The sequence below is a fragment of the Fringilla coelebs genome, assembly GCF_963513975.1.
Source record: "Fringilla coelebs genome assembly, chromosome: 3".
Taxonomy (NCBI): Eukaryota; Metazoa; Chordata; class Aves; order Passeriformes; family Fringillidae; genus Fringilla; species Fringilla coelebs.
Genome location: NC_140030.1, coordinates 98,936,187 through 99,224,544, shown reverse-complemented (window position 1 = coordinate 99,224,544; position 288,358 = coordinate 98,936,187). Strand labels below are relative to the sequence as shown.

At 44.4% G+C, this 288,358-nt stretch overlaps 6 protein-coding genes across 8 annotated transcripts in view; 3 read left to right on the top strand and 3 right to left on the bottom strand.

The window, feature by feature from the left end:
* SERTAD2 (SERTA domain containing 2) overlaps positions 1-2,920 on the bottom strand; it is a 78,720-nt gene extending 75,800 nt beyond the window's left edge. Inside the window, exon 1 of the mRNA XM_084201712.1 lies at positions 2,785-2,920. The gene's annotated coding sequence lies outside the window, so the exon portion shown is untranslated. The remainder of the gene's footprint in view (positions 1-2,784) is intronic.
* Positions 2,921-50,769: 47,849 nt separating this feature from the next.
* On the top strand, positions 50,770-75,302 carry SLC1A4 (solute carrier family 1 member 4; the record flags this gene model as incomplete). Of its 2 annotated transcripts, XM_084202574.1 has the most annotated exons (8): positions 50,770-51,299; positions 60,512-60,554; positions 61,658-61,720; positions 66,665-66,831; positions 69,581-69,814; positions 71,004-71,198; positions 72,627-72,761; positions 74,991-75,302. In XM_084202574.1, the coding sequence occupies 8 exons, from the start codon at positions 50,770-50,772 to the stop codon at positions 75,223-75,225; spliced, it is 1,602 nt and encodes a 533-aa protein (XP_084058700.1). In that variant the 3' UTR covers positions 75,226-75,302. The 2 variants fall into 2 exon arrangements, with proteins under 2 accessions (XP_084058700.1, XP_084058701.1); XM_084202575.1 differs by lacking the exons at positions 50,770-51,299; positions 60,512-60,554; positions 61,658-61,720; positions 69,581-69,814 and having other exon boundaries at positions 66,692-66,831.
* Positions 75,303-90,840: 15,538 nt separating this feature from the next.
* Positions 90,841-99,084, top strand: CEP68 (centrosomal protein 68). Its single transcript, XM_084201744.1, has 7 exons — positions 90,841-90,851; positions 93,698-94,126; positions 94,626-96,077; positions 97,174-97,296; positions 97,522-97,618; positions 98,071-98,226; positions 98,919-99,084. Exons 2-7 carry the CDS (start codon positions 93,743-93,745, stop codon positions 98,948-98,950), a joined length of 2,244 nt encoding a protein of 747 aa, XP_084057870.1. The 5' UTR covers positions 90,841-90,851; positions 93,698-93,742; the 3' UTR covers positions 98,951-99,084.
* A 2,327-nt stretch (positions 99,085-101,411) lies between these two features.
* RAB1A (RAB1A, member RAS oncogene family) lies at positions 101,412-113,816 on the bottom strand (the record flags this gene model as incomplete). The annotated part of the gene is made up of 6 exons (XM_084202103.1): positions 101,412-102,215; positions 102,468-102,599; positions 103,588-103,683; positions 105,044-105,139; positions 107,174-107,246; positions 113,431-113,816. 6 exons carry the CDS (start codon positions 113,814-113,816, stop codon positions 102,018-102,020), a joined length of 981 nt encoding a protein of 326 aa, XP_084058229.1. The 3' UTR covers positions 101,412-102,017.
* A 26,359-nt stretch (positions 113,817-140,175) lies between these two features.
* ACTR2 (actin related protein 2) lies at positions 140,176-163,244 on the top strand. 2 transcript variants are annotated; one of them, XM_084202337.1, is made up of 10 exons: positions 140,176-140,307; positions 145,923-146,033; positions 148,875-148,889; positions 150,926-151,141; positions 154,741-154,813; positions 156,659-156,795; positions 157,591-157,740; positions 158,413-158,558; positions 158,961-159,093; positions 160,216-163,244. In XM_084202337.1, exons 1-10 carry the CDS (start codon positions 140,260-140,262, stop codon positions 160,384-160,386), a joined length of 1,200 nt encoding a protein of 399 aa, XP_084058463.1. In that variant the 5' UTR covers positions 140,176-140,259; the 3' UTR covers positions 160,387-163,244. The 2 variants fall into 2 exon arrangements, with proteins under 2 accessions (XP_084058463.1, XP_084058464.1); XM_084202338.1 differs by lacking the exon at positions 148,875-148,889.
* Positions 163,245-184,892: 21,648 nt separating this feature from the next.
* On the bottom strand, positions 184,893-244,225 carry SPRED2 (sprouty related EVH1 domain containing 2). The gene is made up of 6 exons (XM_084201711.1): positions 244,069-244,225; positions 211,079-211,256; positions 209,574-209,742; positions 206,733-206,797; positions 188,592-188,741; positions 184,893-188,178 (listed from the first exon to the last, which is right to left on the bottom strand). Exons 1-6 carry the CDS (start codon positions 244,113-244,115, stop codon positions 187,528-187,530), a joined length of 1,260 nt encoding a protein of 419 aa, XP_084057837.1. The 5' UTR covers positions 244,116-244,225; the 3' UTR covers positions 184,893-187,527.
* Positions 244,226-288,358: the final 44,133 nt, after the last annotated feature.

Here is a 288,358-nt window from a genome sequence, read left to right as displayed (position 1 = left end):
TTCTCCAAGTCTAAAATCAAAAGTGTCCTAAATAATTAACGAATTAAACTCTGCTATTTTTCTCCATTTCTCAAAAAAATTCAAGCAGGCAGCTCCAGTACATTTTAGTGAGAATTTCATTCAATTAAGGACGGCAGAATTCGGCCCAATTGATCCTAATACTGCCTATCTGGAAAAAATGTAATGGAACTCTGCAGTGTAAACACCCTCTCTGAATGACTGTACCTAGAGTCCCCTTTCCTGCTCCCCCTGTTTGCCCTGCCTTGATATTTCAGATCCAGCCATACTTGGTTCACCACATCCATCAAGATTCAATGTGCCATTTGAGCTAATACAACTTGATTTTGCTATGGTTTCCCATGCATATATTAACTTGGAATCAGTTAATCTGTTTCCTCCGAGAACGGTGAAATGCGTGGATTTTTGTTCAACAAACAAACAAGTTGACAGTATCAATACAAAGTTGGAGAGCATCTAAAAACAATCTAGTTTGCATAATTAATGTTAATTACAATAACATCTCAATCAGTGACACAAAGGCTTAGCAATGAACACAGTCATACGAGGAAGTGAAAACATGAAACAAACATGCAGGGAACTTGTCTTGTTCTGAAAGAGTATCAAACAAACTTTCAAGAGATTTATAAATAAGTACAGAAAGGCAGAAAATTCTGCTTTATTAGACATTTTCTTTAGAGGCTGCTTAGCACAGAGCTTTCTTCTGAGACTGCAGTAAGACAGTGGATCTGAGCTATGGACACACCAGATAATATTATCTTTCTACAACATCACATCCAAGTCATTATCAACTGCTTTAAAGAAAACCAGCTGAGGGCCTGATCCTCCTGCCAGTGATTTCAACAGCAAACACTTTAACAATGCAATGTGAATGTTTGGGGGGTGAGGGCGGTTCTAGAGACAAGAGGGGACTTAGGAAAACAACTCCAATATAGGGGTGGAATCCCACAGGTGCAGAGGAATTTTGGGACAAGATAATTAATTTTTCACCAATCTTTTTCCTACTTTCTGTAGAAACAAGGGAAAGCTAAACACACCAAAAACTTACCTGCCCGTTTCACTTGGCAGCACAGAAGTCTCAAACAGGGCGGTTTTGGTACAGTCACTTAACAAAGCAGATTTACATTTAATCCTCAGAAGTTTTCTTCATAGCCCAAGAAAAAAAATAGTTATCCAACACGTTGTCGTTTCAAGGAAAGGGAATAAAATAGTTATGAGAAAAACAAGCAGCACTCTACCTCACCCAGACTGGCACTGTAGTACACAAGCAGTCAGAGGAGCATCGCAGGGAGCACTTGCGCAGTGAAGTGCCACTCCGAGTGAGTAAGGGTGGTGTAATTGGGTCTGAGGAGGGGAGGAATCACGACTTGGCACGTCATTACTACAGGGGCCTTCCTCAAAACGTGAGTGTCTGGATTACTCCTCACATTAATGCAAATCTGCTCGGTTAATGAAGTTACACTGGTGCCAAGCCAGTTCCAGAGGAGAAACAAGCCCACTTCATACTGATTCAACAGACTGCAGTTGAAGGACCCCTCCCCATAAAGGCAAAATTTAGGAAGTTTTCAGGTTATGTTGGGCAAGTTACCCCTTGGGAAAAGGACAGCTTTCTATTTCATGTCAATCTCACAGCTGATTTATTTTTGTTTCCCTCCCTCTATTTATAGATAAAAGCAAGGCAAGATTTAGTAAAGATTTAATTTTCTCTAGAAATTCACTGACCTTCTGCGTACACTTCAGTGCTCACTGAGTAAAGCCATACTTTACTAGGACTTATTTACAAGAGTGCTTGCCTTTAGAAAGAGAAACTTCATGTGGAAGATTCCCAGAATGATGCTGGCCTTTCCTCTTAACAAAAATTCAGTACATTTATTTTTCAGATGCCTGAGATGGATGATTTTGGAGCCCTGTGAGGTTTGGAAAACCTTCAATTCAGCATTTAGTTTCCATATGATATAAATTACAAAGATCAAGCAGTTAATATTAATAAATAAACCTGGCAGAGTACTGAGTACACAGGATGCCCTGTGCATGGAAGCACTGCTGTATTTGCTGGGGTTTTCCATGCCTCTGCTTTATTTTAGCTGCTCTGTAGGTACAGCACACGACAACATACACCACACTCACGTTCTAAAAATACATTGAGGGGAAAAAAAAAAAGAAAAGAAAAATCAATAGCAGTGAAACAGAGACATAACCAGTTCACATCAAGCGCTCCCAATACCAAGCCAAAACACCAAAACTCCCCGCTGCGGACCACGGCTTCCCCCTTCCAAACATGCATGTTCCTGCCACGGCAAGTGAAGCCCAGGTACGAGCGAAACATCCAGGACTGACAGGGTGGGGAGGAGGATGGAGCACCTAGAAATACAAAAGGTGGCTTTCCCCGCTTTTCCAGCACGGACAGTGGCCGGAGCCCGGCATGGAGAGGTTCGACCCGGGCGGCTTTCGGGATACCCGCACGTCAACCATCACCACAGCCTCAACCAGGGCGGGGAAAATAACCAAAATAAAATCAAAATTACATTCGCCGGCAGCACGAGACGCACTAGAAGTTGGCAACAACGCCGGGGGTTATACCAATTTTTTTTTCCCCCCCTTCTTTCGCAGTCCGAGCGGGCAGCGCCAGGCTGCGCCGGGAGGAGAATGCCCCAACTTTGGAACAGTTGTCGGTGGCCGCCCCGCACGGCCGGAGCTGCCCCGGCCCGCGCCCCCCGCACCCCCAGCCCCCTCAGCGAGCCCGGGAGGGCCGTGCCCGGCACTCACCCGCTCCGGGGGCTCCGCGGCGAGGACCGGCGAGGGAGGCGCCCGGGGGAGCGGGGGCTCGGCGGAGAGAGGGGGCGCGGGGGAGGCGAGGAGGCGGCGGGGGGAACGCGCGGGGGAGGATTTAAACCGCGGGGAGGTCAATGTGAAACGAGCGGCGGGGGCGGCTGTGCCCGGCTCTATCCCATGCCGCCGCGGCGGCCCCGGGCGGCGGCCGAGCTGGGGAGGGTGAGCCGGGTCGGCAGGCGGCGGGGAGGATGTGACACGGTGACAAGTGCGGCCCGCCAGCCCTGTGCCGGGGGAGGGGGGCCGGGGCAGCCCAGGCAGCGCCGCCCGCCCGCACACGGCATTGACGGCGCTGCCGTGACTCACACACGGGAGTTGGTCACAGGGCGGCACCGCGCGGGCGGGGGCGGGGGGAGCGCCCCGCCCCCCGCCCGCCCGGCAGCCAACGGCGCGCCGCGGCCCGGCAGATTGGCAGGATAAACGGCCAATGGGAGCGCGGGTCGGCCGCCGGCGGCGGAGCGGCCCCTCCGGCCCTGCGAGTCTTCTGAGGACACTCCGCCGCCAAGTGCCGGGGAGGGCCGGGGGGAGCCCCGCGGGGCGGGACTCGCGCGCCGGCCCGGCCGGTGGCCAATCGGCAACTAGGGCCGGGTTGATTGGCGGCGCGGGCGGCCAATGGGAGCGCGCGGGGGCGCGGCGGGGAGATGGTCACGCAGGGAGCGGGGGCGGCGGCCGCGGGCGGCGGAACCACGGCGGGCCAGGCGGGGCCGGCGCCTCCGAGACCCCGGGGAGGGGAAGGGCTCGCCCCGGAGCCGCCTGCCGAGCGGGAGGCGGCCGGGGCGGAGCGGGGCTGGCCCCGGCGCCGCCAAGGTCGTTTCCCGCGGGAGGAAGGAGAGCGGGGCCGGGGCCTGGTCCGAGGGAAGCCGGGGAGGCCCCGCTGGCGGCGGTGAAAAGCCTGGGGAGGGGGCTGGGAGAGCCTCGGCTTCCCTCGGCCACCCGGGGTCTGGAAGTGGGAAGCTGCGGGTTGCCTGTGTTTGACAGGTGTCACGGCTCGAGGTCGCGGTTGTTTTGTGATTGTGGCAGATTTTTAGAGAACAAAGCACATCCCGGGATCCCGTACGCTATCAGAATTTGACCAGGTGAATGAGAAATAAGTGAGAGCAATAGCAATTCCTCTCTCCTGCTGCTGGGGGGGAATTGACAGGTAGGAGCAGCGTCAGTGGTGTAAAAAAGCAACGCTGTTATCACAAATGATTAATATTTGAGGAATTTATTTTGGGAACGAGGAGGAAGTAATGCCCGGTAGGAGTTTCCAACAAATACTGGAACCTTACCAACATTTTAATCCCCGTAAAGGAAATTAGATACTCAAATTGTGTTTTACCTCTTCATCTCTACATGCTAACTCTTACACAAAAACCTGTTTTTTGCAGTAAAAGCAAAACAGCTGATAGATTTCTGTAAGATAGTGAGATAACAGAATAAGGGACTACACTGGCATTTTCACAGGCTGAAAAAATACAATTTTGTTTGCTGTAAAAACTTGTTCCATCAACAGACTGCTATAAATACAGATTTTTTTTTCTTATTTTGACATCCACAGTAATTGAAGAGCTGAAAAATGGTAACCTGCAATAATTTGTTCATGTTTTTCGCTTTGGAAATGGTGGGACTAATTACAGTATTTTTCTGCTTGCTTTTTTTGAAATCCAAGGGAGTTGGAGGGGAGAATTCACAGTTCCTCATTTGAAGCAGGAATTGTTAAACCATACACCAAAAAAAGGTTCTCTGATTAGTGTCTTAGCATCTAAGCCCCCCTTCTGCCATCCTTGCCATAGTGTCTTGCAAGAAATCCAGGATGGACAGTACACAAATTGCTGTAATATGAAAGGGAAAGAAAACAAGATCATTAAAGCCATCCTGTCAGAATAAAAATGGAAGAAAAAAAGGATGGTGGGGTTGAGATTTTCTTTTCAACTAATCAGTAGGAATAATGACGGATGTTTATAAGTTACACCATCTTTAAATTGTTAGCAAAAGCAGAGAATTTAGGATCTGTCATCTTCCCCCCACCCCATTAGCAAGAGGTTAAAATACTTGCAGGGTTCTGCAGCCTTCAGCAAGGCTCACACTGACTCATTCTTGGAGCTTGGAGGCTTGTGAACGCTGCCTAAAGAGGGCTTTGCATCAGGTCCTGTGCAATTTGGCAAACAGGATGATGAACAGAGCATTCACCATTCAATGATAGATGAAAAAAACCCACCCATATACAAACACATACCCCTCTGCAAAGAACTGAAAAGGGTGGGAATCTCAGGGCACACAGTTGTCTTTTGGTAGCTGTACCTTCTTTAGCAGCAATAATCTGACAGAATTGACACAGAAACTGAGCTCGTGAGTTTGGGCACGATTGCTTGTGGCTGGTGAAAGTCTAGAAGCAGTCTGTGCTGCTGTACAGCCTGCCACGGGGGCTTTGCACACCCTTCCAGAGACAGCAGCCGAGGGAATATTTCATATCATCAGGGCACTGCAGCTTTCCCAATATGCAGCAGGGTTTTTTCAGGGCCAGCGCTGGCAGGGAAGCAGCAGTTGTATGAAGGCTTTTACTTTTAAAGTCTCAATTTCACAGCTACAGAGAAAAGTTTGGAAATGCAGCCTGCCTGCCAGAGGTGATTTCTCTCTGAGGCGGTTTGGTTTGGGTTTTGCACGTTTGGTTGCTTAGGATTGCGCTTGATTCAGCTGACCAGAGCTAAGCTGCTCCACAGTTAGGCTGGGCTTGGCAGTCACAGCATTTCTACCAAGCTGTGCGTGCTCACAGGTGAACTGGGGCCTTGTTGTCCAGGATCAGCTCTGCAGGGATGGTTGGTGTCCTGGCTCGGAGATCCAGCAGCTGTCCCCCTGTAATTTGTGTGTGGGGTAAAACTGCAGGAAGTGTGTCATGGGTTTGGCACTGGTTTCACCTGAGAGACCCAAACCACAAAACACAGAGCAAAAGGATCGGGCAAGCAGGTCTGCTTGAGGTGTGCAGTGTGCCTGAAGCTGGGCTAGGTCCCGGGGGCTTGATGCAGCTCTTCCACCCTTGTGAGCAGGGAGTAATTCCCCTGAAGCTCCTGGGTTTGAAACTTCAAAGTCTGAATCAATTCAGGGTCTGGCAAGATGGCCTGATCCCTCTTTGCTCACATCCATGCACATCCCAAGCAGTCAGAAATCTTTGATCCCATGCAGCTGCCCTGCTCACATAAACTTCATTTTCTAGGAGGCATCAGAAAGTGTATATCATGTTGCTAAAAATATTTGTTCTTCTGAACATTTTGTTGATTATTTTGTTGATAGTTTCACACAAAGACCTTTGGAGCCTGGCTTTTTTACTGCACCACAGCTGTTTACAAAATAAGATTGTTTAGTTAGTTATTGACCTTAGGGAATACCTTTAAAAACCTGCAAATACTCACTTTTAAGTGAATAAAAGCAGTGAATTTCCTTCATCTATGTTTACTTTTTGTACACATTCCCATCAATTAGATTAGTGGCTAGAAATGTTTATGGAAAGATTTTTAAGCCCATTTTAGAGGTATTCATGGAAAGCAAAATTCTATCTCAAAAACAGTCATCTTACCAGGTGTTAATTTATATTCTGGGAATGCAAACCAGTATTACGTGTCTGATTTGTTCAGGATTTGTAGCTCTGCTGTTCATCCAGTCTTGTCTCCTTTTCTGCCATCCTGATTCCTAGTCCTCTGCTGTGCCAGGCATGGAGAACTGAACATTTTTATTTGTTCACTTCACACCTTCTGCATTTCCCTCTTGAACAGAGGGCTTCTTTCTTGAGCAACAGTGAAACCGAACCGCTATCAGAAAGCAAACTTGGGGCCCTGGAATATAAAACCACTCCCTGCAATATTTAAATTCCTTTGGAAACCATCCTCTGCCACAGGCCTATAAACATTGTCCAGCTGCAATGAGTTTATCGATTCTTGGAAACCATCTGTATTTCGCAAAGAAATAACAATACTGTGTGCTGAAACAGAGATAATTGCCTTTTTATAAATTTCATTTAGATATTGGGTGCTTCTGATCTATTGCTCTGTGAAGTAGAACTGGGAACAAAGGTATACCAGTGTAATATGCCTGCTTTTTTAAAATTACATTTGTCTTTCTAAATACTTATGTGAAAAGTATTTGGTTTATTACAGGACAAACAATTTGTCTTGTTTGACAGATTGAGATTTAAGTTTAATGTCATTACTACCATCACATAATCATGCTCATTTGCATTCTCCAAAAGTTTAGCATCACATTCCCAATCCCTTTGCTTTGCAAATGACCAGAAGATCCAGAGCTCTTGTTGCAAGAAAACAGACCCTCCTTTTTTTTTTTGCCTTTATCTAAAGGCAAAAAATCTGAATTGTTTTATCCCTAAATCATGTCATTTATACACAATTGTAAGCTGCTGTTCACCTTGGGCTGAGTTCTTCTATTGTTTCTAATGTTTTCTATAATATTTTCAGCCGTCCAGTGTCTATCTACCCACACAGCACTGCCAAACACCAACTTCTCCCATAATTTTAAAACTCAAATTATTTCACTATTATCTTTTAAATGCTTCTGCTCGTACAGCTTTATTGCCTGGTTTACAAACATTTACAACCTAGTCCATGAATGCATAACACATTGAGTTGCTTGTATTATTCCACTACCAGAAGCCACATGACATTTAGTATATTAAAATACAATAGTGTTAAGTCCAAAGTTTGAACTGCAAGTGAAATGTGGAGTTTGCCCCCTGTGCATTTATTGTAGAAATTAGCAGAACTTTTATGTAGAGCTCTGAAATGCCTAATGGGTGCTTGTGTGCAAACTTCTCCAGCCATGTGTGCCACCTGCAGCATCTCAGCATTACCAGTTGTCATCTGACTGCAGCCCATCCAAGGCAGAGCCTGTGTGGTTTTTCCTGCTTAGGAATGGAGTGGGACAACTGCAGCACTGGCAAAAATACCATAAATGATAGCAGTGAATCAAGCACATTCCTCTGTTGAATGCCAAGGGTCAGGTACTTGTAGCAGGATTGCTTTTGTGTGATCCATGAGAACAAGATTTACTTCTTGAGAAGTGTGAGAAAATTTCACACACAAAAATCAGAGGAAACAAAGCTGTATGTGGACCAGGATGCTGAATGCAAGAGTAAGTTGCATCTTATGAGGTTTTTGTCCAGCTCAAGTTGGAAGTCCCTCAAAATCAGGATTTTATTGTAGGAGAACTACCAGACATTTATTGTGAGTCATGACCACCTTACACATTGGTGCTGGCAGAAAATGAGGTGTAAATGAAAGGAACAATTCTAGTCATATGGCAAAAATGCTTTTACATTTTAATTGTGCTGCAGAAAGGTCAAGGTTGGATCTTTGTCGGTGGAGGGATAATTTGCTTTTATGGTTTATGAATGTGCCTCTCCAAAACTGAAGAAGTAGGAACTAAGGAATAAATCAAAATTTTCCTGTGCAGGCTGTTGCTTCTGATCTGCTTTTAAAATAGCCTTCCAGAGGCATCCTGAAATGCTACTGGCTTATCCAGCTTTTCCAGCATGACCATGCAGTTCTCAGGGCTAGAGCATCTCCATGTTGAGAAGGATGCAACAATGAAGTGTCCCAGCTGTCGTTTGTGGCAAGGGGAATCCGTATGTACTGAAAAAGGTTCTGTAGGCTTTCAGCTCTGCAGAGAAGTAGTGTGAGGAGAGGGGTTAACGGGCTACATGGCTCTTCAGTACCACACCATGGACCTTCCAGCATGGTCAGATGAGAAGGGGTGCTTTCCCTTTGCCAGGACACTTCCCATCCCCTTCCCATCTCCTTGTTTTTGACCATTGGCAGCCTGCTCACCTCGGCAGACACAGCAAACACAGTTCTGTAAAGCTTCTAAAGAAACTGCATAGAAGGAATAATAATTTCCTTTCTCTTACGCAGTTTTCAGTCCCACACATCCCAGATGACCTGGTCATGACACAGCTGTGAGTAAGACACCTCTAGCAAGAGTCTAGTTCACATTGAGGTTTAGAAAGGGGATCAGAAAGTTACAAAGGGACAAGCTTGTCAAGAAAAAGTAATTTTTGTCATGAATGCTCTTGGTTCTGTGGCTAAATGTTAAGCACCAGCCCCAGGTTCAAGTGAATCTCTTGTATCTTCATTTCGATGAGCTACAGAATCACAGAATGGATCAGTTTGGAGAGGACCACAGCGATCAGATCCAACCTCCCTGTTCAAGCAGGGCCATCCCAGAGCACACGGCACAGGAGGGTGTCCAGATGGTTCTTGGCTATCCCCAGCGAGGGAGACTCCACAGCCTCTCTGGGCAATCTGTCCCAGTGCTCGGGCACTGCACAGGGAAGCTCTTCCTCATGTTCAGGTGCAACTTCCTGAGCCTCAGTTCCTGCCCCACTGTCCCACTGCCTCTTGTCCCATTGCCTCTGGACAGAGCCTGGTCCATGCTCTGGCCCCTCCCTGCAGGCACTGACAGACATTGATGAGGTTCCTCTCAGTGTCTCTTCTCCAGGCTGAGCAGCCCCAGTTCCTCCAGCCTCTCCTCAGAACTGAGGTGCTCCTGTCCCTTGATCAACTTTGTTTCTGCTGGACCAGGAGCTCAATGTCTCTTGTACTGAGGAGCCCAGAACTGGACATGGTAAATATTACAAGTAATAATAAATTTGAAAAGCATAATGCATTAACTTTGGGAGCAGCTATTTCCAGCTGGGTGTGCCATTCCTGTCCAAAGAGAAAGACCCTGGCCCTGTTATTTGTCTGCCAGCGTTTCTGTGAGCCTCAGCCCTCTGGGGATGTGCCTGAAGTTGGTGCTGGACATCCTGCCCTGCAGTGGGAGAGCGCCCTGGGGCCTGCAAGTCCACAGAGATAAGCATGGAGCAGGGTGCCATACAAAAACAGAGATAAAGTGATTTACTCAAGGATAAGACTGAGAAGACACCCCACCCACCCCCTGATTGCTTTAGCCCTGAAGTGCTGATGGAGCTGCAAGGAATGGAGCCTCTCAGGTGGGGCAATGGTTAATTCACTGAGAAAGCAGAAGAATAGGTTGCTCCAGATTTAATTCCCACAGTCATCCTCTCTTACCTCTGTTGTAAACCTGAGGGCCTGCATGCAGACGGGAGTGTTTCTGTTAGAAATGCTTCTGACAATAAATATTGTGAAAATCAGCATTGTTTTGTTAAAAAACAGAATGGATGTGCACCTCCAGTGACCTCTATTTTTCACTTCACTGAAGTGATTATAGATGGCTTTACTTCTCCATCAGTGCCTTTGCTGTGGACACTAGGCATTGTTTTTACCTCACTGCCCGCATCCAGGTGTACTGAACTTTTTACTCACATTTCCAAATGCCACCTCTGCCCCAAACTGGAGCCGACTGTGCTTTTGCAACAACAGCACTTTAAAACTTACTGCTGTGGTTATCCATGCTGAAGGAGCACCCAGGGTCGATGTGTAGGTACAATTTCCATCCACAGCTCCGCTTAGTCCTCACTGACTCACCCACCAGCACAGGAACGGGGCAGGGGCTGCAGAGACGTGGGCGACAAGGGTGGGGACCATGGGTTTGTCCTTCAGAGGGTGAATGTGGGAGCTGAAGCCCGGCCCTGCAGTCAGGAGAGCATCAGATGTCCTGGGCCAAAATAAGGGTCAGGCCTCAGCCTGGGTGTTTGAGAGAGACACACAGGGAAGCTCCTGGCAGGAGCTGGGGAAATCTGCCAAGCTCAATAGAGAGGTCTCCCCGTCTCTGGTGTGTATCCAGCCCTGCTGAGGAACGGCCAAGCCAATGCCAGGAACTGGAAAGTGAAACTGCGCAGAGAGAGAGGGAGGGGAAAAAAAAAAAAAAGCAGCGAAACGAGAAAGAAATCCAGGCTGAAAAGGAGGAAAGAACACCAGAGTGAAGGGCCGGCATGCTGGAAATAATTTGTTCAGACTGAATCCACTAGCGGAGGGGCAGAAATTTTGCTGTGCTCGGGAATGTCGCGCTTGGACTCGCTGGTTTACTGACAGCATTTCTTTTGCTCCCCCTCCTGTGCTGAGCTAAAGCCAGTGAGCGAGAGGGAGGGAGGCAGGGAGAAAAAGCGAGGCCAAGAGCTTTCTGCGGTCGGTGGGGGCCTATAAATAGCCAGTGAAGTCTTCTAATACCAATCGGGTGCGTCACTCGGGCCCTCCCCGGCCCCGCTGCAGCCGTGCCAGCGGGAGCGGAGCTGCGGCGGCACCCGAGCCCAGCAGCTGGGCTCGGCGGGGATGGAGCCGGGAGCGGGAGGCCGGGAGCTGCAAAGGGGGGCGAGCGCTGCCTGCCGCAGTCAGGCTCGGGGAGTAAAGGGGGGAATGATCCACGAGTCCCTACGAGCTGCCTCGCCTCGCCCCAGTGTGGCAAAGCGTGCTCTGGTTCCTGCTCTCGCCACTGCCCGGTTGGCACTGATAAATGCTCCTTACTGGAATAAATGGGTGTTCAGGGTCTGTGTCTCTCCTGACTTGGACCTTGGGAGGATTTCTGAAGTCCTGCTGTGCTGTTTGCTCGCCCACCTCACTCCTCCTCTCCCCGTAGTAAAAGGTCAGAGGAGCTAAAGGTGGGCAAGAGGCGCAGGCTGGTTCAGTGCCACCACTCAGTGATCCCTCCTCTGCAGGTTTAAATGCTGCTCTCAAAGCTGACTAAAGGCGAAAGTCTCAGGGATCCTAGTGAGCATTTCTAGCCCACATTTCCCATCGCTGTCACCATCACTCCACACCACTGGAGACCACCCTCCCATAAATAAAGCTGCTGCTCCTGCCTGGTCCTTTTAAACCATTGCTGTCTAAACCAGTTTCAGGACTGGAGTGATAGAGGACCTGGCCCTTGCTTTCCTGAGCTCCTGCTCAGCTCCATAGCAGCAAGCTATGGTAAAGCACTTCTTTCACAGAACTTGTATCTAAGACAGTATAAAATGCTTGTGTAATCATGGGGATGAATTTTTATACTGATCAAAATGAGACTGCACTTATTCCCCCCCCCCGCACTTTTTTTGTTGGTTTTTATTTGTTTGTTTGTTTTTGTTTTTTGCAACAATGCTATGTTTTCTGAGCATCTGAGCTGTTTCATATCAGTCATTTCTCCATGTCTTTTGTATTCCTTAATTCTTCCTTGGAATGTTTGGCAAACTTGGAGGCAATTTGATGTATGTTTGATGGAGCCCAGTTAATGGAGTTATCCTTATCTTTTCTTAACTTCCTAAATTTCAGAGAACCACAATGTCACTGGTAAAAGGATGAGGATGGACTAGCCAAATCTCACTGCTTTCCACCCATTTCCAAAATAAATTCTTAATTATGGGACATTGTTGAAGTGTCTCGCGACAATCCAATGGAAAGAAGCAGAGTAACCTGCTGACAAATTCTTCTTATATGGGTCTATTTGCTAAAAATCAACCTGTTAAGCAGAAGATGCCAGGTCACAGGCAGGCAGACACAGGTCTTTCTGATTGGCCAATGCCTTGAGATGTGCTCCTTTCCAAGGAAGGTGGTGATTTCTCCCAGAATTGTGGCTCTCTGTGGGGCCCAAAAACGCCACATCAATGTCCAGTGGAAGAACCATCTCTCTGTGACATCACACTGCACCCAGCAATTTGAGACCCCTTCAGGCATCCAAATTTCCTAAATTCCCTGAAGGTGGTGTTGCTCTGGAGCCGTGTGGAGTTGGCTAAGTGCAGCCTCTGCAGGAGGAGGTGCAGCTTTCTGTGGATGTTTCAATAGCCAGCAGGTTTACCAGTGTCCTGGGGTGACTTTATGATGTTTGAATCCCCATTTGTCTTTTCAGCCCAGAAATAAGTTTTGCACCTTTAAGACTGGTTCCAAGAGCAAAGGGGAGGAAGAAGAAGCACAGAGTTTGTTATCAGGAGCTGCACTTGCTCCCCCGCATCCTGCTCCTGGACTCTACTGTCTGTGGATGGACAGAGCGGGACAGAGCTCTCCTTTGCTTTTAGTTAGCTTTAGCTAGCTGAGGCAGAGAAGTTCCCTAGACTGTTGCTTTTTTCTTTTTTCCCTTTTCTTTGCACCTCTTTAAACCTGCTCTGGACTGAACACCCAGCAGAGCAGTGGCAGCTTGCACCTGTGGCCCACTGGGCCAGGCCTGGCCCACACATTTCCAGCATCGGAGAGACTGATAAGAGACTTAGTGAGCTGAACTGCAACCCATGGAAAGGACTTTCTCAGTTTGTCATCTCTTTTGGAGCAGCAAGGGGTTTTATTGATTAATATTGTTAAATTTTTTTGTGCTGAATGCTGTTAAAGAAACAGGTTTTTTCCACTTTTCTCCAAGGAAATCTTTTCATGAACCAGTTGGGGGAGAGGCCATTTGAATCTGCTTTCTAAAGGAACCCCTTTGGAGGTTTTCTCCCAAATTTGCCCTAAACCAGGACAACCAGCACAAAGCCCAGCACAAAAGGGGATGATGAGGTTGTGGTTAATCTTTTTGGTATCAGTGGAAATCAGTGGCACATAAGGAACAGCCCGTGGTGGGCTTTGCTGTCTCAGGGAACACTGCAATGCTTGCAGCAAGGGATAAAATGTCATTGAGAGAGAGCAGGACCATCTCCATGTTGGAACAGGTCACTTGAAGCTGGGACACTCCAAACATCACTGTGTCTGAAGCTTCAAAACACTTACTGTTGAGAGCATTTTAAAAGCATGGATGCAGAAAGAACTAGCAATCCTGCCTCCCCCTCCAAAAGAAACCACTCTAAAATCCAGTGAATAAAATACTTTATACCAAGCTACTGTCTAGTCTGACTTTTAAGAGGAGACAGTGGCGTTGGAAACAATCAATAAATAACTACAATAATATTATCTCATCTAAAAGGTAAATACAATAAATTGTGCGCTCAGTGTTCGAGTTGGGCTCACCCTTAGATGCGCTCTTCTGTTTCCCTTTCCACCCAAGCCATGTTCTGTACAGGTTTCAACAGCCTGGGGTGGGCACAGCAGTGACCTGCCCTGTTTTCTCTACACCAGACAAGCCCCACTCCTGAGGATGTGTTGTCTCAGGTGCCCATGTCCTGCTGCTCTCTCCATCATGCCAGAAGTGACTCCATCATTCTGCTTTTCCAGCTCTGCCTGCTCTCAGCAAAACACAACCGGAGCAGGAGCAGCCTCCCCAGGCAGACCTGCCTCAGCCCCCAGGAAACCCCAAACCCTGTTTCCCTGTCTCACAACAGCCACCTCCATGTCTTTATTAATCCAAATAAATTTGGGTATGCATTTTTTTTTCTCAGGGAAAATAAAATGTGGCTTAAAAGAGGTTTAAAACATTTTTTTTTTTCTAACAGTGAGGTCCACACTGGCAACAGGATGATACCAGCTGGGATCTACCTTTCTGATCTGAAATCATGAGGATTACTCACACGTCTAAAAATAAGCCCATGCTGAAATTCCCTTGTTGGATTAAGATCTAAGCCCTGCAATTGTCACTTTCCCCACCAGTGTCAGTAGCTCAACTAAATATACTGTCCACATAGCTGCCTGGCATTCCCAGATTGTTTCTCTTTCCCCTTTCACTGGAACTTCTCTATATTTCTATAAGTTTATTTTACTTTTTGGTTGCTTGCTTGTTCCTCTCACCAATTCATCACCTTTCCTGCTACGTTCTTTTCCCCAGCCATATGTGATCTCCCATTCTGGCCTTTCCATTTCTTCTCCAAGGTTTACCACCCATTGCTTCAAACTTAGGAGAAGATATCCAAGCTACAAATTCCTGCAAATGGTGGGAAAAGTATATACAAATTTACTCTGGATTTGTGTCTCTTCCATGCAAGAAAGGGTAGAAGTGTTCCCAGGGCTGGGCCAATTTGCTGGTAGGGACACTGTGATGTCTAATAAGAGTTGTGCTGACCCAAAGTCATTTCCAGGTGGCACACAGTCTTTTGGATCACTCTGATGAAAAAAGTGGACTCGTGGTTTAGTCAAATGTAGAGAAGCAACCAAGAGCAGACATGGGGAAAAGGTAAGGACTTCATGTGAGTACAGCATTTTATTCTGTGCTTTGAAGTAAAAAAGTTCACAAGGGCGTTTTTAAGCTCTTAAGGTTGCACGGAGTTTGACAGCACCCGTGTGTGAGGAGAACATGAAACACTCTAGAAGAACAGTTACCTCTATAGCTGCTTTACCTGGGTGCAAACCTTCTCACATAGGAGAAGTGAAGTCACAAACAACATTTCTCATAATGCCGTGTAAGCTCCCCCCATCCTTGCTTACAATAAATAGCCCTCTCTGTCCAGAAGGAAGTAATTTTCCCTCTCTGAGCTGCTTTTTTTTCTGCCTCTTGGCCTTCCTCACCGCGGCATTGATCAGTGTCTTAAAGAGGTCTTAATTTGAGAATTTTCCTAATGCACAATGTGTGCCAGATTAAGCTTTTTTCAAGGATTTGCTGGTACAAAAGAAATATATTTCACAATAAGAAGAACAATTGCCATTCTAAATATCAAAGCACAATGATACACACTTTGTAGTTCTGCTCCAAAGAACACTTTTGTTTCAAATTCCCTCTTTTCAGGAGCTGCTGCTTCTGAAATTTCTCACTGTTGTTAAGTAGCCCAAAGGGGGATTTTGCGCGCGTGCATGTATCCATGGGAAGTTCGGCATAATTCATTCAGGATATTGAAGTAATGGGGTTATTCTAAGCATGAAACGAGCTCATTTTCATGCCTTTTGGAAGCTGTTCTCCTGTTTGCCTAATTTCAAACTGTTTCCCTTGTGAAGGGCTGCTCCTGTACGTTGCAGCTGCTGTGGCTGCTCTGCCCAGGGCAGCAAAGCTGTCCAGCTGGGACTGGTCCTGGCATGGGCACCAGGCTCTCGCTCATCACCCGGGGTTAATCCTGTCAGTGTGAGCACAAGCCATGGGTGGGCCAAGGGAAACCACAGCCTGCAGTCTCCTCACTCACTCCTCCCAGCAAGACCACTCCATCACCTGGAAGTCTCATGGTAACCCCCAAAAGAGATAGGAGTGTCATTCAAATTTGGGAGGCGCTGGAAGCAATCTTTCCAGGCTCATTGCCTCACTGGGCTGAGTGAACTGTGATTTTTTCCTCTCTGTACTCAGACCCTCATCTCCTCACCAAAAAGAGGAGACAAGCAGCAGCACCTGCTCTTACAAGGGACACATCCTCCGGTCCATCCCACCTCATGTCCCTCATCTTAGTCCCATTAACCACAGGATAGATGCTTTGAGTGTGCTTAGAGGTCTGGAAGTGAATGACGCCTAAAATCCCACCGACAGCACAGGAGGCTGGGTGCTGAATGTTTCAGACCTTCCCATCCCATAGCAAACTTCTACCAAGCTCCTACTTGTATCTTCAGGGATGAAATTGGGAGGTTGATCCATGAGCATGCACGCACTGTGCTTATCTGCCTTTGCTGAAAGCCTTTGAAATCCTTTCCCTCAATTTGATAAGACAACAATTTACAACTGATTTATGCCACATCCCAGTCCTTCTCACTGTTATCCTGACAGTACAAGTGCAGTATGCACGATTCTGATGATGATTTATAACACCCATAAACACTGCTACGACCTCAGCCAAGCCCTGCATTTGATGCTGTTATTATGGATATGTGAAACACATATGACAAGAGACACTCAGGGATTTGGGGAGGCCAGACCCCCAAATTCCAGTGGGATGGGAGCTGCGTGTTGTGCCAGGCAGAGGAGGGATGAAGGTTTGCCAAGGGAGGTTTCATTTCACCTCAGAGCTGTCCCCATGCTGCAGCTGGCAGGGGACAGTGCAGCTCCTGGCATCCTTTCTCACCATCTCAGGGTGGCTCTGATTTATGCCTGGCTCCAGTGGCCCTCCAAGGGCTGTCCCATCCAGTGACATCCTCTATCTTCTGGCCATCTCCCATGATTTCCACCCAAGCCTGGTTTTGGGCAGAGAAGTAAGGATTACTCTGCTTATACTTGGCATATCTTGAGGTCCCAGTTATACAGGAGGCTGTAAATTTTATGGCAGACAAAATATTTGTGTGACATGTGAATTAATCAATAAAACAGCTATTGGTAGTGGAACTGAGCATGTATGTCCCTGGCAGTGGAGAAGGTGCAGTCCCAGCCTCCGAAGCTTACGAAACAAAAGAGATTACCACTGCAAATTTAATTCCAAACTGTGAAATGACAACCAAAAGAAAGGCTTTTGTTTTCCATCTCCTTTTTTTCTTGAACTGAACAGTACCTAACTGTTTAACATGCAGAGAAGGATTATTTATGTAGGGCTCTTGTGTAGGTAAAGTGCCACGTCCTTGGCCCTCTGCCCATGTAGCTCAGCGCGGGATCTCTTGTTACAAATTGCAGCTGTATAACATAACAGGAAACGTGAGGCTTTAAGTTATTCCACTGGAAAGATTAATTATTTGGAAAATAGTTATGCAGCAGCTTTGTGTATTTTTGGAGCAAAGGTGACCAGCACCATCTTAAATTTAAAGAAAGAAAGTTGCTGGGAAAGGAAAAAGAGGAGCTTTGGGAGTGAAAGAGTTTTGGGACAATTTTATTTTAATTTTTTTAAAGTAGTGCTTGAAATGTCTGCTATCATGGAAGGAGCAAAGCTGAGCTCCACAAAGGACAGGCCTGGCAGGGTGAGGGTGAAGGAGGAAGGGGTTCTGTTGGATTCAGCTGGACCTTGACCCTTCCCATCCAAAATCTTATCCATCTACTTGGGAGGAATTACGGGAATCCTGCAGACAGGGGAGACAGATGAGAAGTGAGCTTGGAGGCACAGACCCAGAGTGGCAGGTTGTGGTATCCCCAGAATATGCTGGAAGAGGCCATGGTAAGACACCGTATTCTGGGGAGCCTCTTCTCTCCAGGCAAGCACTCTTGAAAAGGCAAACATGGTGTCTGGAGAGGAATTTTTTCCATGGGGCAGTGGAGGGGGTGACAAGTGATACCTCCTGCTCACCAAAGTAGTGTGGCCAGCAGGACCAGAGCAGTGATTGTCCCCCTTATGCAGCACAAGTAAGGCTGCACCTCAAATCCTGTCTGACTTCAGTGTTGGAGCCCTCACTACAAGAAAGACATTGAGGTGCTGGAACATGTCCAGACAAGGTCAATAAAGCTGGGAAAGGGTCTGGAGAAGCTTCTAGAGAAGCACTGGAATAGGCTGCCTTGGGAAGTGGTGGAGTCACCATCCCTGGAGGTATTTAAAAGACGTGTGGATGTGGCACCTGGGGACACGGTTTAGTGGTGGCCTTGGCTGTGCTGCCTTCATGACCGGATGCGATGACCTTACAGTCCTGTTCCAACCTAAAGAAGCCCCCAGTTCTGTGTCAGTCCCTCAGATTCCCTGGCCAGCTGTGAGCTTCTCTGTAGAGCCAAGCTCCCAGGATTTTAATTTGCTCCTCTGCACGTGAGCGATCCTCCCAATTAAAGGAAACCACTCCAGGAGCCAACTCCCTGCTGCAGTGCCTGGGCACGGGTGACAGCCAAGTCCTCCCAGAGCCTCTGCAGATGCTTCCCAGTGGCTTCAGAGAGATCTGTGGCCAGAGCAAAATATCTCCCTGATTAGGATTCCTCTTTGATCCAAATGTGCTTAAATGCTGGAGCCCTCTGGAGGCATGTGGTTTGGACAAAGACGTGGTAGTTATTTTTAGGCAGCACAATGCACCTTTTAGTAAAGTTTTTCCACTCAGACACTTACTGCATTGCCATTTTGCAAGAGCAGCTATTCCAGAGCTAGCTTTGAGCTAACTTGGTCTCCTGGGGGTGTTGCCCACTGCAGTGACAAGGACCTCGTGGTCCCTCTCTGTTTGCTCAGTTAGAGCTGATGAAATTAAAGCCTGGAGGGAGAAACCCTTCTTCATGAACATCTCAATGGGTTTGGGGATGAAACTCATGATAACTGTGACTTCTGGCCTGGCACTTGTCCCCTTGGACCTCTCTCCTCTCCTGCAGGCAGAAGAAGCAGGCAAGAGGTGCCCCAGGAGCAACAAGATGTAGAATCCAAGCCATGTCCATCATCCCGCCTTCTGTCAGCAGGCTGGGGAAGACTGTTTTCAAAGCAGCCCATTTTTCACAATCCCTTCTGGGAAAAGGACAATTAATAATAGAAAAAAGATGCATTCAAGGTGTAGATGTCTCATCATTTATGCAGGATAGTTCATTATTTTTAATTTTTAGGTTTCAGGTCCTGGCAAAGTAGATCATCAGTTTAAGAAGGGGTGCAAAGAAAGTTTCCTATAAAATCAAGAATGTTTCCTATGTAAGTAGCAAACCAAACAGAGAGAGCAGTCTCTTAACTTTCCAAGTTTTTTATTTCTGCCTCATTTGCTGCTACCTCAGACTAACCAAAATCTCCATGTTTGTCTAATATAAAACCCCATATTTTTCCAAAAGTCTTCAAGCCACAGTAGTTTAGTTCTACCACAATAATTTGACATTCTACTATAGCAAATGTTACTATATGAAACAAAGCTCTGTATATTTAAGGGGAAAAAAAGAGGAGGAAATTATTTAATTTAATGTGGTCATTTCAATGCATTTGATAGAAGACAGGAGGCAGACTTTTCACCAGCCAAAAAATAACAGCAGTCAAAGGCTACTTTCTTCACTGCATTTGCACCTCATGTGGCTGTTGGCTCTTCTATACCCATAAATGCACTCCCAAAGCAGACTCCACAAAATTCTTCAGGTCTGGGACCTGAAGAATCCCACCCTGCCCCACAGCCCACATCACCTGAGTGATGCCTGGACAAATCATCTCTGATATCACCATAGCACAAGTGAATTACACGTCAGCTCTAAGCTGCCTTGCCTATCATTGCTTACCACTAAGCTGTTTGAGATGTTCAGGGTCATTCAAATGGAAAGAAAGACCTGGAGAACACCATTGTGCCAAGCTATAACTCCTGCTGGAAGAAATATCTCTTCTGTTTTCTGGGACATTGACTATAGGGACAACCCAGCATGACAAAACTCCTTATTTGGGTTTTTCAGAACACTGCTTGAAGCTGGGTGAGAGAAAGAGAAGTCAAAAGTGAGGTGTGTGGGGAAAAGGTCAGTGCATAAACCTTTTCTGAGGAAAAAAGAAGCCCCTGTGCCTAGCAGAAATGTGGTTAGGTCTGAGGCTAGCAAAGGGTTCAGCTGAGAAACAAGGACAGCATAGATAAATTGAGAAGCTTTCAAGAAAACAGGTCTTTTGGGCAAAGCAGCCAATCTTCTACATTCAAAAGTCACCTGAAGACAGAAGGTGCCTGGAAAGACAGAAGGTGCCTGGAAGAGCAAGCTTTCAGTGGCAGCTCATGTACAACCTGATTGCACTACCAGAATCAACACCAGACAGGTTGGCTGACACAATGATCTTTGGAGTTTGCCAAAGAGCCTGATATTCCTTGCCATGGGGGAATTGTCTTCCTCACCCTGGCATCTGGTTCTGCAGCTGCCCATAAAAGAAGGGGACAGGCACATTGTGGGGCAGGTGGCACATTGCAATGGCTTTTTCAAGTAATTACCAAGAAGTATTGCAACAATTTTTGACTGAAACAATAGAGATAAACACTGTGGGCAAGTTCTGTGAGCATGGCCTAGGGAATCACTGAAATTAGTATTTATCTCTTGATATTTCAGAGTGCTGGGGTGGATGATTTCAGGAATGAGGGATATTTGGCAATATAGCCCTGCTATATTGCAGGTGTGCAAAAAGCAGATCCTTAAGTGAGCAGGCAGGCAGGCTATGAGTTATGCTGTGCCCACTCACACTGATTCATACCCTAGGGGTAGAACACCAAGCTCTTGCTAGCCTTCCTGCAGGGCTGGGCATTTCAGAAACTACAAAAGAACAAGCAAAGGGCTTCAAAAATAAGACAGAAAAATAGTGATTCTCTTCACACGCCATTCAATAAACAAAAGCAACAAACAAAATGTTTGTAGTAGAGGCTGTTGCAAATTTGGCATCTCAGTGATGCGCTGGGTCAGACTGCTGCCTTCATAAAGCTCTGTGGGGTCCTTCCCTCGAGCAGGGCATTTTCTAGGTGAGAAAAGCAGTGTGAACTCAGGAACCAAGGCTCCAGGTGCAAATCCCTTCCTGCTGGGGGAGGGTTATCTGTTGCAGGGCCCCACAGGCCAGAAATTCCACCAGCCTTCAGTGCTCCCCAGCCTGGATCTGAGAGTTTCCAGCCAGTCCTTCCTACCTTTCCTTGGCTGCTGCTCCCCCACCATCCCATTTTGGCCTTGCTGATCTCCCTGGAGCTCAGAAGAGGCAATGGGAAGGTCTTAAGGAGAGAATTCTGGAAAAAACCAGGAATGCTTCCTAAAACCCCAGCTTGTGTGACATCCATCTGCTCGGAGCACACATTAGTGGGTTGTTTCTTCTAAATTGAAAGCTGTGGCGAACTCAGCTGCTGTGGGCTCCATCACCATCTCTATCCTTCAGAGTTAATTGGCTGGGATGAAAGGGGCTATTCCCACTGCACAGATAACTCCTGGCCTGCATGCTGGGGCAGACCTCTGCATCCCTCTGTAACAGACCTTTTTTATTTTCCCAGAGCTGCCAAGGGAGCAGGGAGGGGGTGCGAGTGGCTCTGGGCATCCTCGGGATGCAGCTTGGACCACAGCTGGTGGCCCCTCCCGAGCACTGCTGGCAGGATCATGGTGGAGCCTGGGAGATGTCTGAGCCACCAACAGCAGCAATTAAGTGTAATTATCCAAGGGGAGTGTGTGTTACATGGAAACACAGTCCTGCCATGAGTGCTGATGTTCAGAGGTAAACACAGAGCTGAGTGGGGATATAAAAGTCAACTCTCTTTGATTTTTTTTTTTTTTTTCATTTTCATGCTCACTGTTACAGAGCTGAGCCTTAGAGGGTTGATTTCTTTACAGAGTTCAGGTGTTTGAGGTTCACCCCACTGCCCACCACATGCACTAGTGATGATGCCCTGGTCATGTCCTCTGTGCTGAATGACCTCAGGCAAATCCTTCCCAGGGGGGCATTGGTGAGACACTGCCATGAGGAAGTGAGAAATCTCAGGAGCTCTCAGTGTGGTAGAAATTAGGGTGGAGAAGGTGAGGTGAGCATCCAAACAATGGGTGAAGATGGGCCCTGAAAACTGGGAGTTCCCCATTTTATGGTTTCTATGTGGTTTCGGTCACCTTGAGTGGGACTGAGCAGGAAAGGTAAAACAATGACCTAGATAACATTGCCCGACAAAACAAAGGATAAGATGTTTATTGGGGAGTAGCTCCTGGCCGGCTCCACTCAGGCTGCAAAGCATTTACTCTTCTCAAGACTTAATCTGAGATTAAAAGGAAGAACCCAAACATGAAAGGACCTCAGGGCCCAGCCAGGGCTTGGGAAGGAGGGAAGTGGGGAGGCTGTGCAGCCATGCCCACCGAGGAGAGCAGCCACATCTTTGGAATAATTAAAAATAGCTTTATTTGGAGGGGCTGGTTTGATGTTAATCTACAAACTGGCAAGGCTCATGTGCCATCAGACTGGAGGGGCCACGGGGCACAAAATCCCAGACAGGTGTGCCAGAGCCATCTGGGGGAACTGTTCCTCTGCTTGAAGGGACCACTGTGCCACCTCCTGCTGGATCTCACGTGTTGGACAGCATCAAAAGAGATGCCAACACCTCCTCACCCTAAAAAAGGAGCACCTGGGGGAAAAAAAGCATTGCAAGGGAAGAAAATTTGGAAAAAAGAAATCTCTTTGGGTTGAGGAAATTTTGGTGGTATCGGGCAATATTTTCAAAAGTGGCTTGTAATTATAAAAAAAAAAGAAAAAGCCATGGGTTTGTGCCAGAGTCTCCTGAAGTTACCAGGGAAATGACCTTGGGTCTGTCCCAGTCAGGATTGAAGGGGATGGTGCATTATATAACCTCAACTTTATATCACAAATGCCTCAGGACACTGGGGTTTTTACATATCGGGCAGAGTACTTGGTGAGAGGCTTTGAGGTGGGAATTGCAGCCCTCTATTTTTCTGAGCATCACAGAAATGTATCAAGGCCATAGGGAACATTAATATATTTTATTGGACAAGCCACTAGAGCTGGAAACAGCTTGTCAGCTGTTGGGCACACAAAAGCTTCCAGAATAAAAGCAAAAAAACTTAAAAGCTTTTATAAAGTTCCCAGAAATCTCCCACTTGTGCCAACAACACCTTAAATAAACCATCAAAAGTAGCCAGACAAAAACTAAAAATATTCACAGAAGCCAAAGAAGTTCTGTAAGTGTGGATCAACTTTGGACAAATAGCTGCTTTGCTTAAAAAGCAAATTTTTTTTCCTACACAATAACAAATCCTCCTTTTTTCCCCCTAATTTTCTATCAAGACATGAAAATTTAATGAAGAGATTGATTGAAAACCAGCCAGGCTCGACACAGATGGAACTCTGACCTAAGCAGTTTTTATTGATTCCAAACCCTGAACTTTTTCTAAAAATAGACCTATAGGAAATCCCTGTGGATTGGCAGGGTATTCTTGTGGTTGGTGGGGGGGAGCTGAGCCATACAGGTACCTTGAATGAACAAGACCTGATGGCAAGAGAAATATTAACATTATGAATGAATCTGAACTGGAGCATTCCAGCTCTGGAGCTTCATCCCATTTTGTGTTTGATCCTCTTCAGTGTCCAAGACCAGACAGCTCATAAGGCTGAAGCTCCTCCAGTCACTGGACTTGGATTTCTGAGAAATTCAGTTGAAAAGACAAGTCAGTTCAAGGCAAAAGAGAATATTTCTCATTTTCTCTATCCTGTGTCCCTTGTTTTGTGAGTTGTAAGGAAGATTAGACAATTTCCTGTGAACCTGTACAGCTGAAGAGTTACTTGATCACTTATTACCCAGGCACTTGCTGCCTGCTTTGCCTATCTAGAAGGCATTAAAAAAAAAAAGTTTTTGCCTAAGTAAGAGGTTGGATATTACTTTGACATTTCTTATTCATATTCAAAATCTGCTATGTTGTGTCAAGCTGTAGGGTTTATCCCTGCATCTCCTCTCATTCCAGACACTTCTCCATCAGAAGAAAAGGAGGATATTAAAAGCAAAGTTCACAGGTTGTGCTTCTTGTTTGCTCTGCAAAAGGAATTTCAAGTGGGGCTGACATCACCGAACGACCATAGGCACCAAGGAGGGATTCCATAGTCCATAGGCCAGGACTGAAATGAGGACTGCAGAGCAGCATCTCCTTCTCTTTGGGCTCCTTATTGAGCTGAGGTTTTTGTCAAAGGCACACACCCTCAGCCCCTTGCGACGTCAGACATTTGTTTAAGTCATGGCGGCTGCCAGAAGAGAATAGCTGTCAGTATAAAATTACAAATCATTCTGCATAATGCCCTGCTGATTACCATGAAAGCAATGGCAGGATTGGAATCTTGCTCCTTTTTTTTTTTTTTCTTCCTTTGTTGCTCAAGGAGGCAGCCTCACCAAGGCAGCATTTTGTGCCCAGGTTGGCGTGGCTGGCCCGGTACCACTTCTGGATCGCTCTTTTGCTGTTTGACAAAAAGGTTCAGCAGGTACCTCGGGGCAGGGGGATGATCCTACAGAGAGCATCCTTATGGAAAGGGCTCCTGCTCAGATTCCCTTCAGCAACAGCACGGGGGAAGCAATTCTCACCCTCCTGTTCATGGAGAGCCCAGAGTAGGGAAGCACAAAAGCCCGAAGTCACTTGGCCTTGCCTGCATTCACAACACGAGTGGCAAAAAAGGACTTTGCACTTGGATGTCTGGAGCCATAGGGAATGACACAGCCAGCCACTTAGCCAGGGATCCCTCAGGTGCCTGTAGCAGGATGCTGCCATCCAACAGAGCTCGGCTAACATCCACCACCTCAAGTGTTTACCCTCAGTATTGCTCTGTAGTCGTGGCTACCCTTCCCACAAAACCTGATTTAGATTGTTTAAGATGAGCTCAGGTTAAACCATGACATCAGTGTCACAGTGTTTTTGCAGTAGGAAGGTCCTGGAAATTTTGACCAGGGGGATAATTAATGAGGGAAGGTGCTTGGGAAGGTGCTATTTGGGGATGAGCATTTATCCAAACGGAATCCTTAGCCTAGAGAGAATGTTTTGTAGTCATGACAAAAGCTGGCACTTAATTCTACTTGATGTGAAGAAAAAAAGATCATTGTCAACATTTATTTCTCTCTGCTAGAGAATAAGAGACTGCTTGACTCGGGACTTTGCTGTGGAGAGTCATCTGGATTAAAAAATAATTAAGAAAGATGTAGAAATAAACTATGACAAGGGGCATAGTTATGAAACAAGAAGCAGAAGATGAGCTGGTCTTTTCACCTTAGCCACCAGTAAACCCAGCTAATCCAACCACAAACAAAATGTATTTCATTGCTTCTCTGTGCCTGGACAGCTGCAATCACCCCTCCTGCAAAAAGCCAGAGAGTCCCTGGGGCATCAGCCAGTTGTGCCTGCTGGCTCCACTTTGTGCCCTGCCCTGGGTAGAAAGGTTCTCTCAGAACATTGTGGAGCTGGAGCTGTTGTGCTTGCCCCATTTCATGCATCTGGACTCTAACCCAAATTTGTTATATATCTGCTCCACTCAGTAAACATATACATGTCTTATGGATGTCTCCTTCCTTCAGTCCTGTAGCAATTTAGGTGGTGAAACTGCAATTCATGTGTGTTGATCAAATCTGTCTCTGCTGCACACAGTGCTGCTGATGCGAGGCTGTGTCAGAAGGGGAAGCACAGACGGGGTTTAGGGTGGTGCTCAGGCGCTTTGTGATCCCCATTCCCAAAAATTCTTCTCAAAGAAGTCTGAAGGGTCTTTGTGAGGAGCCTGAAGATGAGAGTTTTGGGCTCTAGGGGGCAGGTATGGGTCACAAGAGCATATGGAAAATGTGACAAAAATGGGGTCCTGTAATAAATAATAATAAAAAATGAAAAGGCATCAGGCCCGCAGAAGTGCTGACACGTCACTCTCCCACGCAGGGTCCTGCCCTGTGTAAAGTGGAATCCACCACTGGTTCACCTTTGGGCTTCCCAAAGACTTAGAATATGCTGTAAATGAAGCTTTCTGCCTTTTAACCCAGCCCTGGGATGCTGTCTTCCCTCTTCCTGGCACCACAGAGTTGCCAGCACTACCATTTCAGAGAGCAGAGAAGAGACGTTCATCTTCTTCTGTAACACCCTCAGTTTTTGCTTAGGTCAAGATGTGCTCATCTACCATTTTCTGGTGAATCACAAGCCAGAAAAAGATTCTGGATGCTTCAGAGAAGGGCTGCACGAAGCCCTCAGTCACCATGAGTCACTTCTCTGCCAAATGCTAATTTTGCATCAGAAGTGTGTTTTACTTTTGAAAGGACTTTTTTTCTTTTTTTTTTTTTTTCTTCTCAGTTCAGTCATTTGAGGACACATCCTGCCTGGGAGGTGGTGAGCACCCAAAAATCCTGTGAAATTTGTGGGTGCCGGAGCTTCTTATGTGGGATTTGGGACTAGAGCTTCTTTGGCTGTTACTTAGTGTAGACATTCTGAAGCAACTTAATTTTGTAATCAGTACAGTGGTCTAAGCAGGATGTTAAAAACTGATCAGAAAAGGTGAAGCTTCACATAGCAAGGGGGAGGATTTCTTACAGGGGTTCTTCAAATCACATCTTTCAACTATTTGCTGCCATTGTACTTGAAAAAAAATCTTATTCCAGATAGCAGCAATAAGGATGCCTGGCAGGTTCTATAGCATTTTCAGGAATTTCTCTCTCTCCCAGTCTGCATGCTTGTGTCCTTCTCCCTTTCTCTTTCTTCATTTAATCAAGCTAAACCACGTGAGTATTAACTGCCATGGTTAATACATGTCAGTGAGTTCAGAGGAAATAGAGCAGTGGTATCATCACAAGCTTCCCTTTTCCTTGTGGATAAATCTTGGTAGATCTTGTTGGATCCACATTGTACGGGAAGATGAAGCTTGCAGAGAACAACCCTCCTCAGAAATGGAGTCAGTGAGGACGCCAGAGATATGACTCTGCTCCCCAACAAACAGGAGAGATGCTGCACCACAAGCAGCCACATGGAAGTTTCAGCCACATGGAAGTTTCTCTTCCTTCCTTTCCCATCTAGCTGAAGGTTAGAGGTTTCCACCTAACTGAGTGTTGGGGTGAAGGCTGCAGATGGAGGACAGCCTGCAGAGCTGAGCTGTGCTTGCTTGGTAGGGTAATGTGGAGCAGCTCCACTGGGGAACGGAAAGCCAAGGTGGAGAGGGAGGCAGACAAAAAAAAAGGACAAAGAGGAAGCAGAATTCAGAAAATTCTTTGATCCTCCTCTCCCACCATGAGCACAATCATTGTGCATTCACATGAACAGTTAAATACCTGCTAAAAAGCCTGAAGCACCAGAGAAAACACAGGCTGTAGGAAGAATGAAGAGAGATATCCACCCTCCTCCAGGAGGTGTGGGACATAACCTGGCACAGGGAAACATGCTCTGCTTCTTGCTTGAAACATGCCCAAATAATGTCTTCAATGCTGAGACCCTGAGTGAGAGCTTCTAATGATTTATTTACATCTGGGGTTGTCTCCCCTTGGTGCTCACATATCTGGGGGCTGGAGCTCACTAGTGAGAGGTGGGAAAGCTCTATTAAATCATTAAGCCTCTCCCCTGAAGTGTGGGGCCTGTGCTCTCCATCTGATAGAGACTGATACTGCAGTTTATCTCTGTCAAAAGTCTTTGAACATTTAGCATCTGTCTCTTAATCTAGTTGTTTTCCTAAAACACCACATCCTTGGGCTCTGCTGCTATTTCAGCAGAAAAAGGGAAAGGCCGGGGGAAGTTGTGCTCAACCAACCCAAAGGAGGTGACGGGGTGGATGTGGTGGCAGTGGTGGATTTTCTTCACCTCAGCTTCAGAGGGGCTTTGGCATTGTCTCCTGTGACACCCCCCTGGGCAAAGCGCAGGATAGAGGAGGGGATGGCAGTGTGGGTTAAAAAGCAGCTGAATGTCTGGGTCCAGAGGGTTGTGGCTGATGGCACAAAGGCCACCTGGGGGAAATGGTGCAGCCAAGGATTACGGTGGAGCGCCCCAGTGCTGCCCCACATCTCTGTTAAGGACCTCAAGGAGAGAATAGGGATGCATCTACAGGGAATTCAGAGATGATACAGGACCACATGACCCCCAGAGGTATCTTCCCACCTCAACCCTCAATTTCCTCTCTGACCTTTCTCCCAATGAGGAAGCCTTCTCTGCCTCAGGTTACCTATATTCTTCTAGGAATCATCATCCAAGTTATGTGGCATCATCAGCCAAAGATTTCCAGCGTGGGGAAACTGAGTCTTATTCCCAAGGTTTCAAAGGCAGATATTCAGCAAACAGTACTAGCTTTGATCAGGTATTTCGCTGCTCTTTCCCAAAGAGATGATCTATTAATCATAATCTTTGGAGGGTTTCAGCAACTATGGGATTTTTTAATCCAGTGAACCAGAGCTGTGTTACAGCTCTGTGATATTAGCAGAGTCTTTTTGCATTACACCTTGCCTATTTCAATAGGGGAAACCATTTGTTCCCTGCCACCTCCTGAGTTGGTCAGACATTCACAAGTCTATTGCTAACCTGCTTTCTCTAATGAAAGCATCAATTCCCAGCAGCAATAGTTGTCATTAAATCAATAAGACACGTAACCCATTCTTCTGGTGCCTCACAAAAATGCTCAAGCAAATTGTTAACAAGATTTGCTAATGCTGGGGTCCCACAGTCTGGAAGTCTCTGCAAAAAAAATAATGGTATTTGGCTCACAGAAGAACTTTCCTGGTTTGCTTTGTTCTCTGAAATATTGTAACCCTGTTTTTCTTACAAATTTTCAGTGTTTGAAACCTGTGGAACAACTTTGCTTGGGTGGAGGCAGGAACAAAACACTGACAGCAAATATCAAGGATAGTTTTCTGCAGGTAGTCAAACACTGCCTCAGAGACTGTCAGTTCTTGGTTTGCCCAGCAATTTATTTTTCCCCCAGGAAAGCATTTAACTGGCTCCTAGTAATCCCCAAGGGGTTTCTTTCTCTCCCTGGGATCTATTCCTGATATTTTTCCTAAATCACTTGAATGTGAAAGTATGGCCTCTGGTCATCTCCCAACACTCTTCTGGTAAGAAACCTGTTCCTGGAAATCTGGAGGCTGGCTAATGTTTTAAGGATGAAGAGATGACCCAAAGGTTGGCAGGTTGGCAGTTTTGCCTCCTGAATATTTCTGACATTAAAGTGCAGCTGACGTGGCTTTTCTCTCGAGCACTGGGCACAGTATATGCTGACAAGGGATTGCTTCTATGATAAGAATCAGCCTTTTTTACTGGTTTTACAGGGCTTTGGTGTCTGGGCCTGACCATCTCCCTGAAAGGCCTTCATCCACGTTTGTGTGTGCATTGACATAGTGGGATTGAGGGCTGCAAAACTAAGGATCCTACTGCCGACCTTCTGGTTTGCAGACCATGCTAAGTTTATGTCTGAAAAGCATGGCAACAGCAAAACATACCCTGTGTGTCTGTTCAGAGAGGCAAGCAGGGAAGCAAGGATGGTGATGATACTCGAGGAAGAAGAGAACTATCAAAGGAGTGAACAAGCTGGCAAAGGGGCCAGGAGTGCTCAGGAATGAAGACACAGGGAATGAAGCTGATTGTGAAGAAGCAGAGCTGTGCTTCAGAGCAGCACAGAGGGACACGAAGGAGCAAGACTGACAGGAGATGGATCGGATGGGGGAGCTGTGGATTGAAGGTAAAGGCAAAAAAGGGCAAGGACAGATACATTCAGCTTTGCAATTAGCAGCTGTGATTTATGGTGGCTTCTTTGTTTTATCATGCTCCCCTGGCAGATGTCCTGCCAGCAGGGGCAGTCCAGGGGTGTCCAGGGAGGGGACAGAGGGGGTTTTTAATAGTCAGACTAACGGACAGGTATAGAAGGGACTTTCTAGTAATCTGTACAGCCTACCCAGGCAATTCTCATTAGCAATATCTAAATTAAATAGCAGCTGACCTTTTTGCAATAATTTTAGGAAATTCTCCATTTAGCCCAACATCTGGGCTTCTCACAGCAGGTTGCTGTTCCCTCAGACAGAGCCTGAACACTGAAAGCTGGTTTTGGGCTTCAGCTGGTGGCTGGTGAGGGGCTGGGGGGAGTTAAACAGGAATGAAAGTGACAGAGAGGGAAAACATCCTTTGTTGGCACAAATCTGCTGCACTGCTCCTTGGTCCTTTCTCCTCATCCTGATCATCCCCTTTTCTCTGTAGACACACACACAAATTTCTGTCTATCCCTGTGCCAAATCTTGAAGCATTGTGATTGCGTGGCCATCCTGCAAGCTAAGACTGTGAGGCTGATGGAGAAGCTCCAAACCGGGAAGGGGGCTCAGATATTTAACTTTGATTTGCTTTCAATGAGTTGTTTACACCTCTGGAAGATGAACACCGTCAGCAGGGAGCACTGGGCTAATTGTAACCTGGGGCTGCCCCAAAGGGAGCTAGATCACTGCCACAGAGGAAGGGGCGTCTGAAGGGGGAACTGGGGCTGCACAGAAGGAGGAACAGGAGACAAACAGTGAGTTTGGGAAAGGAGGAGTGCACTCCCTCGGGAGCAGAGGTCGGAGAGGCTCCAGCATTCAGAGGGAACCAGCTGCAGCCACAGCAAAGGCGAGTGGTGGGGCAGGAGGGATGCAGGGGTGACCACAAGCTCCTCTGCCGGGTGTCCCTCAGGGAGTGAGTCAGGACATGTGGGCTCACGCTTTCCTATAATAGTTGGGGCCGAGGGTGTTTACCCTGTCTGCTTGGGCAGCTCCAGCACAGGCACCCTTTGTAGTCCTGCTGGAACCCCCCTGCAGCTCCAGGCTTAAGGGCTTCACGCCCAGGGCACCTCGGGACTCATGTCCCGGCCAGGAGAATCAAGAAATAAAGCTCCTGGTATTGACTGTGTTAATAATGACACCATAGACATTTCTATAAAGGCAACTGCACGAGTATATTAACTTTGCTTCATTGTTCAATGGCTCCAGGAAAGCTGATGTTTGGAATGAGCACACTTTGGTAAATCACTCCCAAACACCTGATTTTTTGGCCTGGCCTAGAAATGAGATTAATGCACTTTTTTTCTCCCTTAATTTGTTTTTGAAATTTCTGTTGCTGTTTTTCTCTTATCTGCAGGTCCTTTAGATGAGCTGCAGATACCTGCTTGTCCAGCTTAGCTGCTTTTTCTTGATATCCCACACTCTTCCTAGTATTCCTTGGAGGCTGTAGCAGCTCCCATGCCCAAAGGGGAGCTCAGGAGGGGCTTTGCCTGGGAAATGGGGATTTGCTGCCTCTTAGGCTGAACAACAGCACACGCTGTGGTAGTAGAGCATTAAATCTCCTCTGGCATTTTGTGTAAGAGATACAGCCCTGAGGTTTTCTATCTGGTCTGGGGAATGGACATCCCCGTTTCTCCTCTAAGGGAATCTATGAGGGGTGATTTAGAAATGCAAGTCAGGTGAAATACAGGTAATCCCCTTTTCCAGTGGCAGCTTTTAAAAGAGTCAGAATACCCAAAAAAGGTGCAAACATCTGCAGGGGACAGTGTCCCAGGCTTGCTTCTGACAAGAACCTGTGCTTGGAGGTAACTTCTCCTCCCAGCTGAGTCCTGCATCCCCCTGGAGCCAGGAGCCTGCAGCAGACTCTTGAGAAGATGCCTTATTGGAGGTACCTCAAGCATGCCTGGATCTCAAATTAAGAAGGAAAAGTGAAGTGAATCCATTTTTATCCTGGAAAGCAGAGGGTACTGGCCCCGCCTGGCTCAGTGGGGTGCTTCCAGCTCTCCAGAGGAGAGCTGGCATTTGCCCTTTGCCTGCTCGGAGCAGTTTCAACATGTTCAGGAGAGAGGGAAGCAGTGGGGAAAAGGATGGGAATAAATAAAATAAAGGCAGGAGAGAGAGAGAAATTCTTTATGTTAATACTCACTGCCCACCTGCAGAAAGGGAAAGAAACATGCTTGGGTGTGTTTGTTGCCCTTTCAAAAACACATAGAAATGAAAGTGCATAAATTGTTTAAAAAAACAACACCTGCCAAACTGAAGGGGAGGAGGAGGAGGAGGGGAGAAAAGAAAAAGACATCAATTGGAGGGAGAGTGGAAAATATTTTGATTGAAAAATGTCAACAAGCTCCCCTAGAAGCAACAACAAGCAGCAGTGATTGTGTTTGTGGAAAACAAGCCCTTCTCCCTGATGTAGAAGATTGATTTTATTTCTCCCATATGGAAGCCAAATAAAACCCCCCAGACATTCCAGCCCCGTCCACTGAACTCCCCAGAAAACTTTGGGTTGCAGAGAGGAGAAAATAAGGGGAAAAAACCCTCAGGCACAAAATATGACAGCAAGGTCCAGATCCCCATTGACCTAAAAATAGCCCCGAGGGCTGGACTCTGTGTTGGCAGTGACGTTTCAGGGGAGAAGCTCTTCCCGCACATCCTGGCTCATAGCTCAAATCCAGGCACAGAAAGGGATTTCTAAGGTGTTTGGGTTGTTTGCAGGTTTAGTGCCTCGCCAATGACTTCTAGGTTTTTTATTCCCTAATCCTATGTGAGCATTGTAGGCCAAGAGAGACATAATCCAGACCCTTGAATGAATCTCGCAGAGTTTTGTTCTTAGACAGAAAATGAATTAGGTTAAGCGGGGATTAGAGCAGACACACCACATGCCCACTTGACCCCATGCAATCACAATTGTTTATGTGTGAGCTGGAGGTAAAATTGCTTTGGGAAAAAGAGTAAGTGTAAAAAATGAATGGGTTTTGCAAAGGAAAAAAAATGTAAATTAAAAGTAAGCTTGGAGGGTTGGCACTTTTTGTGCCAACAGAATAGGCCTGGAAGTGTGGGGGAAAATGTATCTAAGATGGAGACATTATCCATGGAAAGATGGAGGCTCAGTGGCTGTGGATAAGTCTGGGAACATTGAAACAAACCTTCCCTGAGTTTAGAAGGCTGGATAGGGAGGGGATACCTTTAGACAGCAAAAATCTCGAAGATTCAGGTGGTGTTTTACAAACTGCAGCAGGGGGTGTTGATGGCCTGTGGGTCATCTTCCTTAACCCTGGCATTTCTCTGGCCCTGTGAGGCCGGATCCTGCCCTGCCTGCCATACTGGAGCTGGGCTTGCTGAGCATGGAGCACAAAGCTTGCTGTCTGGATTTTCTATTTTAAGCAGCTTCCGTCAGAGGTGAGGAGTTGAAAGTTGCCATGCCGACAGGGAAATTTCAGGCCCTAAAATAGTCAAAACTTGCTCCTGCATCATGTGAGTGTGCGTGTGCTTCCTGCAAGGGAGGTGAAACCCAGCTAGGAGGGTGTAGGGAGGCAATAAGGGTGCAGGGAGGCAAGCCATCATGTCAAGAAAACATCTGTAGGATGCTGTCCATCCCCTTTCCTATACCTGTAGGGCATCTGGATAAATTAGGCAGCAGTGGGCAACAGACTGCACCAGCAATTGGGGGGTCTTAATGATCACAGTATTAAAAACAATGATCCTTCCAATTTTCACTGTTACTGACACTGCTAGAGGTCTTAGGCACTGGATCTTGATAAGGAATCCTGTCCTCAGGGGGAGACACAGAGAGAAGAAGAAAATGAAAAGGGTGGTTTTTAAGAGGGAATATGTATTTCTCAAGGAGTTCTTGCAATGTGCTTGAGGAGCATTAGTGGTCCATCAGGGTGTAAAAGATTTGCAGCTGTGTGTTGGAGATACCCAAAGGCTGCACCAAGCACTCAGGTGCCTCCTGTTGATCGTGGGCCTGAAGTTTCCTGACATGCAGGGCTAAATGGTCTTGAGTTTGCCTTTTTCCTGCTGTTCAATCCCGTTTCACCAAAAATTCCCAAATGTGAATTTTTTTTTATGTTCTTTAAACTGGAGTAGACCCTGCAGAAATGCCCAAACTATTCAAACCCATGACACAGATCTGCCAGTGGTTAGGGGGCATTTTTGTCCCTTGTACATGCTTGGGTGAGGTTATTCTCCAGTCTCACAGAAGCACGAACACAAATGCTGTTTAGACATCCCCGAATGAGGAGAAAATCTATTCCTACACATGCCCTCATAAATGAACCCCAGCAGAGCCCATGAAGCTCCTCGCTGCATTTTGGCAGGGAGAAATCACAGTTCACCTTCCATTTCCCACATTCTGCCTTTTTTTCCTCCCTCCCTCGCTCCTGTTGTTTTTCCCTGCTCGCCCCTCCAGCCAGTTGTCGCTTCGCAGTCCACGCTTACAAATGTAATTTCTTCTGATGTATGAATATTTCACAAGCACTCCCTCCCTGGGGATGCTGCCTGTGAGGAGGAGGCAGCCTCTGTGGAGATGGAAACGGTAGCAAATGACAATCTTAATGAAAGATCTCTTCTCCAAGGGCATCTCTGCAGCAGAGAACACCATCCTGCAAGAGCTCCCAGCTCGCCAGAGCACACCCTGCTCTCCGGCTGCTTGGATTGCCTTTGGCCATGGCTGGTGGATGTATAGAAAAATGCAGCTCAGTCTTTTCCCAGGATACACGGTTCTGTAGGCTTGGAGGGTCTTGGGATGTTCTGGTCTGAGCTCCTCATAAAACTGTTGGAAATATCTTCCCTTCTGTAGATGCAAAATGGCCCAGAGAGTGACATGATGCTTTGGGTGAAATATTTTCCACTCGATGTCCAAACAGAGGATATTCATCACTTAATTCCATCCATCCTGATACACATAAGTAGCTGAAAATCAAAATAGGTATCTATTGCAAACAATGAATTAAGCATCTTCACTGAATTATGCACATGGGTCGCTATTTCCCTGCACCACCACATCTCCATCCCCTCCCCATCTCCTTGACATCCCTTCTACACCTGCAGGCCATCCAGGGGGGCTGGCACCCAGCTGATGCATTTTCCCAGACACTTGTGACCTCCAGACCCATCCAAAGTCTTTCCAGCAAGGTCTCCTCTTCACTGGATCTCCACTCACTTCAGCTCAGCTTTCTGTGACCTATCAAGACTCAGAATGGTAGACAGATATTGATTGATGTAGACAATATTTATATCTCTGTCTATATATACACACACAGCTCACCCCAGCAGTGTGTATATATCTGTGTGCATGTATCCTCCTGTATGTAGAGAGCTGCTTTATAGACGTCCGGCTCTCTTAGACATCAGAATGATGTATCTCAGATAAATATCTGTGTTACTGATGGGGGCAGCCAGCGCCGCCCATCCCGCGCAGCGGCCCCGGTGCCGTCTGTCTCTCCGACAGTGGGTGGCACTGTGCAATCAAAATAGCTTTGCTTTCCCTTTATTCCACTGCCTTCATCCTCCAGCCCACTAAGGCTTGAGCCCTGCGGTTCTGGAGGGACAAGGGAGTTCAGTACCGAAAGCATCTCAAAGCTGAGGTTCATAGGATGGGAACTGGAGGATGCTTCCTTATGAAAACCAGAAATGGTAAAGTTTCTCCAAAAGGCTGAACTTGGTTTGACCTATGCTCTTCATTACTTCTTCTATTATTTAAGGAGCAGTAAGTATTTATTAGTATGAATCAAGTAAGATTGCTGCTTCCCCCCCTTCCCCCCCTTTTATGTCTTTTTTTTTTTTAATGTGGAAAATAATTTCTAGTCTACTTTTCCAGGATGATGTTATTTTGTGACACTGCCTGTCTTATGTACAACTTCAAAATATTGAGACTCAGTGTCGTGACTTGCTCCTTATAAGAAGAGAAGTGGAACTTGATTGGCATCTGTTGCAATAATTTTTATTTGGGTTTCACTTCTGTTAGAGGTGCAAGGGAGGTGCTTGAGCCTGGCTTTTGTCTGCCCTAGCATTTTCGCATCAGCAAGCTTTCCCTAATTAACTCCCATTGCAAAAATTCTGCCAAATTGAATGGACCTCATGTGAAAAACATTAAGACAGTGTGGTCTGTGAGTCCCTGAGCAATGGCACAGTCATGTTTGTCATGAGGGGAAAGGACACAGAAATGTTTGCCCGGATTGCTGGGCTCACCAGCTGGCTTGGACTCATATGAAAATGTTGTTCTCAAAAAAAATTAAGAAAATTTCTGCAGTATTAGCAAACAATCAGCTGTATGGCAAACTGTATTTAAAAACTGAATGATTTTTTTTAAGCTAAATCACAACCTTGGCAGGGAAACCATGAGTTGATAAAGAAACAATGAGAAAACAACCATGTATTAATGACAAAAATGCAGACTCTCCTGACACCTCAAAGCAAGACCAGGTTCCAAGGGGGCCCATGCAGCAGAGTAAAACCCAGTGTGTCGTGTTGGGTATAGCCCAGAACAGAGTTTATCAGGCAATGGCTGGTGAGTCTTTTCCCAGTGATACACGATACCAGGAGGTGTCAGTGTCTCCTGCCTCTGCTCTGTGTGCTTGCAGAGGGTTTGCAGTAGGAGCTGCTCAGAGTTTGCAGCTGGGACTCTGGGAGCTGTTCAATGGAAAGCTGCCCTGCCTTAAGCAGAGGAATGGGACCAGCTTTTGACAGCAGCATGGTCCACAGAGAAAAGCAGCAGAGTTTATAGGGATCGGTAGGGGAATTAAAACTTCTTTTTGGTTCCTCAAATAGAACAGGGGGATACCCACTTGGGGGGATGCAAGTCCTGGCTTCACCCTAGTGAAAATGATCCCTAAATAGGAGCAAAACACTTTAGTCAGGTGGCCCGAGTTAATGCAGTATCCTGCTGAAGGAGGGTTTGTAAGACAACAAGGCATCATCTCTCTGGAGGGCATTTTATTTGAGGGCCCTTCCACTCTGTCAGTCTTGGCCAGTTCAACTTCCCTGAGGCAGGTGAGGACCCAAGTGAGGAAACTGCAACACAAACATCTTCTGAGCCAAAAATGCTGTGTGACCCCAGGAGCTGCTGGTTGTGCCTGCAGCAGCTCGGGCTCAGTTTAGAGGACAGGCTGTGCCCAGCCTGGCACACTGACTGTGGACACATCCATCAGCAAGGATAGAAGTCATGCCTGGGCAATAAAATGCAAACAAAGTGAGACTGCTGAACTGGAAATGCTCAATGTCATGTAGTGGGGCCTGTGCTGATGCTGGCAGCCAGGAAGGCTTACGGTGACCCTGCTTGTGGTGGTGACATGGGATCAAGCTTCTTTTCCCAAAGAGAGCACCCCCAGGACCTCAGAAAGCTACAGTTTACTTTGGAGCTGTGCAGCAGCTAATGATTCTCTTAGATGTTTGGAGGAAGCCTTTGGAAGAATAACAGTGCTCCTTTTGGGGGCCCAGACTAGAGAAAAGACTTTCACAGCTCCCAGAAACCCAGTCCCTACATGCAGGGAGGGTAGCAGATGGTCATAAAATCCCTCTGAGGTGCAGTGAGAGGCTAGGCAAGCATACACAGGATTGGTGCCACATGGTGGACACTCACTGCAGACCCCAGACATGCTACACCACCAAAAGGACATGAATGTGCTGGAGAGTCTTGCTTTTCCCACTTCCAGAAGATACCTCTTTGGTAATAGCAAAGCACACTCCACTTTTGCAGGCTACAGCAGGTGACTCTTTTCTCTATGTCCACCTCAGGGGATGACAGCTGCTATGATGCTGGCTCATGACCTATCCCAAACCCTTTGTGCCCACAGTGTGTGTCTCCTTTCCCAGTCATACCCTGCTCTTCTTTATTTTAAAGTAATTGACTCCGTGGGCTTTATGCCAGCACTCCAGATTCTACAGTGTCTATACATCAGTCAGATCCCGATGCAGTGTAGCTCCAGCAAGGTTCATCTTAGTGGGACTGGAGGGAAAACCAAGAGGCTCTTGTCCCAGGGGAGATGCCTGGGAGTGAGAAAACATCAGTTTCCCCGAGGCACACTGACCTTGCACACCGTAGGATCTGAACAGGCAAAGACCTCAACACAATGTCAGCCCCCCTGCTGCCTCTTGCAGAGGACTTGGGGATCAGGGGGCCAGACCACATGGGCCAGACCTTCACCCTCTGCTTCACAGAATCTTCTCTTCTTGGGAGGGCAGTGCAATAGAGTGACAACACCTGCTGCTGTGGTTGCTGTCCATATGCTTATGGGTTTTGTATATGCTGGTGGAAAAGCCAAAATCCGTACTGGTAGTGAAATCTGTGAGGTTTTATGGCAAGTCAGGCAAGTATGGCGCTGTCATCTATGTCAGAGCTGGAGGTGTCCTGAGATTCCCCCCACCAGTCTCCCATTTTTCTTACTCCAATGGGAGCAGAAGGCCATCACCCAAGATCTGTCCCCACCATCCTCTTCCCATACATCATGTGCCTCAGTTCCATGTGCCTTGAGTGGCAAAATGAAATCTGCCTCTGCAGCTGGGAAATGTGAAGCTCTGCCCAGACCTGCGCCTGTCCAGTGCCCACACAGGCTGCAATGCTCGGAAAAGCCCAAGGCTGAAGCGCTTGGCTCAGACTCGTTCTCCTGGTTTTGCTCACCATCACTCCTCATCATGCCAAGTGTGGGCATTGTGGTTGGTGTGGCAGAGTCACAGCCCTGGCCTGAAGTCCTTGCCATCAATAAGATGCCCTTTATGAAAGGATCTCTGCCAGGGTCATTTAATGAGAAGTGCTTTGCCCTGTTTATCTCAGCAGATGCCTCGGTGGGACTGGCGGGAGGTTTGCTCCAGCGGGGCCGTTGTCTCATCCAGGAGCCAGAGGCTCTCAGAAGTGGCTTTTCTGAAATTAGTCTGCTTGTGACTCACAAACTTGTGCCTTGCTTTCAGATGAGAGAGAGAGATAGAGGAAGGATGGGTAAATAGGCAGACTGGTGCAAATTTCATTCCAGGCTCTCCAAATTGCTTTAGCTACATTAGAGACACTGGTGGTGGGCTTTAGACAAGCAATTCCTGTCTGCTCCTTCCCTCTGAGCAGGAAATGGGAGGATACAATTTCCTTACCAGGACCAAAGCACAGGGCTAGGAAGGGGAAGTGACTCCTTCCTCTTGTGTGCTGTGGGGTGCTGAGAAGCAGCATGGCCATGAGAAGTGCACAGGGCTCCATCACCGGGGCTGTTGGGCTTGCCCAGAAAACCTTCACCAAAATCTGTTGCATTTCCCACCAGCCTTTTCACATACCTGAGATCCGGAGGAGAAAACTCTGCATGAAGTAAGCAGCCACAGGGAGGAGTAGGGAAGGAGCCAGCAAGAAGAAGCTGGGTAGAATTTCGTGTGTCCCATGTCCCTTCCTGCTGGATACCTGCTTCATACATGGTGGGTGAAAAGCTCCCAGGAAATTATTTCAGAATATGCACAAGATTAAAAGAAAATTGTTGCTTTCCTGCTGGCTACAAGAGAGCCAAGAGTACAGCTACACACCTAGCTGTAACCATTTAATTATGGGAAATTTGAATTATTGGAAATTTGCATTTCACTGGATGCATTTAGAAATAATAGCTGTATTTGCCAGTGAGGCTTCTGATGCAGTGACAAGAGAAGCTCCTAAGATATTTGTGGGCTTTTCACTTCTGGAATTGGTTTATCTGGTGTTAATGAAAATCTAATTCCCTCCATTGCCAGTTGAAATTGTTTTCCATCGATTCCAGGTCCTGGGGAAGGGCTCAGAGTCATGAATATGGCATTTCCTGTCTGGGAGTTGGACCCATGTACCCTAAGTATGTGTGTGTACCTTCACACAAACTAACACATCCCTTCTTGTTTATCTAGTTCAGCCTCTTGTGAAATACTTCTACCAGATTCTGTGCATTTTCAGCCCAATTGCTCTGAATTTAATTACCCAATCTTGCTAAAACTGTTTAAATGCAATTATCCAATGCAATTATCCAATAATAGAATAAGTCCAAAAAATAAAAGGAGCAGAAAGAAAAAAGAGGGGAGGACAAAAGAAAACAGAGGCATTTGCATCAGATTTTAAAAAATTAATTTTCCTCTTTGACAGTATGGTGGGAACAACCCTCTGCAGCTAGAAAAAGATTGGTTTCAGAGTGGGAAAAAAACCAACCCCACCTTATGACTAGAATTCATTCTTTGAAAACAGTTTCCTGTCTGAAAATGCTGATGCAGGGAAGATTCTGTGCCATTTTCCCTGAGGTCCTCTTCGGGCCTCTGGAGGCATGAGAGATGGTGTTGCCTTGTTCCACATGAGTGGGAACAACAGTGGTCAATGTCCCATGAAGAAAAATGCATCCAGAACCTGCTGGAGCTGGCTGGTGATGCTCTCCCGTGAAAGATGCTGAGTTCTGGGGGAACCATTTGGGGATGAAGTGGGAACTTCACTCCAGATGTGTGGGCAAATGCTGTGTCATGCACAGCTGCAGCATCTCAAAAGTTTGCACCCCCCTTCACCCAAAATGGCCCTTCCAAGGACATCATATAGTCACTGACTCAGCCTTCACTGAGAGGCCCTGAGATTGAGGGCTGCTGATCAGCTCAGTCCCTTCCTTTCTTGATTCCTCACCATTTTGTGAACCATCTGAACAACCACAATAAACATCCAGACAGCAAATGAACACGGCTCTCCCAGCTCAGTAATGGAGGTTATAAGCCAAATTAACAAGTCAAGACTTAATTCTATGTATTCACTTTTCATTCTTCATTTCACTAATTAAGCAAGAAACCTGGGTCATAAATTAGTATGATTAAAGCAATTAAGCAGCAAAGAGTACACCCTTAACTGTACAGCTCATGTAACTGTGCAGATCATAGGTTGCTCCATCTGTACTTGTTTGCTTAGCCCACTCTGGACAAAGTCCTAGTAGATTTTGAGCATTTAATTGTCAACTCTTCTTTTTTTACGGTTCATTGCTTGCAAGCCCACAGATTGGACGGCCATCTAGAGACAAAGGGGCAAATCCTGCCCCATCCTGTCCCACTGGGAATGAACTGAATCAACAAGACAGGCGACTGTGCTGCCAAGGGTGGGACATGGCCGTGCCCGGCAGCTCATGCTGCACTTTGGATTAGACAGAAGTCAGAGGAAGTGGTGTTTTACCATGGAGGAATTTCCTAGCACCTACCTACCTTGCAAGACCCACCACAGTGATCTCCTGCCACCCATTAGGTTCCCCCTTTCAGCTCAGGCTGGATCTCAAAATTTTTTCTGAACACTTCCTCTGTTTCCTGTTGGCAGCAAGGGGTGACCAGTTTCTCGTCACAGGACTCACAGGAGTCATCCTTAAATATTATGTCCTTGACTATTACCCTCACATAATTCATCCTTGTGCACATCCTGGAGAACCCTTGCTGCTCCCTGTCTTCCTGCTCAGCACCAGATCATGAAGGGACCAAGTACTACCTGGCCACCACTTGTATAAATGTGCTGCAGCGCTGGGGGGATCTGAACCCTTCCTGACAGTGCACACAGTCTCCTGGAGAAGAAATTATAAGAACACCTTCATTTAATTCTGGGGATGTAGAGGAGAGAGATCAAAGTTACTTGTACTCCCATCTCAGCCATTCATCTCCAGGTTGCACTGGGGTGAAATGCCATGAGGCTTTGGCAGGCACATCTCTGACCCTTCATTAGCTGAGTCCAGCTGAACATCTCCCTTCCTGCCTTGTTAGGAGCTGTGGCCCCTGCAAATGTAAGCCAGGATTTGGGATGGATGCAGGAAAGGAAGGGCAAACCTCCAAACACCAGTATTTTTCTGAGCCCCAAGGCTGTAGGTGAGGCAGTGCATCTGCTGGCTTGAGGTGGATATTGTTATTGGAATTTGGGATGCCTTTTGGATTAAGCATCACGCAGCACTCACAAGGCTCCACTTAGCTGACATGTCTGAGCTCTGCCTGAAAATCTGATCTCCCTGTCATTACTCCTAAAGCTGTCTTTCCCTCCTCTTCTTTATTTTCTAATTCTTTTTATCCTGGCCAGTTGTAACACGCACCTCCCTATTATGTTCTTCATATGCACTGCTCTGTTTTTACTTGAACTAAATAATACCCTGTGCTCTTTTCTCCCCCTTTCCCAGCATTTGCTCTTCCCCCTAATTCCTCATGCAGGCAGTTTGTTTTCTTTGGTTTTGCTTCAGCTGAGTTTGGTTATTACATGTGCTTTCTTCTTTCCAGGGAGACTCCTGGTCCAGCCTCTGAGCTGCTTTTCCAGCACATGAAGTGTTTCCATGTCTTTCCTCCACTCCAAGAAGATGTCATTGCAATGTTAAAAAGGTAGCAGTAACCTTGGACACCTCTATTTCTGTCCCATTTTCTAAGGATGCAAGGTTCAGTTAAGGGTACTGTGTGTGGGCATAGTTGCTGATTCCCTCACAACTTGAACCCATCAACCAAATTTAATGAAGGTGGACAGAGGGTCAGAGGGCTCGAAGACTTCAGGTTCTGAGAAGTCTCATGAATACGTCTAAGTGAGCAGACAAGGAAGATGCTCAGTGTTGCTGTCCCAAAAGGCAGAATAAACACTGATTTTTGGGCTAAGAACTCAAAAATATGATCTAAGGGTTCCAGAACCAAAGGCAAATTAAGACCATGCAGTTATTTTTCTTTCAAACCTCATGCTTTTGAAACCATAAAGTCTCATGCTTTTGGAGGGATCTGCCTCATGACTTTTAAACCCTTGGGTATGGAAGCAGTTATGTTGGAGTCTCCTTGAAGCCAGGAGTAGTTAATAGATCATCTCAACCCCAGAGGGTAGAGCCTCACCTCCTCCTTCCTGCTGGTTCCCTGCCATGCCATTCCTAGAGGCAGGAAAGCACAGCCTGGAGCTGTGCTATTGTGTCCTGGCATGTGATACAGGTGCCAGAGGGGACAGCATGGGACAAAGCAGATGAAGGAGCTGCTTGTACTGAGTAAGCCTGGCCATGTCTCTTTACCTTCCTGTGCCTCAGCTTCTCTACTCATCCTGCAGAAACCCTTGTTGGGTGGGGGTTTCCTGGCGTGTCTGTACAGCACCTACAGGACTCCCACCAGGCTGAGCGTGCAGGGAGGGAGTACACCAGGTCCTAAAACAAAATAGTTATGGGCACAGCAATCTCACAGGATCAGCTTCAGTTTAGAGAGCAAAGGAGACAGCCTGTCTTGTAGGAGTCATTGCTCTGGGGCTTTGTTCCTTGGATGGGTTCCCCTTGGCTAGGGTTTGTCTCACAGGCACTCATCCCAAACAACACTGAGGAGATAAAAAGCTAAGGTGCGGTAAGAGAAAGAAATGAAGAGCAGGCATGAAAGGAAGGCAGAAAATGGGACAGAGAAAGCAGGAGACAGCTCTCAGGTTTGTCAGAACAGGTAGTTGCTGATTCAGAGCAAGATATTCCTACTGGAAGACCAAAAGGCTTCCAAGCCCCAGCTTCCAGTGTGCACAGCCCCTGCACAAGCAGCCAGCCTGGGGAGGGTCAGCACTGCTCCCCACTGAGGAGCACAGCTGAGAACTGCCACGTTTCTACCTACAGTTCCCACACGAAAAAGCCCCTCAGCTGTAACCCAGCTCCTGCCTCCATGCAGACAGCTATTTACAGGATTTCAATGGGTAGGGCCGAAACGACTCCATGTCCAGAACTGCCACTGCCAAAGGAAGGAGACGGGGGTCTTTGCAAAGGGCCTTAATAATCTCTCTGTTGCTCTGGCTGGCAGTTTTCGGCAGGCATCCCACATTCTTCAGCAGCCCTTTCCTTAGCAATGAATAGGCTTTTAGCACACTCTCATAATGGTTTCTTTTCCTGTGGCACTCAGAAAAAACTTTCAGTGTGCTCCAGCAGCCGCCTCTGCTGCCTCTCCTTATCCACCAGGAAGATGTGGTGGCTCTGCTCAGCATATCCTCTGCTACCAATACAGCCACTCTGTCACCTCTGAAAAAAGGTGGCGTGTGAGCAAGGAGTGGAGGGTGGTTTTGTCTCCACTTTCCTCAAATCTCCTTTGCAAGCTGGGGGTAACAAGGCTAAGTAGGACCTCTTCACCTTCCCCTCAGAAGCACATGTGTCCCACAGATCAGCAGCTCCAGGGCAGGATCAGGGACTTCACCCTGGGGCTGACTCCCTGCTCGGCAGCTGCACTATGCCAGAGGTGAATTGCACTCCCTGATGCAGGTCTTGGCTCTGACCTCAGGCAGGTGGAACATTCACACTCCTCCTGCCTTGTTTCTTTCATCTTAATTCCCAGCTGGGCTATTACTCCAAAACCTGCAGTAACAGGAGTGTTACATAGTCACAGTGGTGTGTAATCTACTCTGCACAGGTATGTTGTTGTTTATTTTGTTTCACCTAATATAATGATTTTATGGTTTTGATAATGATGCTGCTTCATTAGAGAGCTAAAATTGCTTTGGTTCAGGCAAGTCAAAGGGCACTTGGAGCTCCCAGCAGGTATCTCACATACCTACAGTAGCCTAGGCAGCTTTGAAAATTGTACAATAGATAAAGTAAGTTCAGATTCTCAAAGAGATCATTGAGATCCCTGAGAACTGCAAGCCCCAGAAAAACATCAGGTACCTATGTACTTTCCTAGGTCTAGCTAAGAAATGTGTCCGAAACTGTGGACTTTAGCAGCAAAAAGCTCATTTTCCATGATGCAAACATGTTGGGAGAAAACTGAGAGAGTAGCAATGCAACACCCTGCTGTGATTTTGAAGACTTTGAGGTTATTTTCATACTAACCTGCAGACTCATCACACATGTTCCCGTGTTTCTCCTTTCTTTTGAGTACACATTTACCGCTTCCCTGAGAAATATGCGACTGCCCTGTATTTCCACATATTTTAAGGGTCTTTTCAGGATTTAAAGGAAAATCTGCATCAGCCCTTTCACTCAGATCAGGAGAACTACTTTGTGAGTCACAGGGAAAGCTGGGACAGCAGTAAATACAAAGGTGAGTTTTAGCCGGTACATTGGCACATCCACTGAGAGATGTGTCTCTGCTTGGCTCCATCTACCTGTCCCTCATTAACAGCACTTGATTCCAACATGCAATTCCACTGAATATTTTGCTGAAGGGTAGAAATCTCACAGGAAGTGTATTTCTTTGAGTTTCCAAAAAAATAGGCAGATTGGCTGAAGAGAAACCTCCGCTGAGGAGCTGCCTGAGATTATCTCTGAGCAGAAAGTCAAGGACTGACAGCCTCAGAGACCTCCAACCTTATTAGACTCATGAGCCTAATAATGTCTCCTGAGCCAGAATGCTAAATTCCCTTCCTCATGAAGGAGGGAATTGCATTTGGTGGCTGAACAGCAGCCTCAGAGGACAGAGGCAAAAGACTGTAACACCTTCTTAAATCTGTATCTCACAGACTGTAGCAAACATGGAGATTTTTAGTGAATGCAGTGTTGGTAGCTACCTGTCTCCACCAGGAGAGGTGCAGAGGGTGACAGAAGTATACAGTGAGCTCTGCAGAGGATTAACCACTTCTCTGGAAAAGAGATGATGTTGTTAAAAAAACACAGCAGACAAATTTCCAGGTAGAAAATTAATGGAAGGCTTTTAAATCAAAGGACCACTGGGAATTATGCAGATTGTTGGATACTTGGAAAGTATTCTCTGAAAATGCCACATTCTTGCTTTGCTTACCCTTATGTTCTTTTCCAGTTACTTCTCAGATGTGCTTGGTCCCCACATTGGCTCCCACAGTTCCTTGGTGTGGCCACTGTCACATCCTGCAGTGAGCTGGGAGCATGGGAAGAACAGCCTTACAGTGGACAAAGGGCAGCAGCTGCCTGGTCCCCTATGTTTCTTGGCAGAAGCTTTGTCATTCCTGTTTGCTGTCATCCCAGTTTACTGTCACCCATAATCAGGGATACAGTATTCATTGTCATACTGTAATCAGGGATAAAATACGTAAGGATAGAGATTCTCCTTGTTGTTTCTAGCCACTGAATCACAATCAGCGTTCAGAAATTGCTCACACTTTTTTTTTTCCCACTAATGTGGCTTTTTATAGCATATTCCATACAACTGATGTAAATCAATGCACGCTCTGCTTGTGTATGGATCCTTGATTGCCAGGCAAACCTTCGGATGTCCAACTTGTCCAACTCCTGTCAGTGGCAAGGCACTTTATCAACCCACTACCATGGGACAAATCAGCAGGCACTTGGAGCATTTTCAAGCTCTTCATTCAAGCAGGCTTCCCATGGCTGAGACGCTCCGGTCGCTTCCCTTGCCTCTTCGGTAGCAAAGCTTCATTGCTTGTTTTCAGATCAGCCCAGCTTGTTTTGAAAAGCCTGACCCTGAATTTCCCCCACCAGCTAGAGGCAATGTCCCCTGCTAGGACAGGTTGTCACATATCCAAGATCTTGAATGTCTGTTCTTGTTCTTGCCCTTTCTTCCTACTTTTCCCTGCTTTTCCTTGATTTAAACTCAAAGAAGAACCTCAGGGAGACCTTATGAAGGAAAAAAATTCTACTATTCTTGGGGGGTGATTGGTTTTTTAATGTTTTCATATTATAGTAGTTTTGAAAAAGGGAACAACACACACAGTTTAAAAATTGCTCTTGCCTCGGTATAACTGTGTTTCTAGAGCCCTCAAAGGATCATTAGAGTAAACAAGGTATGTGTGTGTGGGTATTATTCTATATTTTTCATCTTCTATCTGGTAAAACTGTATGTACCTTTGAAGGATAAAGTTAAATATTTACCCTAGGTCAACCATCCCTGTCTGCAGAGTTTATATTTTGTTGGAGTTTGGGCAAGCAAGTGGTATTTGCAAAATTCCTTGCCTGCCTCTGACTGCTTTTAGAAAATGCATTTACAGATGACATTTTTTTCCCACTCAGAATATTTTTGATCAGGTGTGAGCACTTACCCAGGCTGGAGAAATGCTGAATCAGCATGTGACACTGTGGTAGGATTGTGTTTGGGACTGTGTTATTTCAGTTGCTGGCCAGGAACCTAAATGAAGCAGGATCAGAGCAATATTCTTTGCTTCTGTCATCACAGGAGGCCAGGGGGTTTCTTCTTGTGGTTTCAGATGTCTTGAAATCTGCCTCATTCTGGTAAATCCAGGGAACTATGCATGGGTGGCTGGTCCTGCATCCAGCTTGCAATGAGGTGAGCAGGCCAGGGACACTGGGAAGAGAAGAGGAACACATCTCATGTTCCTCCCAGATGCAGGCAGAGAGGGTTTCTGCAACGGGGCTGGAGTCGCTCCAAATTGCTTGGCATCCCAGGCCCAACAAAGTCTTCTTGCCAAACTAAAGTCTGCATACCAAGAAAGTGCTCTAGGCCTTCCTGCCCCAGCTCACATGCTGTGGCTCTTCTGAGGACTTCATTTTGCTCAGTAGAAAACAAGATGTCTCCCATGTGCTCTTCATGAATCCTCCTCAGGAAAAGGCCACATTGTAATACAGCCCCTTAGGACACTGCAGGCTGCCCTGCACATCTCTGTTGGGAGGTTTGGGAGCACCTTTATTCAGGCCTCTCTTGAAAAACACGGCTATAAAATACAACCCCTTCCTGCCCTCTTCCCTTTCATCTTGTTCCCTCCTCCCCACCATGCCTTTGAGGCATCAGTCTTCAAACTACTTCAAATCAAAGCAGTTGCAGGAGATGACTGATGGATGACTTATCTGGAATCCTGCAGATGTTTCTATTGGGTCTTCCCAAAACAGAGAGCAAGCAGCAGCCAGACCCAAAGAAAAAGCTGCCGATGACCTTGCCAGTCTTAGGAAGAGGGAAATAGCAGCAGGAAGACGGGGAAAGCGGAGGTGGCACAATGAGTGTTCTCTGCACTCCTGCTGCTATGCAGGTTTGTAGGAAATGTGGCCTGAGGGCTACTCTAACCTGTGCCAGCTGCTGAGACTTGTATGTATCAGGCATGAGACTCAGGGAGCTGCAAACAGCCCTTTGAAGGCCTTCCTCTCCTCAACTAGGAAAGAAATTCAAATTTGATTTCTTCCAGTCTTTGTGTTGACCTTCCACAGGTGTGAGAAACAATCACCTCTGTTTCCTAGGGGCATTAAAATCCTTCATTTCCAGCATGTTATTATAAGCATCCATCTGCACTGATGTGCCGATGAAACATAGAAGGGAAGGACCTAGTTCCCTTGCAGCCATTAAGATTTTTTCCTTCCTTCCACTGAGGCCAGAATTTCAAATACCTACCATCAAAAACTGGTATCAAGTTGAATTTGACTGGAAAACAGCATGACGTCTTCCTTCTGGGCCAGTGGTGAAAACTATATTGGCTGTTTTTTCACTGAAAGCAAAAGGATTTTAAAAAAGCTATTTAAAAGTAACTGGATTTTTTTTCTGGTTGTTTTGTTGTTGTTGTTGCCTGTTTGTGATCCCTCTATTGATTTCTGGAGGAAGCACCCTAGCCCTATGCAGGTGAAAGCCACTTAAGCCAAAAAAAGAATCTTCAAGTTCCAATAGGGAAAGTCATAATCCCTAATTTAGAAGCACCAGCGGGGTGGACATTGGAAACATGCAGACTCACTCACTGGAAAGCTCCCAAGATCTACAAGCGCTGAAATGAAAACATGACACAATGGATCAGTCAACGATTACTACTGAATAAGCCAGCGGGCTTCAGGGTTAATCACTGCAGCCATCCATGAACTCTCACAGCATGGAGAAACAGTTAGCTTTGCCTAGAACATCTTTGGGATGATGTCCATTTGTATGGTGGGAGGTTCATGTGCTCTGTCGTCTTCTTGTTGGCAAAAGCATTGTCATCTGGAGATATGTCAAGAGAGGAAGGATAACTGTTTGGATCAGTATTTGAATCAAACAATCAAGAGAGGGGAAAAAGAAAGGGGAAATTTAGGGGAATTCTCATGGTGCCATTGACGAGGAAGCTTGACACCAGCATCCCTAAGTCAAAGTGTTGTTTTGGAAGGGTTGGCTATCACCAAACAGCCTCAGCATGGGTTCAACAACTTTCACTGGGATCTACAGTTCTGGAGGCGTGTGTTCCTGCAGGCCCCCTGGCTGTTCTCCCGGTACTGCTCTGAGCAAGGTCAGTCCCACAAGGACATGGGACTCCAAGAGAGAAGGAGTCCACTGTCATATGGTGGAAAAGATTCTGTGTTGGTTCTTGCACTGGTCTCATACATGTGCCGCTATGAATGATTTTTCTGATTTAATACATTCTTCTTGTTCACACTTTCCTGAATTTCTCCCCTTGCTTTCAGTTTGCTCAAGGGAACAGCATTTATGTTTGTTGTTTGGTTTTAGAATCTCTTCTCACCTGAAACAAGGAATAGATTTCCATATTTTTATATTTATTTTATAATTTTCTGTTGTCATTTCTTTTCTGCTTTTCTCTTTCCCTTTTCATTGGTAAATTGAAAGGAAAAAAGTGAGATCAGGAGAGGAGGACAGGGAAAAATGCAAGGAAAAAATGAAGCATGACTCTTTCACAAGGAACGCTCTGAAAATATTAATTAAAAACCATTTTAGAGATGGAGAGAGAAACAATTACGTTGGACAGTAACTTGTTTATTATTCATAAACCTACTTGCAGAAAAAAAATCAAACCCAAGTTTAAAAGATCTTCATAATTTTTTTGTTCTTTTTGAGGTTTGTGTTGTTGCATGTCCTTAAAAGTGTTTGCAGACACTTGTTTTCCTGTTTAGTGTCTTGATGGGACATTGATTCACAGACTTCCACACACCAAGTGTTAGTTAAAGGGAAAGTTATCAGGGAAAAAAATACAAAATCAATAAGAATGCGCTGGTGTCATAAGTCTAATTTCAGTGCAAGAGCGAATCAAGAATTTTCATCAAGGTCTAAAGTGGATGGTGGTGGACACAGCTGATTGTCAGTAGTGTCGTTCCCTATTTACACATAGACAATTCCCAGGAGCTCCAGCCATGGTATAGCAATCTTCAGACCTATCCATGAGACTGGAAAACAGAAAAGTCTTAGTAAATCGGGATTATTGTTGCATCACACCCAGTCAGTCTCCTTAATTAGTGCAGTCTACTTGAAAAGCAGATGTGTGGCTGGCTGTTTTCACAGCGTGTTTTCTGCTAGGCTGTGCTTTGCTGATGTCAAGGGAATGAGCTGAAATGGAGCCCCTGGCAGAGTCCAAACACCAGCTGGAGCTCCTGGAAGTGCCCTTGTGAGCAAACATGACACTAGTGCACCCACGAGGCTCTTGCGGGTTTGAAAGCGCCAAGTGCCCTTTTTCAGCTCTGTGTGTCATCACAGACATTGTCTGCTCCTCAGACAACCAGCTTGTGTGGTGAGACATGGGTTCCTCAAGGAAGGGTGCTCAGAGTCCCTGGATGAACCCATGGACCTGCTGAATGGCTTTGGCCATGTAGACAGGGGACACAGACACAACCTGTCCTGGTGCAGAGAATGGTCCTGCCTCCATGAGAGGTTCCTGGAGAGGAGAGGGTGACACTGAGGGCACAAGTGAATCCCATTGATGAGGACAATGTGTGAGTTGTGAAGACATTGAGGGGGTCTCTGAATGGACAGATGAGCTGTGGGAGCACTGATGGGGATGTATGCAAACCGTGCGGACATGTGTGAGCCATGGGCACTGAGGGGATGTGATTGAACCACATGGAGGGGGACATGTGTGAGCTGTAGGGACATTGAGGGGACATGTGTGAACTATGAGAACACTGCAGGCGTGTGTAGGAACCATGATGCTACTGAGGGGGGACAATGAGGGGACACATGTGAGCCACGGGGACATGGATGCAAACACAGGGGACACGTGTGAGAGAAGGGGACACTGAACACGATTGAGGGGACACGTGTGAGTTATGGGGACACTACGGCGGTGTGTACGAACAATAGGGATACTGAGGGGAGGCAATGGAGGGACAAGTGTGACCCACAGGGACGGGAAGGTGGACGCTGTGGGGATACTTGTTAGTTCTGTGACACCGATGGCTATACGTGTAAACCGTGCGGAGACACGCGTGATCTCCGGGACACGGCGGGCACACTGAGGGAGCCTCCGGCCCCGGCAGGGCCTCACGCCGGCCGGCCGGGCGGGGGGGCAGCGCGGGCGCTCAGCCGCGATGGCGCCGAGCCAGTCGGGCCGGCGAGCACGGGGCGGGCCGGGGGCTGCGCGCTCCCTCCCCCGGGCGGGGCCGGCGCCGCTCCCGGGCCTGAACGGGGCGGGACCGCCGCTCAGTCCCTGCCGGGAGCGCCGCACGCTAGCGGCACACGCGGAGCCGCTGTTCGGTGCAGCAGCATGGAGGAGGCGGCGGCGGCGGCGGGTGAGGGCAAGGCGGGCCACGGCCGGAACGGCCATGCCGAGGGCCCGGCGGCGGAGGAGCGGCGGGGCGGCGGAGCCCGGCTGCGGGGCTGCCGCGGGTTCCTGCGGCGCAACGCGCTGGTGCTGCTGACGGTGTCGGGGGTGGTGGCCGGCGTGGCGCTGGGGGCCGCCGTGCGCGGCGCGGCGCTGGGCCCGGCACAGGTCTCCTACCTGGCCTTCCCCGGCGAGCTGCTGCTGCGGATGCTGCGCATGGTGATCCTGCCGCTCGTGGTCTGCAGCCTGGTGTCGGGCGCCGCCAGCCTGGACACCCGCTCGCTCGGCCGCCTGGGTGGCATCGCGGTCGCCTATTTCCTGGGCACCACGCTGCTCGCCTCCGGCCTCGCCGTCGCCCTCGGCTTCATCATTCGCCCCGGCTCCGGTGCCTCCGCGCTCAACACCCAGCTGGGGCTGCCGGGCGCGCTACCCAAGAGCAAGGAGACGGTGGACTCCTTCCTCGACCTCATCAGGTGAGGCCGCCCCGCTCCCCTCCTTCCCCCGCCCTCCCGCCGCCGGAGGATGATGACAGACTCGGCAGTGTTGCACGCTGCAGCCGGGGAGACCTCCTCCTCCTCCTTCTCAACCTCCTTCATCCTCTTGTCCTCCTGCATCTTCTCATCTTTCTGCGCCTTCCCCTCATTTTTCTCCTTCTCCTTAACCTCCTTCTTTATCTCCTTCATTTTACCATCCTCCTCATCTGGTTTCTCCAGAAACACGGCTCTCTGCCCAAGTACCCGCCGCCCGGTCAGGTGTAGGGCTTGGTACTCTGCTTCTGCCCGCTTTGTTTTTAATTTTGCCTGGATGGCTGCAAGGATGAGTCGAGGCTTGCTCAGAGTTCTGGGTGCCTAGGCCCGTTTTTGGTTCTGCCTGGAGGGAGAGCGGCTCCTGGATGCCGGCTGCAGGGCAGGCTTTCCCTGGCACCTTCGCCTGCCCTGCTGCCTGTTGTTGCCTGTCTCCTGCAGGCAGGGCAGGGCTGGGCAGCTCTTCTCATCCCTCACGCACACTTTTTTCTTTAATTCTCCGACTCTTTACCCAGTCTCCTCACCCAATTGCCTACCCGCCTCTTAGAGTGCCCTCCCATAGATGTGTGCATGGAAACGCAGTCCTATAATTTCATGGAGGACATACCCTAAACATAGTGTAAGGATGCTCTGTAGGTTCGTGAGCTTCCCTTCTTACCTCTGCATCTTTCAAAGACAAGACTTGCATTCCCCAAATCTATCTGGAAACAAGGCTCCCACTTCTAATCAGATGATAGTGTTTTAGTGTATGGTTCCTCCTCCTTGCAAAGTTGCAAACCTCACATTTTTTGTTTTTCCCAGAGCCTGTATCTTGCTGAGATCTGTCTGGCTTTTTAAATAGGATAGGAGCGCACAGACAAACAACGCAGGCATCCAGATGGTGCTTTGAGTATTGGGCTTCCAACTGCATTTCCTTGTGCTTTGCACCCAGGTACAAACACAAGAATAAGGGAGGTGACCTGTGCATGTCACAGCGAAGTGGCTGGAAAGTTGAGCTTAGTGGATATCCTGGTAATTACAAAACTGAGTGGTTTTTTTTTAATTATTTTGATTGTTTGCTTTACTTTTATGAGTCCATTTTTTCAGCTGAGATATGTTTTTGCTCTGTCTGGATAAGTGGATGTCTCAATAAAGATAAAAAGATTTTCTAAAAAAAAACAAAAACCAACCCCAAACCCAGAACTGTATTTACAAATTCAGGTTAATGTCTTTTTCTCCCCCTGAGACAAGTATGTTCCCTTTGGACAGAAAGTAAGTCTGGTTTGTTCCATTGGCAGCCATGTATTGAGTGTCCTCAGCTCACCTCTCCCTCTCTTAAGAATCAACAATTAAGGACCTTTCTTAAGGACCAGCCATTCCTGACAGCATGTTAAGAAGGAATAGCAGGACAACGGGAATAGGTAGTCTGGCTGTGGTGGTGATTTGTTGTTGAATGGAGGGGAGGGAGGTGAGGGAAAATTGCCAAAATAAAAAGGAGAAGTAGGCACACATGGGAGAGTTGGGAAGATGCCTGTAGTGGTGGCTGCCCCAGTGTATCCTACTGTGGCTGCTGTACCTGGTGTTACATTCCTGTGTCACCTGGCAACATGGAGTATGGCGGAGGATGGAGTTGAGGAACAGGCCAAGGATGTTAAAGTGAGCTTCAGGCTGTAATATCTAAAGTTCAGAGGAGGCAGCTGTTTCTTGGTCTGCTCTGTGAATGCAGGTGTAGAGTTCATCTTCAAAGGGGTTATGGTGATGGGATTGAGTCCCTAATTCCAAAGTAGAGCTGATAATGATGAGGCTTGGGTAAAGCATGGTGGGTTGTAGAGGAGTTTCCTTCTTGGAGATGAGGGGACAGTAACTTTCCCTCAGTGCATGTATGGGGGCTGTGAATACAGCTTTTTCTTGGAACCCCAGGGGAGGGCTGTTGCAGCCACACTGTTGGGCTGTCATGTTACAGCAGTGACAGTGAAGTCCACTCCAGAAAAGTTGTTTGGACACAGCCATCACTAAAACTTCAGTCTTAGCACAAATCCCTGACAGACTGAGGGATGGAGAGAGTATGTAATTTTCAGGAAATAAGATCTCTCTCTCTGCTGTGTGATGTTATTCTTTTAACTGTTCGTGAAAACCTGGGTGTTGTGGTTTGAGCACTGAACTTGGTTCCTGCTGTGTTGAAACTGAGTAAACTCATTTTGAGATAGCAAAGCCTTGATTTTATAGGGCCTGGAAGGTCAAAATGTGGGTGGGTGGGTCTTGCAGCATCCTCTTTGCTTCTCCTTTTATCTCATTTGGCCATGAAACTTTCTATTAGATGCAAGAAAACTCTGTTTTCAGTGTGGCACAAGAATGTTCTTCGAGGCTTTGCTGCTGCTTGGTTTCAGAAGAGAGGTAAAAATGAGTTGCAAATGGGTAAACTGAGTCCCCCATCAGCACTAAAAAACAATGTAAAACATGATCCCAGGAAGAAACAGCAAAGAGGAAATCACAGCTGTGTGTCACTATTTGGTTCTGCAAATCACTTCTGCCTTTGGGAAGTCTTTAAGGTAATGATTCAAGATGTGGCTTTTCATTGTTGCAGTGATGTCTGGAGGTCAGCTTAGTTCTTGGTTTTCCTTTTCCAAGTCTAAAGCTTCCCCACAGACATGCATCTAGGCATGGAGAAACGACCTCTGGAAAAAAGATCTATCTTGGGCTTTGGTATCAAAGGAAAGATGACTCACTGGTGAACTCAAAGTCTGTGTCTCTTTTGTTTTGTCCATTGACCATAACCTCCAGGTCTGATTTGTCTGGCTGGAGGTGCTGGAGCACCCTCCTGGTTTCCCTTCTGGCAAGTGCTAGAGGCAAGCAAGTCTTGAGCATGTCTAGTCAGGGCTTAGGCACCCTGTCCTCTGCCCCAGGACAAGGCGTGGGGACAGCAGAGCTGTCCTAAGGTGCTTTTGTGCCCCGAAGCAGAAATGCTGATGGCTCATCTCAGGTCTGTCATGGGGGCAGCTCCTTGGAGCTTCCTAAAGTTGAGCATGGCCAAAGGCAGTGATCATGGGCGGGGATCCAGCAAGAGTTCACAGCTATTTCCACAGGGCCGATGGCTTTAAAAAAGGCACCCAGAAAGCGGGCTGTTCCTTGAACTCGAGGTAGGATCTTAGAATTCCTTAAGTCTGTCAGCAGAAGATGAAGGGAGTGAAGGGAAATTTTAGAACTTCTGGGATTTTCCCTTACTCATTTTTGGTGGAGAAGATAAAGCAATGGAGAATAAAGAGAGCTTGTGAGCTTGATTGTCAAGTGGTTGGCAGCTGGAGGAAGGGGCTGGCTGGGATGTGGTGGGCTCTGGGGCTCAGCCCCCACCTGAGAAGGTGACACTGTGGAGAGCCAGCTTGGCTGTGCTTGTGCTCTGCATGTAACCAGGGAGAGGGAGTCCCAAGGATGGGACTCCAACCACCTGCTCACACAGTGCACCTGCAGCTTGTTGGAAAGCAGTTGAAACAGCAGGATCAAGTGTTTTGCAAGAATCTATTGATCTGTTAACACTTTTGATGGGCAATTGTCACGACTGAATGTTTCAGTAAGGTCAGAGTTTTGTTCTAGCTCTGATTTGTCTTTGCTGATTCAACAAAATTGAACAGTTTCACAGGAACGTATTGATCCTCTTAAAATTTCCATCAGTGGGTGATCATGGTGTTTCATTTCAGTGAGGTCAAAGTTTTGCTGTCATTTTATACAAAGGACTTAAGTAGAGAATCTCACTCATCAAAAAAAGAACATTTCAACAGAGTATTTTACAATTTTTTTTTTTAGTGGAAAAAAGGATCTTAAACAGGCTTTCTTTGCCCAGTTTTGGGATGAAAACATGTTTTGCAATTGTGAAATTGGCTTTGGAGAAGCGAATTCTGTTTTTAATCCAACCCTAGCTGTAAGAATCTGGGAAGGGAAGGAGGTAATCCCTTTTTTTTAATAGGAAGAGTGCACAGAGGTCTGCATGTCTGCCCCCAGCAGTAAAGTCAGGGTTTCCCAGTTTGCCAGGCAAGTCTGCAAAAGCTGTTTAAATTTTATTGCTTCTCAATGCCCTTTCTGTCTCTCTGCCAGATGTCACCAGCTGAGCTGCCAAAGGGAGCACCCACAGCAAGCTCATGCCTTTGCTCCAAGTGTCTTCAGAGGCGTAGTGGAAGGCAGACATGAGCACAGGGAGATGCATCAGTTGTGTTTTGCTGGCTGGGCTGCAGAGCAGGTGGCCAGAGTGGCAGTGACCCTCTCCTGGGCACCAGTTGCTCCTTATAGCCTTGGTCTTCCCAGTGAGTCACCCAAAACCAGCAGCCATGAAGGCCATCTCTAAAATCCTAATGTGGAAAGACAGTAAAATGTGACTGTTAGAGGAGGAGGGGGAGATGCCACCTTTGAATTCATAAATAGAATAAAAAGTGTCCAGGCAATGGCTGCAGTTACACCAGGAGACGGGCTGACCTCTGGGTTTGAAGCTGATGGCTAGTTCTCAAAGTGAGGGTAACTGTCCCACTTTGCTTGTGTCACTTTCTGAGTCTGGAATGGGTTCTTTAGGAAGAACTTTGTGTTTTCATTCATGTGCCTGCATTCTCTGGCAGGGTTTTTTTAGTAAGCCTCTGAACATTTCTGCTCCTTTCATTTGTTGCCTTTTACAACTGACTCCCCCAGTTATGTTTTGTTTTGCAAGCATCAAAAATACAGACTAGACCATTAAGACAAAAAAGTGTCAAATATCTGCTATAAGTAAACACATTTTCAAGTTTCTGTGTTAAAACAAATGCACACACTCATGAATATGAGTATGTACAGGGTATGTGTTGTGCATCCACATATCAAAAAGCAGATGAAGAAAATTACTGTGTGATATTAAATGAAAATCTTGGGACAGAAAAGACCCAGAGGTACTGGAGGAATTCGAACTGGGCTCTGGCATTTTGCCACAGATGGCAATAAAGTTGCTGCGAGTGGACTTGTACCATTTTGAAAAAAAACCCTGAAAACTAGAGATAACCAACACAGAATATTTTTTTGTAGACTTCCTCAAAAAAGTATGTTTTTCAACAGCAAGGGTTTTGGCCTCAGAAGTGGGACCTTTTTGTAAGAAGCAATGTGAGAGGAATGCTTAGTATTTTAGGGTTTCATTCCATTTGCCTAGATTTCCCTTCATGCTTTTGCTGCCAGAGCAAAGTTGTTTGCAGAGCTCTAGCAAACGAATAATTTAGAAACAGTTGTTAATAATAATCCCTTACACATACAATGGAGGAGTTCCTGTGTAATCCTCATCCCGCTGGTGGAAAGATACAGGCCTGTAAAGAAGAGAGCAATTGGACCATAATATCAAAATGGAGAAGGAGGAGAGTTATAGCCCCCCTTTTCTCCATTTGCCAGCTCCAGGTTCCCTTAGTTGTCTGGGATTCCCAAGAGTGGATGTTGCAGCTAAACTAAGATTACTATTACAACAGAAATACAGTGGGATCTTCTTGGGTAATAATGATTCATTTTTGACTGGTAGGAGCAGCTTTTCACAGGAAGAAAGGTGCATTTATCCAGCTGTGCATAGGGAGATGGTGTGATGAGCACAATATTCAAGCAGGAAATACACACTTAACACCTGCCCTTGGTGCTGGGGCTTTCTTGTTCCTCTTTTAGGAGGATCTGAGAAGAGTGCTTTCTCACCCTGTGTGTTGTGCAGTTACACGGAGTTTTCCTGGCTCAGCCCAGCTGTTGTTTCAGCCCCAGGACACAGCTGTCCCTCTTGGCAGCTGTCAGATGGATTTCTGATATGGCTTTTTTTGGGGCTGTCTGGACAACTTGTAGCAGGCAGAGAGAGGCTTTCCTGCCTGTTGCTTGGTGAGGGGAGTAAAGCCTCTCTGTGCCACCTACCTCACTTTTATGGCACAAAGGAGTTGGGGTCTGTGTGTGTGTGGAGCAAGGTGTCAGCAGCAGTGGGGCACGTGGGCTACAGGCAAGCACGTCTGTCCCCCTGCCGTGGTGCTGTGTTACTGGCCTGGCTCATTTCTGCCACGTGCAGCAAGTTTTGTCTCCCTGCATTTGGGGCCAAGGCTGTCTGATCCCACACTGCTGTGCTGGGCTCCTTATCACCCAGACCCAGGGTTTGGCCAGCGCCGTATTCTTGTGATAATCCACATCTGCTTCAGCAAGTCGACCGTGTTCTCTGGCACAGGGCATGGGGCCATTAGAAATAGTCAACAATCCAGCCATACAACCAGGGTGATTTTCCTAAACTCCACGTTCACATATGCTACAGGCTTTCAAAGCACTAAAACCTTCTAAACGTTTGGTCCTCACAGAAAAAACAACTGGCAGACACCCAAATTTCATTTGCATGCCCAATTACCCAGTTCATCAGCTTTCCTGTTTGTTGGTTCACCCTCACAGGAGGGATGTCCACACTTCCCCGTGCAGCTCCTCTGCTCATAGGGACTGAGCTGTGTCTGTGTTTCTGTGATGGGTGAGCTTCACCTTACCTGGTGTGAGGAGCAAACCCTGCAGGCACAAGTCCATGATGGGCCCAGGCAGGTCACTAGCCAGCTTTTATCTCTCCCCAAAGCACGTAGCATCTTGCCCCGTTTTTCAGGCACTGCAGTGGTATTCTTGCACAAATCCATCCAGAGGTAAGAACTTGTGATTTCACCCACCTGTAATTAAAGTTTAATTTAGTTCACATACTGACTGATCTTAGGTGAGCAATAAGTATAGTCTGTGCAGACCTCGTGCCTCTAAGATAAGCCATTTATTTGTAGATTGCTTTTTATGACCTGACACATTTTGTTCTTAAGCTTTAGGATTTGAAACAGAGGAGCTGTTTTGCTGTTTTTATTTTATGTGGTTTTGGTATTTTGCAGTCAGGTGTACTTAGAAGTTGGATTGAACAGAACATAAAACTCCTTATGAGCTGCTTAAGATCAAAATTTTTTACTTGGCGAATTGTCAAGTCCTGCAACTGCTGCTGGAGGAATAAAGCAGAGTGTCTACTCTAGGCTAATTTTTATAGCGCTATTCACACTTGAAGTAAGAACCTGCCCCTTGCCTTGCTGTAACAGGGTTGCTGGCATCACTTAACTGTGTGCTTTAAGTATATGCTTGGAGATAAGTTAATGTTTAGTTACTGAGGCCCATGCGTGACATACTGTGCAAATTATGGAGGGTTTGGTTTCCTGGCCGCATTTAAACATTGGAGAACCATGTTGTTTAGGCTTTAGTATTGCTTCCTTTGGTTTTGTTTTCATCAGGATGGAAAAGCTGATTTAAAGAAAAAAAAAAGAAGAATTGATTTCTGGTTGGTTTTCAGTCCTTTTTCATCTCTTTGCTTCTTCAAAGTCCAGTCAGTTCTTTTTTTAAGAAAAATAATCATCCTGCTATGAAAAGCTGAAAAGAAATATCTTTCTTTTCCCAACAGCATGAGCCCATTTGTATATGTGGTATTTTACTCCTGATAAAAGCAAGTTTGCTTTTACTTTACTCAAGGTTTTTATCCACCAGAGAGTTCCAGCTGTGCAAGAACTGATGCATGTTAGCCGTTCCATTGATCTTATTTGGCCAATTCTTGAGTGTCTTTGCCGAGTGAGAGCTCGCTCTCCTGCTTTCAGACAGACAGCTGTATTGTCAGCTTATGAGGAGAAAAAGTTGCTGTTTCTTTCATGCTTGGTGGAATGTAGACTCCAGAAGACAAATTATTCTTGCAGCAATCCTAATACACTTGTAGTGCATCAGAGAGAGAGAGAGGCTGAGGTATTTCACAGCAGAGCAGTGTTTGACAGAGTTCCATGTCATTTACAGTTCCATGTCCTTTACAGTTCCATGTCCTTTCCTGTCAAGGCTGTGGGAAAACTCCCTATGTGGCAGGAGAACAGAGCCATGCAACCAAAAAGGCCAGTCCTTATCTGGGCCACATTTTAATCTTCCTTCTTGCTTTCAAAGATTTGACTCTGCTTGCTGCTCCTTTTCTTGCTCTAGTTTGGATTTGCACATTCCATGCCATTCGTGGAATGACCACAGCCTGGTTTAATGTTTGCCTGGGTAACTGTGGCAAAAATGGGGGGAAGTTAGCAGGACACAGCCTGGAGGGAGCTGCAGCTTCCTCAGAGCAGCACAAAGAGCGAAGGATGGGGAGCAGCTATCCAAATGTTTTTTACCACAATTAACTGGCTCTGGGTAAGGTCTTCTGTTTCCTTACCATAAGAGTTCTTGTGCCTCTGTGATGCCTTTAACTGGCAGTATTTTCAGCTGATATCTGTCATGTTCCTGCCCTCGCCAGCTGTGGTCCTGCCATGACCCCAGAGATCACCTTTTATTCCTATTTTCCTTTCTGACCCAGAAAACCAAGAGCTGTCATTTGGCTAGGGGAACACATGCTCTTTGCCCATAAGGTGAGAAAGGAATTAGAGCATTAAAACCAGCTATAAGATACCACAAGAAGCTTGGAAGAATGCCCTCCTCGGTCCAGTTCATTATTTTAATTTCCTGTGTGCTGATACATACTGGACGGTCAGAAAGAGCATCACTTTGCATGCTGTCCTCTCTGCACTAACCCGATGCTGGATTGACATTTCTGTGTGAAGGCACTACTAGATTCAGATGTTCCATAGCAGTTGCCTGTTTTTTCCTCCTCTGTTGTCTAAGTCCTTGCAGAGAAGTCTGGCCTGTGATTTTGTTCTGCTCTGCCTTGGTGATCAGGGAAGCTGGCCTTGCTGTGTTGAAGGGCTAAGCCATTCTCGTAAGTGGATTTTGCTGATTGGATTGTCCTTTATGTTGATGCTGTGAGTGAAGTGTAATCACTTGAGCAATGTTAAAAACCTGCCTGACACTGGAGGCCATAAGCTGGTGCTGCAGGTGGTGTGGCTGAACCAGTTTCCGTAGCCACTGGGCAGTGGGTGTGTAAAGCCAGCATTGTGTGTGATTTCCTGGGTGGCCCTGCCCAAAAGGTGAGGTGTGGCAGCAAGCATCTGTCATCTCTTTCATGTGAGCCAGGGAAGATGTCATCCGCACCTCTGGACATGTAGCAAGCACCGTGCTGCCGGAGAATCTTCCGTGCTACATACCTCACCAGTGCCAATGTGCTTGCCTTTGAAAAGGGCATTCTGTCTGAGAGTAAGAGATATGGGTGCATTAATTTAGAAGTTCTCCATGACATATTTCATTTTCTTATTTGTCTTTTACAGAAACCTGTTCCCTGCAAATCTTGTTGCTGCAGCTTTTGAAACGGTAAGATCTGTGTGGACTTTGGACATGAGCTACAGTGCGTAGGCTCTTTTATTGGAAGAGGACTAGAAAGATGGTGTAGAAAATACCAGAATTTAATTTACTTACAGAAGATAGGGTTTTTAAAAGCACATGATACAGTCAGACATACAACTTCCATGGCAAATTATTTGAAAAATATTCCTCAAACAAATGCATATTCAAAGCCCATCTTTTCGACCTTCACCAAAAATATTCTTTAAACTTTGGGTGCCATGCTGGGCAGCAGTGGCAATTGTGTGCCAGGCTGCTGACCATATTGCAGGAGCTAGCTGGGAATCCTTTGGCTGTGTAGTTTAGAGCTGGGCTCAGAACAGACAAGGCTGAAGACCTTCAGGCTCCCAGGTGTGTAAGCATTACCTGCTGCCTGATGGTTTTATTCAGTAGTTTCCATTGTATCCCTTGCTGGATTAATTACTCAGCCTGGTTTCCCTTCCAACAGAGACAGTGTGGTGGGATGATAACTGGCACCAGAACATAGTGTGGTTTAAACTGATGGATAGAGCTGTAGGGCTCCAAAAAGATTTTGATTTAGTTGTCAATGCTAATTTTATAAGTCAGGATAGAGAGTGTTGAGAATATTGTCATAGGGTGGGGTGATCCTGTATGATGCAGGAGCAAAAAATAGCTTTTGCCTTCATGGTGGGTTTGCTTTTGTATCAAAACCAGGGGCAAACTCTTAAAATCAAGTTCCATGTTGCATGAATATATAATACAGTACAAGTCAATATTCCATGAGTAAAACCAGAAGCAGTACAAAAATACCACCATGAAAAGGATATTTTGTGATGCCTCTAGTGTCAGGGTTGTGTGTGTTCAGGGATGAAATAAAGCAGTCCTCTTTTCCTCTGTGCTGCTGTTGTCACAGGGAATTGACAAGGACAGAAGCTTTTCCTTCCCTCCTTTTATATTGAAAGAAAACAAGCCCAAAGAAGTGCCCTGCTTTTGTGAGGTGTCTAGTTTGTTTATCAAAGTAAACTGTTGCCCTAGTTTTTAGATGTTTTGCTGACAATTTTAATGCCTGCCTCACCATTTTTGTTTTGTTGTGTTTTGTTTCTTACCTGCAGTATGCGACAGACTATCAGATGCTGCTCAGGAACACAACCTCTGGAAATATCACATGGGAAAAGGTAAGGTCATTTCTTAGGTTTTTAAACAAAGTGTTTTCAGTAATATTTGACTACTTCACAGCCTTTAGTCCCTTCCAGCAGTCTTGAGAAAGAAACAAGTACTTTTATTTGCCTGAAACTGAGACACACACAAGCTGCATGAGTACCCACAGCCACAACAGAAAGCTGTGGTTGAGAGGAGAGTTGAGCTCAACTGATGTGACCCTTGACACTTTTTCTAGAGACCTGGTCTTACTTGATCTAAATTTTAGTCAGTCTACCTAATGTTTCCAAATAACTTTCTGTAGACTTGGAACTAAATAGCAATCAGGCTGGCTGAGTATGTCCCTTAAACCTTACTCTTCATTAAGAGTTTGGAGAGAATGAGGTTTTATCCCTCTCCCCAAGGCTGTTTAAAAAAAAAGAGATTTGTTGGGTTGAGAATTTTTTCTCATTGCTGAAATTTTGTTTGAAGTAGTAACAAGTGGTCTGAAGGAGTAAAAATTACGGACAGAACATTACAAATAGGCTACTGTTGCAATGGTGTCAAAAAGGGAACTGGTGTGTAGGTGTAGACAAAGTAGAGAGTGGTATCTTCCATATGTAGATGATAGGACTTCCAGAGATGCTCTGTATTCCACTGTCATTTCTCCTGCAGACAGGGCTATCAAACATGTTTATTATTGGCCAGAGCCAACATGTTGCAGGCCCAGCAATAATTACTGTTGTCTTAAAAGCAGCATGCTGTGAAACAGACCCAGGGTCCCAGCCTGCAAGGTGTCACCTTGCTCCAAATAAAGTGATTCATGTGCTGCTGTGAGATTTTTGGGAGACTGGTCTGAGAAATACTTTCAAGGTGATTTTCTCTTCCTCAGGCTCATTCTGGTTGTCTGATCTCAGTATCAGATGTTGGATAAATATGTTTTTAATATTATTTGAATTCCCCTAGGGCAAGAGACTTGTAATGTTTGCATTTGTCATGGAAGGGCTCAGCTGGGGTTTGCCCACCAGTTTGTAAAATCGTCAAGGAAAAAGCAGTTTATGCTCACCCACAGGGACTCTGGAGCCTATCCCTGAGCACAGGAAGCACTGGCTGTGTTACTTTCTACTCCCCATGCATGGTGTGTGAGCAGATGATGCAGAACAGTGTTTGTGAACTCTGCTTCCAGCCCTGACCTGAACTTTCACCAGCCCTGGAGGCAGGGTGACAGGTGACTGGGATGACCGAGCATGAACCGAGCAGGGGCAAAGCTGTGTCTTGCCTGAGAGCCTGGCATCCCAGGGTGAGCAGCTCCACTGGGGAGGGAGGCAGCTCCCCCTGGCCGTGCCTGCTGGATGGCATTAGCCCAGATCCGCGGTCACCCCGTGTGACACGGATGTGACACGGGTGTGACACGGATGCGGCGGTCACTGCGGAATCCCAAAAGAGCACTTTCCCTGTGTGCCCTCGGGCAGGGCACGCCCCTGCAGCTTGGTGCTGCTGAAACACGCTCGGTATGAGATTTGTGTGTTTGTTACAGAGTGCTGAGTTATTTGACACTTAAGCAAGGGTAAGTGAGATGGGAGTAAGTCTTTTATTTATCTTCAGTGTCAGGTTTGATATGGGCTCCGTAGCAACCAAGCATGGATTAAGGGTAACCACATCCATTGAAAATGGTGCTGTCTGTCAAGTACTTTTTAAATGCTTGTTCAACATCATCACTTTTCCTTAAGAGATAAGAATGCATCTTTTGGCTCTTTAAAATGCAACATTATTTTTTTCATTTTTCCTCTTTTTCCTGCTTATCAGTCTCCTGTTTGATGTAACATCAGAAAAAAATATTCTGAATATGCTACCGGTGTCTGTTTTTGCCAACAGTTGTGATGATGTAAAGGTTATTTCTGCTATTATTTTTCCAAAACCTTTTTTAAGTTGTTGGAGCAAAACCAGACTGAGCTTCTTTAATTCCAGAAGACGCCCTACTGTCTCTAGGGAAGAACAGACCAAATAAAAAGAGAGCATCATCTCAGTTTTGTTAGCTCACTTTTAGTACTGGTCTGACCTTAGTATTTATGGATAGATGAGGATTAAGTTTGGAAAGAAGAGTATGATTTTTGGATATCATAGTGACAGAAGTTTGGTTCCAGAGGAATAAGATCATATTCCTATCTACTTTTTTCTTTCATCAGCAGAATATTTGAATGAAGAGGAGAAATATTTTCCTTCGACTTTCCGTATGAATAGTGTAGAGCAAAAATTTCCATTGATTATATCCTCCCCCCCCCCCACTGGTTACTAGGCTCTGTCTTCTCTCACTGATGAAGTGAATAGTGGGACATGTACTTGTTTGCTCAGCCATGTCCTTTTTTGTTTCACATGCTCACCTCATGTTTACCCGGCTTTTATGGCTACATCCTCTCTGTCTCATTGGTAGCAAGACTTCCTGGGGCATAGACTATCTCAGTTTACCATCTGCAGCATAGGGAGCCTGGAGGGGCTCAGTTCCTCTTTGGACAGGAGTAAAAATACACAAACCAGTGGTTGCTCTTCTTCCTCACATCACATGGCTGCATTTTCTTTTCAGCCACCTACTACTGGGACTGTTCAATGTCAGCAGTTGTTTCCTTGATAAGCATTTTGTTTCAAGAGCTAAAAAACAATGGGATCTTCAGAGCGATTCAAGGACCAGAAGAGCTCCATGAATCTTCCTAAGAGAATGCATAATTTCAGGCAAACAATAACATGTCCCATAGTTTGTCCAGGAACAAAGTTCTCATTAAAGCTGTTTTTGTTTGGTGTCCACAATGCTGCTTGGTTTGGCTGCCCCTTTGGGGTGATGCACTCTTGTGTGAGAGTACAAAAAGGCTGTTCAGCATCTGCCAGTTTTCGAGGCTGGGATTGTGAGGATCTTCCGCTGAAGATTTTCTGCTGGACTCGTTCCATATGGTGTCGCAATGAGGTAGAATTCCCTGAATGCTGAGGATCGTGCCCTGGATTTGCAGGGAGAAATTTCTTGCAATAAATTACTACTCTAGGCAAGTGGTGCATCTTCTGCCTACATCTGCAGTTTTGGGAGGTGGTGGTGAGTGTTGTGTGTTGTAAAGAAATCAGTGAGAGACAAGGGGAGAGCAAGGCCTGAAAGTGGGGTCAGGATGGCAGCAAATAGCGGGAGACAGCTCACAAGCTTTTGGCAGTGGCACAGACAGTCATGTTCTGATCACCAAGAGGTCAGGGGGTCTCCAGATCACAAAATTTAGGCTTGAAGTGCTGGTGAGTGTGAGCACTTGGAGAATAGCAGCAGTTACCACAATGCTGGGAGCAAGGTGGACAGAGACCTGTCCAAAGGGTGAAAGAAGACCGTGTCCTGTCATTCTGGAGAGTACAGAGTTTCTCTCCCAGCAACCTCCAGGTCAGAATGCTGGACTCTTAAAGCACTGAAACACTAAATTTCTCTTTCATGGCAAAGTTTTATGCTTTTTTTTTTCAGAATGGGAACCAAAACAAGAGAGTATTCACAGTTTTTAGGACTTTTTTTGAGGAATGGTTTGGGCTCATTATGGTAGAATTCTGTTCCAGCTGAACTTTTCATATTCCCCCTGTATCAAACAAAGCCAGTATAAAATGATATATATTATAAAATAACATCCCATGTACACAGACGGTTTGTTTAATTAATAGGAGGGGTTCATTTGTTTTGTCTTTACTTTTCTAGCCGCAAAAGAGTTTAAAGCTTTCAGTCAGAAAAAACGGAATATAGCCAAAACTATCCAGACAGAAAAGTTTTAGTGTGTGTGACAGCATGTGTCCTCAGACATCTCTGGAGATATACACTGTGCCTCATGCTTAATATCTGTCTATGTTCTCAGTTCTCTCAATCAGGAATCAAATAAATGGTGGCAGCTTAACCCTGAACAAGCAATTACCATAAAAATTGCAGATTCCATATCTATTTTTTTTTAACCTAGTGAATAAAAAAAGCCAGCACCTTCACTGTTTGTAAACACTTCTCTTAACAGCAGTTTAATATTCCTGCTTTTGTGTATAATTTACATTTTACCCCTTTCCCTGCAGGACTTTGTTTCCACCTGCCATTGAGAGACAGTCCAGTTCAGCAGTGTACTTCCAGAAAAAGCATCAATCTTAAGCAGGCTGGTTTTATCAGATTTAGGAGATCAGTATCCCGAGTTCTTTAGTCGATACTAATTTCAAACTTTTAGCTCAGAATGTATTTTTCTTTCCTAGTGTTGAGCTAGTGTCCACTTAAACTAGCCAAAAGGCCAAAACTTGTACACAAACTTCATCTGTTATAGAAATTCTTCCAAATAAAACAACGATTTGACATGTTTGTACTGCCAAGTTGGAGAGAAAAAAACCCAGTTTGTCAAAACAATTATATTTTTATGTGGCCACAAGAGTACTCATTCAGTTCTATGATACTACATTTCCAAAGAGAGCTCTGGCTCTCTTTGAGAAGCAAACCGTGAAGGACTAACCACAGAGCAGACCTGTGGGCAGACTAGTTTTTGTCAATAGGTGGATCGTGTTTTTATTCTCTTTTCCCAGGCAGTGACAGATTTCTGAGAAGGGGAACAGGTATCTCTCTTCTCTCTCTCCCACAGTTGACATGGACAGATGAAGGAGTAGGTTGCCACAGTGTGCTGCCTTTCCCTACCTTTCTCTCCTCATTCTGCTTCATAACATTGATTGTTTTCTCATGGTTTTCAACTTGGTATCATCATTGCACTAGAGTCCTGAGTAAACTGGGGAGTTTTCTTGTTCAGGTCACTGAGAACACAACTATTATATTGAAGGGCACATGGGGAGGTAGCAGCAGGCCCTTTCCTTCTCAGTGAATCCACGCCTTTCCAAAATAGGCTCTGCTTGTTGATTTCAGATCAATCAGAGAGCAACAAAATGGGATGACCCTTTTGTTTGGTTTTGTCCAATTCCCACATGTAACAAGCTTTCTTTTTTTGTCTCTGCAGGTCCCTGTAGGTACGGATATCAGAGGGATGAACATCCTGGGACTGGTGCTGTTTGCTCTGGTTTTAGGAGTGGCACTGAAAAAGCTTGGCCCAGAGGGGGAAGATCTGATTCGCTTCTTTAACTCATTCAATGAGGCAACAATGGTCTTGGTTACCTGGATTATGTGGTAAGTGTGTGACTGCAGAAACATCTGCACTGCAGTGTTATGCTCAGATCAGCAAACTCACATTTCATCTCTCTGTCCAGCTCTTTCCTGTGAGATCCCTCATCACAGCAAAAGTGGATGTTGTGATGTCACACAATGGGGTCTTTTCTCCTTGCTTGTGCCCTGTAATGAGACAGTCACTCATAGCTTAAGGTATCAGGCTGGAGAACTTCAAAGGGCTGCCTATAAATCCTCTCCAGGACTCCATTTTGATTATTTAGTGGAAAGAAAACTCAGTATTTGCTAATGCTGATCTTTTTTCTCTTGCCTAATAATAAGCAAATACATTATTTCACTTAATTCCTTGAAGTCTGAAAAAGTTTATGGGCTGACTAGTGCTCTGATCAATCCCACAAAGCTTTTGATGCCAAAAGAAGTCTCTTAATTAGGAGCTGGAGCACACTAAACTTTCTCATTAGGCAAGAAACCAGCTTTGGAGGAGGCAGGCACCTTTAGAGAGTGGTTCAGGCCACCTAAGCTGGGGTAGGAGCAGCCTCCTGGCTGGGTTTTCCATCAGGTGGGATGAACCTGGGCTCCAGAGCAGTATCATGGCTGTCCTTGGAGTTAGGCTGTTCCTGTGAAACCAACAGTACTAATATCTCACATACAAACTTAAAAATATTCATAAAGATAGCTAGCAGACAAATTAACAGTGGGACATTTCTCACTGCCTTTCCAAAGCTGATGAAAAAGCTGTAAATATACCTAATGTATTAAATGTATATTTATATATTGGATAATTTATATTTATATACATTTAATTCTATATTTAAATGTATTTCTTTCTTCCTTCATTCTGCATTTTTCATTCCTACTGTTTTCCTCTCCTGAAGATGTAGAAGGGTTTTAACAAAACACCTGATTTTACACAGGCAGATTTCTGTGTTAGTTGCTATCATAAGGGATTGAAAAATTCAGTCTCCAAGCAGCTTAAGCTTTTTGCTCTTGAGTGTAATTCCTTGGACACTGAATACTGATAAGAGGCAGTTCATGCATTCAGCTTATTACAGTGCTAGCACTTCAAGCCAATCAGTTGGTATGTAATCCTTTATTTTGTGGATTATAGGGACCACTGCTGACCCTTAACAGTGAAACCCTTACTTGTTCTCTTTACTTCTTTAAGGCTCTTGTGTAGTAGTCCTGGTATTTGTTCAAAATCTCTGAAGCTGCATGTGCTTCCCAAGGGATACTTTGGAGTGGCAAAATCATTCTACCAGGAGCAAAGGCAGCTTGAGCTTGTATCTGGTCCCATTCAACAGCCACTCCTGTGTTTTAGCAGCACTTGGGTCTCAACTTGCAGTTCATTCCTCTCCAGCCTCCCTCTTCTAGGGGAGGAATTCAGTGTTCAGAGCTTGTGCAAGACCAGGCCTCAGCTAGATCTGGCTAATCAGGCTCCTCAGAAACACAGCTCAGAGGCAGAATTGCAGAGGCTAAGTGGGGAATGTTCCACAGGCCCCCCTAGAGATTTGGCCAGGGGAGGACAGAGGGTGCTCACATGGATCTGGGATATAGGGAGATACTCTCTGCATGGAGCAGAGGAGCTGCAGAACCACTGAGGGAGAGGCAGCCAGGAAAAAGTGAGTGATCTGAGCAGCCTTAAGGCTTGCCCACCTTTCCAGACCTTTGCATGCTTAACCAAACCTTCTGAAGTGGAGTCCTGACTCCACAAATCAGCTTCTCTGAACATGGGCATTGGATTCTTTATTCCTGGGATGTACAGGTTAATCTTTTTAGTCACACATTTTCCTGGGGCAGGATTTTAGGGAGCTGGATGGTCTTTTAGTATTATTTAATCTTAGAAGAAGTGAATGAAGTGTGGACAGCTTCAGCAGAGGTACTCATACACAGACATCCCAGTAGAGCTTAGGAAGGAGCAAGCCCTGGGCCTGCAGTGATTCACACAGTTTGTTTAGAGCTGTGTGCTCTTGGTGCAAGGGCAGTTCAGTCTTTTCAGGGCTACTGGGACCAGAGGTGTGGCTGTAGCCTGCAGGTCACCCTTCCCCTGGAGCAGCTCCAAGTGCTTTTGACAGAGGAAACTTCAAACAAATGCTGACGTGGCATGTTTCTAGATAGGAGGCATGGATGGGTGTGTGTGTGCCTGGCTGTTGGCTTGGGGGAAGCTCTGGAAGCCTGATCATTTAACTTAGTCCTTTTTAGGGAAATAGCAGAGTTAATTGCTGTCTTTGGCACATACATCAGCTGCCTTTAGCTGAGCTCTCTGGTATGTGCACAGCTTTTTCTTAACCTCCACAGAGTTGGCACTCAGTGTGTCTGTGATTTTAATGACCTGACTCTGTACTCTGCTGAGAGTTTCTGCATGTCTAAGACCCGACTCTGTGACCTCTCTCTGTATTGCAGTGATGTGATGCTGTTCCCTTCCCCTCCCTTCCCTCCTCTCCTCATTGGTGTCTTGTCCTGGTAGGTCCTGGCAGCATTTCTGCTTCCCACTCACTTTCCCTTTGGCACTCTCCTTTCCCTGCCTCTGAGGGCATAAGTGAACAGACCTTTTAAAATTTGACTGCTTACCATCCACCAAAAAAGAGTCTTAGAAAAGCCTTCCATATTTGCTTAACCTGAGCGTGTGGTGAATAAAGAACCACCCTTCAGTAAGAGCAGCAGGTTGTTTAGGGGAATATTATCTCCAGGACAGAAAGTGTTTTCCAAGGCTTTTTGTTTTTACTTAATGACAGCCAATATTTCATTTACACAGGTATGTACCTATTGGCATTATGTTCCTTGTTGGGAGCAAGATTGTGGAAATGGAAGATATTGTGCTTCTGGTGACCAGTCTGGGAAAATACATCTTTGCCTCTATCCTGGGCCACGTCATCCACGGAGGAATCATTCTGCCACTTATTTATTTTGCAGCCACACGGCAAAATCCGTATCGTTTTCTCTTAGGACTTATCACACCGCTTGCCACTGCCTTTGCCACTTGCTCCAGGTGGGTTTCTGTGCCACATCTGAGACTGTAGCCTGGTTATGCTTGTCACCCTAAACTGGCTGTATGCAGCTTTAGTTTAAGGTGTGAATATTGTTCCTGAGGTTGCAGAAAGAGTCTTCTGAGCACAGATACTCTCACTGCTGTCGTCAGCCTGCCACACAGCATGTGCTGATTATCAGCTGTTGAAAAGAGTTCCTCAAAATATTGAGGCCATAGCATGATGCTTAGTTGGAAATATCTTGGGAGGGAAAAAAAAAAATCTGTAAATGATCCAGCCAACTGTCCTTTCAGTTTTAGTGAAGTGAGGGTCAGTAGTGAGTGACTTTGTCCTCAGAAGTTTACTTTTTAAATTCAGAAGGACCTGGAACAAATTTAGACTAATTTTGTAGGAGCAAAGTAGACTTGCTTGTTAGTGTAAAGGCATTTAACATTATTTATTTCAAAGATCTGGCCTAATCAGCTTTTATTTGTCATAACCAAGTGATTGAGTGTGTCATTTACACTTTTCTCAAGTACAAACACCTGATCAAATGACATACTATATAAAATCATTTCAGGTCATCCCCAAAAGCAGTTGCGTGTCTGCCAATGGAGCTGAAGTACTATTAATAAACTCTCTCCTTCTGCATAGTAGGAGAGAATTTATGAATAAAACCGTGTAATTTATAATGCAAGAAGTAAATCTAAGAGTGATGTTTTGTTTTTAATTATTTTTCTGTTCATTTGAGAAGGTACTAATACAGCATTAACAGAGATTGCTGTTGCATCTGTTGTGTTTATATTATCACAGAATCATACAGTGGTTTGGCTTGGAAGGAACTTGAAAGATCATCTAGTTCCAACCTCCCCTGCTATATTTGCATCTGTTACTGCAAGTTTATAGTTTAAGACTTGTTCATTCTACAGCCATGTAATGCTGCATACTGTGTTAAGTCATGAGTTCTTACTTCAGGGAGATTAAAGTCCTTATCAGCTATTTCTGGATGAAAGCAGATTATTAAATACCTCTGCTCGAAACTCAACAAGGAGGGTCCCTCATTGTCATCATGCCAGAGAGGGACTGTAAAATGGCATTGTTGCCTTGACAGTCCTGTCTGCAGCATGCTAGAAGCATGGAAGCCATGAGACAGTGATGGGGCATTCAGAGCACCCTGGTGCTCTGTTTCATTTCTCCCTGTTCTTTTTCCAGCTCAGCCACGCTCCCGTCCATGATCAAGTGTATCGAGGAGAACAACGGAGTTGACAAGAGGATCAGCAGGTTTATCCTTCCCATTGGGGCCACTGTAAACATGGATGGAGCTGCTATTTTCCAGTGCATGGCAGCTGTGTTCATTGCTCAGCTGAATAATGTCGACCTCAACCCTGGGCAGATCTTCACAATTCTGTAAGTTGCTTGCAACCACATTCTTCTGGCCCCCAGACACATTCAAGCTGTGGTCTCTTGGTTAATAGCTAACAGTTAGCATTCCACATCTCTGACCTAAAGCTTGCAAACTGCTATGTAACATAATTATAGGGTGATTAAAGGATGGAGTCTTTAAACCTTTACAAGATTTGCCAGAATCTCGATTTAATGAAAGGTGGAACCTGGGAGGGATAATTGAATTCTGAAACAGTCTTTGAGCTGTTTAAAGCTCTTTCTCACACGAAATTCCTCTCCTTCCTTAAGCATCTCACTCCTCCATCCTTCAGTCACTATTAGGCTGGGTAATTGAGGCATTCTGCACTGCCCAGAAAGCAGCCCCTGATTCCGCCTCTGGATGTCTTGGAAAAATTCTCCTGCCAGCTCCTTGGTTCCTTATGTATGTATTTTGTACTAAAAACCCTGTTCCTGCTTATCTCTGTCCTTCCTACCATCACATTGCTGGCTTTCCTGATCAGATCTCTTGTTGTTCCCCTCCTAACTGCTTTGCTCCATTTTCCCCTCCACCTCCCCAGTTCTGCCTCCTTCTCTAAGACTCTCTCCCTTCTATGCCTGGAATATCCTCCAATGCCCCATATCCCATGAAGTGTCATTGTCTTCATTTCTTTCCTCAAAATCCCTTAAAGGTGGATGCCACAAGCAGTTCTGTAAACTCCTCACTCTGCCCAGCAGCCACAGCTGCATCCACCGCATGCCTCCTAGGGCTGGTTTCTGGCATTTTCTGTCCTTCCTGGCCAGGTTTTATTTTCTTCTCTATTGTGTTTCCCTGTATGTTGTTTGTCTGTTTCAGGCAGGGTTTGGGCACTGGGGTTTTTTTGGGTGGGTAGTCAAATTAGCTTCAGGTAGTCTCAGTGAATCAGGTGTGAAGACTGGTCTGAGGATGATGCAGTAATAGCCCAAGGAGAGCTCAGTTACAGACATCTGCACTCAAAAAGGTGTGTTGAGCACATGCACTGCAAGTTTCCAGCTCCTGGTTTAGGGTCTGTGTTGGGATGCAAACGAGACACAGAGAAGGTGCTGTGCCCTGCATGGCAGAGTTTGCCTTTTTACATGTGGGGTCAGGAGCTGTAAGTGTCTCAGCATACTGGAGCTGGGAATGTTAGTAAGGGAGCAGGATACAGTTGTGTTGGTTCTTATCCTGAAAAGGCAGTCCTGGTGTTGAACCCAGAGCCATTGCCATGGTAACTGCTGCGATCCCTGCTGAGCCCCTGTCCTCTGTACCCGTTCCTTTGCATCAGCAGGCAGGAAGGGGTTTGCCTGGGAAGCCAACGCTCCCTGTGTCCCATGCTGGAGCGTTTGTTTACAGTTCCCATGGCAGGGAAGCATGTGACAGAGTGCAGCAGAGAAGAGCTGGGAGTCCTCTAACCAGGCATGGCTGTTGCTTTGCAGCGTGACGGCCACGGCGTCCAGCGTGGGAGCAGCCGGGGTCCCTGCCGGAGGCGTCCTCACCATCGCCATCATCCTGGAGGCCATTGGGCTGCCCACCAACGACCTGTCCCTCATACTGGCCGTGGACTGGATCGTGTGAGTACTGCAGGCCTCACCTACCTGCTCTTGGGAGGCACAGAAACATGCAATTACAGAATGGCTAAGGCTGGGAAAAAACGTTCAGATTTTGTCAATGTAGCACCACCCACCATGCTCACCATTAAGCCATGTCCTGAGGACTCCGCCACTGCCAGAGGCATCCGTTCAAATGATTTACAATTCTTCCCCTGAAAAGATTTTCATAATATCTAATCTAAATCTCCCCTGGTGCCATTTGAGCCCATTTCCTCTCATCCTGTCACTTGTTACATGGGAAGAGAGAGTGCCATCCACGTCACTACAGCATCCTTGTAGCATGTTTAGCTGGAAACATGGTCAAAGTACAGAATATAACCCAGGAGAAAATAAAACCGAGTAGAAAATAAGACCCTACAAGATGTCTGCCTACGGGGCAGGTAACTTGTGGTGGGGAATGGAAAAGGTGGTGGTGCCTTCTCATTTTAAAGCAGTCAGTATGCTGAAATCCCTCTTCAGCTTTTTTATTCAACCTTTGTATTTCTTCTTGGCTTCAATTCCCATTAGAATGTTTGTTTAAAGTCCATTTGGAATGTGTTGATATTGCTGGAAATTAATTGGACGCTAGAAAGGCTGGGGAGGACAAAGGAAATGGAGTCTGAACATCACTTGTGGAAAACTTCCTTAGTTACATGTGGGAAGCAGCTTCCATCAGAAGCTCTTGTCACCTATTGTTTGAACTTTTTTAATAGTTTCAAGACTGGTCAAAGCACCAACACAAGTGTCATAGAGAGGTGCTGTCCATTGGCAGGGCAGGGACACAGAGGGTTTGTGACACTTGTCACTGCTGTGGGCACTGCCATGGTTGGAACACACTGCTGAGTGTCACAGGTTTAGTAGACAGTATTACCAGCTTTCCTTTCCATCTTCGGGGAAGGAGGTAAGAGGTCACTATGGGTCAAGTGATCTGAATCCTGCTTAGGTAATTTGTTTCCATTTTGTGGGTTGTTAGGCAGCTCTTGCTTTGGACTGTACATAATGCCTCAGCATTGCTTTTTGGAAACACCAGCCTCTCAGTATAGATGGTGTATTCTCACAGCAGATGTGCAAATTAGGATGCCTGAGGATGCCCCAGAGACTGGGGATCGTGGCAGCTGTATTACCTTTCCTTCCTACACAACACGTGTCTGTGGAGGATATTCCTACAGTTTCCTGAGGGTCATCACACTCTTTCTTACTGTACTCTCTTGAGGATCAGCCACCTGCAGAGCACAGCAGACAGAGGCAAAGCACTGGCCAACCCTTTTTATCCTGTCTTCCGAAGGAAGTACAGTAGTGGCTGGGTGTTCCACACCTGTACTTGCAAGTGCTTTGAGGCAAGAGTGAAAAACTTGCCCCTCTTTCTCCCGGCTGCTCTCAGCCTGTGTTGTTTTGGTTGCCTTCCTTTTAAAATAGGTAGCATCCCTCTGTGGTCAACAGTGTTCTAGTCAAGGAGCTCAGCCTTGTGGTAATAAAAGGGGAATAGAGGGAGGAAGGAGGCCCATGTCTTGCTTTAATGCCAGCTGTTTAATTACTAGAGAGGACCACAATTACAAGTTGAGCCTCTGTTAAAGTTAGGCTGCAGAATGATTGACAAGTCTCAAAAGCCACATGAAAACATTGTTCATCTTTATGACTCATAAATCTCTTCCACTACACCCTGGCACACGAGTTTTGTGTTATAGGACCAAAAATTGGGGCAGGTGCTATGGGGAGCAAATGCCGAGAACACAAGTCATTCTGCCTCCTTTAGGACGGATCCCTTAAGTAGGTGCTTGGGTTAAGATACCAGTCACAGTAGTTAAAAAAGAGAGCTGGGTGTTCTGAGTCGCTTACTGGATAAGCCTGAAGTAAGTTCCTGCTCTGAACATGGATTTGAAAAATGCTGGCCTGGGGAAAGGGAAGAGGAAGGACACCTCCTGTGAAAAGCAGGATGCCTGAGAAAGAGTAGTACCATTGCTGCAACCCACAGAGAGACCAGAACCAGCTGATAATGAGTTTGACTGACCTTAAACCTGCTCTGGGGCACATTTTTAGTTCTGAAATAGAGATGATACTTCTGTGGAAAACACCTGTGATAACTATATCTCCCTTGTCTGGTTCCACTGATGTTAGTGGTTCGGCAGGGGGGAATCAGCTCCCCCTATTGTGTTATAACTCTCTTAAAACTAAAACCCTGCTGCTTTGGTTTTTGTTTCTGATCTTCACCAGGGACCGAACCACCACAGTTGTGAATGTGGAAGGGGATGCCCTGGGAGCGGGCATCCTTAATTACCTGAATGAAAAAGACAAGAAAGAGAGAGAGCAGGAGCTCAAGGAAGTCACCGTAGAAGCAGTTGCTAACAGCAAGTCTGAAGCAGAAACGTCACCTTTGGTAACCCACAAAAACCCAGTCTCCAACACAAGCAGCACAGCAGACCCTGAATCCAAGGAATCAGTATTGTGAACTCGAGGCCGCTCATCGAGACCAGTCCTGGAGGGGGCCCAGAGACTTGTCAACGCACCCAGACATTTGCAGTGCGACCGGGGGCTGGAAGGCTCTTGGAAGTGCTCAGTTCCCGCCTGTTTTGAAATATGCTGGCCTGGGGAAGGGGGGGAGGTGGGGTGGGCAGAGAAGGGGTGTGAGAAGGAATACTTGCTTTATAATACTATTTTGATAGTTTGTGTGTACATGTATACGTGTTGCGCTGCACACCTGTGTACATGTACGTGAGAACTGCCATCGAGGCTTCTGGTGTAACAAGACTTCCATTAGTGAAGGCTCAGATGGGTTGAAGATAGGGATGTAGACAAACCCAGTATGTGCTTATTGTAGGGAAAAATTTTTGCTGCTGTTTGAATGGAGAAGCAGTCTAAAAACTCCAGAGTGGGTGAAAAATGTTGCTTAAATTTGTTTTCTAGCCTGGAAACACTTACCAAACATTACAGCCATGATATGAAGCAACATTTTTCTCCCACTCCACTTCCTCTCGTGTTCTCTGATCCATTAGAAACCTTGAATATGTCCTTAAAACTAGCTGTTTTCTATTTTTCATTTTTTTTGTTTCATACCTAAATTAATAACTTATAGGGCCTTGTTTCATTCTCTGTCTACATTGCAGTTCATAGCAGCTTTCCTTGGTTAGTAACTCCCAAACTGTGGGACCAAACAGAGGAGATCTTTGTCCATATCAAGGATTGGTTTCCTCCTTTCTTCTATCCAAGCTGTTAAGGAAAAAATCCAGAGGAAGAACAAATTTTGTTAAAGTAATCCCTTTGGGGCTGAAAAAAAATGTAGAGTCTTTTCCAGCATTAGTATGTCTGAAAGAGGCTTGCCTGTGACAACATCCATGAATCCAGAAGTCAGTTCCCTTTATGAAAACACACGATTCTGTGTTAGCACATCATGTCCTGCTCATGTTTATTTAATGGGTCAATCAAAACAACTTTAGTCATACTCTCTTTCAGCAAAATTGAATGGGGGAGGAAAAATTCTGAACACGCATCATGTGGAAACTGATGACAGGCAACTCTAAGTCTTGGCTTGAAAGGGGAAGAGAGGAGATGAGTTTATAACCCCAGTGATCTCTGTGTGGGAGCTGGCTACCTGTTCCTGCTAGGAATTTGGTCCTGCCATAAATGTTTTTCTGTCAGCAGTTTACTTGTAGTGATTCTGGGTGGTGCTGGGCCAGGGTAATGCTTCCATGGCAGGTGGTAACCTTTGCTTGAAGCTCGACGAAATACTTCTGGATTCTTACTCCTCCTTTTTGCCCTTACACTGTCCTTGCTAAACTTACATCCCAAACCTGAACAAAGTCTGGCAAATTCATTACAAAGATCCTGTTGCTTTATCTTGGCTCTTTGGATGCTAATAGTTAGAAAATTATGACTACATATGCCAAGATTTGCCTGGACTTGGGATGTTTTCCCTTGGCTACTTCAACAAGAGATTGCATATGGTCCATCTCCACACTGTTAATTCAGCAATATATATTTACACTTAGCTTTGATATAAAGTAATGCTGAAGTCTCCCTTTTTCTTTCTTCTCTCTTGCTTCAGAGGAGTCTATCTTGGAAAGATATCAGCACTAGGAAGAGGCAACTCCAATTCCATAGCAGCAGCTGCCTTCCTTTGCAAAGCATCCCTCCTGGTAAAGGGACACAATGAATTTTGCAGGAAGACGCTCAGAGTGAGATGTGGCCACCCCTGAGGGAGAGCGCCGTGAGTGCGTCATGACTGGCTGGTTCATCCGGTGCACTGCAGCCATGCAGACAGTCCAAGTAGGAAAGGATTAGTCAGCCCTCTGGGAAACTGCAGGTGGAGTTTCTTCTTAACCAGTTTATTTGTAACCATGTCCACAAAATTTGGTCATTCCTTGGCTCACCTTCAAAATGGAAGGAGACAAACACAGTTCTGTAGGGATGTCTTTTGCCCAGCACATCAACTTTGCATTTCTTCCTGTTAGAATCATCCCAACTCCTTTCAACTCAGGAAACCAAAAGCACATTTTTAGGTCTAAGCATCTCTTTGAAATATCTGAGTGCACCAGAACCCCAAATACTTAGATTTTAAAATAGTATATGGATGTCTCAAGGAAGCTGAAAATCTTGACTGTCTCCTGTGGGCTGGGTTCTGTAGTTTAATTTTATCCCTCATCGGATGTTTAGCTCCTGTGCTTTTGTGAGAGCCCCTGGAATACTGTGTACAGTTCTGGTGTTCCCAACATAAGGAGGACGTGGAACTGTTGGAGCAAGTCCAGATGAGGGCCACAAAGAGGATGGGAGTACACCCCCAGCAAAGACAGATGACGAAGTTGTTCAGCCCAGAGAAGAGAGGGTTGCGTTGCAACCTTACAGTATCTGACAGGGGCCTTCATGGAGGCCAGAGAGGGGCTTTGTCAGGAACTGTAGTGGTAGGACAAGGACCAATGGATACAAACTGAAAGAGATTAAATTTGGTGAGATACTGGAACAGGTTGTCCAGAGAGGTTGTAGGTGCTCCCAACCCTGACTGTGTTCAAAGCCAGGCTGGATAAGGCCTTGAGTAACCTGGTCTAGTGGGAGATGTCCCTGCACATGTCAGGGGGATTGTGACTGGGTGATCTATAAGGTCCTTTCCAACCCTTTAACATTATGTGGTTCTATGCTGCTCTCCCTCACTGTGACACATGCAGCTAGGATCAGCACATGAGGGCAGTACTAACATTCATGAAGCATCACAGCACCATTTCAGAGAAGAATACATCACAATTTAATTTTTTTTTCACCCTTAAGCTGTTGTTGCCCACAGGTAGAAGTACTGCCCTGGGCAAACCCAAACGATGGGCTTCCTTGGAAGGCACTACTTTGCCATTTTCATATGATCCTTCTTCCCTATGGTGCTGCAGCTGGAGCTTGCTTCATCATTGTAGCAGTGTGCCATAGGCTGTAGCACATTGTTCCTGACAGGGGATCCCAGGAAATGGAAAACTGAAGCAAGTACTCCAGTATTAGTATTTTCCAATAGCAATGCAGAAGATCACAGTCTTCACTGAATGCCTCTCCCAGTCCCCACTAGTGTGTTGCCATGTTTTGCATCATTGTGAATGTCTAGTCTCGTGTAAAGCTTGTTAGAGCAGTTGGATTTAAGGAGGTCAAATCATTCTCATAGCAGGAATTTAATCAAGAAAATCTAACATTCCTTTTTTTGGAGACAGGTATCGTAAGATTTATATGAACCATGAGTATTCAGCTCTTAACCTGCCAGAAATCTGTAGGCTTCTTACAGAAGTCCTACTTGAGACTTAAAAACGTGCCAGGTCTTTTGTTGTTTGTGCACAACAAGAGGGATCTGTGGAAGCAGTAGTGCTGGATAATTACTGTTTGTCAGAACATTTTCTTGGTATTTTTTTTTAATCATTTGTGTCAGAATTTACATTTCTTGTTTTTCTGTGATGTTCCCATTCCTCACGATAGCCATGATGCATTCTAGAACTCTCTACCTGGATTGTTTTCTTAAGGTAGGAATATGAAAGATCCAGTGTTGCACTCTCTGAGACTGTAAAAAATGTGATGCATTCCAACAACTGCCACTGTAATGATGTGGATCTTGGTGGTAAGCCTGATGAGATAGAAGACTTGCCATTTGTTCTAAGTAGTCAGGATCTTCAGGCTGCTGGGAGAAAAATGAAAGGGCAGTTGAGGGATGTACGTTTGAGATGCTGTTCTTGACCTGCAGTGTAATGTGTTGTACTGGGAGCTTCCTATTCCAGGAGGCTGTGAGCTGAGAAGGTGCTCAGGAGCCTTGCAGGTGCAGCCAGGGCTAACTGCTCTGCTCTCACCCAGGCACTCCACAAATATGGTGCCAGTGTGGTACTTAACTCCAATGTCTCTTGACTGGACATATATTTCTGTCCTCCTGGCATAACTGTAAGTTGGAAACCTTTAGTCAGTTGCTTTTGTTTGTTTGTTTGTTTTTCTAAAGAGGAAATAAATTCCATATTGAAAACACTGTTTTCAGAAAACAAAATTTTCTATTTGATTTTAGGTTGGTTTTTTTGTTGTTTTGTTTTTTTTCTGGAAGGTACAAGTTCTCTCCTCAGCTCATGCCTACTCTCTAGTACAGGAATTGCTTTTTGAGAGAAAGATAAGGAAATTACATGGTGTGTTTCTTGGGGTGTCCTGTGCAAGGCCAGGAGTTGGCCTTGATGATCCTCATGGGTCCCTTCCAACTCAGTGGATTCTATGAAATATTGAAGAGTCTGCCTTTTTTTTTTCAGTGAAATTTCTTTGACCATTTTGCACCATCTTTTATTTCTTCTCTAGGATTGACTTTTCACTCCATGCTTTATTTATCACTGCCTGATCTCATCCTGTTTCCTGGAATACCCTATGGTCTTTTTATGTTTCAGTGGCTCAGGAATAAATGGGAGAATGGACAGAGTTTTGAGGGCTCCAGTTTGTATTCTTCCTTGTTCCTGTCCTGGACTCAGTTTGTGAGCCTTGGTAATTTAGAGTTGCTCTGAGAGTGCCAAGCAGTATCTGTCTCTCATATTGAGAAAAGTGCTTGTTCTGTGCTGTGAGTTGTGGGTGTAGATGCCTGAAAAACAGTAGTGAGCAGTAGAAGATGCCAGGACTTGACTGCTTGTAGGATGTTTTCAGTAAAGATCTTGTATTCCTAAGAACTGAGCTTTAGCTGAGTCTTGATGTTGGTAATTGCTCGACAAGACTGGGTAATTGCAAAGGACTTCAACCCCTTCTGGAGATGTCTCTTGCAATCAGGATGGCTTTTGTGTTGGGAACAGACTAGAGCCAATCCAGGGCTTCTCCTGCCAGGATGTGACAGATGGGACCATGTCCCTCGGATAGAACAGAGATGGGGAGCCAGCCAAAGTACCACATGGGTTGGTGAAACAATCTCTGCTTTGTCTTTTCTGGGCAGCCTTGAGGAGGCAATGGCCCTGAGGTGGGGAGAGATTGGGGGCAGGGTGTGAGGGCCAGGCTTACCTGGTGCTTGCTCTGTTCCCATACTCTTCCCTGGGCATTTGCTGTGACCAGTGCCAGATATGGACCTGACCCAGTGTCACTTTCCTCTTCTCCTGTGGTTCCTCCTTATTTTGCAGCAAGAACAATGACATCTGAGGTGTTTACACAGTTTATCTTTCTGTCAAGTCAAAGTCCCTGTCATCTCTGTGACTGACCACCCAGCCATATTTTGTAGGTTGTGTCCTCAAGAGCTTGCAAAACGGCCAAAATCACCACCTCTTCTGCAAAGATTTTCAGCATTGGTCAACAATCAGGGCTAAATCTTCACTCTGGTCCTCTGCTAACACAAAGCATTTCTGCAGCCACTGTAAAGCATCATCCTGTTGGAAATGATAATTTTTAATCCTGACCCTCCCACAGGCAGTGAGCAGTGGGCCTCAGGTACCAAGTCAAAAGACCAAAATATAAACTCTCACCAAAGAAAAATTGTTACATCTTCACTGATTTTAACAGAGCCTTGGCAGTTCCTAATGACAGAGCTGCCTGTAATGACTGATCTGGTGACAGATGAACAGCACAGAATTAGGCAGGTTGCATAAGTCCTATACCTTGCATCCTTTTCTGTGAATCAGGTTTACAAATAATAATGTGTCTCTCACAGGCCATAGTGTGGAAAATAGTGAGTTGCAATGTTTGGAAAGCACTCTTAAGACATAGAGCAGTAAATCTAGAAGAATAATGAACTTTTCAAAAATTTGACAGGAATCAAATAATGAAAGAATTCAGAGTTGCCTTGTGCTAGAGGAGGAATAACTGATGGAAAAGAGATCAGGTGGATGCATTTGCTGGGCTAATTCAGGGGGAGCTGGTGTCAGTGTGAGCTGCAGTTCAGAAAAAGGATGTGACTTAGTCAAGGACAACACAATGCCCTGTTCTGTCTGCCTCCTTCCATCTCCACCTGACACGCCATGAAAGCTTAGGCTCAGGTAAATTAACAGACATCACCATGGATTCAACATCTAAATTGGGATTCTTGACAGCTTAGTTCCTGACTAGTTTCAGTGGGAGAAAGAGCTTTTCAACTCAGAGAACAAGTTGTCTTGTTGTCAGTATGGGTGACAAAGATAGAGAAAAAGGAGGAAGAGCTGGAAGGCTGCAGAGGCACAGAGTAAGCAAGAGGATGAAGAAGCATCTTTTCCTTGGCATTTTGATATGGATAGGATCAAAGAGGTTGCAGGCATTTGTCTGGCACATAGCAGAGACAACGCAAATCCCTGCCTGCTGCTTGGGTGGCATTTGCAGGGAGAGGCAGGAGTGCTGAAGTTTCTGAAATGCAACAAGGCAGCATGCAGAGGGCCAGCATGGAGTTCTGATAAGCTGCTGCTGGCTGCTGGCCATGACCAGAGGAACAGTGGTACAGTTCTGGATCAGGGATTGACCCACATTCCTCCTAGCAGGAGAGTTAGGACAAATGCTCCTCAGATAAGTGCATGGAGACCATTATTCTCCAAGGACAAAGACCAACTTGTTATCTGTGGGAGCATATTGATGAAAGCCATGCTCACTTGCTGCTTCAGTTTTCTGGTAGGAGGAAAAAGGGATCATTTGACAAATGATCTAAAACTTCTTCCAGACTTTGGGCAACACATTGAGACAGTTGCCCCTGAATATTTTAACTCTGACAATAAGTGATCCAGAGTCTATTTTGGCTCACGTAGGTCTTCGCATCTGAGTGCTGTCTTGGGAAGTTAATGTTAACACAGAATTCATTCTCTGCATGGGGTCTTTACAGGCATTTATGACCAGCAGGCATCAGCTCACATCTGCACAAGTGAATGAATACAGAAAAAAGGTGAAAGACCTCTCTCTTGAGTCACATGAAGAGTTGCCAAGCTGACAAGGAGCAGACTGAGTCCCAAAGCCAGGTTCATTGTTAGCTAACAACTATCACCTCCTTAAAATAATCCACATCTGAGGGTTTATAAATATATTTGATTCCGTGCAGAGATTTTTAAGGAGAGGAAAAAAAAAAATCTTTCATTCAAGAGTTCACAGGGTGGTTACTTATCAAATTATATCTGTGTCAGCAGATGCATCATCCTTAACAGTTAGGAAATCTCATTTGGATTTAATCTCAGATCTTGGTGCCAGCAGGAGGTGAGGACTGTGGACATTTCAGCTGGCCAACAGCTCTTATGTAAAATCCTGCTCAAGAAACGTTCATACTTGTCTCCCAAGGCCACAGATACTGCTTGCAAGGCAAGCGGGACTACCAACAGCAACCCCGATGAGGAAATGGATATTGAGCCAACTCTGTTGTAATGCAAAGTTAATGGTGTGGTTTTAAGCCACAGAGACCAAGAAATTTGGTCTTAGATGTTCCTTAGGATAGCTTTGACTTTCTCCTTCTGGTAAAACAACACTGAGAAAGTAATGTTCTTCCTTGCCAAGCATGTATTTAGTAATTGAAACTAAGCTACATATGGCATGTGCGTGCAACTTAATTGCAGTTACATGTTGCAGAAGGAAGCTACTGACGGAACTTTTCTCTCAAGGAGCTGTTTACAATATCTGAATCCCCCAGATTCCATTCCCACAGGAAGAGTTGTGTTTAACCATAAAAAATACTCTAGATATTAACTAGTTTGGATTGTGGCTTTTTTTAGAACCAGAACCAGAACGAATGCTGCAAAAAGGACAGGCCAGAGCCTTCACTGATGTGCATTGATGTAATTTCCTGAGCTTTCTGGATTTCTGATGGAGATACCTCTGTAGCAGCATAGAGGAATGGTCTGGGCCTTTAAAGATGATCATGATCAACAAAGCAGCAGTAAAGCAATATTTTTAAAGCAATCTTTCTTGGCTGTAGCTAAGGCATTTTACGTGCTCAGAGTATTCTTAAAATGTGGTGCCTCTAATAAAAAAGTGTTTTCCTGGTGGTCAGTGTTGATGCAGAAGGAAACTTCCTCATGTTTTGTTCAGTTTGCCTTCTCTGTATCCCTCCTGCAGAGTCTGTTGTGCTCCTTGGAGTCTGCCCAGATCCCAGCAGGATCAGGCTCCTGTACTACATAGATCAAACTTAAAGATATTCTGTCCCCATCTGAGGACATGGACTGTTTCCTGTCCTCTTGGGAGGGGACAAAGACATGTTTTCAGCTTTGGAGAGTGTCTGACTGAACAAACCCTGCTTCATTAAGGCAATACCTTAATGGCATTTTACGCTTAATTAGTCAAATAATTGTGACCAAGGTGGCCCAGCTGTCGCTGCCTCCCTGCTCTACTCCACAACAGATGCTCTGTTGACTTTTCTTCCCTGAAGGCCACTGTGGGAAGACATCATGTGTTTCACACATGTGTTTCACATTATGATGTGTTTGCCATCCATGAGAATTCCATTCTTTTAAGGACACAATATTATTTAGACTTCCTCAGTTACTATACTGGCTGCACTCTTGTAAGGTTGTGCTGTATGGGATGGAGACCATGTGTAGCACTGCAAATAGCTGAGCAAACCTCTGCTCCTGAACTGCTTCTTGGTTACAGCAAACTGAGACTGACTCACTCACACTTTGTGAGGGTGAAGACTTTAATTAAATTTTGATTAATCCCGCAAATTCAGGGATAGCAGGACCACACCTGCACATGAGGAGTCCCCTTCTGCCTTATTATCCTTAAAGGTGCCTTGTCCTGGTTCCCTTTCAGGACAAATTCCATGTTGCTGTTTGGCTTTCAAATATAACTATGCACCAAAGCTGAAAGACTCCATTATCCCTGGAGACAGGAGGGAGAATGTGATGTCCTGGTATGAGACAAGAAAAATGGTTTTCTTTATCCTGTGAGCTCTCTGGCAGCAATCCTGAGGTGTGTATGTGTGTGTGTGCGCTTTTATTTCTACCTGAACACAAATTGTTCTGTTTAGGAGGAAGGATTATTGTATTTTTATATGCTAAACCATTTGATTAATTACTTTAATAAATAGAGGAACTCTGAAATTCACTGCCATCCACTCCAGTACAATCCAATATCACTGATACAAACCTATCTGCCTTGTGCTTAGAGTAACCACTCCTTTGAAGAGGTGCTTGTGCCATGTGGCTGTGTTGATCCTTGTGCCCATCAGTAGCTGTTCCTCTTTCAAAGCTGTGGGTTTCACCCATGTGACTCTGTATCAAGCTTTCCGTTGTCTGCCAAGAACAGATGTACGTGCACATATGCAAAGAAAAGACCATACCGCTGTGTCTGGGGCTGTGTGGCCCTGGGGCAGATGTTGCAGATGTTTGTTGTGTGCTGTACCCTTTGGAGTAAGAACTCCCTGCCTGCCTGGGGAGCAACCAGTCCTGTGGCTCAGGTTGGGATGGTTTGTTGTATTAGGAGGGTGACACAATGGGATACTCTCTTTTTCCCTTCTCTCATGGAAATGTGTATTTGTTCTCTCTTTGTGTAGCTTATCAATCTAAAATAAAAACCACCCCAAACAGAATTCATGTTTCCATCTTTGTTTGGAGAAGACCTGGCCTTTTAGTTGGATCAGCCTTGCGGAGACAGTGGGATGTCCTGCTGGATCAGGCTGTGTTACCTGAGGAAAGACTCCTTTGGAAATGCCTCTGCATGAGAATTGTGCGGTTTGGTGTTTGGTTTTGATTTCCCAGACCCTGCCCATTGTTGGCACGCTGGTGTCACTGATTGTCAGCATTTAACCCTTTCCCTGCTGGCATTTCTCCAAGCCCTCTGCACAGGTACTGGGCTAAAAAGGGTCTTTGGGAGAGCCTGGATTAGCAGGTTTGCAGTGGTGGGGTAGAAGGGCTGACAGACACACCTGCTGCCCTTCGACCAAGCCAACTGACTTTGTTCCTTGGAGAAGGATTGAAGAGTGGGAGTAATCATTAGGAAATGCTTTTCAATAGGCAGCCAGGCTGGTAAGTTCAGGGTAATTTTAGATTTGCCACACAGCCATCCAAGCAACGTGCTGGTCTCAGAACTGAGGGCCTGGGTTTGCCATATAAGTGGGTTTGATACAGCTTTTCCATTAAAAGCTTACATAACTCCAAAGGGTGGAGTCTGTCCTGAGATACACACACATAACATCACAAATCCAGGGAAAAACATCTACTATGTAAGGGTAGGTGGGTTAGCTTCAATCATTAAACTCCCAGAACAAATAAACAAGGGGGCAAAATTCACAAAAATTGCAAACACCAAAAGAAAGAAGCAAAATTTGAAGAACCTGCCCATTTATGATTTACAAATTGTGACTGGTGTTATGCCCTGGAATGTAAATCTTACAAAACCACCGATGTGGTTTCCAAAAAGCCTATCTGACTCTATGATTATGTCTTTGGCTTCTCCCTTCCTAGCTGAACTAGCTCACTTCTGGTCCTCTGGGACCAGAGCCTGGAGCCACTCACATGTCAGCTTTGCAACAGGTTTTCTGAAGTCTTCTGGGGTGGTTGTCAGAGCCATAGTGATTTGCCATATGAAACCCATGAAGCTTTGTGACACCCATGGAAAAGGTGGAATGGTTGCTTGTCTTTAATGAGAGCTCAGCTAAGCCTTAGATTGAGTCCCAGGTGTCTCCAGCCAGACATTATTAGCCCTTGTTAGGCATTATTATGGATAAAGAGATAGTGTCCTATAATATTTCAACAAAGAGATAAAAGTTGGAGAAGTTCTAATTAAAGTTTATTGATTTTGTTCTGGTTTTCCACCACCACCTACAAATCTGGCCACCTGCTTTACAACTTCTTTATTTTGTTGGGTTTTTTTGAAGCCTTTTTGGGAAAATGCTCCTCAGTTCTTTCTTCTAAGCTCTAGGCAGGCAACACACATTTCTCTTGTTCACATGAAAAGCGTTTAAAAGTAAATTTATTATAAAAGCCACTGCTATTGTTCTAACTTAATATTTGCAGAGGAAATGCAATTATGGCCAATGAGCAGATTAGTCCTTTTTTAAAATCCCCAGTTTGTCTGATTAAGGTAGACAGAACCATAGGAAAGTGCCTTGTGAGTTAAACAGAAGACAGTATCATTTATTCTGCCCTGAAATGAATGGTTTGTTTCACACAGGTTGTGTGGTACAGCTGCACTAACTGGTCACCTTTAAAATGTGTAGGTTTGTTGGAAGTCACATTTCTGCTATGTCCCCATTATAAGCATTAAAGTCTTTTTGAGTCTTTGTAGGAGATATTACAGAAGGGGACTGTGGTATTTATTTACATTTTATGCTCATTGTAACCACCTGCACTGGTTCTCTTACAGATTTCATTCACTCTCATGCAACAAGTTTTGTCCAACCCCAATCATTTGTGTGCAACATACACCACAAGGGGTGATGCCTGTGAATTCTTCACTAAATATCCCAGTTTTGGGGCAATTATTTAATCAATAGTTGTTTTGTGATGATCCTTTGCTGCAGTCTCTCTTCCTGCCTGGTTGCAGGGGAGGGAAATGGGAGATGTCTATCCTCTGCTATCAGGGAGGAGACTCTCCCTCAACTGAGTTGTGTGTCCTGTGGTCTTAGCAATGGCTCAAATTATCAGTCCCAGATTTTTTTCTGGTGTCATTTGTTATAAATTCAAGCCGTTCTTAGTCCCCCAGCTCTGCTATTTCTTCTGGCACTTACATAAACAGATTCTAATGTGTGCTAATCCCAATATTTCTTTTACAAATCTCTGTGCTGATGACTGGTTCCTGCAGATGCCAGTTCTAGTTTTGAAGAGCCTCTTGGTTCTGCTCAGAGAACATACAAATGACAGAGGGCCAAGACATCCCAGCAATTAGAATGAAAAAGAACTTGCTCACATTTTCCCACCGAAAGCAGAAGTAAATCTCACATTTAGTAAGTAAACTTAATTATTGACAAAGAGTCAATAATTGATGAAGAATTGCCACTGCCTCTTGACCACTTGGCTCCTGTTTCTTTCACAGCGTTTGTCACCTTCCTCAAAGGCAAAGCATCTGGACCACACCAACTCCATCCCATTCACCACCTTCTGCTCCACGGCACCTGGCCCTGATCTGCAGCTGTGTGGGTGTTTTAGGGGGCCTGGCTAGCGGTAAGGAGGTGCTGTGAGGGAATACCAACCCCTGGAACCCCCTGCCTTTGTGGCTACGTCCGCAGTTGCTGGCGGGCTGGCCGGGCTCTGTTCGTGGTGTGATGGGCACATCGTGTGGCCAGAAAGGAGAAGTGCACTTTCTGTTTTTGACCTTTTCCCTGAGCTAAATCCTGCCACTCGGTCCAGCTGTGCAAACAAGTGGTAAAAGAACTCAAATAGCCCAGCTGCTAGCACTGGACAACACACCCATGCTGACGTTAAAATACTTGTCACTCCAGTTTTCCCTCTGTTCTTCCTTAATCCTGCCTTACATATTTCATTTGTCAGCTGCCACGGGTGTGCTCAAGTCGTATTTTCAGGTAGTCCTCCAAAACCAGGAAGAAAAAGCAGCAGCTACCTTTTTTAGGAAATATTCAGCAATAGTGCAGTGGTGATCTAGAGGAGCAATGGGAAGTGTGTAGGCTTCAGGCAATTCTTCTTATGGCTTTATAAAGAAGTTAAAGCACCATGGCTGAACTTGAACCAGCTAATGTAGGCATAACCAGAGCAGCTGTCCAGCTGAATAGTCATTCCTTGGGAGCCTTCTGTAGTTCAAAGACCATAAGTAGCTGATTAGTGACATCAAATGTCAGAACAGAGAAAATCTGCAGGCCTTACCTGGAGAAGAAGGTCTGGGAACATGGGAAAGTGCAGGGCTGAAATTCACAGCAACATCAGAAAAATTGAAAGAGAGTCTGGGAAACAGAGCCTGGAAAGAATCTAGAAAAGAGTAATTACCTGCACTTCTTCTGGTGGGAAACAGTAGGTGAAGGAGCAGGATCAGGAAGTTACGGGCAGTCAGAAGCAGTAATCCTGTGCTGTGAATAAGGCAGATCCTGTTCCAGGGTGTGTAAACAGGATCACAGCCTGGACTACCACACCAGTTCTGCCTAAGTACAGCCAAGCCCATGCTGGAGCTTTGGATCAGTGTTGAGCTTCAAAGAAATGTGGCCCAAAGAACGAGAATGAAGATGAGAACAGAGAGAATGGTCCAAAATGTGGAAATCCTGACCTCTGGGGAAAGGAAAAGGCTAACAAGCCTTGAGAAGAGAAGGACAGACACCTGCAAACACCTTTCAAAGAAGGGTTAGGCAGCCCAAATAGTCCTGAGCAGTTTTTACAAAGACTAATTAATATTGTTATCAGTAGGGGAACAGATAGGTTAGGTCCAAGCCCTGCATTTGCTGACGTCTCATCCATCCCAAACATTTGCATTGCGAGACTGAAATTTGATGCTGAAGATAGTGCAGATGCCATGCAAGAACATATGGTGCACCTCCAGGCTTCAGGTTTCATCCTAGAGAGCTGTCTGTCTGGCTTGTAGCTTGAAACCCTTCAGGGTAGAAAGAAGTAACAAACTGATGTGCCAGAGACACTGGATAACTGCAGTTAGGGGCATATTAAAGCTCTGAATGCATACAGCTGGTGTTCACGATGGATCCAGTTCTGTGCAAAAAACATGCATATTCTCACCACAAAGGTAACTTCTCATATATCAGAAGTACACTGCTTTCAAATCGGATCATAAGGAAGCTCTAGTTCGTGTCATAGATATGGAGATTACTGCTACATCGTTGCATCCACAGGTGCAGAGAAATCCATTGTCTTTGCTGGAAAAACCCAAGTTTGAAAGAATCCTGAGGTCTCAAATCAGCAAGATAATATCCTTGTTATTCTTTGCCAGCCTTGAGTGAGCTTGGGTGGGAGTTTGGGTGGGTTGACCATGTATTACAGATCAAATAAGCCAGTTTCTCTTCAGCAAAGTTCCTAACAAAGATGGCCAGATGCCAGCAGAAAAAAATCGGTATTGTCCCCCTGAATTTCTTTAAAAATTTCTCATTTAGATCACCAGCTGACTCCCCCCTTGTTTATTGACACCCACTCAGCCCAAGCCCAAGGGGAGGGGAAAGGTTTCTCGGCGCTTTGGCTGTTCCTGCAGACATCCTGGCACTTGTTTGGTGGGGCGGGACAGGACGCAGACCTTTCCTGCCGGGCCGAGCAGCCTGGTGCTATTCAGCTCCCAGAACAATGCCTGGCAGCTCCCGAGTAATTTAAACCAGCTAAAAACAGCCCAGCCTGAGGATGAATCATGACCCATCCCGTTTGCTTCCGCCTTTCCACTCAGAGGCCTGGAGTCAGCACGGCCTCTACTGGCAGGCAAGCGGCTCCCTGGAGAATGAGCAATAAACAACATTTTAAAGGGATTTGCTTTCACAAGGGCTTTGTCCGTGTGAACACCAATAAAAAGGCAATTCTAGAAAGTGTGCATCCGGGGCAGAGGGATGTGCAGCCTGCCAGAAAACTTGCTGTAACATTCATCAAAGAAACCCCAAATACAGAAATACTACACAGGAACGGAGATGATCCTGGATTTTTCCTGGCTGTGAGTTCTTCTGAGAGCACCCACCATGTTCTACTGCAGACTTACAGCTCCACTTCTTGAACCAGCCTCAGAAAAGATACTCCCACTGTGTTTCTTTATGGAGAAAAATGTAAATAGGCCAGTTCCCAGATGTGAATGGGGCTGGCTCCAGTGGGTGCAGCAGAATAAATCCAGTTCCTAGCCACTGGGAACCATAACACTGGGATGGCAGGCCTGGAGCAGGCTGCAGGGCTAAGGAGTGTGGTCAGGACCAAAGCACTAGCCAGGGACTTGGGATACCTGTGCTGGTCCCCTCACCCTGCTGCCAAACTGATAAGCAAATCCAGGATGTCTCTTTGGTCCTTCCTGGCCTAAAGCTAGGAACAATATTGTCGATAAAGCGCTTTATCAGACACTTGACCTCTAGAAAATCTCAGCATTAGCTAAGAAATAATCTCCAGGAGCAGGTGACATGGATAAAAACCAGAATCAGCCAATGGACAGCAACAAGGAGAAAGGTTTGTATTTCTGCATGACATGGGAACTTGTCAGGGTACGTCCACTCCAGCCACCAAGGAAGGGTCTGGCCAGGTACAAACCCCAGGGCAGCCTGCTTTAAAGCGTGGCTTGGGGATCTTCCCAGAAAGCTGCCCCGAGGGCAGGGCATGGCCGGTGTCCCACAGGGATCACCCCTAGGGGAGGTCTTGCACCGGCACCGCATCCTGCAGCTGTGCCCGGAGGACACCGGGATCCCTCGGCCGTGGCGCGGGCAGTCGCCGCTCCCGCAGGGCCCGTTTCAGTCGGTTTGCAGCGCGGCGACGCTGCCAGGGCACAGCTCCGCCTCGGGAAGGGCAATACGGGGGTACAAGAAAACACCGTGTTGTTGACACAAGCTCCTCAAGGGCGTCCCGGGACGCTCCTCAGGCTCCCGGTGCCCCGCGGGACCTGGGCCAGGCCGTGAGGGGCCGGGGCGGGGCCAGGGTGGGTCAGGGGGCGGGGCCGCGCGTGTCACCCCCCCCCCGCCCTTCCCGCGCCGGGGTCAGCGCCGGCCGCGGGGCGGGGCCGCCCTCGAGCTCCGCTCCTATTGGCTGTCGGGCGGCGGGGGCGCGCGCGCTGACGCACGGGGAGCTGCCATTGGCTGCCGGCGCGGAGGGGGCGGGGCGGGGCTGGCGCTCGGTGAGTGAGGGCCGGGGCGCGGCGTGAGGGGGGTCCCGGGGGGGTCCTGGGGTCCCGGACCACGTTCCCTTTGGAATCCCGGTACCCCTGGGAGCGGCGCCTCCTCAGCCTCTTTGCTTTTACTTCTTGTCTTTTTGGTTAATTGCCGGTTTTTTCCAGCGGCGGACAGAAAGCGGGCAAGGAGAGGAGCAGAAAATAGCAACCCTCAGAATCCCGCAGGCCTGAGGGGCGAGAGCCGTGTGGGCTTTTCCCCAAGACAACCCCAGAAATGCTCCCCAGCCAAAGCGGAGCTGGCGGGAGACGGAAATTCCATCAGCATCCGCTGCGCTCTGTGCATTCCATCAGCCAAGCGATCCCCACGGGCGGTGGGAGCCGCTCCTTGGACAGAGCCCTCCTTGTCCGCCGGCCTTTGTGCGGCGCCCTGGCCGGCAGGTCCCGTCTGACGGCGTGAAAAAGCTCAGGGATCGCTTTTCAGGAGAGATCCCTGCGGACCTTCCCTTTGAAATGAATGAAGTAGCCCCACTGTCTTCTGTTATCTAAAAACACGGCCACGGGTATCGTTTTTGTGAGACAATGGAGGGCTTGGGTCTTTGGGCTGTTTTCCTGTGCTTTTGAGGCCAGTGGAAAGTTTCCACCGTGCCTATAGCTGCGGTCCTACATCCCTCCTCAGTCCTGCCCGAGGATTTGGGATTGCTTCTTCCTGTCGCCAGGGTTAATCTGGATGCGTCGCTGCCGCTGGCAACCTGACCTCTGAATTTTTTTTGGCTTGTTGGAAAATGGTGAGAAAGCTCGTCCTCTAGACGTTCGTGTAGCTGGGAGTTGTACTTAGTGGCAGTAGTGTTCTCGCTTTGTTGTTAAATATGACTTTTTGCCCGATTGTTCTGTGTGTGGGGTGTGTGCAACATCCCTGTCTCGTTTGTGTCCGGGTGTGGTTTGGGTATCCAGCTCCTTCTGAAGTTAATTGAAATCAGCTGCCTGAATTAGAGACTTTGGAAAATGCAGTGAGATCTCTGGTGTCCCTTTAAATACCCTTACAAATCCTGCAGTAAGCAGATTTACTCTCACTCCTGTGTATTGGCAGGTTTCCTGGTTTCTCTTTAGCATCCAATTAGCTTCTGGAGATTTAATGAACCTGTGAACCAGCTCTTGCTCTTTTTTTAAAGACCAATGGCATCGCAGAAATGTAAATCACTGCATGCTGCTTCCATAAGATAACAAATGATCTTAACTTTAGAATATTTGCCCTCCTCCACACAGTCAGGAAAATAATAGATGGGTCATGACCTGTAAGTTTTATTTTATGTTGTTTAACACATGTTTTTCAGATTTAAGGTCAAACTTTGATTTTTTTTACAGTTGTTTTTACTGGGCTGACACCTGACCCAAACCACCAAATCTGGTGGAAGTCAAGATGTTCAAATCCCTTTGAATTTAATGTGGCATCTTAAAAATAAAGCTGTCCTGAGGTCGACTTTTGGTTGCAGCACATTCACTTTCAAACTTTAGAGGCAGCTTTGATGCCTTATTAAGCTTTTCTTTCTTTTATATATATTTTTAAGTCACGTAACAAGGGCAGATCTGTTGATGACATTTTTTACAACAACCCCACCTCTTTGTGTGGAACGACAACCTTTTTGAGGGCAGAAGAGAGCAGTGCAATCAATTTCATAACGTGATGTGTGTAGGGTCGGCCTTGGTAGCAATTTTAGGAGTGGGTTGGAGGTCCAGCTGTGGGCTGGGGCTCTGCTCGTCCCTCGGCAGCCGCTGCCGTGCGGGATCAGCTGCCGGCTCTGGGGAGGGACAGGCGGCTGCGGGGGCTGCCGCAGGTTGTGCCTGCGCTGGGGATTTGGTCTCCCTTGGAGACCCGGCGCGTCCTCCCGCCGCTCTTTGTTCTCGTGCCCGTGGGAAAACCCCGCTTGTCCGAGGGAGGGGTGGATCATAAAACGAGACTGCGACAAAAGAGCGGGAGGAGGGAGTTAGTATCATCTTGTTTCCCACTTCCAAGTGTTGTTTTGGAATTCTTTCTCACCTTCTTTTTTTTTTTTTTAATTTAAATTTCATTTTAGTTGAGTTTGCTGTTGGTGCTTCCCTGGCTGGTCTCTTTGCTGACACCAGCGCGGGGAGTACCAGCAAAATCACTCTGCTGACATTTCCCTGCTGCCAGCCCCTTGGTTTGGGCTGGAGTTGCTGGAAGAGGCTGTGTTGGGTCTCCTTCATTTGGCTCACGGGTTATCCTGCAGCAACTCCTCACTTAAGCCCAGTCAGCGCAAGTATTTCCATTAATTAATTTCCCAAAGAGTTAATTTCATGAATTGAGGTAGAAGCTGCAGAGCTGAGCTCCAGGTTTGAGTTTTTATAACTCTCTAACTTTTTATAGCTGCTTCTTGCTTCTGGGTGGCTTCTGCTTCAAGGTTCTGGGTTTGTATCTTTAAAAAACACTCAGCTTTCCACCCCAACAGCCTTCAGGGCTCAGCCACGCCAGGAGGTGCTTCATGTCCTAGTTAACTCATTCGAGCCCAGTGACCTCATGGTGCACAAAGTGTTGGGGACATTGGCCATCACTGCAGGACTGGTGCCTGGTATAAAGCCCAGGTTTGTTCTTGGCATGGCCAGAACTAGAGTGAGGTTTTCCCTGTGTGTGTCATCCTCAGAAGCAGAAAATGCTGCTGAGATGTGAGGGTTTGCTCTTAGCACTGTCCCACCTGGTGTACCAAGATGCTCCTCTATGAATTTTGGGGTCTCACCCCGATCGTGCTTCAGCTCTTTGTTATTGGGCAAACCCAGTTTCTTGACATGGAGACAAGGGGGGATGCTGAGATGCCATTGCTGTGTGCTGTGTGTTCCAGAGAGCCCAAGGCTCAGCATCGTCCTGTGGGAGAAGCTCTGTCCTGATGGCCGTGGATGTGGGAAAATCACCTTCTGAGGAGTCACTGAGCGGGAAGGCCGAGGGCGATGGGAGGTGGGACAGCGCAGCCACGGAGATGGACTTCCCGGAGCTGGCAGGGAGCCTGCACCGGCTTTTAGGGACAGAGGAAGCCAAGCCCAGCCTGCAAGGGACAGAGGGTGTGGCAGCGAGCAGACACAGTCACATGGCCACCAACGTTACCCATGGAGGCTCCAGCTGCCACCCAGAAGCGTCTTCAGCATCTGCACCTGGATTTCCCAGAGCAAGAGCAAACTCCTCAGGGAAAGAGTTGTTAGTGGAGAGAGCTGCTGACGGTGGCCCTCTGCCTTGTCGAGTTGGCCACTGGTTCCTCTCCTCAGATGAACAGCAGGTGAGAGGGTTTGTACCTGCAGGTGTTGCTGCACCACCAGGAAGTCCCAGAAGAGGTGGGGACTTGTTTGTCAGGGCTCTCCCAACAAGGGCTTTCCGTCTCTCCCAGACAGTGTGCCCACCCCTGTCTAGGCTGAGATGGGGAGTGAGGAAGGGCTTATGCTCCAACACCCAAGCTGTAGCTTCCATTCTATGTTGTCAATGCAGAGCTGGGAACTTGCTCAGGACAGTGCTCTTTAGATAAGCCTCTTGCTGCTGGATGACTGTGCAGCTTCCCAAGCCCTTGAGATGCCTTTCCTTAAAAGCAAGCCCTGCTCTCAGCAGCTGCAGGCCATCCCACAGAGGGAACAGGGCTCCACTTCCAGTCTCAGCTCATGGTGGGTCCATGGTTGGGCTTTTATCTCCATATCCCAGCACAAAGGACCCTTTTGTCTGGATGCTGTGCTTCATTTCATGCATGTCTCTCTCTCCCTTTCCTTTTCTATCCCGTTCTTGAGCAGGTGAAGGCAGCGGGCAGTTGGGACCGGGTGTCCAGCCCTCCCAGCCGGCGCAGCTCTGCCGAGGAGAACATCCTTGCTGGCAGCCGCCATGATGCCCTTGTTGGCCGTCGGAGACAAAGTCTGGGAGCTCAGTCCCCGTGTCCTTCCACCCCAGAGCTCCTGCGGCCCCAAACCCCGCCCAGCCCCGAGAGCGCCCTGCAGAGCCGCTCTGTGCTGAGCCTGTCTGCTCTGTCCTCAGAAGGAAATGGCCCCTCCGAGGAGCCGTCCGGAAGCTTGCCGGCCAGCACGGATGTCCCTTCTGTGGCCACCACGGCTGCCCAGGACCTGCGCTGCCGATGGGCAGTGGAAGGCAGGGCCCTGCAGAGGCGGGAGCCCCCCGGCGATCTGCTCGATCACCGCAGCTCCGTGGGGCGCATCCGGGAGATCTCCTCCTACCAAGCCGATTACTGGGCCTGTGCCATTCCGGATTCACTGCCCCCATCTCCGGACCGCAGCTCGCCCCACTGGAACCCCAACAAGGAGTACGAGGACTTGCTGGACTACGCTTACCCACTGAAGCCGAGGTACAAGCTGGGAAGGATACCAGAGCCTTTCCTCCATGACTCAGGAATAGGTCTGGACAGCTTTTCTACTTCTCCTGAGAGCGTGTCCAGGCCCACCAGCATCTATGGCCGAGCTGGGCAGGCTTGGGGAAGCAGAGAAAATGGACTTTGGGAGTTTGTGGCCTCTGCAGAGAGATTCTCCACCCCGAGGCCTGAAAAAAGAGGATGCTCAGGAGCTGTCTCATACTTTGAACCTTCACCTATTGCCAAAGCATCACTTGCAAGGAGTTCTTCCTCTCACCTTTCCAGAGGTTTTGCTAAGGATGTGAGGGTGGAATCATCTGGGCCAAGCTCACCTGGGCGCCCTGCTGCCGATGGGAGAAGCTGGGATACCAGAGGAAGCCCCTGCCCAAACTACACAGGGCAGGTGAAAAGCACCAGTAGGTTTTTACCCATCACAGGAGTGCTCCCCCTGAGGAAAGAGTGGGAGAGTGATGAAGAATTTCTTTCCCTGCCTCCAAGACTGAAGGAGCTGGAAAGGCTGGCTCAGTTTTTGTCCAGTCTTTCCTTAACTATAAGGATGCCTGGGCATGACCACCATAACCTTCCACATCACAGCACGAGCAAGGAGCCCCTTTCATCTAGGTTGGCTCCTTTCGAAGAAGTGAGAGGTGAGGATGACAGAGGGAATATTGAGGGTTATGCTGGGCTGTGGCGACACCGTAGCTCCCGAAAGCCCAGCTGGAAGAACACAGAATCATATGGCTGGATCCACAGGGACCCTCCCTGCGGGCTTCATCTACCAACTGGTCTCAGGGACACATTGGATGGGACGTGCCTGAATGAACCACGGGTCAAGGGGTATCCAAAGAAGAGCCAGCAGAGAGAGTCCCTTATCCAGTGTGTTAAGGTAGGCTGAGACCAGAAATAAAGTTTATTCTGGGAAGATCTTGCATAAAATGTGCCTGTCTTTATGGTAGGATTAATTAAACCTTCCCGTTCTGCATAATGTGTTCTGCCTGGCAGCTGGTGGTAATTTATGCAGGGGGGCTCACCAGAGCAGATAATTCCTTCTGATGGAGCAAGAGCCCATCTTGCTTTCCCTGGGGCTCATTGTCACAGGCCCGGCTGGGTGGAGATGTGGCACTCAGCTGGGTTCCCCAGCCCACACATCCTGCAGTGCTGCTGCACTGGGCAGGAGGCAGGAGCTGCAGCAACTCTTAAGGGTTTCCTGATTGTTTTGTGGATTATTAAATTCATCCCAGCACTGTGCTCCCACCCTCCTCTCCATCTTCTTCCCACCCCAGTGCTGGGACAAATTTGGAAATGCTGGGCTGTGTGCACAGGAGTGTTATCAAGCACATAGCTGCAAACTCATCCCATCCTCTGGTATGGAAAAAAATCTGTTGATTTAAAAGCATCTTCTCTGTATTTGTCATGTCAAATTGCAATGCCAGAGAAAAGCGCTGCTTTATGGCAAACTCCTGAAGAGTAGGAACAGGTCTTGAGCCCGATTTTGGTGCCAGCAGAAGCCCCTGGATTTCATGCAGCATCTTACAAAAATAATCCCTTACTGAGACGCTTTAAAAATAAATGAAAGCACTCAATAGAACGAGACAATCCCTTGGGGAAACCAGCTGCAAATAAACTCTATGGCTCTGGTGAAGAGGGTGAGGATATCTCCTGGGCTGGGAGGTGGTGGAAGCCAACCTCTCCTTCAGCCTGGCTGCTACCAGCCTCCAGCACCTCTCCATGCAGACATTTCATGGTGGCCCTCAATTCTTGCCACACAGTGAGTGCTGGAATTGTTCAGGAGTTTAAGGGTTTTTTTGCCTTTTTCCGTTGACCCTTGGTTTCCCAAGCTTAGGGGTGTTTGTGTTCTGGGGTCAGAGACAAACAGGGAACAGGTGCTTTCCAAAACACCACTGGCTCACCTCTTCATGTCCCTGCACTGTATCTGTTGCAGAAATAGATCAGTGACCCCTTTTTTATGCTTTGTTGAGCAGATGTTTTGCTGCCAGCTGGAAGAGCTGATCCATTGGCTGTACACTGTGGTGGATGTCACCGGCAGCTGGGTGCCACCCTCGCCGGATGCCGAGAGCGTGTTGGCGTCGCTGCACCGCTACCTGGTGGGTGTCACCCTTGCTCTGCTTCCTCCCCTCTCCTGTGCTGCAGGCAGCAAACAGTGGGAAGCCAGGCATCACTGGAATGGTCCAGGGTGCACTGCATTTGCCAAGCCTAATTTGGGAGCACCAGGAACCTGCTCGGCGGAAACTGCTCCCTGGGCAACCTGCCACAGGTGTGTGTTTCAAAAGCCCTTTTAAGAAATGCTGCTCTTCTCCTTGCCGTGCCAGGAGTTCAGGAAGGATGTGGCTGACCACCGGAGCCTGACTGAGAGTGTGCTGGAGAGGGGGGAAGCTCTCCTGGACTGCATGGCATCGAATTCACCAGGTGAGGAGGAGCTCTTGTCTGGGGCTGCTCATGGACACAGGTGATGCTGGCCAAAATCCCTGGCCCAGCCTGGCCAGCACCACAGCACACACAGAGTAGTTGCTCTGGTGATTTAGAAGAAGGGATTTCTAAGGGGTGGGCTGTACCTGCAGTCACCAAAGGGGTTTTAGATGTTGAGCGCTGCATTATGGATGGGCTTTCTTGCACAGTTACAAAGGTTTTCTCTAAGACCCCCTATTTCTGCATCTTCGTGATGAACCTGGAGCCTCCTGGGTCAGTCCCCACCCCCTGCAAATGCTGCATCACAGTGGGGATGGGATAAACAGCACATTATTGATTTTTAACACTTGATTTCCTTCCAAAGTCTGCCTGGACGAGCAGAACTGTCAGCTCTGACAGACACTGAATTATCGCATTCCTGTCACCTCCATTCAGGCATTTTTGCTTTCCAGCTCTGAAGGACACGCTGGCTCTGATTGCCAAACAGTCGGAAGAGCTCGAAAGCCACGCAGAGCACCTGTACAAGTCCATCCTGGCTGCTGTGGGCCCCGTGCGGGGCAAGGACACGGGGCAGGACAAGGGGGGTGCAGCACACGGCTGCTCCCTGGGTAAGCAGGGGCTAACCAGCCTTGCTGCAGCGGGCAGGGAGGGGAGGAAGCACAGGAAGAGAAACATTCCAGTTAGCAAACACCAAACATCAGGCTCCATTGTTATTTCTTTGATTCTGTTTGGAAAGCCTGAGAAGGCAGCAGAGAGACTCAAAATAGATGCCCTGTTGTATTTAACCGTGTCAGGGAAAGAGCAGTGCGGGTGAACCAGCTGATGAAACCCAAGAGCACGAGGGGAGCAATGGCAGCTCTGCAGGGACTGGGCAGGCAGGTCCCTGTCACTCAGGTCTGGGGGATGGCAGCAGTCCAGCACAGACACCTGCTCTGCCTAGATCCCTTGCACAGCGCAGGGGAGATGAGGAAGGGATACATTTTGGTTTTGTATTTTCTCAGAAACATTCTGGTTGCGGTATAGTAGTGGGAAAGAGAAGCAAGTGATTTCAGGCATAGGGGCTGGAAAACTTGTTTGCTTATTTCTTGACCATCTCCCTTCAAAGAAAACTGGAGGCAAGTGTTTCGGGGGTGCCAGCCTCTTAGAAGAGAAAAACAGTGTCTTAAGTAGTGTTTGGTTTGTTGTGGATTTTGACTTGCCGCCTCTACCCACTAGTGAGGTGGGGGAATAGGGCATGGGGGTTTCTTTCTTTGTCAGACTGCAGGCAAAGCGCAGCACCAAACACCTCATTTTATTTCAGGTGCTGCCTCTGTCAGACCTAGGCTGCGTTAGCCCATCTCAGGAGGGCTGAGAAGAATTGCAGCAAGCACCAAACCACCTCCACCACCTCTCCAGAGATGCCAAAATCTGTGTCCAGTTGCCCACAGGGCTGATTCCAGCGTGGGTTTGTGCCATGGCTTGAGAAAGGTGCCCCGTACAGCAGGTGTGCTGGGATGTCCAGAGTTGTGTAAGGAATGTACAGCTGGCCTTTTCTGGTTTGTTTTTTTAACATAGCTTCCCTTTTTTTATTGAAGTGGGCTGTTCTGTGTTAGCAAAATGTCAGGAACAGTTTTTTAACTGAGCAATCCATAGTGTGCCGTGCGCTCGCTAAGTAAAGCCGTGTGATTTTAATAGCCCTGTTCTCATGGTTGTTTATGCTCGTCAAAAATAGGTGCAAGAAGCCAAGAAATAGCAACTCCTGGTTCTTGGAGCAAACTGAAGGCCTGTTTATAATTACCACTCCCTGCTGAAGGAGAGCCTACTTAACTTTCAATTTTGTTATTCATAAACACAAAAAGCTGTAATACTGAATCCAAATAAAATAATAAACAAGCGAGTTCAGGCAGGGAGGGGCCAGGTTCTGTGTAACCTGCTGGTACCTGCTGCTGGCAGGAGCTGGGTTAGAGCTGTGCTGGTTTGCTGGGGTGATGTTGTGCCTTCCCCTCTTCTAGCTACTGCAGTTAAGTCACTGCTGAGAACATTCAAGCGTTTCCATGCTCTTTCTCCAACAGAAAAAGGGCAGTTCTGAAGCAGCATAAGGTAAGCGGCCAAAAAAAGTTACAGAATGTTGGAACTTGGCTTTAATTAACCTTTAACCTGAACAGTGATGATGTATTCTGCATAAGAACACAATGATTTCCTCCCATTCCTATGAACAGAAGTTTCTGTTCTGTACAAGTAGAAGGTGAAAGCAAAGTTAAACTGAGGCAGTTAACAGCAAATACTTCATTGGGGTTTGTGGGGGAGGGTTGGTATTCTCCCATCTTCTACATCCTTAGCTTGAAGGGCAATTGTTTTTGGCCCATTGTGACAAAAATATTCAATATTTCAGCTCACAGATAAGAAACAATAGTGCCTTTTCCCAGGAGTTTTAGGCCTGGTCTACCCTCATCACACAGCTCAGCCTGACAACTCCAGGCTTCAGCATGGAACAGCACCAGCCCGGTGACCCAGTGGTGACTGAGGGGGAAACAAAGAACCACCAAACACCTGGTGTAGCCCAACTGGTTTTGCAATGCTTTTATTACTGTATATATTAACATTGGTTTGGATAGTATGTAGCAGGCATCTTGACATTGAAGTTCATTTGTGCACTCTCTGCAGGGAAGATGTTTTACCCTCAACACACCTCCTTCTGCTTCACTTCCTGATCTCAGCAGCACTCACTGTTCCTCCTGCTCCTGCAGAGCAGCAGGTCACATTTATAATGAATTATACCAACAAGCACATCTCTACTAGAAAGCACATCACTTTATTGTGAAGGTCTCAAGTGGAAGAGTTCAACTTAACCATGACAATACTTTATGTATTACAATTGCCTGTTGATTTATGCAACTATGTTGAAGAAAGCTGTTAGCCAAAGTCACCCCCCCCCCAAAAAAAAAAAAAATCAGAGGATATTTGCACCAGTTTTAGTTTATACCTCACAACATACTAGGCTATATTTTTACTATCACAGGGTGTATTTACTACTAGGGGAATGTTACATGGTCTTTCAAACATGAGACTATTTACAGAATAGGCTGAACATTTGAGTTTAGATAAAGCTGAACAATTTTACATGTATAGGAAGTGTTATAGGCTAGCTTTCCTGTGGCTTTTAGCTAGACATCAGGCACTAATGATTTGATTAGCTCTGTACAAAGAATCACACACCATCCAAAACCTCTTGGCTGCTGGTTAGTTCCAAATTGTTTGAGAAAGCGCCTACTTTGAGCAACAGTATGGTGGGGGCCTTGCTATCCCCATGTCACCCTCCTGGTGCCTCGCTGCAGAAGGGAATAGAAGCTAAGCTGTTGCACTAAGTCAGAAGGTACTGATTAAAAGAGGATGGAATTAACAGTATATAGAAAAGACATAATATACTGGTAGAAAGTCATACCTCCTCAAGGTTTCGCTGAAATCATTCATGTTAGGGAAATACTGTTCTCTCCCCTGCTATGTAAAGCTGACAGGAATTCCCTACAAAGAGTCCTTGAGAAATAAATTAAGTTCCAAGACTAAGTTAGGGAACTGTTGTACATTCAGAGTGCATTATGCCTCATGAACCTTGGCTGGGTGTTTCTGGTACAGCACTCGTGCCTTAAGCACCATGACAGCTCAGGCTTTGGGGCCACAGTCACTGGGCAAGTTGCAGGGAAGGTCTGAGAGCCATGGCTGCACACACAGATATGTTGTTTTGTGCACAATGCAAGCCTGATTTCCCCCTTAGCCATACAAATTAAGACAATATTTATCACCATACAGTTTGATATTACTTCCAATAAGTACAATATTTATTAAACATTTCTTCAGTTTTGTTACATATTGTGCAACAAATTACAATATTCTGCAGCCACAAATTATATGCAGAGTATGAAGAAACTATTAATCAGATAGTGTGATCTCTCCATTTATAATTCTACAAGAAGGAACTAGCAAATCAGATCTTACATATATCTTACTAAATTTTATGCATGGAAAGTGACAGACACTGTTGTGCTGTTTGATACAAAATGGCTAAACTTCATCTTCAGAAGACTAAACCTGACATCTAAACATGCCAATAGAAACATCAAAACAAAAATACATCCTAACCAACCACAGGAAACAGTCTGGTATCAGGAAAAGCAACAAGGATTACACGTTTATAAACCAGCACACAAAGGTTTAAAACAGTTCTGAAAATGAAGTTAGCTGTCTTGAGTCAAGGGAATAAAAAAAGTCAGTATTGACCATTTACAATCTCTGACCTTTGTGGAGACGGTAAGAATCTGTTGTAGTGCAGCTACATACAGTACAATTCAGGCAATTTTTTTTTTTTTCACTTGGGTTCAGATTGCAAATTCATTGTTGTGAGACAAAAGGGGGGAGGCAAGTTTTAGCAGCAACCTCCACTAGACTGCTTGACTGGAGTGCTCTGAATTTTAACATTGGACTTCTCTGCACCACCAGCTGTCGCTCCCGGACCCATTCGTTTTTTAATCTCGGCAGCCATGGTCATGAAAGACTGTTCTACATTTGTGGCATTCTTTGCACTGGTTTCCAAAAATGGAATTCCAAGAGAATCTGCAAATTCCTGCAAATTGAGAAACAGTGAACAGTAAGCTCATATACAGGTTCATACCTCACCTCATTTCCTGGGGCACCACTGGATAACTCACAAGTTCCTGGATCCCACCCCACACCCCATCTCCAGTCTGAGTTGCAGGGTAGGAGGTTAACTAACTGCTCCCATTTGTGGCATCAGGACACCTCCCTGCACTGGAACCTCTATGCATGACAAACCAGAGCAGGGGCTCAGCCAAGCAAACCCACAGTCCCCACATACCTTTGCTGTTGTATAGTCTACTACTTTCTTTGTGGTCAGATCACACTTGTTCCCCACCAACAACTTGTTGACGTTTTCACTGGCATAACGGTCTATCTCCTGCAGCCACTGCTTGACATTATTGAAAGACTCCTACAAGATAAGAGAACTGTAAGCAAAGCCCTTGATGAAGAGGAAAGTTCAGCACTATCCCTTTGGTCATCACCAGGAAAGAGTATGAAGCACTGCACTTATCCATGTGATTTACAACCATGGGAGAGGACTCTCTAATGCTGCCCAACTCCCCTGATGGCCTTGGGACAGGCCAGTCACCATAGGGGCCATACAGCTCCTGTTCCCAGCCCTACACAATCAGCCCTTCCTGCACTCTTCCCCCTATTATTTTTCCCTGCTTCATATATTGAGTATTCTACATCTTCTACCACCTGGGGCTCTTCTTCCTCCTCTTGTAGCAGAGATAAGAGATGTGGCACACAGCTGAAACAAGATGCACCCCACATATTTACTAAGCATCAGGTGTTAGATGCAAGCCACCTTGTAGATATGCTGGAACAACCTCTGACTCCAGAAATGCTGGACTGATACTCCAGTTAGTGACTGAACAGAAGTGTTCTTTTTCTATTAATTCAGGAAACCCTATACTTCCCAAGTGCCCTTCAAACAACTGCACCAGTTCTTCAGAGATCCTTTCAGAGAAAACACTGGCTCAGTTGTATCTTGCACCCAGGCTGACAATTTTCTGCTCCAAATGCCAGTCTTTACTGCAGACCACAGTTCAAGTACATTCAGAAATCTTTCAACAACTTCCATCAGTAACTCAAGATTTCCTGCTACCAAAGGCAGGGTGAGAGGCATTCACACAGGACAATCAGTTACCTGTTCACCAAGTTTTAGGTTAAGCCTAAGATACAATTGCTTAGGAGCCACAAATCCCACTGCTCTCTTAATTTTTGTGTTTTATTTCTGCCAAACCAGAGGCAAACACATATATTTAGCTTGATAAGCCTCAACACTGCCTACAGAACTCTGTCACTATCTCCCTTAAGAGGTGCCCAGCTGTTAAATTCCCAATTTACTCATCAGCTTGGAGAAACTCTGCAGTAACAGGTTTAACACATACCTGATCTGTAACATCATACACAACTATGATGCCATGAGCTCCTCTATAGTAACTGGAAGTGATAGTCCGAAACCGCTCCTGTCCCGCCGTGTCCCACTGCAAGACAAGTGACAGGGTCAGCTCCTGCACCATGGCTGAGCCAGTGCTCTACATCAGCTTCCAGAAACACAGCTCAGCAGAGCAGCCACCCAACTCCAACCACATCCATGCCACAACCACAGCAGTGGCTCTGAAGCTGTACACATCAAACAGGATTTGATGAGATCACGTATTTTAACTGAGAATTACACTTTGTACGTACTTTTCTAAAGTGCTCATTTGTTTGGTTTCAGCCAAGTGTAGTCGAGAGATCTCTCTGGGGAAAACATTAAGCAGTTCTGACCCATGAAGAAACCATGGTTCAATGGTTAGAAGAGCAAACACAAGCCAGGACTTGAAAACCTGCTAGGAATAAGGTCAGAGAGCTGCAGGTCTCTAACATGACCACTCCCTTCAACTTCTTGGCACACAGGCTTCAGCAAAGGTATTTAAAGGCAACAACTCAAACCAAACTTGATTCCCTTCTCCTGCTGGGAGATTAAGAAAGGACATAAGGCACTTGACCTCTTCTCCCACCCAGGATGGGAGCAAGACTCAACCATTTCTCTCCCTGGAGGTGTGTCAAGAATAGGGCTGGCTGTGTATTAAAAACAGACTTCACAGACAGATGTCAGCAGTGACAGCATTCCTAGTAGGCTGCTCTGTACTCAGGACAGTTATATTAGAGACTGGAAGCTCCAGCTTCTGGCTGTAAGCTGGACTCTGCTCCTCAACACTGAATCCCTGAGTCATTGCCTTCAAGTCCAGAGAGCCTCTGCTTGAGCTGGAAGCAGTGGCTGACAAGGATTGTCTGACCTTGCACAGATATTAGATTTCATCACACCAGTCACCCTTTTAGAGTGCTTCAAGATTAAAGAATTGCCAAGTCTCTTCCCCTGTTTATTCCAAGTGAAAGGCCAAAAGCATAACCAGAAAATACCGCCCAGTGCTAAGGCAGCCAGGCCAGTTACAAGCCTTTGTGTCAGTTTTTCCATTCAGGTCAACAAAAGCAGTTTCCAGCACTTAAAGACAGTGCAGCCTGGTAGTAACAGCTGCTGTGGAATTCAGGTATCTTGGACAACCATGTGGTATTCCTGCACTTACAGAAATCCTGGCAAAATACTGCAGAACTACACCAGTTTTGATATGAGAGCACTTCAGCACAGAATCTCCTCTTCCAGGCAAACAGCCTTGATAATAAGCACCCTTCTTTAAGGACAGGTAAGTCTTCCAAAAATCTGCCTCACCTCTTGTAACAGGGAAAATACCCCTTGTATTTTGAAAGTATTTTAAAGTACAAAGATGACTACCAATAGCTATGGATATAACTTGTGCTCCAACAGACTGAAGCACACAGGAGCTGAGAAGTACTACTTACTATCTGAAGCTTGATTGTTTTCCCATCTAGTTCTATAGTTCTGATTTTGAAGTCCACACCAATCGTGCTGATGTAACTTTCTGTGTACGTATCATCCTAGGAGAGAGAGTGAACATAAGTCAAGGCAGCTGCACCTCTTCTGCAGTCATCTACTTCATTATGCACCAGTCAGACAAAGGTACTTAATTTCCTTGTAAAACCAGCCTGATCTCTCATGGCAAAGTCCAGGAGGTGGCCAAGCATTTCCACCAAGTATTTACTTTTCAAAAATTCTGCAGCTTTTAAAAGCATCAATCAGAACCAGTTAAAAAAAAAAGCTTCTTTTCTGGAAATCCTGTAAAGTCCCTGTGAGCTGCAGTGTACAAAAGTCTTTGCTCATACTGAAGAGCTACTTAGAATAACCACTGAAGTTATTGAAACACATCACATTTTTATTTTCCTTTGATGGTTTTTCATCTGTGTTACACAGCAGCTACCTAGAACAAGTCAGAGGCTCTGTCTCAGTCACACATGAGTGTCAGATCCTCTGCTGCTGCAGCTGGTTGCTAAGGCAGGTTAGAGTTACAGCTGGAGTACTGGTGCTGAGGCCTCTGCTCTGCAGCCTGTGTTGATACAGGAGGGAAAGCACTGCCTCAGTAGCTTGCAGGGACCTGACTGCAGTCTCCAACAGGCCTTAAGGCACACAGAAACTGCTGGGTCAGTCTTTGCTACCTTCCAGTGATTGTCAGCTTGTCAGCATGAAGGAGGTTTCTACTCCTAAAGTACCCAAAGGGTAGAACTTCACATACAACGTACCACAAAAGGCTTTATGCAACCAGTAGGTATCACAAAAAGCAAGGGATTCCTCTGGGCTGTGAATGGAAGACATCTTAGGTAATACATCCAAGTAAGAAGAAAGTATTAAGCCTTTCAGAATGATATGACATTTATTTCCTTAACATTTCAATACTCCAAGGGGTATGTTTGAAAAGCCTGAAGAAGTTTAACCTACAGCAGCAAGAAAACACAGGTGTGGTATGCTGTGGTAATTCCTTATGTCAGGGTAAAACAGTTTAGTTGGAAAAAATGCATCTCAAAAGGAAAAGACTACTCAGCTGAAGAAACATCAGATAAAAGACCACAAACTTAAGCTGGCTATCAAAAAGGAAAAGTTAGATTATTCACAGGAAGCCAAAATGAATTCAAAAGTATCTGCAAGAGAAGCAGGCTAGACTACTCTGGGAATACTGCTCCAGCTGTGATGTCACTTCCAACCCACTGCCTCCATACTGTGAGCAGAGCAGGTGACATCCTCCTCCTGTTAGTCCTGCTACCAACAGCAGCCGTAATGGCTTTAACTGAGGCTGTCTGTACGCCCAGGTCACCACTTCACATTAATAATACCAAGTACAACAGGCTTGTTCCAGAGGTGCCCACAGGAGCTGCTCAGGCTGTGAAAACAAAGCCATCATCTTGCAGCAGTGTCACACTCAAGTTTCTGAGTTCATGCCCCATATCCTGCTTCCCCTTCCTCTCCTCCCAGGGACACGTAAAGCTGCACTTTGGCACAGACAGAGATAAGTAGTTCACTGGACTTCAGCTTTTTCTACTAAGGGCTATCAAACCCATTTTACATTTTCTTGTTGACAGGAAAACTGGAGCCAGAACAGCTCACCAGCATTTTTAACATTCACTAAAGAAAGCAGAGGGCCTTGTTATTGCCAGAGTATTATTTACATTACTTCTCTGACTAAACAACTGGTAGATCTTTTTACTGCAGATAGATATTCATCTGCCTGAAATGGTCTTATCAAGTAGTAACTGATCAAGGTCTGTACTCCTCGTGCCTAAGAATTCCTTCCATCCTCAGCATTCTACCAGTACTGTAATGGTGGAAGTTAAATTAAGGTACCTTGTTCTCAAAAAACAGGAAAATTAGAATTAATCTTAGCTGGACATATTATTGATATTATTTCTTTCCAATTTAGTGAAACAATTACATCAGATAGACACAAATTCAAAAGACAGGAGGAGTTTGCAATACTATACTTATTCTTTGGTATTACCAGGCCTGTCAGACATCAGCCCTGCTACCTGAAAGGAAGCTCTTGCTAAGCACCTCTTTTACAGTTGCCAAGCATGATCACTTACTGCAAACCTAAGTAGAAGGCAAGATTTCCCAACACCGGAGTCTCCAATCAGAAGTAGCTTGAATAAATAGTCACTGCAGAAAGAAAAAAAAAAATAGGTCACTTAATGAAAAACACTGTCAAGAAAGAAGTTACTTACAGCCAGTATATCATGACTTTTGAGATGGGTAAATTAATTCACTGCTAGGGAAATCACCTACAACTCCAAGCTCCTCTATTCAGTTTAGAAATTCACAATTTACTTGGTAAGGGAAGTGTGATGTAGATGCTCTGAGCAGAGCATTGTTGTGTGGAACTGTGCCTCTCTGGGAAGTTACTCTGAGGATAACAGAGGGACTATCAGCAGGAGCCGCACAGGTCTTCCTCAGCCTTTGTGGTCTAGCTGAGATGAAAACTTTGCAACTGAATGCAAGTCCCCTTGTTTGGCAGAGTAACCCAAGTAACACACAGGTGGTGGTAACAGCCTGCTGCCCTCCAGGGCCATTATCTTCGCTTCTCTGGACTCAGAGGTTTGATTCCACTGCCCAGCTTCAAAAACATCAGGGAGTTGCCAAATGCAGCCATTTTTTTCCTCTGTTCAAGTTACTCATATTTAAGTTCCAGCAGAATGCAACAGCACAACTGAATACCCACCTTCCACAACAGACTATGAGCAGTGACCAATACCACACCTGCCTTCCAGGAATTAAAGCAAAGCTCAAGTCATTTCCAGATGAGGTTACATCTCTGGGGGATGTCAGGTGTGGTATTAGTAATTCACAAGATACACTGGAAGAATTGACAAATCTTGTGCTTAATGTTGAGTTTTCCCAACATTAAAGAATAAGCACAGTGTCACCGACCAGCCTATATTTACACTTCAAAGAGTAGTGAAGATTTCACTGTTGGCAAAATATGAGGTTTTGTGTTAGTCCTAAGACTAATGGTGAAATTTCATGCTACAGAGCAAGTAACAGAAAAATAACAACCCACCACTTACACAAGTTTTGCTTCTCAAGTACTACACTAGCTCATTCTCAGTTGACAACTCTTCGGCCCTGTAACGGCCCAGGACGAAGTCCTGGTCTCGCTTAACCACAACAGCCATATTTTATGTCCATTTAAGCAAGGAGAGGTAAAGATTAAGGATATGTGGAGTGCCTGAAGTCCACTGTCCCCACCTACTATTCCCTAGAATCACCACTGCCTCTGGCTGGCAGGAACCCAGCCAGGAAATTGCATCCATCCCCAGCTGATAACAGCCAAGCAGATGGCCAACTCCAGCTTCTCACCACTCCTCTGCTCAAGTGCCTCTCACCTGGCTGGGCCCAGGCTGCGGAACACACCCAGCTGGAACCTCCAGTCCCTGCAGCACTTCTGCCAAGACTAGAGAGGAGTCAGAAGTGCAAAATGTAGAAACTAATAACCCAATCCTTAAAAATGCAACCTTTCCTAACAGTGTACAGTAACTAAAAACACTAAAGAGATGGAGAAAAAAAAAAAAAAAAAAAAAAAAGAAGAAAAAAACTAAAGGGGTCAAAGGACACCTAGCAGTTGACAGTCACAGAATTCACCACTCCACCTGTCAAATCATGTACTACCACAACACAAGACGGAGAATGACAATTAACCCAAACGGTTCAGGGGACTAAGGTACATTACCCCACAACCCACCAACCCACACATCTCAGTAGGTTTGAGCTGGCTGAGGCACTAGACCAGAAAACTTCTCATCCCCAATAACAGTTTGGTCCCCAAGAGCAGGAGACATTCTGTAACCTGGAAACCAAAGTAAAGCATGAGGGCTCCAGGACCTGCTCCTCTGTTACACCTATGCCTTGCCTTCCTCCCCACCACTGTGCCTTAGCTTTCACTCAGCTCCTTCCAACTCCAGCAGGAAGTTTGGGTTGCTCAGTTCCCTACAAACACAGAATGTTCAGCAATCCTGAAGTCAAATTATTACTTACAGCTTGTAGCATGTTATAATCCCCTTGAGAATATTAAAACAAGAATATTAGCACTGTATTGCCTTCAGTAAAATTAATGGAAAAAAAGTAACTCCTTCCTGGTAGAGCTAAGGCTTCAGCTGTGGGTCTGAGATCCACTTAAAAACTTCCACTTGGTTCCAAGAGTAATTCAGGTTGCCCCAGGCCCCAAACATGAAAACTTCTCTTCCTCTTACTCCTCATGCTAAGAGCAGCTCCCAGCCAAACCTACCCATTAAATCTCTCACTCTTCAGCAGCAAACAAGAACAGCAACAGTGGGTACACAGAGCAAATGTTAAGCTACCACAATAAGACCTCAGAAGCCTTAAATACTGGATTTGATATCTTTGCTATTTAGCTGTACCCTCACTTCGGGCTTCAGTATTTCCAGAATCACAGAGATGTACAGAGGTCTTAAGCCACCTGCCTCAGCCCCACCAAAACCAGAGCCAGCACCAGGTGCACAGCTGGAAACAGCCTTTACTGAGTTAGCTCTGTCTCTGACCTTAGAAATGGGTGTTGTGTCACAAAAACCTAATTTTGGTGGTAAGACTTTCATCAGTTTGGGAATAGTTTAAGTAAGACTCTAGGAACTTCGGGTTTTAATTTTTTAGAACACTCCATATTCCAATATTGTAGTGCCTTCCTTTCCAAGTACAGCTTAAAGCTTTAAAAGATACAGCTCCCAAGACCTTTTAAAATACAGCAGGTGCCTATTTAGGGCCATAAGAACCAAATGTGCAGTTTGTTAGAGTGTGATGCTTGAGACAGCTCTTGGGTACAGCAACAGTTTAAATCAAATAAAATTTTAAAGAGCTATAAAAATTTGCAGAAGCCTATTTTTAGACTGAGCTACACCAATAGAATATTTGGATAAAGGGGTTCAACTGTAGCAATGCATCCAACAAGCCACACAGGTTGTCTGGTATTTACTCCTGAAGAGCCACACAAACATTTCTGAAGCCACTGAATTTTGCTCTTTAAATCTGGAAGCTTAAAACTCATCAGCTCCTCTGGTTTAGGGAGCCTTCATAAAGCTGGCTGAGCTATGCAGCACAGCCCTCTCCACGCTCCTTGGGAGACAGTGGGAATTCAGGTTAATCATTCCATTATTTCTCACCATTTACATAAGCCAGTCATACTTGGGTCATTTAAAAGAGCACACTGGAAGAGCATGTGCAGCAAGGCAGGTGGGTACAGTGAGTAAGAGTGAGGCTTTCAAATCCTCCCCATAACTTCCTCTTGCCAGAGAGATAAAGGACAAAGATGTTAAATGCAACTGCCTCTTGCCAAAAAGAAGAAAAAAAAAAAAAAAAGGCACCTCCAAATCAAGTTGAGGACAGACTTGGCCAAAGCTGTGTGGAACAAGAGACCTGTGGGCCTCTAAGATAGTGCTGTTTATCAAATTTATATAAGGAGGTATGTGGGGATTTTTCAAATGCCAGGAAGGTTTTATGCCAAAACAGACAAGGCTAAGTAGTCACCTGTCTGCAACAAAGAACTGCTGGAATTGGCTTTAATCACTGATGTCAGCTGCAGGCTTACTGTAAACAGGTACTCACAGCAGCCTCAAGCCCCGCTCTTTGTTCTACCACCCCAGAAATTTTGAAGAGGTGCATGACTATCACTCTGACTACACTCTGTTTGTGTAAGTAAACAGAATCCAGAAGACAAGATGCCATTTTGCATGGCAGATTGCTGTTTCGACAGGGTAGAACACAAACACTTTCAGATGATTGCAGTGACCTAGGAGCTGTCACTCAGTTGTCATCTACTAACCACCATCACCCAAGACTGTAACCTCACTGGTATTCCCAAGCACTTCTGAAGAATGCAGAAAGAATCCCCCCAATATTTGCTCCAAAACCCACCAAGTTTCCTCATCTGTGCTGGAAGGTATCTAGAACACAATCCAGGCAGAACACTGATCAAGATTAACTCCTGATCCCACCTGGCTGCTCTGGACCGGGCTCCCCCCAGCATGTTTATGCTACATGCAAGCTGCAGAAGGGCAGGAAATGCTGAACCTGACATGATCTAGTCACAACAGAGTCAATATTGACATTTTGCTCACTCAAACACTGGCAGGGAGGAAGGAACAGAGGGAACACATCCCAGCGCTGGGTGGGCAGATGTTTTCAGAATTCAGCTTCCAAACACTAATTTTAGTATCACATCCACCCCTCTTCAGCTCCTTCACTCTATCTAAAAACTAGCAGCCCACTTGGCTGTCCCACAGCCCTGAAGCTTCAAGGAAGCTCTCAGAAGCACAAGTCCTCTTCAAACCTCTGCATGAGCAGGCCCCAACCCTGCAGCTTTATCAGGAAAGCTGAAGGAAGTAGGTCTTTAGTTAGAAATTTTAACTAGTTATCCCACTGACTTCCGATGGAGTTCTGGCATGCCCAGGAGAGAGGATTTGGGGCTGCAGCCTGATCTGAAGCTGTGATAGGGAAGTGAGAATGTCTTACATTATAGGCAAGGCACTTCTGAGAGGGCAAATGGATATAGCTCTTTACAGGGAACAGAGGAGCAATGTCATAATCCCTTAAATCTTATTCCTGTTTTAACAGGGATCCAAGGGCATACATCACAGTGACAGGTATTTTCTGTCCATCTCACCACACCCTTCCCATCTCCTCCCCTCGTTCTGCTGACACCACCCTCTCAGGAAGTAGCAATTTAACACTTCGAGTTAATCTCCAACTGCAGCTTTTTCTCTTTGTTTCACTTTCAAGAACTCGGCTGTGCTCACCACCAGGACCAAGCACTCTTCAGTGAGAATGAGTCTCTCTGAAAACACTCAGCACCTCGTTGCAGGGAACCACCCTCTGCATCAGTCCAGAGGGCTGATGGACTGCAAGAAAGGCCAAAAAACTATAGAAAAAGCCCCCTCCAACTCATTTCTTTTAGTGGCCTAACGCTCTGCAGGCAGCTTTCCCACTATAAAACTCAACAGTCTGCAAGGTAAATTTGAGTTTAACTCTTGAGAGCCATTAAGACCATGGGGCACCAGCAGTTTGTTGGTTCTTCATCCACTGCCCACCTCCAGCTACTGTTTTGGTGTTTCCCAAAGCTACACGAGCAAGTTTGTGATGTAATCTTGCCAAGATGTAACTCGAGTTCCTGGCTGTACCTCCTGGGTGTCACCAACTCCCTCACTAGCCGATGACTACTTGTTTGCTCCTCAGGAGATTTTAATGGACTCGGAGAGCTTGCAACCAACCCCACTGACGTCAGTGGAGAGCACAGGAGCCACGGCCACACAAGTCAGGAGCCTCAGCTGAGAGGACAAAACTGTGGGTGTCTTCCAAGAGCAGCGTCCATGGATATCCAGAGCAGCAATGTCACACCACACGTGGATTTTAGTACCAGAGCCACTCCAGTGGCATCAGATGTGACAGTGGGTTCACCACCCCAAACTGGGGTGCCAGCAAAGCCAGCATCAGTGAAAGGATCCTAAACGCAGCCTAAAAGGCTGAAGGGTTGGAAGCACAGCAGCTGATTTAACTGCTTTCTAGATTAAGCCTAAGTCCTTCCTCTAAATCACACAAGAAAGTCCTGAACAAAATAAAGTTTATTGTTCCCGACGGCCTGGTGGGCAGGACACAGCTCCCCGAGTTTCCAGAACAGAGACACCCCCTGGGAAGAGAGCTCAGAGAGCCCAACTCCCGAGCAGGCCAACTAAAGAAAAAGGCCATACTCACACAGCGACCCTCCCAAAAACCCCTCGTGTCGTCACCAGGCTTTCTAAGCAAGTGCTATTTCAGCTACAAACAGCCCCAAGAGCGTTCTAATATCAAGTCACAGCGTTGCAAAATCTACATAGGCAAGAAGTGTTTTGCAAGAGCCATGTGACACACACATGACTTGCAGCTAAAGCGAAGGGTGGACCCCTGGCTACGGAGCCGCCACCGGCCGGGGGGATCGGCTTTCACAGGGCGCCGGTGTCCCCCCGGTCACTTGTTGGAGTCAAGGCCCCGATGTGCCTTCCCGAGCTTCGGGAAAATCGCCGCGGCTGCGCCCCGCGGCGCTGCCGGGGCGGCGGATGCCGGTTCGCAGCAGGGCCACCATTAACCCCCCGGGCCCCGCCGGGACCCACCCCCGGGCGGCCGCGCTGCCTCCCGCCCCCCCACCCCTCCTCCTCCTCCCCCGCCGCCGCTCGGGCCCGGGCGCGGCTCCGCGGGGACCGGCGTGGGGGGGGCTCGGGTCTTCGGACTCGCGGGCCCAGCGCGGTCCCCCCGCGCCCCGCGGCGCCCCCAGCGCGGCCCCGGGGCCGCCCCGTCCCGCACTCACTATTCGGGGTTCATGCTGGACATGTCCGTGGGGCCCGCGGCCCGAGGGACGGCGAGCGCGCTGTGAGGGGGCGGTGCGGCGGCACCTCCCGCCGCCGAGGCAGGCGCTCCGCGGTGCGCTGGTCCGAGGGAGCCGCAATCGCCCGGCGCTCGGCTCGGCCCGTCCGCCCGCGCCCGCTCCGCGGCCTCCGCGCTGCGCCTCAGCCCAAAATGGCCGCCGGAGCCCGACCAGGAAACGGGGCGGCCGCTCGCCGAGCAGCGCTTACATGGCCGGGGGGCGGCCGAGGGGCGCGACGGGAAACCGAGTCCGCGCCGCCGCCTCCTCCCGGCCGCGCCCCCTCCTGCGGACTCGCTCTCCCGGCGACCGCGGCGGCGGCCGCAGCGCATGCGCAGTAGCCGGCCTTTCTTCCCTTGGCCCCGTCGGCTCCGAGCGGCGGCCGACGTCGCTGATTGGCCGGGAGGCCCCGGCCGGGGATGACGTCAGCGAGCAGACGTGGCAGCTCGGGCGAGTCAGCGCGCGGGCGGGGCGGGGGCGGGGTCTTGGGGGTCTCGGCGCGCGAGGCGGGGCGGGGCGGGGCGGGGCCAGGCCGGGCCGGGCCGCGCCCGGGCTCCATTCCCGGCTCCGTCCCCGGCTCCATCGCTGCCCCAGTCCCTCCTCCAATCCCTCCTCCCGTCCCTTCCTCCATCTCTGCCAGCAGCCCTCGGTCTGTCCCGGTGCGGTCCCGGCAGGGCGCCATCTCTCCCGGCGGTTGCCTTTGCTCCGCGCCCCGCGGGCGGCAAGGCGAGCCCCAGCCCCGGGCGGGACCGGGCACCGCGGGCTGCCAGTGCCGGGGCTGCGGAGGGCCGGGCAGGCAGCCCGCAGGGGACAGCGTGCGGAACCAGGCTCGCTGGGAATGCGGGCGGGCCTGCGGCTGCAGGGAGGCGGCGAGGAAAGGGAGACCCCGCTCCGGCGCCCGTCCAGCCGCTCCCCTCCGCGACGGTGGCGGGCAGCGATGGAGGCTTTGCGCTTTGAGGCTTTCCCACTTTGAACGTGGGAAGCGCATCTGGAGCAGCACAGGGCATCTTTAGCTCCTCTAAGGCCTGTGTTCTTCACGTGAATTTATGTCACTGTCCCTTTTTGCATCTTTTATCAAAAAAATCTGCCATTGCATCTATTATCAAAACTTTACAAGCATTAATCACATTTCACTACATTCTTCAGGCACAGTAAATATTTCTGTGCTCTAGCGACTGCTGGGAAGTGGGCATGGAGAGACTGCCACACGCCTGGGATCTCTGAGCAAGCAATCTGTTAAAGCTGGAAGATTTCACAGTACAGGAGACTGGTTTCTGGTCAACCACTTTTAACAGTCTCGAGGAATACAGAATTGTATTGCTGACACTTCAGTTGTTGATGTTCTCAGGTTTGTTCCTAGCAAAGCCCTGGCCTTTTCAACAGCATCATAGAGAGCACAAGCACTGCAACAGCACACATCATTCCAGACTCGCACACAGGGCACTCCTAAGCCTTACAACGGCTCCTTGTAATCAGCTCGGGAATTTAAATCCCACCACTAATACATATTACCCGATGCTATTTCATTACAAAGGGCATAGTTTAATACACGACCAAAGTTTATCTTCCAACCAGCTCAAAGGACAGGAGGAACAACCTGCAAATGGACTGTGAGATCACTGAAACACCTGTGCAGGGGTGTGTGTGCTGGACTTGGGCTACAAGCTGGGAGGTGTTACTGCAGACATCTAGGTGTTAAACGTGCTCCATGCCCAGGGACTGCTGGAATAACCCACAGGAATGGGTGTCTTTCACTTGGACAGCATGAGACTAGAGCTGAAGCCCCAGAGGAACTGAAATTGCGCTCTAGCCTCTTTTTCTCCCCACAATAAGATGAAGAAAAGCCACTCACACTGCACACATCTTTGAGGTTTTGGTTTGGTTCAGTCCCTTACACAAAGTCGGTGAAGTGTGCTGGCTGCAATAGGAAGCCCTGAGCATTGGTTGCACAGGGTTTGGGTTTCCTCTGCTCTCTCTCTCTCCTGGTTGGGTAATGCAATCTGCAGCTGAATCGACCACATATCTTGCTGTATGTTCTATTGTTTCTGTGGGGGTCATTGCTGAAGTTTCCACTTCCCTTTCTCCATTACTTTGTGTATCTGTGAAACAATGCCCGTTTTGTTTGATGTTTGCCATCAGAAATCCAGCAAGTTCTTTGAAATGCGCTCTTCTCTCTGGTACAGTAGTTCTCTTTAGGCACTCCATGGAAGGTGACCAGATGTGTAGGAATACCCCAGACAACAAACTTCATTTAGCAGACAGCAATTCATTCACTGCTGAATACAGAAAAATTGGTTTTGCAGGGACATTTTTAACACTTGTGCTTTAACTTTTCTCTACCCCCATGAAACAAAAAGCTCGAACCACCCCAATTCCTTACTCTGTTGTGAGGAATAATGCTCACAAGCCACAATAAATAGGACTCTGTCACATTTACACTGCTGAATGTACCCAGCCAAATCAGAGAAGACACAGGGACAAACCAACATCAGCACCAGCTAACTATGAAATTCCAAATTAGATTTATTTCTGAAGTAGGGCACAGGTTAATAAGAGTGTGGGAAGCTGTTTAATTTCAGAGAAATAACAGCTTCCATGTCTAAAAGTGTATTTGATCCGTGTGACTGTCCGGGCAGCGTGGCAGCCGTAGCAGCCCGTGGCTGCAGGGTGTAAGGGCAGAGGGAAGAAGTGGGTCTCCTCCCGCTCTGCAGGAGGGGCAGGGTGGGCTTTCTGCTTCCCATGTGGTGGGCTGAGGTCACCTGCTGCTGTGGTGTCACCTGCTGCTGTGGTGTCCCCGTCTGCACATGTTCCCGTCTGACTGGATGAGCAGGCTCAGGACCCCTGCCTGGCTTCTATCTGGGATGGCAGCGATGATTTATGGTCCTCTACCGCATTCTGTCCTGTCCCTCCTGCTGCCTTCAGGGGTTATTTGTGGTTTGTGCTGAACACCACACAGGGCTGGGAGGTCAGAGGGGCCTCGCTTGTTTCCCTGCTAACAGGATCTAATGCAGGGAGCAGTATCAGATGCCAGTTCGGGGGACATTCTTCATGTACCCTCAGGGCTGAATTCTGCCTGTGAAAAGAGAGGTTTATTTCACCCTGTTTGTAAAATCAGCTGCAGAATTTCCTTTGGCTTGGGCTGTAGTGCTCTACCAGAGCAGCCAAGGAAAAACCATGAGCACAGACTGGCTCCACCTGTAAGCAACTTCCTCAGTCCTGTCCACCCTGGGGCAGCATCCTGACCCACTAACTCGTGTTTTTGAGGTTGAACTCCGCTGCTTCCTGGTTCCACTCAGGTGATCTGCCCTCCCCTGCTCCCATCTCTCTCCTCCCCAGGCCACAGAAGGCCTGTGCCAGAGGAGCTCTGAGGAATGAGGGGACAAGTGGACAGAGGATGAGAGGGAGAGAGAAAGCAAGCTTCCCTGGCTGCAGTCAGCTGTAAGGGGAAGGAAGAAAAAATAGCACAGATGATTGAGGAGAAATGCTATGGCTGCATGAGCCCAGGTTTTGCAGTACAGAGCCCCAGTTCCCCCCCTGCCACAGGGCTGGCAGTGGGACTGGGATGGCACCACCTGCAGAGAGCAGCAACCTGCACAGGATCCATTCTGCCTTTTTTTTCTGCCCTTACTTTTTAGGAAATCATGCATAATTTTAAGCTATATAGCCACACCACGCAGTCACAGGGCAAAGGAACGTTTCAGGTGTGCTGCCTGGCATCCCACCACAATTTTACCCTAGAAATGTCTTTCTTTTCCCTGCATAACAGTTCTTGAACCAAAGGTAGGAGGAATTGGGCTCCTGACACAGAACTGCCTCCCCATAAAGCTGTCATGTTAGCACAGCAGTGCTCAGAAATCATTTGCCCCCTGCTAGGTCCTTTTCCCTGGACTATGTATAAAATCAGGAAAAAAAGTAATCCAGGTATTTATTTGCCCTGCCTTTCCTTTCCCCTCCCCCTGCTCAGTGTCTGGTCTGTGGAGTGGGAAGCTCTCAGGCTGACAGAGGCACAGCAGCCTGGGGAGAAGGTCAGGCACCAGGAGCACACAACATTGCAGCTGGCTGTTTGGGTCCTGGGAGTGCTGGGGAGCAAACACTGATTCCAGCTTATCAATAGCAGCGTCTCTCTCACCTCGCTCACAGTCCTCCCATGGGCATCATTTCTCTGCAGGACTTGTCAGCTACCAGTGTCTCCCAGACTATATAACCAGGCCATTTCAGATGTGCTGGCGGCACACCTAAAATGGTGTCAACAAGTTCTTCCTATTAATTCTTGATTTAGGAACTAAAGGGCAAGGGAGAAGTTGCTGATGGACCTGTGGTACCCCCGGGAGGGAAAGTACAAATGTACCCATACTCAGACATAGTAAGATGTCTGGAAAATATTCATGGACAGTAAAATGGTACTCTGGAACTGTTTAACAGAGCTGGTCCACCATCACACATTGCTTTAAGGGAATTTAGTGGTTTGTGAATCACCAGCTCATGTCCAGCTCTACCTCTCACTTTGGCTGGACATCAGGCCTGTGCTTTCATCTCCTGAAGAGAGGGGAATGGAGCCCCAGGTTTCACACTGGTCCCAGTCACAGGCAGAAGGCAAGAGGTACTGGTAGGGTGGAGTGTCAAGAGCACTTGGATGTGAAGTGATAGCAGTGTAGCCCCATATTTCTCTTCACAGAGAAAAGCAAGGCACATCTTCCCAAGAATATTTCTGAAATTCACTTTCTCTGAACCTCAGAGAAAAGAAAAACAATTCTTATCATTTGCTGTGCCTGTGTTTGTGCAAAAGTAAAATGCAATATGGAGATTGTTTACCCAAAGTCGTGGTGTTTTGTTTCCTTGGTCTATCAGGGCCAAGTGTGTGTGTGTCTGGACTGTCGGGTGACAGTCACAAAATGAGTACCATTGTGTGCAGGGTTGAGGGCTTAGCAAATTCAGTTTTAGATGTATAAAATAATATAGTATAATAAAGTAATTAATTAACCTTCTGAAATCAATAGAGTCCTCCTCATTCCTCCTTCGTCGGAGTCCTCTCAGCACAGTTATATAGCAGGATGCTCTGGGAGCAGGTGTCCAACCATGGTGAGCTAAATCTCTTTTGGAAAACTCCTAGAAAGAGATCTAGCACCTTGTTTTGGTTCCTTTCTTCAAGCCTAGTTTGCTTCAATATTGCTGTAAGCACACTTGTGTTTTTAGGGCAACTGTCAGCCAAATTTGAAGTAGAAAATTATGTTGAGCAGGACATGAAACACTGTAATAAGCAGGTTACCTATTAACTTTGATATCTTTCTGTTTTACTTCACACTGTTGCCACAGTTCAGATCTTGATTTCACAATATTTTGCAAAACTGACAAAACTACATTTTTATTGTATGAGTAGCCATGGAGGAAGTGGAGGGGTTTGGGAGCTGGAGTTTCTGGAAGCAGGATAATATTGCCAGCTTAGGACAGCAACTGAACAGATTTGCTAAAATCATGCAAAAAAGAAGGTTGGAAGGGACTCTAGGAGATGATCTACTCAAGTTCCTCTGCTTCAGCTGCATCTACTTGAATCTCAGTAGTGATATTCTTGAAAATGTCCAGATATGACAATTCCACTGTTCCCACAGGCCATTTATGGCAGCACCCACAAGGAAGGTAAAAAAAGCTCACTGCTAAAATGATTCCAAGGATAAATTAAGCGACTTAGGCTTTTACTTAAGGCTGCTGGTAAATTCAGTACACCTGTTACATCCTGGGCATCTTTTCAATCATAATCTTCAGTGCCCCAAGCAATAAAGAAGACACAGTTTGAGCTACTATGCTGAGTTTCTGTGGCATTGTGCCAGCTGAGGATCTGCCCTGTTTGTTTTTATAATGACAGCTCAGACTCTGGACCACAACTCTGCAACAGGAGGTTGGGCTTTGAGGGTGCTGTCTCCTGATGTCCTGCTCACAGCACTTATCTCCTTCAAGCAAATGAACCCTTCGTTCCTGCTGCGGACCTTGGTTCACCTCCTCACAGACATCGGGGCAGAGTCCTGCCTGGAAGCACACTTGAAAAGGGCCCAGAAACACAAGGTTTGCAGAAGTGGGGGTCAGAGTACTCCCTGCAGGTACTGCCCAGGGCTGTCTTCTCCCTCTGACTCATGCATTTTGCAATGCAGCGGAGATAGCAGGGCAGTGCTCCCTGGAATTTGGCTGCTCTGCTCTTTGCCTAGCTATCTGTTTGCTTAAGAGTTGGATTCATCAGCCAATTACCATCCAAATGCTCTGGCACATACTCACCCAGCTGGGCTGGCATCTCCCTGCCTGGCACCGGATGTTATTGAGCACTGACATTGATTTCCTACTGAAGGTTGTTTCATTGGGTCTTGTAGGTGCCTTTGACACCAGAGTTCTGGAAGGCCCTTTCACCCTGGCGAGCTGAAAAGCTTGTATGTTCTTACACATGTGCATGTCACCCAGAACTGGCAAAAGGATACATTTCCAATGAAAAGCAGCAAATTAAATCAATGGCTGGGCTTTCTTTCAGCCTTCATTGTGCTGTCATGCCCCTTTTCTTCCCTATCAGCTATTGTGCCACCAGGCTCTCTTCTGACCTCTTCTTCTTTCAAAAACTTTCTTCGCAATTTTTCTTTGCTCACGATCCTCCTCTGTTTGCTCATCCTTTTTACACACCTGCCTTGCACAGCATCTTCAATACTTTCTGTACTGCATGCTTACAGGGGCCTGCAAGATGCAATTCAACAACAGAATGCCTCCCTTGTCTCGTGGCCTGACATTGACAATATCATTTCACACTTTCCATGATCTAAACTTTGAACCTCTTTGTGCTTTTTCTGTCTTTCTTGTTCCTTGGCATGTTGTTCTCATCCTATTCATCCCTTGGAGTCTCTGTCTAACTTGGTTTGGGGCATTTATGAGCAGGCTTGTGACACTGCTTGCACATGCGTGTACAATTTAGCTGTCAGGAGATGCACGTACAATTTAGTGTCAGGAGAGAGAGTCTCAGACCTCTGTAATGACATTTGGGTCTGCAAGTGCATTATTCTGGAATTATCTGTTTCCATGGTGGCTACAAATGCAGGAAGGAGGAGCCACCTCCCACACTACCCAGGAACAAATGCATATCTTCAGGAGGAAAGGACAAGCAACTTTTGCCAAGCTCCACAGGCACTTTCCTCTCCCCACCGGATTAGTCTGGAGCCCTGCCAAGGCAATGGTTAGACACAGGGTTTGGGAAATACTGTTACAGCTCGAAGATGCAGCACTAACTAGACACTCAAGACACAGAACATACTGTTCAGGGCTTGGGCCTCCACAGCCTTGCAAGCAAAGAAGTTTTTCTGAAAACTCTCAAAATTCTTTCTTACAACTGTGTTTTTATTGTCCATACTTTATTTTCAGTTTGAAATATTTCATACCTAAAAATGGCAACAGAGAGAGAAAAAAAACCAGCCAACAAGGCCAAGTAGTCTACCCAAAATTCTGAATGAAACCTCTATTTGATGTTGTACCTTTCAGTAAACAGGTGCATTTTAGCTCAAGGGTTTTACTTGGTTAAGTATTATGGCATTTGGGGAGATTTGAAAATAAGCTTACATAATTGGTTTATCCTATCAGTAATGTTGATAACTGCATACCTTTGTTGGCTGGCAGACTAAACTTGGAGTTGTCATACACTAAATTAAACTAACAATCAACAGAAAACCAGATGGGATTAATCTTTTATTATTGTTATTCAGCATGAATCCTTAAATGTAACAAGAGCTAAAGGTAAAAAGCTCACCCTCTGCTTCAGTTAAGACATTCAAATGCCTTCATCTTCACCCTAACACAAGCCAGACAGAACTAAGTGAGGGCAGCTTACAGGCCTCTCAGTGACAACCTTTATTTAAAATCCCTCTGATGTGTGTTCAGGATGAGGCATCATCCCTACTATTTCAAACAGAAGCTCAGCATTTGTATGAGGTTACACTGCCACAGTCCTGTGAGGAGCATGGGACAGATCAGTCTAATAAGTATTTGAAGAAGCAAAGAACTGTCTTTGACTGCTGAAATAATGTGATTTTTGATAGCAGATTTTGAGAAAAATAAAGAAGGGCTTCATTCTGCTTAGGAATCCTGCTTAGGAATCAGTGAATTTAAGAGGTAAAACTCTTCATGGTGGTAAAGCCAGTATGAAAATCAAGCATTCAGTGGATCCACAAATGATAAGGAACTCAGCCTCTGCTTTACTGAGACAGGTACCCATCTAGGCTTCAACAAACAGGCAACACATGCTATTTTATGCAACTTAACACTTACAAATTTTCAAGACCCATCTGTGAGTAGAAATGAGTCCAGACAGGAAACATTTATCAGGATAGCACAAAGCCAAAATTAGGAAATTATACCCAAGATTCAGCAAAGCGCAGAAATTTCCCATGCAATTCAAAGTTTTAATGATTGGTTGAATTTGTTTCCCTTCTCTCAATATCTTCTTCTCTTCTTCCTCTCTCTCTACTCTTCCCTCTTCTTCATTTTGCTTTTTAAATTTATTATTTTATGATTGCACTATACCTACACTGACTTGGTAAACCTACCCATATTATTTAGACATGCCCAACCTAAATAAAGCAAGAAACTCTTAAATTCCATAGAGATGTTTCATTTTCAAGCTGAGAGGCAGCAACATTTAATTACTAGCAGGTTAATCCTGCAATCATCACTCACCACAACCACTCAGCACATGGAAGAGTGCTAAATTGATTCTAAATAGCACTGTGTAATGACTGACAAACATAAAAAACAAACAAACAAGAAAGCAAAGCTGTTCAGATAAAGGATACCTTCTGAAATGTGGTGGGAAAGCATGAATTAAGACTGAAATATCCACAATAGCAGGTAATTTAGATCTAGGTTAATTTCCAGGTATACCAGGATGTTTCTCCCAGACCTCACAGGCTGCTTACCACAATGATTAGTCACCTATGGATCTTTTTGCATGAGGTATTCTTCCATGGCTGGGAGGGTAGCTGCACTAATTCATCAATAAGATCCTTTTTACGAGACCAACCACAGTCTGGATTGGCACTGATGAAGCAGCTCTCCAGTTTCTTCCTGAAAGCAAGCAAAAGGAGAGAGAACAGATATAATTTCAGGATCTATAAACTCACCATTACCTATTTACATTCCATTTGCTATTGTGAAAAATAACTATAAATAACATTATTTGAGATAAGGTACTGAAATTATTTAATCCTTTTACCTTAAAAATAAAAGCTTTTCAAAGATCAAGTAATTCACAGTTAAATGCAGTCACTCCCTACACACTACATGCATTGCCTCTATTCATTAACTAATGAGATTCCTTTTGTACCCTGCAAAAAAGGGTGACAGTTTGAGAGTTTGAGTACATAAGATTAACTACTTAATTTTGCCTGTTTTCTAACACAATATTGCCCTATGTAGTATGCATCCCATATCCGTCCTTTTATGTCCAAATACAAAATCTCCTAAAATGCGTGGTTCAAAAGCCATAGCAACCTCAATCAAGAGCATCAAAACATTGTGTGGGGCAGAAAGCCACAGAGGATTATTGTGTGTGATGGGATTTCAAAAATCAGGAAATAATCAGGACAACTACATTTGCTTTCATCTTGGGTTTCCATGAGACCTCCCCGTAGAAGAGATAGAACACACAAGGGAACAAGGGTGACAGCTTCTGCAGTGATGACTTTTCACTGCTTTTTTTTGTTCTAATACTCTGGTTCAGAAAGCACAATGGGCTACTGTGCTTTCCACCAACACATAATTAGCAATATCAGAGATCCCGGCCCTCCTTGTTAATTCAAAGCAGTGTCTGATCTTTTCTAGAGTGTGCCCAGTGTAACACGTGGTGAATTGGATGAGCACCCCACTCTGATCAGCTATTTTGCAAGGCACCCAGTTCTACAAAACTATGATACATTCTCCCCCAAATCCTACTTCAACTAGTCATTCAGAATTGTGTAGAAAAACCATCTGCCCTATTTTAGTGGTTACATTTTATGCTGTAAGTCATAAATCTCAAAGATTACTGAGGAGGATGCAGCCTATCTCAAATGAAGGGGACAAGGGGAGACTGTGCAGTGGCAACATGTACTGTTGCAATGTTCACTGCAGGCATAGGAGCAGAGAGACCTAACAGGCCCTGGAAACTTTTTGTATTCAGGGATACAACACAACTTGCCAGAGATCTTTCTTAAAAAAGCTGAAGCAATGCATCTTCATTTTTTTTTGGTGGGCAGTTACTGTACATGACAAAAATAGCTTCATGAAGCAAGCTGTGGACATGGCATTTAGTCCAGCTGTAACTTTTTCAGTCCTGATAAATGCACTAAACTGAGTCAGAAATTACTAATTCCTCTCCATAACATTGCTCTGAAGCATTTGACTGCAGAGAACCAAGATACTGATCTAGGATAAGAAGATAGGAGAGAGTATTCCAGGAAAGTTCCAACTTTACCTATATGCTTATTGCCATTTTGCCAAGTTCAAACCCATTTCTCCTGCTCACTGGGCTGTATCCCAAAGGACAATCTGGCATGCATCCAGTCAGAGACAGGCCCTGAAAGAAATTACATGGGGCACACACACTTTGCCTAGTAAGTAACGTCTACTAAATGTTTGAGGCAAAGTTGATGTTAATACCCCCCACTTGCTGAATAACTGAGAGTGATAACAGGGAATGACAGGATAAAAATGCTGCCCTCTGCCCTTCATTGCATCTAGATATGTAAGAGAATCACTCAGTACTTTAGACTCTTTCCCTTAGCTGAGCCAAAAGCTAGTTACTATTAATTTTATTAATTTTAAACACAAAAAGTGTTCTAGACAGAGCTGACCTGCAGGAAATGATCCTCTTTGTTTATAACAATATCCTGTTGGCTTTTCCAAACAAATGGATGGCTCCATTTGGCAACAATATCCATAAGAATCCATTTACATTTTTTAATCAGTTTATCGTGATAGTTAATAGTTAATTATTAATAGTATTTAGTTATTGTAACTAACTTAAAAAAAAAAAAGCTATTGATATAAAAATGGAGACTGGAGACTGAGCCAACACCATGGCCATTTTAAGTTTCATGTTCCCTGAAAGAGTAGTAATTGCTGACACAATCTGCTCATCCCTACTGACATCATCACAACCAGCTCAGGTAAAGATGTTCCCTCTCATTAGAGCAGCACTGGTATGGGCACTATAATGCTTAGAGAAATGTTAATTTGGCAGCAGTTTGCCTTCTGGAGCAAGCAAAGGTTGTTGTGTATAAAACCCAGGAACCGTAATGCTTTGGTTTCACTTTTGTTTCATGGCTGCAACCCTGCAGCTGTGAAGCTGCAGGATCAAAAGGCTCCATCTTGCTGTGATATAGAAGTCTCTGTGGACAAGCTTACAAAAAAGGTCTCCCAGGTATATTTTCTGATTAAGAAGGGAAGAAAAGTGATGTATAGATGGGCTATTAATTTAACTGGATTGGCACAAATGTGCCACTTCAGAAGAATATACTCATTTTGACCACTCATTAAATACCAGGGATTTTAAAGGTGTGTTCAACTCTGAAAAAAATCCTTAGGTTACATCAAAGGGAAAAGTGACAAAACAAAAAGAAGGTAATTGAAGTCGGGCTTTCGAACAGGTATAAATGAGATGTATGAAAGGGAGTAAGGACAAATAAGGAGCATCCAAATGTTCTGGGTGTCCAGGATGTTTTGGGAGACTGGGAGATTCCTTGTGGGCTGCAATCACACGCCAGTCCTTCAGCACTGCAGATCACTTGCTGAATAGACCTGAACTTGTCTAGGTCCAGTTTGAAATAAATGGTGTTCTGCATGCAAAAAGCCAGTCCTGTAACAGTCTACATCAAGAACTGGGGAAAAAGGAAGGAAAGGGGAACTTTTAGTGGTTTGATTTGATCTAACACATTTAAAAAAAAAGAATGCTGCTCTACAACTAGATAACAATGGATTGTAAATTACTGGATGTAAAGACAAATTTTTGATATATTTATATTATACTGGCAATTTTTGCTGCTTACCTGAAACAAACAAAAAATCGTCCTTTTACTGACTTTTATACAGAATATTATCATATTCCGGCAGAACAAAGTACATCACCCGAGAAACTGTCTCACAGTGAGTGATGTCTTGTATCTCTGCCAATAAGCTTTATGGACCAAGTAACAATATTATGTTAATAACTGCTGATTGCTATTTGTGTACCAGACTGTTCCAATACCATGGTGATGAGCATGCTGTTGGTGTCTGGAACAGATGGACAGAACACAAGAGATCTTTGCCTTGATTTCAAGACAAATAGGATTACCTGTTTCATTAATAATGCTACATGAAAGCACAGACAAAACCACAGTTTTATCTCCATCTCCAGTTACTGACAGGAGGAAAAAAGTACATGGCACACATTGGATGCCCAAAAAATTTACCCTAACTTTAAGGGAGAGAAAACCTTTGAATCACTTGTAAAGCCAACACAGCTGCTTTATGCTGTTTAGAGTGGAAACAAAATTCACCACCTTATTGTCAGCAAAAAACCTCCTTTGTAGCTCTCTGCAAAGGTGATACTTAAGGCTGGAGATGAGGCAATTGCCTGCATCCTGCCTAGCACCACTGATTCCCTATCTGCTGATTTAAACACCCCTTACAAAGAAGTCATTGCAACAGCTTTCTGCCATTTGAGAAGAAAACTGAAAGCACTGTGACACTTGGCATCAATGCTTTTATATGACAAAGAAATAGGAAGAAAAGTACACTTCAATTCCATGATGTTTTTTCTGAAGCCTTACCACCAGCACCAGATAGACACTTTATTCTGCACTCTCTTATTCTTTCATAGAAATGAGAAAGAAAGACCAAGAGACAAAAGAAGGAGGACATCTTTTCACTGTAGGTTGTGCAATTCTGTTTAGAAAGAAGCCTGTGATATTGGGAGAAAATGATCTAGCAACAATCTCATACACAGTAGAAGATATGATGCTGAGTACTATTGAAAAACTGGCTTTGAATGACTGAAAAAGCAGTTATGTGGAGAAGAGAACTTGGACAGAGCACAACAATAACAACTCCTTTCCTATCTCAGTGGAAATCGAAAAGAGGAAACTGGATACTGTTTTCATGTAAGAGCTGCCAATTTCCTACTGATATCAGAAGCCAATAATGTTTGGAAGGGAAATTACCTTTTCCTGCATGGCAAGGCTAGCAGGTGCAGATGGCATGTGAACAAATTTCCTAACCACTGATCTGTCAAGGGCACAAAACATCAAGTGCAAATGGTTTTATGGACAATCATTCAATTCCTGCCAGGTCATCCGCAGATTCTGGAAGCACTTAATTCAACTTGGCATCCAAAAAGGTTTGAAATCAGGCCACCTACATAGGTGAGGTGTCACAGGAGCTGCCAGAGTGGGCACGACCCAGCTCATGGTTTGTGTCTCGGCACAAAAGGAGGAACAGCCGTGAAAAATGCTGAAAGTCTGAGGAAACGAGATTTAGCAGCTTCTGCTGAGCGTGTCAAGCAAGGTCAGTGCTGTGGGCAGCTGCTCGCCGTGGCTGCTGGCCTCCAGGCATCAAAGCCTCACAACGAAAAGCAGAAAACTTTTGCTCTTCATTTCCTTTTCACCTGCAAATAGCACCATCTACATCTGTCCAAGGAATCACCTCACAGTGCCACAATCACAAAGAAATTTTGAGTTGGTCCCCGTTTTCTTCTGAAATACAAAACTGGAGAAAATAAGAGGAAATAGCAGAGCAAAGATGGCTTCCAAGAAGCACAGAGCCAAATCAGCACTTTGTTCTTAGTGGGTAAATTAAAAATCTCTTCTGCTGCTCTGTGGAGCAGGGTGGAATATAGTAGAAACACTTATAATGCTGCAGAGCTTTGTATTTGCAAATATTGACTGCATTTTCATTAGGTTCCAGTCACAAAAACAGGTTGGATAAGGTTGTTAGTGTTAATTTGAAAGCTAAGCAGTGATAGCTGCACATACAAAACTACATCCCTTCCTTCTTCTGAGGGACAAGTTCCTCTCTCCTGAAATGGGTATCAAAGATGGAGAGAACAAATTATCTTCTGAATTGCCTGTTTATTGCCTACTATTGCCATTTGGTGAGAGAAGTTGGCTGGCCTTTAGAGGGTGGTTCATTTTACTTTCTCAATTACTTCTGTTCTCTTCAATAAGAAAAGCAAATAGAATGTATAATAAGAAAAGCAAAGCTGTGTACAATACCATCTTTATTGTCTCAATAATTCAGTTTCATTAGGAAAAACCCAGAGTTTCCATGCTTTGGCACTTAAGTTTTAGTCTGGGTTCTAGAATTTAAACTACGTGTTTTTTCTTAACTTCACTATGCTCACAGTTAATTTACATATCCCCATTTAACAGAAGTACTGCTAAATAACTACCAGAAATTGGTCTGCAGTGATGAGGTCATAATTCAGGGCATGAGGTCAGAGAGTTAAAAAAAAATCTCTATATTTGAGGCTGTGCTAGCTTCAAGGGGGGAAAAAATGGGGCGAGGAGGAAAGAAAAAAGAAATTAAATGAAAGATTGCCCTGTAGCCTTCAGATTTTCTCAGATATTCACCAGTGAAATCAGTGAAATATTCTTGGGCAACAGTTAATTTTTATGCTGATAATATTCAAAATACTACCCAAGGATCATTGAAAACAGCACTAGAAAATGTGACCTGAGGTGCTGTGACTTACACTGAGCTTGTTAAGACCACAGCTGCTTTGGGTATGGTTTCTGCTCTCAGGCACCAGTGTCACACTCCACACAGTGTTTGTGGTTAAAACTTGTTTTCCGTGATAGAGACACTTTTAATACACCGTGTCAAAGAAAGGCTACCCAGGACAGGATGAACATGTAGTAGTACTTCTCATAAGCAGACTCCAAATTCCACAATCATTTGTTCCTCCTGCAGCCAGGAACACATACCCATGATTGCTCCCAAGGTCACATAAATAAGCCCCTTCCCTTCACAGAATCAGAAGCACCAGTTTATTTGCATAGTCTGATAAGTACAAAGGTCACCTCAAACCACTCATTTAGATTCAGGTGGTAGTAGTAGATAAATTGTTGGTATTACCAGAAAGAGGGCACTTGAGCTTCATGAGATCTAAAGGAGGCCTTGTACTGGAAGACAGCTCTTGTTTCCCACACATACACAGCACTCGTAGGTGATACACATGGCTCAGTTCTAACCTGCTGACAAACACTGTGTGCAGGAAAACAGCCTAAGGAGCCTGGAAAACCCACCACTACTGCCCTTCTTGGCCCTGGAGCTGATTCAGATGTTGGCTAAGGTTATGAGCACAGACCTGAGCAGTCAAGACCCCTGTGCTAGTTTAGAATGCTGGGAATGCTCAGGCAGGAGTCACTCAAGCCCTGGTCACACCACCTGTATCAGAGCATTGTGAAAATCTTTTGGCAGAATTGACACCACCCTGAATTCCTTACAGAGGGGGAATACTGATCTCACTGCCCGATATCCAATATTATAGACTGGGACTGTTGGAAGAAGGGCTCATGCTCTGCAAACTGATTGCCTATTAAAATGAGAAAAGTAAGGCCAAGAAGGCAGGAATTTAATGCAGAAGTCTGCTATCTCATAGAGTAATATAAGAAATAAAAGCAGGGAATAGGAATTATCTTCCTCAGATTTAAGAAGTACTTCTCCCTGGATAGGAGCTGTGCTGTTAGACAACACATCCTAGGGTGTACTGTACATATAGTTCTTGTAGAAGCTTTATTACTTTCTACAGCCATAAGTTACAGTTCATTTAATTGAAATATTATTCTGTTACAAGCTCTACTGAAGGGTACATTTTTACTGAGAATTTCAGTGAGGCAAAGGAGGTTTTTTATCACACACACAGATTCTTCCATCCTAGTTATGTCAACAGATATTTTCTATTTGGTGGAAAAACATTTGCACTTGGTTAAGCACCTGGATAAACCCCTTTTGTTTTCTGCAGTCAAGATGTATCTTTTTTTACAGGCAATGACATAATCTACATGAAACCCACCTTTCTTTCTTACCAAGGCTGATACATGGTATACATTCCCTGTGTAGAATAAAAAGGTGTATATTCTCTGTGTAGAATAAATTTTTAGCTGGTGCTAGTAAACATGAGGTAGGTTATTCAAGCCGATGCCTGGAGCTAAATGAAATTTTCAGAGACAGAGAGGACATGCACACAGCTGTTTATTCTGAACAGTTCTTCTGATAGGTTCCTTTTTCATTTTCCATTTAAGCTTTTGTGGTTTTTTTCCCTGGGACAAAAGCATAGCTTTCCACTACAAGATATTTCATCTATATATTCCCAAATAGTCAAAGGAAAACTATTATTCAAGTAACCAAAGCACTAGCAAAACAATGGAGTTCTTACCTACTGAGATGAAGATCAAAGACAAAGATGTTGATAAGAACTACAGAAAATTGTCCTATTTCACAAAACATACCTATTAAACTTGACCTACATGTTCAGGTAGATTGCTTTGTGCACCTGCTACTGGATTTTGTTTTCTCATTCGTCCCCACTAGCCAAATATATGTAATTTTGGAATGACTAACAGGTTAAGCAAAATTAATCTTAACAGTAATATTGATGTAAGAAACAGTTAAAAAAGTGCAATCTACATATAGATATAGACCAAATTTTCACCTAATGAATAACCAACTTCCAAATAAACACCAACAAAGCCCCTCCACAAGAGTATTGTAAACCTGTCCCTCAGTTCTCTATAAGACAGGGCTACAAGATGAAAGCAGGTTTAAGTTTAGAAAACTGCTTCCATTTGCCCTTTCTATGCTCCAATGAGGTAACCTTGCCAGTGCTGGAAATCACCAAATATAAAGGAAGTGCCTTCTCCAACTGTTCTGATTCCCTAAGGAAAAAAAAGGCTTTGTCATCACATTTTGTGTGTGAGTGCCTATTCTGCTGTCTTCACTTCCTCTTAGAGTAACTTTTTAATCCAGTGCTGATTTTCAACTAAATTTGAAAATGAATCAGAGGTTTCAAGACACAAAATCATCCCAAGTTCAGTGAAAGTAGGCAGCTAGCTGGGAAAAGAGGAGATCTAGATGGTGTCTCCAGCCATGGAAAAGTGTAGCAAAAACCTCATTCTTACCAGGCATCAGACAATTGAACTAAGACAAAGACCATACAGGACAGGGGGAGAACTTGCATAAAGCACAAATCCATTGGAAACCAGGCCTCAATAATTCCATTACTCATGGACTTCTTGCTCATTTCTCTTAGACTTTTCTACCACACACAAGGCTAGGGTTCCCTAAATATCTGTTCATGCCATTCACAGTCATAGTTCTGAGAGCTTTGCTCTCAGAATAGATCTCCTTAGTGCCTCAAACCACTAAATAGTTCTTCAAATGCCTTTTCCACATATCTACAGTTTTTCTCAGCATAAGAAGCCATTTTCACGTGTGGCCCAATTTAAAGTGCAACTCTGCTCCTGAACTGGTTTGTAAAAGCATATGTGCTGGTGTTTTTCTTTCACTTTGTTGAGGTCAGATATTCAAATCCCCAAATGGCAGTCACTCACCTTTTGTGCAGGCAGAAGTCCTGACCATGATGCCATATGCTTGTGAATTACCAACAGGGCTTCAGGCTACGTAAAGGTGGTTTCTTCTTCTACATCTGGAAGTGCCAGTGGGTGAGATTAACTAGCTCAGAAGTTCCTGACCACTCTTCAGGGTGCTAACAGAAGAGCTCATGGCAGTACTGCTAACTCAGGTGAGGCAGAGCCAGCTGCCATACCTCAGACCAGGATTTTAAACTGCTTAAAATGATACACCTCTGTGCTTAGTATGAATTAGGGAAAACCCATTAAAACTCCATGACAGGCCAGTTTGTAGCAGCTAGAAGCACCCATTTAGCTGTGGAGGGAAAACCTCTTTCCTCTGCACAGCTGTATCTGGAACAAAACATCTGTCCATATCCTAACCCAGCCAAGGCTGCAGCTACTGTTGTTCCAAGAAAGCAAGAATCAGAAAGAGAGCCCTTAAGACTCCAAAACTACCTACTCAAAAAAAGAGAAAACCATATTTCTCCAGCAACACAGACATTATAAGGCCCAAGTTTATTGCACTTCCTCATAGAACAAAATGCTTTTTGGCACATTTTCCATCCCATAAATGCTGTGGAGTGAAAATTAAATTAATGCACAGAACAATTGTTATGACTCAGCCTTCAACCTAAAAGTAGTGATCAGTACTGATCATCTGTATCAAGGAAGTTTTGCACATTCTTTCACAGTGTCAGTGGCTAAACACACAGAAAAAGGGAGATGCTCATCTTGACTCCAAATAAATCTCAAATTTTTTGGTATTTCAATATTCAAAATTTGGCATGTATCTCCTAAATTAACAAGTACCTTAATATTAGAAGGTAGTAGTTGGCTCTCTTTCCTCCCCCCAGCCATTCACTTCAATAAATTGCAAGGAAGCTGGAAGACTGGAGTCCCCTGTTCCTCTTCCTTATGAATTGAAATGGCTGGTGGGGCTCTACATTAAAAGTGTTGCATGCTGAGTGTTGGAATAGGCAGAGAATGATAACACAAGCCTTATTTCTTTAGGGAATCCAGCTTAAAGAATCATCCCCCACCCACTTCTTGCACTAAAAAGACAGCTATTAACTCCCTGATCTGCCTGCCTTGACAGACAAAGGAAGTGAAGAAAAATAAAACAAATTTACTGAGGAATAAATTACTTTTGGTAGTCAGATGGAGGAGAAACCTCTGAGGAAATGTAATCACCACACCCTGCCAGTTATTAAAGGATTGTGTGGAAGCCATGGCTGGGCGACTGCTTATGCAAACTTAAGGAAATATTTGCTTAATAAAAAGATTAAACAGAAGGTTCCTTGACAATGTCTACTGTGCCTAACAGGACTGGACTGTTACAGAAAATGTGGTCTCTCATTGAGATCCATCCAGGCAATGGTGTCTGTGTGCAGCAGACAGATCTGTCCACGCACAGGTTAACTGCAGGATTCAAGCCACAGGGGAAAAAGAGGAAAATGCTATTTTTTGCCTACAGACTGTGACAAAAAAAAAACAAGCTCAGAAAATCAGTTCTGTTACGGATCAATACTTACATGCATGTGTACTTTCTAGGCAGAGCAGAGTTGCAACCTCTTCTATTTGAAGGATTTGTTGCTTAGCAAACTTTCAAATGAAGACTTTTCACATGCATCTGAAGCAAAAAATTGTAACTTGAAATTTGGCCCAAAATATATTTTTTTAAAATGTGGAGCTGTAGGGGGGAAAAAAAAAAATCAATCAATACATACACAAAATTTACAAGTATAATTCCTACTATGAATATCCGGCAGAAATTAACAACACTGCAGAACTCTCTTAGTTACATTTTTTACCAGTGAATGGTACTGTTCACATTCTTCAAAAAGATTAGAAGTGGGAGGCTGCATGAAGCTACTCTGATTCACTTAATCTTTTTTTGTCTTTTTCCAACTAAGCATTTTCACAGGGGAAAAACAATGATGTCATCAAGTCCTTCTGTCTGCTGAGGCTGTGTTGTTGCAAGGTTTTCTGCTGATGTATGGATTAGAAAATTTCAGTGATATTGCAAATAAAAGTAAGTTACTTTGGCATTATTGTGTGGTAGTTCGTGAAGGAGATAGAAGTACCTCATGACCTGCTTGTACACCACAGTTAGGGGATGAAGAATCACCCAACATTCCAGGATACCAAAAAGGAGACCAGAAATAGGCACAACTTTCATTTGAATATTTTACTAGTTATTTTTGTCTGCTACATTATTTTCCTAGTTAGAAGAAACAGACCCAGAGAAGAACGACACAGATTAAATTCTGCCTCTGCAGTGTGCTGCAGTCTTTCCTGCTAAACTACTCATCCAAATGTTAAAAAAATCTAGGAAAACTCATAGCTTCACATTATAAGTATTAAATTAATTAGCTACATTTTTAATTACCAGGCAAAAATGACAAAGCTAGTTGTTGCCATCTTCACTATCCAGGCTACTTGCCATAGTGATGTTTAAGAAAAAGGGCTGAGACGCTGAAATATTTGTGCCCAGCTCTGACTCCATTTGGATCTCGGCTTAACTAAGCAGAGACAGCACTGAGTTACTACTCAAGGCTGCCACCTCCTGTTTTAAATCTCCACTTCCTCACGGGCTGATTATTAATCTGATCAGGGTGTTCCTCCCAACACAGTGGCTTTGATTGTAAAGCTGATTCTGCATAGAAAGGATGCTTCCTCAAAAATAATTAGAAACAAATATTTACATAAGTTACAGGAACAAGAGCTACGATGCAATATGTCATATCCATCTTAGAGCAGCTATTGATTTCCAAAGCTATGAGCCCTAATGAAAATAATAAAAAAAAGATTATTTCCTTCTCAAGTAGCATTACGCTGTGTGTCACTGCTCAGCATCTCAGCAGACAGGCCTATCCATCTTATTATGCACATTAATCAATTGCCAGATAAAAATGCATTACTGACATCTGAAATGCGCTACTGCATTTATAAAGTGTTGATTAAAGAGAGAAAGATTAAAGAGAGAAAGGCCACATTTTCCCCCCAAGTATTAATACTAATTTAAAGTACAAGTGACATCAAAACTGCCAAAGTTGAGAAATGAGAGGTCAGTCTTACACTTTGCACACTCCAGATGTCTGACAGTTCTTTGCTTCTAATCAATTAGGCAGCAACCTCACAGTCTTTTATTTGCATCTGAGACTTTCTCTTTATGAGCCTGGCTACTGGAATCTAAGTAAATGCATATTCCTCTCTTACTATCTAGCCTGAGACGTCAATATCTCCCTAATCAAGAAGCATAAAAATTCTCATTCAAAAGTTTTAAGTACATACAATGTTCAGCTGCAAAATAAAATTAAAAAAAAAAAACCAACAAAAACCAAAAAAAAAACCCAACCAAACCAACCCCCACAAAATTCTGTATTTCCTTTCTTTCTTGTTTGTCTTATTTAATTTGAAATTCAGGGCAAATAATCTCTACAAAGTTGCTAGTTGAAAGTTTGTGATATTGAGTGTGACAAGAGAAGAGAAGTTTTCCTCATCTTAAGCTAGTGGTGCATCCACATATTTGAGCTATTTCCCCATTTTCATTCTCAATCTGAGTAAGTTTTTGGACTTGGCCAGAAACAAAAAGCTTTAAAAATAACAAGTCCCTTGAGAAAAAGTGAAAGGTGCAATTCAAACTCCCAGCAATAACAGATATTGAGAATTTGTATGCATTCTGGAAAAGCTACTTAATGAAAGACACTGCAGTTTGTTCTGAAATCTCTCTCTCATTTAGTCAAACCCTTAACAGTCACAGAATTGGGGCTTCCACAGCTTCTCTGGGCAGCCTGTGCCAGTGTCTCATTACCTCTGTCATAAAAAAAGCCTTTCTTAAGGCCAGTCTAAACCTGCCCTCTTCGTTTAAAACCATTTGCCCTCGTCATGTCACTGCAGCCCTTGGTAAAAAGTCTTAAGTCTTCTGCCACTTTTCTTATAAAGCCCCCTTCTAGTATTGAAAAGCCAAAATAAAGTCTCCTCAGAACCTTCTCTTCTCCAGGCTGAACAACCCAGCTTACTCAGCCTGCCTTCACAGGAAAAATGAAGACCTCACTGCCTTCTATCATCTAATACGTACAGCATTTTACAGCAACTACAGATACTCTCATGTAGAAGTATTTGGTAAGAACTGACTTTAGAAGTGCAGAAAACAGATAAAGAATGATAAAAAAAAATCCATTAATCAATTAATTAAAAGCAATATTTACCTGCATGGGGCTTAGCTTCACCACACTAAAGAACAAATTTATTTGAAACCACTTTCTTTGAAAATTTGAGATGCAAATTGACTTCAGCTACCAGAATTCAGCAAATTACATCAAAACACTATTTTGCATGTGCTGTGAATGAGTTTTGAAAACTGCATTTCTTCTTTTAACAAGTCAGTATTTGAACTCACAGTATTAAAAAATCAGCGTTGTGGTTAATGCACAGGATTGGTGTCAGATGATTTAGATTCTAGTCTTAACTTTGTCTCGGACTTCCCTATGAGATCATCACTTAAAATTATCTTTCCAGAATTGGCATCTAATTTTGGATAACCCAGCTTTGCCTGCCAGACTTTAATATCTGGAACCCAATTTTCAGAAAATGGTTTAATTCACTTCAGCTGGTATAAAAAGAACTTGAAATCTCTGGAAATCATGTTTCTGAAACTCTGAAATTCCATTGGGTGCCATTTATATCTCTGGAAAGTGGCCTCCAAATGCTACCAGTGATGCAAGTGAAGCATTCAGATTTATTAATATCTTTCATCTGCTGCACATGTAAACAACTACAAAATACTTAGGGCAATGGAGAACAGGGTCCAGAGAGAGCATCCAGGGGTTTCCCATGAGTCCAGCGTCCAACACATCTCATCTGCACATTTTACTGCTGCATCTTAAGGCCTCAGAAATGGAACAGTTTCAAATAAGAAGCAAAGCTATAAAGACAGATTTTCTTTATCATAAAACTATTTGTGGCTCCTAAATTTTAGTGAAATCAGCACAAGTGTATGCCCTGCACAGATCTGGGCTTTTGTGATAAAGCATCATCACATCTACAGTGGTCAAAATTCATGATGATTTATAGTGCCTGAAGTGTATTAGATAACTTTCTTTGAAGTTGAGTTTTAAAGTTTTGAATAGCAGATATATGCTATAGGTACTACATAAAATGGAATTTTTGTTGAATTTAAAACACAAAGTGGCCTTTACAATGTGTTCTTATGTTTATCTGGAAATGAGCCAACAACCAAAAAAGTTCATTTTCTGTACCCCTGTGATGCTAAAAAAGAAAAACATTTTCTCTGCCCTGTGAAGAAATGTTTGTTAAAAATACCCAACAATAAAAACCTCTCATAGTATTTTATTTACAGCCAAATGTCTCACTCAAGAATCCTCATGTAACCTACACTGGATCATGCCATCTGTGTGAAGATGTTTTGCAATTATGCCAGTACTTCCAGCTCAGATGACTCAGAATGGGTGGTGCTTATAGGGAGGAGAATCCAGACCCTTTTGTCCTTCACAGAAATCCAGACCAGCTCAGCACTCATGGGCTGGTGCAGTTTGACAACCAAGTTGTCTTTCCTTAGCAGGAAAATGATCCTACTCTGGCCCCCATGGCGAGGCTGCCTCTGGCACCTGAGTTTGGTTGGCTTTGATCACCAGGAAAGTGAGATATTCAGGATCTGGGGAAGGTCAGAGTCCCTTACTGCTAATGAGGTAGTCACACAATGTTGAAGGTGTGTCTGCTGAAGGCTTATCTGCTCTTTAAACCATGATCTATTCAGAAGTATCCAGTCTGTTTTTAACTTATTACATACACAGTTTGATAAATCCAGAAAACTATCAGTGTTTAGTGTTTAGTCAGGGGACATTTTCTGTATATATTTCTAGTCTTCTACTTTTGGTAAAGTAATGAAATAAATCCAAGACAAAGGTTAAACGCCTCAATAAGAAGCCAAACAGATTATTGAAGAGAAAATATTAATGCTACTTTTCAGGTAGAATGTCTTTCTCCTGTCCTGCCAATACAACACTGGAACCAGCCTCATCAGCATAGGAATGAACTGGCCTCAGTTTCTCCAGCCAGCCAGAGTTTGCAGGTCCAAATTCCAAACACCTACAGCGGGAGAGAGGGCGGCTCTGTGGGGAGTGAGGTGGGACTAAGGAACACACTGTTTGCTCTGCTGCAAGCAAGATAACACTAGACCCTCCTTTCTCTTTACTGAGCAGAGCTATAGGACAGCTGTTGCAACAACTCATTTTCCCTTTTAATTCCGAGTATTTCCTGCCTCTCTTTGTATGCCTGCACTACTAGGTTAAGCACAGAGCACTTAATTGGCAAGTTCATAAAGGTCTATCAAACTCATTATAAAAGAGAGGTAGTACTTTCTCTGATAAGCTTCAGCACTCTGCTTAGTCATCATACTTTTATTATCTTCTATCACAACATCTTGCTCACTCACAGAAGTCACAGCTTAGGACTCTTAGGAAACTGTGGATAGTTCTCTCCATGGCTTTTCTTCTTACAGACACTGCTTTTTAAAAAATCTTTAAAACAAGAAGTAATATCTCAGTTCAGCTAAATCAGTAAAACAAGTTTTAAAAGAGATATCTGTTCAAACCACCCTTAATTTCCTCTCCTTGCACTGTACGTGACATTTAATAAAATACAAAAATCTTTTACGGCTATCCAGCAGCTAACATCAACAACAGTTGGTAGTAAGAACAATGGGGAATTTATTGACTATACCATGCAGGATGCAAGTTCAGGTACTTCTGGTGCAGAACCTGTAACCCTCTGATATTAACTCTTTATGCTGGGCTACAAACAGCTAATTAACCATTTATATTTGCCAGACTTCAGTATCACTATTTCCTAAGAGACTTTGATTACACCATAAATTCTGATGGCAATTATCAAACTAACCCTTTGTCATACTGCGTTTTCTTTAACTGATAGCCTAAATTCCTGGCAGGAAAAAGCTCATCTGATAAAAGCTACTAAACATTCTTAAGAAGGAGTTGCGTGTTATATATAACCTATTTAAGGATCTACTGAGTATCTAACTTCAGAAAAGTTAAGTGAAGAAAGTTTTCTCCTTTTTTTACTTCATTGCTGCCATATTAAAACATAGTTTGCCTTGGAGCAGAGTAAATGTCACCACTGTGCATGAGGAGGCACAGGTGAAGCATTCTGTCTGACAAATAATTTGAACCCAAAATGAAGCATTTCTCACTCAGAGATTGCAGATGCTTTCTACATGAACATTAGTATGAGGTGCCACGGTACCATATCCAGCTTTGTGAGGTGAAGCACAGGTGCTTAAGTGCTGTGTCCAGAATTACCCAGCAAGTCCAACAGCAGAGTAGGAAAAAGGGTGTAGTTCCCCTAGTGAGCCCTCTATGCTGGGTTCAAGAGGCTGAGGGATTTAAAACATACAGATTAATTCATTTTTCTGGACAAAGAGCAGGCTTTTAAGGCAATTGCTTTACGCATCTGGCTTCAACCAGCAGTGTAAACTGTTCCATGCTCTGAAAAGCAGATTATAAGAAGATCATTAATCATATGTATATTAGAAAGCAGTCCGTACCCAGGTAAAGCTGTGCAGAATGACCAGGATGTCCTTCCATCACAGCTGCATGCCACTGGATCAGTCTATGTTTGTTTCCATAGCCTCTTCATCCTACTAAGTATGACAACCCTGTTGCTTCCTCATTCTCAATATCTGGATGTAATTAAAGTTTTAAAAAAGTGAAATATTATGGCCTATATTCTGGTATTTATAAAATTTCTCATTGTTCTCACTATTCTGTAAAATTAAAAGTAGGAAAAAATTACAACCATAAACATATACATCTATCCATATGTGGTAAGAGAAATGGGTTTAAAGTGTTTACAAAAGACTTGATGTGAAAGGACCTGCCAGGTTCTGGAAGAATGGGTGTGGGGTCCTTACCAACATCAAGCCGTGCAAATTTGTTGCAGAGAGAAGCACAGCCTGAACTTCTGAACTTTGGGGAAAAATGCACAGACTTTACAGACTTATGAGTATTAACTTCTCAGCCCAGGGTGAGCTAATGGTTAATTTTAATGGCCATGCAATGCACAGTGAGGGAGGGATACACGTTCAAGGAGGAATATGTAGGAGATGGTTTGGGAAGGCTGTACCTGAGGAAAGAAGGAGGGCAACATCCTCCTTCATCCAAAAAGTGGAGAGAATCATCCAAAAAGTGGAGAGAAACCCCACAGGGGTATGGCCCACTGGGCTCTCTCCTTTTATTCGAATAAAGTTGATTTTTGCAGGATTCCTCTGTCTCCTTTGCAGACACTGGCCTTTCAGAGCGTGGTTTTCCACACAATGTGGAACTCCCTTAATTCTACAACCCCTCTCGTGGTTATATTGTGTGATACCCGGTTGTAACAGGCTGCTGCTCATAGTGGACCGACACAGCTCATGGCATGAAGGGAAAAACCTGGCATTTGTTCCTGACTTCTCGTGGAAGTCAGTGGAATTTGCGGCAACACAATAAACAAATATTGGGCTGCCAGAGACAATGCAGGAGGTCATACTTATCCTGTACAAATACTGGGCTGGCAGAGAGGAGCCAGCAGATCACACTTATCTTTTCCTTTTTTCAGAACCCATCACTCAAATGCACACTGTTCGCCAGGCAGACCTGGGCAAGGCCTCCTGTGAGGAGTGGCAGTTCCTCCGGGATGTCGAGCTGCGGAATAACACGACGTTCATGGCAAACAGAAGCGCTTAAGAGCGGCCTGATTTCGCCAGTGCGAGGAGAGCGGGGAGAGAGACCCCCGCAGGGAGCGGAAGGCGTGACGGGGGAAGGCGAGCGGCCCCCCAGGTGACCCTTTCCCGCCTCGGTAGCGATAGGAGACGAACACAAAGAGCGGACCTGGCAAGCTGGGGTGACTCGGGGAGCCTCGGGGCGCCTCGAGGGCTCGGTTTCGGGGCCGCTTTGCCACCCCCGTGCCCCCGCCGCCGCCGCCATGGCAACGGGGGCGGGGCCGGCGGCGGGCGGGGCGGCGGCGCGCGCTGACGGCTTCCGGCGTGCGCGCGCGGCGGGCGGCGCGCTCGGGGGGCCCGGCGGAGGTCGGGGCGGTGCCGGTGTCGCGGTCGGTGTCGGTCCCGGTGCGGAGCCGTGTCGGTGTCGCAGCGATGGACACGCTGGGCAGGAAGGTGGTGGTGTGCGACAACGGCACCGGGGTGAGTCTCCGCGGGCGGCTGCCGGGACCCGCCCTGCTGCCGGGGCGGAGGGGAAGGGGAAGCCGGGTGACTCCCCCCGGACCCGGCCCGGCTTCCTGCCGGCACCGCCCGCGGGCCGCGCCCGCCCGGCCCTGCTGCCGCCGCCGGGCCCGGCCGCCATCCCGGCGCTTTCGCGGGCCCGCGGAATGAATGGGCGGGGGGGGCCGGCGGCCCTCGGCCGGGTGTGCCCGTGCTCCCGAACCGGGGACACCGCCGGCGCTCTGCGGTGCTGGGTCGGCTCTGCCCGCCCCCAGCCCCTCGGCGTTCTCGTTTTACCGTCAATATCCTGATTTCTCTACGTGACCTGAGCGGGTCTCCCTGTAGCAACGCGCGTTTAGACAAAAATACCGATTTTTAAAAATTCTGAATGAGCGCATTATGCATTGAGCAGTTAGGATGTGTCCTGTGTCTGGAGGATTATTCGTTTAGAGAAATGTTTGGGGGCTTTGGTGGGCGTTTTTTGTTTGATTTTTTTTTTTTTTGGCAGCTGCTGTTCAAAATAGAGCATCATCCTTTCCTTAATACCTCTCTGATCCGCCACGTACCTCCAAATTGGCATTTTTTTAATGAAAGGTTTTCTCCCATCCTTTCCACCTCTTCTGGCCCTCGTAAGCGTACAGGCACCCGCTGGAAATCCATCCTTTTGTCAGGCTTGAGGCACCTTGGCAGGAAGTGAAAAAGATACCATTTTAAAGCAGGAAGAGATCAGATGCTATCGGTGGATATTTCCCCTTGGTAATTTTTTTTAGCAGTCTAGGGTTTCCCCTAGTAAAGCAGTATTATGTGGAGAGTTACCTTAACTGGTGGTGCATTAAGATCTCTTGAATGGTAAAAAAAAAAAAAAAAAAGGTTTTCTTTTAATATATATGGATGCTTGCAATAAATAATTTTTTTTTAATAAGCTTAGGAAAGAATAGTTGAAGCAAAGGATTATTTTATTAGAGATTCAGCATCCTAAATGACAGGGTTTTTCAGTTAGCATCTGAAATTGTTAGAATCGTTCAGGAAGAACATTGTATTTGACAGTTCAGGGATTTGACAGTTTTGATGTCTTTGTTAACCCACATATAGCAAAAATTATCTTTAATAGAGCTAGAGTTCAGAGCCTTTGGGCACTTTTTGCACTATCATTTAGAAAAAGGAAAGAAGGAGAGATAGCATTTTCTTGTTACAAAGACATGTGGAAGCTGCTTAGCTGCTTTATGGTTTGTTTGTTTTTAGTTTGAGGGTTTTTTTGTTGTTGGGTGGTTTTTTTTTGTTTTTTTTGTTTTTTTTTTAATATTCCTGTTGGGAGGCCCAGATTAAAAAAAAAAAATCAGAGCTTCATCCATTGGTGTGGTCCTTTATATGGCAATAATCACTGAGTTATAACATGTTTAGTGTATTGGTGGTGACAGCAGTGTAGTGCCTTGGCTGCTCTCAGGTGTGACATAGGGGGTAAAAGCAATTTTTCCAACTGGATTTCCCAAGCTGGGTATGCCACACACGTTTCTTTGCAACCTGGGTATTTGTGTGTGCTGTGAATTCCAGAGACATCTTGGATCCATAGAGTTTTCCCCTCGGTGAGTTGGACCAGCAGGATATAAATAACCACAAGAGTGGAAGGTGCCTTCATGGTGCAGTGGAGGGGCCTGTGTCATTTCAGCTGGTGTGGTTTTGGGTTGTCTCGGCCTTTGGGCAGAACAATGTGTGTCTGGAAGCCACAGAGCTCCTTGGGTGGGAGAGCAGAGTGTCAGAAGTAATTGTGAAATCCGTCAACTCAAAAGGTTCACGTCGATTTGGGATAATTGAACGAGGACTGGGATAACAAAGCTGGACAAAAATTCCATTCAGTAAAGCTTTTGAGTCTCAATTGCATGTTGAGATATCAAGTAGTTCTATATTGTCAAACCAGTATTTTGATAATAATATTTTGCCTATGTGACAAGAGATGTCTTATTTTAGAGTTATTTCTGATATCTCACACTTAAAAGCATGATTGAAATTAAATCTCTTTCCAGGTGTCAGAAAACTTATAGATAAAAAAGGGAGAATATCTTTGGAAAAATCAAATAAATTTTTAACATTAGGCTTTTCTTTGAAATTTACTGTTCTTTTTAGGCTGCAGTAGGACTTCTGATGATAGGCAGCAGCCTATCTTTGAGGAAGAGGTGATTGACTTGAAGGAAGTTCTTGCAACATGTGGTGTGGGAGGCAGGCAATGGCACCTTAAAGATCTCGAGTGTTAGAGGTGGATGTTCTTATTGTTACAGGCCAAACAGAAAGTCAGAAAGTTACTTATTGGCCTGTAAAATTGCTGTAACTGTATTTAGGGTTTTTGTTTGAGAGTTGCATCAGTGGAAAGGATCAAGCACGGAGATGTGATAAGAATATTAGTATTCATTTTAAAACCAGTCACGTGACTTGTTTGCAAGCTTCCTCATTCTTTTAGTTTGAAAGAACACTTATACATGCAAGTTCTTAGTGTTTGATGACTCAGTAGGAAGTGAAAGACTCGGTATAAACCACAGTGAAATGGAGAAGAAACTATATATGGTCAAAATTGTTACATACATGGTCTTGTGCACAGGAAAGCTAAATAGCTGTTCTTAGAACATTCTGAATGTATAGCAAATGTGTGCAAAAACAAATGATGATTAAGTTCTTGCAGAAATGGGTAAATTCATGGAGTGCTTGTGTTATTGTTGGAAACATGAGTATTGTACTGAAATTGTTCAATAATTGGCTTGAGGGGTGTGTGTGACAAGAGGTGGAAGAGAAACAAGTGCGCTGTACTTAAATTGGAGAGTTTCAAACTGAGAGTAGCAGAACAGTGAGTGTTTAATGCTGAGCCTTAGAAAAGAGAAGCTGTTCCAGATTACTGCAGTTCATAACATTTACTTGAAGATTTTGAAGGATTTTCTGTAAGGGACAGGAGGGAGAGGTATCTTATGTTTCCTGTACCCCTTCAAAAAAATCTAAGAGTCCAAAGTCTGTTATTGTACAGATCTGTGCATTTTCCTATTGGTGGTTTTACTGAGCCTGTTTCTTCAGCCATGATAGGCAATGTTAGTGATCACAAACCTACTGAACCAGCTGAATATTCAGGATAGTGTCAGGGAGAACACTACAGTGGGGATGTCCCCGTTATGGGAAAGCTGACAAAGAAGGCTCACTTGTTCTTATCTTCCCCAGATTTTTATGTAGACTGGAAGGGAAAATTTCAAATTTGAAGGCAAGTTAAAATTCTGTCCTTTCTGTCTGTGGCAGAGTCTATCAGACTTTGTAAAATGTAATTTTTAAGGCTCTCTGTTCTGGCCAGAAAGAGGTAGGAAACAGACTGTCAATGTCCAAGCTTATTCTCACTCATTGTAGTGTGCCAAATCAAAACCGATTAAATCTGGTTTTGATTGTGTTTTAGGCTGGTTGGAGAAATTACAGTCTGTTTTTAAAACCTAGAATTTGTTAATTTCCCGGGAAGATGCATCAAGATCTTAAAGCAAAAAGAGGCTGGAAGTTACTATTCCTATCAAATAGTAAGAATTTTTGTGGTTTTGTAGGTCAGCAGTTTTTAGGTCAGTATAGTTGTATGTGATTCTGAGAGGCGTTCTAAAGGTTGCCCAAGAGATGCTGATTTTTGTGCAGTAGTTGTTTTGCTTGCGTTCATCAGGGTTGCTATATAAATATAGGGCGTTTAAAATTTTGAGTAGTGGAGCTTCTTGAGGGGGTTTTACAGGAGTTTAAGTTTTAAAGATTTATTTAGATATTTGTTATCCTGTTAGTTCTGATGTACTGGTGTATTCAGGTATGCAATCCAGAAGTGCTTGTGGCTGCTCTTTGCTTTCTCATAGCAGCACTGCATTCTTGAATGCAGATTAGATCTATACAACTCCTAGGCAGGTCTGGCCTTAGCATAACCAAAAGAATTGATAAATACTTGCCTTTTCAGAGTATTCTGGGTTGAAGTAGAATGAGTCAAATGAGTTGTGTACAGTGTCATTCTTCAGGTATTCCAAACAGCCCTGCCTTTGGAGGGCAAGCACTGAAGGAGTGAAAGAAACTAGGGTCACAAAAAAGCAAAATAAAAATCCTTTCTCCCCTCTATTACCCCAGCTTTAATTAAAATATCTATTGGTTTTGTCTGTAACCAGCTCTCTAAATTTCTTTCTACAACAGGTGTCCTTTTTTACTGCAGTAAGGTGAATAATTACGAGCAGCAGCACAAGTGACTTCTCATGCTACCGTTAGTGTAATGACAGAATTCCTCTCAGCTGCAATTAGCTGTACTCTCTTCTGGGATAATTGTTCCAGTGGCAGTCTTCAGACCTTGCCTCAGAAAACTCGGCGAATATTTGGAAAATTCTAGCAGATGGCTTTTAATACAACCTGCAGTGGATAATTACATTTTGGGACAGGGTCCCATGGAGTCTGTGAATTGCCTGTTCTTGGAGGTTCCCAGCAGCCAGCTGGTCCAAGCTCTGAGCAAGCTGCTCAGAATTCAGTGGTGACTGGTTTGAGCCCAGAGTTCGATGAGACAGCTCCTGAGGTTGCCTCCAACCCAAGGGATCCCAGGGTGCTGGGTTACTGCTGCTGCACCTCAATGCTTGGGTGATTTTGCAGAAGAAAATGCTTTTGTTCTGGCATGCAAACCGTGCATCAGAATAAAAGAGAAGTCTTCTCTGTATGAGCTGCAGGTGGAACAGTAGAGTGTGATACATGAAAGTACCCTATCAAAATAGGATAGCTGAAGAGCACAACTTGCTGATCCCTGTGAACTAAACTTCTTGCTGGCACATTTAAAGTTCACATTTTACGACTGAACTTCCTCTAGTGACTATATATTTTTTTATTGTTCAGTAAATTGTCATTGTTTTCTTAGTGTGTATACTGTCTTGGAACCCAGTGATATAAAGCTTCCTTTTGTATATATTTGGGTAATAAACACTCTTTCAGAATATCCTGTTTGGTGTGAACTGCCATCATCTGGGGTTTGGGTTGTGCTCTTGGTTTTAGAAGTGCTTGCAGCAGACTTTATCCTTAAATGAAAGCCTCAAAATTACAAAACTTTGAGAAATCCATCTGAATTGCTAGTTCACATTTGAGCACTTTTTATAAGAGTATAAAACTTGAATTCACAAGCTTTTGGGGCTTTTTCTGGTGTGTAATTCATTATGCTACCATGTGCTCTAATTGGAGAAGTGATTTAATTAGGTTTCATTAGGTACTCATTATAAGGTGATCCATTACAAAATTACAGATTTCGGTTTGCTAGAGGTCTTTTTTAATAGAGTGGCAGGAAATCCAAATTCAGACGCTGGACTCTTTTACACCTTGCAATGTACCTATTAATTTTAAACTGTTTATCAAAAATTTGATAGTCCTGATTCAAAACACATTCTGGAAAATACTTTTACTCAGTTTAAAAAATCTATGCATCATCTAAAATGTGTAAAATTTATTTGAAAGTATAAATTAAATTGGTTTCCAGTGGGGCACATGCTCTTAAATTTGGACTTTTAATTTTTTACCCCAAACCAGGTTTCTATTTGTAAACAAAAGTAATGCATATTCTAATAAAATTATTTCTTCCTTTTCAGTTTGTGAAATGTGGCTATGCAGGCTCGAATTTTCCTGAGCACATTTTTCCAGCTTTGGTTGGCAGACCCATTATAAGATCAACTGCTAAAGTAGGAAACATTGAAATCAAGGTAAATTTTTTTATTATTATTTCTTTTTGACAGATAAAAATATTTAGGGCAGCTTTTGACTTGTGTAATGTTTGGAAATGTTTTTTCCTTAACTCCCTTTTATGCTGTTTCAGTATCTCTTGATTCATTTCTGTATTGGATTTTAGCCTGTCACAAACTACAAAGTTAAGAAGAGGGTAATCTAAAGCATTGGAGGCCTTCAGATAGTGCACCTGAGGAGGCAGCAGGTAGGGCTTGAGTGTTTCTGGGCAAAAAGGGGCTTCAAATGCCAATAATGCAAATGGTGTCAAGATCAGAAGGCAGAAATCAGACAGAAGGGACTGACTGTCACCAAGCTGTCATGTGGGATTTTGAGACAGTGCTGAAGAACTGCTGGAGCTTCCAGGTTTTTTCTGTATGGTTTGCTTTCTACTCAGAGTTGATCATCTGTGATCTTGTATGAGATGTTTAACCTTGGCTGTGTTTGCGTTTCATTGTTTCTATGGTTTTTGTTTTCCTTTTGCTGTTGATGGACATAGGTTCTCCACACCAGTTAGAGATGGAGAGGCTCTGTTCAGGTTGCTGTGTCTTGGGGCATTATTCCAAGACATGGGGGGAGAACCACTGTTGGAGAATTCATTTTCTGAAGTCCAGGGAGCTATAATTTTTCACTTATTTTGTAATTAGAGAGTAACACTTCAAATGTTATTAGTTGTTTCTGCTATATAGGCTTCGGTAAATGTCTTGGCCCTGATGTGGTCACGTCCTCCCTTCTTGCTCCTAGCCACACAATTCTCACCTTGTGCTGGTCATGCTGCTTGTGCAGGCGTGTTGTGAGCTGCTTTAGTGAGCTGATCCAGCTGAAAAACAGGGATTTCTTGGTCAGGTAAACTAATGACTGCCTTACTAGACCATGGTGCAAACTTCAGTTGGAGAGTGAGGGAGAAGCAGGAGGCAATGCAGAACTGTAGAAGTGCCCACTTAGGTCAGTAAAGGTTAGGTAGGACCACACATGTACAGGATTTCAATTTTGCTTTCCTTATTCGTTCTGAGCAGAAGTTTAGGAAGAGGGAAAAAAAAAATCAGTCTAGTCTTGTTCCTTATTTTCAGAACCCTGTTGTTGACAAGGAGGACTTGAGTTGTCAGGTTTCTGCTTCTGCCTCTGAAATGGTTGTAGTATCAGCAGAAGGCCATACAAGGAAGTCAAAGGCTGAAAGATGCTAGAGCTTCCCAAAATGTGACTGTGGGTTTGTCTCGTTAGTATCTCAATAATGCTTTACCTTGTATCAGCTAGGACAATTTGTTTTAGAGGATAGAGATCTTTCCCTTTCACAGTAAAAAGGATTTTTTTTTAAGAGACAGAAAACATAATCCTTTCTCTAGTAAGATTTGGTGAGAGGTATTTCTTTGGGTATCTTCTTGAACTTAATGTGAGGAGTCTCCTTAAAGGTGGTCCTGGTAAAGTTTTATGAAATTATGCAGTGATATGTGAGTGTAAACTCCCCCCAAAATTTTCTTGCATGAAATCTCACTGTTGAAGTCATGTTTTCTTTCTAGCTAATTCAATACAGCCTGCCCCATCAGTTTTGGTATCTTCTGATTATCTGATAATTTAATATTGTTACAGATAGTGGTGCATTGAAAAGACAGGATGTAGAAGTTGGTAACTGCTATGAGATCAGCAAAAAAACCTGTAAACGATCATCTTGCATGCATTGCTGGTCTTCTGCTTGAGCACGGATCACGTGGGTGTATTTCAAAGAGTATAAACTGTGTCTAGATTGTTTCTAATAGTTTTATATCATTTGCCTATAACAGCTTGGCACCCTTTCTTAAGGAGGCAATATATCAAGAGAAGAAATCTCTGCCACAGGCACTTTGGGTATCCCAGTAGGATAATACACTAGAAAGACTTGATAAGTGTGAGTGCTGTTTTTCTTCATGAGAATATTGCAGATTTCCTAAAAAAATGTATTTTAACAGATGAGTTTTATGCCAAATTTAATTCTAGGCATACGTTATGAGTTGTTCTGGGATAAGTTTAAACCTGAGTAAAGGAAGCTAGCAAGGAGATTATCAGTTTAACTTTTGAAAACTATTCAGGAAAACTACACTCCTGTGGAATTCAGAAATCTGTAAAAGGAGCCTGGAAGCTGATCAAAACAGTGGTTATCATCCATTGAGTTACCAATTTCAAGCTGCTTTGACCACATTTTCCTTATGGATTCTCATTTCAGCTAGCAGCAGGGATATAGCTATTTTTCCTACTCAGGAATTCACTTATTAGTGGGATTATTTTGCTTAAAATTGCAGCTAAATCCAGAGGCATACATATTGCTCTTGGCCTTTCCTGACTTACTAGGCTGCAGCAGGTTTGGGGGGTATTAATAAGTCAGTACAAAGGAGTAGTTTTCAGTTCTTGAATATATTAAGTGGATTTTTAAAATAAAATTTAAATTTAGCAATTGTCAGAGCTAGTCAGTTGTCCTGTGCAGAGTCTTGTCTAGTTCAGATATACACCTAGCCCAGGGTAAAACTCCACTGTTACGGAATATCTATACACAGAAACCTGTTTATGAGAGATAGGCAGATATACTGATCTTGCTTGCAGTCTAGGAAGCCTAAACATGACTTACCATTGACATGTAGCAATAGCTTCCTTTAAACAGGAAATTTAATCTGATGTCCTGATAATGTTAGTTTGGCCCTAACTAAACTAACTCAGATCATTTCCTGCTGTACATGCATCTCTTTTCAGCCTAATTCTACTGTGTACTTAAAATAATTTGAGAATTTCATTTAGGCCTTTTCTGACTTTCTTGCTTCTACCTTTTCTTCACCTTTCTTGACCTGTTGAAGTAGAATAACAAAATGATGGTAAGTGAGGTGCCCCTGTGCTTTTTGTTTACCATTTTTGCTTGATGAGACCTAGTAGCTGTTATGTTATTTTTTAAATGCTATTCATTGTTTTGTCTTGTCTTACATTTTACATTTGAATACATACTTATTTTGGACATTGTTCATTGCTTTGGTTTACTGGCAACTAATTAATGATAATATTTTATGTATTGCTTTTAAATGCTACGTAACCTGTAGTTTTGCAAGATGCAAGAATAACATTGAAAGATCAACATGAACTCAGCATCTTTAACAGTAGAAATTGCTCTATTTAACATAACAAACCAAGAGTTTGAAGAAACGTTCAGATTTCAGTTAGATATTACTGAGTAATGAAATGGTGGAAATATTGGATGCCACAATACCGATTCCTCTCTGCAAATTTGGTTGTGTTGTCCTTCTTCCTCTTCAACTGCCAAGTGTACGTGTTTGTTAGTGTGCTAGTGCTGATGTTCTTGAGAGAGAACAATTGTTCTGCCCTTTAGCTTTGTTTTAAAAGGATGTGAAAGCTTTGTGCAACTTTCGCTTTGCACCTTTGAATAGCGGCTTTTCCTGGGCTGTGTCCTCTTGAGCAGCTTGGGGCCTCAAAGAACAGTGCACAAAAAAGGCTTCTGATTCTTCTAACTGGTGGAGTTTGTGTTGTCTTAAATTCTCATGAGTAATGTGGCTACATGATGGAGTTCTCATAGTATGGTTTCACCTGAGTGCTTTGGATTGAAAGTGTTGGAGTCTTGACTTTTGTCTTCTGTACAGTCAAGAGCTGAAGCGTGATCTGCTGCACAAGGGAAAACAAATAAAACACCTTGTCAGGGAGAGGGGGTGAAAGAGGAATGGTTTTACTTAAACTATTTTCAATTAACTTCCTTTTTATAAAATAGTCAACAGCAACTGCTTAGGTTACTTCAAAAATAGGCATTATAAACCAGATGCCAGATTTTTCTTGTGCATCTTTTTTTTCCCCTGGCATTGAATAGTAGGTTGAGTAACCCTCACTTCCACTGTGCTACAGCAACTGCAAACTGTCATGGCATATGTTTGGATGAAGCAGCTGGCTTTTCTTTTTTTTTTTCCCCAATTAATATTATTATGGACACAGCCAATGGTACCTAGAAATATGTTCTTACAGCCTAAGTACAAGTGAGTCAGTTCAGGCTTCTTTAGAAAAGTATGGGATTTAATAAGGAGCAAAGATAAGATGTTACTGTGCATACTTCCTGTGGGAAATACGTGGGAAAGGAGAAGATGCGATGCTACTAATTTGAATGTGCAATGTTTGCATAACTAACGTTAATAAACAGATTGCTTAATCAGTGTGAAATGACTATACAAATTGCATTAGTTGGTTGTGTTTGTGCAAGAATGCATTTCTGGGGTTTCTGGCTTGGGACTTCTGGCAAGGAACAGACGAGGTTATATTTTATATTCAGATGTGTCTCTTCACACCCTATTGACACAGGCAATATGTAAACCATTGTTTCTTTTAATGTCTGGTGTGGAATTTATAATCTCTTATTTGCTTTTGCTCCTGTTCGGTATGCTTATTCACCACTCATTATTCCTTTTTTGGTATTGTGCACAGAAATTTGCAACATGCATGGAAAAATATTCTGCCAGTCCCACCTACTACCCTTATGTGCTGTTTTGCATCTCGGCTCCTAGAAATTAGTATTTGGTAAAATAATTTTGAAGATGTCAGTGGAGAAACATCTGTACTTTAAAAGTCTTTGTAGTCTCTAGCTCTAACAGGGTTTATTGGTTTCTTTAAGGTTAATTGAAAAAAATCAAATTAATAATGTTTATTTTGGAAAAGCTGTGGGATGGGTAAGAGCCAAATTTAAATATTACAGGAAATATATTCTACTTCTTTCCTAAGTACCTGCAAGTGATACAAAAATATGGGCATTGTTTAAGAAAACATTGGACACAGGCTGAAGCAATTCACTGTCATTCTTGAGGAGTTTGGTGTTTAGAAAACTTTGTAAACACTGACATGTTTTTATATTAAAATTTTACAGGATCTGATGGTTGGTGATGAAGCCAGTGAATTACGATCGATGCTGGAAGTGAATTATCCGATGGAGAATGGCATAGTTCGAAACTGGGATGATATGAAGCACCTTTGGGATTATACGTTTGGACCAGAAAAACTTAATATTGACACAAAAAATTGTAAAATACTACTCACAGAGCCTCCCATGAATCCGACTAAAAATAGGGAGAAGATTGTGGAGGTATGTGTGTCTAGTAGGAGCTGATACACAGTCATTGGAGCACTGCTAAGAGATTCCTTGTTCCAGCAACACACAGTGACTGTCTGAAGCAAAGCAGTTCTGTTTTCTAACCAAAACCCGTTCTCAGCCATAGGCATGAATGCTACTGTGCCTAAATTCAAACCAGATGATCTCATTCACAAGCTGTAAGCAGGCTTCTTGTCTCAAGCATTAATAGCAGCATTAAAACACAGAATTGGAAATACATGTCTGTCTTCACATACCCAGGATACGTTGATTACTAGCTGTTGGATGAATGTTAATTACTTTAAATGAGTTGGACTTGTATAAGCCAGTAATACAGAGGAGATTGGAGCTAGATGGTGCTTACCAGATGGAGCAGTGTTGTTGGAGGTAGTTGAGACAAAGGTGTGATGACAGCCAATGCACTAATCTTTAATTAGTGCAAGGGATTATCAATGAAAGCCTTCTAAGAAGGAAAGCCTGGTTCTTGCATCCTCAGTCTCAAAGTGCTGCCCTGGGTGATCTAAGCTCCAGCTGAACCTTGTATTCAATGTAGGTTGTCAGATATATATTGCTTAGGTCCTTTACCTGTGATGAAGACTCAGGTTTGAAGAGTATTAATGTTTGATGGGAACAGAATGTTTAGTTTTCTATTTTGTTGATTTTTTTTCTCATAAGCATCATAGGTATTTTCAATTCATATAAGTTTGAATATCAAAGCTTGTATATATATATATTTCCCCAAAATCATTCCTTAGTCTGTTAAGAATTTCCATTTATCAGCACCTTTCCTTTAAAATACTTTTGATGTCACAGCTGCAGTAGTGCTTTCTTCAACTTGGCAGTGAATGCATTTGCACTAATCCTTTCTTTCAGTGACCAGGGAGCAAATGAAGTCTAAGTTGGGAAAACTTAAGTGAAAAATAAGTCAGAGTGTGCAATCTAAATTCAGCTTTTTTTTTTTTTCTGCAATTGTGGACATTAAGGTCCTTTGACCTAAGTACCAGGTACTGCAGCACTAGTAATATCATGTACTGCATATCAGCCAGCTGTGGTCTGATAGGCAGAGCAGGTTATTCTGGGTGGCCTCCATGTAGCAGGAATGGCTCTATTTCCTGTCCAGGCTTCTTTGCTTTTCAGTTGTCGACAATAGTGTTCTTGTTTCTGCTCTCCTAGTAAATACAAAAGGATAGATTTTAGTTATTCTTGTGCCAAGTAATTTTATACCAAAAATTCAAGAGTCTAGTATGGCCTCTGAATTATGATAGAATATTTGCATTAGCTCCATTTGCCTTTTAAACACTACCCCAGAGACCATAGATACTTAATCTTGCAAGATGCAAGAATAACATTGAAAGATCATGATGCAGAAGATTAGTGAGAACTAGAATCCATTTTTCTAAATTTAAATTTGAGTTACACAGAAGCTCGTTGTTTCTACTAATGTTTTTAATGGAACACAATGTTATGAGAACTTGGAATATTTGGTTTAACTGTAATGTATTTATACTCCTTCCATTTTTGATGTAGCCTCCTCCTTTCCAGGAAGGTGAGCCCACTATGAGGCAGAGGACTGAATGAAGATACTTCCTAAAGCTTGCAGTAAATATCATAATGTCTCTGCATTTTGGGATTCAGTGCAGTAACATTTTAGAAGAAAAGCTTAGTCATCTGGACCATAGCAAGATGATAGATAATTATATATGCTGTCCTTCATTCTGTTTCCAGTAATTCTCTCTCCTCATTTCATCACTTTGTCAGGCCCACCTGCAGTAGTAAGGCAGCAAGTGTTCACACGTCACCTATATTGTAAAATATATGTTTAAAAAGTGCTTTTCCTTTCATAGCACGTAAAAGACCCGGGTTGCTCCTCAGTTTAATGGAGTGTTTACTGTTGGTCTTCATCTGCTGCACTCTCATTGTGTAACACCCTCAGAAGCAGCCAGACTGTAGTGGCAAATCAAGAAGCTGCAGAGATGCTCGGGCACGCAGTCGCTTCCATCTAAACCAACCTAGGGTTCCTTACATTTTTTCCCAGTTTTTCATTCTTTCTGTACCCAGTTAGAACATCATTTGTAGGTAATCAAAAATCTGTTGTTATGTGAAGAAGAATCTTTTCAGGGAAACATATTGCTCAGTATTTATATCTCACGATTTGTTAACATACATTCCCTGTGTCAAGGCATTTTCCATGTCAAATAAAGTAATGCAGAGGAGAATCCATTTCTTTTTTTCTTGAAAGAATGACAACACTCCCAAAGGTTATAAAAGGTTTTGTAGAAGCCTTTAGGGTTTGGTACATGTGAGGGCAGTAACTAGTGCCATTTGAATATTGACTTTATTGTATGAAGGTGATAATTTTGATTTTTCTTACATTATTTTTTGATTTAATAAGCACCCAGGCTGTTTGAAAATATCCATTGGAATAGTGTTTGGTTTAGACAATGACTACTCAAAGGGGATCTATTTTGAGCTGCCCTTTCAACTGTTCCCTTTCTGTTCCTTTTCACACTGTTCTAACGGAGGAGGTTCTTTAAATAGTTCAGAATTCTAAAATTGTCAGGCATCAGCTTTTTTCTTCAAAAATATTTAGATATCTTTTACTTGAGCTGTGGGAGCACTTTGGATTCAATCAGTTTCTAATCCTAGAAGTTGCAGAAGGGTTCTGAAGGCTGCAGGGTAGCAAAAGCAAAGCTTCTGTATGTGTTGGAATAGCCAGAGTTCATCCATTTTTCCTGGTGAAGCTCATTGAGGGGAAAACTGCTGTACAGCATGATTTGTTTACTTGGCCTTTTCTTGTGTTTAGGAAGAAGATAAGATCCTATAAACTCTATATCCTTTAATCCTGTCCTGCTTCTTAACTGAAACTTGTTCAGTGATTAGGGAAACCTAGTGTACAAGACAATGAGTTAGTTTTCCTGTTTCAGTATGAAATCTGCAAACCTGCAGTCTTTTCTCTGTAGTGGATTTTACACTAAATTTAAAAAATTTGTCATTGGTTGCCCTTTAAAGAAGGAAAGAAGGCGGTCCAGATCCAGAAAGCAACCTGTGATATACTGGGCTCATTCTAGATTAAGATATGAAGGAGTGTGGTCTTTATTTGACATAATGTACAGTTGTACAAAATCTGTGGGGCTTAATATGAAGAATAAAAAATGCCTGAATTTTGTTTTAAAGCATACATCTTAAACAAACATTTTATTCCCCAGTCACACTTCAGTATTGAACTGCTTGGCTGGTCTACAAGTACTGCCTCCCACTTATTAAGCACTTTGGAAAAGTGAAAATTTGTGTAAAGCTGCAAAAATTGATGTGTGGGTTTCTTGTGTTTGCTTTTGTTGCTTAATGGATGTGGAATATTTCACCTGGCTTGTCTGGTGTGAACAGGGAAGATACAGAACTGAATGTACTTCTTACTGTCCCAAAGCACATAGGTTTCTAATGTTCCTGTGGAATCTCTGTGATGAAAATTCTTGGGAAATGTTCTTGATTAGTAAAAAACCAAAATTCTGGAAATAGAGTTTTCAAACACCAATGAAATTTCTTTGAGGTATTTGGCCTGTTTTGGAAGCTGATTTTTTGCCTTCATCTTACAGGTTATGTTTGAGACGTACCAGTTTTCTGGGGTGTATGTAGCCATCCAGGCTGTTCTTACTCTGTATGCTCAAGGTAGGCAAAATTAAAAACTAAAATTTCTTTAGTTTCCAGATGTGTTGCTGAGCCAAAGTAGCATCATGGCATCACTGTGTCTTGGCTTAATTCCATGCTGTTCTCTAAGGAATCTCTGCTTTGACTGACAGCTTGCTTTTTGTTGTGAGGAACTATTGTTAGGTACCACTGTTGGTGTTATTTTCATGGATAAATGCAAAAACCTGGTTCCTCAAAACTCTTACTCTTTCAGGGTGTAATTATTTTGCCTTTGGCATCAAGTCTTAATAGCTTACTTTGAATTTTATGAAAAAGAAAGAACTTTTTACCATAAGTAAGAGTAATTTCAAGAAGGTGATCATGTGACTTTTACACTATTTTCAGGGAGGAAAAAGAAAAAGTTGAGTCTTTTGCTGTAGATAAACTAAATTGAAATGGTCCTTAACCTGAGCAGAAAATGATGGATTGAAAGAATTCAATGGAAATTCTACCATCAACTTCAGTCCATCTAGGATTTTATGAAGTTACTCAAGACATCGGTTCTAATACCATGACTCCTTGCATCTGTTTGTTGGTGACTTGGTGTATTGAGCTGTCACGTAGCAGGACACAAATATCCACGTTCATTAACGTGTCACTGTAGTGTCTCTGTCCAGGACCAAAAGCAATGTGGTGCTGGAAACGTGGCTCTGCCATGTGAGTCAATATAATTACTTGAACCAAAACCACGTTTGCAAACCTGAGTATTAATTTTATTTTCTGCAATCTGTGGTGTTGGATTTTTTTCCCCTTGGGTTTCTTTGGTTTGATTCCTTACAAATATTTAAGTAACTGAATCTACAGTCTTAAATTCTGCTGTAATTTTACATGTACCTTCCTGTGTAGTGCTCAATTACTTTGTGAATAACAATGTGAGACAACTTTGAGCAGTCTGCAGTATTTCTACTTACCATCATCTAAAACAAAGCTGAAGACCTTCTAAGATGTAAAGATCAAGGCACATAAATCAAACATTTGCTTTTGAAAACTAAAAAAAAAAAAGGTCCTTTAAAACATCCTACTTATTTATATTACTTCAAAGATTAAAGTAGTGGCTAAAGTTATATAGAGATGTGCCTCATTTCAGTGCACCACACTTCTAGGGTCTGTCGTTCAAATATGGTTTGTTGCTTTAGGTAGCTTGTGAGAAACTATAAAACTGTTTTCTCATGAACTTTCATCATTGATTTTTGCTTCCTAAGTATAGAAACTTCTGTTTCTACATGTTCATGATATCTGTTTTGTATAGCTTAGAATTTAATAGTTTGTGGTAAACTTTTTATGAGAGTTGATTTTTTTTTTTTCTAAGAAAGTGGATTTCATTCAGCCTAATGCCACTTGTGTGAGGAAATATTAGGCATGTGCTGTATAGTCAAAATGTTTTCTACCTTATGAAAGTATTTGGGTTTTTGTATACCAGTAAAAATCAACAAGTCCTAAGAATTTAACAAGGTGAACTTGTGGCTTAAATATCTCTAGATTTCTTCAAATTTCAGAAATTAATATAAGATTACACAACTGAATCTGTGGAGGAATTTGTGGCCCAATAAGCATTTAATGAGCCTAGATACTCCCTTTAATTAGAATGCAATTGAAGATGTCAAAACTCCACATAAAATTTTGAGTGGTAGAGTTCTAAACATCTAGGTAAAAGTAATACTTTTTAAAAAACTGTGTGAAAGCATTTGTTACTATGAAAACCTGAAGTTTAATATCTACTGATGACTGAGGGAAGAAAGGTTGGAAAAGTCTACAGTGAAAAACTTGCTGCTGTTCTGCTCTATTTATGAAAGTGTCATAAAATTGTGCTTCCCCCCATTCTTTTAGGTCTGTTGACTGGTGTTGTCGTGGACTCTGGAGATGGTGTGACTCACATTTGCCCAGTTTATGAAGGTTTCTCCCTCCCTCACCTCACAAGACGGTTAGATATTGCTGGGAGGGATATCACCAGGTACCTCATTAAGGTAAGCTGGGAGGGAAGAAGAGGGTTTAAGGTTGAGGTGGTATCTGAGGTATGTTGGTTCAAGTCAAAATCCCTTGACGGCAAGAAACAACTGTGTATTTTCCCTTTATTATTCATGTTAATTATATTAAGAACTCTTGTATTCTCTGTGTTGCTTCAGTCTATTCTTATGTGTTTCCTCATCTAAATCACATGTGATGATATTGGTGTTATTCAGAGACATCACATTTTCTTAGTGGCAATCTTGTAGGAAGGGAATTTATTCCATATTTGGGAAGGAAAAGCTCAAAAGTTGGCTTTCTCACCTAAAGTGAAAGCTAAATTGTATTCTCTCAGCTCTAGTCATCTGTTTTCAGAAAGACTTCCTTGCAGTGTGGAAAATAGTGCAGTGATTCTTCCCTGATAATTATAATAAGAGAGCATGTTTGATAGATAATTCATTTGTTTGGGCATTTTAAACATAAACAACATCTTAGATTGACCAATCTTACGGTTAAACTGGAATACAGGAATGTTCTGAAGTGAAGTTCTAAAGATAAGAATTATTTTGGGTTTTTTTTCATTTGTCTTTATTCTGGTTATGCTGAAAATTGTAACGAAGAAAATTTCCCATTTGGAGTAACACTGCTGCTTTTCTGGGGATAATGGATACACTGGGATGGATTTCTCTTTAATACCCAAATTTGCTACCAAAAAGGCGAGGGGAACAGAGATATGTGTCTAAATGTACTACCCCTCTACTGAGAGATCTGGACTGTTCCCCTCATTTCCTGCTAACCTGCTGTGCTCCCTGCAGCTCCTCTTGCTGCGAGGATATGCTTTCAACCATTCTGCTGATTTTGAGACGGTTCGCATGATCAAGGAGAAGTTGTGTTACGTGGGATACAACATTGAACAGGAGCAGAAGCTGGCACTAGAGACCACAGTTCTAGTTGAATCCTACACGGTGAGTGTCTCAAGACAGTTCTCCTTGTCCCAAACCTCTTAGGTTTAAATTCAGGTAGCATTTAGCTTTCATTTCTTCACAGTTTTTCTTGGCAGTAGCTCACCTCTCAGCCTGTAGAATCAAATTAATTTGTTCTGGGAAAGTCTTCTACAGCCTTTTTTCTTTTCATATTTTCTGTAAATCTTTGTACTCAGTTTTGTCATTGTAGATCTTTGAAATTTTATTATAGTACAGGAATTTGTAGAGAAAGTGGACTTACTCTAGCATATGAAATTGTTTCAGTTTCATCCATGCAGTAGTGAGACATAAGACTGATATCTGGTGTCAGGAAAGGTGAACTTGCTTTTATTGGAAACTTTGTGATCACAGTTGGAAAAATTTGCAGAAAAGCATTATTCTTGCTGTAAGGTAATTTTTAAAATTGTGATACTAGGAGTTGGTATTGCAAGGAAAGATGTGTCTGGTCCCTGATGTCTCCAAGTGAATTGCAGAGTGATTAAAGAATTTGTGTATTCTTTTAGTACTACTGAATGACTTCTTGCAGTGCTGACAATTATCAACAATTTCCTGTGTTAAAACATTTGGGAGCAATGTAGGTCATTTCCTCTTGGTTTTTTTTTAGCATTCAAGTGGCTAAAAGTAGTCTTTTCAATGGTATTGTTTCTTCCCTAGCTCCCAGATGGCAGGATTATCAAAGTTGGTGGAGAACGGTTTGAGGCACCGGAGGCTCTCTTCCAGCCTCACTTAATCAATGTCGAGGGGGTTGGTGTGGCTGAATTGCTGTTCAACACCATCCAGGCTGCTGACATTGATACCAGGTACGAGCAGAACATTTAGAATCTTTTGTCTGGGTACAGGAGTGGGACGCAGGAACTATCTTCAGAGTAACATCTTCTGCTCTAGACACTAATGTGTGCTCTTGGGAGAAGGGTTTATGCTGGGAATGGGGCTCAGGCTAAGCTTCTGGAGCTTAACCAGTTGTCTGGAAACTATTTCAGTAAGAATGAGCAAAGATAAAATCTTGAAAGCACTTTTTTTTTTTTTAATTTCTGCTTTCTGGGAAAGCATGAGCAGGTCTGCTGAAATTGTACAGTCTGTCTTTGTGTAGTGACTGTTTTTTAGATTTGTATTGACTCCCTGTCTGTACAGGTACCTACAGTTACCTTTACAGGTACAGAGTAAACGGTAGAACACTACAAAGACCATTTTTTTTGGGTCAGGTCTGAATTCTACAAGCACATTGTGCTGTCTGGAGGGTCCACCATGTACCCTGGGCTGCCTTCACGACTGGAGCGGGAACTGAAACAGCTCTACCTGGAACGAGTTCTGAAAGGAGATGTGGAGAAGCTCTCGGTGGGTATGGGGTGGCTGCTGCAGCCGGAGGTGCAGAGGCTTCTCCTGAATCCCCGCTAGAGGGAACCAGGGGGTCAGAAATGAAGGCGGCTGCGGGTGGCCCTCCCCGCCGCTTGCGAAATCGCTGCCCCTCCTTCCTCACACCCCTGCCTTTGCTTTGTACACGCTTGCAATAAGGTTACCTTCTAGACCCGGCTAGTAGCAGGTAATTCCCGAAGTCTTGGGTAAAGCAGGCTGAGAAATAACAGGACGCAAATTGTAACGCTGGTTAAACAAAGCTAAGGAGTTTCTGTGCCTTCAAGTTGTCATTGAGTAAAAATAATTTTTTTTTTTAATCTGTGAAAATTTTGGTTCATTTTACCAGTGAAATACTCAAAAGTAAGAGAGGCTAGAGCTCCTCTAACATACTTTCAGGTGGAGTAAGTTTCCCTTTTCCATTTGTTACTGTGATAAGCTGGCAAGAGCCACGCATGTTACTGAAAATTCCTTTGAGTGGAGTTTCTAATGGTGAACTGAATTGAACTTCACTAGTTCTTAATACAGTGTTCTCTGAAGGTCTTCTTGGAATGACTCAATTGAACAGAATGTTTTACATCTGAGACAGTACTTCAGTCATAGCTTTGTACTCTCTTTGTAGCACTTGAAGTTAGAGCTTGAGCACTGAAGAAGTTATGGTAATATTAATTAGTTAAGCTGGTGTAGATTGTGTAAATTGGTATAATTCTAAAATATTTGTGATTTGATCATTTGGTTACTTCTGATAATTTCAGCCATCAAAGATTAGGAATTATTTCACTTTTAATAGTGTTCCTGAAATGCAGAAATCGGGTCTCTAGTTTTCTGTCAGTATTCTCAATCCTGGGTTTTTTGTTGATATACTGAAAGTACAATTTTTGGGTAAGTGTCAGTAGCTGTGTGTAATTTGCAATACAGAGTCATTATTTTACTTCAGTTGTGCAAGCTGGAAACTTACACAGAGTGCCCTGTGCTAACGTTTCAGTTTTTTAGTTGCATTTTTCTCACTAGACAGTTTCCACTTCACTGTTGTGGTGGAAAGCCCAATTTTATTTTGCAAGGCTTTCTTTCAAGAATCCTAGTAATGATTTCTTTTCTTCTCCTCAGAAATTTAAGATCCGAATTGAAGATCCCCCTCGTCGGAAGCACATGGTGTTTCTGGGGGGTGCTGTTCTAGCAGACATCATGAAAGACAAAGACAACTTCTGGATGACCCGACAAGAATACCAAGAAAAGGGAGTGCGTGTGCTGGAGAAGCTTGGTGTGACTGTTCGATAAATCCCAAAGCTTGTTCCCATCACATGTCTAAAGCTTTTTTCTTTCATTGCCAATCTTTGAACTCACTCAGCTACATGCTATGGAAGGGCCTGTCTGTGGCCTTTTGACCCAAACGTCAGGTTTTGTTCTGGTTTCTTGGGGTAGCTTTTGTTAAATGTTTCTTAATGTGGCTAAATTTGACTATTAAATTTGACCACTTCCCTGCAAACAAAACGGAGCAAGAGCAGCCTGTCTACTTCATTGTTCCCTCCCAGTAGGCAATTGGGTAATTCTGGTAGGCTTTTTCTTCTGGGTTTATTGCTGTAGTCCTGCTAGCTTTTGTCTCTAGTTCACAAAGGGTTGTGTGCCTTTTTTAGCATAAGAAAACCTTTAAACAAGAGTTTTTGCTATTGGATCATTGTGGTGGTTATCTTTGCATCTTTATGCCTCTCTCTACATTAAGTTGGGTTTTTTTTCCTTTCCTGCAACTAGGAATTTTGATTAAACATTGTTAAAAACTAGATGAAGTAGCTGGAATGACTTTAACACACTGTTTTGATGTAATGTGGTTTCATATGCACTGCTGCCTAAACTGGCTTCTTAGGTGGTTCATCCTTCACGGTGATGGTGGGGCCTTCAGACTGTATTTCTCTAAGTGGGAATGTACAGTTGCCACAAATGGAGAAACACCTGATGTTCTGGCAAGTGTACATTTGTGGCCTTAGGTGTCTTTTTTCTGGAGAGAGGAGACAGGTTTGAGCTGTGTTTCTTTTTTGTTAAGGGACAGATGGGGGGGTCAGCCTGACCAAAAATGCCTCTTTATAACTAAATTTTGGTACTGTGTTGTCTCAGCATAGGAAGCAAGAATGTTAAATTAGCTGTTCTGTAATTGTTGAAAAAACTTAGATATGCTGAGACAGGAGCCTCTAAACTTATTGAACAGATTTAATACTTTCAGAAATGCTTGTGAAAACTGTAACTATAAATATTTAAAGCCCCAGAACTAAGTTTTAAAAAGACTGATGTTTTAAGTGCTTGTATGTACATCAGAAGCACTTTCATTAAACTTTACAAGTATATTAACCTAGTGCCAAGTAGTTACTGCAAATGAATATTTCAATGACCAGTGTTTATTGCAGCAAGCAGATATTTATAAACAACCAGTGGCAGTAGGTTATAAAGAATGACTTATATTTGTTCCAGTTAAGAATAATATTGGAATAGAAGATGTTAGTTGGTAAATAGCCACAATTCATTTTATCCAGTCTTGATTTTTGATACTTAACATGGGATGGGGAAGGAAGTGAAAACCAGTGATGAAAATGCTGTTTCCAGAAAGTACATTAAAGCTGAGTTGTTCTAAAAACTAGAAGTTGTCACTAGTAATTATCAGCCACCTTCTTTGAGTATAGTTGCCTGTGTTTTTTTCCTATAGCAGACTGGTAACTGTTGTTGCAATAAAATCTGCCTTACATTAAGCATAGCAAAAACTGCTTGCATACAAATGCTAGCTAGACTTAGTTCTACTTTGCTTTCCATAGAAATATTATATTACTTCTACTGGTTTTCAAAGCCTACCATAACATTTAAGGATAAGGAAGTCAAGATCTGCTCTTGACTTCCAGACCTTGGAATGTATGAGAGATGCTTTCATATACTGCCATTTGTCTACATCTTTACATTAATAATTGACCCCAGAAACGTGGAAATATTAAACTCCCTTGGACTCTTAAAATGTGCTTCCTTTCTAAATTGAGCAGACAGCTTCCTTTGGCTGAGCGAGCCAAAGGGGCAGAAGCTATGTCTGCATTTCTTTAATAACAAGACAGTCACTATAGCATTGCTAGTAATGACCATTTAATTATAGGTGGGTGGGGTTTTTTGCAGCTATATTTACTCTTAACTTGAACAATACGAATTTACAGGCATGCCGGTCATGCCTCAGTGCATGCACTTAAGCAGTTACTAGATTTTTGGGGACGTGAATGTAAGGGGTACTCTGAATTCCTGTAGTCTTCTAAACATTTAATACACAAGACTTAAAAATGCTGTGGGCTTGCTTTAGAGCTATGATTTCTCATGTGACTGTCTCTGGGCTTTTCAGACAGTGTTGGGAATCATGGAAATAAACCAAAGAATGACTTAAAACCTTTTTTTAAATGACAATCTGTCATGTGGTTTTTCAAATCTAGATCTTGACCCTGCAACCCCTTTTCTAAACCATCTTCTCCCCTGTCCACTGGCTTCAGTGAGGTATGTGCATGTTTGAGTAAGGGTTTTGGAATTTGGCCCCTTCACTAGAGAGCTTCACAGCACCATGAGTAATAAATGTCAGTTGATTGTGCAGAATCTTGGGTTTCCATAGAAACCATGTATATATTAAAAAAAGAGACTAGCATTTTAAATTAACTGTGATCATGGATTCAGAGGAACACATTTGTAATCCAGATACTGAATGGGGTGTTCCAGTTGTGCTCAGTGTGGTTCTCCATGTATGTTTGCACACACAAGAATGTTGTGTGTGTGTTCTCTCAGCTGACAGCTTCAATACTGCTATGAAAGCAATCTGGTTTTAAAGTTTTTTTGAAGACCAAATAACTTGAATTGTATTTGCAAAATGCTTTAGCTCCTTTAAAATTAGAATAGAAGATGCCGCATCAGTTGTAAGTTTTTTGAGAACATCCTATTTTTAATGTTAAGCTGCTTCAAACCCTCCCCTCCCCCAGTGTTCTAGGATGTTAACCAATGTAACACAGATGGCTTTTTATACAGTTCTGAATAATGTTAACACACAACACTGGTTGAGACCATGAATGGAAATAAACATCTATTTAAATTGACAGGTCTTTTCAATACAAAAATAAAATCAGATTTTTTTCAAAGTAGATTATGTTTGCTTTGTTTCCTTTGGGAAATCACAGTTCTGTCAGTTTTTCTCTAACTTAACTTCCATCACAAAACCATCATGAGTTGCTTTTGCTGAGGAAATCTGACATGACAAAATAACGTGTTGTCTACTGATTGCTGTCATACTCCATCCTTTAGCCAATACTCTACTCCCTCCATCCTTTTCTTTAAAAAGAAGAAGAATCCTTATCGTTGGACAGGAATCTTTTTCTACTTCAACCTCTGTACTGCAAAATGGGAAGGGCCCTCAACTTGTATTGACCTCAGCATCCTTGGCTAAGCTCAGAAGCTATATAATGATGCCCTGTTTAGGAAAGGTCTCCCTGGCCTTGTGTCTGCATGTGCTAATTCACCTGCATCCCTGATTTTAACTGATAGAAAAAGTGCATGTGGGGTTGACCTTTTGTGTTTAGAAGGACTTAGGTGGATTAGTGACTTGTCCACCACTCACGGTGCATTTATTTGGCTTTAGAAATGAACTCAATCAGCTTCTTCCCCCAGCTCATTGCACATGCTGGGCTGGAGGAATGTTCCCCAGGCATCTTGTTCCTGGTAGAATAACGGCTTGCTTTTCTTAGATGGAGCAACTATGTGCAGTTTGGCTCTGGATGCATCTGCCTCAGTGGCTGGGTCAAACACTTGTCATCTTAGGGACAGATGTAGATACACAGGATTTTAATAGGAAAAAAAGTAAGGCCACCCTTAACCCCAAATTTGTGTTTCATCACTGTGCATTCTTAGGAAAAAATAAATTCATCTGGCTATACCTCTGCTCAGTACTAATGCATGGTCCCTGCTCCTCCCCTTTCATTTGTTTTGCCTGACATGGCTTTTGTGTGGAAAGGACTAAATATGGCTCAGTCGACATTTGCTAGTCAATTTTTTCAGTAGTGAATTCCTCCCTGTGGGCACTTCAGCTATTTTCCACAAACAAGTGCCATTAGCTGTTCTAAAACTGTGAAAGATTTAGTTTTGATCTAGTTTCTAGATCTAGTTTGTAGTTTTAAGGGGGGTGGTTGCTTGTTTGGTTTGGTGTGGAGTTTTGAGGGCTTGTTTTTGTTAACTTGTTTGGGTGTTTTGGTGGTTTTTTGGTTTTTTTTTTTTGGTTGTTGTTTGGTTTGGTTTTTTTAAAACCAGGTATATCTGCCTCTATGTTCTAATAAGAATGGTATTTGAGAAAATGGATTTGGATTTTTTCAGCAAGTATTTCAGATAAAATTTTGCTTTATTTGGGCCCTGCTGTTCTATGCTTGTTCCTTCCTATTGGGTTCGTTTGTTGTCCTGGTGCTCTAAGCCACTGCAACTTTGCCATTATAAGCCTCAAGAAAAAAACCCTTCTATTCAGAACAGCCTGCTAATTTTGCTTCTTCATTGCATTATAACATTAAAATAGCTCTTTAATAACATCCTCCATGTAAATTGCTTACCTTCCTGTAAGCTGGTGCTGCAGCCCATTGAACCAACTAACAGCTGCACAAAACAAGATTTCTGTGCACATCTGCTTCTTGCCCAAACAGCTGGAGAAGAGCTTCTTGCCTTCTTTGTGCCTCATACAGAATTTTGTTGTGGTGCTGCTGGAAAAAGGAGAAGTTCAGGGAGGAGAGGCAGCATGGGGCTTTGTTTCTCAATTGGTTTATTTGGGTTTTTTTAAATTTTGTTTTTCCTTTTGAAAGCAACTTTAACATTGAAGATTAGGGAAGTAGTTTCTATTCTGGATCATGAATAAAGCATATTAAGAGTCTTAACAGATACTTGGGACAGTACTAAGGGCCATCTTCAGCTGCAGAACTCATATTCTTTCGCATACCTTTTTCAAAAAAAATTATTATTTTAAAAAAATCTCGGTTCCCAAAGCCTTGGAGGAGTAATTAAACTGTAGCTGCAGGAATAATGACAGATATGGGCCCCTTGCCTGCACCTTTTAATCTCTGCACCCATCTTCCATCTGGTTTTTATTTGCCCTAAAGCCTAAGTGGTTTCAAGATCTTCCTTTTGCATGCATGTTCTCACCACGCACCTATTTTAAATCTCACCAGGCATTTTAACGAATTAATTAATTGCCAGTTGTTGGCCTCAGCGCAAGTAGATCCTGTAAGTCCTGACTACCATCAGGCACTTTTCTTAGTACAGCAGCGCTTCTGGGGGCTACTCCAAATTGAAACCTTTGTGCTGGCCTGGAACTTTCTGTTCTAAACCACTCTGTGTGACCCTGATTTTGGCTTTCCCTGCCAAAGCAGGAAAAGCAAGGGTGGCATTAAGGACATGAAAGGCAGTATTTCGGGAAGGACCCAACCACATAATCTCCCTGGAATATTTTGGGGTTTTCCTGTTGTAGTGGGTATTGGCACAAATTATGTGGGACAAGTCCAGTAAGAGCAGGTGGGATTTATGTTAGCACCTGTAATAACTGGTAGATTTGTCCCCTCTAAAGTCTCCTTGTAAGAGAGGCATTAGGGCTTCTCATAGCATTACTGGGTAGTAACCTGGAACACGAGCCTTTGAAATGTTGTCACTGCTGGAATCCACATAGTGCCATGTGAGAACAAAATGCAGTAATGATAATTGCTCATTATCTAATTATACAAGAACTTACATCCCCAGAGGGTGAAAACTAATTAAATGGTTATCCACTCTTAAAATGGCAACAAAAAAATAAGGAAAATTCATTCTTTTGGCTCTTGTTCCATTGCTGTCAGTAAAGTCATGTGTTCCTTGAGAAGTGAATGAGACTGTCCAGGATGGACAGAGTTCTCTCCATTCTGCTTCAGGGATTGAGGCAGGAAGCTTACTTTCAGGAGAGTAGTCTGCTTAGTCAAAAGTAAGCACCTCAACTTTTAAGCTACAGCTCAAAACGAAAGAGGATTCATTGACCAGGTTATCCAGGAAGGCAGCAGGTGCTGGCCTTCAGAGCAGTATGGGTCACCTTTTATGTTTGCTTGTGCAGAATTTTAAAGATAAAATTCCCAGACCACTTGGTCCCTTGGTGTGGATGTTGTGTTCTAGGAGCAGGCCTTGGTTTTATCCCATACTGAAGCGTGCTTCTTCCACCTAGGAAAAGTAGCTGCCTGCCAAAAAAAGTGGTGGCATTTTCCTGTGATTCAGGACTCTGCAGCTTTTGCTGCAGCAGTAGTAGGCCTCTGTAAAAACCCTTATCCTGCCAAATGCAGCAATGATTAGCACCTTAGGCCCTGATTTAACTTTTCCAAAAAGTACCAGACAGCCCCTACCTCATCTTGAGTCGCATGCCTTCCTTTGGAGCCCTTCTTCCTGCCTCTCGGCATTCATATGCTACTGCTGCCCTGGCAAAACACCAAGCTCCTCACTGCCTAAACCAGGCCCCCCCAAATACAAGGGACATGCCAGCCTTTCCAGGGCCAGCAGTGCTGACCTGCTATTCTTGAGGTGCCGGAGTGAGAAGAAGGCAGACAGCAGGCACGGCTCAGCAGGACCACACACTTCAGCTTCTATCACAGCCGTGCTCCAGCAAGCAACAGGTGCTGAGCTTCTGTGGGATTTGGAACTGCAGCGCTCCCTTGCCTGTCCTGCCTGTGTAACCCAAGGCTGCAGGCATTCTCAAAGCACAGTCTGTAGGCTGTAAAACGCACCTACATGGTATGGTGCTCTCTGGTAGCTCAGAGCTCACACCTGGGACACAGTGGCAGACACTGGTTTAGAGATTTGCAGCGAGCTACAAAGCCCCAGCAGAAAAAACCCCTCTAGCATAACCAGCAAACATGAGAAGCAGAATTTCTGCCCTTTCCAGAGCCTAGGACTAACGATTTTAATCAGAAAAGCATAATTTGGATTAGGAATGAAGGTTCAATGAGTGCAGCGACACCCAGGCAGTTTCTGGAGAGCAGCTGATGCACTCGTGTCCACATTCTTGCAGTTACAGCGGGGTGTATGTTTTTGAGTTGCCATAGATTGCAGAGCTGCTAGCTGGATGTCTTATGTATTCAAACTGTCTTTTTCCCTGCTTTCCCAAAAAGCATAGTGCAAAGTTCTGCTGTTAAATGTGGGGGGTACTAACTTGGGAGGTAGGTTAGTCCCTTGTAAATCAGAATGCTTGCTATTTCTGGAGGTTTTCTTAAGGAGTAGAGTGGGTCAGAAGGAAGTGACTCCTTATTTTTTTAATTACCCATCCCCCTGACATTGTAACACAGTTGCTGCTTTCAAGAATATGCATGGTCTGTTTTCTTCAGACTATTGGCTCATCTGGTAAAATAATTAGCTGTTAGGCAGACAGAGGGAAAGGATCACATCTGCACAAGACAGGAAGACTGGGACAGTAGAAAGGGGAAAAAAAAATTCCCTGCTTGAATCACAGCTGCCCACCATGCATAGTAACAGAGCTTGCCAAGAATATTCAAATTGATTTAGGAAGAAAAGCTGAGGAAACCGTTTAACCCCAGCCTGCTTGGATCTGTGACAGTATCTCCATGGGCTGCTCTGCTCCCACTTTGGGCTGAAAGAAAGGTTTTCAAGCTGCCTGTTTCCCCAACAAACCTTCCTGTGTCCCCCTTCCTCTTCTGCAACAGGCACACAAAACACAGACTCGTTGCTGGGTATGAGGCTGTGAGCAGATTTCCACACCAAGAAAATAACCAAAGGTGGGAACATTTATTTCATATTGATAGGCTTAAGTTGTAATTGGATCATGTGATTAAAACCTAGAGTAGGGCAAGTTATTTGTGACTAATCTGGGGCAATTGGAGCCTTTTTGCTGCCTGTTGTATACTCTGAATTAGGTTTCTTGTCAACAGAAGTGGTCAGCATGTGCATCATCTGCAAACAACCTCTTCAAGTGTTCGAAGCCAAAATCACTTGCTCAAGAGTTTCCGAGCACATGAATCCTTTGCAGCTCATTTGCAAGCAGCTGAGAGGGTTTTACATCAAAAAATGAGTAGCAATGCTTCAGACATGTGAGTCATACAGCAAATCGCTTTTCCTACTTAAATCAATCTACATCTGTAATGATATACTCATTTAATGATTAAAAAATGGAACATTTGGAGTATTTTTTCTCAGAACCTGTTATCTCTGGGATCATCTTTTTCTGCAGGGATCCCAGGTTCACTCCCAGCACTATCTTTGGGATAAATCCACAAAAAAACAATAAATGTAGAACTGCACAGGATCATATCCAAATAAAATAAAAGGGCTATAATGCAGGTGTTTCAATACTTGATTTCAGGTGCTGGTCCCACCTAAGCTGTGGGTGGGATTTCCTTGCCAGCTGGAACAGCCAACTTCAGCATTAAGCCCCTCCAAACCTCTGCTCAGCTGCAACCTCCTCTATAACAGGAGGCCTTTGGCACATAAGCTTTTTTCCAGTTAAAACACAAGTTCCCTTGATACCTAAATGTCTGCTGTGAGGTGAATGCAGATCTGTAGAGACCCTGACAGCACTGAGCAGCTATGTGCCGCGTCCATGCTTAAACCACAACTAGCAAAGTGTTCTCCATCAAGCTCGCCTGCAGAGGAGCCAGGCTGGAAGATGTGTGCACAAGATGTTTTTGCATCAGGTCTCTCACAAAAACAGCTGTGGGAGGAAATGGGCCCAGTAGTCAGACCACATTCACTATTAATATTCATTTATGCACAAATACTAACACAATCATAGATGACTTCTAAAGGAATGAGCCTAAATATTTCCAGGAAGAGACAGCTCTCTGTTCTGGACAAATGATTTAGAGGCCACTGAAAGGAAACCCAAACCCTCTTCCTCTGTTTCGTGAGAAGGGCCTCTCTTGCAGAGTTCCTGCCTGTGCATCCTGATGAGGAGGAGACATCTCCTTGTAACAGAGGATGAAGCACCTGGCTGGTTTCAAGGGCCCACAGCTCTGTCTTCACAGCTCTGATTTACCAGGGCTTGGCAGCTCCTTGCCCACAGCTGATCAGCTCCTAGGGATCCATTACACACCCTCCCAAATGCACCAGCGTGGAAGTGGTACCTGAGAGCCCCTTGAACTGGCAGTTCTCCCAGGCTTCAGGAGAGCTGTATCCTTGCATAGATTCTCATCTCCAGCTGCTCTGTAGCTCCTGCTGGAGAGAGATGATCCTCCCCTCCTGCAGCACCAAAGCGCTAAGCAGGGGTTGGATAGTGTGTTGCAGGAAGGCTCAGATACAGAAGGGAATCGGGCTGTACCTGTACTTAGGTGGATGTGTTTCAGGAGACATCTTTAGCTATAAAAGGAGCAAAGAGGATTAAAACAGAAGAGGGACAAGGGATGACCAGGAACAGAGGGAAGGAAGGTGATGAAATAAATACCACTAGATTACAAACCCTAATAACACAGTCAAGACCACTGTGACAGAGATACTTGCTGTCCCTTGTTGGTGACCACACCATCAAGAATAGCCCAAGGATGCACTGCAGAGGATGTAGTTTGTCAGCCCTTGTTTTGTGTGATGTGACAACAGACAATATGCAAATGTGTGGCACTTTTCCCAAGGTTTAGAGTGCAGTAGGTGCTCATCCCTGCTTAGACTCCTCCTGAAGTTGATGAAATAAACCCTGAATGGGATCAGAGGCATTGAACAGGCATTCTAGGGGTACAAGGAAAATTTTCACTTGTTCAACAGTGCATTTTTAGTTAAAGTTCTTGATGCTTCAATTAATCCCTATTGGAACCAGCTATGTCCCAAGGAACACAGAAAAGACAGAAGTTTGGGTTTTCCTCAAGGATGCTGCTCCATTTTGAAGGACAAAGCCTAGAAAACTGCACAAGAAGGAGGAGACACAGAAACATTCCCCTTCAAGATTTGCTTAAGTTCCCTGCATATACAGAGAAGTTATCAAAGAGTAGGAAGTGTAAACACAGTAACATAGAAATACAATTTCTTGCAAACCAAATTCCACTGTAAATCAATGTGAAGGAGCAAACACACAAGACCAAATCCAAACCCATGTCATTGCCTCATATAGACAGTTAAGCATCACCTTACACTGATGGTCCATCTGATTTTCAAGATTTGCAAGCACAGGAGGATGTCTGCCAGCTTCAAGAGAGATGTTCATGTGCACAACAGGCAGGATGAAGCTCTAAAACCACTGGTAGTTACACTTTTACTGCCAGAAGCAACATTTTAATCTAAGTATTGGCTCCTGACAAAGGCTGTATTCTGAAGCACTCCAACATCTTTGCTCCATCTGAGTAATTGCAAATGCCCATCTTTAATCTATTTTCAAGAATTGTTTGCTTTGTTTTGTTTTTTTTTTTTAAGTACAAAAGAAATTTTTTCTGTGTATACATTCATGGCAACAGAGCTACACAGAGACATAAACTAGTGGAAGGTCCATATGCTTAGGAAATATCATACGTAATGAGAACTGCTGCAATTTGGAAAATGTAATGGGACAGATACGCAGCAGCTGTGGGTTACTCAAGAAGCAGCTAATTTAGCAAGCTGAATTCAAGGATATTTCCCAGATCTCTCAAACAATGAATAGCAGTGTTGTCTAAGATTACCATTATGCCTTACATCCTCCTTTGACTGGAAGCAGGGGGAGGAAGCCCCTATCTGTGCTTCTGGGGCAGAAGTACATGATTAGTGCCTAGCTATCATACAAAGTCCCCGGGGAGCAAGGAGGTCTGGACTTGAAGGAAGGAAGGAAATTGTGTAGGATAAACAAAAAAGAGCCTCAGGAAAGCAGTTGAGATGGGCAAGACTTGGTGAAAAATAGAAAAGATAAATTAAAAAGGAAATATTGAAGGTATTGACTTGAGTTCTAACTAATATTGAACTTTAAATACTGACTTCAGAAACAGCATTAGAAATTTAGCAGGTTTGCGTTTTATTATATTTAGGTTTGCTCTAAGGCAAGGTATTACTTATTTCAAATATATAAATGGAAGTTTTAAGTCTTGATTGCCCTTAGATTTCACTTTCCCAGGGAATTTACCTTCCCTCTATAAAAAGGAAGATATAGACAACCTGGATGGAGTCACAGCTCCATTTCTCTGTTCACTGGGGAGATGGGGCTGGTATGCTTTGTTTTCCTAAGGTGGCCAGTTTGCCAGCAGCCCAGGTACCCTGCAGCCACCCCAGAGTGTCACAAAGAGGCCACAGCACAGCCCACTAGACCCAGCTGCCCTCAATTCCCACCGCAGCTGGAGCCAAGTGCCTCATATTGAAGAGGGGATGCACCAGTGGACCTACTCCAGGTTCCGCTTATTCACATTTTAAAACAGGTTATACATACTGCTTAAAAAAAAAGGAAAAAGAAAGAAAAAAAATTAAAAATGGGGCTACTCGAAATTCTGTCTCCCTACAAGATCTATATTTTTGTGAGGAAGGTCTCTGCCGTGACAGTGTCAATGGAAGTTCGCGGCCACCCTTCTTCAGCTGAGGGACAGAGAGGGAGGACAGGGACTCGCTAATCTGGAATAATTTGTGGAAGGATTTACACATATAAATAAAAGTGACCAGGTCTTCCCCAAAGTAAGAGATTACCTAAGTGAACAGGCTTTCTAAAGGATTTTCAGATATAGTAACTTGGTACTAGTAAACTGCAAAGAACATTGTTGCATTAAGATATATTGCATTTATCTCTTTCCTGGATCTGATATTAGAATTTTCTCTTGCTGCACTATTGAGATAACAAAAACCTCTACCTCGCTATAAAAGAAAAATGCTTGATTTCCAAACAAATGGGATGAGCTTACACAACAGAAGTACAAGGAAAATCCACTTCTCCTGGCCAAGCTCATCTCTCTGCTCCACTGGTGGAAAACAGGAGTAAATGCTTAAAGCTCCAAAACTTGATATGAACTCCTGGGGGTAGAGCAGAGGCAGAGGCTCGTGCTTAACTAATGGAGTAATTCCCACAAGCCCAGCTTAAGAAATTCATTATAGCAACAGGCTCAAGCCAAGCCTTTTGCTTAGTTACACAGAGAAGGGGACTGCTCCTGGTGAAATGAATGTTAAAACCACTGAGTATGTAATGTAGCATTGGGCCTCCAAAGTGTTTTATGGTAGAGGAGCACATCTGGAGTCAGCAAAAGGCTATCTTGGGCTAAGGACTTTGCTGTTTGCCATATAAGAGCTACATGTACAAGTCTGGGTGGAATTCTACTTCTAGAACCACAGCTGAAGTGAGATAACACAGCTAAAAGTTTGGGAACTACCTGAAATAAATACATTATTAAGTAGACATATTTTTCTTCTTAAAAGTTTTTGAGCAGATCCTTTATACTTAGTGATACACAAACACCACTGCTCTCACATCAGAATGCGATTCCCAGAGCAGTTCATTGCTTTGCACAACGAATAAAGCCCAGCCCATCAGCAAGAGGAGCTGGAGTTTATTCAGGAGTCCATAGGAAACAGCTGTTGCTTTCAACCCAGCCTCTCCTTTATCTCCTTTATTGTTTATTCATGTCTCAGCTCATACTAGCCACTGTGAGCGGGTCAGGACACTGCACTCCAAAAAGCTCCTCAGAAGCTGATGGAACTCAGCCCAGTACCAGCAGGACAGAGGAGCTAGGTTTTATATTTTTCAATTTCCAGGTGGCAACAGAGGTAAATTCCTGACTTCATTAGTTAATAGTGCAGATGACAGCCAGGCCTTTGCCTTGGATTTTTGCAGAGGGGGCAAACATTCAGTGAGTAGCCTGAAAGAAATCGAATGCAACAAGCCAAAAATGGACAGTGCCTTTGGATATTTCTCCCCTTCTCTCTGAGTTTGTTGACAACTCCTTTGTACTGCAAAGGATGTTTACTCCCCCTCACTTCTGTAATGATGTAGTGAGTAGGACTATGCTTACAAACCTGCAAATGTTTATCTGTAAAGACTGTGCTGTGGTGTAATGGTATGCAGAAGTGGTCTAGAGCCCAAATAGAACAGAGTTCTTTTCTACAGAGAAGCAGGAAGTGGTGACCCCTATACATTTGCTGGAAATTTGCTACCAGGCAGGGGTAAAGATGGCAGTAATGAGCCCAGTGTGAAGAACAGGAAAATAGAAGGCAAGGCTCCCACGTCCTCCTTCTAACTGCCTTCATCTGTCTCTGTTTCCCAGTCAAAACGTGGGTGTAATTGTTCAGGCATAGCATGAAGCTTAAAAGACTCACAGTGGATACGGCATAGCGAGAGGACAGCATGATGTCAGCAAGAAGTGAATTATTCTCTTCAGCAGTGAAAGAATTAGTGCGTTAGAAATCCAGGGATGTCAGGACTTTAGTCCAAGCTGGAAAGAACATTTCAGCTCACCAGACTGTCAAGAGACAGAGGGACGAACCTACATCTCCCCTTGCAGAAAAGCTTTCCTGAGTCACAAACCATCCAGAGCTGTATTTATCATTCACACCCTTGAAAGCTCTGCAAAACCCAAGACAGTGTCCCCATGGTGAGAGAAATGAGGGTTTGCCATTTGGAAGAGGAGAAGAGAAGTGAATGCCTGCTCATGAGCAGACCTCTTTCTATTTAACAGCAGATGACAGAGGCACTTATTTTCACAGCTATTTAACATAAGGAAGCATCATGAATAGAGAACAGCAGATAAGGCATAAATTATACAGCTAACTCAAGAATATGGCCCCTACTCGACTTTAAAAGGCAGGCCAGATGTCTTCAGATACTGTCGGCTGTGAGTCGGTGTCGCAGAACCCTTTCAAGCTCAGCTAACTCAAGGCACAATGTGCACTTGATTTGCTTGGCTGAACGGGGAACTTCCCGAGCCTGTGAGCAGGATCTACGCACAGCTGAAAATACGGTGGGAATGAGTCAGTTCCTTGGAGCTTGCGTGGGAGGCAAAGACAGAACTGTGGGTGGCTTCAAAGTGTTAAACAGCCTTTTAAATTCAGGCCCAGTTTCTCAGAGGAATAAGGAAACAGAGATATTCACCCAGTCTGAGTTTAGTTCCATGTCTTGGGTCAGCCTTGAGAAAATTGCTCTCTGATAGTAACAGCCACTTCCCAGGCATGCAGATCCACTTGCTCCCAAGCCAGTTCAGCTTCAGACGTAATTCTGTGGAGTTTAAGAGCAACCCACTTAGTCCCTCACCTATAGCAAGGCAGCAGCAGCTGACCATTCTCTCTTAATATCTTCAAATTGCCTTCAAAGGCAAGGCAGAGCCCCACCAGCTCCAGGTTAGGCGTTTCTCTGTCTACCTCTGCTCCCTGCCTTTCACCCCTTTTGCTAGAGCTGCCTGGGATAACTCTTCCAACACAAGCATTTCAGGTACCCAGTCCCTGTGATGACAGAGAGCTACTTCAGTCTTTCTAGTTTTGTATTGGCAGGGAGTTTCCCCATCCTGCAGTCTATCATTCCACCTCTGGTGCCAAGAACTCTGGGATGTGGTCCTACCCACAGCTCGTTTGCACATATAAGAGAAAGGGGATGCTGTGGGTTAAATTATCTGGTGCATTGGAAATTCAGGCCCCATCCAGTTACCCCCTGCCAACTGTTTGCCATTCAGCCTGGTTCTCCTGTAGTGCAACTGGAGTCTGGTCAGCTCTAAAGAGGATTTATTGCTTTTACTGGATCAGGCTCACCCTTCCATTTAAGTGGATTAATGTGGGTTAGCTCCACACAGCATTAGCCAAGTCAACAGAAAGCTCCCTACTACTGGCAATGTTGTTGTTTTTTCTCTGTCACGATGAATTTTTAATGGTCTTTTTGTGCAAGAGCAGCTTTGCAAAATCTTAGACTCCTGCTTTCCAATTTAGATGATTTGGCATGTGAAGAATGCAATGAATATTTAAACCTGCAGTTTGGCATAGCCTCCACAGAGCAGCTAGAAACCTAGTCCTGGTCTTTTGGGGACTAGCCAGCAACGATGTAAAACCCCAAGCCTGGAGGAACACAGCTTCCTCCAGGGGAGCTTGTGAGGTTACATCAATCTTCGGCGCTCAACCAAAATCACTCTAACCCTACCATTCTTTATATTCTTTTAATTAACCTCAGGACTCATAGGGAGGAGCTGTATGTGGGTGGAGCTGAGGGTTATTTGATAGATTACTCAGACTACTCTACTGGTCATGTTTTATCCATGTGAAAGTAGCTGCTGAGGGCTGTTCTATACCACTGGAACCAGTGTCCCCAGCACAGCAGACAATGTGCAACCATGCAGTAACAATCCCTGCCTGGAAGATCTTACAATCAAACCAGATTAGACAAAAGGGTCAAAAACGAAGGCACCCCTATTTTGCCCTCCTTGTACACATGGGTGAACTAGGGGCTCGCACACACAGTCAAGCAGCCACCAATTAAGAGTTTACTGTAACCCCTTTGTACCCAACTTAGCCCACGGCAAAATCAAGGCAAATCAACTCAGCTTTATTGGCTGTAAAAGGGCGCCCGGTTCAGGAGCCACCACCAGAAATCCTCCATCATCTGCTTGAACACACAAGGATAGATGCTGGAATTCAGCCAAGACAATATGGCTTTCATCTTCTACATGAAAGGGGGCTCCCTCTGACATTTTGAGGCCCACTTTCTTAAGAGCTGTTATGCAAACTTCTGCTCACATGAGCTTGAACAATACGGCAGCGCATACGACCGAAACTTTCAAGGCAAGCAAAGTTTCTGTGTGCTCTGCAATGATGTACGTGGGAACAACCCCATTGGCTGAACAACTCCAGCAGGTATCAGTTTGCATGCAGCAGCCATAAAGGATGGCAGTGGAAATAAATTTCTGATCTCGGTGTCCCCTGAGCTGTGCTTTCAGTAGAGATATTAGCATGGAAAGATGCACATTTCTTCAGAAGTCGCTGTTGCTCTCTGTGTGGTCTTCTGGAAATCCCAGATCTAAATATTGGCAGTTCTGTACTATTTAACTTGTGAAGACATCCTGTAGCCAGTGGCCTTCTTCACACACAATTATATTTAGAAGCCCCATAGGCTGGTATGTCATTATCTCAGTGTGTTAATTGATTAAGTCTGGCCTACATACAGTCAGCTAGACTGTTCCCTTTTGGGTTGTTATTATTAGCAAGACCCAGACATTTTAAGCCTTTTGGAGCGCAAGAATCTCTCTCATCATACAAGCAGAAGCCCAAAGAAATCTCTTGGAATCACTGGCTTTGCAGCTACAATAATTTAGCTTCATAGATGGAAAAATACTGATATTGATGGATGAGAAAATGGTAAAAAAGGTGAAAGCAGACTTCAATCTGACAACAACAACAACAAAAAAACCAGCCACATACAGTCCTTCAAAGATGCAGCCAACACTCACAGCTGAATTAACAAATTGTGAAGCAGACCCTCTAGCAGCTAGAGTCAAACTGAAAAAACCCAGGGCATTACTTGACACATATCTTTGCTCTGGTTGGGAAAACATGTCACTTCCCTCCTAGATATCACTGGTATATGTTAAAACAAGTATTCCACAAGTGATGAAATAAACAGGGCTTGGTTTCTAAAGGATGTGTCTGAGCACGACTGGCTGTTTAAGTGAGAGGTATGGTGTGAAAGCAAAGCTGGTCTTGTGGGGTGGCTGTTTAGTGTCCAGCAGGGCATGACTGTCAGCTCAGTTTATCCACAGGTAAGGCACTTGTAACAAGGGTTTTCCCACACTGTTTGCCCAGTGTCTAATCAGGGATGAGCTCAGCAAGAGTACTAAGAGCTCTCTGTTTTACCCAGATGCCTATTTTTATGAAGCCTGTTGGAAATTAATGTATTTGAGACCTTGGTTTGGTTTGGTTTTCCCTGGATGTGTGGCTCAAGAAGCATTACTGGAGCAATGGACAGGACAAGCAGAAGATTAATGGTGCAAATACAAATCTGTAAGAAACCAAGCCAAAGATGAATTTGTGTGTGTCTTTTTACTCCAAGCAGTAATTAAATTCAATGAGGCGCAGAGCCTTAGGACCCACATCTTAGAGAGCCCTGTACCTACTGTTTTCAGTGATCTGTGGCCTGGTTTCCAGAGATGCTGCTCATCTGTACTTCATGTTGAAGCAATTAAAATTCACTAAATGACCAAATTAGAAGCCTCACATTAAGATCCAAACATCAACCAGTGAGTTTCTGCAGCAGAACCACCAAGTTACTGCTATTTGGCTGAACTGCTCAACTGGCCAGGACTTGTATTAAGCAAAGCAGATCTTTGTGTTGTTTGTGACTAAGATCAAATAAATGACCCTTAAATGGGTTGTGATGGCAACTTAGGCTGCAGAAATTTTCTGTATTTCATTATAGGTTTTGGGAAAATGCATAGACCTTTGCACGAATAAATAAAACCCACAGAGGCATTCTGGTTTGTTCTGCGCATTAGCAGCCAGGCTCTCAGAAAAATAGCTGCCAATAATTAGCATCCTAACCATGTATTTTGGGGGTGATTATACTTTACTAAAGCCAGTGGGAAGTTTGCTATTGACCTCAGCAGGGTCAATGTTTTACACCTATCAAGCTCATGGTTTCAGAAAAAATTAAGACATTCAACACCTCTCAGTGCAAAGCCCATTAAGCCTAAATACAGACTTTTCACCTTCCTGTCAGACACCCCGTTCATCCTAGTTTACATTCACAGCTACAGCACAGCTGTACTTTGGAAAGTATCTCAGTTCTAGAAAACAAATATTATAAATCTATCAATCCAGCTCAATGTCAGCAATCTGAGAAACAAACAAACCAAGAAATTGCTGTGTTTTCACTACCTGCTTCATACCCTCAATCTGTTTTGGGTCTTTGACATACAGGAGGCTCCAAAGAAACAGTACAACAATAAGAACATAGAATCATCCCAACAATCAGGAAATGATGGTTACAGGATCCACGAAAGAGGATTAAATCTCTTGCCAGGAGAAGGATTTGAGGGAGGAGACACTGTCATTTGCAAAATAGCTGCCATAGGGCCGCAGCTCCTGAACATCGTCACATTTCAAGGGCAAGCTGTATAAAAAGATGGCTGAAAAAAACCCTCAAACTGTCATTTCAGCACTAGGAAAACCACCAGAGAAAATGTAGAATAGTTGTTATTTTAGAGAAATCAAATATATTTCAAATAAAAATTTGTTAGGTTTAATGAATAAACTCACATCACTGTTAACATTCAACTGGATTTTTTTTTTTAAGAGGCACATAAACTCTCCTGTTTGAGGGGATAAATCAATGACAAATTGTCTGATGTTGGGAAGAAATTTCCTCTGCTAGCAGATGATTCCAATACAGAGTTTCTTGTATTCTTTCCCTTTGAAGTATCTGGTACAGGCTGTGGTTAGAGACAGGATATCAGCCTGATGAACCCCAAAGACATTTTCTTGTAGCTCAAAGTTCAGATGGTCACAAACAGCAGTTGTTCTGGTTAGAAAAAAGTATCACGCATTTGCTCTAAGTTCAAAAGCTCTCTGCTCAGCACCTGGATTTGCTGCTCTTCATGCCACATCTTTACAACCACTTCCTTCAGGAACTGGCCATAAAAAGTGCTCTGATGGTGACAGCTCTTAAAACGTTATGTATGTGAGTGGGTTTGAAAACACAGGCCTTTCAGAGGTGCTTCTTTGTTTCAGGACCTTTTGGTCATGAATGTTACTACACAGGCATCCTTTCAGCCTTTCAAAAAAATCTTTGATTGGAATTTCAACTTAATATCAGAAATAATTGCTGCCATCTGGAAACCCTGCAAGCAGCTAAAAATGAGTGAAAGGTGGCTGAGGGAACCTCCCTGCCAATTTGTCACTTTTTAAGTCAAAACTGCTTACTCCTCCTATATTTCTTTTGTGAAGGTCTTACTAAATGAAATGTCTTGGTAATTTGGCATAGGAAAAAAAACGGGTGACAAGCCAAGTTTAAAATCAGTGATCCTAGGGTCCCACAAAACCCTCAGCTGTCACTAGGACACTTGTTCCTTTGCAGCAGCAGAAAGTGGCTCCCATTTCAAACAGCCCTTTAAAGACATAACAGGGGAACTGGTGCACAGTGTAGTAGAAAAAATCCCCTTTTACAGATGTAGACTGCCATTGTATCCAGTGTGTCTGAGGAGGACGGGGGAAGGAGAATGATGGAATATCCTCAGCTGGAAGGGACCAAAGTCCAACTCCTGGCCCAACTCCTGCACAGGACACCCCAACAATCACACCATGTGCCTGAGAGTGTTGTCCAAATGCTTCTTGAACTGTCAGTCTTTGTGCTGAAATCACTTTCCTGAGGAGCCTGTTCCAGTGTCAAACCACCTTCTGGATGAAGAAACTTTTCTTAATATCCAACCTAAACCATCCCTGACACAGCTTCAGGCCATTCCCTTGGGTCCTGTCGCTTGGTCACCCGAGAGAAGAGATTAGCGCGCCTGCCCCTCTTCCCCTCCCGAGGAACTTGTGACTGCAGTGAGGTCTCCCCTCACTCTTCTCCAGGCTGATCAAGAAGATCATAAGGAGTTCACCTCAGAGAGCTTTCTGTGAAGGAGGAGTTTTGGAGTATCTTAAGATACTGGCATCCAAACCCTTCAAATCCCAGGAGAGAAATCCTGGCTCCACTTTAGTGTCTGGATCTTTGGCCACTGAGTTAAGTGGAATTAGGATTTTACCTCAGGGAACCGGAGAACAGTTGTCTCCTACCTATTGCTGGAAAGAGCCCATTTATTCAAAGTCTAGGGAAGCACAAATGCAGCTAATAGCATTGTATTTGGGATGGCTGCTAGAGTTTTGAAATTAAATGTATTTTTGCTATCTCTCTGCCACACTACAGCCCTTCAAATCTCTCTGCAGAGATCTCTCTGCAAAGACAGGGTAAGTGTGAGGACCCTGCTCACCCTGCAGTCTGCTCCAGGCCTGTGGCATTTCTGGCCACACGTGGAAGTACAACTACATCTCAGCCTTGTGGCAGAAACTGTATTTAAACTGTGGAACTGGCACTGTTGCAAAGGCTGCCTCGCTCGGGCCAAATGGCTTACCACAAACCCCTCAATTTCAGACAGATGAATGAATGCACAGGCTTTCCTGCTTGCCAAAATGCCCAAGGTTTCCCCAGAGCCTAGTCAATGTCCCCCGAGAAATAGCATCACTGGCCATCCAGCACGTGACCTTCGAGCCACAGCAAAGCAGAAAACTCCTCTGAGCAGAATATATCTCTCTGCCTCATCCTATTGCTATTTTGCTTGCTATTTGGAAGCCTTCTCATTTCTGTGGCTGGCTCAACCACTTAATAAGGTTCTGGGGTTTTGCTCTAGATGAGGATATTCACTGAGATCTATTCATTAAGCGAACAGAGAAATCCTGCAGTCATCCCCATGATTTGGGGTCACTGCACAGAAAACCCCATTCATTGTTGCCAAGCCACCAGGGTCAGCCATGCAGCTGGAGTTTTACCTGTTTATTTAGTTATTTAAAGGGTGGCTATCACTTAGGCCTTTAGATCATGTTGGCAATTTCGGATTTCTGTTCCAAAAGGATATGTATGTACATATACATATATACGCTTCCAGTTTGACAGCCTGAGCCATGGGCTGGTCTGAACGCTCCTCTTGGAGGCACAGACCATCCACCCTTCCTGGCAGGAACACATGGAAACTTCTGGGGGCATTCCAGCTTAAACATCAGGCCCCATACCCATACATTACTGTGACAATGGGAGCTTTTAGGTATCCCTCAAAAGAAAAGAAATAAAAAAAGAAGATTTTATTTCCTATGTTTCATATTTAGGATGAACCGTATTTCCCATATCTGCATTCAGTCCTAACTTCTGTTTCCTTTTTTATTTTAGGTGTTCAGAGTTTTCTGATACCAATTTATTGGGATTTGAATTTTGCAATGTTCAGACTCCTGAACAAAACCAGCAGAGTACTGCTTCTTTTGGCTGCCCACACCAAAATACTCTCTGCTGTAAGTCGTGGCCTGCACTTTTGCAAAATGTGGTTGAAAGTTATACTTTGTAACCTGGCTTTTATCATTGCTCTCAGGAAGTTGCAAAGAGTAAGCACTTTAAAAGTGAAATCACTTGCATTCAGTTGTTCTGGAATTGGGCTTTTAAAGTTAGAAATTACTCTCCAGGGCACAAGGATGATAATGCTTCAAACTTTAGAAGTGTCTGAACTTTTAGTTTCTGAATGAGGTCAGAGCTAAATGTAATCTGCATACTGGAAATCTCTGATTTGAAGATAGGGTACATTTGGAAACATATCAGACTTGATACTTCAAGGGTATCACTGTATTGACAAGTTCCCTATCCCTGTTCTTTTTTACCATTGAAATGTCACATCAAGAGCTCTATCATTTAATAAGATAACACTGGCACAACACTGAAGTGGGGAAATTAAGAGTGTGAAAATCAGCAAAGTGCTTGCTCAAAGCAATAAGCCTGATAGCAGTCCTGTCACTTGCCTTAAAACAGATGTTGGCCAATTTAGTAGCTCATTGTGACATAAGCTCAGAAAATGCAAAAAAAGGAATTCCAGTTCATGTGACATTTTCTATAATAATAAGTAATCTAGATAAGAATTAAGTTTAAGGCTGTGTATGACTTGGCAATGTCTGATCCATTCCAAAGTATGCATTAATTCTTGCTCCCCGAGGCAATGATACTTACCCCTTACATCAGTGACTCCTTGGGTGATTACATGAATTACATTAAGTGTGAAAATCACTTTGTACTTTCCTTGCCACCTCGGAGCAAGGAGCTGTGATGGCTCAGGCAGAGACATGGGATGTGTTATACTCCTCACAAACCTTTCTCCTTACAACCACCCAGAGCGCTGCTGTGAGATCCCGTCTCACGTGATGTTAGGCAGCAGGCTTGGAATCCAACAGAAGCCAAACCAAAGTCTGTCAACTCTTCCTAAATGAATTTACAAGCAGGGAATGAGATGAATGGCATGGGATGGTTGTGCATTACTGCAGGAAAGCAACTAAAAATATTTGCGGGGATCTAAGTTTAAGACCCCAAAAATACACACATACTTTCCACCATTTAAATATCTTGTCTCTGGGTGGAAGCCAAACATTTTTCTATTTATTTCCACATATGTCATCAAGATTCTAAGGAATTTAATTGCTAAATGCATCCTGGAAAAGGACAAGGTGTTAGGAGGATGTTAACTCACCTAACATTGTGCGCTAAAGAAAGGAAAGCATCTCCTTGTTGCTCTCACAGAAAAAGGCTGCATTTCTTTTATTACAAGAAGACAAGTTCTGTCTGTGGTAAGTACTGAGAACACATGCAACGATACCTCTTGTTTCCAGGCATCCTGACAGCTACCTCAAATCTGCATTTTTAAGTGGAATTAGCAGAGAAAGAAGATTTACACAGCCCTGGCTGGCAGCTTGGTTTGTGCTCTATGCAGAAAGGCTCCTGACAAAGCCCAAACCTCCTGATTAATCTCCAGGATGATAGGAGAAATGACCTTTGGATGAAGATGGTGGTGAACTTGTGCTCAGGATACTCCAAGCCAGACTGTGTCACAAGCCCCCCATTACGACTTTATGGAAGTCAGTCAAACTCTTGGACTTGTTTTCACTAAGTCTGTTTTGCACACTTAAATGACAAGTTCTCCAAGCAGAGTGAGAGAAACCTCCCACCTAGTGATTAAAGGAGGCCAGGTGAACTCCCCTCATGCCCCTGAAAGCAACGCCTTAGAGAAGAACAGATCCACACTGGTTACCCCTTGCAGTTGCCCTCCACTCACTCTGCCATTCCTGACCTGATGCTGCTTCTATAAGGAGAAGATTCTTGGAAGCATTTGTAGGCTTCCTGAGGGAGGAGTCAAGAAAATCCTCTCCTTACCCTCTGACTCCTTAGTTTCACAGTCTATGAGGAGAACAATTCATGCAGGTGGAACTGTTTGTCTGAAACCAAGGATGCATCCCCATGGCAAAAGCCTGGGTGTGAGCTGGGTCAGCACAGCTGCTGCTTAAATAGGGAAAAGAGAAGCCTGGAGAGCCACTCTGACCCAGACAATGGTAGCTACATACTTGGTGTCAAGTCCCTGCTAGAAAATGCCAAGGTGCAATTGTCAGCCCCTAAAACTCAGCCTGGGTGGACATTATTCTAAAATGTATTTTGTGTTACATTTACTAGTGAAGTAGATTTTTTTTTTAACCATAAAATATTCCACATGTGGTTTCATATGGCTGCAAGCTTACAGTATCTGTGTCCTCTCCAATCTCAGTCTCTGTAATTGCATCCTACCGAGAGGACAGTACCTGTCCCAGACAGACAACAGGGGTAAATTATGCTGCAGAAAGTTGGTTGATGTTCACAGTGCCTCCTATCTTGATGACACTTGTGTTTTCCACAGATTCAGTGCCCAAATGTAACGTTTTCTGGTTCCACTTAGAAATCTCCAGGCAAAAGCAACACCTTTGATTCATGGATGAAAGCAAGAGGACATTGCAGGCTGCAAGAAACATGGGTTTAGCCAGGCATTTCATGGGATGAGCTAAATCCAAATGGCCAGGGAATAGGGTCGAAGTTCTTCTCCATTAGTCAAGAGTGATGGACTGTGAGCAATACTTTGCAGCTTTGCTGCTGATGGAGCCAAACACCAACACAAACTGAATTATCTTGTGTGCAGAGAGTCCTGAACACAGCACCTGACCCACACTGAGCATTTCTCATGAGGCCAGCACGTCTTTTTAAAAAACATCCACATACCATCAGTTGTATAACAAATGCACACAGAAATCTTTGTTTATATGAGCACATCACGTTTCTAGGAATATGTAAACAAATATAAATAAATAAAGTGCGGTCTTTGCTTCCTCTCCTACACAGCGCTCGAGGCAGCTTTGTTTTTCAGCAGCAAAACAACCAGCAGCACATAAAAGAGGAGCAACAGCTTCGTTATCACTTACCTGTGGAAAAATAAACCTGGGCTCTGCAGATGTGGTTGGTGTTGGCCTGACCAAGCCGTTGGAAATAATTATAAAACTTCAGATACACTCACTGGTTTCTCCCTGATTTTCCCCACTGATTCGTGGCAGCCTGGTATCCATTTAAAGTGGGTTATTCTCTTTCCATGCTCAAGCTCTCTGAGCAGGGATGGCAGTGCTAGGCACCTCAGGCACCTCTCCCTCCCAGTGGCCGCACACCTGCTCTGCGTGCCCTCAGCAGCCGCGATGGCCCTCGCTCGGCAGCCACGTCTGCGGCCTTGCCCTGCTGCCCCTTCTCCCTGAAGCCCTGCTGAGATGAGACAAAGTCAAATAACAACAGCCCTGCACCATCTCCATGCCCAAAGCTGTGCGGGGGGTGAGGCCTCAGCGGAGAAGAGCAGGGAGAGCAAGAGAGAGCGTTGGCCGCTGCCATGGCTGCCGGGGCCTGCTGGGGCCTGGTGCCGCCAGGCCACGTCCTCCCGCCAAATGCGGCAAACATCCGGAAAACACCCAGAAACCAGCAGGAAAAACGCACCCAGCAGCGTCCTCCTTTGCTGTGCCTGGATGTTAGCAGCCTTTGCCACCCAAAACTATAAAATCAAGCGATGTTTTCTTTAGAAACCCCGAGCTCTGGAGATGCCCCCATTCTGTCTCCCCCTCAGTCCCCAGCCGCCTCAACAACAATAAACAGCGTAATTCCGACAACGAACGGCATCATTTTGATATGATGTATTTGTATTTACACGGTACATTTTAAAGCAATAGCTACACTGATCATACATATTAGAAACAATAAAAAAAGAAGTTAAGAACTAAAATGTACATCATACACTTGTATATATATTTTTTTTACACAGAGGTAAAAAGGCTTATAAAAATCAATACAACAGGGTTTTAACTTTTAGTATATAGATACATAATGATGAGGCTTCAGGCACTTTAATTTGTTAACGTGAGCAATAGCTTGGAAAAAAAAAAAAACAAAAACCCAAAACCTTTCCACAACAGGAAAAAAAAATTGGTTAATGTTTTTGTTACCACAGATACAAAAATAAAATCTGAATAATTTCTCTCAAATGATTGATGTCAGTATTGCAAAGCTGACTGGGAGAATGCTACACACTGTTCAGCAGCAGTGTGGAAATTAAGGAGAAATATTTACAAAAAACCACCCATTTCTATCCTTGTGCCCTTACACCACTGCCATCACGAACCAAATAACGTACGCAGCAAAATCTACAAGTATTACAAAAACCCAAGAGAAGAGGGAGGAAGGAGGAGGGAAAGAAAAAAAATTAAAAAAGAGGGACTTTTTTTTTATAACTTTTATTTTCAGACATACAGAAAGGCTTGGAGTATGTCTAGTTTATTTAAATAAATAGGGGCACTTCAAGACCGGACAAAAAACTGTAAGATCTTTTTGTAGTGTTGTGCTTTACAGAGAGAAGATCTTACAGATGTTTGTTTACATGAAACAACTTTTGAGAACAGAAATAAAAGGAAAAGGTTGTTTCATTAATAATTTTTTTACGAGGCTGGCTTGATGTTTACTAGACACCATTGAGAGATTTGTCAACTGCTATTAGGCACAAAATATTTATATTTCATTCAGCAAACCCAGACACATCACCCAGAGTGTAACACTTCATCCCTTTTCCACTATCATTCAATTTTTTTTTCTCCAACCGAAAAAATCCCCTGTAACTGCTATGAATTAAACCTACCCAACTCTACAGGTGTATAATAAGCACATTGCATACTTAATTCATGGTTGACTAAAAAGCTGTGATTAACTCTCAGAGGAACCGTTGGGACATTCCACCAAGAAAGAATGGCAAGCGTTCCTTTTACATTTATTTGGCAAATTAATTAAAAAAAAAAAAATCCTCTCTTTTAAGACTGATGTCAATGTGCAATAGAGGGAGGGAAAGGACATGCGCCCACTGGCAATTTACTGCAGAAAGAAATTATGGCAGGAACAGCAGTGCCAGCTTTGACAAGCCAATCCCTAGCTGCCTCAAAGTATTCGGATTGTACTATGCTAGTTAGAGCTCACTGCGCTAAATCTTTTTTTTTATTTTTTAATAAAAATTATTTGGCTATTCCTTGTAATATATTAGAAAAATACTCTTTTTCCAAGCTAATTACAAGCCTTGTACACAAGACAACATGACATTAAAAAAAAATAATAAAAAAAATTAAAGTAATATTATCCTGCTGTATGCACCTTATGCATCCACTTGATAAACCTGGGTGGTGAACTGGGGAGGGGAAAGCCAGGCAGACGCCTCAGTCTGGCTCCTGCAAGGACTCACATGCTCCATCCCACACACAGGCTCACAGCAACGTGCTGAGACCTGTGGAAGTATCTGGCAGATTAGGACCGCAGGTCACAGACTGGAAGTAGTAGTTAACATCCTGACTTTGGATTTTTCAATACCTGCTTGGATTGCTAAATGTTGTTACTACAGTGGACACGAATGTTCTCATGCTCATGTATACAGAAAACAAACACACACGATTTTCCATATAATCCACCACTTAATGCAGCATTTCCCCAGAATTGCCATAATAGTGCTTTTGACATTGCATTGTTAGTAATTCTTTGCATATCAACAATTTTCCTCATCTGGAACCTTAGTGTTTTATTCACAGATCTCTATCTTGCTGTCTAATGAAGAAGTTCCCTTTCTTTTTGGGCAGAACATTTTTCCAATGTTATCTAGGGAAAAGAGAAAAGCCTAAAATTTAAGTTTCCCTTTCAAGTAGTGGTCTGAAATGATTACAGGTAAGGAGGACTATCAGATTCTCAATGGCTATGTGACTATGGTAACAGAGCCTTACTTTCTGTTCACAGAGCTTTAGGAACAGAGCTGATTTAAGATGTTTGCTGAAAGAAATGACGATGGACCCTAGAAGAGAAACTGCAGCTTAGATGGCGATTTTTGCTTTGGAAAACAGAACAAAAACCCAAAGAAAACCAGTGACAGAAATACTGTTGTGGTACAAGTTTGTTACTAGCACACCTTCTATACACACACAATAGCTTGACGGTAAGTTAAAATATCTTTCAAGTGAGATCTCATTCACTACACCGTCCCATTTCTAGAAATGCCAAAGCTTGCTAACACGCTGTTGGTACCACACAAGCGGAGGCAAGACAGACATAACCCGGAGATGTTCTACAATCCACCACCATTTAAAGCAGTTCTTCTCCCAAACTCATTTTAAATGAAAAAAAAAAAAATTAAACATGTACAAGACAGTCTGTTTTGATTACAGATTAATAATACAAAAGTCTATGCTGTAGGTTAGTTAGTTAGAACAGTTGATGAGCAAACCAATGCAGTGTGAGCCCCAGACGACCCAATGTAAAGTGATCCAAACTGGTGGTTTCCGGATGCTGTCGGGCACAGTGGCTGCATTAAAGTGAGTGACCTCAGTGCTCCAAAACCAACGTGTTCCTTGAACTACAGGAAAAACCTAACACTTTGAATGCATCTGTAGTCATCCAGCAGCTTTGTGTTTTCCACCACAGCACCTGCACATGACCCCACAGTGGTAACAAGCCCGAAGCGGCAAGTAACAGCACATACATGGAGCAATGAAAGACAAGGCGATAAGGGCCATCCACCGGAGGCAAAACATTTCATCACTGGTGTCGCACGAGCAAGGATCTGTATAGTCTCCTTCTGGGTCGGACATACAGTGATAGAGCATAGTGTCTGCGCACCACATACAGCTCACTCGATGGATGCAAGTCTTGACGCGGTCTGGAGCATCCTGGCATTGACCCCGCTTGTTCTCCTCGTGGTTGAACATGTCCCTGCAGTACACGCACCGCGACCTCTCACCATCTTCCTTCCGCCTGGGCTTGAATTTGACAGGTTGAGTCTTTATCACAGCACCCTTGGTATCTTCACCCAGGTCAAAGTCCGAGTTGTCTACGTAAGGATAAGTGTATTCGTGTTTCGAGGCCTCGCTTTTGGCAAAACGTACGTAGGAGTCCATGTCATCAGGATCAAAGTTCTTTCCTCGCGCTGGGGCGTGGCGATAATCCTCATACCCAGTCATCCAAATCTTCTCCCGAGGATTGATGCGCACTATCTCCTCATCATCATCTGGAAAGTTGACGTGCCGGTAGGATCGTGGTACTGACTGTGGAAGTAGGAAGGAGATGAAGAGAGAGAAAAGATAAATAAGCTCATTTTGCTACTGGTTATCATGGTCTCCTTGATTCCTGAAGAGCCAATACTTGACAATTTTGTCTTTCCTTCTTTATATGTCCTTCAGCGTGATACATCAAGGACTTTTTCAGCCTTTGGCTCATGAGGGAGTACAACTGGCACAGTCCTACACCGGCCCGTGTGCATGTGGTACAACATAACATGCTAAAGCATAGTGTTACCTCCCCCTCCCCCTCTTTTTTTAATAACAGGAAGCCATTTAAAGCTAATTGAGAAGGAAATGGGGAGAGCAGAAGGAGGGAGCTGTCTCAGGCATGTGGAGGAAAACCAAACACCGGCACACTCTGGCAGACACAGAGGTAGCAACACTAGGAAGAAACTTACTTGTTCTAGATGGTAGTGGTCAGAGCTGTAATGGTCGTGAAGGTGTCCACGAGTGCAAATTCTTCGATGTTCACAGGATGCAGGAGAAGCCAGAGTTCGCACAGGCTGTTCCCTTTTCTGAGAGGAGTTGGAGGAGCTATCTGTAGCATTCTGTTTTAAATGGAAAGGGGGAAAAAATCGTCATACATTCAGCTGTTACAGCGCAGGGCATTAAGAGATGTTTTGCCACTCACTGACTTTGCGCACACCTGCAATATTGGCAACACCTGACCGCTGGAGGCTTCATGAAGTTTCACATAAAATACTTGAAAGAGGCAGATCTGTTGCCAGGCCATAAAAGCTGTCACCACGCACATGGAAAAATAATATGCCATAGCCGGCCCGTGACATATTCACCAACACCGCTTATATTCGCTTGGCATGTTATTTGTTATCCTGGGCATGGCGCGACGATGAGTGCTCACCAGGAGCTACCTCTGAAGAGCAAAGTTAAACCCTGGCGAATGATGCAATCCTGTAGGTCCTGAGGGCTCAGACAGAGCATCTGTGTGCCCAGGCTGTACCCCACCCATCACCCGGGCTACAAAAATACCGGCAATTTTGTTAACCTTTACAAATTCTCAAAACACTCACTGAATCACTAGCTACTTGAATATCAGCTTTCCTTTAAAAACTTCAGGCTTTTTTTTTCCTTGTTTTGTCACTTTTTTGCCACTCACTATTACTGTGCAATGAATGTTACTTGTGTTTTTATACATTCCTGGCTCCCTTTGAGCACTTTCTTTAGGTTAATTAGTTACATCATTATGCAACAATGATCATGAAAGGGTGAAATATCACACAGTAACATGCTGTTGCCAATACCTACTGCTTCTTAACAATCCTATTTCTCTTCCTGCAGAAACACACAAAGAAGTAATAATGTCAGCCACCATCTCTCCATAGCCCTTCCTTGGTTAAAACAGTTGCCATACAATATTGAGGATTTTGCCCATTAATTCTATTTATAGGTTTTGGGCTTTTTAATATTACCATGAATATCTATGGACAGTTGTTAAATGCACCAGCAAAACAAGAGCAGGAAAAAGAGAGCCTCCATGCACGACAAACAGAACAGCTGTAACACTGCATGTGCCTGAAACACTGGTGCCTGAAATAAAAGAAATCTCCACCCCACCCCCTTCTCAACTAATAAGATGTGCTGCAGCTACAAGTCCATGGTCCTGATTGCCACTGCAGTCAGCAGAGCCACAACCTCAAGAGCAGAGAATAATTCTATCAGTAGTAGCAGAAGACTGGTTTTACCTGAAAAACCTTCTCTCCTTGTCAAGAATGCACTCTCTAAATACTACTTTCCAATGAATTGCACCAGACGCTTTTTTTGCTCCAAGAATACAAGAACCCTCTTTGTGAATATTTGTTTATTCTGAAAACAACACTCTGAAAGACTCTGTCCAAAGGTGAGAACACCTTGAAGCATTACAACACAAAAACAGATGTTGGTTCTCTTTAACTCTTACAGCACTTTAGAAGCACCGAACTCCCAACTTATTTTGCTGAAAGCAAATACACAGTTGTTTGCAGTGTGATGTAAAGCCAGGCTGGGTTATCTGAGAGGTACAACAAGCAGAATGAGTTTTTAATGGCTGACTCCCATTAAGAACAGACTTTTAATATGTGTGTTTGTTTTAGTTTTTTTTAAACAAGTACACAGAAGCAGATCAACTCTTAACATAGTTAACAACACCTCTAAAGTGGAACCAGTATTCAGGCTACACCAATATTCAGGCTCTTTTAAAAAGAGGTTTCATCAGTCTTCATAATTTATTAGAAAAAGGCAGTTCAAATCTGGGGTTTAAACCCTTCAAAGCTAATTCTTGTGTACTTAACTTCAGGCGCTGCAATATCTAGCACATTTTGGGGATGTTTAAAAAAAAAAAAAAGAGCAGTTTCTATAAATGTTTTGTAATAACATTAAGCTTAAAACCTGTGTGAAAACCCTGAGAAGAGTCAGGATTTAGTTACAACAGCCATATTGGTACTCACACAAGTACCTCTCCTGCAGAGCTGTGTGTGGTGCAGATGCTGAGCTGTGATTTAAGCTTCTCAGAAAGCCACACAACACACCCCATGGCCCAGGCAGCCCCAGCCTGCTCTCAAAGCTAAACTTCGACTGACATGAAGCAAAAAAGAGGCAGGGCCTTAAAACAGTACCATGGCAGCCGCCAGGACCCTTCACCTTCAGTGCATCCACAGCTAAGCCCTGCTGGGACAAGCCTTTTGTAGATACACTCGGCAAACATCATGGGTGTTCACGGTCCAAACAATGCAGCCTGGGAAAACAACCCAGTGGGAGGTCATTGCACATACTGTCCTGCAACTGCCTCCCTGTCCTGGATGAAAATAAAAATCCCACCCAAACCAGATATAACTCCTTGATAATCTCAGCCGGGCAGCTGGGAGCTATAACCAGCCCCCCAAGCACTGCACTATTTGCTGCCTCTCTGGGAAGGCAGCATTTCTGCAATAGGCAACTGGAAAAGAGCTTGTAGTGATTTTTATCTTGCCTGATTTGTATCTACCTTTGCTATCCTCCACACCTTCTTCTCCCTTTAGACCCGTTGGGGCAACTGAGCCTCTCCTCCACATGTGTTGACACGGCTACAAAACCTGTTTGCAGCATACCAGAGGCTGCGGCACTGCTCTCTGCTTTCACCTTATTAAAAATTGCTGCATTTCCACATTCAATGTCCTCAGATTAGATGGGCAGTTTGCCAACACAAATACTTACTCTAAGCACCCAGAAAGGGGAAATCAAACCATCCAAGACTGGGTCTCTGCTCACTCGTCCATAAAGAAGTTTATGCTGACTCCTGGTTGGTGACACTAAAGGCAGTAGCTGGGTGACAAATACAGTGTGTGCAGTTACCTTGCTGACCATCAGCTGGGATAAGCACTGGTACTTTCCAAAAACCAATATTCCATCACGGTCCTTCACATAGGGGAAGAGTGCTCTTAACACACATGAATGCATGATCTGAGGACTGAAGAAAACAAAAGAGGTAGAAAATTCCTACCTCCCAAGCAGAAGGTCACCAGTGAACCCCACAGGCCCCTCACCTGTGCTGATCACTCATCAATGATGTGAGGAGAGAGATGAACAAGATGATGACACAGTTTCCAGATGAAACTTGTTATTCACGAGAGTCAAAATGAAAGGTGACCTGAAAACTTGCTTCAGAATCTCATTATAGAGAGAGACCTTTAACATGCTGGATGCTAAAAAACCCCCAAACATAATTAAACCTAAAGAGCAGCGTGACATCAACACCTTGATCTGACACACAGAATGATGCCCTCTGAGCTAGTTATTGCTGGCCAGGAAAGAGGTCTTGGGACTAAAATAGGCAGCTCTGTGACAGTGTCCACTTGGTGGCCCAGTAACAGGTTAAAAAAAAAAACAACTGCCAAGGCACTGCATGTACCTGCTGTGCTCCTCCAAGCCATCTGTGGTGCTCCTCCACCCTGTCCCAGGAAGGGTATTTCCATCATGGCAAGCTCACAGAGCCATGGCCAGGACCACAGAGGACATGGGAGGGCTTCTCAACAACAGCTAACTAAATAGCCTGGGTCTCTCCAGCCTGGGAAAGAGATCAAGAAAAGGACCAAGCAGATGAGAAGTCTACTGAATTGTGAATCCCAAAGCAATGTGAGCAGGAAGGGATTATTCTTCTAGTATCCTTCAGAAAGTAAGATCACGAGGCATTCACTGGAACAGGCTCAAATAAGGTTCAGGCAGAAGGAGGTACTTCTGATGGTGGCCACAGCTAAAATGAGGTTCAAGAAGCCAGAGGGAAACCCTCAGAAGAAACTAACTGACCAAGGATTAGAGGCATGATGATGCTTCAGGCCTCTGAAAGTCTACTGTCCTCTCAATGCCCCTCCACTGGGACTGAACCTGGACTTGGTGACTAGTGAAAATCGGGCATATTCTCAAAGAAAAGTAACACATCCTCAGCCAAGTGCCACTAAGAACAAATGATGGTAGGACTTTGTCAGTGAGGGAAGCAGGGAACAACTTCTGTCCCCCACAATTAGACTGGGACTTGGCTGGAATTATCTACCATCAGCATAGCAGGCAAAGTTTTGGGGAGGGTGGTGAAGGGTGGAAGCATGAGATGCTTGCTGCAAGTCTTCCAAATACAAACATTCACCTACAGAAATACATCTAGAAAGGATGTGGACTCCAGATGCAGGCTATTTCACTGATGGAAAATCAGGTCCCAAACTACTGAGCCACTGGTCTCTCAGAGAAACACCATTTTCTTCTCAAACCTGTTAAAACCAATCCAGCTCCAGCATTTGGTTTTGAGGGAAAACTATTGAAAACATGCCCAGTAGTCATAAAAAAGAACCCAAGACTAAAAGTTGTTGGAACAGGGAGTCTGATAACAAACTCTGCTTCAACATGCCCTCAAATGCTCAATTACGAGAGATTTGTGCTGCTCATACCAGAACCTTCTGAGTGCTATAGAGGTCACAAACTCTTGTGGTTTCATTGCCTGGATAACAAAATCATTAATCACGACTGTAAGAGTCATTTTATAAAACCTGTGCAACACATTTCCTGTTGCAAGTGAGCTGGACATATCTGAGCAAGCACACGTACTGCATGTGTGGTATGGCTCCTTGAAGAAACAACACCAGGCTTCTACAGGCAAATGACGGTACTGTGGTAATTTAAAAAAAGAAAAGCATGTCCTTGTTTCCCCCTCAGACTTTCAGAAGTGACTCATTAAATTAAAAAACCCCAGTCATTAGTAAAGAAGATTATGTTAATCATTTACTGCAGTTTATTTCTCATTGAAACGGATTTGTTACACAAGAAGGCTAATCAGATACCTAAGCAATAAGCACAGATGAGCATCTATGAAAAAAACACGAGAAAAAGAAGACTTCTCCTGCTTCTGAACTGGACTGATCACCTTGCCTCTAATGGCTTCACAGATTAGGTTCACTCTGTGTCATGCAACATGCAAGGCTGACTACAAGAAAGAAGAAATATTCCTCTCAGAATTATGAAGCAATACAATCTGTGGCAGCTTATCAGAAATTGGTCGCCAGAGGGAAATTATGGAGTTCGGTCACTTAAAACTTCCAGAAGTGCTCTCTGCCAGCTAAAGGATTTGCAACTTTGCTGTGAAAAATAACTGTGGGTCAAGCAAGACAAGATTTTTTTTTTCCTCTCTAGAATGGTTAATGGTTGCATGAAGCAGGGGGGAATAGATCTATCATGATGTCGAACAATTAGCTTTGCAAATAATGGTCCTGAAGGAATCAAAACCCCATACCAGCCTGGCCTTTGCAAAGCACAAGCCAACCTGCTCTCTATTGCCCCGCTCCACTTTTCCAATCTCCCACTTCCATGCAGGCCCACAAACCACAACAGCCAGATCCAAGGGGGCCTCTTGACATGCAGCACAGAAAAGCAAAGCTTGATGGGGCTCACGGTCTCACCTTTACCGAAGGCATCCTTCTGCAACAGCCAAAACTCCGTGCAGCAGCTCCTGGGCTCACCTGTGGAAGCCTGACCATGCTGAAGAAGAGCCCAGCACCACCTTGTCTTTTAAGAAGGCATGCCCACCATTCCCAGGACAAGAAACCCAGCTCTGCTTGGGTTGAGGATGAGCCTGGAAAAGCGCCACCAGAGAGGTGCATCCTCCGTGCCACAGCCCAATCACCTCCAGCCGAGAACTCTGCAATGGGCTCCCCACCAGCAGCCAGAGCCCTTGGTGTGCTCTGCCCAGGTGCAATCCCTCAGGAGCCCGGGCACAATTTCACTAGACCCTTTGCTTTCACTGGGATATGGGGAGGCACAGCTGTGCTATCAGTACAGAAAGGAAGAATGATAAAACCAGCAAAACAGCGCAGCAAGCGAATGATACAGAGCTCTGCACCGGCCTGGGCCTTATCTACGGAGCTGCTGTTTAGGAACGTCACAAAGAGGAAGTCTGAGAGTTATTTCGTATGCATGGCAGAGAAACTTCCACCTTTCCAAAGAAATTAAGATAAAATATAGTCTCCCAGAACTCCCTCAGCTTAATCTTGCCAGACCAGAACAAGTCCTTCCGTTCTCCTCCAGCTTTTTTAAATTTTATTTTTAAAGCCTAAAGAGATACAGCACTTCTGACTTTCACAGATAGTGGAAGAGCACAAATCCTAAATTTTGTCTCAAAACACAAGACAAAATGTCTCTATTCGAGACATTTAGAAAAGGGAACAGCTGACATTTTCCATCAACCTCTAACTGCGCCTTGTATACTCAAGACAGCCCATTTCAAAGAGACCTTAGATTATCCAAGTATTAAGAAAAAGATTCAGTGTGAAAAATCTTTTAAGATTTGAGACTCCTGTCTCCTAAGCACAAGCTTTTAATTTGTCATGGCAAGACAAAACCCTGGAAGAAAATGCTTTTGTCAAATTTCTGTTTGTTTCCCATCACTGAAGACAGAAATTGTATTGCAGAAAATTGCTTCCACACATTTTTGAAACATTTTGCCACTCTCATCCACTGGGGATGGCTGGAGCTGAATGTAGTTCTACTCTGCTGCAAGTCTGAAGGAAAAGCTTCATGTTAGATCATATTCCAGTTCAGTTCAAAGACAAATTGGCTGTACACAACCATTACAATAAGCACGGATTCAGACTTGTCCAATACCAGAACAGGAGTAGAATTCCTCAAATGTTTGTTTTCTAATCATCCCTGAAACAAATACCAATATAAAGTGCAGACAGCTAGCTATTTTTTACTGCTACCTTTTCTTATTTTAAGTTCTTGTGGTTATAGCTTTTAGTGCCATAAAGATGCTGGTGGCTGTGCTGGTTGAAGTCAGCAAAACTTAAGGAACATTTATTAGAATTCAGCACACAAGATCATCTTCATTAAACTCCTGCTAAACCCGATTCTGGCATCATTGGGCAGCTCTGCATGGGCCACAGATGTGGCTTAACAGCTCACTTCAAGAAGTGAAAAGAATATATGAGACTCAGACACGATGAAATGACATGACAAACACTCAGATGTGGTAAGGGGGGGAAACCTCAGGGAGATTTTCCTGTTTCACTACTTGCCTCATACAGGGCATCAGACATGTCTGCTAAAGCAGGCAGTTGAAGAGATACAAAGAGAAACTTTGTCTGCAGAAGTCAGAGGAGGACTGAAGTAAGTCAGTATCCCATTCTGCTGGGACTCAGGCCTGGACCAGAGGCTCTGAGCAGGTCTATTCAGCATTTCCTTCCCAGATACCCCTCCCCCTTACTGCAACACTGGGCTAGAGCACTGCTTCAATGGAAAGTCTTTGCATCAGGTACTTATAAGGGAAAACCAGAATGTTTTAAAGGGAAAAAAACCCAAACCCCAAGCCCAGCTTCTAGGGCTGCTCCCCCAGGCAGCACAGCACTCCCACAGTACAGTGGTGACAGCAGGGTGGCTCTGTCTACCCACGAGGTGCTTGTGTCCTCATCCATGCGGAGAGCCTCTCCTTACCAGGACTCCCACTCTTTCTTCATTCCTGCAACTCCTCCATGCTATGGCCTGATTGGATTTCTCCATGCTGAGACAAGCAACACTGCCTAAACAGGATCTTTTTACTTAAACCTGGGAACTGTTTTAACTAACCAATTGCTTAAAACCACCTAGGGATGGAGGCTGGCCTTTCCCTTTTGCAGAGGCTCTGTTAATCTGTTTATACCTCGAAAATGACATCCTGGTATGGACTACAGCATTGTTGGAGGCTCCAGCATCCAACGTTTGTGTTTGTACAGCTCTGCAAGATTAGCAGAGCCACTTTCTCTAACAGTATTATCCACATTACCACAGCTGTCCTCTGCTAAGGCCAAGAGAACAGCCACCATGGTCTGAACTGCTGAGGGGAGGTTATGGCCTCCCCACTGCTTCTCTCCTCCCCCACCAGTGCCGTCACCTGCTCTGGGGCATGTGTGGGTGCAGGACCACAGGAGTGCAGCCCAAAATCACTTCTGAATTAGCTCCCTGACCTCAGCTGACCATCCATGTGGTGGCACAGAGGTACAGAGAGCAGAGGTGGGGGAGGCTGGAAGGGGAGCTCCTAATTTTCAGGTGTTGACTGAACTTAGCATATCCAACACTGCCAAAAAGCGTTCCTTTTGCAAGATAGGCAAAGAAATAAAGGAGCAAAGTTCATAAGGGGGTGTTAAACACTGGACAGCTGAGCGCAGCTGGGAACAGACAGCTCCACAAAACTCACCATGAATCTCAGCTCTTCTATACAGAAACTTTCAAGGAGGGGGCAGGGAATGATGTTAAGGGGGGAAGAAAAACATTAAAGAAAATTAAATTAGCCAAGCTAAAAGAACTGATGCACCTAAACCATCATTAATGTCTTTGATGCACTTAATCCATCATTAATGTCTTTGCTATGTACACTGCAGCCTCTAAATCCAGCAATGCTCCTCCTATATAATACAACAGGTTACAAACAGAGAGAGAAAAAAACTAAGTTAAAAGCAAACTTCCCACAAAAGACTGATACGATATTTTAGGAAGTCAGTTAGGGGTCATTTATTCACACAGTTATGAACATCGATGATATTTTAGCTGGAATTTATCACCAAAATAGAATCCAACAGCTGATGCAAACTTTTAAAATATCCTCTTCACATGCACTGCAAATATGTGAGGCTCTGCTTAAAAATGTAATGGCACTTATTTACTTCTGTCGTTCCTTCTCCTCTTCTCCTCTTGCAGAAAGTGCCAGAGACATATGAACTGCTTCCTATAATCACTTCTGATTTAATTTTCATAAAGTATTTACAAGATATAGGGCAAGCAGACCCTTAAAAAACACAGGTGAGGGAAGGAAACAGGCCTATTTAGATGCAGTTCTTTATAATGCATTTCTGTACTGGGCAGAGATCCACTCTGAGCTCCCCAGACTCTTGTATTCTGTTGTTCATCTTCAGTTACTACCAAACACATCCTGGGGGGCAGAGGGGACACCAACTTACGATATTTTTTCAGTCAGAAAGTTGTGGGGTTTCTTTATGGCCTTTCTTTTGTTCTTTCTTGCTTTCTTTTTTCCTTCTAGGGGTGGGAGGGGGAATCTGTCAACTTAAAGAAAAATCTTCAAGCCTCATATAAAACCATGTTTCACTGCTAAGCTTTACCAAACTACTTATTTTCTTTCCCGAATTCTACAAAAAAAGAAAGCCCAAGTAAACAAACAAAGAAAACCCCCCCCCAACTACAATCATTTGAGAGGATCCAAAATTCAAGGACACACTCCAGGCAGCCTCAACTCTCTGTTTAGTTTGGGTTTTTCTTTTCTACCTGCTACACAAGACAACGCATTCAAATCAGATTTGCCAGTGTTTACACAGCAGGTGGGAATTACCAGCTCCTTCAAGAAGAGGAGAGCATTGGCCCCACAGTTCCCACTCAGTTCCCCTCCTATTACTGCCCAGATGGATGCTCCAGCTCAGCACCAGGAGCCAGATGCTCTTCCCCCTGCCAGTGGTGCAGAGAGCTTTGCCTGCTCGCTGCAGACCTGCATCCCTGTGCTCCCACTGGGTTATGTGCCAGGCAGCCATTCCCTAATCCCTCCTGCTGCAGTACAGGAAGTTGTCAGTCATCGCTCTGCCCTGGCCAAGGCTGCCTCCTTCCAACAGTGTTTACACCCTGTGCTGCATCTACTCTGTCTGTCACCTTCAAAGGCAGTGCCTGGGGCCAGCTAGGACACCCCAAATCCAGCTGTCACTGGTGCCTCCTCCTGCCCTGGGACAAGGCATTTTGTTTCAACACAGCAGCCAGCGAGACTGCAGCTTACAAATATAGCTGTCTGCTGAAAGCCACTTCCTCAGGTTGGATATGCAAGTAATGGAAAAGGCCATTTTCTGCCTCTGACAAATTTTCAAGCACCCTGAAGTCGAAAGAAAGGCCTATACACTTCAAAGGCTGACTGCATAGCCCAGATTAAAGAGGGAATCTAATGGAAAGCTGCAGTCATATCAACCACGTATTTTCAAGGTAAAAGCATACATCTGGCCATAACACATCCCCATCAACACCGCCTCAGCTATCCTGGCATCTCCTTCCAGTCTCAACTGAAGGATGAACTTCACAGTAGAAACATGAAGGAGGAAAATGCCACAAATCCTAAACCACACACAAGTGCAAGAACCACCTTACTTGTATCACCAGCACAGTAGAGATCTTGCAGAAATCAATGGGGTATGCAAGTCAAGGGCCACGGGTATTCAGTGAATTTCAGGTGGCACCATGAATGTTGGTGGGGTGGCAGAGGTTTTTTGCCTCCCGCTCAGCCCATCAGCGACAGTTTCCCTTGAGCCAGCACTTCTGCTCTTCCAGCCCTACAGCGAGCTGGCTCCAGGAGCTAAACCACTGGAAAAGTATTCGCTTTCTTTTATGGGGCTAGTTTTTGGTTTGCTTCCCTGGGTTGGCTCAGCACAGAGTCAGCTGTGCTAGGAAAAGGGGGATGGAGTAGCCGATCTCTGCTCTGCTGAGGCAGTCAAGTTGCATCCCTCAGCTGGGGTTTCAGATAGGTGCTAAAATAATTCCTGCAACCCCAAATCCTGCTCCCCCACATCAACTTCACTCTTGGCATGACTGTGCTGCAAAAGCAAGGTGGGGGAGCTGAACTGGCTGAAAAATAGCTTGCTTTTCAACAGGCATCTTGACTCAAATCAGGTCCCCCTTACATAATACCAAAGAAATGCCCTGGGAACCACAGCTGAACAAAAGCAAAAGTAAAAAAAAAAACCAAAAAAAACCCCACCCCCAAACAAACAAACAAACGAATCCCTTTCCTGCTCTGTTTTACTGTATGTTATGAAAGGGCAATTTACTCTTGGCTGTATTTTGTTTCTGACACATTTGTGCCTTAAATACACAAATGCACTACAGCATTCAGTTTCAGATGAATTAAAAGGGAGCACGCTCATAAACAGCTTCACACTTTAACTCATCATATAGTTTAAGTACATTACTACGCAGCCAAATTATTTTTTCAGAAGACAAACATGCAGCTAAGTTGATTGCAAGTGTGAAATGGTGCTACAACACACTCTGATCACAAATGCACCAGCTTGAAACAACAGCTAGAGAGGCACCAGCCAAGTCACCTTTGTACAAGGAATCCTACAGGCAGGTCTCCTGGTGACCCTTTTTATCTTAAAGGCTCATCCTGCAAGAAAACAACACCTTCAGTAATCTGAAGATTGCGTAAATTAATGCAAGTTGAGTTATACATAACAAAAATAATAGAGTACAAAATGTAAAGAGCTGGTACAACGAAATACACCATATCATCATCCAAGCACAGGGAAAGAGCAAAATGGGTGTTGAGGAGAAAAGGAGAGGAAAGGAAAGAATTAGGAGAGGAGGAGAGAAGGAAATCTCTTTTGAGCTGCGGGGGCAAACTGAACAGAACTGACTACTTAACTGGTGCACAAATTACAACACAATTTCTGGCAAGATGCAGCTATAAGGAAACTTCCACCACAGCAAAAGATCAAATTTCCGTTTCCTGCAGGATATATCCCAATCCCACTGCACAACCAACTGTGTTTGTATGTGGGAATGGTACAGAGCCAAAAAATACACTACAAAAATGGTCTTGAGAGGAAGAATTGTGACAAGAGAAATTGCTTACCCTCAGCAAAGTAGCTCAACACATCCCAGTCATTGCTATAATTAGCTACATAAAAACTACAGAGCAGTGAGCCTTAGAATATCTGCTAGCAATGCAGATACTTTTTGTTTAATAACTTGCTCTTCTTATTTGTAATTCACTTACAGTGAAACAACACCAAAGCAATGGAAATTCAGTCAATTTGGGAATTATGTTAAAATGCCAATTTCTGATCTGCAGTAAGAAAAGCATGTTTTACCTATCAGAGAGTGACACAAAACCAAAAAAAAAAACCCCTCATGATAAATACAATAAAGCAATACATAAATCGTGCAAGACCTTTACTCCCCCTCCCTTCTTTTAAAGGAAGCAAACAAACCTTCAATTTTTCTCCTATCTGCTCCCCTGAGATCTTCCCTTTCATCTTATGAATCTGTTATATACACAAGAATAAACAGATTTTATGTTCTGTGCACCTCCACACCACAGTAATTTTTATATATCCTTCTGTCCAAGTGATAGGTTATGAGTAAGAGTAATAGGCTGAAGTACATAGTAATTGCCTCTGCATTTCTGAAGGACTTAAGGAAAAGAGCAGCTGCCTTTCCAGATGATACCACTGTTTCAGTGACAGTAGTATTAAATTATCAGTGAGTACAGCCTGCTTGTATTAGCAGAAAGAGCAAGAAAATAAAGGGGTTCATTTCCAGCACTGCTTGAAAGAAACAAGAGATCCTGAAAGAAAGGGAGAAATACAACACTAGAAAATAAACCTGACAGCCAGAGAAAAAACTTTCCTCTTGACCTTCCCTAATGAAAAATCTCTTTCAGCATTGGTAACCATTCCCATTGGGTGATGTGAATTTGTGTGGGCACAGTTAACCTGAAGGCAGGAAAAAACCCCAAACAGATAAAAAGCAGCTAGCCTTAAAACTGGTGGATAGTCAGGACCTTTTCAGGTTTTTGAGGGAAGGATTGGAGCCTGCTGGTTTTTCTGTGTGTGAATTTCTCTCTTCTTGGCAAGGACTTTTTTTTCCTTTAAAATCTGAATTAGAATAGCTGTGGTTTACAATGCAAGCCCAAAATCCAGACATCAGAGGATGTGGCTAGCAGCAATGAACCCTTTGGCTGTTCACACAGAGCACAGCTGGCTGCTGGGCAGGAAGAAGAACAGAAGGCAGGCCATCATGTCCTGTCACTGCAACAATCTCCTTGTCGGTCTGCTCAGCCTCACAGAGCAAACAAGGTGGATTCGCTCGAGGTGACAACCCCATCATTCCCACAGAGAGCTCTGTGCCTCCAAAATGCATTTCCCCCTTCGGCTATTCGAGGATGGCATTAAGAAAAAAGGAAACTGCAAGCTCTTGTGGCTCCTCAGGCTCTGAGCTCAACTTTTGACTGAAACACATCTCACAACTCAGTGTTGATCTACTCTCAGGAACATCATTTTCCACAGAGGGCTGGGATGAGAGATGTTCCAGCATCCCACAGAACTTATGAATGTATTCCAAAGTATTTGGACTGGGTTTACTGTCCACTTTAAAGGAAAAAAAGCCACAGTTGTTCTTTAAAAGAACCATCTGAATGTAAAATGACCAAGCCAGCAAGAAAAATTAGATTTAGTGTTCATCTAGAAGGCAGCAGGGATAAATCTGTTTTTTTAATTGGGAAAGCAGAAGAGATGCAAGGGGGGACTGTAATGCAAACATCTGCCCCAATACACACCGTTTTGGTGGAGAAGAGGTAATCTGCCTCTGAAATGACTGTCAGCAGCGTCCAAGCCACATAACAAACTTCCTAACTCAAACATCCCCAAGGACAGGAATTCATGTTCTGACAGGAATAAGGCATAAGAGGCAAAGGATTGCTCCAAACACACGACTTTGTAGTGAAAACATGAGCCTGAAGACTTCTGCTGGAAGACCAGGAAGAAAAGCAGCGGCAGCAAGATCTATCCGTATCACCCTAGTGAATGAAGCAGGACAGTAATTCCCCCTTCCTGCACTTGGGGAACCAAGATAAGTAAGCTTTTAGCCAGGAGTCAACAAGACAAGTAATGGATTGAGTGTGTGCACCTTGAAACACATATCTCTTGCTGAACCATGCACCTCTAGATCATGCCTGCTCGATCTGCCAAAATCTCCAGGTCTCATATTGAACAAAAAATAGGGTTTTTAAAAAAAATTTGTCGATTATATAAAATACGTGTGATTTTAACATGCATATCACACTTAGTAAGGTTGAGTTTTACTGTGTTCGCCCCTACATTTCCCTTAAAGCTAAAGGAGACTGCAGTCATTTTTAGAGTCACAAATCAGAACAACCATAGGAGCTGCTGCTCCTCCTGCCAGTGGGTGTCTTCTCTTTAGCACTAAAGCAGGCTGCAGATTTATCTGGAAAACACATGAGTGGTGTTTCAGCTGAACTGGTCATAAGGTTTCAGAACAAACACCTCTGCTTTTTCAGATGGGATGCTAAAAGAGGCCATTTCAGGCACTCTGTAGACTCTGGAAGACATTGACCTTTTTTCCTTGGAATCAATTCACAATTTTAACTTCATGGTCATGTGGGATTATTATCTGTAATTGAAAGTAAAAGTGTAGATTAGAGGAAAAAATTTACACAAGAACTCAACTCTATGGCAAATTCCGTGGCTGAGGAACTACAGAATACATTCAGTCTGTATTAAACCGTATCTCTGAAACAAATGTTAATTAAAGAACGCTGAAGATGCAGGCTGGATGGATGAAGACAAACAGAACAATCTCAGCCTGTTGCAAGGACAGTGTTTCCCCAATGGAGACAGAACGGATGGCCAGTCTTACTCAGATTCCATCTCTTGAGAGGACGATTTATAATGTACAAGACAGAAGAAATTTATTTGCTAACATATGGAAAACATTTATGGGCTCTTTGGAGGATCTGAAACACAAGAAACACAACTACGTATTGTTAAAACTCCTAAATGGAGATTTCGTTTTAGAAATAAGCATTTTTCAACTCGAGGCTGTGACATTTAGCTCTATATACTGTTGTTTCCTGCCCTGTCAGGTATGAATTTAAGAACAGGTTTTTTGCTGTAGGTCTAAGCCACAAGAGAAGTATTAGCTGGCAAAGTCCTGTTTTTAAGGATATAACCCATGCTTCAGAAAGATCAATGGGTAGTGTTTGCCATAGGGATGGGGCAGGATATTGCTGCCCAAGTTATCATCTCGGCTCTGCAAGTTACAGTCATGGGAGGAACAAGACTACTGACACCCAGCGAATGCTCCCACAGCCACAGCTGCAGATTATTCAAAACCCCAAAAGAAGTCCACCTTCTGATACAAGAAAATGATCCTCCACTAAGCCACGCAAGGTCACAGCCTGCAGGAGAGCTCCATCTCTGAGGCAGATGTTCTCCTTGCCAGGGAAGTAACCTGCTGGATGCCTGGAAGGGCTGCAGGCTGGCTGAGGAATAAACAGAACGGATGATGTGCCAGTCGCTCACAGGAAACCACGCACATCCCACGGAGCCGTACTGGAGCTAACAGGAGCAGGGACTTTATAGAAGCCCCACGTCAGTCAACAGCCAAGAGCCGTGTCGGGGTCAGGGCTCGTATGGAATGAGGGGGGTTGTTCTACAGCTGGGAGCATTACGCTGGTGCAGACATCTGTGCACGATGAAGTCGGGGTGGCCGGCCACAAAGCAGCCTCAGAAATGTGAAGTTTTAGACCCGCTGTGCTTGAACAGACTGAAACACCTTCAAGAAGAGGGACCTCGGGCCAAATATTTGAGGCAGCAGTGCAGCAGCAATGGCTGAGATTTTCAGAGATGGGTAAATGACTGATTAAATGACTCAATCATGCAGATACTTTTGAAAATTCTGCCGCACGCAGTTAAGTTTATTCATGCATGTGTGGGAGAGGGGGAGGATTGTGAAGATTTTAATAACTACCTTAGGAAATAAAAAAGAACAAATGTACTTTCTCTTTAAAACAGAGAAAAAAAACCAAACCAAATAATCCACTGCTGTGGCTGAAGAAGAGTTTATAGAAAGCTGCAGAGAAGTTTTGTGTGAAAGGATGACCAAATGGACTACGAGACACAAGTCAAAAATATGTGCAAAGAAAGAATGGAACAGAAGGGTAAAAATAAAACATTTCACAGCCCTACCAATTTCTTCCAGTTTTAAACTGCTCTATGCTTCAGTATGTTATTTCTGGCTTATGCAGTCTTCATACTCCACCATAACCTACCAGATAAATAGGAAGTCAAGGGCTTTGAAAAATTAAGGACTGCAGGAAAAGGAAAGACTTCATCCCAGGAAAACAAAGACATATTGGGGAAGGAGATGTCCCCAAAGCCTTATTTTTGGAGTATGACAACACATCTACCCTGGTGTGCCATCTTGACACCATGCGAGGTCCCACCACCAGTGAGGTGCCACCACCAGTGAGGTCCCTCTTGTACCATGGAGATCGCAAACCCTGCAGAGAGCACTGCCAGGCAGGACACAACTGGTTCCCCAGGTGCCAATAAGATGCCAACACTGTTGAGGTTCCCCTCCTTACTAAGGCTATTGAGCAGCTTGTTCCTCCTTCTCCATCAGGCCTCCTACCCTTAATTGTCTGCATGGCAGGGAGACACCTGTCACTTCCCCGGGGTGAAGTAAGTGGGGAAAATCTCCTGCATTTCTGGTTCTTCATTCTGAACGCAGGAGTTTGATTGATTTTGATGCAGCTGGAGAAGGATTCATCCAACTTCTTCTATGTAAAACACCTCCTACTTAAAGGCAACAAACCGGTGGACAGTCAGTCTTCCTCCTTGTAAAAATCACTCTTTGAGTTTAAAAAGCAACACTCAGCCACAAGATTGAGATGGTGGAGAAATTCAGGAGCACTCCCAGGTGCCTGAACATCAGCCAGTAGGATTTTAGCAAAAATATACTCTTCTGTTTCCACAGGCCACTTGTCACTGCTAAAACATTGAGTATTCCAATGCGTACCCCAGTGAGAGCTGGCACACACCCTTCCAAGGCACATTTGGACAGTCATCTGCTTTCTGATGAGCACAGAAGAGCCACACACACATCAAGAGTGACTCTCCACCCCCAGCAGAGCACAGCTTGTCCAGCGGATTTGGGAAGAAAGCAGTATGTACTGGTAAAAGGCTCTGGCTCCACTGGTGCCTCCCCCGTCTGTCCCATCCTAGTGCCTACAAATCACTTCTGGAAGGTAGTCGGGAAGCAGCTGCTAATGACAGTTTTGCTGCCGAGTGCAGGAAGTCACCTTTTAACCCTGCCTGCTGTTGTTTGTCTCCCTGAGCGTGACAAAAGGACAGATGTGGACAACATGCCAGACCTTGGGAAGATCCGGTCAAAACTCAGCAGGGAATCTGATGTAGTCCCATGCTGGCAAAGTGTCACCCTCAAAAAACACCTTTTGGCTTTGAATGCTTCCTAGGACTCATTTTCAAGTAGCTTGATGCTTGTACTGATTTTTTCCTCCTTCACCCTAAAATAGGGAAGTATCCCAAAGACTATTTTGAGTTTGCTGTTGCTGCACTGAGGATTACCCACATTCCCCTTTCCTGCCATCCACGCCCCACAGGACAAGGAGGGCATTTGTAAAATAACCAATATGTTACCATATATACCATTTGTAAAATAACCAATATGTTACCACATATACCATTTGTAAAATAACCAATATGTGCCCATAGGTTGAATTAAGGTGATCAAATAACCTTATTAACACAGAAGTATACAATGTGACCAACTTGTTTCCAGCCCATGGATAGCACTAATCAGAGTCACATTTTCACTTGACAAGTTTTATTTTACTTTTTAACTTTCCTTTTGAAGTTAGTTGCTTTAGTTTCAGCAAAATTCCGTAATACATTTTAGACAACACCACAAATCAACCTCCAACAGCTCACTTCTGTTTAAGTCACTGCTGCTTAGACAGATGCCACACTACTGTGCCTTCTTCCACCTGAAGAACACCAGTCTGAACATTCTACATTCCATGTACACCTTTAAAGGCGAAACACCTTTAAAGTTTGCTTGTTTACAACTGTGATCCAAAACCTTATTTCCTTGAATATGTATCTGAGTAGCAGTCCCCTTGCTAGCTATCTGAGTCTGCAGGAAGCTTCTCAGGGACAGAGAGAAGTATTGGCAGGTGTGTGCACTACCTCTCTCCAAGCTAAAAGAAATTCAAGGGCGATTATTTCTTCACTTCTAGCCTCTGACATCACCTGCTCTGACATGCTTTTCACGTGGAGAAAGGAGGCCAACAGGAGGCCTCACATTCTGTAGAGGATATACTTCCATCAAATAAAACACACCCAGTGTCCAAACACGATGGTGGCCGAACGCCAACCCTGAGGCATAAAAAGAAAAAACCCTTTCTAACCTGACCATGTAAACCTGAGCATAAAAGAGAAGGAGCTTGGCTGACGTGTACTCACAGTGAAGACATCATCGTCGCCGACCTCGGCCTCATTGTGAAGGGTGGACGAGGAAGTTGTAGATCCTAGAAAAAACCAAACCAACAGCTTTTTAAACACATGACATGTCCTTTTTTTTTTTTTTTTTTGAGGCTGTTAAACATTTGGATTCTCACACGTTTGTGTGTTGTAGATGCGGGAAAGAGTGGCTCAAATTAAGGAAGAACAACCCATCTGCTGGTAGCTGGGTTGGAGAGGTAAAATCTGAAAAAGTGTTTCTTGAAACGCAACTGCGTGGCTGCCAATGCTAATTAACAATGATAAAAATAGCAGTTACCATTTCCAATTACAGAAGACTAATTCCTGAAGAATGGTAAAGCTATGTACTAATCAGTGCTCCAGGCTGATTCTCAGCTGTCAAGAAATCACATATGAGTTTTTCTTCACTTACTCCCTAAATGTGGGGCGGGGGGGAGAAATAACCTATAATTTAAAACAAAGTGAACCTCACTTTGACAATGAAGACTTAGATTGGATTTTTTTTCCTTTTAATTTTGGAAGTTTTTATATACTGTAAAGGTCTTCTCTATTATCACCTGCTTCTCAAAGAATCCCCTTGCCCCACGTAAGCAAAGTATCTGAAAGGAGCTGATTTGTGTAAAACCACAGACAAGAGAAAAATACTGGGGTGCAATTTTCATTAGGTACATTAGGCAATCTTCTGGAAAAGTAGGGAAGCATATAAAAAAACTTTCCTCACCCTGCAGAGCTGCTCGAGGGCCTGGTGAGCACCCAGATCACAGAATGGCCTCAAGGTAGGGGGTGCTCACCACTGCTGCACTTGACACCAAATTTATGCTGTACCTAAAAAGGAGTGACTCCTCTGCCTATACGCAATCAAGATCCCAGGCCCCCTTCCTGGCTGGCTTCATCTACCCTAAGGCTGCCAAGGAGGGTGGGTACAGCCAGAGGATCTGCTGTGGGGAGAACCCTCAAGTCAAATGTCTATTTTTCTGATGGAAGCCCACTGCTAGACTGAATTATGCCCACATCACATTCCTGACCAACACAGTACAATGGCTTGTACCACCTTCATTCTGGAAATTTGTTAAAATAATGTGTTTTATATAATGCTATTGGCACCAGCCTTGGCTGCTCTCAGTTGCATCATCACGAAGATGTGCAGAGCTAAGTGTGAAAGCCCACTTAAAACACTGAGTAATGTGGAAACATTTGTGCAATTTGCTACATTAGCTTTAAAATTAAAAAAAGCTGAAGCTCTGTGGAGCTGCATAAGGTTCTTGTACCTGTGCCCCAAACTTCTGATACTACAGGGAATGAACTATTGGTTAAATATTCACAATAAAGCAGTGATTACATGATGTGAAGTTCTGAATGCACACTTAGTTGTGCTTAATATTACCTGCTGAATTAGATCAAGTATGTGAACAAAAAATGAATGATAAATTAAATCTACTGCCCAACAGTGTGTGTCCATGAACAAATTATTGTTTTTCATTCAGGAAGCCTTATTTGGAAGTTAATGAGGAACACATTCATGAGGATCAGCCTGTACTGTTAATGGGATAAATATAGATTTGCTGATTTTGAAGTATCTGAGATACAGCAGAACTTGATTTTAAATACCTCCACTGTTAAATGGATCAAGAAGAACAAAAGAGGAGATGCCAAGTACTGGCATCTTCAAAATACTACTCAATACATTTGAGTTATTATTTCCTTGAAACTTTACACAATCCCGTGCCACTTACATAAAACATCCCTTTTATGACTCAAAATGCTTCACAGTTTTAACAACAAGAAGAAAGAAGCAAGTCTACGTGTAACTTCTCAATGTTAATAGCAGAGAAAAAAAGCAAATTTCTGAGAACATCCTTCCTCTCACTGATGAGGTATTTACCAGCAAGGAGGCCTGGGGGATTTATTATCTTCCAATATCTACCATGTTCATGTTAAAGCAAGGACAGGCTATCCAGAACATGAAGCTGTCTTATGGAGCTATGTCCTCAAAAAGAATACACATCTATACATACACCTGAGTTAGTATCCTCAGAAAATGTACCATCTGTATTTAAAAATATCCTGGTCACACTGGAAGAGAAGGCAAAAGGCTTTGGACTACTAAGTCCCTACATAAAGGGATGGTTAAAGGGATGGTATGGTTAAAAAAAAAAATCAAGAAAAAATGCATGAAGAATCAAATTTCATTAAAATAAAGTACAATTGAATTATAGCTGTATTGTGATTGTCTGATTGCAACGAAATGTGAAAAGGAAAAATTTATGACAACTTCAAAGCACAGACAATTCAAACGCATTTTTTACAGAATTAAAAAAACAACATCCAGAAACACAACAAAGTCTTCAAGAACTACCATTCAACTAAGAGGATGCAGACAAAACTAATTACTGCAAAATAAAACCAAAACCAAATTAAGTTTTATTCAACTCCAGGCAGGAATTTAACAAAGACTCAGTAAGATGAGATTTGACTGCAAATAAAGAGCCTGGGCTGTTTGAGTTGCCATCACTAGTGTGAAACCCAAGCCTATCAAAAAAGCAGTAACAACAAACTTGATGATATATAACAGGGAGAAGTCTGGACAGACAGGAATGAAAAATACTTGACTGAAACACCTTATCTCTACTAAGGGATGAGAAAACTCAATTCCTAAAACCTGGGGCTTGCTCACTGTAGGATAAGGGCCCCAGCTGCACTTGGACACATGCACAAACACCTTGAAGCCCAAGAGCTGATTTTAAACACTTCCCTCTTCCCAGCTCCCTGACTCAAACGCCCTGCCCACTCTTCTGAGGGTGCAAGTGTCCATGCCCACGCTACCTTCAATGAGGTCCTCGATGGCTTTCCTCACTCCTCTGTCGAAGGCTCGAGCATCAGCAGGGCTTTGAAAAGTGAGCCCAAACTTCCTGTTGTCAACTTTCCAGTGGTGGAAGGTGGGGTTTGCCTTCGTGTACACCAGGTCCTTCTTCACAAAGCACTCCAGCACCACCTGGGAGGGCATGAGCCCCCAAAGAGGAGCAAAGTCATTTTTCCTACCCCAAGGATACAGCCAGCATCGTCTCAGGCTGGACCCAAAAAGCAAGCCAAGTCATGCCTCACGTAGGGGAACATCCTTCCCTACCAAATCATGACTAATAAACACCAGACATGGTAATTGTTCTCAAAACTATTGCACATTCATCTTTTGCTTGTGCTTTGAGTAGGCGCTCACTCCCTACCCCAGGAGCATGTTTTGGACCCAGTGTGGCACAGGTTAGGCTAGCAGGGGGCTCAGGAGGAAGGAAAACCTCTTCCCTCAATAATTTCACTCAACAGAAATTTTACCCACCAGCAACAGATTTAGGAGGTGCTGCAACATTTCCCTCACTGTTTTTAATTGTTCACCCCCAGCCAGACACTCATGTCACATTCTGCTGTGCCAAAAACCATCTCTAGAGTGATGCTCAGGGACAACAGGAATGGCTTGTCATGTCTTACTCCACCCCTCAAAACCATAAGCATGGCTCCCAAATAATGTCAAAAAAAGCATCCTAAGCAAAACAACATTGCAAAAGACAAACCATAATTGAAATAGCTTTAAAACACCAGTCTTTTTGAAAGCAAGATAATTTCTGACTCAAATAATGCATTTTTTGATCCTGTGGAGGAAGTGCTGCTTTTAAGCTAGCCCCCATCTTCACAGGAGTACATTTCAGAAGAATCAAATACATAAAAACAAGATAACAAACGATAACATTTCAAGTGGCCCCTGGAAATCAGGAAAGGGCTTTATTAATTTGATTTGTGCAGGGATACAAGAGAGCTCCTTTTTGGATAAACAGCTACCAGGAGAAACCGAGTGTGTCAATTCATAAGAGACAACTTGTCTTCATATTCTCACTCAGCTTGTTCAAACCTTGAACAGCACGCAGCATAAATAATTCATGGCCCTTTTAAAAGGCTTGCACTGCATTACTCAGTGCAATGTGACTGGCTTCATGGGCTCTTTACACTTCAATTCACTTCTCACTTACCCCCGCACTAGGTCTAAGAAAAAAAAAGAAAAAACCACAGGCCCTCTTTCATTCAAAGGGGATCTTTGCACGTGCATGTCAAAAATTTACCTGCTCCTTCCAAGTGGCATCACAACAGCCTAGGTAGCAAAAGATGGCAATTCTACATGAGGATTGGGTTTGTTTTGCCCAATCCAGTATAATTTCCACATGTCTGGTTTTTTATATATTTAAAAAAGAAAAAAAACAAAACTTGCACAAGAATACAATAGCAATAGATTTGGGATAATTCTCATTATAAGAACAGACAAAAGTTGAATTAGGGTCTATTACCAGTTTGTCTTTCTGCCTTTCACCATGGATTAGAAATCCACTTCTTCCATTGCCCTCCGGGTACGTGACCTTGCAGACGCCAACTCTACTGAGACCGCCTCCTTCTTGCGGCAACCATCCCCCACTGGAGTCATCTCGGGTCATAACCACAGCTTTGACTCGCACAATATAGCTGTCACTGCAATGGCAACAAAACAAAAACAGAACCTTTGTGAGCATCACAGTCGCATCGCAGCAGTTTTTCTTGAGGGTGGTATTTAGACGGTGCTGTGCTGACCCCAATGGAGAGTTTCTGCCCGGGATGGAAGACCACCTCTGTCATGGATGGCCTGGAACACTCCAGATATCGTGGGAAAGAGACCCACCAAACCTCAAGGAATGAGCCTGCTAGGTTTCCAGATGTCAACACACAGATCAAACAACCTGCGGTCCCTGACACTCTCTGCCTCCTGCAGCTAGGGACAGGGACCAAGAGAGTGGGGTGGCCCAGGCCCAAAGCCAACTCCCACACTGAGGCATCAGGTCTCCAAAATGCTGGAAGAACACATGGAGCTCAAATAACCCACAAACAAAATGTTTCAAGGTTTCTGTGATCCAATTCATGAAGTGGGCTTTGGAAGATGACACTCAAATTCCCCCACAAATGTGACTCCAGCTGGTACCTCAGATGAGAGGAGATGGGAATGAGCTCAGGTCATCAGGACCTATCATACCATGCCCCTAAAACAGTCTCACCAGCATTTCACAGGGCTTTGAAAGGAAGAGCCTCCTAACCTCACAAGAAACTATTCTGGAAGCACCTAAGATCTGGGGATATCCAGATGCCCACCACAAAGGTTTAGAAGAACTCCCACAGTGGGAGACTCCAGGCCCCCCTGTACCCTTTTCCACAAAGCAGTTGCTCCATCATCCACTGGGGACATCACCAAAGTCATTTAGAAGCAGAAAAGCCCCTAGAGAAAGTAAGCAAAAGCCACACACTGCACGGAACGTGCAACAGACTGCAAGCTGAGACAGGCTGTCCCCAGCACCCAGCACAGAACTGCTGGGAAATACCCAAAGGAGCGTCTCTGTCCTCGTGCCGCCGCTGCGCCGGCGCCGCCCATCGCGCACTGGACATTGATTAACACAGGGATGCTGAGGCCAGCGCCGAGGGCTGTGACACCTGCACAGGAAGGTCACCACGCTGGGCTTGGATGGCAGCCACGCACAACCACGGCGCTGTCGGCTGCAGACCCGCTGAGGCACCCACAGGTGCCCACAATGCTGCTGCAGGGCACTCAAACCTGGGAACATCAACAGGGACGAGAAAAAGGGATGTGCCCATGGACTGTCCATCTCCAGGCCACCAGGTGACCTCACAAGGAGAAGGAAGACCAACACACACAGGGCTCCAAGAGGCAACCTTTCAAAATGACAGGTATTATCCTTTATGGAGAGAAATTCCTCCCTGTATCCAGATATTTTCCCAGCGTCCTGTACAGCATGACAAGCAGTAGTAGCTTTCTTCATCCTGCACCAGGTAAAACTGCCTCATTTTCAGACTATTTTTGCAGCAGTTCAGGTGAGAACACCTAAACTCCAAGCCTCCCTTTCTTTAACACAACCAGGTCTAAGCATCTAAGCAGCCTCACGGATCCTACCTGAAAGCAGTTTCAGGACAAACCAAGGGAAGCAGTGAGCATCTTCTGGGACCAGCTTATCTCTTCTGATCTCACAAAACACATGCTGCAATTTTCTTTTCACAGCCTTTTATGGATATTATTTTATGGATATGCCAACTTTCTCATCGGACCTACTCAATGACAGCAGTGCACAGATGCCAGAAGTTCATCCCCTGCTGCCCTGAGTACTTTGCAATGGTTGACAAAAAGCTTTCCAATCTGATACACAACCACAGCTGACACACACAAGGTATTCACAGAACCAAGAAACTATGTTTTAAAGAATATTTTTGCTCAAGTCCTTATAGCAGCTTCCTGGTACAGTAAACAGGGCAAGTGTGTCTATAAATTGAACCAGTTACCTTTTTATTTTTTAATGAAAACCTGTCTATAGATTTTATAGTGGCAACTTTAATCTCCTGACTTCCTGATACTCAGAAATAAGCAAAATACTTCCGTTAATTTCCTACTGTGAAAAATTGAGCTGCTTCCATCCAAGACAGTTTTTGTTTTCTTCTTTGTACCTTTCCCATATGGTCTATAAGGATTAACAATTAGCAGATTAAGTACAAAGAAAGACAACTATACATTTCTACACCTTTCTACTATCCCCCAAGGATCCTTTCTGGACTTATTTTTAGCTCTCTTCTGAAGTCAGAGCCACTCAGTACGACCTTCCCTCCTATCCTCCCACAAAAGTCATCCACAGAAACTGCTGCTTCTCCTTCCACAAATTTCCCTTGAAAATTGCCACTAGCATTATAGCTTCCTGCAGGATTTACCATTCACTTTTATGGCAGCAGTTGGAGCCTTTGGCTGTCCTTAAAGTAATGTTGCCTTGAGTTACTTTGCTGCAGAAATGGTCCACTTAAAGGAAAATTAAGTAAGAAGCAGCTACTCAGTACTTTGTGATTCCTGACAGTTATTCACACATTTCCATCACCTCTCAGTGAATTCTATAGGCTCGTAATTACATCTGAGTATTCCTGGATACCTATATATTAAATTTAGGTGCCATGACTATCCCCGCCCATTATAATGACAATCTGGTGGGGCACAGAGCCACATGGTTTTCCTCTTCATATCCATATCTATCCATGACCTATGGCCCTCACAAACTCTGCCACCACACGCCGAGATAACACCATTTAAACTGTGTTCTTCCCATCCTGAAGACCAACCTCCTTCAATATAATAAGCCAGAAAATCTAGTTTTCATCCCCCTACCCCTGCAAGGTGACCTCTGTTCCCCTATTAGACAAGAGCCTTGCCCAGCAGAAGGGTTCACCTTTGGCAGGGCAGGCAGAGCTCTGGCTCCATTAACATAATCCCTTGGCACACTTTCCTGCACAATCAAAAGTCACCAGTGACACTGGGCTCCCTGCAGAGCCCCGTCCCCACTTCTGCTCTGCTCCAGCCACAGCCACATTTCCCAAAGTGCAACCTGTGCTAAGGGAGTTGGAAAAAAGAAAGAAAAGATACAAGGGAAGTAGGTGGTTAAGGGTTCTGAGGGCTTGACATCTTGGTTTAATCACTGGATTAGGACTCAGAAGCTGCATGTTGAATTTTCAAGGCTACACACAGCTTCCTCCAGTCTTCTATGTCTAAATCCTGCCTGCTGTTTCATCCACAAGCCTAGAATAGGCAATGCTTCTTTCCCTCATGCCAGTGTTGATAAATACTTGGGAGGTACTCAAATATTTCAGTTCCATATAAGGATCTCGCTTCCTTAGTGTAAAAGCTGTTTATTTTCTTTGCTATTTCATTTTACGCGACTGCATCAAGGCTCTGGCTGGTTCCAAGTATTCCAAATCCTGAGGAGCAAAGGAGCGATCTGCAAATCCCATGTGCGTGCCGCTGATGAAACCTTCATGCACTGGAGTAGCAGAACAACCACATTCAGGCCATCCACATGCATTTTGATCATGGTAACTGCAATTTAACTCTTTCATAATAAATGGTTAGAGGTACATGAAAATATTTGGTCCATACCAATTAATGAGGTACTGATAGCTAAAAATGAAACAATTAGAGAAAACCCCACAGCAGTCTTAGTTCCCCTTATTTTATGGGATCCTTGAAACTTTTAAGACTGCTCTAATTGTTGGCTTTATGGCCTACGCGCTACGCTATGCTTTTCATGCAGTCTATTCTTAATTATGCTCTTCATTGCTATCTTAACCCTATAGATTTGTCCTCAACAGCCTTAAAAGCTTGGGAAGAAAGTATCTGAAGGGATTACCCAGCTGCATGGCAGCCGGCCAGCATGTTTCAGGGCTGCTCCAGGTTGTCTGCCTGCCCCACCCTGAGTAAAAAAAAAGAAACAGAACAAACTTGGGGAGTAAAGGTAGCACTGAAAAGCACGTGTTGTTTTTATTGGAAGGAAAAGAGAACTCTTTTAAAAATTATAGCTCGTGGGTATGCATATATATCTATAAAAGTAAAATAGAGTGTGTGCATGTATAATAGCTCTTCCAGAGGACACAGAATTTTCCTAAACAAGAAGTGACTGAATATGACCTCTGTCATCACTGAACCCTGGTTTCACTATCTACAGTCCAACTCACAAAGCATTTGTGTGTCTAAGAGATAGGGGACACTTGAGGCTGATAGGAGTGCTGCCCCCCACCATGTACACATGGGGCTGCCATCATCCTGTGCTCTCAGACATAAACCAAACCACCTCCAGCAACACTAATGGGGGACAAAACCATGAGACCCCTGCGTAGCCAGTGAGGGCTTATGGCTGCAATCCTGCATCCAGGAGGAAACACCAAACAATTCACTCCTTAGTTAAGGTTTAACTTCACCACTGTCTTTGCAAAAGGAGGGTCAAAGTAGACAACTCCCTTCCACCAGCAGCTCTTCTTTTCCACTTTGCTTCCAAAGCAGCAACTGCAGATACCATCAGCAATGTCTAAAAATCCCAAGGAGGAAGGAAAATGTAGTCCAACCCACTACATTTACTACTTTTTTTTTTTGAGTCACATTTAGTATCTAAAACACTTCCCAGATACCTTCCATAATTCAGTAATATTCTTCCCTCTAGCCAAGTTACTTGACCAAAATATAAGATTATAAACTTCTACAATTTTGCGGCCATAAGACACTTCGATATTTTCCTCCCTTTCCAACTCTACAGCTGACAAGGCCAGGAGAGATCCAAGTCTCAGAAAAAAAAGGTATTTGCCCATAATGGGTTTCAACATTATGGACTACTGTCTTTTAATCCATGCATTGACATTCCCAGATCCCAGGTTTCAGGGAAGAGCCCTAAAGGACAGCAGGAGGCTGCTAATGCAACAGCAGAAGGGGTAAGGCAGTTCAGATGAACGAGGCACCTAAACACAATTGAAACTATTTGGATCCAAACAAATGTAACTTTACGATTACTAGGGCATAACCCATCTCTGGCTGACCTGGATATATTTCCCAGTGCCAGGTGTTTTTCCTGCCTCAGCAGCTCCAACAGCTGGAGTTAAAGCCATCACATTTTGCCCAGGTGATTGCTGCAAGTTGTATTGTGAGGTTCCTCTCTGCAGTTCATCCCACAGCCAGAAAGCAGAGACATTAAAAGCTGCTATTTTTGGAGTCCCACTTCCTTGATCTGTTGGTCGCTTCGTGAAGCTTCTTGCAAATGTGACATATCTGCAGATTATAACCAGCATTTTCTTCTTCATATCCTAACATAGCAATTTGTCTGAAAGCAAACTTCTGAGTGTATGCAGCTATAGCAAATTAAGTTGATATTTCCATACCATTTAGATTTCCAGCAGGTTTGAAACTTTTTCATTAAGCATCCAAACCACTACATATCACCAAGAAAAAAAGACATCTGTGTCTCTCTGGCCAGATCAAATGTTAGAATGGAATTTGAAGAAAACCATGGAAAATCTCCCAAAAGTTTTTCTTGCCCTCACCTCTGCATCACACCAGGAACAAGGAATCTCTATACCTGTAACCCAACTCCTGCATAACCAATTTACAACCTGTATTTTTCTGTTTTTCAAATCAAACACCACCAGAATCAAAGGGCACCTAGGAAATTTTAGTTTCCACACAGTCAGAGTAAATACAAACAATTTGGTCTCCACATTCCTTGCTCCAGAGATGCTGGTAGAGCCTAGAGCAGCCCCAAAGGCAAAATGAAGAGGGGCCAGGTCTCCACAGCCAGTGCTCGGCAAGCCTGCGTTTGCTTCCAGCACTGCGGCACATCCAAAAATCCTCCACAGGAAAAACTAATAGCAGTTTTGTTTGGTCTGTTGTTGGTTTTGGTTTTTTTTTTTCCCCAGAAGAAAAAGGACTTCTCAAAAAACCAAGACACCTGCAACAACCCAGCCGCCCGCCTCCACATCTCCCTTAAATGCCGAGGCAGTGAGGAACAAAGGAACCCTTTCACCAAAACGTTTGTTCAACATTTAAGACTGATTTTATTGAGTTTACGAGAAACAGCTCTATCCTAACTAGCTCAAATGGGATTTCATAATCCCATACTTAGTTCAGATCCTTCCAGGAAGTATAGGAAAATTCATTCCTGAAATACACACACACACAGACACACACATACATACATACATTTATATATATATTTTTTAAAATATATTTATATATATTCAAAAATATACACATTATGTGGTCCTGCATAGACTAAATCCATTTTTTTTGGCCAGCATAACATCCTTTCCTGTGCCAGACTTTCCCAGTGATCCCCACAAAGTGCTGCAAACATGGGCAAAACCTCAAATGAACTGGAAGCAGCTTTTTAGGGTAAAAAGCTGGCTTACAAGCATGCTGATAGGCAAGCAAAGATACTGATTCAGCTCTAGGTCTCTCCCCAGAAATTAGCTTATTACACTAACAATTTTGAATGAAAATGACATTTTAATGGCATTGGGGCAGATTAACTTACGACTTGTGTATGTATTGAAGCACTTATGTAACATTGCTGAAACTGTGTTAGAACTATCAAAAGTCACAGCAAATACTGTTACAAAAATACCCAAAACAATATTTGATTTTTGTTCCCTAAACAGCAGCCATAACATCACTGGGACATGCATACTAATGACACAACTTTTAATGACCAACCATGCAATGAAATCTCCTAAAAAAATTTCCTTAAAATTTGTTGAATGGGTCAATTTTGCAATAAATGGTTATAGGTGCACATAGTGGTACGTCTTGAAAAGTTAAAAAGGGCAGCATTAGTACATTTGAGTAATTTGCCCTGAACCTCACCTGCAGCACAGCAAGAGTTGCAGCCTCAAGTCCTCCTATTTTCATGCAAGACTACAAAATATTAACAAATTACAAGGAAGCTAATTATCCCTATCACTTACAGTAATGAGTAATAAATTGTTGTTGCATGACAGATGGTATTTGTTTTATACCACGTTTAAGATAAGCAAAAATCACATAAAAGTTTAGCCAGCCAAATAGGTAGATTCATAAGATCTGCATCCTAAATTGATTTCCCCACCTAAAAAAAAAAAAAAAAAAAATCACAACCATGTTCTACCCTAATTTTTTTCCTACCTAAACTGACCACAAGCACTCCGTTACCGCTATCCTATGTGAGCTAATGAACAGCAATACTTGGGAAAAAAAAAACCAAAAAACTGACAACCACAGAAAATGCATTCCATAAAAATGATTATGTCTGCAGACATATACAGAGTATTTCTGTAAACTCAAAGTTTACAACGAAAAGAAAAAAAAATCACTCACCCAGAGGAAGTTGAATTTTCCCCCACTCTCCTCCATTTTGATCAGTGGAGACTACAACTATATTTGTTCCTCTGTAAACATCCTCAATGACACGTATGTTATAACTACGAAGAGCAGATAATATTTTGCAAATATTAAAAAAATAAAATAATTCTGTGACTCAGTTCCAGCTGGGTCTGTATCAGAGGAGGGGTGAGGGAGTAAGCAGGATAACTGCAGTCTAAATCTAAAGGGTTTTCATCTTTTGCCAGATAAATGAACATAAAAAAGAAAAGAAGGCATTCTTGGCTATATCAAAACCAGCACGCACATTGGTTTTGCCTTCAACCTTTTTTTATAAATCCCCTACTCCATCAAATGTCCATGAAGAGGGACATCAAGGGAAGCAGCTTCACAGGCAGCATCTATTTTTCCTATTGGAATTTAAAGAAAGGGTGAATATTAAACCATTAGTTCTGAAAAAAAATTGATACGTAACCGTAAATGAAAGGCTGTGTTTCACAGAAGAATTCACACATATTCACTGATAAATTATATGCTGATTTGGACAACAGTCAGAAGGGCTGTGGGGGCAGATGGGGGGAGGCAGAGGAAAAAGAACCCCAGGGGTAAAAAATATGGAATTATACGCAGCCAGAGCACACTTACCTGCTGGGGGATGCCATTTCTTCTGCATTTTAAACCTTTACTGCTCCGTTTTAGCACCATTGCCACCACCAGCCTCCCTCTCTGCTCTGGTTACCCCGTGTCCCAGCTGGCTGCTGCCGGGAGGGCAGGCGGCTTCCCCCCATTCGTGATTCAGTCTCCTAGAGGGATGTGCTGCATTGTGCGGGGTGAGTCATCCCAGAGGTATTCTGCACATTACAGCCCCAGCCGGGCCATTACTCATTCGCAATATCCTCCCAGCTCGGAAGAGAACATCGACCAAAGATCCTTGTTTCCCCACCCCGGTTATAGGCTGGGGAAAAAATAAAGTAATTACGATACAGCTACCATAAAGTCATGATGGGGGTGTTTAGCAGCAGCTGACAGTGCAAACGTGCTGCTGAGAGGCTGCCCAGCACAGCACCCATGCATGCAGGGCTGCAAACAGGTCCAAAGTTGAACGCAGGTGTCATTTCCTCTGGTAGCCTGTCAGCAATTATTCCCAAAAGCTGCCAACACAGCGCTGGGACCAAGGGTCCAAACAACTCAGGCGGCTTGGAGGAAGCACTCAGCCTTCCAATACGTCTGCCTCCATCACAACTTTTAATGGGGTTTTAAATACTTCCAGTAGGCAACCAACTGGTATCTCTAAGTATCAGCTACAGATCCTCATATACCCCATCTCTGCTGGCAGCCCACATAACTTTAGTGCCAACAGCAGCATCCCTGCACATGAGCTTTGTTTCAGACATGCGTCTCAAACGCTGCCTTGCTGCTAAGGAACCTTCACGACTGCTGGAACCTCTCGCTCAGACAGGGTGTCGTGTATGTCCCCACAAGTTCTATGATGATCCCTAACGCCCTCTCATTAAAGCAGAAATGTTGCTCAAGACATGCCTCAGCAACGATAACAAGAATAAAAATTGTGACACTATGGCTCTGAAAGCAGTTTCTAAAAATACCTGCCTTGTTTCTGAACTAATCTGTGCTGATGATTAGGCAGGAGGGGAGAAGAAAGCTAACTAAGTGTTTCCAGGCTCAGCTGCTTCTGTCTGCCTTAAATCCAAATGGTTTTAACCCTGATTTGGGACAAAAATCCCTTTTTCCCCAAGGTGGAGAACGGTGACTGAGGTGATGCTGCCTGCAACCATCCTTCAGGGGAAAGCTGCATCCCCACTTTACAGAAACTGACTACCTAAAATCACAGGTACTCCTGAAAACTTCATGCGTGGACCACGGAAATGTCGAGCTGAGGACCAAGAAGATTTGAGCCCATCTTCAGTGAGCAGACACCAGGCCACATGGAAGATGCTGGGACATCAGAGGGGGTTGGACTAGATGGCCTTTAAAGGCTCCTTCCCATCCAAACCATTCTGATTCTATGCCATTCCGACATTTGTTCCCTGCTTATTTCCAGCACCCAGCAAGCACGTGTGCAGGTGCTGCAGGCGCCTATTTGCAACTTGGCTGGATTTTGTCTTGACAATGGAATCAAGCTGCAGTCCAAAGTCATGATGAAGACAACAAGCAGTATGTGAAGTTTGTTACAGCGATATCAACAGACAGCTGCATTTGCTGAATTTCAATATACAACATAAAAAGATAATTTAGTTTAATGGCCAAAGAATAGTCTGTGTTATAAGAAGTGCCTTTGCACCAATGGGTTAACTCATTAGTCAGGGTATCACACTATGCAAGTAATTAAAAATAGTAGGCGGGGGTTTTTTTAGATTTTAATTGCACATCCCCAGTCCACATCTCATCCTATCCAGATGTACCAGGATCTGCCACTTCACTTTCCTCTTCAAGCTCTGCAGCAACACTCCTTTTACCTTTAAATGCTTAATGCAGAACCCATCAGCTCAGTCATCATCTGTCTTCAGCAAGAACTCAGCACACAAAGCAACATCAGCCAGAAAAATTCAAGAAAGCTGCCTGGCACTTTCTGCTGCAAGTCCAGTTCCTAAAGCTTTTCTCCCAACAGACGGCGGAGGATGAAATTAGCCTCCCTGTGTAAGACAAAACTATCCTTGAATAAGCTGTGTTGTAATCATGTTTTTGAAACAACATCTTGAGCAGTTACATCTCCCCAAGATTTCCTGTTTTCTTGCCTTCCTACTGGTCCGCAGGCCACCTTGCCCCTGGTCCTCCTAAAAACTCAAGGGTCAGCACACAGAGCAACTTGGGACCATCAGAAGGTTCTTACAGAGGAGCAACATCAACAAACAGTTCCAGTACGGCAAATTACATAGAAAAACCATCACACTGTACAGGTACCACAATCTCACAGCTGCTGTGGGGCAGGTCTCAGCTGATGAGGCTGGGCTGAACCATCACCTGGGTAATCTCTGCAAAGCTGCTGCTCTGCCCAGGGTCAGGAGCAGGTGGGACAAATACTGCAAGTGAAAATGCAAGAGAGAAAGAAAGCTCTCTTTTACAAATGTTACAGCATGCTCAATCCATAGGGATGGAGATAATGCCCTTGCCTCTTGTCTACATCCAGAAGCTGCTGAATCAGTCAAGAAGAGCCACCAACTCATTCAGCTGGCTTCAAGCCCTGCTCCTAAGGGTTTCCCCAAAAGGAAGTAGGTATCAAGTCGCTGGATCAGCATTAACTGAATCACTCATTGGTTGGGTTCTCACCTTTTTTACATGTTCCTTAAGGTTAAGTTAACAAATCTCAGCTCCAAAACTGGCAATGCTGCTGCCCTTTAAAAAAATTATAATTAAAATAATAATTATTTTTTCCCTTAAATATTGCCCAGTCCAGCGGATTGCACACCCAACCCTACTAGCTGAGTGCTACAGTGAAACATCCTTCAAAGCCTTCTTGCAATTCCTAGTGTGGACCAGTGAGTGGCTGTGCCAACACATGAACATCTTCCCCATTTCCCAGCAAAATTCATGCTGCTACTGGGTTCTGCTGTTAGAAATCCAAAGTAAACACTGCACCTGGAGAGCCAGCAGGGTCGTGGATCTGTCTTTTGCTGCCTGCCAGCCAACTGCAAGCATAGTTCAAAGAGCAAAGACAGTGGTTGGAGCAAGAGGAGCCCATTTCACTGTAGCTGCTGGCGAATGGAATTCAATCACCTTGTTAACAGCAGCCATGTCAATGGGCTGAACTTCTGCTGCAAAACTTTAACAGAGCACCCAGGACGGACCAGGGCCTGGCAGTTGTGAACCGGTCACAAAGATGTCTCAGCACACAATTCCAGTGCAGGGTGAGGTGTCTGAGCAGGGCCAGGTCCATTTTGGGAATAATGAAACTTGTCATGCCTCACTCTCTGCGATCACCAGGCAACCTACTTTAAGTTTAGTATTCAAGCTTAACCACAGCAATATTGCCTGAACACTGCTTGCTGCGCCTTGTAAGAGGGAAAGAAGGTAACTTTTCACCAATTTTGTTTAAATTTAGAAACTAACAAAAACCCAAAATAGAACAAAAAACCCCCCAAACAATCAAATGCCCTCCAAACAAACAACAAGCCCTAACAAAAGACTTCATACATGGTCAGTGTAGTTTTATGCCCAGCACTTGAGAGACACCCACTGCACTTATGCTGCCCCTGTTGTCCACAGAGCTTTCTTGAATACCGGCTTCATTAAACTGTGTTGTAAAGAAAAGCAGGAAGTATGGCAAAAATCAGAAAAAAACACAAAAGCAGATCCTTAGGAAGGACTTCAGACATTATAGGATACACTTTAGGCTGCTGAACACTACAGGAGCACTGAAATGCTCCTCCCTACATATCATTACCATGTTTTCCCTATTCTGAATGTCATTCTCATAGATGAATGGACCTTTGTACATATGTATGACAACAAAAAAATGACCCCAGCATAGATGGGTATTTCCAGCCAGGATCTGGGTGGAGGCCATATGGACTTCATTTTCCTGCAGACAGATCAAAGGAAAGCGCCAAGAGCATCTTACAGGACTCCACATAAACATCCATGACCAGCAAAGAGGTTACACAAATGACATGCACCGAGCTCCTCCACTCCGGAAAAGCCTCATGTGCTTTTCTTCTAATTAAACCCTTCCTCCACAGCTCCTAATTGATACCTGGACAAACAGCTGTAATATACTCCAGGAAATCTAACCCTGTACTTTGCCTTACTTGTGTGACATGGCCTCAGTCATCACAGAGCACACTGCAAACTTTCGTTTTCTTGATAGGAAACGGGTTTAAAAAACAAGCTACTGAAAAACCAAGGCCTTGCTTCTCCCTTTTTATTTTGCACTTTAATACTTAGCTCAAAGTAGAGGTACTTAAGTGTGAGTCTTTTAACCACTGCATCTGTGCTTTCCATTTCTTTAGGATATTTTTTTTTTTTACCATGCAAGTACTCTCAGACTAATTATGCATATCCTAAACCAGATATATCATTTTGTGTCTTCTCCAATTTCTTCCCTCTAGAGTTCAAATCATCTTTACTGCTCTCTGAGGGCTGCCACTATCTTCTGGAAAGCCCCACGCCACAACTCAGCATTTGATGGTAAAACCATCTGCAGACCAAGCGGCAGACACCAGGATACACTAATCTTTATCCACCTGCATCCCCCAAATCACTGAAAACTCCTGTAAAACTCCCAAGCCGACCAGATCCAGCTTTGCTCTCTCCTATCTCATGTTGACTACGGTGCCTGTCAGCCAGCTCCCTGTTTAGCTAGGGACTGACTTGAACTAACTAGCTCAAGTCTTCAAGATCACTCTGCTTCGCTGTCAGTGTTAGTAAAACATTATCTTGCCCTTAAAATGTACCTTGTCCAGGTCTTCTTTTCAGTGCTCTTGGGAACAAGCTGCTGTTTTATAGACTTGCAGGAAGATGGTTAATGCTTATGATTCCACTTTCATTTTTAGTAGTGTGGGAATTATTTTATTGCTCATTTATGACAGTTATCCTCATATTCTGCCTCCTTCAGAGCACAGAAAAAACACAAGGCAGGCTTCCCCTCCTGTAAACGGTATGCAAGTGTCACCAGGCCTGCCTTGGATCAGGACGTCCAGCATTAACTATTTTCATAAGGGGATGCAGCAGCAGGACAAGGGGGAATGGCTTTAAGATGAAAGAAGGCAGGTTTATAGGTTAAATATTAAAAATAATTTCTTTATTCGGAGGGCGGTGAGGCACTGGCACAGGCTGCCCAGAGAAGCTGTGAATACCCAATTCCTGAAGTGTTCAAGGTCAGGTTGGATGGGGCTTTTCAGCAACCTGGTCTAGTGGGAGATGCCCCTGCCCACGGCAGTGTCTTTGGAGCAAGATGAGTTATAAAGATCCCCTTCAACCCTAACCATTCTATGGTTCTATGATTCTATTCCTTAGCTTACTAATTTTATTATTTAAGTCCTATAGCAAGCAGAGATTTCTCCCCAGTACCTTTGGTTTCCTCTGGCCAACTGTGTCCATCTCCTAACCCCTACTTTGTTCTCCCTGCAGCCAGCTTTCCTGTTTACATCTCTGCTGTCGCTTCCCTTGCACAGCCGAAGGGCTTTGGAAAAAGGACAAACAAACAAGCGTTTCCTCAAGATGCTGGCAGTTGCGTGCCTGTGTCTCTCTCCCTACCACTGTCCTTCACCTGGTCACAACACTGCCACATACATTTAATGGCTTGTATTTCCTGTGCTCTGCTTTAACAGGCAGAATCTTTTAAACGCTGAAAGATACGGTGGTGCCAGGTGCCCACTGAATTGTCCCGGGCAAGAGGGATTTTGCTTGCACACAGCAGAGAATTAATCAGGGGAATCATCTTGGGGTCATCCTACATTCTCCTTCTGGCAGGTAAGGATGAGTCGTTCAACACACTGCATGCTCATGCTCTCACACCAATTCCTTCTGAAAAGGTTCAGTATAGAGACAGCCAGAGTGCCCTGATATATATGGAAGAGATCAGAGACTCCCACAGTTTTTCCTTTTAGCAGCAAAGATGGTGAAGCAGCTTCTCATCCTGTACCCATCAGGATTTTTGGTACACTCACTACTAGCTGGGATCTGCCATCTCAAATCTTCTGGATTCATTGGGGAATACCACAACATCAGACCAAAAAAACCTGCTAACAGCTTATGCAAGTCTATTAATTTAAATGACCACAGCACTGTTTAAAAGCATCAAAAAATAAAACCTGAAGAGAAGCAACATTATCTCCTTGCAGAAGATCTGTGGGAAGAAAGCATCTATCTTTTATGTTTGGGAAAGCCCCATCTATACCATATACTGTCCATTTCCAATAAATGACTGAAGTATCTACAAGGGAGGAAGAAGATATACCCTGATTTTTTTCTTAATTTCACACTGGTTTTTCTCTGTCTCAAGCCGTGTAACACCACTCTACGCATGTTCAGAAGATGATAATGAAACCACAAGTGTTTATCTCAATCCAAAATGGCTTCAGTTTTTTCCCCTTCCCTTAAACTCAGATTTAACCAGGGTTTTAATTCCAAGGACAAAAGGTGCATGCTTACCCTTTAATGCTCCACCTACAAATTCGGGTTTTTTTTCCTTAAGGCAGTTTCATCCAGTTACAAGTCTGACTTTAGGATTTAACTGTCTCTGCCACTATGTCCACTAATATCTTGGAGCAAAAGAAATTACAGCAAGGAAGAGCCTTGGTCTGAAGAGGGGTCGCCTCTGTATTTGTGCAAAGAGGGGGCAGCTCCATGCCCAGCACTCCACTCTGATGTTTTGGCTCCCAGAGAAGCAAGCAGCAGAAGAGCGATGTGTCAAGACTGCCCTGCATGGCCTTCTTTTCCACCAGAAATTAATATTCTGAGAAAACAGCAATAACTTTTTAGCCTCCTAAGGGAGAAGACTCACCACCCAAAAGCAAGAGGAGTAGAAACTTTGCTAAACAGCTTGTACCATGATGGGAAATCACAAGTTGACAAGATGCCTGAAAAAAACCCCAAACCCAAATCAAAGAAAACTCACCCATGCCTTTCTGAGTGTGATAAAAGAGATATTTTCAGCATTAATCTGCAAGGTGGGGCAAAGGCCCACAAGCTGCTCCTCGGTCCAGGGATGCCTTTTTATTAACGTTAGCACCATGAGGAGGCTGCTGCCCAACCGTGCTTCCTCCAGCATGGGTTGCAGGGACAACAAGGGTTGCAGGTTGTGCAGGGACATCCCTGGGAGCCACCAGGCCAATGCTGGGAAGATGCTGTGGATATGAACACAACCCAGTGCACTCTGCCACAGAAACCCCAGGCCGTGCCAGAATGAGCTCTGACCTACAGGCCCAGCTCCAGCAGATTCAGTGACGGAGTCTGATGACGACAGCTCCTTTCGAAATAGAAAGCTGAGGGGGAAATCAGTTACTCATCCAAATCCAGTGCTCTCCCTTGGAAATGCATGGATGACGCATACCATCAGTTTTGAGAGGGGAGAAATCACATTTCTCCTGTCTTCACCCTGTCCAGATGTGCTTGGGCTGCAATGAGTCCAGCGAGGACTTGGGAGTTAAGTCCCCATCCAACACACACACGCGCGCGCATGAGGAATATAGCAGGAATATATTTACACATTTAATGCATGTACTCACAAACAGTGTTGAAATTACCTAGAAGTAACAAAAGTTATTAGTGTAGCAGCTGAAAAGATCGTTTCCATCCCATTATAACAAGGCAATGCAACATCTGGATGTGGAAAATGGCTGACTAATGGCCAACGCTCACCTTGCTAAAGGATTAAGTGGAAATCAGTGGCTGTCTCAAGAGAAAGCCTAGGATGTAGCAGCATTCCTTTTCTGGAATTCCAGCTAACACTCAGAGAGGAGTCCTCCAGATGCATTCACAACCAAGTAAATGAAGTTCAACTGAAACAATGCTTTGCCAAAACTAACACAAGGACAGTGACCTCTGGAATTTGGTGCTACTTGCAGATGTCCCAAAGGTTGCCATCAATGAAATTATAAAAAAGGGACTTTAACTCTTGGCAGTGATTCATCCAGGTATTTTTTCTAGCAAAAAGCCTTATTACTGAGGGGAGAGTTTCCTACTATTTGCAGGAAAATTCAGAGGAGAACAAAAAGATACTAATTTGTTAAAAAGACACATAAACATGTACAGGAAACACTTCTATGAAGGTCCTGATCCTCTGAAGATTAACAATCTACAGTACTGGAGACAAAACCATGACACTGAGGAAACAAGTGAACTATAAAAACAGGAAGAAGTGGAAGTTTATTTTTTTATGTTATTTTGAGGGAATATTTGTTTTTCTGAAGCTTAAGATACCAGCAAAAGCCTCCATCTGCAGGTCATACTATTCTCTATACAAAAGCAGCCGCAGCGAGTTTCCTCACCCAGGTCCCCAGAGCTGTCAGATGGGGAGGCCATCCTGCACATTACAGATCTGCTGTTTCCCTAACCAACACCGTTGTTCAGTCTTCACCTCATCTTAAGCCATTATGAATTGATGCATAGACAATACTTTGTAGCTGACATCAATAAATCAAGCTATTTTGATGCTGCATTTCCTCCACAGCCATAGGGCTAGGCGTTCCCCCCCAGATATGTATTTTGGTATATTTACTGTAACAATATTAAGGTAGCACTTAGGAAATGAAGGGCTTTGCCAGAAACAGAAAAGTTATTCTGGACTTTCCTCCTCTCATTCAAACGAAAATAAAACCATCACTGCTGTGAATGACAAGGATGCAGCTGGGATGTGCTGGGGCCAGCCATCACTTCTGCAGCAACCTGGTAGCACAACTATTTTCAGACCATCACAAGTGACCAAAGCTGAACAGACCCCATCACTTCGTCTGGAGGCACCAAACTTTGCTTCTGTCTCAGAAACATCTTGTGTTCACTCATGGTGGCATCACAAGGAGCCCTCAGACTCCTGTTCTATGACACATAGCTTATCCTCCTTCAGTGAGTCAGGCTGAGGCACAGCACTGCCATGGGGTCTTCTGCTGTTAAAGGAGGTAGAGAGAGTAGGAGACAGAGACCCCCACATCAATTTGTCTTCACTCAGGATCTTTTTAAAGCAACTTCATCTTTTTCTTGCAAAAGCCTGCAAGAAATCTAGATAATTCCCACTGCAACCAATGCCGTGCACATGTACTCAATGCCAACCTAAGAGCAGAACTGAAATCTCTCTGCAAAATTCCCAGAGCACAGAAAGCTATCAATGCAGAAAAGAAGTTCAACTTAACCTGAAAAAAAGGTTTAAATATTTATACTCCTAATATATCCTCATCACTCTTCAGTACCATTTATAGCTGAGTTATTTTTGTCCACTGAAAGTCATCCCTTTGAACTAGGGCATTCACTGTTTAGGAAATACAATTAAATTTCCATGTTAGTTAGTGGATGTTAGTTAACTAGCAGGGGGGAAACTACATTAGGAAAATGCAAGTGCAACACCATCAACCCTGCTTTCCACTTGGCTTTGACCTCTACCACGACTGCAATAATGATGCAGATGTTATTTGTACGGTTATTGCACACAAATTTATAAGTATCTCTATAGTGGATCAAATATTAAGCAGTTGCTCGTTGTCTGACACACACTACACCAAGCCACACACCTTCTGCTTTTGTATTAAGAAGAACAGTGACTGCCTGTAACAGTATGGTCATCAGTGGGTACCCACTTTTTGCCAATTCACATTTCCTTTCCACGTTCAAATGCTGCTGAACTGCTGCAAATTCAATAGACCAGTTTTTACCTTTGCTACCTTCTGGGTTTGTCTGCCCCACGTGTGCTCATGTACCAGGGTTTTATGGGACCAAATGTTCTACACCACCTTGTAGCTCCTCCTGTTAAGTACTGGTATTGGTAATTAACTCACATCAGTTACAAGCAGAAATGGGAATAATAACGATAACAGACAGAGCCCATAAGCACCAGCTTCTAGGAAATCACTATCAGAAACACTGCTAAAATTCATGCTCTCTGGCTGACTAAGTACTTGAGGTGGAGGTAAGGAGCTGCACCCATATACAGTGCTTACCAAGGCTTCCTGTGCTTTCCACCCTGACATATCACCCAGAAAAGTAATTTCAACTCTGAAATGACACCCAGCTATCCTGACTTCACCCCTTCTTTGCTCCAGATGAGGGAACAAGCTACCAAAAAACCCTGTGCAATGCTTCCACAAAAGTACCAAACTTTGACTCCTGCCATTGAGATAGATCATCAGTAGAGAGCCAACTAACAAAATACAACAGTGTTTTGCTCCATTGTCTGCCAATACCCAAGAGATACTTTCAGAAGTCACGGACTTGCTCTTCAAGTCCTATTCTTCAAAGCACATAAAAATAGTATGGAGCAACAGCAAAGCACAATAAAATGGTGGGTGCCTCATCCGGCTTCTAGCTCTAGCAGCTCTGGTGACAGGACAGACACAGTGTCCAGGACAGTTGTAAGCCAGACGATGCTGAAAGTGCTGGACTTTTGTTCTGGGACATCTCATGGCTTCTTCACTTTGCACAGTCCTGGTTGCATGGGGCCTTTTTTCCTTACCCATTAATCAATCCATGTTTGAGGCCCATCAGTACCTGGCATGCCAAGGACATGAGTAATAAAATCACAACAACAACAAAAACAATAATAAAATTCAAGTAGCTTCAATACTCTTTATAACACTTACAGACTCTGGACTCTCCTGCCAACCAAGGCAGTGATGGGGAAGGCTGAGTTCTGGTGCCAGGGACCCCAGATACCCATCATGCCTACAATGACCAGCTGTTGCCAGTATGGAGGATGGCACAGGCACTATTTCAAAAATCCCACTCCTGGACAGCGCCTGGGACTTCCTCTGCCAAGCATGTGGCATTGCAAGCTCCAGGAGGCTCCTCACTTGCTTTCCTGAAATGCTGCTGTGGAAGGGGCACAGAGGGCTTTGATGAGCCCAGAGACACTCACACTGTCTCCAAATAGCTGGTTTTATTAACTTTAACCTGCACCCATGGGTTGCTGAAAGTGCTACATCCCATTTAGATTTGCAGGGATAAAATTAAGCTAATCCTTTGATAGGGAGTGATTCCTATGCGGTGCCACAATGCTTGTTCGGGCAAGCTTTCTATTCACCTGGGGCAAGCATACTCTTCAAGCTTAATTAGATCATATCCCTAGCTAAAAAATTTAATAGTTAATTGAAACTTCATGCCAACCTATGGTCTGCTCTGCATGTCTCTCATGCCTCGTGTAATAGAAGTCCAAGGGTGAGAGAGCAGCGTGGGGTGGGGAGAAGGTTTAATTTTAGCCAAAAGGAAGAACAGAGTCAGCACACTGCCTAGTTAAAGAAACAAACAAAAAGAATAAAAATCCACTTTGCCACAACCCTGCTCCGTGATGTGAACTGACTAGTACATGCATAAGACCCATAAAGCAGAGCAGTGCTGAATGTCAAAAAGCGTTCACAAAACTGGAGGTACAGCCATGGACAATAGAAGCCAAGAGTGCTGCGCAACATGGGGGGACAGCCTGCACAAGCCTTGGAGATGCCAACAAGGCACTCTCCACAAAATAAGGCTTATCCTGCAGAGGGGAAGTTATCACATACAAAAGAAAGTATCTATCTTTTTTAAGCACAGAAGAGGTTAGTATATTTAACATTTTAATTAGCTCATGAATTACAAAACCACAGTGCTGCAAAAGAGGTTCCTGTATTTAAAATGTTCCAAAATAAAATTAATACACAGGGACTGGATTTCAGCCTTTTAGGTATTTCTTTCCCTCATATTTAAGGGCTAGTTTTCAGAATAAGTAACATATAAAATAGCAAGAACATATACAAGCTGTAAACAAGCACAAACCTTTCAACTTTTCTTTATTCAATTAACTGAAGAAACTCATTCATGTTCTCTGTAATGCAGCACCTTCCTACAAGCCACACTTCACCCTCCCTCCAGTCATATGTTTCTTCCTGGGATTCAAAGATTTCCCTTTGGTGTCAAGGGAGTTCCTAAACTCCCTTTATGAATTATACAGCAAGAGATACCTGAAACAGGTGCTCAGCCAAGGACAATCCCTTTGAAGCCATCCAAGGAAAGCCCTCCTTGGTTTTCCGCCATCTCACTAACCTAGAGAGTTTTAAGGACAGGTCTAGCAATTTACAGGTAGGACTGCCCTGGACCTTATATAATATAGCTTTGAGAAAAAGATTATAAGCTTCCTAAGTTTTCTGCTGTCCAAAATTTGAAGCAAAACATCAAATCAGCAAAACACCCCAAAAGGGTTACCTCTTTCATCGATCAACACTTATCTTTTTCAAGTGTCTTGAAATGCATGACATAACAGGAAAATTTACCTATGCATTAAAAAAACCCCAAATTTAACAAGCTGTTCTGCATTTTTTGTCCTTGCTACACAAGATCTTGAGGAGAGGTTCAGGCACCAGACAGTTCTGTCCTAACCCAACACCAGTTCTGTAAAACACAGCAGAGTTTCCCTTCCCTGTTTGCTTTGCACTGTGGACTTCCACGCCTCACGTCCCTGCAACCACCGCCATCCGTCATGCTTCAGCTGCCTCTCCCTGGCTATTTACTTAGGGCTGGGTACGGCCAGGAATTCCTCCGTGTAACAAAATGTACAAACGTGCTTTTATGTGGGGCATTTCCAGGCTGGAGAGTGCTCTCAAGGAGCTTCCCCTCTCTGTCCTGAGGAGCTGGCTTTACTCAGAAGTTCGGGTAGCAGCAGAAGCTTCTTGCTGACAAAAGTCCCATGTGGAAGCAGAGGAAAGGGGCTCAACATTTATTCCATCCACCTAAGGAAATGAGAGCTTGAAAGAGTGGAGAATCCAGAACATAAGATATGATAAGGCTTAACAGGTAAGGAAATAGCTGGGTGCTCTGTATCTGATAAGGAATGCACACCTCAAGGATAAGCTAAGGAGGACTCACTGTCTAACACTGGGAGACACCATCTGCAGACACAAAGAAGATTCACTTCTGGTCTAAGAAAAACAGACACCACATCCTTGTGCCCTCTCTAGCAAAGGATGATCCAACTGCCCCAAATTCACATCACGGCAGTTAATAAAACCATGAGCTGAAATTAATTAGTACAAAAAAATTCGTAGTTTTTCTGCTGACCCACCACCAACTAAGATAAATTCCTCTGCCATTCCATTCTTACCTCCTCTCCCCACTGCTCTCATTACACACAGGGATGTTTACTTTAATATCCACTGTAAAATAAATCTAGTGCTAACCACACTCAGAAGTAACATCAGTAGCTACCTACCAAGTATTTTTTAATGCATGCTAAGATTTGGAGAGTCACTTTCATGTACAGATGAGAGAGGATGTGAAGGATCTGCTTTAATGTTTGGTTCTCAACTGAAGGAGAGTTAATGTTAACCATTTCAAGAGACAACCTCTTCCAAATGCAGGCACCTTCTCTGCCACAGCAGCAGCTTTCAGCTAGTTCACTAGAGCCCATTATTGAGCTCTTTGCAGCATAATTCACAACAAACAGCTTATGTTATATATTGTGTCTAACTGTTCCACAGACAAATGGTTGGAGACAACAGATCCAGATGCCATTTGCAAAGCAGTTGTGTTCTCCAACCCTGGCTTACAGGGCAGGGGTTTCTTTATACTGGACAAAGACAGCACCTGGCTGTTTTAAACACCCACACCGTGAGCAGGTATAGCCAGGGCTCACTACTTGTGACCCAAGGTGAATAATGCTCTGAAGAAGGTCCAGCCAGGGATGCTCATTTTTAGTCCCACCTCTACCATTCGTGCCCCAAACACAGAAATTAGAGCAATTTTTTTCTTCTTAAAATATGTAGAAGCAAGCACTACTTGCAACTGACTATGTACAGGAGGGAGCCAGACTCATGTAGAACCACAAAACCTAGTATATGGTCTTGTGAGAAATTATTTCTTCCATTCCTGCAGCAGAGAGCAAGCAAAAGAGGGAAACAGCCTAATAATATTTAATTGCTTTTTTCCTGTATATGACATTTGTACAAAAGGTATGCCTTTTAAAATCTCAACACTTCAGTCTGGAAAAAAACTGATGTCTTTTCTCCTCTGTATCACCTTACCCCAAATCAACACAGAAACCTTAGTTACATTCACAATCCAAATAGAACGGATTAGCAGAATCACTCTGTGATTTTACTGCTTCAATCACTGCAGAACGTGGAGAGCATTTGGCCAACAGAGGCAAACCCAAAAGCAGCAGAGCGCTCTCCTGCTCACTGCTATTCTCCTTTGGTTTTGTTCAAGCCAGTGCTGAGAAAGCAAATTAAGCTTCCAACTCTCAGCTCCAATAGTGGCATGAGATACGCAGCACTGACTCCAGAAGTTTATATATCTTCTTTTTAAAACATGAATGGGAAAGTGTACACAAACGCCCTTCTTTCCCCATCCCTTCCTTCCCATAAGAAGGGCTGTTTATTTTTTTATTTGACCTTATGAAAGGTTGGGGAAGCTATTCTACCAATACTCTGATAAAGGTTGCCCACGCTTCCTTAGGGATACAGCCAAGGGAAAGAGGAAAAAAAAACCAAAACACCACCCAAACACCCCCACCAGCAATAAACAGCAATAAAGCAGCTAGATGTATTAATTAATGACTTTTGGATAGAACACCAAATTTTATCGACTAATTAATCCAGTCTACAGCTCATCCAGAGCTTTCCTGAACTAGAAAATACAGAGTACACGGACGTACAAGCACTAAGCACTGCAAAACTTCAGTACTCCAGAGCCAACCAAGATAAAACTGCCTCAGATAGGGGTTTTTGTGTTTCAATTTATGGATCTTTAGCACCACCATTTCTAAAATAGTCCATGGAGCTACTAACTCTAGGGAACAATTGTTTATGCTCATGGGGATTTGGAATGAAGAGGGGCTTTTCTGCATGCACTGGAAATTTATTTCAGGACTCTTGTTTAATGGCACACACGCAGAACCAAACCAAATGAATGGTTGGTGGCAGACTTTTTTAAGCTGTAATTTTTTTCATTCATAGGCTGTGATTTTAAAGGGCTCCTCAACTGCTCACTGGGGGAGGATCAGCACAGCTGAGGTCACTGGCACACCAACCACTATCTCCACATCCAAAAACTGGGAGACCCTGGCTAGATCCTGGCCTCTGGGCACACAGTTATTCCTAGGACGCAGTAAAAAGCCTGGGAGAGAGGCAAGATTTTTAATGCGCAAGGACAGGAGAGAAACTGGGTAAAAACATCACAGTAAGGGAGGCACACATATTTTAACATCATCCAGCCCAGCATCAAGCAAGATGGCCACGGCAATCCCAGGATCAATAAACTCTTTTAAGAGTTCAATCCAAGGCATCAAAATAAGCCCATTTCTGTCTCTCCTTTATCTGCTGTCGCTAAGCATTTCTCCACACACCACATTTCTATAATCATAACTTTGAGGTGGGGGAAGATCATCCTCCGCCATGTACATATCAAGTCAAACAGATAAATTCCCTCACCTTCCTCCGGACTCTGCCCACCTGCACAAAGCTACATTTGTAAGGATATTAACCAAAACTGGTCACTTATCCAGAGAGACTGACCTGGGAACGTTTAGGACTTCTGGGTAAGGGTGAGGGAGACACAGGCTTTAGTAACAGCTAAAAACACAAACAAGCCTGATAAACGCTAAAAAAAGAAGAAAGGTTGATATTTATCATGCTAACTTGTTTTAGGAACTACTGTAAAAAGGCACATCACTGATATGATAAGATCTTCCAAATCAGTGGAGTTTATGTGTACATAGGCACAAGGGGAAAAGGTTTATTTGGACTTTAAGGTTCTTCCTGTAGGATGCAGTGTTTATAAAGAGTATTTCTAGAACTTCCTGACTGCATTTGTGAGATTGTGCTGTGTGCCTCCAGTTCCCTCTCCACACCAGCCTGCCCCTCTCCTATCAATACCCCTTTAGTTTTTTCATTTTATTTATTGTTTTTAATGAATCTGGTTAACTTTGCATTTCATTTCCTTCAAATAACAAGCAAAGGCTCATCTCCAGCACTGTTTAGTAATTTCCAGCCATTCAATACACTCATGAAGTATTACTATAACAAAATGCCAAATACTTGCACAGAAAATAAAGAAGGAAATTTTCCTCTTAAGCAGCTCTAATGGCTTAATTGTACTGCAGCCTTTTATTCTTGCTTTTAAACACAGAAAACAAGCTCTGCACGCTCTCTTTCTTCTAGTTCAACTAAACAAGTGCCTTTTTAAAAACACAAGGTCATTCAAGCAATAGCAATGAGAATTACTATTTTATAAAATTCTGTACCATTTCCTAACCCTTTTTATCTTTATAGCCACCAAACTGCATACATAGAGTAACAACATGTAAAGCAATGATGGGCTGCAACCAGCTCAACACCTCCCATGCCAAGTTTCAATCAAGGATGAATTATGTTGGCAACATTATAAATCTCTAGTGATAAAGTTTTTGCTGCAATTTCACCAGTATTTAAGATAAAAAAGCCCACCACTTAAGTATCAGTGGCTTTTCCATAAAATACATGGAGCAAAACAAGCTCTTGAAATAGAGAGATTTACACTGAGGTCCAACAGAGGTGTCTGTACCCTGGCCCTCAACTGCCACCAAGGCAAGCAGGGCTTTTAGTACAACTTCAAAAATGAAAATAAAAACTTTAAAAAGAAATCAGCACTAAGGAATCAGACACCTTGGTTTTTAGGAAATGAGATCATGTAAGGTGGCTGCATTGTTGAAACTGAAGAAAATTTGAGAAGGCAGGTCTAGGTATGGCCCCCACTTCAGCAACATGCTCTCCCATGCAGCCCTTTCACAGCCAATCTGCTAGCAGAGGAGGGTGAATTTCTCAGCTCATCCACATCATCAAGACCCACTGCATGGGGTACCTAAGGCAAAATTAGGCATTCATCACCCCACTGAACCACTGGACTTCTGACATCAAACCCCCACCCACACAGTATGGACAAACGATGGACAGGTGCAAAGATCCAAGCATTACAGTAATCACACAAGTAAATGAAACAAAAGTAAGTAATTGAACAAAAACTAAGCTACACATCTATAAACCTCCAAGCATGCTTCAAATTAACCCAGGTAATACTTTCAGATCTCTACACAATTTTTAAGAACGAGACAGCTTGTAAATAATTCAACCCCAGAGCCAGATCTGCACAGCAGTACTGACTGTACTCGCCAGTTCTGCTGATGCCTTTCAGCAGCTCTTTTATGGCATCCCTTGGATCACAGGAAAACAAAAGAAATAGCTCTCCAGTATTAGAACCTGGATATGCTTCCCCTTCACAGCCCTCAAGGTTTTACAAAGATGGATGTGATGACGAGCTGCCCAGAAGGGGGATCGCTACCAAGGCATGATCCCAGCTATTCACCCGCCCCCCGCCTCGTTCTGTCCCAACTTGAGGCAAAGCACACGCTTCCCTCGGTGCTGCAACTTGAAGCATTAGTTAGCAACCTTCTCTCAGCTGCAGGGCATACCTTTCCTCTTGTAAAACCAGGTGAACAGCCAGCATGCCTTCCAAGCACTTGGAAGCTCAGGTGGGAGTGTTTGGACATGTCAGAGAAGAAATGCAGTGAGTGGAGGTAAGCTGAGCTCTCTGCTTTAAGTGAGGGGGGTGAACATGACGGGTATCTTTTTGGGCAGCATCCCCCTCAAAATAGGGACCTGCTCAAGGTGCTATGGATTAGAAGTCATTACAGAAAAAGAATTGCTGCCAATATGTAAAGGGAGAAAGCCAGATAGAAAGGAGACCCTTCTTTCACCTCATGTATGTCCCCCCAGAAAAATGCTTTCAACCACTAGTAAGTGAATTAATAAATAAATAAAAAGCATAAATGGTCTAGAGACTCAAACAAAAAAGGTAAATTACACAGGTGTGCTTTAGCTCAGATACTAATTGCTTCTCGTGGCATCAACTAATTCCAAATACGGACTAAATTCCTGTAAAACCACATCATTTAAGAAACGTCTTTCTGCAGGTGAGGGGAGGACCAGCAAGGAGCTGGTAGGTGAACTGTGGTGCTGCAACAAGCTCCAGTGTTTAGGGAAGAAGCTTTGTGATTTCCCACAGTGTTTTGAAACTCACACTGCTGTACAATTGCCTTCAGTGTATTTCAAGTATTGCAATGGAAACTAATCTTGCTCTCAACTACTCAAACAGGCAAGCAATGTTTTACATTTTAATGTACAGGAGGGAAGCAGCCACTTTTAGCGAGCAAGAAAATTAGTAATGGGACTATCCAAACAGGATGTATGTATAATGCAGTTAAAAAACCCAACAACCTAAGTGTTTCCAGACCTCCTCAGGACTTGAGTGCATCTGCAGAACACGCTCCTGTCCTTGCACGGCAGCACAGGTCCCTACAAGCCGGAAGATGTGTTTCCCATACACAGGATCAAAAGACGCTATCAGGTTTTACAGCACATCTCCCAGCGCCAATCTGGCAAAGAGCGGCAGCAGAGGTGGAACAGTGACCAACTCAACCCTGCTATTAAAAACGAGGGGGAAGTGGTTACTCTCAACAAGAGACAAACACTTTTGTTCCTAGGGAGAGATGTACACAGGTAAGGAGTCCTAATGTTACTTCTGAAAGCCCGTTTATCCTTCGAATAGTTCACTGAAGACACTAATTCTGGCTTGCATTTTTCCTCATTTGTATGTAGTACCTGGGACAAAAAGCTCTAGCTAGCAGGGAAAAAGCTTCATCATCACCCCAGTCTTCAGGCCACGGAATGCTTTTGTCCTTGCCAGACACTGCTGTCGAAGTCCACGCTTTGGGCAACTCTGCAATCCCACTTTTGGAACCACCACAGATGGTGAAATCAACTTCTATCGTTAGAAAGTCCCATAAACCCTCCTCTCCATGTTTGCCAGTAAGAAGCTTCCTTCCAAGCTGGAATAGCCATCAGCAGTACTCAGCTGATAGACTCAAGATCTCTCCTCTGATTACATGTAGGAGTTGGGAACAAAGGGGAGGGGGGGTGACAGGGACACAACAAGTCCCCAAAACAGTCCTTGAAGCACAAGTTGCAAGCAAAGAAAGTCAAACAATAAAGTTATTCAAAGACTGTAAGAACAAGCAGGCCAGAGACAAAAACAGTACTTTGGGTTAAAACTCACTTTAGACCTACTGCAAAAGGTAGAACCTGCTGGCTGCTGGCAGAAAAGTCTCCAACAGCCTTGAAAGCAGGTTTTGTAGCAGTGCTTTTGATAAAACACCTTACTTTACAGTGAAGCATCTACTACTACTGCATGGGGTAGGCAGTGTTTTACCCCACTAGGTGCATGTTATAAGGATCACCTTCCCCTGATGTGAGGAGAAAATACTGTCATGAGGGTTTGCCTGCAGCATGAATCGTAGAAGTCCTGCTTCCAGACAAGTGTGACACATGAAGGAATAGAAATAAAATCGGGAGGAAGCAAAACAATACCCTCGAGAGTGCAGAGAAAAGGAAATGGAGACAGAAAATGAGAGGGAGTGAAGACTCCTGGACTTTGAGATGATGTCCACCTGTCCCCACAATGCTCGTCTGACATCAAGCAGCAGAAAAATGAGGTTTAGGAACATTTGCAGGTACCAAGACTGATGGTGATAAACCTCCCAGAACTGCTGTGCTGGTGGGCAGAAGTGCAGTAGTAGTGCATTGCTTTGCTATTTTTGCTCCATCATTAGCAGGGCTTGCCCCTCATCCCAGCTCCATGCTGCAGCCCTATAGCCTCCATTCATCCAGCAGTAGGGGCCAGCAGATGTTTTACCCTGCCTTGGAAGGAAACAAATCCTGAGAAACCACGTGGGCAAACCCAGCCTTTGCTCCTAAGAGCTGATGCAAAACCCAACGTGAGGGTCAGACACAGAGAGAAGGCGGTCAGCACAGCCCAGCTGCATTTCTCTGCAGCTTGAGAGGGTCAGGTTTACAGCACTGAGCAAGCATCAGAAAAATAAATGATTAAAGGAAATTTGACAAGGAAAGGGGGTGGACGTGGGTAGAGAAACGGGAAGGAAGGAAAACTCAGAACATCTTGGCAGAAAACCAATAGGTAAGAAAAGAAACCAAAAAAAAAACCAAAGAGAAAAAGAAAAAAGAAATAATTAGAAACCATCAGCTGAGTTTACCCATGGCCAAAGTGGAAAGAAATGGCCAGTGCAAGGAAGATGCTGGAAGATGGTGCCCTACTCTGCTTGCTGCCAGGCTTGGAGCAGACCTCTCTTTCCAGTGCTGGGTTTTCTGTGACAACAGCTTCTTGCTTGCTTTTGGTAGTCTACAGAAACAGGGACCTGCTGCAGTTCCTATCTCCTGTCAATCAACTCCACAGTCTATCTGTGCCTTTTTTAGTCGACTGACCTTTTCTATTTTACTCCTTTTTTAAATTCTATACTGCTTTAGAAGCCTAAGTCCTACAAAAATCAAATGCTCTACTTAGCAAACAGGGCATATATCAAAAACACAGTCTCCAGAGCTGTACTTTTAGTTTCACTGATCTCTGTGCCCTCTCCACCCCTGCACAGCTCTTGCAAGAAAGATCACCTTGTGCTGTTACAAAGGGGAAAAAAAAAAAGGAAAACCAAAAAAGCCACATTTTTCAATGAATTTGTTGTAGGAGCAGTTCCTACGTCCATTCTGCTGGAGGGAAGGAAACTGAATTTATCCATTCCTCAAGTATACCAGACCATTAAGAAAGAAAAATGAGGGATTGAAACCAATAGTTAAGTTGAGTCTCACTCCTGAGCTCCTATTTTCCAGCCTGGTCCTGAAGAAGGACAACTACCATCATCTCCCTGCAATTTGGTGGCCGACAGGAAACAATTCTGTGGTTTAAATCCAGCTAACAGCAAACCAAGCCCATGTTAAGAGCGAGCCTTGCCACACAACGCACTTTTGTTTGCAGCCTCAGGATTTAATTAAACAGGTAGATAAAACCTACCTTTTAACCCACGCTCCAGGGTGTGCCTCAGTGAGATAAAAAAACAGGCTGCAAAAACAGGTCAAAGATGATTCCAGTGCTGGTGCAGCATCTGCACCGCAGTCAAAAGCTGTCCCACCGCACTCCTCAAGGAGGGGAGCTGCACCAAAAAACCCCACTTTCTAGCCCAAAGGCAGGTTGGTTTGGTTTCTCCTTTTCAGTGCTGCATCTGGATTATCCATAGGCTGCATGGGGCCATAGCAGGGTCTAATGTGCTGAGAAATTAAAAACCCAGCTCCCTTCCTCTTGTGGCAATCCTCTTCCCTTCCAGTTGTCTGACCGAATGCCCTCTCCATACATCTTCCACCTACAACTTCTTTTCAAGGCATTTCCAAAACAGAAGTAGAAAGAGCAGAAAGGGCAAATCCCTTCATTTTTCCCCCTCTTCTTCATCTGACAGATCTATTATTCCCTTATAAACAACAACTTCTCCCAGAGACCGAACAAAGCAGCTACTTACATGTCATATTTTAAACAGGCATGTTTTCAGGCCAAGAAATAAACAGTTATATTTTGGCAATCCTTCATTTCCTGTCCTATTTGCGAGCAATAATGTCATAACACAGTGTGTCCCATGCCTTCCTCCCTGGCTGAAACTTGCAGCAAAATAATTTAGCTGAATGAGCTGCCTTTAATACCTACAAAAAAATAATCAGAATGGGGCATAAATGTAGTGAAAATGAAGGGGGGGAAATAACTTTTTTCAGCACAAAGGGCAAACCGCAATATTGATGGATTCAGTATTCAGAGCAAACATTGCTGGTGTCTGCTCAGATGTGGAGGGAAATGAGATTTTTGGATGGGCAAAAGAACCAGCAAGAGCAAGTTAAGTCTAATTTTCTTTCCTTAGACTGGAAAAAATACATCGGTGCGATCTCACACCACATTTTGCCGTCCTGAACACCGCCACAGCAACCCTACACATATGCCACTTAACCCAGCTCGTTAAAACCTCCGGGGGACCAGTCCCACTTGCAAACACTTGGCAGGAGCGCTCCCAGCTCAATGGAATAAATCAGGCGTGCGCTGGAGCGGCGGGGACACTCCCGGGACACGGCCCGGCCAGGGCATCGCGGCTCCATCCCAAGCAGCGCAAGGCTGCGGACCAACACTTCCTCGTTCTCTGACCTTTTCCATTTAATTACTTCCTGTGACTTTCTTGGAACCATGCATCGGAACGAGCGGGCGGCTGCCTCCGGGCATAACCGAACCACTTTAAGGGTTCAGCGCCATTCTCCTCCTCCCAGGCGGCAAAGGCAGGGGAAGCCCATCCAGGATGCCTTCGGAGAGGGTCGCCCGCAGCCGCCCATCTTCGGGGCGCGGCGCTGCCCGAAATACCCCCAGCGCTCGGGTCCAGCACCGCAGCCTCTGATTTATGACCTGGCATCCCCATCCCGCCCCCAGCCTGCAATGTGCGAGGCAGCACGGGCCGAGCAAGGGGCAAGGAGGAAAGCAGAAATAAAGGCTGAGATGCAGAAAGAGGCGCTTGCTTGGCAATGACAAACTGACCTCTAAGTATCGATCCGAAATGGTGCAGTTCTGAAGGGACTGATGAGTTTCCAGCATCCTAAGTCCTGTTCGTTTCCCTTCTCGCTTTTATAAATTGCCTCAAAACTCTAAGTGTAATTGAGCTGTTCTCAAGAAACTACTAAAAAAAAAGGCAAAAAGAAGGGGGGGGGGGGGGGGGGAAGCGCTTGTTATTTACTTGAAGAGGGTTATTCTAAAAGGCATCCTGACAGTGGTCCCTTTTTTTGTAATCTGGCTGTTAACATTTGCTCACAGTGCACTCAGTGAAACAAGAATAGCTATGCAAATTAAAGCCAGATATCTAGGGCAAATAGCGCGCTATACTACCATTGTTCTGACAGCTTGAGAAAACTTATCAGGAGAGCCTGTCCTTATTTCTTTTAACACCATATATATTGGAGAAGAAAAAAATCAAATCACTTCACCCACCACTGAAATGAAAAAACAACCCATGACTCACCGACTTCAGCAACGCTATCAATCAATGCAAGGCTGGAAGCGAGGAGCTTACAGAGGAAACCATGGCTTACCTAAAACACCTCTCTGCGCCCTACAAAGCCAAGGCCTGCACTAAACCCTGACAGCCCAACCACGACCGCCAGGAGAGCCACCTGGGAAGTGCACTGAGGTAAGGACCATGAGGCATCACTGACCCTGAAAGTCAACACATCCAGACCCCAACAAAAAAAGCTTTCAGTGGCCTGGGACTGAAAGCAACAGTGGTTGGGTACCAGCACCCTGTGGTCACCAGCACTCCCAACCTCCAAGGGACCAAAGCACACAGTGCTGCTGGCTTGACAGGTGACCCCAGGAGAGGTGGCATGAACCAAGAGCTCCCACACACAGGAAAACCATTAGCTGAAGGCTCTGTCAGCATGGCAGTGCAGCAGCACATGGAAGAATTCACTCCCAAAACAAACTGCAGTCCACAGTCAGGGGAAAAAAATCCCCCACCTAACCATCAGAGCCAAGTGCTCGGTGTTTTACACCAACATTCACCTCTGCACCAAGCCCTGCAGGAAAACACATTTGGAGCAGTATCTTGCCTCAAGATGAAGGCTGGTGAGCACCAGATTTTTGTCCACTAAATTGGGTTAGGTTTGACCCCATGTTCTCATACCCAGAGACAAGGACCCACTTCTCTTCCTCTTGTCCAATTTGCAAAGTTTAAAAAAAGCATCAAACAAACCAAATGAAGAACCAGGTTTTTTATTGGAAATGAGTTGGCCACGTTTTCCCAGCTTGTTAGGTCATGGCAATCTGCAGGCAACTACTTCTTTTTTGGCATTTTTTTCTTTTTTTTTTTTTTTTTGCTTGTTTTGGTATTTCATTTACCAAATTCAAAATAACGATTTTAGAAGCTACATATAAACACCTATTTATAGTCTCTCCATTAAGAGCTGCCAAAATAATTCCTCTCAACACACACGTTGGGGGCAGAAGCCATTTCCTTCGCCACTCACATTTCTCCAGTAAATCACCCTGAAACACGTTTACCACGATGAAGGTGCAAGCGTGGCACATGCCACCCATTATGATTTTTTCGGACCTCAAAACCGAGCCAAAAAGTTGCAAAATTTTGACGCTGCTTTATAAGCCCTGCAAGGAATCGTTTTAAAGCACGGTACATCCTATGGCGCTTGGCACCAACCCAGTCCTGCACGCCAGTGAGTCATTCCTCTTGACTGTCAAAACCCCGAAGGAGATAGCCAGGAACAGCCCTTGGGCCAGCACGGCGTGAAAGAGCCCTTCCTGCCATTCCGCTGCAGTAGCTTTAGGTTTTATTTTGGGGAAGAAAGCATTAAAAAAAAGGGAAAAGGGCACCGTCGGGCATTTTGAAAGCCTCGCTGCGGCCTCTCGGGGGGCTTATTACCGGGGAGGCGGCGGGAGGGCTGCGGAGCGGGGGTGGGCGGCGGGGGGTGACGGTGAATGGGGAGGCCGCCGGTGACCGGGTTTATGAATGCGGCGTCATGTGACGGCGGCGGCGGCCGCCCTCCTATTCACAAAACGGCGGCGGCCGGGGCGGGGATCCGCGACGTCGTGTGTCCCCCCCCAGCTCCGCTTCCCGACCCCCCCCAGTCCCGGGGCTGCGCGGCGGGGGCGCGCACCGCTCCCCCCTCCCATCTCCGCCGCTTCCGCCTCCGACCGCCCCCGCCGGGCGCCCCGAGCCCCTCGGCCGGGGCGGGGAGCGCCGGCGGCGCCCCCTTCCTGCGGCGCCCCGGGACCCCGCACCCCGCCGGGGCCGCGCCGCCCTCCCGGGGGTTTTTATGAATGAAAGGGCCGTATGCAAATGAGCGCGGCCCGGGGGGAGCGCGAAATGGCGGATGCGCGGGCGGGCGGCGCGCACACGAACGCGCGTGTCCGCGTCCCTCTGTCCGCCCGCGACCGATCCGTCTGTCCCTCGGTGCACGGGGTATGGAGATGAACGACCCGCACCGGTTCCCGCCGGGGCAACAAAGACTGCCCCCTGTTCCGTGCCCCCACCCGCCCGCCGCCCCCGGCCCCGCTCACTCGTCAGGGTAGGCTTCCTCGGTCATCTTCTCCCCGTCTAGGCTCATCCCTCGCCGCGGGCGGCCGGGCTGCGCCTCCGCATCTTCCCGAGCTTCACATGGCGAGGGAGGCCGCGCCGCGGCGGGCCGGGGCTGGCGGCCGCGCCGGGCCCGACGGCGCGGGAGCGCGGGCGGCGGCGGGGGGGGAGAAGGGGGGGGACTACGGCCGCGCTCGTCGCCGGGCGGCGGCGGCCGGGGGCGGAGGAGGAGGAGGAGAGGCGGCGGTCAGCGCGCCGCGGGGGCGCGGCGGGGCGCGGCGGCGGCGGCGGCGGCGCGGGGTCCGGGCCCGGGGGAGCGGCGCAGCGCCCGGGGGCAGGCGGCGGCGCCGGGCCAGCCCCATGGCCGCGATCACGCCATGGCGGGGCGCCGCGGGGGGCGGCGGAGCGGGCAGGGAGGGAGGGAGCGGGGAGCCCCGGCAGGAAGCGGCAGCGCTGCCGCGGCCGCCGGGAGCGGGCAGGGCAGCGCCGGACCCGGGCGGGAGGAGGGAAGGGAGGAGGGAGGGAGCCGCAGCGGCGGCAGCGGGGAAGGAGGAGACGCGGCCGGCAGTGGCGCCGCCCCGGCCCGGCCCCCCGAGCCCCCGCAGCGCAGCGCCCGGGGTGCGGTCCCGCCGCGTTCGCCTCCGCCCGCTGGCGCCGCCCCCCGCGCCGCAGCCCCCGCGCCCCTCCCGCCGCCCGGCGCTGCTCTCGGCCGGGCCGGAGCGACGGGGCCCGCCCGGCGGCGGCTTGTGCCGAACGGCCCGGGCCGGCTCGGCTCGGCTCGGCCCAGCTCGCCGAGTTCAGCCTCACCCGGGCTCGCTTAGCCCTGCGCAGCCGGACCCAGCAAGACCTGGCTCAGCCCTGCCAGGCCGCACTTAAAAATCACAGAATCGATTAGGTTGGAAAAATCCTCTGAGATCGCCGAGTCCAACCTATGACCGAGCCCCGGGTCAGTCAGACCGTGGCACTGAGTGCCACGTCCAGTCTTCCCTTAAACACCTCTGGGGGCAGTGACTCCACCACCTCCCTGGGCAGACCATTCCAATGTCTAATGACCCATTCTGTGAAGAAATTCCTCCTAATGTCCAATCTGAAACTCTCCTGCTGCACCATAAAAGTGTGTCTTCTTGTCCTGTCGCTGGTTGACTTGGAGAAGACCTTGCCAGATGCTCCTTTCAGGTAGTTGTAGAGGGTGATAAGGTCATCCCTGAGCCCCCTTTTCTCAGGCTAAACAACCCCATCTCCCTCAGCCACTCCTCATGAAACTTTTGCTCCAGACCCTTCATCAACTTTGTTGCCCTGCTCTTGACATCTTGGCTCACATCAACCTGACTTCTCTCAGCCTGGCTGGGTTCAGCCCAGCCTGGCTCAGCTTGGTTCGGTTTGGCCCAGGGCAGCCTGGCTTGGTGCAGCTCCTCGTAATGGCTGATGAGACCCATAGGAAGCGTTTCTGTACCGTGATGCCATGTGCCCTGTGAGTGGCCTGGTAGTTGGTCAGTAGAAGAAGCCCAGGGAGCTAATGTTGCCCCACAGCAGCATCCCGAGGCTCAGATGCTGTTTTCTCTTGTGTTCTTCCCACCCCACCTTGCCCTCTACGAGAGCTCAAATCGCCCCTTAGGGCCACATTCAGAATTGCTGTGGGGTGCATGCTGGCATGCTGGTAACATCATACAGCTTTTCTCGTAGGTCAGTTCAGATGTTTTTTGCTGCAATGAACAGTGCCATAACTGTAAACACTCTACCAACTTGTGTTGTGTTCAAAGCTCCACCATGACATCCGCCCTCAGGACTTGCTTGGTCCACAGAGGAGGGGTAAGAGGAGCTGACTATAGAAAAGATACTTTGGCCCATGAAGTCAAGTAACTAGCTGTGAGTTTTGGTTTTGCTTCCCCCATCAACTCCTCTGTGATCGGGCAGTCCTGGGAGAAGAAATGTGTCTGTGCCACCTAAGCAGATCACCTTGCCCTCCAGCTTTTGCAGGCCCCTCCACTGCAGCATCTCTTTCCCACTGCAGGTAGGGAGATGTGCCATCTCTGCTCTCACTGCATTGGGATATTCGGTCTCATTATGGCGGCAGCTCCAAAGGGAGTCACATACTGATTTAACTTTCAGGTCTAGTCTGTGGGATTTAGTCTTGAAGGGGCCTTCAGATTTTGGTGTGGAAATTGTGTTTCTGCTCCACTGGGTTTCAGTTTCTAAGTGCTATAAATTTTCTTTTCAGGAACAGAAGTGGAAACTCAGAAACCTGTGGACTGCTAGTAATGAGATGGAGGCAAGAGCTGATAAAAGCTTTGAGGTCTTCTCCTCAGAGAGAAGCAGCGTGTCCTTCGGAGGTGGTACCAGAATCTGAAGCTTTGTGGCACAATATTACAGTAACATTCCTGTCACTGCTAGAGGTTTGGCCATAACACCAGATAATGTGTGAGAGTGCAAGCCTGCGGCCCTCCCTTTGGCAGATTGTGGGTGCTCTTTTGAGTGGCAATGCTGCCTATCCCTTCCACCCCCTTCCCACCCATTCCTTTGCAGAGCCCGGTTTGTCACCCCCTTGGCTGTGCTAATGCATCTCCCGCTGAGGAGTGACACTGCTGGATCTGCTAAATGGTCCCAGCTAATAATACCCCCCAATACCTCTTTCTTTTGGAAAGTTATTCAAGAATCCAGCTTGCAGAATGGCATGATAAACATCTTGGCAAAGCTGAGCTGGCAGCAAAAGGAAGTGTCAGGGCAGGAGTAAGAGGTTGGGGGCAAGGAAATGGCAGGAACGTCTTCAGCTGCTATACAATAAAAGACCAGATGTAATGATATGACACAGTTCCACCCATCCTATGTCTTTTTTTCCCCCCAAAGGATGCTGAGATTGCACAGACCTCCAACATCCTCAAAATCTTTCATGCCAAAAATTTCTGTGACTAGTGGGGAACATTGATGTGCCTGAAGTGGGGAGCGTGGCATTTAGCAGTTGGTTGCTACAGAAGCAGAATATGGAGAGAGTTATAGCTCTAGGAAAAACCCAGGGCACAATCGTGTAATTAAAAGGCCATTATAATGGTTATACCTCTGAGGTGGACTGGGTATTAATCACTCTCTGATTAATACTTGAGAGCTTGTCTGTGTGATCTGGATGTATTTTTATGTGCTTATGTTATGTGTGCACATATTTACCCCGACGGTGAGGAGCAAATGTGTCCAAGGCTTGGAAGCTGAAGTTTTACTTGATCTAGCTTCTTGAGTCATTTCCTGTAGATTTGCAAGATCTCTCATTTGATCTCTGCTTTCACTGTCCTACCAATTTGCAAGCTGCTAAGCGATTTACTCTCTTAATGATTTCTCTCATTCACTGCACAACTCTCTTACTTTCACTGAAGCATTGAATTTTATTTTCCTAATATTCAGGTTACTGTGCCGGTTCTTGTAAGCCTGTTGAAGCTGACTGACTTTTCTGAATGAAAAGGCTCTCTCTCAGAGGTGTGATTTCTGTTTGTGCATTGTGTTGTTTGTACACAGAGCTTCTGCTCAGACACAGAGTAGCGCTTCCCTGTGATGCGATCGTTAAGGTACCTAGAATTAATTAGCCTTTGGTGGCAGAGCTTCAAGGCAGCAGCTCCTGAATACTAACGATTTGCCTGCTATGACTGTCCTGTGCTTTATATTCAAAAGAAACATTTATTTTGCAGAGTAATACTTTAGCTGTTGCAGAGAACCTTGTTTCTGCTTGGATTGGAATAAACTTTCCTGCGTGCTGTTACACCTTTAGCTAGCACTTATTTAGGGTGAGAACCACTGGAATTTGAAGTGTCAAAGTTTAGGCTGGCATTTACTGCAGGCTTGCAACATAGCCTCCCGCCTTCACTTACTCTCACTTGTAAAGCCTTTCAGCCTTTGAGCTGAAATCTTCCGCACTGTTGATTTAGGAACCTAATTATGAATGTTGGTACCCTGTTGACTGTGCTAAATTCAATGATTTTTCCACTGACTCACTTGGTGACTTTGAATGAGTGAGGAGTGGAAGTCAGCAGTCCTGAATCATGCCATCCTCCAGACAATTACCCCCCTCCCCAATAATTCTTTCGAGCAGCAATCATATTTTAAAAGCAATGATTACATCTGTATTTTTCCCCATCATAATTGCTCAGAATTTAAGAGCTACAAAAACAATCTGCAACATTTCAAGTCAGAGTAAAGTCTTTCAGGGCTGACACTTTTTGGGAGGTCACAGAGGTTTTTTTTCAGCAGGAGTGGGATTTTAGCATGTGGTTTGGAGAATTTTTGGGATCCTTTTTGAGCACCTGCCAGGGGAAGAGGATGTGGAGAGCTCCTTGCAGTCTTCCCAGGATGTCCTTTTGGAGGCTGGTAAAACCAGAGCAGGCAAGCAGAACGTATCTTTGCTGTCCGACGAGCAGACTATTCCACTTCTCCATTTTTTGGTTTTTGTAAACCTGCATTTTATTAGGACAGAAAGTTGAGGGGGTCTCTGTGCCGTTGTCTCTATGGCTTTTCTGGACACCATGGGATCAACTTGGGCAACAGCAGCAAATGTGCTGGGGGCTGGGAAGGCATTGACCAGTGCATGCAGTCAGGCATGAGTCATGCCTATGGGACAAATCTGGTGTCATTCGTAGCTGCGTTCCTCAAACCTCGTGCTCTCCTTCATCCTCTCCCAAAATAAAAGCAAAGTTTATTGAAATGGGGAGATGGTGAGGAAAAGCAGTATTTTCAAAACCCTTGCTTTCTTACTGGGCACTCTGTTGCCCTCTTAATATTCAGCAGTAAGTGATTTATAGCCCCCCTGACATGGTGGTTTGGTGTTTCCTTTGTGTGCATAACTTCCTTTTGATATAAAGGGATGATAACAAACCTAAATTGTAGTCTCACAGGCACATGACACTTTGTCTTTGTGGTGCAGATAGCAGGAAAATGCTCTAATCTTGAGTTCAACACTTGGGCCTACCCACCCCCAAATTCCACCCTGGTGAGAAGGTGGCATTAGCAGGTTTAGTGAGACAGCAGTGTTGGTGGGGGTGATTCTTTCACACATAGTGGTGCAGGATGATGGTTTTGAGAGTGTCACAAGAGTCAAGTCCCTGGCATGGACTCAATAAGAGATGGGTGCACAGCTGCTCCTTGAACTTTTTTGTGTACCTTTTTGTGCTGAATGCTTGGAAGGAAAAACTGCTACAAAACCTTCACTTGCTGCTGCCAGTTCTGTAGTGGTGCTTTGCTCCTGCGTGTTCCCGACTCAGCATGCCCTGGCCGATCAAATTGAAAAATAAGTGTGCAGAACTTTGCACATGTCACTGCAACCTCAGGATTAGTCCTAAAGCCAGGCTACTTTTGGCATGAGGGAAGGGCTGCTCTTCTCTCGAGGTGCTTTTCCACCCTTGAGAGGTTTCTGCATTTTTGATACAGCTGTTTCCAGGGCCTCATGAGAACTGAACAAACAGATGCCAAATAATCTGGTTTTACTTCAGGGAGCACAAAAGTGGATGGATCTCAGAAAAACACTGCAGTTGTGCACACCTTTTCCTCCCCTCCTTGGGGGTCATTTGAATCAGGTTTGAACCTTTAAGTGTATTTCAGAAAGCTGCCTTCTGATAGCCAAACTTCACTTGGGTGTTCCTCCCTTTCTCTCACAGTTATTGTGAGACCATCCGCTCTGAACAGTCATGTTCCCTTTATTGCAGAGCTCTTTGATCAGCCTCAGCAGGTGACATGATGAACAGTTGACTGACTACTTTGGCAAAACCAGTTTTTGTGGCTTGACCTCCTTTTCACGCACGGTGTCTTGCTGTGAGTACAGGGTCCTATTCAGTGTCTGAGTGGTTATAATTGCTGGTTTTCCCAGTCTAGACCTGGTTGTGGGAGAAATCCCCACACAGGTATCAATCAGGAAAGGCTTCTGGAGTTAAATTAAGCATTTGAAATATGGAAATGCTGACATGGCTGGGTCAGATGTTTGATGGTACACAGGGGAAATGAGTTGTATATACCCTGCCTGTATCCTCATTTACTCAGCCCTTGGCTTCAGGGCTGCTCAGTGACACTTACCCACTCCGTCCTTTGCGGATGCTTGGCCATATTTAATTTCAAAGGGTGCCAGTCCACCCTCTTCTCCAGGCAGATATTTTCCCTTGTGTCAACATCCTCATAACAACTCCAGCTAGGCAAATATAGCACATGCCTTATGAGTGTCCTGGAAGGACTCAGAGGTGGAGAGTTTGAGCTAAAGAAGTCTCATGGTTAACCCCATGCATCACTGAATAGCTTTGGGATAAGTTGCAGCACATGATGAGGAAGCTGGGAGGAGAGTTTAATGGTCCTGCGGAGAACACCTCCTTAGACAGCCACCCTCCAAGATGTTCCCAAGGATTCCCATGGAAAACAATCCTGTGCTCCTTTTATGTTCTGGTAATCACACACATATTATGCCTCCCTGCCAGTTCCAAGGAGAAAAGTGATTAGTCACTCCACACAAAAACCTTTGGGGACTGTACATATACTCCAGTATGGATGCCAGCTCCATCTAGAAGGGAATGAAGACTCACAGCTCTGCTCTGTGTGGTTGTTAACAGAGGCTGCTATTTGCAGGTACTGGATGCAAGGCCTTCCAGGTGCCCACTGCCAGCTGCATCCCCAGCAGTGTTTGCTGCCAAGCTTAACAAAGCCCAGAAATGCAAGCCCAGCTTATGAGAGCTTCACACCTACAAGACCAAAAGCACAAGCTTGATCCTGCTCACAGAGCTCCCTTGTTTAAGACAGTAGACTCTCCAGTCTTTTAGAGGAAAAAAGAAGGGCTGGTTATTACTGGATGCCTGTTCTGACCTTAAAAGCTGAAAGTAAAAACAATCCAAGATATGGGGCATGCTGAAGTGGCAGCTGAAGGGCTTTTTTTGTTCCTTCTGCAGTTAATGCCATTGTGCTAAAATTGCAAGCTGGTGGGAGTCGGGGTTAATTTAAGGTTTACTGTGACCAAGAAGAATTCTTTAGAAAATGGCAAATGGGCAGCATTCTGAAAAATGAGCTTCACTTCCCTAACCAGGAGTACTTGACTTAAGTTGAAGAGACTATGAAGGAAACCTCCATATCCATGGCAGGTAAACATTTGCCTTTGATTCTGTTTTTCTCTTCAAGTCTAGAAACCCCAGCATTTACACTTAAATGGATGTGCTGTAAGCTATGTTTAGGAAGAGAATTTCATCCCCTCCTGCACGTATATTTACACATGATAATTATTTGACTGTAGTTTTACAAAGTATAGCTGGAGGGATGGTTTGAAAGGGAGGAGTTACATGGCACTGATGATAACTGCCTGATTCAGCCCTACTGAAGGCAGTGGCAGCAGGATCAGACAATCCAGAAGAGATATTTTATTTTAAATAACCATCATGGACCTTCAGTGACTTATGATAAATTCCTGCCTTCTGATTTCATGCACTGGAGAGCACACATGTATGCTGGACCCATGCATGTCTTCAGAGTCACAGGTTCAGCATGGACACGAATCTCTGCATTTTGTCACCATTTAAAAAAAACAAAAACTAACAGAGAGCTAGAGAGCTTATGAAGATGACATTTTGGTGAATGATGGTATTTTTTTAATACTATCGGTTTTGTCTTCATTAAAAACAGATTCTGGGCTTTTCCTTTATTTTTTACATTCTGCTCCTTCTCAGCCACTTGATCTGCTCCTTCCATACGATTGGAGTTGTAGTCCAAAGCTCATGGCAGGGTGAAAGAACTGCTCTATAACCACATGGTCTGGATGCAATACCTTGCACATAACTGCTTCTCTTTGTGCCAAAGACATTACTGCACTACCAGTATTTAATTTGTTACCACACAAAATACTCTGGATAGCTGTGACATTGAAACACTTCCTATAAATTGGTTTGTGCTCAGCTCTAAAGAGATTTGGGTCTTTGACGTTTTTCAGTCTAAAAAAGTACAAAGGTGAAAGCTCTCCCACAAGGCTTGATCAAAATATTGTGAGATGGCAGTGTAAATTTTGGCCTCTCTCTGGTTTGCAGGCAAAGCAGGACAAGTCTTTGTTTCCTTGAGAGAAACAGGGATGGCTGTCTTTAAAATCCTGAGAGGGCAGAAAGCAGAGATGATTTCCACCCTCCTGTGGCAAGGTCACGTCTATCCCCTCTGCAGATTGACCTACTGTAGTAAGAGGATGGGCAAGGCACCTTTTGAGAAAGGTGAGCCTGTTGTTCTGTGCTTTCTAAGGATTGCAAGCCGTGGTAAGGGCTTCGTGCCACTACCATTTAGCTGTCACCAATATCACAGGCAGAGCTTTCTTTGATCATAATGTCTCCTATTGCAGGAAGCTGTGGAAACTCTGCAGTAACTGTGCTGAACACAACTACCCCAAAATGGGCTTTGACCTTTTAACAATGGCACTTCATTATACAGTATTTTCTTATGATGATTTTTCAAGTATTGGGGTGGAGATAATCACTGAGAAACACAAGATCTTGAAAAAAAATTTAGACTATAGTAAAATATATATTGTGACTTTTGATTTAGTTAGAGTATCTGCGTAATCATGTCTGATCTTATATGTTAATTTCATTTGTATCCTTCACAGTCATTTGTAGTTGCAGAGGAGAGTGTTGGTCTTTCATTACAGCAGAAGGAACTAGAGCCCAAGGAGATACCTGGGTGTCAGGAAGAGGGCTCAAACTCAGGAACATTTGGGAGTCATTTAAGACAGGAAGACAACATCCACTCGAGTTTAATTCCCTGTGCTTGTTTGTGTGTCTCTAGTTGCTTGGCTATGAGTGGTGCATAAATCACCTGAGACCCTCCATTCCTTCATAATTTACTGTTGGAAAGGACAGAAATAAATTCTAACATATTTGTGAGACATACCAGAATTACTCCAAACTTAGAAGAATTTTGGAGCAAAGTTAAATGCTTCAAGCCTAAATCACACACTGCTAATCATCTCCTTATAGTTTATATCATCATGGATTAAAATGAAATGCTCCTGTGAAGGTGCCCCATCAAACAGAACATGATTGTAGTTGTTTGCCTTGTGTAGCCTGAGTAAAAGTGCATTTCCGCCCTAGGAAAATCCTTTATGCCCTGATTTCCAAGTTCAAAAATAACTCTCTACAGATGAAACACGTTTTTCACCCTTTAAAGTAGTGTTTTCACCTACAAATACTTGCTGCCTAAACAAGAGCTCTTTCCTTTGCACTTGTGCCAACATGCAACTTGAATAAAGAACTAAACTTAGATTCATAGTAATAATGCTTCCACTTTTTGGTTTTGTTTTTTAATAATGACTGTAAGACATGTGCCATCTCTCTTCTGAATTTTAATCTTTCTAATGAAGTTGTGTTTGAAGAAGGCACACCCTTCAGAAGATGTTTTGTGGTATCGTCTTTGAGCTTTTAGAGTTGAGGACCAGCTGCCTTTTCAATTTTAAATGCACTTTTCAGGGTCTTACATCACAGAGGCCTAAATTAAAACACACTTACCATAAAGAGGTGCAGCACATGCATTCATCCTGGAAATTGCACTGTGACATGAAAGATATCCAAACCCTATATGTAATTTTGAAGATGAGCAAGCCTTGGCCTTTCAGATGTCCCACGTGAGGGAAGCGCACCCACGTCCCGCAAAATTGTAAGCTTCTGAATCATGGAAGCTGCATCTTAAAGCCTCTAATTCCCACTGAATTAGAGATGTTTGATGATGTGTGTGGCTGTGAAAATTAAGCCCAGTGCTGGATCGGGGGTGGCCGACTGCCTGGTGGATGTGAGCCTACATGGGAATCCCTGTGGTCCAACACCCAGGGTGACCCAGGGAGATGCAGAACTCAGCGATGGGCAGCTCTCACTTTGTGCCTCCCAGCTCATCCTCCACATGTTATTCAGGCTCAGGGATCAGGATCTGGTGGCTCCCCATGGCATGAACATTTTCTTTAGTGGTTTGCAGGCTGAGAAGGGCTGGTCATGCCTTGTGTAAAGAATTATCTGATTAGCTCTAGATGTCTTTCTCCTAATTAAGGTTATTGGAGAAAATTTTTCTTCTCTATTATGGTGGTATACACCAGGAGTAAGACCACTGCACCTTTATTTTGGACGTATATACCATGGTGAGAGCAGCAGCTGGTCTTTAACTTTGCCCCCTGCAGCTATGGAAACCTTGCCACTGGCTGGTGTACCCCTGCAGAAATAGAGACCTCCTTATGGGGTTCATGGGTTTAATGCCAAATTCTCTCTCCATATACATGGCTCTCAGGAACCAAACAGTAGCTTCAGAGAGCCATCAGCTTCATTAGCCTGTGGGTATACAAAGGGACCCCCCCCCAAACTTCAGCCTGAGTGAGAATTCCCTTCCTGCCTCTATTCAATGTCAGTTTCAGTTGCAACTGTTCAGGGGAAAGATTTTTTTGCAATCTCTTTCAAGTATCAGATACTGGCAATCCCCCTCCTGGAGTGCCGTGGTTGGAGAGTATCTTGGGCTAACTTGGAAGGGCAAGGCTCTCCCATATCTAAACACTGCAGTAAACATTACTCAGCCTCCTGTAGGGTTACTGGGCTTGACACAAATGTCCTAGCCAAGCTCACAAGGAAGAGGAAATATGGGAATATACGCCACCAGAAGACACCGTCTCCCTTGACGTTTTTGTCTGTAAAACAATGGGTTACAGAGTGTTTTTAACTGAAAGGTGTTGTTGGCCTCTTCCCTTTTCTTTTTTTGACTTTTGTTTCCTGTAGGAGGGTCTCTGGAATTCCTTACCGTTGTCATCGAGTCCTAGGGATTTTTTTCCCTCTCTTTTAGCTGTGCTACATCTCCCAGGTTGCCAGCAATGCAAAATTGCTGAGGGAAGACATTTCTGTTTAAACTGGAAGCCATGAATACAAGAGCTTCTCCTCCCAAAGGAAATGTTGTTTTTACTTCCATGTCCTCAATCTTACATCTTTGCTCTGTACTCAGGTATTTTCACTTGAGGCTTCCCAGTTTCGTAGAAATTCTGATTTACTCTCTTGCTGAGTCTGTGGAACAAGATACTAAATCCATCTTACTTGGAAAAAAAATTAAATAACAATAAAACCCTAATTGAAACATTTTGCTGAAAAATGTCACAGCATAGTGATTTTTGAAACAAAAGCCAAATAAATAATTTTTGCTTTTCTAAACTAGGAAAAGAAATGCATGTGTATATCTGTTCAGTTGGAGTGGAATTGGCAAATCTTTGTCTCATATGCAGGGCCAACTTAAGGAAAAAGAGAGCCTGGCTTTGTCTTCTTGTGTGTATTTGTGTGTCTTTGTTATCAATATTTAGCAGTCAGTCTTGGGAAGTTTTACTGTGATTAGAGAGGAGAAGGCTGCAATTCCAGGCACTAAGGTGGCTCCTTTGGAAAGGCTGAAATGTGGCTGCCTGCTCTTAGGTACCCATGAACTTCTCTAAAACCACGGGGACTCTGCACCCCACTTCTGTCTAACTCAGGACAACCAGATGTACAAGACCCAGGTCCATTCTGAGGTCCTAACAAGCATTTTGGGATATTGTTTTGTCCCAATTTTTTTTTTTTTCCTGGATGTGTTTTTTTTTCCCAGCAAGCCCTTCTTCATCTGATCTTCTTCCACATCGAGAAGACAGGAGTCTCCCATGCAGGAGACTTGTGCCTCACCCACCTCACCACCCTCCCCAACTTGTCCTCCCTTCACTGCTCTTTCCTCTCTTTAGAGTCATCACCCAACTATGAGCTTTGTAACTTCAGTGCATTTATACCCCTGCTCTCCCAGATCTCAAGGGATATGTTCCCTGTCAATCCTACCCAGAGGGATCATTTCGGTGTGTCCAATGACGGTACATCATGCTGAACCTCAGTTCAGGATTCCCTGGCCAAAACTGAGACACCACTTTCCCTTCCACTATGGGAAAATGAAAGTAAGCTTGGCCACAGCAAAACCACAGAGCAGTGGTGAAGCCTACAGTGTTGGTGGAGATGGTGTAAAGCACCCAAATCTTTACTTCAGATCTTCAAGGGGTGCAAAATACATGGATGTGCCTGTCAGCAAGACTTCCAGAAGGACAAAATGTCACTGGGATCCCTGCTACAAAAAGCTGCCGTAAGGTCGGTGACACAGGATTTCCGCAAGCTGGTGCTTATCTTGTAGACAAATCTCCCGGGGGGGTGAAAAGTCAGACACACACACAGGTACAGTGAGCACAGCTGTCTGTTGTGGGGCTGTAAGGAACTGCCGGAAACCCACGGAGGAAGATGCAAAAAAACCCCAAAAAATGTAAAGGGGAAAGGCGGGAGGGAAGAAGCTGTTTTTCTCAAAGCTTGGCTGCCCTTGCAAGCAGAATAACATCACAAGAGACACATTGTTAGGCAGGTTTAGACCATGAAATCCTTTTGGAATTCTGTAGATGGGGAAGTAGAGAGAAAGAAACCTCGCTGCACACCTGTGCAGTGGTTAACGTGATGTTTTCAGGAAAGTTCACCCATGAGTAGGCACAGCAGCTTGCTGTGCTGATAAAGCTCATTTCAGCTCTGGAGTTAGGCAAACTGAGCCATGGGAGCAAATAAACTCACCAAAGCCACACTGTAAATGTGACAGAGGTAGAAAGATGAAATATGAACAGATTGCCTTTACCCTACCTGCTTCACACACTCATGTGAAGACAGAATATGCATTGAGCATTTTAGAAGCTCTTGAAATTCTGAAGTCAGGTGGCCTGGATAATACTGACTCACTTCTTATGTAGAAATTAAGGATGGAGTAAAATGGAGGGTACTTGAGGGCTCACTTTGGCCCAAAGGAACAAAGGTTCGTTGCTTGCTCCATGTCTGTGGGTTAGGAAGGCACAAAGCAGAGAACAAAATATCTGAAAGACCTGGGGAAATAATAGCTGCTTCAGTTCAGGGGCTGAGCTGGAAAATGGAGAGTAAAAGAACTAGATTGCATCAAAGCAAAAGAAATGGTAATTTTTCCCCTTTTTTTCTTTTTTCTTTTTTTTTTTTTTCCACTTGTTTTTCTTGGGGCAAATGGGAAAAAACCCCAATGTGTTATTTTGGGTCAGCCCAAATTGCATTTTGAATGTAACATTTTGTTTTGAGGTTAGCTGCCCCTCTTGTTTCTCACACTTTCTTTTATTTCATGTCTCTTTTGAGTGGAAAATGCCACTTTAAAATAACAAATCAGAGGGTTGTGTTTAAGAGGCAGTGAAATAGAATGCTCTGGGATTTTCAAAACAATTTCTTTCAAGAAATGTAGTTATGTATGTATTTCCTCCATAATTTTTTGGGTGCAGTTGAAAATGTTTGCCGTGTTTCATTCATATTGGAAACTCCAAAATTGCATGGTTTGGGTTTGTCTTTTTTTCCCCTAGGTATTTTAGGGGTTTTTTTTTGGTTCCTTTTTTTGGCTTTATTCAATTCTTGCTGAAGGAATTGCTTCTGCAGAAACAACAAAAGGGAGATGTGTAACCTGAAGAATGGGAGATTTCAGGCAACAGGACAGGGCTTACAACAGCACCTGGAGCAGAGGCCAGTGTATGGCTGAAGGCAAAAGCATGAGCTTATTTCCCAGCAAAGCTACTGAAGAAACAGCAGTGAGGAGAGAGTTGAGGCAACAGGGGATGGATGTGTACAGCTTTACAGTGTTCAGTTTTAAGTGGCTGTGCCACTGGAGGGCTGATTTTCCATCAGCCAGATCACTGTCACAAGCCTTGCATCCCAGGTTTTCTCAGTTTGCTGGCAGGCCCTAGAGAGGCAGATGTGTCGGATCATGGTAGGGATGTTGAGGGCTAGTTTTATTCTTGTGCACCCCATCCCCTGTGGGAGTCTGCAGGGCTCTCTCCTTTGGTTGGGTTTGCCCTGTTAGGGCAAAGGAGAGAGGGAGGTGCTCCCAGAGCTGCTACCCCTCTGCTCTAGATCTGGGCTTGCTCACTCTCCAGGCAGGCTCGGGGTGTATGGAAGAGCAAAATGCCTTGTGCTCACTCCAGATAAGAGAGGTGACGCTGATAGGGGTGAGGGAAACAACCCAAGCAACTGACTGAAGCAGAATGTGGTTTGCAGCACAAGTGTTTGCCTGACTTGGCAGCAGTGTGAGGCAGGGGCAGGTGGGAGCTGGTCCAGGGGTGCCACACTGCTCTATGATGTCCAGTGGACAGTCAGGTCCTAGAGCTTCTCTTTCCATAACATCCACTGTGGAGGCAGTACCCCTTTAAAACCAGATGTAAGGTAACTGGCAGCTTAGGTGACAGGCATTTCCTTCCCAACCAAGAAATAATGCTGTGTGCTTTGAATAGCAGGGGAATTCAGACATTTTGAATTCAAGCCATTTTAAGTTAGAAACCCCTTTTTCTGATTTTCCCAGAGCTGGCCAGCTGTGGCCTTCTGTGTTTGCTGCATCATGAGATGCTTTGTAATGAAGTGGTGGGGTCTCAGCAGGCCTTATTCTGTCACTGGAACAATGGAGCACAGACTTTCTTTATATCCTGGAGGGCATCAAATAATAAGAACAAGAAAAGTTGTCCAGCTGTGCTTCAGCTGGACTACTTTTCTCTTTTCATTTTTTCAATCAGTCTTAGCAGACAGCGTGGCTGTCTGACTCACTTGTCTTCTGAGAAGGATACTTAAAATGTAAATAGAAAACTTGTTTTAAGAAATGGCATGTGCCTAGCATGAAGAAGTAAGAATTACCCCTACTGGAATAACCTTCCTTTCATTGGGATTATATTAGGAAGGAATTTGGTCTGCTCCTTGGCAGCTCCGTGCACAAGCTGGCCGTTGTTATTAAAATCTAGAAACTCATTCCTAACCTTAGTCACCTCAGGTGATTTGCACTTGAAAAGATCACACAGACTGGTAAATTTGGGAAGGATACATAAAGGACTAGCAACACGAACTGCCTTCTGGCTGGTGAGGGCTGGGGTTACTCAGATTTCTTGGCAGCGCTAGGCTATTCACTAATTCAGTTTAACCCCCTACAAAGTCCACGTAGAGGTGAAGAATTGCAGGCAAAATCTACTGGCTGGTCCCCCAGCTCGGAAGACTGCCTGGAGGTGGCTGTCATGACCCAAGGTGTCCCGGAGAAGGAAGCCAAAGCATCCGGCTCCCCTAGCCAGCGGGAGAGGTGCCTGTGACAGTGCCGGCAGATGTTTGCTGCTCACAGCCTCTCTCCAGTTCCTTGTCACAGTAAGGTGAAAATGGACACGACAAGAGCAGATTTTGAAGAGAGCAGGTCAAGGGATCTGCAGGGCCTGGTGGTGGGAGTGACTTGAGCAGTACATCTGCAGCTGGAGGAGGATGCGCAGCTCCACCCCTATCCTTCTGCTGGGAAAGGGCTGCTTGGGAGGCAAAGCCCAGCTCAGCAGGGACCTGGGAAAAAGGGGGCTATGAAACAATTGGCCTGCATCTATTGAAGAAAAGCAAGCAGGCGGCATGGAGAACGACTCATATGCTAAGCCCATCATACTTGCTGTCATATTTTTTGTTGGTTTTTTTCCTTGTCAAAACCACTACAGAGAGTAGCACATTTCCAGGAGCCTGGCTCCAACAAGCAAACCTCCCTGTGGCTTCCTGCCGGCTTGGGGAGGATTCGTGGTTGGGATGCTTTACCTCTTCCGTGCCAACTCAACTGGAGCCATGTCTCAAGATGGTTCTTTGATACCCTGTACAAAGAATTGTTATAGTGTTTTTGTCATGAAATAATATGTTTCTGCAAAGTTTAATCTGATTAAAATACAAAGAATTAGGATGGGGGACTGGATATGTGCAAAGTAGTATTTATGTATCTGTTTCTTTTGTTAATAGATAGGCCTGCCAGTCCCACAAAAACTTAAGCATGCACTTAGTGTTCCCAGTGTCTAATCCCATGAAAGTCTACTCCCAGTGTGTATTCAAGCACACACGTACATCTGCATAAGGCACGGACTGCACGGCCCTAACCTTGATGTGCTGACTTAGAGCTGTCAGTTGTGAATGTTCCCATGTCTGGAGCATATCCTCAGACTCAGGGAGGCCTGAACCCTCACTGTCTGGATCTACAAGGTGTTAAGTAGGACTTGGAAAATGGAGGGCTGGAACGGATAGGCAAGAAGTTACATTTAACGATGTGAAATAATGGTAGAAGCCAGGCACAGGATCATTAAATAAGGGATTTCGTTGTTCATTATTTACTTCAGCCTTCCTTCTGCCTCTGTGAAATGCTGACTCCTCTGCTGTCCATCTAAAAATGGCACAGTTGCCATCACTTTTTCCAAATGGACATTTTTGTTTAATATTTTGAAAGCAGGTCTGACAAATCCACAAGTATCAGTGTTAGGCAAAAGAAGAGAAAGCTCAGAGATAATGCAGTATGTGCACGTAGTAAGGCATGCACCTTATCACTCAGTAAAATTGGTGAATTACTATCAGTGCCACAACAGTGTTCTCAATGGCTGCAAGAACTTGACATTCTGGTGGATACAAGACCGCCAGAATTTTGGTTCGCAATCTGATAAAAAGCCAACTGTAGCAAAGCAGCAAAGAGATTAAAAGCAAAACAAACAAAGGAAATGGAAAGGGAAAACTCCAACAAATTAAAAATTGCAAATTAGAATTTGAACTGCATAAGAGATTTTTTACTAAAAACCCTCACCCTATATTCCAGTATTGTTTTGATAGCAGATCCATTGCTCATGTGAGACTGGAGTGACACCAGTCTGTACATACTCTGTTCAATTCTGGGATCTCTAGAGCACTGGTGATTGTGAGTTGTTCCTTCTTATACGGACCCTATGGGCTTGGATACTTGGGAAGATGTGCTGAGTTTGATTTTCAGTGTAACCTGAAGCAAAATTCAGCTTGAGGCTGCCAGATTGTGCCTGGTTTCAGATCAAACCTCTGTGAAAGTAGTGAATTGAGTAGGGTTTCCACTCAAACCATAAATCGGTCTTGATATGCTTGAAACTTTGCCCAGATTTTTTTTTCTTTTTCTTTTTCCCAAACTTGGCCTGTGTTCTAGCTTTGTAACAAAACCTAAAACAAACATCTCTGGGTTTCGGGTTTAGTTGTGAAAGTTTAACACAGAAACCATTTTCCTCCAGGGGGAAGGGGGATGCTGGCCTGTGTGCTAAGGCTAAGCTTTGTTTTTTATTCTTTTGAGAGTGACAGTGACAGTTTGTATTTTCTACCTTGAAAGCAGTTGGAGAAGAGGCTTTGGCTCAACCTCTGATCTGAAGGACAGAACAGAGAAGGGTGACCATCATGTCCCTGCTTGGATTTCCAGCCTGGTTTTCCCATTCTTGGTAGCAACAGGGAGTACATTAATGCAGAGAAGCCCTGCTGTCTGGCTGTGATGCTACTTAACTCAGACCAGAGCAGCTCTGAATCAAGGTCAGCATTTGATAGCATGGAGGCCAAAGATAGCAGGAGGACAGATTTTTGCCTGGCACATGGTAAGATCAACAACTGGGAACCATGCCATCACAAGAGAAGGAGCTGTCAGAAATTGCAGCTTCCAGCTCATGCCGAATTCCCATCTCACTGCGAGTGAGGCTTGTTGTGTAAGAAAGCAAGATACCATCCATTAATTGCTGGCAGCATTTTGTCTTTTTGAGAGATAGAAACTTCTAATTCCTCTTGTGTTTCTCCCAGCAAGCTGTGCCTCACTTTTTGTCAAGGAAGACCAAGCTGGCATTGCTCCCCTTGCTCTGGTCAGCATGAGGGAATCCAGGACTCCAGCATTTTCCCAGTAGTCTAGGGCATCATATGGTGTGAAACAGGGTTTTTAGAGTTGTTTTTTAGTCCAGATTGCTATTGTCTACAAGGTCAAAGACTACAGGGGTTACCATTCACCATGCTAAGAAGTCGCTGCTGTCTCTGATGAGCACAGATACTCTGTGTAGTCCTCACAGTTTTTGATCCAGTGGCGTGAATGCCAACACCAGAGTCCTCTCGGTGTGCCTGGCTATAATCACAGGAAGCTCATTCATTACGCATGTCCTGGAGATATGGAAGTCTTGCTAATCAGCTGGGATGGGAGGGGTAAATTAATCATTTCCTTTTACACTTGTTGATAGAGCAATTCATTCTGTCATGAGAAAATTTGGAAGTGGGGGAAAGTTTCAGTAAACTGTGAGTAAAACCTGAGATTTCAATCAGAAGTTGTGGTCTAGCTTTGCTGCCGCTTTTGTCTTTAATCTTACTTTCCTTGCCTCCTCACAGCAGGGCCTTTTCCAGGATTAAGCCACACTTCCCAGAGCTGTCCTTTTGAGTTAACTGGGACAGGGAATGCACCGAGGACCTAGGGAAGTGCATCCAATGTCCCCACTCAAGGGAGCAGATGAGATCCTGGAGAAAAATGCCTGAAGCAGTGCAGCCACTGTTATCTCCAGCCATTAGCAGCAAGAGCAGATTAGGGACCTCCCATGCTTTCCTCAGAAAGGAGTGTCCAGAGCAGTTGGGACAAATTCTTTCTGCCTCTGCTTGTCCCATTGGGCACTGCTGAGCTTTCTTTACTTGCTGCTACAGAAGAATCTAAAATAACACTCCTTTGGCTGCTGCCCTGGATCTCTTCATGAAATGGGGGAAGTAATGTGCATCTTCGGTACTCTGTGTCCTTCTCCTGGCAGCGCCTGACTTCTGCAGTGATATTTTAGCCTCTCCAGAGGCAGCTGCTGAAATATTGTTGAGCATAGCACTGGAAAATAAGGAGAACTGAAGCTGGGTTTTTTTTTGTTTGTTTGGTTTCTTATGGTTTGGGTTTTTTGCTACATCAGGCTTTAAGCTGTTAGTTCTAGCAATAACATTTCAAATCATACTTCAATAATACCACTATGTGTTTTAGGGATATTGATGTCATGGTGGTTTTAGATGCTTGTCTAGGTCCTACCAATATTGGTGGGGTATGTACACAAAGGGCCTTCATATTACTCCACAGCACCTGAGGTCTGCAACCAGGGATCATTAACAAATTGTTACATGTCAAATCCATTTAAATATCCTACACCATCTAGATACAGCAATTGTCATATAAAGTGAACACTACCTTTGCATGGCTGTTCCATTAGAAGAACTTGCTGCTTATTTTGCCTGATTGCTCACCTGTCTGCTGCAATCTCCTTGTGCTAAGTGCAGACCTCTGTAAAGCTCCTTACGCTGGCTCTTTGGTAGGGTGGGACCGGATGTTATTTAAAATGGGGGGGAAAAGAGCAATTAATGTTTTGTGTGATCGCAGAATCACCTTTCAGTTGCACCAGGGGGAGATAAAATTTGTTAGTTAATTGGAAGGGCTGAAACCCCAAGGCAACCAGATACCCTTGGATTTAGAGGATGCAAGAGAAGATGGAACTGTGTGCTGCAGGAGCTTCTAGTTTGCCAGGCCTGCATGAGTGTGGCTGCACTTTCTATTTACAAAACACAGCTATTTTTGGTATTATTAAGTTAGTGCAGATGTGAAATGGTCTCTTTTAGACCTTTTCTTCTCAAAGAACCAATGCTGCCTTATCTATGTTGAGGCAGTGCACCATGTTAGTTTATGGAGCTGACAAAAGGGCTTTAAGTTAATCCAAATGATTTCGGAGTGCTGATACAGAGCTGACCTCTAGCTTCATGTTGATGACAGGCATCAGACACTGGCACCCTCAAAGGAACCTAGTACTTAGATGTCTTTAAACTGATCTAAGTGTTCCTTCTCACTCAGGTTGTACTGGTATGGTGCTCTGGGTATTTACAGTTAAAGCTGTCATTGGGCAAAACATCACCCTGGGCTTGCAAAGACCTTGCCAAATCAGGTAGTACCAGCTGGACAGAGCTTCCAGTGAAATGATGAAATGCTGGCAACATGCAAATATCTGTGGGTTGGGTGTCAGCTCTGCTGCTGGAACCTATTGCTGGAAGGCAGTAGCCACAGCTGCTCCTTCAACATTCAGTGGCCCAAACCTGTATTGATTGTGACAAATTTATTGGTTTCTGCTCTTGCTCTGGTTCCTCAATGCAGCTTCTGCTCTTCAGTTCCTGCTCTCTTCCTGAGAAGCTCATGTCATAAAGACAGACCCTCCTCTGGCTTTCAGCTATGCAATTTTGGCCCCAAAATGAAGTGATTCTCTGCTGCTGTAATAGTACCTATACAACATTATTACTGACAAAATGTTGTGGTTCAGCCTTCCCTACCTCCTCATGGCACTGCCACGCAAATCACTGTGTTAGTAAAACAAATGGCAAAGTTTTGGAAGAGAGCTTGAGCTGATCTAATGGCAGATTGCTGCTAGAAGAGGGGAGCATATTCCCTCTTGCTCTATGCACCCCCGTTCTGCACTAAACTGTGACTGTTCTGCTCCTCCCTTTGTGCCAGTCTTCAGCCTGTTTGGGATCCTTCAGCTGAAAGCACTGAACCAAGGTCTTGATAAAAATGAGAACTAAAGTGAAAAAGAAAAAACTAAATCCACACACTCACAAAAATGAAATTTTTGGACTGGACAGAAGAGAGTGGAGTCTTGCACAGGAGATGGCACAGAATGGAGAGTGAAAATGGGATGTTCAGTGAGAATGGAAATGGGACAAGGAAAAAAAAAATCAAGAGGAAGGAGGAAGAGGAGAGCATTGAACTGTTATTTAAGTCCATCTACTGCATGTAATGTCACCTTCTTCCTATAGCCCAAGTCTCAAGGCAGGAGACCTGTGCTGTGCCTTGTATCTTTGGCAGAAATCTTTACCATTTTTTTTGCAAATGGGTTTGGTAGCAGCAGCAACAGCCACAGCACCCGCCAACGTGCAGAACATGGGCTGCACGTGGCAATTCAGGACCACCTGCTCTGGATACTGGGATGAAGCTGTTGGCCTCAGCTTACTAAGCACTGCTGCTGGACACACACATGTACAATGACCTGGGAAGAAGCAAGCAGTAAGCTCTGAGGCAGGGAGGAAGTGAGTGAAATGAACGTAAGAAGCACTGTTTTCAGGCTGCAAGACATGTAATGACTAATCTGAACAAAAGCTCTCCATCCCAGCAAGGTGTTAAATATATGTCTTGTCTTTCTGGATGTGTGTGAACAGGGTCTTTTTGCCCACTGGGAACAATGGGTATAATTATTACTTAGTGGGAAAGAGAGGAAGCCCAGCTGCCCTTAATGCACAGGATCAAATGAAGGCCAATAAAGTGTATGTACACGTGGCCTGCACTCTGTGGCTTAGTGTAACCTACAGAGTTTGCCAGTGTAATTCTAGGGTGTGGAAAGAAACGAACTCCCCCACTGCTGGCAAGGTGCTGGTGTAGACAGAGCTGTGCTGACAGATGAGTGTTTCTGACAGTTTAGCATGTCTGGGTATGTTGGTGGCGTTGCTGCAGGCTGAAATTCCCTTTGGTGGCACAGGCCATGTCTCTGTTAGGGGATTCAGCCCACACCCCTCCACAGCAGTAGTACAGGCGGGGACAGTTTCACTTACTTTGTTGTTGTTAGTGCAAGATACCTCCTAGCCCAGGACAACATTTTTTGTGCGTTGGTTTGCTGAAGTTCTAGATGTATTATGGGGTACAGCACATGTTTTGAACAGTAGAGCTCTGTGTTTCAGGCTCTGGCTAGGGAATGAAGTCTCTGAGGCTGAAGCAGGAAAGTATTTATGCCAGAAAGTGATGCAGAACTGCACAGGAGGGGGGCAGGGGGCTGCACCATGAGGCTCTTGTAGAGAGAGAGGACAGCTCACTTGAGCATAAGACACTCTCTGTCCTATCACTCCAGAGCCAAATTAGAAGATAAGTCTCAAAAGTCACCATAAGACTGTCCAGGTAGGGCCTGATACTGCTCTGTTTCAAGCAGTATCTGTTCAATTCTTCAGTACAGGACATTCCCTCTGCAGAAGAATTCTGTGCACAAAGCTGCCCAGCTCTGCTCCCTGCCACGAACCCTGGATGCTGCTCATCACCTCTTCAGCAGGCCCTTGTGCTAGTGAATTCCTCTGGCTTGCTCATTTACTCCTTCACTTTGGGAAACACAGGGTTTTTCCCCTCCTGGCTGAGCACACAAAGTGTGGACCATTTTGTCAACATCCATGCTGGTTCTGATTTCAAGAGCTGACTGTCATCAAGCATCAGTGTCACCGGGGGCTTTCTACTAAGTATGGTCCAGAAAACTGCTTGGACTGATCTTGCTAATGACTTATGTGCAGCTGTAGAAGAATATGGAAACCTTCTCTGCCAAAAAGCTAGAGGAATTTCTAGGTTTAACCCTCCATGGAGTATCCTGAGCTTCGAATGTGAATTAAAAAGTGACTTCTGGTAAATGTGATTAATTTTATTAGGAGGGAAAAGGTAATAAAGTTAGCATTAAATTTATTCAAAAGTTGGACAAAAGCATAGAGTCCTCATTATGGATAACTTAAACAACCATAGATAACCAAAATGTGAGAGTGCAAACATAAAGTACAGATCTTTCTGCTACCTCCTCAAAGCGTAAGGACTGGGGAAAAAGGTGCTTTAACCAAAGTTTCTTTCCCTCTGCTAAAAGCATGCTTTTCCTGAAGAGATGCCATGCATAAAGAAGAAATCATGCTAAAGGCATAATTTTGTTTTCCAAGTCAATGTTTCATTTGCCTCCTCTTAGAATATACTTTTCTTTGCTTATAATCTTGGCATGGCTGTACATATTTTCTATTCTCTTCAGGGGTGGTTTGCTTTGTTGTCATAGCAATGCCTTCTAACTCCTGCACTCACCAGTTTCTTTTCAGGTTCCTGCAGGCTGCAACCAGTCCCTCATTGTGATGATCACATCTCCTAACAGCTTTAACGCCTCTTTTTTTATCTCCTAACTATAGGCATATTCAGAAGCACGATTCCAAAGAATTCTGGCCCAAACAGGTTTTCAGCTTGAAGTTGGGAGGAAAAAAAAAAAAGCAATAACATTGTTTGTATCTGTTTGGGGTTTTCATTGTTCTGATGATGATCTAATATTTCAACATTTTTATTCATTCATCTTCTTAGTTTTTCTTGGATGTAAGCTATAATTGCCTTGGTGATCTGGCTATTGGAGATCAGAGGCACCAGGCTGGAGAGGTCCTGGTAGACCAGAAGCTGGCTAATGTTGTCGCAATTTTCAAAAAGCGCAATTAAGATGACCCTGGAAATTGTAAGCCTGTCAGACTCACTTCAGTGACTGGTAAATTATGGAGAAGATTATTGAGGGAGGTATTGAAAAGGACCTGAAGGACAAGACAGTTACTGGTGACAGCCAGCACAGCTTCAAGCCCTGCTTATCAAACCTGATTTCCACCTAGTTGATCAAGAGAAGGCAGTTGTTGTTATGCTTTTGGTTTTCAGTAAAGCTTTTGAGACTCTCATGGGATCCTTCTGGACAAAATGTTCATCCCCCAGCTGGATAAGCACATCCTGTGATGGGTGAGCTCACAGCTGGGGCACAAAGGGTTACAGTGAACAGGGTGACATCAGACTGGGGACCTGTCACTACTGGGGTTCTGCAGGGCTCCATCCTTGGCCCTGTGCTCTTCAACATCTCCATAAATGACCTGGACACAGGACTGGGAGGGACACCGAGCCAGTTCACAGACAATACACAAGGGGGAGGAGCTGTTGGCTCCCTCCAAGTCAGGGAGATGCTGCAGAGAGACCTCAGCAAATGAGAGGACTGGGCAATCACCAACCATGTGAAGTGTAACAAGGGGAAATGCCAGATTCAGCACCTGGGATGGTGCAGCCCTGGATGTACAGACTGGGGAATGAGAGGCTGGAGAGCAGTGCTATGGAAAGGGATCTGGGGATCCTGGTCTATGGCAAGTTGAACATGAGCCAGCAGTGCCCTGGCAGCCAGGAGGGTCACCCGTGTGCTGGGGGGCATCAGGGACAGCATCCCCAGCCAGGCAAGGGAGGGGATTGTCCTGCTCTGCTCTGCTCTGGGGCAGCCTCACCTCGAGGGCTGGGGCAGCTCTGGGTGCCATGATATAAAAAAGAGGGTCCAAAGGAGGGCTACTAAAAGAGGGTCTAGAGGGGAAGCCATATGAGGAGTGGCTGAGGTCACTTGGTCTGCTCAGTCTGGAGGAGACTGAAAGGAGATCTCATTGCAATCTACAAATTCCTTGTGGGGGGCAGCAGAGGGACAGTGCCAATGATAGGACCCCAGGGAACAGCATGAAACTGAGTTGGGCAAAGTTTAGGTTGGATATTAGAAAAAGGTTCTTCACCCAAAGCGTTGAGCATTGGAAAAGGCTCCCTGGGGAAGTGGTCACAGCACTGACCCTGTCTGAGTTCAAGAAGCATTTTGATGATTCTCTCAGGCATGTGGTGTGATTCTTGGGACTGTCCTGTGCAGGGCAAGGAGTTGGAATTTGATGATCCTTGTGGGTCCCTTCCAACTCAGGATATTCTGTGATTTTGTGATCAGTGTGGCTTTAGGACTGTTTTTCCCTAGCTTGTGTTCACAGTGGCAATGCGAAGCTGGGACCAGGCCAACTCAAACAAAACTGTCCCCTTTTCTTGTGCAGTCTTGTTCAACATCTTTCCTTATGCAGAGCTCCACTTTTAAAGACTCATCTCTTCCCCTTGTGTCCAGCGGGACCCTGAGCAGCTAGTGAGGCAAAGCTCTGCAGTCACTGCTGAGCCAGGCAAGAAAGAGTTAAAGCTACAGGAGTGAGGGAGGCTGGATGAATTCCTTAAACTCCCTCCCTTCATCCAGAACATTCATTTACTTTGAAGCAGATATTAGGGCATTGCTGGACATGGGCAAAGTGGGATGGGATAAGAAGACAAGTCTGCACTCAATCTTTGTGCCCAGCTTTGCTGTGGGGTTCTCTGTCCTTGAACAAGTCAGTCCCTCCATCCTGCACATCAGCACACCCCAGGCAAAAGAGAAAACACTTTCTACATGTTCAGGTGGGAGGGAAAATCTCTCCAAGCCCATCTAGGCTTAGGTGCCACATGGGAAGGATGATAACACATACTATGTATAGAGAGCACAGACTTTCCTTATAATTTCTGCCCTTCATGGGAGACCAGAGCAGGGAGGTCTGTCAGTTTGAAGGTCCTGCTCAGCAGCTGCCCTGAACTAAGGCAGGCTACTGAACAAAAGCAGGCATGCTACTGTGAGCAGCGCACCTCAATTTAAGTTGAAGTCTGACATCCTTGTGTTACACCTCCAGTGTGTTGTGCAGCTGCTGGTTTTATATGCATAAGAGAAACACTTTTAACAGGATGGGGTGATTTCACTGTCTATCACTACACTGCTCTCCCTCACTTTCTAGATGTGCATCTGCAAGGATACACGAGGGTTCCAAAGTAGCTGTCCAAAGGAGCCATAGTATATATGCTCACCCCCAGATATTTTCTTGAGACAGATTATTACAGGCTTGCATTTCCACCCTCACCACACAAAATACAAATCACAGAACAGAGAAGGCTCGTGCTCCAAAGAGCTTTGTTCATTGCACAGTGGCTGTGTGAGGTTGCTGGCTAATACTTTGTTGCTGTTGGAATTAGTTTCAATATGAATCAATACCATTTTTTTTAGCGCAGCAGGCACATATGTTATACAATTGAAAGCAATTTTAAAGGAACTTGTGCTTTAATGAAACTCTTCTCCCATTTCGGTTCCAGAGACTTCCAATGATCAGGAAGAATCATTGGTTTTTTGCTGTCTTTGTAAACATTACATTCAGTTTGGACTGTTCTGTTGTTGTTGTTGTTGTTTTTAAATCAAAGATGTTAGGTTTTTCATTTTTTAATTTTTTCCCAAAGTAGGAATATTTATCTTTGAACCCTCCAACAGCTTTGGAATGCAGCCTCCACACAGACTTTAATAGCAAAACCCACTTCTTCTGACTCAGGGACCATTTGATGAAATGTCTAGAGAAGCAAAAAGCAGCAACAAAAAAAGCTTTACACAGATGCTTCCCTGTGACTAACAGAACGTCCACCCAAAGCAGAGAGAGTATAAGTACGTTTGTCATACGTGGGTGTATTTTTCCCATACATTCATTTTTAAAGTTATGCAGTAGAGCACTATAAAATTATAGTTTTACAAATAAGCATTATTTGACCGTCACTGGGCTGAGCTGATGACTCACTCTGTGACCTCCATGCAAGTCATTTGATTTTCTTGTTCCTCAGTAAAACTATGTGGGAAACAGGCTGAAAAAAGAAAAAAGAAGACAAAGCCAGAAGGCATTCCTGACAATATGTTCCCTACCTAAGCTTTGTGTGTTGACTGGAAACACAACACTTGAAATAAGAACTGTACAGCTGCTGGCTTGGTGTCTGTGTCCAGCCCTGCAGGAATTGTGGGTGGCCGATGTGTCTGAAAAGCATGCTCTAAATATGGGTGTCTGACCTATCCTAAAACATTAGCAGTAGAAGACTTGCAGGCAGCTGCCAACATCATTATTGTGTCCCACCAATCTCATTATAGTGTCCTCTTGTCATTGTGGTGTGAGCTGAGTCTTTTACCAACTGTATCCAGAAGTGGGAGAACATTGGGCTTACAATACAGAGCTTACAGGCTTTAGTGTGTCTGTCCACATCTCAGTCTTTGTGGTTTACCTTCCAGTATTAGATTTCAATTTGACCTGAAAGCTACATGTTTGCACATAAACACCTTCTATAAACACTTAAAAAAAATAAAATAGTCTCATTATGTCTAGAAAGCAGCATAATTGTTTAGTGTTTTCAAGGCCCAAACTATTAATTAATCCAATCCGTGCAATATTGCCAGCATTTTGAACGCTTCCTTGCTGTTTAAAAGTTTTGGGGTGAATCTCAAAGAATTACGAGATTGATCTGGTTTTAAAGACCTCATGCTTGCTGGCTAAATCTGGGTGCTTTGTCTGGATTTTCCTTTAAAGCATATCTATGCCACGTTTTTGAAGTCTTCTTTGGAGAGGATGGCAAGAAGGAGAAAATAACTTCAATGACACTGGGGACCGCATGCAATCTTCTGATTCCAGGACCTGGGGCTTAAAGGGTGAGGCTTGGAAAGGCCTGTTGATTTTGCCTCTGTCTTTGTTTTACATATGTTTCTAGTTTATTTTCCTGCTGCTATTCATTGCTTTTTCGGTTTGCTTTCATTTTGCTTTTCCCTCAGTTTCCACCTAAGGGGCCTTGCTCTATTTAAAGAGGACACAGCAGTTATCTTAAAAAGAAATCTCATTAACTTTATTTTGACTCCTTCTTTCTGGTTGCCAGTTATGTGAACCCCTCCTCCCAACCTGCTGTCTAGTGTAATTGCTGCCTTGGAACAGCAATGTTAAGCTCTCCACACATATGAAGGGACTTACGAGGTGTCAACTCTGAAGCATCTATACCATACCTTGAAGGCACAAGCTTACTTCAGAGCTGACTCATGACTGACAAACCAAATCTACTGGATTTAAGTGGCAGAGCCAAAGAAATAATTGCCCTTGTTAATTTGGACTGCCTGTCCATTAGGCGCTGGCAGGGTTGGAGAGTTGGTCTTGCTCCTCTCTCTTTAGGCCAAATTCAAGCTCTGCCATTTGGATGATGTATCTGCCGAGGGGAGGACAACGATACCAAGTGAGCAAAGCCAGCATTTCCCTTTGCAGCTGTCTTGCTAGCAGGATTATCTTGCTGGCCCCAATGCTGTAGCTGTCCTGGTCCTTGCTCATTGTGGTCAGCTGCCTGAGACAAGACAGGGATGTGGGATGTGGGATGTGTGAGATCTACAAACGGATCTGCATGATGGACAAACCCACCAAGCAATGGAGCCATGAAGCAATAGTGAAATCAGCCCCAGGAGGGTGACTCCTTTCTCTTCTGAGGATGTAAGTTGCTGAAGCTGAGTCACAGTCCCAGCCATTTGAAAGGATGTGGGGCTGGAATGAAATATAGCAACAATTAACAAAAGCAAAATCTACTAAATAAGAGCTTCCTCCATTTCATTTTCCTTATAGATGTTACTGATTCATCACTCTAGCAGTCCTGGCTCCCACCCAGGACGCAAAGGGCATAATATACGTTGTCTGGAGGCAGTGGCTATGAATGATAAGGAAGGCTTCTTGTATGTATCCTACCCAAATTGCTTATGTAGAACAGCAAAATGTATCATGGGGAAAAAAATCAAGCCTGTTTGGATTGCTGTGCTATTTGAAGGTGGCTATTATCAAGTGGGTAGTATCAGTCACTGTGACTAGCTGTTCTGGGAGCAGATGATGCAGTGAAAGCTGCTTCCTATGCATCTTTATCCCATGCCTCTGTACACACAACCCTTTAAATACAGCTTCCTGCAGTGACTTGCACAGCCCCACAGCACCTTCTGTTCCCTCATCATATGAGTCCCACCTGCTTTCTTGTGCCACAGTGCCAGCTGGCCAGGCAGCAGACGCTGGCAGTGGGAAAGCTCCAGTAACCAGTGTGGAGGCTGCTGGTGTGTGCTTGCTACTGGGTTACCCCATCAGCCAAATGGGTGACTCTGGAGTTACAGAGCCTTTCCTGAAACAAGGGCAATAATTTGGGTGTCTCTTCTCAGCTCAGTTCTGATTTTCATTAGGCTTGGTGAGGCTGCAAAGATATTATTTTCCTCCCTCTGCCAAATTTAGCTGGAATTGGCCAACAGGTTTAAAAGCATTTGAATGGAGGAGGAGGGTGGGAAAGAAGAAAACAGACAGAAGGATCACATAAGCCTCATTTCAGCAGGCTAAGAAAAAATAGAGTTTAGCTTCTAGTTATTACATGTCTTTGATTTGTCTTCAATACTTGAATTCAAAGAGAGATGATTTTTATCCAAACCAGTAAATAAACAGGTGTCATCACTACTTGAGGGATGGTTTTTCTGGTTACCTGTGAGTGAAAGGAAGAAGGAAAAAATCTTGATGCTTATATATTTGGAAGTGGAAAGTGGAGGAGTAGAAAAGATTATGAGCAAACAGAGGGGGCAATGGTGATGACATACAGTGAAAATAATTTTCACCATGGTAACAAAAAATAAGCTCCCCTAAGGATGCACTTGGACCAACAGAACCAATGTAAGCAAAGATAGCATTGAAGTATGTCTTGTTTAGAACACAATTCATGACAGCTTCAATGAAATTCTTAATGAAGTACGATATTTTGCCCTTAAAAATCACCTTTTGAAGATGGAAGCTGTTAAACTGTTTTAATCTTCACTTCCAATGTTTGCCAGCAAAATCTGATCCAGGAAGTAAATTAGAAAGAATTCTCCTGTGTGCCAGGTTTAATTATCTCGTTGTTGTGCATTGAATCACTATGTAACTCTACTCTTTAACTTCCTGCACAGAGTTTAGGATTGTTAAGCCTTATTTTACAGAGGTATCAAACAAATACTGGAACATATGAAGCCAGTATTATTGTGTCTGTCTTGTAAAGGATGGGGGATTCATGGATTTAAATAGATCCTTAGAGAAAACCTTCCTCAGCAGGAATGATTTGCTGGTGAATACAATCATGTGTAAGGAGAATCCTTGCTTGTATCTTGTGTGGAAGAAGCTACTCATGAAAAAAAGAGTGAATCTAAACCCTAGAGTCTGTGTCTTCCTATTCTAAGCCAGCTGTCTAAAAGGAAATGGTCAAAGTTTTGTCAACCATTAAGAAAGAATTTGTTTACCAGATGTTCATAATAATCCTGTGAGTATAAAAACCAGAGAAATCTGACTCCTTACTAAGGACCAGGGCTTGCCACTCCTGTTTCATTGACATCAGCAAGACTCCTCGTGTCACAGAGGGCAAATATTTTTGTGAGAGCAGATTCCTGCTCTGAACCCTCCTATGTAATTTACATACAAGCCATCATTTCAGGATTGCTCAGAGGCTGCTGTGGGTGACCTCCTTCTTCCCATCTCCCGCACACTAATGGTCATGTATGTGTAAGCTCTCAGTCTCAGAACCTGAATACCAGCGTGTGTGGTCTGCGCTGGATCTAGATGTTATGTGTGGCTGGGACAGGAGACATCCTCCAGGATCACCAAAACATCTTCAGAAAAAGGTTAGGAAAGTTAGTAGGTATCTGAAAAGGGTCATTCTGTTTGGGAAGCCACCGGAGAGTGACAGCCTAGAAGGACACTCATTCTTTTCTCCACCCAGTTGGATCTATGGAAAGATAATACTGCTGTTACTTTAATGGAGTTGTCAATTAAAGGGCTTCAAGGAACATCCACTGACTGAGCTCAGCCCACTAATTCAGACTGCTTGGGCTGGGCTGTCTGATTGTGCCTGAAGTGGTGTAGGCAGCACTTAGATAAGGTGATCCCACCTAGAGAGTCGGGAAGCTGATAAACCTCTAGCAAATGGGAGCTGACAAGTAAGTGGGAGCACACACATCTCCCAGCAGAGCAGTTGTTGCCTTCCTGGCTGGGTCTTTTACTGCTGACTTGCAACTGTCATCCAAGGGTCAATTGAAAAGGAGCAGGGGCTGCTGAGCCTTGCAAGAACCTGTTTTAGGATGAAATGTTTTCATTCTCAGTTGGTTAGAGCATGGTGCTAACAATGCCAAGGTCACGAGTTTGATGTCCTTATGGACCATTCACTTAAGAGTTGGACTTGGTGATCCTTCTGGGTCCTTTCCAACTCAAAATATTTCGTGATTTCTGCGATATAGTCACTTTTGGAGGGTTGCTGGGCCCATATGGGGGATTCAGCAGAGATAGGAACTTTACCTAGCGTCACCATAAGATGCTGCTGCACTCTGCTAGCAACAGGAAACATCAGGAATCATCTTAGGCCGCTGGATTTGGGAGTTTTTTACTGCACAGAAGACACAGTGGAAAATAAGTTGGGCTAAAGGATACTGGTGTCACAGGAATAGGGCAGAAAGGTCTGGCTGTGGAGGTGATGAGGTGTTCCCCACAGCTCAGTCCTGGGGCCAGTCCTGTTTAGCTAGTATCTTTATAGACAACCTGAAAGGAGGCTCTAGCAAGGTGGGGGTTGGCCTCTTCTCCCATCTAACAAGTAACAGGATGAGAGGAGATGACCTCAAGTTGTGCCAGTGGAGGTTTAGGCTGGATATTAGAAAAAATTTCTTCCCCAAAAAGGTTGTCAAAGGCTTGTACAGGTTGCCCAAGAATGTAGTAGAGTCACCATCCCTGCGAGATGTGACACTTGGGGACATGCTTTAGTGGCGGACTTGACACTATTAATGGTTTGTTGACACTATTAATGGTTCGACTTGATGATCTTAGAGGTCTTTTCCAACCTAAACGTCTCTATGATTCTATGAGGTCATGGATCTGCGGGGCGCAGAAGCGGCCGCCGCCGCCGCCTCAGCCGCGGCGGGCCGCGGCCCCCGAGCTGCTCCGCGACATGGCGGTCGCGGCCCTGCGGCGCCTTCCCGCGTCAGCCGCCGGCAGGCGGGACCCAGCAGCTCCCGGGCGACCTCGGAGAGCGGCGCCCTCCCGAGAGCCTCTCTCGGTTCTCCTCGCTCTCGACTTTCTGCTCTCGGACCTCTCGGCTCTCGCCTCGGGCGCGGTGACGGCCCCGGCCCCGCGGGGGTCGCCGGCGGCCCCGGCCCGGCCCTGCTTGAGGGGAGGGCGACATCTTGTGGCGTGCGGCGCAGCCGTCGGGGCGGCCCCGGGTCGGGCGGAGGGCTGAGGGCCCGGACACCATCGTGGCCCCCTCCCAGCCCCACCTCTGACTGGGGGCAGCCTACGGTGAGTCCCCAGAGGTATCTGTCAGCCACCGGCGGAAATTCCAGGGCTGCAAGGTTGGAAGAGACCTTGAAGATCATCAAATCCAACCGCCGGGACCCGCGCTGGGGAGGGGCCGCTCCCCCGCTCCCGCATCATCCCCGGCCCGGGCGGGACCGCGCCGGAGGTGGGGGTCGGGCCCCACCACTGCGGGGCAGCCCAGCAGCTTTGGAGAACAGGTAGTTAAAAGTATACTGTTAATCAGAACATTACAACATGAAATTATAAACCATCAATAGTTAGAACTCCTACTTAGCAGTTATTGGTTTCAGTTGTGACCTTTGCAATCTAAAAAAAAAAGGATAATCCTTTTTTTTTTGTTCATAACAATAATCACGTCTAAACTGTATGCCTGAGTGCCATGTCTGGCTGCCTCTTGAACATTTCCAGAGATGGTGACTCCGGCATCTCCCCAGGGAACTTATTCCAATGCCAAATCACTCTTCCAGTGATTTTTTCCCTCATACCTAATCTGATCCTGCCCTGGCATAATTTAAGGCCGTTTCCTCTCATTTTGAGACACAGCAGAAGAGATGAACCCCCACCTAACTAGAGTCTCCCTTCAGGGAGTTGTAGAGGGGGTTAAGGTCACCCCTGAACCTCCTTCTTTCTAGGCTAAACAAATGCTGTTCCTTCAGCTGATCCTCTTAGAACTTATTTTTTTTTTTCAGATCCGTCACCAGGTCCTTTGCCCTTTTCTGATTTCTTTCCAGCACTTCAGTGTCCTTCCTGAATTGAGGGGCCCAGAACTGGACACAGGGTTTGACATGTGGCCTCACCAGTGCCAAGTACAGCAGGGCAATCACTGCCCTGGTCCTGCTGGTCACACTATTCCTGATACAGCTCGGGATGCTCTTGGCTTTCTTGGCCACCTGAGCACATTTCTGGCTCATATTCAGCCACCTGTCAATCAGCACCCCCAAGTCCCTTTCTCCTGAGCAGCTCTCAAGCTGCTCTTTCGCCAGCCTGTCTCGCTGGGTGGGGTTGTTGCAACCCAGATGCAGGGCCTGGCACGTGGCCTTGTTGAAGCTCATCCAGCCGTTCTCAGCCTGTCTATCCCGCCTCTGCAGAGCCTTCCTGCCCTCCAGCAGATCAACACTCCCAACCAACATGTGTCCTCTGCAAACTTACTGAGGATGCATTCAACCCAAATCATCGACAAAGATGTTAAACAGGACCATCCGCAATACTGGGCACTGAGGAGCAGCAATACTGAATCCTGGGAGTCATGTCACCAAGGTCTAGTATGAAATTGCCCTAGCTTTTCAGGAGTGGGCCCCTGTTGCATCTTACTGCCTTTAGTTGGGTAAGGGAGAGTGATTTGTGGCTGAGCAATGTTAGGTGTTGGTGCATCCGACCAGGTTTCCACATGGATTCTCACAAAGCCACAATGGGAGGGCCTATGAGCAAACAGATCGTTTTGACTGCTTTGAATGGATTTTGAACACATCATATTGACTGCTGTTCCAGTCGTGTATGTGATAGATGTAAGGCTAAGGGAAACTGGCCATGGTCTGAGGATTAAGAAATTTTGTTTATATTCCTCTTTCCACTGCTTGGTTGTAAAATGACCTTGGACAAATCCTACCACCATATAAGGTCTTGGCTTTCCCATCTATAACTTTAATAGCGCTCCCTTGAAAAGCACTTCAAGACCTTTTAAAGAGAGTAATAGGATTTCTCTTTACTAAATTGTTCCACGGCCTAAGAAGCCTTATTTGAAAACAACTGTTTCCTACTGCTTTTTAAAGAATTCAAATTAATTAATTAATTATTTTGCAGAGATGGTTGCTTTTCTTTTAGTTTCAATGCTGAGATAGTAACATCTATTTTCTTTCAAAGGAGGAGTTGGTTTGCTATTTTATCTTTTTTCTATTTACTAAGATGGATAAATAGGAAGATGGCTTATTCTGATTGCAGGCAGAGTTTTACTGGCTATGAATTAATCCTGAACAGAAATATTTTAAACATTTTTGGGTTTTTGTTTTTGTGTATGTAGAAATAGTTGCTTTATGAAGTCTTTTGTATCAGAGTCCAGCCCCATTCCAAACAGCACTGCTTCCTGTGAAATATTATCAGTTGCTTTTCCCATCTGTATATTTTTATATAATAAAATAAATGCCTAAGGCAAAAGATCTGTCCTGCAAGGTGGTCTAGGCATCTACTTCCCACCAAAACCAGTGAAAGCAAGGCTGATGGTCACGGGCAGCCTGCTCTAGGTGACTCTACTTGAACAGAGGGGTTGGACAAGTTGACCTCCATAGGTCCCTTGCCACCTCAACCATTGTGTGACACTGTGACACTTCTGACAGTCAGCCCATGGATTTGCTTGCCTTCTCCACTCTGGGGCTGAGAGTGTTAGTCTGGGAGAACATGGCTATCTTTGTGCTCTCCCCAGGCATGTGACCCTCAGGGGAATTTGAGAATATCTGTGACTGACAGGATGCAAGTCACAAGCTTTGCTCCTGTCTCCTCCTCAAAGAGCCACAGAGGCACACGAGGACTTGACAAAAGTGCTGAGGTCATGTAAAGCATTCATCTTGTCCAGGCTCCGTGGACCACGAGGGAGTCACTGCCATAGAATGGATTAATTTGCCTTATGAAGATCAAGGAGATGGCATGTGATATAGTTCCCCAAAGAAGAAATAGTGTAGGAGTGGTGAAAAGAATTTTCTCCTTCCATCACCTGTGGAAAACAACCTGCTGGCACATCCTTTGCAGCAGCAGTGGGGCTCATGCCTTTGAATCCATGCCCTCCTTTCACATGTCTCTGCCTCACACTCCCATGACTCAGCCCCCCATTCACCCCTGTTTTATGAGAGAGAGTGCTGATCAGATGGATCTGTAAACCTGCCATCATTCCAGCTGGAAATATGGGTCCAGCTGGGTCTCTGATCTTTAAGGAGACTTGTTCCTTCTGGGTAATTGATGAGCTTTAATCCACAGGTTTGCAAGGGAGCTATTTTTGTATCGTGATTGTCACCCTGTGACAATCCAGGAACATGCCCATGCCCTCTGAGGTCACACAGAAGAAAGAAAGAAACAGAGAGAACCACAGAGATGATGCTCACTGTAACAAAAAAAAAAAATTCAAAGCTGCTGATTCATAGAAAGGATCGCAGCTGCTCCATGAGAATCCATCTCCACATACTGTGGAATTAGTCTATGAAACTCATTGCTGCTAGACTACATTGGGACCAAAACTTTGCAAGAGACAGAGAGAAGAAATCTTCTTTTTCTGCTTATTTAGGATAACCAGTTTCATAATAAATTATACGCATTTTTTTTTAATAAGATATAAAAACTGATGGAATGAAGGTCAAGTCCAAACACAGGGATGGGGAACAGAGTATTGTTTATTTCTAGCATCCTGTATCCTTCTCCAAGGTGACTACTATTGTCTGCTTCCCTAGTTGGAATTAGGTAAGATTTGGTAATAAAGTTCTTAGGTGGGACTGGTGTTTAGTTGTTCTATTGTCTGCAAAAAGGAGATGGTATTGTCGGTCAGTCTGCCAGTTCAATCCTAAACCTCTCAATAGTTACTGCTAATCATTAACACTGTCAGTAATCAAAGGATTAATGGACTTGGGGATGGACTCCTTTGCCTTTTGGATGGCTTTCTCTAGCAACATGGTACAGCTTCTGGTCAGGTAGGGGTTTGAGTGGAGATAGTGGGCACTGGAGCATTCAGCTTTGGCCTGTGAAACGTTGCGTAGTCAGCTGATAATGTGTGAGTGACCCCCAAAACAAGCAGCCAGCAGCTGCATGGTTTGCACTGGAATGAAAACTGCTCTAAAAGCAGTGCTGCCATCATTAGCATGTTTGATAGGGAGATTTTCCTTTTGATAGGGAGCAAGACTTTCCACTCTCCTTGTGAGAGGTTTTACTGGTATACTCCAAGAGGTTATAAGTGGTGCAGTCTGTTGGTCTTTTACTCCCTTCTGCATCCTATGTTAAGAGGAATTTCCAGGGACTCCACTTTCCAGCTTCAGAAAGTTGCTCTGTGCTCTCCTTTATAGAGAATGAAATGATTTTCCTTAATTGCTCCCAGTCAGTCTGTCTCATTCTTCTTGGGGGTTCTGGATCTATTCCCTTGACAGCTTCTTGCCAGACTGCTGTTTCTGAGAATGCTCTGCCTTCCTTGGGCTGTAGTCTTTTATTCCAACCACTGCTAATCAGTGCATACATATCTGCAGAACATGAGGTAGCTGCTCAACACATTAACTCCTTGGTGACTGGTGAAGTGTGGGGCTGGAACTCAACATTCTGCTCCTTAAAGAACATGAAACCATGGGACTTCCTGTTTTCTTCTGGGTGGTCTCTCTGGAAAGGAAGCACTTTGCTAAAGACTAGAAGAAAACCTGATTTTAAGGAATTGCCTGAGGAATATAAATTCGCATAGGAAAGAATAGAACAAAATTTCAGTCTCTAGTCTCAGCTAGTTCATTATTTTGGGGAAAATTAATCGACTACATGCTTAGTCATAAAAATAGGAATCCTGCACATGGCTATTCTTCATTCTACCTTACAGGGTTTTTTTCCTTTGTGCTTAACAGGAAACCTTGAGCCAATCTAACAGAAGAGGCAGAACTTAGCTTCATCACTGAGTGCATTTTAAGAAATGTGATTCCCTTAATTCCCAGGGAGAGATGTATGGGGCTGCATTCTGTCCTCCATTTTCTGTAGAAACTATCCCATCCAAAATCCTAGGGCATTGTCATAGTGCAAGAAGACCCTCAGCTATTTCACACTGGCGTTGGTACATCAAGATTATTTTATGGCAATTGACAGAGTCACGGTGCTTGGTAATCAGCACAGGACTTGGTTTATTAATTTAATTATTATGATAGCTTTTGGAAGCTGTCCTTAGATCCCTTATGTATTTCGTGTTTTTCTTCCCAGTGCAATTGTATATCCCCATGTTTTTTCTTTTTCTCTTGCCTTTCGGTTTTCTAAGTGATACGAAAGTTCCACTTCCAAGAAGAACAAGAAAGATGAGGCTTATTTTCCCTGTTCTTTGATCTTTAATGAATTTGAGTCAGTAAATAATATCTGCTAGCAATTCTTGAGTGTATCGCATCTCTCAGAAAAACACACTGAAACTTCTGTAACAATTTAAGGAGAAAAGTATACTGAAATTAGCCTTTCATTGTCTGTATTTGACCAGGAAATAATGACCTAAAATTTATTCATATTTTAGCAAAAACAAATTGGTGGCTTTTCCGATCAAAGAAAAAGAGATAGTACAGAGAATAATAGGAAGAAGACACTTGAGCTATTTTTGTAGCTGTCTATGTGTTTATAGACAGAACTATCCAGATAATACTGATCCATATTGATGTGTGACTGTTTAGGCGGAAACAGAAGGTCTTCTTTCATCAGGGGGAAAAACAAGGATAAATTCCACAAACCCTGATAGTGTGGGGAGAAGAAATTTTCAGGATCCAGAGATTTTGGGGTGATAATGTTTAGTGATTAGGCAGGGTGAAAAACTTTCAAAAGATACTGCAGGAAGTCCCATATAAGGGCATCTCAACATCTTTATTCAGTTGTTTACAACTGATTTTATAACAATGTGTATATAGGGAAAAGAATAAAAGGATTGGGTATTGGGCCCTGGGGTAGGTGTTTGTGTATATACATACATATATATATATATATATATATATATATATATATATATATATATATATATATATATATAAAAACTCACAAATGCACACACATACATCCATACACTTACTGACATATAAATATACACGTTTATGAAAGAAAGTTGGCATTCTCAAAATGCCAAGAAGGAGGTTTGCTACCATAATTGATGAAAATGGAGTGTCTTGGGCCAGGATCAGTAAAAAGTGCCTAAAGAGCATGTGAGAGTTGGATTTCAAAAGTGCCTGCATGTAATACCAAGATTTTATTTGCCTGCATATTTTGGTAATTTAAAAGAATGCTGGTACCTACATCCTTTGGGCTGTCAAAAAGAACTGTATTTTCCCCTGTCACAGAAAATCTGCCATTCAATCCAGGTGCAAGAGCAGTAGAGGAGGCCTTGCACTCTTAATCCACAGGCTGGGATGTTTTGTTCTTCCTTGCCCTTAACAGGGAAAGTTGAATGAATGTCACAGGAATGGCAGAGACCAGCTGGCCATGACTGATTTTTGTGGCTGTTCTTGCCAACTCTTGTGTGAATTCAGGAAAGGGAACTGCCCTGTTGGCTCTGGAGCTCAATGGTGGCACAAAAATGATGTAAAAAACCTTTTTGAGCTCTTAGTTCCTTATCATGCTGCTCAAGAAACTTGCTGTTTCTGCCTAAGTGACTTGCAGATTTAGGAGGAATAATCCTGTATATCTTGGCAACGTTTCTGAGTTCCCCCGAGGTCTCAGTTATACAAGACCCTGTTGCTTCACACACAGGATTGTCTGTGCCTGTGGAACAGTGTCAGGGCTTGAGCGGTCTCTGGGCTGCGGTCACTAGATGGCAACATGATCACACACAGAGGCATGTTTCCTGTTCCCTTCCTTGGAAGACACACTGTCTTGAGGAAGGAGCGAGGACCGGAAGATTGCATTCAACTTCCTTGACGCCTCAAAGCTTTCTAAGATGGCAGTCAGTGAGTACAGCCTTACAGGAGAGGTGCTGTGTCAGACACAGCATCTGCAAGTTACTTCATGTTGCTAAATTCTCAGTGTCTTCAAAGGGTCTCATCATCTGCCTTTAGAGAATTTTATTGAAAAGAAATATTTTATTTTTCTTGGTGATTCTTAACACAGTAACGTTAAAACATAATTTTCAGCTTTCTGTTTAAGTATCTTAAGTCTACCTGTCTGTTTGCAAGGAGTGCATTTATAAAACAATTTTTACCTTGTACCTAGATCTTTAGAAGATCAGCCACTTTGGGTATCAAGGATTCAAGTTTTCTTGTAGGCTGTTGATAGTGCATTGCTGAATTCTAGCTTAGCTCAGTGGAAAGGGGGACAGCAACCCTGGCACATCTCATTTTCACTTGCAAGTCTGCTTTTCTCCCAGAGTTGGAGCATCCTGTTTTCTGGAAGAGCTGCAGTCTCAAGTCCTGCTAAGGGAACATTATGAGTTAGCAATGGCCATTGCTGGTTGAAGAAGCATGAATACACAGACTGACACCAAACTGCCATCACAATTATGCAAAGATTTCTACAACAACAAAACATTTTCATCTGCATTAATCTTGTTCCTGTCCTTTTCCAAGCTGTGGGGTCAGCATATTTAACAACTGCAATGTTCAGAGGTAATGAAATTAATACATTGGGGCTACTGGGATAGCTCATGTCTTTTTACATTATTAGCATTATTTCTTTGGCTGAAGGCACTGGTGCCTCTATTTTAAGATGTGTCAGAATATTTATCAATTTTTTGGAGGACCACATACCTTGTAAATACTCTTAGACATGTCTCCACTTTCCAAAATAATCATCAAGGGAATGAACATTCATTAGCTCTGTGTTTACAGTAAGTGGATCACAAAATATTGGCAGGGCCTAGACATTTGTGTGCCAGCTGACTTGGAAACTTTTGGTGGCTGAACCTTTCAGAGTGATTGAAATTAATGGGAAATGATTTCAGGGGCAGGACTCCTGTCTGGGTCTGTTATCAGCTGTAGAAGCAGTATCTTGTGAAGGTGAATTAGTCACCAAGTACAGATAACTTCTCTGTGCCAATACGCTGCCATCAATCTGAAGTATTTTGTAAAGAAAAATGTCATCTTTATTGTGCAATGAACACAGTGTCTTCTCTCTGCTAAGCTGTTTACCTGAGACCTTTCTGCACCTTCTATGTCCACAAAAGGCAAACTTGTCTGCCTGGCCTTCAGTGGGTACTGTAGGTACAAAACAGTTACTGCTTTCAAACTTAAGCAGGTGCATTATTCCAGGTATGTGAGAAGTCTTGCAAGCCAACATTTCCTGGTGCACTGGTCTCAACCAAAGGCGTCATCTTCATGTGCAGCCTAGCAGAAAGGTTCTTTGCTGGGGACAGACCCCCACAGATCCCCAGCTATCTCACTCGCTCTCTTCCAGTGATGCATTCATCCTCAGCTGAGACTTCTGCCACATCTACTGAGAAACACAAGGGAGCAGGAAGAAACATAAGGGCATGTGAAATGCCAAGTCTACCTTCCTCCTTCCAGAAGGATTTCTTACTTCAGCGTTGCTGCAGTGGTGAATTCATTCAAAGACTGTAGTTCTCTTGCTCTCCTGACCAGTGTCCTCTGTTTCACCTTAGAAATGGTTTCCTATACTAGCCATTCTTTGGGAGGAAAAAATACCACCTGTAATCCAGCTGCTGTAGCCAGTCAATATACTATTATTGCCTGTTCAAGTTATTTGATCTTTTTTTCTTCTGACATCTTCACTCTGATCCACCTTATTTTTCACTCCAGTTAACAATAATAGGAATTAGTAATGGAGAAATGAGCTCTTTACCCCTTATACTTTCTTGTGCCTCCCAGGCGCAATACGAACTTGGTAATTCAGTTGGAACCTTGTGCAGGAGGGCAGAGTTAAAACCTGATTCAGAAGTCCCCAATTTTATTTTACTTTATTTTTTAACATTTCATTATAGCCCCATATGAGTATATGCCTGATAGAAAGCGTAAATGCACAGAGCCAGATTTTCCTTGGAGGGCTCTATTCTGCACGAGGTGTTAAACAGCTGCACAACCACAATATCTGCCTGGAGAAATCCCACTGCAATAAATGGAATTACCTGGATGGTGTAAATAAGAGCAGATTCTAGCCTCAAGGCTACTTGCAGTTATTTTGATTTTTATTGCTGGCCAACAGATGAATACTCTTTCCCACAACAGCCTGCCAATAAAATAGCACTATTGTTATGATTCTGGTGTTTTCCTGTCTTAATTAATTGAAATTGTTATTAAAATTCAGTGGTCATCCAGACAATGCCAAAGTATTTGGGAAGCTTTTTAACTGCATCTTAATTGTTCTCAGTGCTTTCCCAGATATATGCTGTAAATGGAAAAAAGTGTGATACCTTTTGTTCAAATCTCAAACTGATAAAGCTTGCTTGATGCTCTAGATAATAATTTTTAAAAATCATGGCTGTTTATTCATGTAATGTATGGGTCTCAGAATTCATCATGTGTGCTGGTGAGGCCTTCTCTTACAGGAAATGCTAACATGTCATCTCTATTTGCTAATTCATCACTTTTTAGCTGGATTCAAAGCCTGATGATTCTCAGCTGTAGGAAGTATCTCTGTGACACAAACTCAATATTTCTGGGTGTTGCATTTATTGGAGGAAATGCTCACTAGACAGAAAAAATGACTGCAGAGCTTTTCCAAAGTATCTTAGGGGAAAATCTTCAGTATTTTGTGTATTTATTCAGAAGAACACAAGTGAGACAAAACCCCATTGATTTTTGTTATTCTCTTTCGGTATCAGGTACATGTAGTGTATAGTGTGAAGGAGAGATACAGGTATTTTAAGGCTGAATGTGCAGGGATAGTTTAGATTGTGCTGATTTTGGTGATATGAGGAACATCCTGGCCCCAAATGGGCTTGTTTCAGAAATGCGAGCAGGAAGAAAATTGGGCTAGAGGTTTCAGCTGGCTTTTCTTAACCTGTACTTCAGTGTTTGCATGCTTAGGTGTCTTTCCATTAAAATAGCAGGGATGCTTCAAGGTAAGCTAATTTCAAAATGCTGGAGGCTTTGTATTTTTTGGCAAGTCTGCATTTCATGGATAATAAGCTTTCCTCAGGCTTTCATTTTTTGGCTGTGAAGGTGATTCATCCAAAAGGGAGTCCTGCTAGTACTGTGTGGAAATCGGCTTCAGAGCTCATTGGCACTGGGCACTTGAGACAAGCTTTTTGTGTGTGAGGAGCTGATCTGCTTATGGCCTGCACAGCTGCTCCCGACTCCCTGTGCTCACGTAAGAAGGGCATAGGTTTGGTGCTGACAGGCAGCAGGTGATGATGCTGAAACTGCTGCCTTGGTTTCCCTGACTGGGGACACGACAGTTTCTCTGTCTTTGCAGAGACTATGTGAAGTTGTTCAGTATTTGTGAAGCGATGGGGGGGGGGAGGGGGGCACATTCCCACCCTCTACCAGGCAGAGGAGCATTAAGAGGCTCTCAGTCAGCCTAGGAGTCCTATGCAGTGTGAGGAGGCTGGGCTATAAAAAGATGTTCAGTTGGAGTGGAGTGGGAGAGCAGTGAGGGTTCTGGAGATTGGGCCCTGTATTTGAGGCGCAGTTCTGAAACTACCAGGCAGCAGAAGCTGTTCTCTGAAGGGTGAGCAAACTGTTGTTAATTCCACTTGTTGTGTGGGAGCTGATGGATATGGGCTTGGTGGTGAGCAGTGGTGGGGCTGAGGAGGACATGGTGGGTTTTATACTCTCAGTTACTCCAGGTGAAACTGTGGTGCTTCTTGGGTAGATGAAACTATTTGCAGGACGTTGTTAGAGTTCTGTGAGTGGCTGTCTGGACATGGGGCAAACCGAGCAGAGAAATGCAGTGTGCTGGCTCAGATGAAGGAGGGAGAATAGTTACGTATCTTTCAAGAGCAGCTCAATGCCAGAAGTGGTGGCATTGCTGATAAACAGCTCTTGAGCAGTGGGACCACAGGCAGAGACAGTCTGGTCCTGTGTCACTGGGGCTGGAAAGACTGATTGTGACTGTACTGGACCTGATCTATGTCTATGTAATGTTGCTTTCCCTGAGCTATCAGTGATTCCAGTATATGGCTTGGGATGGGTGTTGTTGCAAGGATTAGAAGGCTTGATGGATCTGAGCCAAATCTGAGCGGTCAGTTTGCTTGCTGTGTGCTCCCTGGTGTATCTCTTATTTTTCATGTTATCTGGAGTTTGCTGTTGCAGGGTTTTTGTTAGGGGAGATACCCTTGTCCTTTGTTACTCTTGTTATGAATTACACTCTTTATTGCAGTATGTAACTATAAAGATATACAATTACACAATCTGTCCTCCTACTTTAAAATAGTAACCCTCCACCATGAAGCTGCTTACAGAAAAATGAACTTTGCATTTCTTTCTTCAAGGCAGATCTTTTCCTAAAGAAAGCTCAATTATTTCTAAGATGTGTGTTCTTTTAAAGCTGTCAAGAGCTAGGGTAATATAAAATACATATAAACAAATGTGTACTCAATTTGATACTTGGGTGTCTGGTTGTGTACTGAAGTAATGCTGTGAAATAAACGCGTGGAAAGGCTAATTGACTTTGACAAGTTAAACATGTTGGATAAAAGCTGATCAGGGCTGTAGAGAGTTCTGGTAATAGCAGAGGGTAGCATTATGAATAATCAGTCTTGTTTCTAGATAGCAGCTTCATTGTTAGGCAGAATAAATGATTTTGCTCTCAAATATACTGTTGCTGCACTTTTCTTCATCTCTTTCTCTCTCACACTGATTGAAAGCTCTGGTGAATTTTACTTGATTCCCCCACATGGTAAAAATTTGCAATGGTATGAAAGTTATGAGAGAACAATTCTACTTAAAGGAAAGGTTGAAGTCATAAATGAATTAATTGACAGGCAGATGAAAATAAGTCTTCTGGTCATCTGAAAAAATCTGCTACAAATACAGCTGTAGTGGCTTTTAGCAAATGCCAGACTAATGTAAAAAAATGTGTTTGGACTAACTTCTTGCAGCTCTGCAAACACACAATGCTCCAGCACTTGGCTTCCTCTTAGCTGAAGGGTAGAATGTATTATATTCAGAAAGAGGTTGCCAAAGTTTGCAGTCCTTTTAGTTTTCATTGCAAGTTTAGGCTCTTGTCCTTCAATCTCATAGGATCTTCCACAGGATCTTATGAACACTTTCAAAGTCATGCATACTTGTGGGAGACTTTAAAACCCTAGAATGCTTTTGTGTCATCCACTTCTTCCACTGCCTGTTGGTGGCAGTCACAACCTGGGGTCCCAGGCTCTGATTGCTTGAGCAAGGAAGGAATTTCCCAGATGTCATGACCAAGCCAAGAAAGTAAGTTAATCTTGCCTCTGTAACAAGTCCCAACCTGTAACAGGAGCTGGGATGATTGAAGTCTGTAGTCCATAGAGTTGGAGATGGCAAATCTGGAACAGCTTCAGGGAAGAATGTTGGCAGACGGAGGGGAGGCAGGAAGGGAGTTTATACTGGTGCGATTGCTGCTGCTGGAGTTGTTTTAGAAGACATGGTAGCTTTACAGAACCTTTCTACTTCTGCCTTTCTCCCTGGAGAGAGTAAAGTTTTTACTGACGTGTATGATATTGGGATACTGTCTCTACTACAGTTCTGTGCATACTTTGGATAATCCTTGGAGTTTAACTCTTTAGACTGAAGGTGTTAAGAATATTGTCTCTGTTCCAGCTGAGAAGAAGAAGATAGAAATTTCTTACTTCCTTTACAACTAACTTTCTTTCTTTCTTTCTTTCTTTCTTTCTTTCTTTCTTTCTTTCTTTCTTTCTTTCTTTCTTTCTTTCTTTCTTTCTTTCTTTCTTTCTTTCTTTCTTTCTTTCTTTCTTTCTTTCTTTCTTTCTTTCTTTCTTTCTCTGTTTTTCTGGCTGTTCTCATGTCTGTTTTCTACTGTCTCTAAAGTCTGGCTTGTTTATAATTCTGTTTTCCTTATTGTTTGAGAACAAGACTGGACACAACCAAAATTCCCCGTGGCATCCCCAGAGACACAT

What these genes read in the sequence shown, in the direction of transcription:
- CEP68 (XM_084201744.1), top strand. Translation starts at nt 93,743, where the DNA reads ATGGCCGTGGATGTGGGAAAATCACCTTCTGAGGAGTCACTGAGCGGG. An exon ending in TCTCCTCAGATGAACAGCAG is followed by an intron (nt 94,127 to 94,625) that starts GTGAGAGGGTTT and finishes GTTCTTGAGCAG; the next exon opens with GTGAAGGCAGCGGGCAGTTG. An exon ending in CGTCGCTGCACCGCTACCTG is followed by an intron (nt 97,297 to 97,521) that starts GTGGGTGTCACC and finishes TTGCCGTGCCAG; the next exon opens with GAGTTCAGGAAGGATGTGGC.
- ACTR2 (XM_084202337.1), top strand. Translation starts at nt 140,260, where the DNA reads ATGGACACGCTGGGCAGGAAGGTGGTGGTGTGCGACAACGGCACCGGG. An exon ending in TTCTAGTTGAATCCTACACG is followed by an intron (nt 157,741 to 158,412) that starts GTGAGTGTCTCA and finishes TTTCTTCCCTAG; the next exon opens with CTCCCAGATGGCAGGATTAT. An exon ending in GCTGCTGACATTGATACCAG is followed by an intron (nt 158,559 to 158,960) that starts GTACGAGCAGAA and finishes TTTTTGGGTCAG; the next exon opens with GTCTGAATTCTACAAGCACA.
- SPRED2 (XM_084201711.1), bottom strand. Translation starts at nt 244,115, where the DNA reads ATGAGCCTAGACGGGGAGAAGATGACCGAGGAAGCCTACCCTGACGA. An exon ending in AAAGGCAGAAAGACAAACTG is followed by an intron (nt 209,743 to 211,078) that starts GTAATAGACCCT and finishes ATGCCCTCCCAG; the next exon opens with GTGGTGCTGGAGTGCTTTGT. An exon ending in ACCACTACCATCTAGAACAA is followed by an intron (nt 188,179 to 188,591) that starts GTAAGTTTCTTC and finishes CTACTTCCACAG; the next exon opens with TCAGTACCACGATCCTACCG.